At 35.0% G+C, this 288,358-nt stretch overlaps 3 protein-coding genes and 1 long non-coding RNA gene across 14 annotated transcripts in view; 1 reads left to right on the top strand and 3 right to left on the bottom strand.

Annotated features, from left to right (window-relative positions):
• Nucleotides 1-86,728: 86,728 nt before the first annotated feature.
• LOC141909362 (alanine--glyoxylate aminotransferase-like) lies at nucleotides 86,729-258,926 on the bottom strand. 5 transcript variants are annotated; one of them, XM_074799807.1, is made up of 9 exons: nucleotides 258,867-258,926; nucleotides 220,010-220,088; nucleotides 177,856-177,969; nucleotides 144,820-145,056; nucleotides 113,987-114,071; nucleotides 113,738-113,903; nucleotides 104,737-104,832; nucleotides 104,562-104,644; nucleotides 86,730-86,978 (listed from the first exon to the last, which is right to left on the bottom strand). In XM_074799807.1, exons 2-9 carry the CDS (start codon nucleotides 220,083-220,085, stop codon nucleotides 86,819-86,821), a joined length of 1,017 nt encoding a protein of 338 aa, XP_074655908.1. In that variant the 5' UTR covers nucleotides 220,086-220,088; nucleotides 258,867-258,926; the 3' UTR covers nucleotides 86,730-86,818. The 5 variants fall into 5 exon arrangements, with proteins under 5 accessions (XP_074655911.1, XP_074655908.1, XP_074655907.1 ...); XM_074799806.1 differs by lacking the exon at nucleotides 258,867-258,926 and adding an exon at nucleotides 258,499-258,824; XM_074799808.1 differs by lacking the exon at nucleotides 258,867-258,926 and adding an exon at nucleotides 256,823-256,937.
• On the top strand, nucleotides 145,718-146,118 carry LOC141909364 (uncharacterized). The gene is made up of 3 exons (XR_012619703.1): nucleotides 145,718-145,798; nucleotides 145,962-146,017; nucleotides 146,106-146,118. It is a non-coding gene; the product is annotated as an uncharacterized LOC141909364 (long non-coding RNA).
• LOC141909363 (uncharacterized) lies at nucleotides 159,237-166,651 on the bottom strand. Its single transcript, XM_074799811.1, has 4 exons — nucleotides 165,837-166,651; nucleotides 162,599-162,821; nucleotides 159,906-160,042; nucleotides 159,237-159,762 (listed from the first exon to the last, which is right to left on the bottom strand). Exons 1-3 carry the CDS (start codon nucleotides 166,173-166,175, stop codon nucleotides 159,966-159,968), a joined length of 639 nt encoding a protein of 212 aa, XP_074655912.1. The 5' UTR covers nucleotides 166,176-166,651; the 3' UTR covers nucleotides 159,237-159,762; nucleotides 159,906-159,965.
• Nucleotides 258,927-286,674: 27,748 nt separating the features above from the next.
• Nucleotides 286,675-288,358, bottom strand: part of LOC141909349 (uncharacterized) — a 2,953-nt gene continuing 1,269 nt past the window's right edge. Inside the window, exons 3-5 of one of the 7 annotated variants that reach the window (XR_012619694.1) lie at nucleotides 287,988-288,358; nucleotides 287,238-287,610; nucleotides 286,675-286,856 (exon numbers count right to left, since the gene is read on the bottom strand). The exon at nucleotides 287,988-288,358 is cut by the window's right edge and continues 488 nt beyond it. Coding sequence is in view for 1 of the 7 variants with exons in the window: in XM_074799771.1 (XP_074655872.1) it covers nucleotides 287,606-287,610; nucleotides 287,988-288,358 (376 nt within the window). In the remaining 6 variants the exon portion in view is untranslated. The other 6 variants (XR_012619696.1, XR_012619697.1, XR_012619698.1 and 3 more) reach the window with 6 other exon arrangements.

The raw sequence follows: 288,358 nt of genomic DNA, 5'->3' as shown, positions 1-288,358 counted from the left end.
TTTTTCTTGATATCTTTTTGATATCATATTTACTAACCCAAAAATAATAGCACTTACAACTGTGATTAAAAATAAAATTATATGTTCAGCAGCAAAGTTAAGAATATTACCTGCAGATTTCAATATAAAACCAACAATTGATGCAACAACTCCTGGCAATGCTGCAGCAGATTTTTTAGATAATTCCCATAAATATTTTGCTAATTTCTTTAAACCATCTTTAACTTTATCTTGTATAGAATTATTGCCTGGAGGTTTATCTGGTTTATTGGGAGTAGGAGGAGTATATTTTAAAGCATTTGATATAGCTAAACCAATTGTTGTAAATAACATAGTTACAGCTGTTAGAATTGAAAGAATTGTTATTCCTTCTAATTTAAATAATAACTTCATCCTGTCTTTTAATGATATTTCAGAATCTGGTTTTATCAACAAATCTTTAAAAATAACTTTTAATCTATTAATATTATAATCATATGATTTTAACAATGTATCTCTTTCTTCTTTTTGTAATTCTTTGTTAAATTTTAAATCATCTATTTCTTTTTCTAAACGTAATTCTTTTTGCTTATATTCTATTTCATCAATTACTTGATGATCTAAATCAGACTTTAATTGTTCTATTTCTTTATTTTTATCAGTTAATTCTTTTTCTAAAGTTCTAATTTTAAAATCTCTTATACTTTTATCATGCGCAATTTTATTAGATGCAAGTCTTATACTAATAATTTCTCTAATTGCTTTATCAGAAAATATATTTAAATCTTCTAATTGTTGATCTGTTGCATCAAGTAATCCATTTGGTAAAAGTTTTTCAGTTTGAACTTCGCTTGAATTAGGTTTACTAGTTTTGGAATTAATAACTTCTTTAGGAATTTTTTTTGTCTTAAATTTTCATTAATTATCTTAAAAAAATTAGCATTTCTTTGTTTAAATTCTTTTATATTATAATCTCTTTCTTCTTGTGTAACATCAGTTATAACATCATCAATGATTTTCTTAATTCTATCTGGTTTAAATAAATTAAAAGTTGATTGTGTTATTATTTTATCGCTACTTTTAAGATTTGAAATCTTAAAATAATAGTCGCCTTTCAATTTCCAATAATAATCACCATTTAAATATTTTAAATCTTTTACTAAATAATTCATACCTTTATTTGTTATATTGAAACCAGATCTTTTTAATATTGGTTTAAATTCATGAATAATTTCATTATAATTGAATTCTTTTTCTGTTATTTCTGGTACTTCATTTTCAATACTTATCTTTGAACGTGTTTTATCAATATATTGAGGTGTAGTTAAATTAGAATTATATGCTGATTCATCATCATTATCAATATTAGTTTCTGCATCATTATAATCATCATCAATATATCCTTCATTATTATTTCCCATTTCTCCCATTTCATAATCTTCTCCACCTTCTACATCCATTTACATAATAAAAAAATTAAAATTTAAAATATAATATTCCTCCGATTACAATTCCTATACAAGTTATAGCTAATTTAGTATTTTCATGGGATTTATTATCATCATTTAGTTTAATTATATCATGTTGAATTTTATCAGTTTTTATATTTTCTGATGTATTGTAATCTTTTATTTTAGAATCATTATTTAATTTAATATTCTTAGTTTTAGTTTCTGTTGATTGAATGTGTTTTTTATTTTTTTCACCTTCCATTAATTTTGGAGCAGTGATAATCTTTTTATTTATATCATTTAACCCAAATGATTTATTTATTGTCGCAGTTTTAATTAGATTATTATAACCAATTATATTTCCCATCTTCAATACTAAATCATTAGAAATAATTAATAGATTAGGGCCTATACAATAATTAAGTCTTACATGAGATTTATCTAAATAATTTTGATATCTTATAATGTTTTCTGAAATTGATCTATTTTTATCATTATGTATGGAATCTTCAAATAAAACTTTAAATTGTTTTTGTGTATCGAATGATGTATTCAAATTTCCAATTATCGGTGATCTTGTTTCAACTTGCGCACCTAAAATACATATCAAATAAGTTCTAATAGATTGATTTATTCTTTCTATACCTGATTTTGTAAAACCTTCACTATTTTCTAAAATAAAATATACCCAACCATTATTATTATCTTGTTTTAAATTATCATAAAATTTTGGTAATTTATTGAAATTTAATGTTTCTAAATCCTTTGTTTCTATTTTACCATAACCTAATTTATTATTATAGATATTATAAAAACTATTAGATGGTATGGGAAGTGCACAATATTCTGCAATCTTTCTAGGGCATGGAAGTGATCTTATTGTTCCAATTTTTGTTCTAAAATCAGAATTATTTATATCTATATTAAATTCATTGCAAATCTTATAAAACTTAGATAAATTAATATTATTATCTAATTCTTTGAAATACCTAGATCCTGGTAAAGCGCACTCTAATTCATTTAATATTATTCTGATTTGAAAGTATGTATGAAATCTAAATAAACTTTAAATTAGTTTATATTTAGAATTATTTAAATGATCATTCCAACTAATTCCACATCCTGTTGTTGCACAATAAACAGCAAAATTTAATTGATTCTGCCAATACTTCATATTAGATTTTAATAACCATTGTTTTTCATCTTTCAATTTTTTAAAATTAATTAAATATATATGAAATATATTTTCCATCTTTGCATTAAAATTATTAGTTTCAGTAACATAAATTTCTAAATTAGTTAATGAATCTAAAACTTCATTTCTATATGTAATATCTTTATTAAAATCTATTGCTGGAATATTATATTTAATTGATTTATTATATTGGAAAGCTTTTGGAAAACTATCTACCATTTATATAATTAAAAAAATTAATAATTTATTAATTCTTTTAATAATTTATCTTGTTCTTCAACTGTTATATGACCATTTAAACTTATTATATAATCTAGTGTGTTCTTTAATTTATTAATTTCTTTTATATTAGATTTTATTTTTTCTTTATTACTTTTTATATTTAATTTTGAACTTATACCAGTTAAAACACTTGAACTTAATCCTAATACACCAATTGATATAGCTAAAGGTGTTAATGGACTGAATATTGCTAAAAATGTTATTACAGAACTAATTGTAACCGAACCACTAATAATAAGATAATATATAATTTTACTTTTTAAATATTTTTTCTTTTTTATCTTTAAGACACTTTCAAATTCTAATATTTGTTTTTCTAAATATGTTTTTAATTTAGTTTTATTTATATCATGAGGAATAATATCAATATTATCAACTTTATCTTCCATTTATTTAGCAAAAAAAAATTACTAATTAGTAAACTTATAAGCAACAAATATAACAATAACAGTTCCACCTAAAATCCATATTATTTCATATTTCTGTTGTTCTTTACTTGGGGTATAATAATCTGATAATTTAGGTTTGTATAGATGTAATTTTTCTTTATTTGTTACTGCGTTATATAAACTCATTGCATCATCAACTGATTGAAAATCTCTATGTGAAATCTTCTGATAATATAATTCTTTATTGATGTAATCCATATAGTTTTGTCTCTTTTCTCTATATTCTTCTGCAGCTTTATTGTATTTCTCTAACGCTAAGTTATGTCTTCTTTGTTCTCCTAATGAACTATTTTTATCAATATGTTTAAATAAATAACCACCACCAGTAAATGCTAAAGCGTTAACAATTGCCGATCCTATAATAGTTATAATTGCAGAAGCCATTTATTTAGCAAAAAAAATTATGTATTTATATGGGAGGAATATATTTTTGTTTTTCCAAATAATCAATTGTTAAATTAGATAAAGTAACTGCTAATGTTAACTTTAAAATATCATTTATATCAAATCTATCAACATTAACACTTCCCATTTTGAATACTTTTTTTAATACCATTGAATAACCAACCGTTCCAACTGATAGTAATGCGCCATTATATAATCCAGTTATTATCCACTTATTATCACTCATTTATTTATCAAAAAAATTACTATCATCAAAATATTTAGTTATCTTAGTGATTATTAATTCAACATTTATTTTATTACTAGTTTCATTTGTATATATTTCAATTATTATTTTTTTAATATCATCGATGATAAAATCTTCATCTAATTCATAAAATCTTAAAGACTCGGTAATCTTTTCTACATTAAAAGTTTCTTTATCAATTGTTGTTTCATACTCAAATGTTGTTTCATTAGAAAATGCAATATTTTTGATATGTGTAATTACATCATTCATGTTAAATTTCATTTCTTTCTCACGTTTAAAATCAAATCCAAAACATATACTCGGTCCAACAGTTATATTCATTTATATAGGTGAAAAATTACTCTTTACATCTTATAACTAATTCATAAATTACAGGAAAGTTATTCAAATCAATTAAATAACCATTGTGATTTCTTATTTGTAATTTAAAATTATTGAAATGCGGAATACAAGGTTTGAAATCACATTCAGCTAAATTATAATTTATTTGCGTTCCAAATTGTTTAACATTCTTCAATGGTAAAATGTTTAGTAAACCAGAATTACAAATTGTATCTTTAGTTGCTTCAAATGTTTTTGTTGGGTCAATTAAATTGCAATAAATATAAAAATGTGTAAAAGGTATTAAGTTTGATCTACCTTCTGCGTATGCTGTAACAATATCTGGGTTAATTCCTAACAGTTTAGCTAAAGGTTTTCTTACTGTAAATTTAAATTGTTCGTTATTATCTAACCTAATCTTTATTTTATTAGAACTATCACTTTTTAAAATTCTAATACTAAATCTGGAATCACTTCCTAATTTAGCTCGAGCTTTTCTATTAATTTCTTGTGCTAATGTATCTAAATTATATGACCCCGGTTTTAAAAATATAGAGAACCATTCATTTTTACCTTTATAAAAAATTAAAAAAGCTCTATGTTCAATAGTTTTATCCGATATATTATAAAAAGAATTACATAAACTTATATTAACTAATTTTAAATCTACACAATTCTTAAATTCTCTATCTAATTGTACTAATAAATTATGAGATTTATAATTTATAAGTTTTCTAGAATCTATAAATATTCTGTATTCTTTTAATTCTACCATTATTTATAACATAAAAAAATTACCGCTCATCACTAAAAATTAATTTTAATAAAATTTTTCCTTAATAAATGGATGAGAAGATAGCATGCGAAATTTGTGGTGAACTTCTAAGAAAAAGTAATAAGGCTCGACATATGAAAAAACATGATGAAAATTATAAACCCCCTAAAATAAACTGTCCAAAATGTAATAAATTATTCTCAAGAAATTATGTTAAAAAACATTCAGAGAAGTGTAGAATTAATGGCGCAACGGCTAATGTTGATAGTAATTCTGTTGAAGTTGAACCTGAAATTATTTGGAAAAGACCTTTCTTATTCTATGATAAGGATAATATAAAAGATCATTTCTGTGAGCCTTGTCGAATAAAATATAACCCTGAAAATATAGAAGATTGGGAGAATCATCAATTTCGTAAAGTACATATAGTTTAAATTTCTAATAAATTTGAAACTGAATTCAATGAAAGAAAAAATAATTTATTAGAAAAAATAAAATATGAGAAAACGTTACCAGATAATGAAGAAACAGTTGAAAAGTTAGAAAAACAATATAATGAATTAACAAGAAAAACATATTATTGTAAATATTGTAAATTGGTTATTACAACAAGTAATTCAAATCTACATAATAGAACAATAAAACATAAAGAAAACGTAAGAAAATACCAAGAGCTTAATGAAGATCTATTACCAATAAATTATAAACGAAAATGTCCACAATGTAGTTATGCGACCTTAAGACAAGAAGGTACTGTGTTATTTTGTGTTGATTGTGGATGGCAAAAGAATTTATTAGGTGAAGAAAAAACTAGAGATTTTCTCATAGATCCAAAATTAAATTATCTTGATGAAATTTTTAAAATATTTTCTATGGAAGATCATACACCAGAATATATGAAATGGCTTGAAAAAATGAAAATAATAGAAAATGAAAATGGTGAAATAACTAAAAAAGATATTATAAAAACAATTATTCCACCAACATTTAACACAAAACAAAAGAAAATGTATTTATATTTATTATTTAACGATTATTATGAAAAACCTAAATTAACAGAAGAAGATATGAAAAATATAAAAAAAATATTTAAACAAATATTAATGTATCATTTGGAAAATAGAATAACAGATTCAATAAATTATGAATTCTTTTTAAATAAGATTGTAAATTATTTAAACCTAGATATTATAATTCCATTTGATGAATTAACAAACAAAAAGAAACAAAGAGAGCGAGATGAAATGTGGAACAAGATAGAAATTTATTTAAATGAGAAAAATGGAATGGAAGAAGAACCTGAACAATTAAATGAAAATGAAGAAGCCAATAGTGATTTCGAGTATGATGATATTGATTTTATGTTTTAATGGCCATAAGGTAATGTTTTTATACCATCATCTAAAATATGCCTTTTATCATCAAATGGATTTAAACTAGTTTTTTCAACTTCATTAATGTACATCTCATGATCTTCTGATCTTAAACAATTCATTTTGTGTTTCATTACAATTGATTTATATAAACACTTTATATAATCTTGAAATTCTATATGTTTATCAACCACATGTTTAGTTATTCCTTTTAACTTTTTAGCTTCATGATCTTTTGTTCTGTAACTATACATTTTACTTCTTATCCCAACAAATTCAATCATTTCATCACCTCCTAATTCATCTTTAAATTTACCAGGAATCTTTTTATTATCATTGCTAAATAGTTCATGATCTTTAGGATAATTGCTAAAATCAAAATGATGTTTTAATGTTTTTAAGTCTTTTGTTATGTCATTTGTCTTGATTTTTAGTATGTAGGCGTCAGTATTTTTTTGGATTAATGGGAACCCAGAATTGAATGTTCCATCATCTGTTGATAAATCATAAACATAGTCAGTTGGGTTATATATTTCAAATAAATCTTTAACTTCTTCTGTTAATTCTTTTTCTACATGCCTTAAATTAAAACAATTTGGTTTAGATTTAATCAATCCAATATTCATATTAAAACCTAATGAATTGCATAATATATTTAATCCTGATATAGCAACTTTTCCTTTTTGAGCTAAAGATATTGTTTTGCGGTTTTTGAAACTTTTAGTACCATCGGCTGCGTAGAATCCAATGAAGAACCATTTTCTTAAATTATTTTTTGCATTCAATACATAATCTGGAACTATCTTTTCTTTAGTTGAAGTATTACTTTTCACTATTGCATGAATATAGAATTCGTTATTATATTTTATAGCAAAATCTTTAGGATTATTCACATGTATTCTATAACATTGCGATGATTTCATAACATCTATGATTTTGAATGTTTTATTTGGATAAACTTCTTCACAGAATTTCTTAATTCTTTCTAATAATTTTAAGTCTTGATTGCATAAATACCAACAATATTTAGTTCCACTAACATAATTATACACACCTGCTGAACCATCACCCATGAAAAATCCTTTGATAAAATATTCTTTTTCTTCTAATGTTTCGGGTTCTATATTATAAATATTATCAATTATTTCATCAAATGACATATGATTCATTCTTTGGAAAAATCTTTTATGTAATAATTCATCTCCAATTTTTATATCAGTTGGTTTTATTTCATCACCATTTCGTTTAATTAAACTATGATCTTCTGTAACATCTACGAACCCTAATTTAGTTCTAACTCTATAGATTTTCTTATTTGTTTTATGTCTAATAATATTCTTTAATTTTTTCCATCCATTTCTTGTCCAAACATCCATTAAACCATTTATTTGTATTAATTCTTTTTCTCCATATGAAATATAACATTCATTTTGTTTTGGAATTATTTCTGAAATTCTTCTTACCAATATTTTATTATTACATTTTAGTAATATTGGGGTGTCAGCTGTTACAGAATCAAAATATAATATTTCAATATGCTTTTCCCCAAAAAGTGGTTGTAAAACATTACAATAGAATTCATACATTAATAATTTTGATACTTCTAAAACAGTCGAACCAATAAATATAGGTTTATTAAATTTCATTGATGTTCTTTTTAATTTAACTGCTGTTAAATAATCTTCAAACCTTTTATTTCCTAAATGTCTAGGACTTGATTGTAAATGTCTTAATCTTTCAGAATTATTTACTAATTCAATATCATTTCTATTTCTAATATTTTCACATGTTTTTCCATAAAAACTATTGTTCATCAATTTGAAAAAATCTTTTTCAAAATCTGTTTTTGATATGGTTCTCTGTTGAGTATTGAAATCTATATATTTTTCTAACCACTTTGATTGATTAAATTCAATATATCTATGTACTTTCTTTAATTTCATTCCTTGTTTTAGATAAAATTTTAACATTCTATAATGAACAATATAATTGTATTTATTATTTTGAGTAAGTATTAATTTTTCTGTAAAAACATGATCTTTCGGTTTTATTTTCTTCTGGTATTCACTTAAATAACTATCATCTACAGTTAAATGTTCTGGGCAATAAGGTAAGTTTCTTGTTTTAAACTTTATATTTTCAGGATATTCTAAATCAACTACAAAGAAATAACCAATTGGTGCTTCATCTTTTAAACTCGCAATTGCGTTTTCCCAATCAGTTTTATCACCATTTTCAACTTCTGTTAATATAAAATTTTTATATGGTTGAGGTTGCATCATTGCCCAACCATATAAATTATTGGCGTCAATATATAATAATTTATATTCATCATTTGCTTTAAAATACCTATCTCCCATAACACCACTAATTCCACCTCTAATTGATTTTTCAAATAATAAAACCATATCTGGTTCTTTTAATTAATCTAATTCTACATTTGTATATTTTAAACCACATTGCCAGGTTAATCCTGGGCTAGAATAACAATAACAAGGATCAACATTAAAATGATTCAAATTAACTTCTCTAAATTTTTCAAATATGTCAGCCAATATCATAACATCTGATTTTAAATATAAATCAACTAATTCGCCATGATTTTTCATCTTAAAATGGTTCCAAATATTTAATGTTCTATCAAAAACTTCGTCTTTCACATACTCCTCTTTTAATTGATCATAAAATTGATTTTTTAATAATTCTATTACATTAAAATCATCATGTGTTTTATAAAATGAATAAGGAATTGCACCTTTATATCTCAATAATTTAAAATCTTGGTCATTTGGATAATAATATCGAGTTATAACAAAATCATTATCAACTAAACTTTTTGATAAATTATCTAATGAACTTGCTAGAAATATATAAGAATCTAAAAATCTAATGTAACCAAATTGAAATGAAATATAATTTTCAGATGTTTTAGCTAGTATTTTTAATTTATAAGTTGGTATTTTATCTTTTGATCTATTTGAATTTAATCTTTCTATTTCATTATTAATTTCTTCTATTTTATAGCATAACTGTTTGATAAATAAATGCGCGTCATACCCCGATAAATTGTGAAATATAATGGGGACAAAATTGATTTTCTTTGCTTGCAAATTACAATTCTCATGTGCAGCGCCTCTAAACTTTCCATTCAAATGATTATGATCTCTAACTTTTTTATCAAATGAATAAAAACGTTTTTCACAGTAACAACAATGAGTTGCATAATTAAAATCAATTTCATCTTCTTTTGTCATAACTATTCTTTTATTTTTGTTTAATAATTTTGCAAAATCACTTTCTAATTCAATCATTTTATCACAAAAATCATTAACTACATTTTCACCTCTAAAAGAAATATATTGACTTTCATATAATTCGGGATAATTTGATTTTATATAAATTCCACAAGCAGCAGCTCTTTGATGAACTTTTTTAATTGTGTTTATAATTGGTGGGTCTTGTATTGTGTCTTCATTTAATTCATTTCCTTTATCCATTGATTTTAATAATTGCTTTTTGTTATATATTTCTTTTCTATCTTGATTAGTTAATTCTTTATTCAACGATTCAAAATCCCCATAAATTACAAATGGAACAATATTTTTAAATTTATGATTAGTAAATTTCAATTTATAATCTTTTTCTGTTGGCATTATTAATTTACAAAAATCTTTATTATCACATAATTCTTTATGTTTTAGTAATGTATTCTCAGTCATAAATTTAGATAAACATTTTCTACATAGATAAATTTTATGATGATGATCACTTTCTGTTCTAAAGAATAAATCAATTTGTTTTAACCACATATAATGTTCATTTTCATCTTTTTTGTAATATAACAAATCTATAGCATTTTCATCATCATAATATTCTGTTAAATATAAAGCTTCCAATGTATAATCTTTAATATTTTCACCTTTTGTCTTTGGTAATTGCATTAATTCAAATACATTTATTTTTGAATTATTAACTTTTTCTATTTTAGGAATCATTTTTATAGTTACTGGATATTGATCAATTTTATATAATGTTTCATATTTCCGGTAATTTGTTATTCTAAAACTATGCGTCATATCTTCTGTTTGGTGTAAACAACTAATAATTGACCATAGAAAACATTTATTATCTTCATTTTGAACATTTATTACTGCTTTTGTTGTAAATGGTAATTTAATATAAGATGATGCTTTAATATCCTTTTCTGTTGTAAAGTTTGAATCATTTTTAAACATTTTATTACTTTTTGATGTTTTATTCCTTTTTGTATTATAAACATTTAAATCTAAATATATAATTTCATTCAATGTTAAGCCAGAACCCTCAAAATATCTTTCTTCAATATGACGTTTAAATTCATTTAATATTTTTTCTAACTTCTCTTTTATTTGTGTTTTTGAAATTATTTCTTCAGAGAGTGTTTGAATATTATAACTCATTTTTTCTTCTGACTTTATAAAACTTACTTTCCCAGAGATACTAATTTTTGGATATTCAACATCTGTTATCAAATCTAGTATTTTTTCTATTATTTCATTAAATTTACTATAATCTTCTATTGTTGTACCTTTAAAAAATCTAAATATAATAGCTGCAGGACCAATTTTACTATGTAATGTTTCTAAGATTTCAATTGTATCTTTTATTTCTAGTGAATCAATATAATTTCTAACATTTTCCATGTAAGGTTTATTTGAAATGGATTTAGTTTTTGAAGTTGATTCTTTTACTTGTTGAGGTTTATCGTCAAAATAATCTTTTCCTAAAACATTATTACTCAAATTTTGATGGTGTTTTTGTGATTCGAGATGTCTATTATAATTCCTTTTTACTATAAATTCATTACAAACTTCACATTTTATTTCATCCACATTCATATTTTCTAATCGTTCTTTTCTTTCATTGGAATTTTCTGGAGTTTCAAAATCTATAACATTTTTTATATGATTTGAAGATTTTTCATGTCGTGATTTTTGGGATTTATCGATGTATTTTTTACAATATGTGCAATAATATTGATTTTTATTGACATTATTGTTTTCTAGTTGGTGTTCATTCTCCCCCATTTATAAGGAAAAAAAATTACTTGTGGTGATGAGTGGTGTCTCGACCTCTCGACCTCTGGTATGAAAGCCCACTTTTCCAATTACTGACATTATCATTTTTCCGACAGGGGAAAAATTTGATAAGAAAATTTCATTTCTCGCGCTGAACGACGTTTTCGGGTCGAAAAGTGCTTTTCCTGACGATTTGAGCGCTTTTACGCATCGACATTATCATTTTTCCGACAGGGGAAAAATTTGATAAGAAAATGTCTTTTCTCGCGCTGAACGACGTTTTCGCGTCGAAAAGTGCTTTTCCTGACGATTTGAGCGCTTTTACGCATCGACATTGCCGTTTTTCCGACAGGGGGAAAATTTGATAAGAAAACGTCTTTTCTCGCGCTGAACGACGTTTACGGGTCGAAAAGTGCTTTTCCTGACGATTTGAGCGCTTTTACGCATCGACATTGTCGTTTTTCCCATAGGGGGAATATTTGATACGAAAACGTCTTTTCTCGCGCTGAACGACGTTTACGGGTCGAAAAGTGCTTTTCCTGACGATTTGAGCGCTTTTACGCATCGACATTGTCGTTTTTCCCATAGGGGGAATATTTGATACGAAAACGTCTTTTCTCGCGCTGAACGACGTTTTCGGGTCGAAAAGTGCTTTTCCTGACGATTTGAGCGCTTTTACGCATCGACATTGTCGTTTTTCCGAGAGGGGAATTATTTGAAACGAAAACGTCTTTTCTAGCGCTGAACGACGTTTTCGGGTCGAAAAGTGCTTTTCCTGACGATTTGAGCGCTTTTACGCATCGACATTGTCGTTTTTCCCATAGGGGGAATATTTGAAACGAAAACGTCTTTTCTCGCGCTGAACGACGTTTTCGGGTCGAATAGTGCTTTTCCTGACGATTTGAGCGCTTTACGCATCGACATTGTCGTTTTTCCCATAGGGGGAATATTTGATACGAAATCGTCTTTTCTAGCGCTGAACGACGTTTTCGCGTCGAAAAGTGCTTTTCCTGACGATTTGAGCGCTTTTACGCATCGACATTGTCGTTTTTCCCATAGGGGGAATATTTGATACGAAAACGTCTTTTCTCGCGCTGAACGACGTTTTCGGGTCGAAAAGTGATTTTCCTGACGATTTGAGCGCTTTTACGCATCGAATTTGTCGTTTTTCCGAAATGGGGAATATTTGAAACGAAAACGTCTTTTCTCGCGCTGAACGACGTTTACGGGTCGAAAAGTGCTTTTCCTGACGATTTGAGCGCTTTTACGCATCGACATTATCATTTTTCCGACAGGGGAAAAATTTGATAAGAAAATTTCATTTCTCGCGCTGAACGACGTTTTCGGGTCGAAAAGTGCTTTTCCTGACGATTTGAGCGCTTTTACGCATCGACATTATCATTTTTCCGACAGGGGAAAAATTTGATAAGAAAATGTCTTTTCTCGCGCTGAACGACGTTTTCGCGTCGAAAAGTGCTTTTCCTGACGATTTGAGCGCTTTTACGCATCGACATTGCCGTTTTTCCGACAGGGGGAAAATTTGATAAGAAAACGTCTTTTCTCGCGCTGAACGACGTTTACGGGTCGAAAAGTGCTTTTCCTGACGATTTGAGCGCTTTTAGGCATCGAATTTGTCGTTTTTCCCATAGGGGGAATATTTGATACGAAAACGTCTTTTCTCGCGCTGAACGACGTTTTCGGGTCGAAAAGTGCTTTTCCTGACGATTTGAGCGCTTTTACGCATCGACATTGTCGTTTTTCCCATAGGGGGAATATTTGATACGAAAACGTCTTTTCTCGCGCTGAACGACGTTTTCGCGTCGAAAAGTGCTTTTCCTGACGATTTGAGCGCTTTTACGCATCGACATTGTCGTTTTTCCGAGAGGGGGAATATTTGAAACGAAAACGTCTTTTCTAGCGCTGAACGACGTTTTCGGGTCGAAAAGTGCTTTTCCTGTCGATTTGAGCGCTTTTACGCATCGACATTGTCGTTTTTCCGACAGGGGGAATATTTGAAACGAAAACGTCTTTTCTAGCGCTGAACGAAGTTTTCGGGTCGAAAAGTGCTTTTCCTGACGATTTGAGCGCTTTTACGCATCGACATTGTCGTTTTTCCCATAGGGGGAATATTTGATACGAAAACGTCTTTTCTCGCGATGAACGACGTTTTCGCGTCGAAAAGTGCTTTTCCTGACGATTTGAGCGCTTTTACGCATCGACATTGTCGTTTTTCCGAAAGGGGGAATATTTGAAACGAAAACGTCTTTTCTCGCGCTGAACGACGTTTTCGGGTCGAATAGTGCTTTTCCTGACGATTTGAGCGCTTTACGCATCGACATTGTCGTTTTTCCCATAGGGGGAATATTTGATACGAAATCGTCTTTTCTAGCGCTGAACGACGTTTTCGCGTCGAAAAGTGGTTTTCCTGACGATTTGAGCGCTTTTACGCATCGACATTGTCGTTTTTCCCATAGGGGGAAAATTTGATACGAAAACGTCTTTTCTCGCGCTGAACGACGTTTTCGGGTCGAAAAGTGATTTTCCTGACGATTTGAGCGCTTTTACGCATCGAATTTGTCGTTTTTTCCCATAGGGGGAATATTTGATACGAAAACGTCTTTTCTCGCGCTGAACGACGTTTTCGCGTCGAAAAGTGCTTTTCCTGACGATTCGAGCGCTTTTACGCATCGACATTGTCGTTTTTCCGAAAGGGGGAATATTTGAAACGAAAACGTCTTTTCTCGCGCTAAACGACGTTTTCGGGTCGAATAGTGCTTTTCCTGACGATTTGAGCGCTTTTACGCATCGACATTGTCGTTTTTCCCATAGGGGGAATATTTGATACGAAAACGTCTTTTGTCGCGCTGAACGACGTTTTCGCGTCGAAAAGTGCTTTTCCTGACGATTTGAGCGCTTTTACGCATCGACATTGTCGTTTTTCCCATAGGGGGAATATTTGATACGAAAATGTCTTTTGTCGCACTGAACGACGTTTTCGCGTCGAAAAGTGCTTTTCCTGACGATTTGAGCGCTTTTACGCATCGACATTGTCGTTTTTCCCATAGGGGGCATATTTGATACGAAAACGTCTTTTCTCGCGCTGAACGACGTTTTCGGGTCGAAAAGTGCTTTTCCTGACGATTTGAGCGCTTTTACGCTTCGACATTATCATTTTTCCGACAGGGGAAAAATTTGATAAGAAAACGTCTTTTCTCGCGCTGAACGACGTTGACGGGTCGAAAAGTGCTTTTCCTGACGATTTGAGCGCTTTTACGCATCGACATTGTCGTTTTTCCCATAGGGGGAATATTTGATACGAAAACGTCTTTTGTCGCGCTGAACGACGTTTTCGCGTCGAAAAGTGCTTTTCCTGACGATTTGAGCGATTTTACGCATCGACATTGTCGTTTTTCCCATAGGGGGAATATTTGATACGAAAACGTCTTTTCTCGCGCTGAACGACGTTTTCGGGTCGAAAAGTGATTTTCCTGACGATTTGAGCGCTTTTACGCATCGAATTTGTCGTTTTTTCCCATAGGGGAATATTTGATACGAAAACGTCTTTTCTCGCGCTGAACGACGTTTTCGCGTCGAAAAGTGCTTTTCCTGACGATTTGAGCGCTTTTACGCATCGACATTGTCGTTTTTCCGAAAGGGGGAATATTTGAAACGAAAACGTCTTTTCTCGCGCTGAACGACGTTTTCGGGTCGAATAGTGCTTTTCCTGACGATTTGAGCGCTTTACGCATCGACATTGTCGTTTTTCCCATAGGGGGAATATTTGATACGAAATCGTCTTTTCTAGCGCTGAACGACGTTTTCGCGTCGAAAAGTGCTTTTCCTGACGATTTGAGCGCTTTTACGCATCGACATTGTCGTTTTTCCCATAGGGGGAATATTTGATAAGAAAACGTCTTCTCTCGCGCTGAACGACGTTTTCGGGTCGAAAAGTGATTTTCCTGACGATTTGAGCGCTTTTACGCATCGAATTTGTCGTTTTTTCCCATAGGGGGAATATTTGATACGAAAACGTCTTTTCTCGCGCTGAACGACGTTTTCGCGTCGAAAAGTGCTTTTCCTGACGATTTGAGCGCTTTTACGCATCGACATTGTCGTTTTTCCGAAAGGGGGAATATTTGAAACGAAAACGTCTTTTCTCGCGCTGAACGACGTTTTCGGGTCGAATAGTGCTTTTCCTGACGATTTGAGCGCTTTTACGCATCGACATTGTCGTTTTTCCCATAGGGGGAATATTTGATACGAAAACGTCTTTTGTCGCGCTGAACGACGTTTTCGCGTCGAAAAGTGCTTTTCCTGACGATTTGAGCGCTTTTACGCATCGACATTGTCGTTTTTCCCATAGGGGGAATATTTGATACGAAAATGTCTTTTGTCGCGCTGAACGACGTTTTCGCGTCGAAAAGTGCTTTTCCTGACGATTTGAGCGCTTTTACGCATCGACATTGTCGTTTTTCCCATAGGGGGCATATTTGATACGAAAACGTCTTTTCTCGCGCTGAACGACGTTTTCGGGTCGAAAAGTGCTTTTCCTGACGATTTGAGCGCTTTTACGCATCGACATTATCATTTTTCCGACAGGGGAAAAATTTGATAAGAAAACGTCTTTTCTCGCGCTGAACGACGTTGACGGGTCGAAAAGTGCTTTTCCTGACGATTTGAGCGCTTTACGCATCGACATTGTCGTTTTTCCCATAGGGGGAATATTTGATACGAAATCGTCTTTTCTAGCGCTGAACGACGTTTTCGCGTCGAAAAGTGCTTTTCCTGACGATTTGAGCGCTTTTACGCATCGACATTGTCGTTTTTCCCATAGGGGGAATATTTGATACGAAAACGTCTTTTCTCGCGCTGAACGACGTTTTCGGGTCGAAAAGTGCTTTTCCTGACGATTTGAGCGCTTTTACGCATCGACATTATCATTTTTCCGACAGGGGAAAAATTTGATAAGAAAATTTCATTTCTCGCGCTGAACGACGTTTTCGGGTCGAAAAGTGCTTTTCCTGACGATTTGAGCGCTTTTACGCATCGACATTATCATTTTTCCGACAGGGGAAAAATTTGATAAGAAAATGTCTTTTCTCGCGCTGAACGACGATTTCGCGTCGAAAAGTGCTTTTCCTGACGATTTGAGCGCTTTTACGCATCGACATTGTCGTTTTTCCCATAGGGGGCATATTTGATACGAAAACGTCTTTTCTCGCGCTGAACGACGTTTTCGGGTCGAAAAGTGCTTTTCCTGACGATTTGAGCGCTTTTACTCATCGACATTATCATTTTTCCGACAGGGGAAAAATTTGATAAGAAAACGTCTTTTCTCGCGCTGAACGACGTTGACGGGTCGAAAAGTGCTTTTCCTGACGATTTGAGCGCTTTACGCATCGACATTGTCGTTTTTCCCATAGGGGGAATATTTGATACGAAATCGTCTTTTCTAGCGCTGAACGACGTTTTCGCGTCGAAAAGTGCTTTTCCTGACGATTTGAGCGCTTTTACGCATCGACAATGTCGTTTTTCCCATAGGGGGAATATTTGATACGAAAACGTCTTTTCTCGCGCTGAACGACGTTTTCGGGTCGAAAAGTGATTTTCCTGACGATTTGAGCGCTTTTACGCATCGAATTTGTCGTTTTTTCCCATAGGGGGAATATTTGATACGAAAACGTCTTTTCTCGACATTGTCGTTTTTCCCATAGGGGGAATATTTGATACGAAAACGTCTTTTCTCGCGCTGAACGACGTTTTCGGGTCGAAAAGTGCTTTTCCTGTCGATTTGAGCGCTTTTACGCATCGACATTGTCGTTTTTCCGACAGGGGGAATATTTGAAACGAAAACGTCTTTTCTAGCGCTGAACGAAGTTTTCGGGTCGAAAAGTGCTTTTCCTGACGATTTGAGCGCTTTTACGCATCGACATTGTCGTTTTTCCCATAGGGGGAATATTTGATACGAAAACGTCTTTTCTCGCGATGAACGACGTTTTCGCGTCGAAAAGTGCTTTTCCTGACGATTTGAGCGCTTTTACGCATCGACATTGTCGTTTTTCCGAAAGGGGGAATATTTGAAACGAAAACGTCTTTTCTCGCGCTGAACGACGTTTTCGGGTCGAATAGTGCTTTTCCTGACGATTTGAGCGCTTTACGCATCGACATTGTCGTTTTTCCCATAGGGGGAATATTTGATACGAAATCGTCTTTTCTAGCGCTGAACGACGTTTTCGCGTCGAAAAGTGCTTTTCCTGACGATTTGAGCGCTTTTACGCATCGACATTGTCGTTTTTCCCATAGGGGGAATATTTGATACGAAAATGTCTTTTGTCGCACTGAACGACGTTTTCGCGTCGAAAAGTGCTTTTCCTGACGATTTGAGCGCTTTTACGCATCGACATTGTCGTTTTTCCCATAGGGGGCATATTTGATACGAAAACGTCTTTTCTCGCGCTGAACGACGTTTTCGGGTCGAAAAGTGCTTTTCCTGACGATTTGAGCGCTTTTACGCTTCGACATTATCATTTTTCCGACAGGGGAAAAATTTGATAAGAAAACGTCTTTTCTCGCGCTGAACGACGTTGACGGGTCGAAAAGTGCTTTTCCTGACGATTTGAGCGCTTTTACGCATCGACATTGTCGTTTTTCCCATAGGGGGCATATTTGATACGAAAACGTCTTTTCTCGCGCTGAACGACGTTTTCGGGTCGAAAAGTGCTTTTCCTGACGATTTGAGCGCTTTTACGCTTCGACATTATCATTTTTCCGACAGGGGAAAAATTTGATAAGAAAACGTCTTTTCTCGCGCTGAACGACGTTGACGGGTCGAAAAGTGCTTTTCCTGACGATTTGAGCGCTTTTACGCATCGACATTGTCGTTTTTCCCATAGGGGGAATATTTGATACGAAAACGTCTTTTGTCGCGCTGAACGACGTTTTCGCGTCGAAAAGTGCTTTTCCTGACGATTTGAGCGATTTTACGCATCGACATTGTCGTTTTTCCGATATGGGGAATTATTTGATACGAAAACTTCTTTTCTCGCGCTGAACGACGTTTTCGGGTCGAAAAGTGCTTTTCCTGATGATTTTAGCGCTTTTACGCATCGAAATTGTCGTTTTTCCGATAGGGGGAATATTTGATAGGAAAACGTCTTTTCTCGCGCTGAACGACGTTTTCGGGTCGAAAAGTGCTTTTCCTGACGATTTGAGCGCTTTTACGCATCGACATTGTCGTTTTTCCCATAGGGGGAATATTTAATACGAAAACTTCTTTTCTCGCGCTGAACGACGTTTTCGGTTCGAAAAGTGCTTTTCCTGACGATTTGAGCCCTTTTACGCATCGACATTGTCATTTTTCCGACGGGGGAAAATTTGATTCGAAAACGTCTTTTCTAGCGCTGAACGACGTTTTCGCATCGAAAAGTGCTTTTGCTGACGCTTTGAGCTCTTTGACGCATCGACATTGTCGTTTTTCCGATAGGGGGAATATTTGATCCGAAAACGTCTTTTCTCGCGCTGAACGACGTTTACGGGTCGAAAAGTGCTTTTCCTGACAATTTGAGCGCTTTTACGCATCGACATTATCATTTTTCCGACAGGGGAAAAATTTGATAAGAAAATGTCTTTTCTCTCGCTGAACGACGTTTTCGGGTCGAAAAGTGCTTTTCCTGACAATTTGAGCGCTTTTACGCATCGACATTATCATTTTTCCGAGGGGAACATTTGATAAGAAAACGTCTTTTCTCGCGCTGAACGACGTTTACGGTTTGAAAAGTGCTTTTCCTGACGATTTGAGCGCTTTTACGCATCGAATTTGTCGTTTTTCCCAATGGGGGGAATATTTGATACGAAAACGTCTTTTCTTGCGCTGAACGACGTTTTCGGGTCGAAAAGTGCTTTTCCTGACGATTTGAGCACTTTTACGCATCGACATTGTCGTTTTTCCCATAGGGGGAATATTTGATACGAAAACGTCTTTTCTCGCGCTGAACGACGTTTTCGCGTCGAAAAGTGCTTTTCCTGACGATTTGAGCGCTTTTACGCATCGACATTGTCGTTTTTCCGAGAGGGGGAATATTTGAAACGAAAACGTCTTTTCTAGCGCTGAACGACGTTTTCGGGTCGAAAAGTGCTTTTCCTGTCGATTTGAGCGCTTTTACGCATCGACATTGTCGTTTTTCCGACAGGGGGAATATTTGAAACGAAAACGTCTTTTCTAGCGCTGAACGAAGTTTTCGGGTCGAAAAGTGCTTTTCCTGACGATTTGAGCGCTTTTACGCATCGACATTGTCGTTTTTCCCATAGGGGAATATTTGATACGAAAACGTCTTTTCTCGCGATGAACGACGTTTTCGCGTCGAAAAGTGCTTTTCCTGACGATTTGAGCGCTTTTACGCATCGACATTGTCGTTTTTCCGAAAGGGGGAATATTTGAAACGAAAACGTCTTTTCTCGCGCTGAACGACGTTTTCGGGTCGAATAGTGCTTTTCCTGACGATTTGAGCGCTTTACGCATCGACATTGTCGTTTTTCCCATAGGGGGAATATTTGATACGAAATCGTCTTTTCTAGCGCTGAACGACGTTTTCGCGTCGAAAAGTGCTTTTCCTGACGATTTGAGCCCTTTTACGCATCGACATTGTCATTTTTCCGACGGGGGAAAATTTGATTCGAAAACGTCTTTTCTAGCGCTGAACGACGTTTTCGCATCGAAAAGTGCTTTTGCTGACGCTTTGAGCTCTTTGACGCATCGACATTTTCGTTTTTCTGATAGGGGGAATATTTGATCCGAAAACGTCTTTTCTCGCGCTGAACGACGTTTACGGGTCGAAAAGTGCTTTTCCTGACAATTTGAGCGCTTTTACGCATCGACATTATCATTTTTCCGACAGGGGAAAAATTTGATAAGAAAATGTCTTTTCTCTCGCTGAACGACGTTTTCGGGTCGAAAAGTGCTTTTCCTGACGATTTGAGCACTTTTACGCATCGACATTGTCGTTTTTCCCATAGGGGGAATATTTGATACGAAAACGTCTTTTCTCGCGCTGAACGACGTTTTCGCGTCGAAAAGTGCTTTTCCTGACGATTTGAGCGCTTTTACGCATCGACATTGTCGTTTTTCCGAGAGGGGGAATATTTGATAAGAAAACGTCTTTTCTAGCGCTGAACGACGTTTTCGGGTCGAAAAGTGCTTTTCCTGTCGATTTGAGCGCTTTTACGCATCGACATTGTCGTTTTTCCGACAGGGGGAATATTTGAAACGAAAACGTCTTTTCTAGCGCTGAACGAAGTTTTCGGGTCGAAAAGTGCTTTTCCTGACGATTTGAGCGCTTTTACGCATCGACATTGTCGTTTTTCCCATAGGGGAATATTTGATACGAAAACGTCTTTTCTCGCGATGAACGACGTTTTCGCGTCGAAAAGTGCTTTTCCTGACGATTTGAGCGCTTTTACGCATCGACATTGTCGTTTTTCCGAAAGGGGGAATATTTGAAACGAAAACGTCTTTTCTCGCGCTGAACGACGTTTTCGGGTCGAATAGTGCTTTTCCTGACGATTTGAGCGCTTTACGCATCGACATTGTCGTTTTTCCCATAGGGGGAATATTTGATACGAAATCGTCTTTTCTAGCGCTGAACGACGTTTTCGCGTCGAAAAGTGCTTTTCCTGACGATTTGAGCGCTTTTACGCATCGACATTGTCGTTTTTCCCATAGGGGGAATATTTGATTCGAAAACGTCTTTTCTCGCGCTGAACGACGTTTTCGGGTCGAAAAGTGATTTTCCTGACGATTTGAGCGCTTTTACGCATCGAATTTGTCGTTTTTTCCCATAGGGGGAATATTTGATACGAAAACGTCTTTTCTCGCGCTGAACGACGTTTTCGCGTCGAAAAGTGCTTTTCCTGACGATTTGAGCGCTTTTACGCATCGACATTGTCGTTTTTCCGAAAGGGGGAATATTTGAAACGAAAACGTCTTTTCTCGCGCTGAACGACGTTTTCGGGTCGAATAGTGCTTTTCCTGACGATTTGAGCGCTTTTACGCATCGACATTGTCGTTTTTCCCATAGGGGGAATATTTGATACGAAAACGTCTTTTGTCGCGCTGAACGACGTTTTCGCGTCGAAAAGTGCTTTTCCTGACGATTTGAGCGCTTTTACGCATCGACAATGTCGTTTTTCCCATAGGGGGAATATTTGATACGAAAATGTCTTTTGTCGCACTGAACGACGTTTTCGCGTCGAAAAGTGCTTTTCCTGACGATTTTAGCGCTTTTACGCATCGACATTGTCGTTTTTCCCATAGGGGGCATATTTGATACGAAAACGTCTTTTCTCGCGCTGAACGACGTTTTCGGGTCGAAAAGTGCTTTTCCTGACGATTTGAGCGCTTTTACGCATCGACATTATCATTTTTCCGACAGGGGAAAAATTTGATAAGAAAACGTCTTTTCTCGCGCTGAACGACGTTGACGGGTCGAAAAGTGCTTTTCCTGACGATTTGAGCGCTTTTACGCATCGCGCTGAACGACGTTTTCGCGTCGAAAAGTGCTTTTCCCGACGATTTGAGCGATTTTACGCATCGACATTGTCGTTTTTCCGATATGGGGAATTATTTGATACGAAAACTTCTTTTCTCGCGCTGAACGACGTTTTCGGGTCGAAAAGTGCTTTTCCTGATGATTTTAGCGCTTTTACGCATCGAAATTGTCGTTTTTCCGATAGGGGGGATATTTGATAGGAAAACGTCTTTTCTCGCGCTGAACGACGTTTACGGGTCGAAAAGTGCTTTTCCTGACAATTTGAGCGCTTTTACGCATCGACATTATCATTTTTCCGACAGGGGGAACATTTGATAAGAAAACGTCTTTTCTCGCGCTGAACGACGTTTACGGTTTGAAAAGTGCTTTTCCTGACAATTTGAGCGCTTTTACGCATCGACATTATCATTTTTCCGAAAGGGGAAAAATTTGATAAGAAAATGTCTTTTCTCGCGCTGAACGACGTTTTCGGGTCGAAAAGTGCTTTCCTTACGATTTGAACGCTTTTACGCATCGACATTGTCATTATTCCGACAGGGGGAAAATTTGATAAGAAAACGTCTTTTCTCGCGCTGAACGACGTTTACGGGTCGAAAAGTGCTTTTCCTGATGATTTGAGCGCTTTTACGCATCGACATTATTATTTTCCGACAGGGGAAAAAATTGATAAGAAAACGTCTTTTCTCGCGCTGAACGACGTTTTCGGGTCGAAAAGTGCTTTTCCTGACGATTTGAGCGCTTTTACGCATCGACATTATCATTTTTCCGACGGGGGAATATTTGATACGAAAACGTCTTTTCTCGCGCTGAACGACGTTTTTGGGTCGAAAAGTGCTTTTCTTGACGATTTGAGCGCTTTTACGCATCGACATTGTCGTTTTTCCCATAGGGGGAATATTTAATACGAAAACGTCTTTTCTCGCGCTGAACGACGTTTTCGGGTCGAAAAGTGCTTTTCCTGACGATTTGAGCCCTTTTACGCATCGACATTGTCATTTTTCCGACAGGGGGAACATTTGATAAGAAAACGTCTTTTCTCGCGCTGAACGACGTTTACGGTTTGAAAAGTGCTTTTCCTGACAATTTGAGCGCTTTTACGCATCGACATTATCATTTTTCCGACAGGGGAAAAATTTGATAAGAAAATGTCTTTTCTCGCGCTGAACGACGTTTTCGGGTCGAAAAGTGCTTTCCTTACGATTTGAACGCTTTTACGCATCGACATAGTCGTTTTTCCGATAGGGGGAATATTTGATAGGAAAACGTCTTTTCTCGCGCTGAACGACGTTTTCGGGTCGAAAAGTGCTTTTCCTGACGATTTGAGCGCTTTTACGCATCGACATTATCATTTTTCCGACGGGGGAATATTTGATAAGAAAACGTCTTTTCTAGCGCTGAACGACGTTTTCGCATCGAAAAGTGCTTTTCCTGACGATTTGAGCGCTTTTACACATCGACATTGTCGTTTTTTCCGATAGGGGGAATATTTGATACGAAAACGTCTTTTCTAGCGCTGAACGACGTTTTCGGGTCGAAAAGTGCTTTTCCTGACGATTTGAGCGATTTTACGCATCGACATCGTCGTTTTTCCGATATAGGGAATATTTGATACAAAAACGTCTTTTCTCGCGCTGAACGACGTTTTCGCGTCGAAAAGTGCTTTTCCTGACGATTTGAGCGCTTTTACGCATCAACATTGTCGTTTTTCCGATAGGGGGAATATTTGATCTGAAAACATCTTTTCTCGCGCTGAACGACGTTTTCGGGCCGAAAAGGGCTTTTGCTGACGATTTGAGCGCTTTTACGCATCGACATTGTCGTTTTTCCTATAGGGGGAATATTTGATACGAAAACGTCTTTTCTCGCGCTGAACGACGTTTTTGGGTCGAAAAGTGCTTTTCCTGACGATTTGAGCGCTTTTACGCATCGACATTGTCGTTTTTCCTATAGGGGGAATATTTGATACGAAAACGTCTTTTCTCGCGCTGAACGACGTTTTCGGGTCGAAAAGTGCTTTTCCTGACGATTTGAGCGCTTTTACGCATCGACATTATCATTTTTCCGACAGGGGAAAAATTTGATAAGAAAACGTCTTTTCTCGCGCTGAACGACGTTGACGGGTCGAAAAGTGCTTTTCCTGACGATTTGAGCGCTTTTACGCATCGACATTGTCGTTTTTCCCATAGGGGCAATATTTGATACGAAAACGTCTTTTCTCGCGCTGAACGACGTTTTCGGGTCGAAAAGTGCTTTTCCTGACGATTTGAGCGCTTTTACGCATCGACATTGTCGTTTTTCCTATAGGGGGAATATTTGATACGAAAACGTCTTTTCTCGCGCTGAACGACGTTTTCGGGTCGAAAAGTGCTTTTCCTGACGATTTGAGCGCTTTTACGCATCGATATTGTCATTTTTCCGACAGGGGGAAAATTTGATAAGAAAACGTCTATTCTCGCGCTGAACGACGTTTTCGGGTCGAAAAGTTCTTTTCCTGATGATTTTAGCGCTTTTACGCATCGACATTGTCGTTTTTCCGATAGGGGGAATATTTGATACGAAAACGTCTTTTCTCGCGCTGAACGACGTCGTTTTCGCGTCGAAAAGTGCTTTTCCTGACGATTTGAGCGCTTTTACGCATCGACATTGTCGTTTTTCCGATAGGGGGAATATTTGAAACGAAAACGTCTTTTCTTGCGCTGAACGACGTTTTCGGGTCGAAAAGTTCTTTTCCTGATGATTTTAGCGCTTTTACGCATCGACATTGTCGTTTTTCCGATAGGGGGAATATTTGATACGAAAACGTCTTTTCTCGCGCTGAACGACGTTTTCGCGTCGAAAAGTGCTCTTCCTGACGATTTGAGCGCTTTTACGCATCGACATAGTCGTTTTTCCGATATGGGGAATATTTGATACGAAAACGTATTTTCTCCCGCTGAACGGCGTTTTCGCGTCGAAAAGTGCTTTTCCTGACGATTTGAGCGCTTTTACGCATCAACATTGTCGTTTTTCCTATAGGGGGAATATTTGATACGAAAACGTCTTTTCTCGCGCTGAACGACGTTTTCGGGTCGAAAAGTGCTTTTCCTGACGATTTGAGCGCTTTTACGCATCGACATTTTCGTTTTTCCCATAGGGGGAATATTTGATACGAAAACGTCTTTTCTCGCGTTGAACGACGTTTTCGGGTCGAAAAGTGCTCTTCCTGACGATTTGAGCGCTTTTACGCATCGATATTGTCGTTTTTCCGACAGGGGAAAAATTTGATAAGAAAACGTTTTTTCTCGCGCTGAACGACGTTTTCGGGTCGAAAAGTGCTTTTCCTGACGATTTAAACGCTTTTACGCATCGACATTGTCATTTTTCGACGGGGGAAAATTTGATAAGAAAACGTCTTTTCTCGCGCTGAACGACGTTTACGGGTCGAAAAGTGCTTTTCCTGACGATTTGAGCGCTTTTACGCATCGACATTATCATTTTTCCGACGGGGGAATATTTGATAAGAAAACGTCTTTTCTAGCGCTGAACGACGTTTTCGCATCGAAAAGTGCTTTTCCTGACGATTTGGCGCTTTTACACATCGACATTGTCGTTTTTCCGATAGGGGGAATATTTGATACGAAAACGTCTTTTCTAGCGCTGAACGACGTTTTCGGGTCGATAAGTGCTTTTCCTGACGATTTGAGCGATTTTATGCATCGACATTGTCGTTTTTCCGATATAGGGAATATTTGATACAAAAATGTCTTTTCTCGCGCTGAACGACGTTTTCGCGTCGAAAAGTGCTTTTCCTGACGATTTGAGCGCTTTTACGCATCAACATTGTCGTTTTTCCCATAGGGGGAATATTTGATCCGAAAACATCTTTCTCGCGCTGAACGACGTTTTCGGGCCGAAAAGTGCTTTTGCTGACGATTTGAGCGCTTTTACGCATCGACATTGTCGTTTTTCCTATAGGGGGAATATTTGATACGAAAACGTCTTTTCTCGCGCTGAACGACGTTTTCGGGTCGAAAAGTGCTTTTCCTGACGATTTGAGCGCTTTTACGCATCGATATTGTCATTTTTCCGACAGGGGGAAAATTTGATAAGAAAACGTCTATTCTCGCGCTGAACGACGTTTTCGGGTCGAAAAGTGCTTTCCTTACGATTTGAACGCTTTTACGCATCGACATAGTCGTTTTTCCGATAGGGGGAATATTTGATGGGAAAACGTCTTTTCTCGCGCTGAACGACGTTTTCGGGTCGAAAAGTGCTTTTCCTGACGATTTGAGCGCTTTTACGCATCGACATTATCATTTTTCCGACGGGGGAATATTTGATAAGAAAACGTCTTTTCTAGCGCTGAACGACGTTTTCGCATCGAAAAGTGCTTTTCCTGACGATTTGAGCGGTTTTACACATCGACATTGTCGTTTTTTCCGATAGGGGGAATATTTGATACGAAAACGTCTTTACTAGCGCTGAACGACGTTTTCGGGTCGAAAAGTGCTTTTCCTGACGATTTGAGCGATTTTACGCATCGACATCGTCGTTTTTCCGATATAGGGAATATTTGATACAAAAACGTCTTTTCTCGCGCTGAACGACGTTTTCGCGTCGAAAAGTGCTTTTCCTGACGATTTGAGCGCTTTTAACGCATCAACATTGTCGTTTTTCCGATAGGGGGAATATTTGATCTGAAAACATCTTTTCTCGCGCTGAACGACGTTTTCGGGCCGAAAAGGGCTTTTGCTGACGATTTGAGCGCTTTTACGCATCGACATTGTCGTTTTTCCTATAGGGGGAATATTTGATACGAAAACGTCTTTTCTCGCGCTGAACGACGTTTTCGGGTCGAAAAGTGCTTTTCCTGACGATTTGAGCGCTTTTACGCATCGATATTGTCATTTTTCCGACAGGGGGAAAATTTGATAAGAAAACGTCTATTCTCGCTCTGAACGACGTTTTCGGGTCGAAAAGTTCTTTTCCTGATGATTTTAGCGCTTTTACGCATCGACATTGTCGTTTTTCCGATAGGGGGAATATTTGATACGAAAACGTCTTTTCTCGCGCTGAACGACGTCGTTTTTGCGTCGAAAAGTGCTTTTCCTGACGATTTGAGCGCTTTTACGCATCGACATTGTCGTTTTTCCGATAGGGGGAATATTTGAAACGAAAACGTCTTTTCTTGCGCTGAACGACGTTTTCGGGTCGAAAAGTTCTTTTCCTGATGATTTTAGCGCTTTTACGCATCGACATTGTCGTTTTTTCCGATAGGGGGAATATTTGATACGAAAACGTCTTTTCTCGCGCTGAACGACGTTTTCGCGTCGAAAAGTGCTCTTCCTGACGATTTGAGCGCTTTTACGCATCGACATTGTCGTTTTTCCGATATGGGGAATATTTGATACGAAAACGTATTTTCTCGCGCTGAACGGCGTTTTCGCGTCGAAAAGTGCTTTTCCTGACGATTTGAGCGCTTTTACGCATCAACATTGTCGTTTTTCCTATAGGGGGAATATTTGATACGAAAACGTCTTTTCTCGCGCTGAACGACGTTTTTGGGTCGAAAAGTGCTTTTCCTGACGATTTGAGCGCTTTTACGCATCGACATTGTCGTTTTTCCTATAGGGGGAATATTTGATACGAAAACGTCTTTTCTCGCGCTGAACGACGTTTTCGGGTCGAAAAGTGCTTTTCCTGACGATTTGAGCGCTTTTACGCATCGACATTATCATTTTTCCGACAGGGGAAAAATTTGATAAGAAAACGTCTTTTCTCGCGCTGAACGACGTTGACGGGTCGAAAAGTGCTTTTCCTGACGATTTGAGCGCTTTTACGCATCGACATTGTCGTTTTTCCCATAGGGGCAATATTTGATACGAAAACGTCTTTTCTCGCGCTGAACGACGTTTTCGGGTCGAAAAGTGCTTTTCCTGACGATTTGAGCGCTTTTACGCATCGACATTGTCGTTTTTCCTATAGGGGGAATATTTGATACGAAAACGTCTTTTCTCGCGCTGAACGACGTTTTCGGGTCGAAAAGTGCTTTTCCTGACGATTTGAGCGCTTTTACGCATCGATATTGTCATTTTTCCGACAGGGGGAAAATTTGATAAGAAAACGTCTATTCTCGCGCTGAACGACGTTTTCGGGTCGAAAAGTTCTTTTCCTGATGATTTTAGCGCTTTTACGCATCGACATTGTCGTTTTTCCGATAGGGGGAATATTTGATACGAAAACGTCTTTTCTCGCGCTGAACGACGTCGTTTTCGCGTCGAAAAGTACTTTTCCTGACGATTTGAGCGCTTTTACGCATCGACATTGTCGTTTTTCCGATAGGGGATATATTTGAAACGAAAACGTCTTTTCTTGCGCTGAACGACGTTTTCGGGTCGAAAAGTTCTTTTCCTGATGATTTTAGCGCTTTTACGCATCGACATTGTCGTTTTTCCGATATGGGGAATATTTGATACGAAAACGTATTTTCTCCCGCTGAACGGCGTTTTCGCGTCGAAAAGTGCTTTTCCTGACGATTTGAGCGCTTTTACGCATCAACATTGTCGTTTTTCCTATGGGGGGAATATTTGATACGAAAACGTCTTTTCTCGCGCTGAACGACGTTTTCGGGTCGAAAAGTGCTTTTCCTGACGATTTGAGCGCTTTTACGCATCGACATTTTCGTTTTTCCCATAGGGGGAATATTTGATACGAAAACGTCTTTTCTCGCGTTGAACGACGTTTTCGGGTCGAAAAGTGCTCTTCCTGACGATTTGAGCGCTTTTACGCATCGATATTGTCGTTTTTCCGACAGGGGAAAAATTTGATAAGAAAACGTCTTTTCTCGCGCTGAACGACGTTTTCGGGTCGAAAAGTGCTTTTCCTGACGATTTAAACGCTTTTACGCATCGACATTGTCATTTTTCGACGGGGGAAAATTTGATAAGAAAACGTCTTTTCTCGCGCTGAACGACGTTTACGGGTCGAAAAGTGCTTTTCCTGACGATTTGAGCGCTTTTACGCATCGACATTATCATTTTTCCGACGGGGGAATATTTGATAAGAAAACGTCTTTTCTAGCGCTGAACGACGTTTTCGCATCGAAAAGTGCTTTTCCTGACGATTTGGCGCTTTTACACATCGACATTGTCGTTTTTCCGATAGGGGGAATATTTGATACGAAAACGTCTTTTCTAGCGCTGAACGACGTTTTCGGGTCGATAAGTGCTTTTCCTGACGATTTGAGCGATTTTACGCATCGACATTGTCGTTTTTCCGATATAGGGAATATTTGATACAAAAACGTCTTTTCTCGCGCTGAACGACGTTTTCGCGTCGAAAAGTGCTTTTCCTGACGATTTGAGCGCTTTTACGCATCAACATTGTCGTTTTTCCCATAGGGGGAATATTTGATCCGAAAACATCTTTCTCGCGCTGAACGACGTTTTCGGGCCGAAAAGTGCTTTTGCTGACGATTTGAGCGCTTTTACGCATCGACATTGTCGTTTTTCCTATAGGGGGAATATTTGATACGAAAACGTCTTTTCTCGCGCTGAACGACGTTTTCGGGTCGAAAAGTGCTTTTCCTGACGATTTGAGCGCTTTTACGCTTCGACATTATCATTTTTCCGACAGGGGAAAAATTTGATAAGAAAACGTCTTTTCTCGCGCTGAACGACGTTGACGGGTCGAAAAGTGCTTTTCCTGACGATTTGAGCGCTTTTACGCATCGACATTGTCGTTTTTCCGATAGGGGGAATATTTGATAGGAAAACGTCTTTTCTCGCGCTGAACGACGTTTTCGGGTCGAAAAGTGCTTTTCCTGACGATTTGAGCGCTTTTACGCATCGACATTGTCGTTTTTCCCATAGGGGGAATATTTAATACGAAAACTTCTTTTCTCGCGCTGAACGACGTTTTCGGTTCGAAAAGTGCTTTTCCTGACGATTTGAGCCCTTTTACGCATCGACATTGTCATTTTTCCGACGGGGGAAAATTTGATTCGAAAACGTCTTTTCTAGCGCTGAACGACGTTTTCGCATCGAAAAGTGCTTTTGCTGACGCTTTGAGCTCTTTGACGCATCGACATTGTCGTTTTTCCGATAGGGGGAATATTTGATCCGAAAACGTCTTTTCTCGCGCTGAACGACGTTTACGGGTCGAAAAGTGCTTTTCCTGACAATTTGAGCGCTTTTACGCATCGACATTATCATTTTTCCGACAGGGGAAAAATTTGATAAGAAAATGTCTTTTCTCTCGCTGAACGACGTTTTCGGGTCGAAAAGTGCTTTTCCTGACAATTTGAGCGCTTTTACGCATCGACATTATCATTTTTCCGAGGGGAACATTTGATAAGAAAACGTCTTTTCTCGCGCTGAACGACGTTTACGGTTTGAAAAGTGCTTTTCCTGACGATTTGAGCGCTTTTACGCATCGAATTTGTCGTTTTTCCCAATGGGGGGAATATTTGATACGAAAACGTCTTTTCTTGCGCTGAACGACGTTTTCGGGTCGAAAAGTGCTTTTCCTGACGATTTGAGCACTTTTACGCATCGACATTGTCGTTTTTCCCATAGGGGGAATATTTGATACGAAAACGTCTTTTCTCGCGCTGAACGACGTTTTCGCGTCGAAAAGTGCTTTTCCTGACGATTTGAGCGCTTTTACGCATCGACATTGTCGTTTTTCCGAGAGGGGGAATATTTGAAACGAAAACGTCTTTTCTAGCGCTGAACGACGTTTTCGGGTCGAAAAGTGCTTTTCCTGTCGATTTGAGCGCTTTTACGCATCGACATTGTCGTTTTTCCGACAGGGGGAATATTTGAAACGAAAACGTCTTTTCTAGCGCTGAACGAAGTTTTCGGGTCGAAAAGTGCTTTTCCTGACGATTTGAGCGCTTTTACGCATCGACATTGTCGTTTTTCCCATAGGGGAATATTTGATACGAAAACGTCTTTTCTCGCGATGAACGACGTTTTCGCGTCGAAAAGTGCTTTTCCTGACGATTTGAGCGCTTTTACGCATCGACATTGTCGTTTTTCCGAAAGGGGGAATATTTGAAACGAAAACGTCTTTTCTCGCGCTGAACGACGTTTTCGGGTCGAATAGTGCTTTTCCTGACGATTTGAGCGCTTTACGCATCGACATTGTCGTTTTTCCCATAGGGGGAATATTTGATACGAAATCGTCTTTTCTAGCGCTGAACGACGTTTTCGCGTCGAAAAGTGCTTTTCCTGACGATTTGAGCCCTTTTACGCATCGACATTGTCATTTTTCCGACGGGGGAAAATTTGATTCGAAAACGTCTTTTCTAGCGCTGAACGACGTTTTCGCATCGAAAAGTGCTTTTGCTGACGCTTTGAGCTCTTTGACGCATCGACATTGTCGTTTTTCTGATAGGGGGAATATTTGATACGAAAACGTCTTTTCTCGCGCTGAACGACGTTTTCGGGTCGAAAAGTGCTTTTCCTGACGATTTGAGCGCTTTTACGCATCGATATTGTCATTTTTCCGACAGGGGGAAAATTTGATAAGAAAACGTCTATTCTCGCGCTGAACGACGTTTTCGGGTCGAAAAGTTCTTTTCCTGATGATTTTAGCGCTTTTACGCATCGACATTGTCGTTTTTCCGATAGGGGGAATATTTGATACGAAAACGTCTTTTCTCGCGCTGAACGACGTCGTTTTTGCGTCGAAAAGTGCTTTTCCTGACGATTTGAGCGCTTTTACGCATCGACATTGTCGTTTTTCCGATAGGGGGAATATTTGAAACGAAAACGTCTTTTCTTGCGCTGAACGACGTTTTCGGGTCGAAAAGTTCTTTTCCTGATGATTTTAGCGCTTTTACGCATCGACATTGTCGTTTTTTCCGATAGGGGGAATATTTGATACGAAAACGTCTTTTCTCGCGCTGAACGACGTTTTCGCGTCGAAAAGTGCTCTTCCTGACGATTTGAGCGCTTTTACGCATCGACATTGTCGTTTTTCCGATATGGGGAATATTTGATACGAAAACGTATTTTCTCGCGCTGAACGGCGTTTTCGCGTCGAAAAGTGCTTTTCCTGACGATTTGAGCGCTTTTACGCATCAACATTGTCGTTTTTCCTATAGGGGGAATATTTGATACGAAAACGTCTTTTCTCGCGCTGAACGATGTTTTTGGGTCGAAAAGTGCTTTTCCTGACGATTTGAGCGCTTTTACGCATCGACATTGTCGTTTTTCCTATAGGGGGAATATTTGATACGAAAACGTCTTTTCTCGCGCTGAACGACGTTTTCGGGTCGAAAAGTGCTTTTCCTGACGATTTGAGCGCTTTTACGCATCGACATTATCATTTTTCCGACAGGGGAAAAATTTGATAAGAAAACGTCTTTTCTCGCGCTGAACGACGTTGACGGGTCGAAAAGTGCTTTTCCTGACGATTTGAGCGCTTTTACGCATCGACATTGTCGTTTTTCCCATAGGGGCAATATTTGATACGAAAACGTCTTTTCTCGCGCTGAACGACGTTTTCGGGTCGAAAAGTGCTTTTCCTGACGATTTGAGCGCTTTTACGCATCGACATTGTCGTTTTTCCTATAGGGGGAATATTTGATACGAAAACGTCTTTTCTCGCGCTGAACGACGTTTTCGGGTCGAAAAGTGCTTTTCCTGACGATTTGAGCGCTTTTACGCATCGATATTGTCATTTTTCCGACAGGGGGAAAATTTGATAAGAAAACGTCTATTCTCGCGCTGAACGACGTTTTCGGGTCGAAAAGTTCTTTTCCTGATGATTTTAGCGCTTTTACGCATCGACATTGTCGTTTTTCCGATAGGGGGAATATTTGATACGAAAACGTCTTTTCTCGCGCTGAACGACGTCGTTTTCGCGTCGAAAAGTGCTTTTCCTGACGATTTGAGCGCTTTTACGCATCGACATTGTCGTTTTTCCGATAGGGGGAATATTTGAAACGAAAACGTCTTTTCTTGCGCTGAACGACGTTTTCGGGTCGAAAAGTTCTTTTCCTGATGATTTTAGCGCTTTTACGCATCGACATTGTCGTTTTTCCGATAGGGGGAATATTTGATACGAAAACGTCTTTTCTCGCGCTGAACGACGTTTTCGCGTCGAAAAGTGCTCTTCCTGACGATTTGAGCGCTTTTACGCATCGACATTGTCGTTTTTCCGATATGGGGAATATTTGATACGAAAACGTATTTTCTCCCGCTGAACGGCGTTTTCGCGTCGAAAAGTGCTTTTCCTGACGATTTGAGCGCTTTTACGCATCAACATTGTCGTTTTTCCTATAGGGGGAATATTTGATACGAAAACGTCTTTTCTCGCGCTGAACGACGTTTTCGGGTCGAAAAGTGCTTTTCCTGACGATTTGAGCGCTTTTACGCATCGACATTTTCGTTTTTCCCATAGGGGGAATATTTGATACGAAAACGTCTTTTCTCGCGTTGAACGACGTTTTCGGGTCGAAAAGTGCTCTTCCTGACGATTTGAGCGCTTTTACGCATCGATATTGTCGTTTTTCCGACAGGGGAAAAATTTGATAAGAAAACGTCTTTTCTCGCGCTGAACGACGTTTTCGGGTCGAAAAGTGCTTTTCCTGACGATTTAAACGCTTTTACGCATCGACATTGTCATTTTTCGACGGGGGAAAATTTGATAAGAAAACGTCTTTTCTCGCGCTGAACGACGTTTACGGGTCGAAAAGTGCTTTTCCTGACGATTTGAGCGCTTTTACGCATCGACATTATCATTTTTCCGACGGTGGAATATTTGATAAGAAAACGTCTTTTCTAGCGCTGAACGACGTTTTCGCATCGAAAAGTGCTTTTCCTGACGATTTGGCGCTTTTACACATCGACATTGTCGTTTTTCCGATAGGGGGAATATTTGATACGAAAACGTCTTTTCTAGCGCTGAACGACGTTTTCGGGTCGATAAGTGCTTTTCCTGACGATTTGAGCGATTTTACGCATCGACATTGTCGTTTTTCCGATATAGGGAATATTTGATACAAAAACGTCTTTTCTCGCGCTGAACGACGTTTTCGCGTCGAAAAGTGCTTTTGCTGACGATTTGAGCGCTTTTACGCATCAACATTGTCGTTTTTCCCATAGGGGGAATATTTGATCCGAAAACATCTTTCTCGCGCTGAACGACGTTTTCGGGCCGAAAAGTGCTTTTGCTGACGATTTGAGCGCTTTTACGCATCGACATTGTCGTTTTTCCTATAGGGGGAATATTTGATACGAAAACGTCTTTTCTCGCGCTGAACGACGTTTTCGGGTCGAAAAGTGCTTTTCCTGACGATTTGACCGCTTTTACGCATCGATATTGTCATTTTTCCGACAGGGGGAAAATTTGATAAGAAAACGTCTATTCTCGCGCTGAACGACGTTTTCGGGTCGAAAAGTGCTTTCCTTACGATTTGAACGCTTTTACGCATCGACATAGTCGTTTTTCCGATAGGGGGAATATTTGATAGGAAAACGTCTTTTCTCGCGCTGAACGACGTTTTCGGGTCGAAAAGTGCTTTTCCTGACGATTTGAGCGCTTTTACGCATCGACATTATCATTTTTCCGACGGGGGAATATTTGATAAGAAAACGTCTTTTCTAGCGCTGAACGACGTTTTCGCATCGAAAAGTGCTTTTCCTGACGATTTGAGCGGTTTTACACATCGACATTGTCGTTTTTTCCGATAGGGGGAATATTTGATACGAAAACGTCTTTACTAGCGCTGAACGACGTTTTCGGGTCGAAAAGTGCTTTTCCTGACGATTTGAGCGATTTTACGCATCGACATCGTCGTTTTTCCGATATAGGGAATATTTGATACAAAAACGTCTTTTCTCGCGCTGAACGACGTTTTCGCGTCGAAAAGTGCTTTTCCTGACGATTTGAGCGCTTTTAACGCATCAACATTGTCGTTTTTCCGATAGGGGGAATATTTGATCTGAAAACATCTTTTCTCGCGCTGAACGACGTTTTCGGGCCGAAAAGGGCTTTTGCTGACGATTTGAGCGCTTTTACGCATCGACATTGTCGTTTTTCCTATAGGGGGAATATTTGATACGAAAACGTCTTTTCTCGCGCTGAACGACGTTTTCGGGTCGAAAAGTGCTTTTCCTGACGATTTGAGCGCTTTTACGCATCGATATTGTCATTTTTCCGACAGGGGGAAAATTTGATAAGAAAACGTCTATTCTCGCGCTGAACGACGTTTTCGGGTCGAAAAGTTCTTTTCCTGATGATTTTAGCGCTTTTACGCATCGACATTGTCGTTTTTCCGATAGGGGGAATATTTGATACGAAAACGTCTTTTCTCGCGCTGAACGACGTTTTCGGGTCGAAAAGTGCTTTTCCTGACGATTTGAGCGCTTTTACGCATCGACATTGTCGTTTTTCCCATAGGGGGGAATATTTGATACGAAAACGTCTTTTCTAGCGCTGAACGACGTTTTCGGGTCGAAAAGTGCTTTTCCTGACGATTTGAGCGATTTTACGCATCGACATTGTCGTTTTTCCCATAGGGGGAATATTTGATACGAAAACGTCTTTTCTCGCGCTGAACGACGTTTTCGGGTCGAAAAGTGCTTTTCCTGACGATTTGAGCGCTTTTACGCATCGATATTGTCATTTTTCCGACAGGGGGAAAATTTGATAAGAAAACGTCTATTCTCGCGCTGAACGACGTTTTCGGGTCGAAAAGTTCTTTTCCTGATGATTTTAGCGCTTTTACGCATCGACATTGTCGTTTTTCCGATAGGGGAAATATTTGATAGGAAAACGTCTTTTCTCGCGCTGAACGACGTTTTCGGGTCGAAAAGTGCTTTTCCTGACGATTTGAGCGCTTTTACGCATCGACATTGTCGTTTTTCCCATAGGGGGGAATATTTGATACGAAAACGTCTTTTCTAGCGCTGAACGACGTTTTCGGGTCGAAAAGTGCTTTTCCTGACGATTTGAGCGATTTTACGCATCGACATTGTCGTTTTTCGATAGATGCATATAATCTATATGGTTGGGCAATGGTGGAACCTCAGCCTTATGGAGTATTTGAAATAACTGAAGTATGAAAATAATGATAAATTTGATTGGAAGCAAATAATTCTAGATATTGCGGATGATTCAGTTACTGGATACTTCTTTGTTGTAGATTTAGAATACCCTGAAGATAAAAAGATTTAAATCTAGAAATCTAGCATACTGTCCCGAACATAAAACTGTAACACATGAAGAGTTATCAAATTATCAAAAAAGAATTAAACCCGCAAATCATATTGATACTGAAAAGTCAATGGTAACTCAGGAAAATAGATATAATTATGTAGTACATTATAGAATGTTGAAGTTTTATTTGAATCAAGGAATGTTTCTAAAAAAGTACACAGATATATTTCATTCAGACAATCTAAATGGTTAGAAAAATATATAGATTTTAACACCAAACAGAGAACTAAAGCTAAAACTGATTTCGAAAAAGATTTCTTCAAGTTAATGAACAATGCATTTTATGGTAAGACTTGTGAGAATATTAGAAATAGAAATGATATAATTAGTTAGTTAGTAATGGTAAAAGAATTAGACATTTACAAACATATCCCAAGTTTAAAGGTAACAGAATATTTGATGAAAATTTAGCTGCAGTTAAAATGAGAAGAACTTCTATGAAGTTTAATAAACCAATCTATGTTGGAGCTGCAGTTTTAGAAATATCAAAATTATTGATGTATGAATTTTACTATAACGTATTACAAACTCATTTTGGAGAAAAGCATATAGAAATCTTATATTTTGATACTGACAGTTACATATTAAAGATAAAAACTAATAACATAACAGATGATTTAAAAACATTAAAACATCATTTTGATTTCAGTAATTATCCTAAAACTCATGAATTTTTTAGCAACGATAATGAAAAGGTGCCCGGTAAATTCAAAGATGAATTAGGAGGTGAAGAAATGATAGAGTTCATTGGAATTCGATCTAAAATGTATAGTTATAAAACCAAAACTCATGAATCAAAGAAATTGAAAGGAATTACTAAAAGTGTAGTAGAAAAGAATATCCATTTCAAAGATTACATCAATTGTATATTCAATGAAGAAGTTAGAAAACATAAGATGAAATTTTTAAGTTCTGAAGATCATGAAATGTTTATTGAAGAGATAGAAAAGGTTAGTTTGAACCCATTTGACGAGAAAAGATATATTTTAGATGACGGAATTCATACAGTCGCGTATGGTTGCAATTTAGATGAATACTTAAGATTTAAAAGAAAAAAAAGAGAATGGCATTTTAAAAAGGATTCTAGCGTGTTAATCAAATTTTAGTAAAAATATGAGTATATAATTTAGTAAAGATATGTATAATAAATGGAGCCAGAACAATCACAAACTATCAATATTAGAAATAACACTGGTGTTATAAATATATACTACAAGAAATGTTCTAAATGTGAATTAGATAAATTAGCTATAACAGAATTTAGTAAGCGTAAGATTACAATATTGCTGCAAAACTTGTATTAAACTATATACCAAGCAATATCTAAACGTAAGATGAAATGTTTCAGATCTGAAGATCACGAGATGTTTATTGAAGAGATAGAGAAGATAAGTCTAAACCCATTTGACGATAAAAGATATATTTTAGATGATGGAATTCATAGAGTCGCTTATGGTTGAAATTTAGATGAATACTTAAAATTTAAAAGAGAAGAAACAAAAGAGAATGAGATTATGAAAAGGATTCTAACATGTTAATCGGCTTTGATTCAATTTTAATAAAAATATGTATAATAAATGGAGAGTAAACAAGCAAACAGTGAGAACAACAAATCATTTCTAGATAGAATTAAAGATATCACAAATGCTAAATCAGTAGATTATAAATTTAAAAAATTAAATGAACTAACAATTCATAAGAAATATCTAATTACAAATATTGATACAGTTCCTAACAAATATGGAGATAAATTAGTTATCCACTTAGAATATGAAGGATTAAAAGGAAATAGATTTAAATTCAGAACATATTTACCAGATAGATTTAGAAGAATTATGTTCATGTGATTTCTATTTCATATGTAAAGGTAAGAATGGAAAAGGGCACCACGAAATAGATTTTGAATAAAATATGTAAAATAAATGGTAGAATTAAAAGAATATAGAATATTTGTTGATTCAAGAAGACTTACATATTATAAATCTCATAATTAACTAGTACAATTAGATAGAGAATTTAAAAATTGTGTAGATTTAAAATTAGTAAATGTAAGTTTATGTAATTCTTTTTATATTGTATCGGATAAAAGTCTTGATCATGATTCTTTTATGATTCATGTAAGGAGATTATATAATTTAGAGACTTTAGCGCAAGAAATTGATAGAAAAGCTAAAACAAAAATGAGCGCAGCTGCTGGATTTGGAATTGAATTTTTTTAAAGTGATAATAATAATAAATTAAGAATAAAGTTAGCTAATGAAGAACAGCATAAATTTATAGTGAGAAAACCAGTAGCTAAAATTCAGGAATTACACCAAATAAACTTTATTCAAATGTTGATAGTATAGCTAATATAATACCTTTTACACATTTTTATATTTATTGCAATTTAATTGAACCTACAAAAACATTCGAAGCAACTAAAGATACAACTTGTAATTCTAGTATATCAAATATTTTACCATTAAAAAATGTTAAACAATTTGGAACACAAATAAATAATAATTTAGCTGAGTGTGATTTCAAACCTTGTATTCCAAAATTTAATAATTTTAAGTTAGAAATAAGAAATCATAATGGGTACTTAATTGATTTAAATAATTTTCCTGTAATTTATGAATTAGTTATAAGATGTAAAGAATATTTGTTTTCATTATATAAATGAATATAACTGTTGGACCGAGTATATGTTTTGGATTTGATTTTAAACGTGAGAAAGAAATGAAATTAACATTAATCATGTAATAATTAGATATTTATGTTACTGAAACTAATAATTTTAATGCAAAGATGGAAAATATATTTCATGTATATTTAATTAGTTTTTAAAAATTGAAAGATGAAAAACAATGGTTATTAAAATCTAATATTAAGTATTGGCAGAACCAATTAAATTTTGCAGTTTATTGTGCAACAGCAGAATGTGGAATTAGTTGGAATGATCATTTGAATAATTCAAAATATAAGTTAATTCAAAGTTTATTTAGATTTCATACTTATTTTCAAATAAGATTAATATTAAATGAATTAAATACCCCTTTACCAGGATCTAGGTATTTTAAAAAATTAGATAATAATATTAATTTATCAGAGTTTTATAAAATTTGTAATGAATTTAATATAGATATAAATAATTTTGATTTTAGAACAAAACTTGGAACAATACGATCACTTCCTTGTCCTGAAATTATTTTACAATATTGCACACTTCCCATACCATCTAATAGTTTTTACAATATCTATAATGATAAATTAGGTTATGGTAAAATAGAAACTAAGGATTTAGAAACATTAAATTTTAATAAATTACCGAAATTCTATGATAATTTAAAACAAGAAAACAATAATGGTTGGGTTTATTTTATTTTAGAAAATAGTGAAGGTTTTACAAAAGCTGGTATACAAAGAATAAATCAATAAATTAGAACTTATTTGATTTGCATACTAGGCGCTCAAGTTGAAACAAGATCTCCAATAATTGGACATTTAAATACATCATTTGATACACAAAAACAATTTAAATTTTTATTTGAAGATCTATTCATAATGATAAAAATAGATCGATTCCAGAAAACATTGTAAGGTATCAAAATTATTTAGATAAACCACATGTGAGATTAAATTATTGTATAGGCCCTAATTTGTTAATTATTTCAAATGATTTAATATTAAAAATGGGAAATATAGTTGGTTATAATATTATAATTAAAATTGCAACAATAAATAATAAGTTTGGATTAAATGATATAAATAAAAAGACTATCACCGCTCCAAAATTAATCGAAGGTGAAAAACTTAAAAAACATATTCAATCAACAGAAACTAAAACTATTAAATATAGACTATTAAACTAAGAATATTAAATTGGATAATGATTCTAAAATAAATGATTGCAATACTACAGAAAATATAAAAACTGATATTATTCAACATGATATAATTAAAAGTAATAATGATAATAAGTCACATGGAAATACTAAATTAGCTATAACTTGTATAGGAATTGTAATAGTAGGAATATTATATTTTAAATTTTAATTTTTATAAGATATAAATGGATGTAGAAGGTGGAGAAGCTTATGAAATGGGAGAAATGGGAAATTGTCTCTGAGTATGGTTATTTCATAAGAATACGCGGCAGACTGAACAGATTTCACCCATAATTTTTCCGCATATCGAATGTCGCTAGCTTGAATCTCATTGTTCGTTGTAATGTTTTTCTTTGACGTAATCCGTTCAATGAATCGTAATACAAATACAGTAATCCTGAGCAGTTTCGCCAATGACGGATATTTATTTATATCCAATACGCTAGCAATTCCTAGTTTCTGAGTCGAATCTGAGTCGCAAGGTTCATTAGTTTGAGCATGGACGTATAAACTAGAAGGACGACGCACCAGCCTAGTTCCAAGGAATCCACTGTATTTCCGACACTCGTTATCTGCGCTGAGTTAACACACATCTTGCCTATTTATAATTTCAAACATATATTTGAAAGATCTGGATATAATATAAATGGTAGAGGTGCCAGATATTTAGTAAGATAATTAAAATTTTTAGATGGTGAATATTATTATCATTTGAAAGATGATTATTAAATTAATATCACTTATAAAAATCAAAACAAAATATTAGCAGAATCTAGAATTAAAAGAATAAGTAATAGTAATGAAATAGAAAATGTTACCGACACAGAAATAAATCAAAATAAAAGAGTTTTTAGACAAGGAATTAATGAATTATTTGAAATAATCAATAATAATTTAGAAACAGAAACAACCTCTGAACAGAATATAACTTCCAAAACTAGTAAACTTAAATCAAATAAAGTTCCAATTGAAAAACTTTTACCAAATGGGTTACTTGATGCAACAGATCAAGAATTAGAAGATTTAAATATATTTTCTGATAAAGCAATTAGAGAAATTATTAGTATAAGACTTGCATCTGACCAGTGGAGATCACCGTACAGTCACGTACGGGTAACAGCTTCGTACTTAAAATGGTATTGGCTACTAGGAACTCACATACGGCGTTAGTAGGGAACTCACGTACGGTTAACCTGTGGAGATCACCTTGTACAGTCACGTACGGGTAACAACTACGTACTTAAAATGGTATTGGCTACTATATAATAGGCCTTATAGACAAATAAATACCGGTAGGCTTTCTTAGCTTCCACACTTCACAACCGAACCAACTGACCAACCAGTATATTTAGTCCCAGCACGCACCAACCGGCACAGGCCTAACACTATTTGTCAACTGTGTGTACCGTAGTAGGCTATCGATAATCACCTGATACTTTTCTGTCGTTTGTTTTCTCTCTGAGACGAACGTAATTCTAGTAGCCATCCGCGACTCAACGACCTTGATTTAAACTTGATCAATTCAAAATCTGTTTATTGACACTTTTGGTTACATGAACTGATCAGCAATATACTTAAATGAAATAACCGGAATAACAAGAAATCAAAAATATTAAAGAGGTTCCAAACAAATGCCCGTAAACCTGTCAGACACGCGAACGCCGGACGCGTAAACCCGCTGAGCAATAAATTCATAAAATTGAATTTGAAATTGATTGTGGGGAAGATAGGGAATGATTCGATAGCTCTTCCTAAAAAATCTGGGAGAAATGTCGGAAAGAAAACACAACATGGCTACTAATTTAACGGAGCCATATTTCCGATGTTGGATTTATCAAAATTCCCATGCAGTATCTGGAGATTGAAGTGAGCAGAAGGATATCATACGTTTGTATGATACGATTGTATCGGCGACAGCGGTAAGGTAAGGAAGCCTTTACACTTTTAACAAAAAACTGTGTGGAAAAGGGAAAAATAAAAATAAATATAGCTGCAAAGCAGCGATAACGGGTTTCTGCCTTGCTGGATAAGGAGCGCCACCTAGGGGTCAGCTGATTACATGGCTATGTTGATCCACATGGGATACTACGGGATGATTTCGGCACCTTCATATCCTAAAAATACCGAGAATTCGACGATTGAATCGACTGAACTATTGACCCTTGCGGTAAATGAGCGGTTATTTGGTCGATTAAATGTCGGTAATTAGATGGTAATTAAGTGTTTAATTGTCTGTTTGATATCGTCGGTTGTATAGGGGTTATTTACCGACTAATTACCGACGGATAGGATTAACGACGATTTTCCGACGAACTTCCGACAGAAATGAGATAGCGGAAAATCGTCAGATTTTATTACCATAGTAGCAACAATACACGTAGTTTTAAAACGACGTTCAAATTCCATTTCTGATCACGATTTTCAACCATCAGTCCAACAAATACCTCTGACCCTTAGCCGAAAGAATTATTATTATTTTTTTTTTTTTTTTTTTTACATATAAACTTTATTTTACAAAAGGAAAGCTCCATAACAACTACATCACACCCTATGGAGTCAGGTGGGGGACTGGAGGTATTTACATCATATTCCAAGCAATCATAAATGTATATTTAATTCTTTTCAATTCGATTTAAACGTTATTCATTAACACTGGTTAGTAACAGTCGTATATGTATAATAAGACTATTCAAACTGCATTAACTGGAACATTTCACTACACATCATACATACATCGTTTAACTCTTTCCAATATTTACACATTATCCGAAATGACACAAATTATTCTTTATATTTACAAAATAGGAATACTTTTGTCTAGTATAGAAATATCAAGTCATCATTCACAGTCTCATGTATAGTATGTATAAAACGATTTAATTGCTATTTACAGAAACCTAAACGCTCTTTTCTGGCCTTACAAAATATCATTAATCGTACTGAGTGCTATTTCATTTATAAAGTAATTATTTCCGTTGCATCTGATCAGTGTTTCATTTTGAGTCCAAACATTAATATTTTTCCTAGCCGTAATCTCCTGTTTCAATCGTTTGGCTATAAAATTTCGAGCATAATTTTTCATATCTAGTTCAGTTTCTCCTGCGCATGTCTTGCGATGATTCTTATACAGTGTCCATTTCAAGACAGTTATCAAATAGTTACATATACGCCTACTGTGTGGATTTATGATTGCTTGTTTAGAAAAACCAAAACAAATTGTACGTTTAGTTAAGAGGGCTGGTTGTTCTGCTACCTGAGCTATTATCGTTTGAAATCTAGTAAAAAGTCTTACGGCTGCCGGACATTCAATTATGACATCCGTATTAGTGGCTGCACGGCCGCATATTTTACAGGTAGGGTCGTTAGAAACTTGCCATGTCACGAGTTTAGTTGTTGTAGCTAGGGTATCGTGTAGAAACCTCCATTGCATATCCCCTAATTTATTCTCAGTTATTGGATGATAAATGTCTCCCCATATTTGAGCCCAATTTATGTTATGTTCGTTTAGAATTGTTTGGATTTTATTTTGACTAATTGGTTTTATGTGGCCGAATTTTGCATGGACTATGGCATTATATATTTCGCGCATCGAAGTATCAGCTAATGGTTTTCTATAGTTCTGTATTTTAATTGTGTAAGCTGACTTTTTATTGTCATCAATAGTTTCGTCACCCTGGGTGACCCGCCATTCGCGAGGTATAGCAGCGTAAATTCGGCTGTGTTTTCCTCCGTTTACTAATATCGGCGTAAAATTATCAATATCTTTGAAATTACCGTATTCATCGAAGAAATGCTTGATATTTGTTAAACCTATGTCAGTATATTCTGGATAATTCAAGGTCCTACCATTGACAGTTATTGAGGGGTTATTAAACACTAAGTTATTCTTAATATCGTGCTTCGACCATTTCGGTTCAATGAGAGCCATAACATACTTCCACGCGGTTAAAAGGCTTTTGTAGTATGAATTCCGAGTTTCTCTATTTATGAAATTTTCATTTATAAGGGAATCTATCCAGCCCTGTCCTAGCACTTGATTAAGATAATAATTCAGTAATGTTCTCCATTTAGATCTTCGATTCATTTCTACTAGGATAGTTCGTGCCCTTTGGGCCATTACTCTACAACTAATGTTATTAATTGCTAATCCACCACTGCTTAAGGGTTGATAGATTATCTCCGCTCTTACATAATGTTTACCATAAGACCAAAGAAAACCGTTAATTTTTTTCTGAATACGTTCGACGTAAATATTGGGTAAAGGATAAATTTCTGAGACATACCATAAGACAGGTAAAATGAACGAATTAATAACTACCCGTTTGCCTTTGTACGACAGTTTAGTCTGTCGCCATTGATTTATTATGTTTGCAATTGTGTTAATCTTTCGTTCCCAATTTTGTTTATCGATGTCACCAAGACCAAAATACATGCCATATATTTTTATGTGTCTGTTTGACCAATTTAGGTTTAGGGGTTTATCCGTTCTATTCTTGGAGGCACCAATCCATAAACCTTCCGTCTTTTCTTTATTTGTTTTGGCTCCAGAAGATTGCTCAAATTCCGTTAGAACATGGAAAAGTTTCTTGATTGATTCAATACTTGTTAAGGTTAGGGTTGTATCGTCAGCATATTGTTTCATTTTACACACTTCCCCGTTTGGCAAGGTGATACCCTCAATTTCTGGATCGCGCCTTATTCTAATTGCTAAGGTTTCAGCTACAATAATATAGAGAAGCGCACTCATTGGGCACCCTTGTCTTACTCCTCGTTCAAGAGAGAATGGATTTGTAAGGAAACCATTACTTTTAATCAAAGACTTGGGATCAGAATAACACATTTCAATGTATTTGATTATATTTTCGCCGAAGCCAAACGATTTCAGGGATTTGAACATATATGACCAATCTACTCGATCAAATGCCTTCATCTGATCGATCGCTAATAGAAAGGCCTCAATATTTTCATCGTTGGTATACTGGATTAGGTCACGGATTATGTGACAATTGTCATGGATCCGTCTACCTTTAACATTACATGTTTGATCAGGATTAATAATATCTGTCAAAACAGTAATTAACCTATTTGAAATAGTTTTAGTTATAATCTTATAGTCTGTACAAAGTAAAGTTATCGGTCTCCAATTTCCTAAGCGTGTTCTTTCCCCTCTTTTGTGTATGAGAGTGATTACGCCAATTTTCATAGATTCTGTAATTGTATTTAAACGAATACATTCACACACGACTTCGTGGACATCGTATTTCAGAATTGGCCAAAATTGAACATAAAAATTGCTAGACAATCCATCAATACCCGGCGACTTGTCTAGCTTAAACGATTTAACCGAATTTGTTAATTCTTCAAGCGTGATCGGTCCATCGATTATCTCTGGGTTATGGACTTGCGGTAAATTGTGTAGGAATCGTTCTTGAGTAACGGGATTGGTTACTTCTCTAGTGTATAGTTTTTTATATTAAAAGCTAACCTCAATATCCATTATATCATTTTGGTCAGTTTTAAGTTCCTCGAAATCGTTATAAAGGCCGTTTATACGATTAATTTTTCCTCTTTGTTTTTCTAAATTTGCAAAAAATTTGGATGTTTTTTAACCTTCCTCTCTCCATTCTTTTGGCTCTTATCATGTTACCTTTCGTTTTATTATCATCAATTTGTTTGATTATTGTTATGATATCTTTTAGTCTATTACGATTATAATTCAGACCTTCACTTGCTCGGCCCTCCAAAACATAAAGTTCGAGTCTGCGTTTCAGTTCGTTTCTAGATTTGGCAAGTTTTTTAGAGAATTGGGTAGACTTGGATTTGATTAACTTTTTACCGTCATCCCACCACTGAAGGATGTTATCATACAAAACTTTGTGTTTTTGCCACTTGCTCCAAGTGTTGGTTATTAACTCGATGTATTCTTCGTTATTCAAAAGGTCATTGTTTAGATGCCAAAATCCTTTGCCTTTTGGTAGTTGGTTTGTGCGTATAGTCATTGACACTAGTTTGTGATCTGAATGGATTGAATTTAAGTGCGCTATTGTTTCTATATCGCTAGTGACACATTGAGAGACATAGAATCTATCGATTCTAGTCATAGTAATTGTATTATTGACATTAGTTAATCTAGTAAAAGCCTTCTTTGCAGGGTTTAAGGCCCTCAATGGGTCCTCTAAACGATATGAACTACACAATTGGGCTAATTGTTCAGCACCATATGTTGCCTTAGGGTTGGAATGAGCTGATTGTCTATCTAAGGAATAATTTTCTATACAGTTAAAGTCTCCATCGATAATTACCTTCGTGTTTTCAGCGTTACCAATAAGATCTGGAATTGATTGAAAATACTCTTTCTTTTGCCTGTCTTTACTTGGAGCGTATATATTGATTATTTTATATCTCTTATTACCGATCAATAATTTTAAGCATATTCCGCGACCTTGTGTATCTCTGGTACAATGTCCCAGGTCGAAATGAGATTTTCTACTTATCCCGATTGCTACCCCATTAATACGATTAATATTATTATTGGTGAAAATTTCGTATTCTTTACTTATACTTTTAAAAAGGGTTTTTGCCTCGTCCTCATTCCTTATATGCGTCTCCTGGAGGAGAAATATATCAGAATGCTTTAGCCGATCAAAAATATTGAGTCTTTTGATTTTTGAGGCTACGAGTCCATTGCAATTGAGACTCGCTATTTTCATACCATCAGTAGCCATCTTACAGAGGTTTACAAGAATTAATCATTTCATACTTTGTTACAATTTTCCTAATTTCACAAACCGAGAGAGTTTTCGAAGCCTGTTCAATTAATCTGTTTAGCATTTCAGTTTCCCAAATATACCTAAAAGGTCTAATATTCATGAATTAAATGGCAAAATCAGTGCGCTTTGGTAGAATTCTCTTACCGCTTAGTCATTTCTTCTTGTTGATATTGGCTTTACGGCGTGTTATTTCCTCTTCTCTCGCTGAGATACGATGTTTCAGCGTTTTAATGTCTTCAGACGAGGGGTTCGACGTTAATTTTCCCCTTACTTTGTACATTTCCTTTAACCGTTTATTGTCAGTGTCTTGTTCTCTGTTGAGTTGGTAGGTCGTTAGCCCTTCAAAACTCGCGCTGCGGAGAAAGTCACTTTCGCGGTCTGTTCCATTAAGAGAAGTGTTAGTAATAGGGGTAATGGGCTTTCAAGCCAAAGGTCGAACGGTCGAGCTCATTAAAAAACAAAACATTAAAAGTAATTTAAAACTGTAATATATTTTCATAACCGTGTGTATTTTATATCATAACTAAATATTTATTCTAGGATATTAATGATTTAAATTTTAAAAGCATATTGTATTAAATCAATTGGTCGCTCCACTTCGCTACCGCTCCGCTCCGTGACCAATTGATTTATTTACAATACACAAATTCATATAATCAAATATATTCAAATAATAATAATTATTCTATTATTCAACTGAAATACACACGGTTATGAAAATATATTATAGTTTTAAATTACTTTTAATATTTGTTTTTAATGAACTCGACCATTCAACCTTTAACCTGAAAGCCCAATTCCCCTATTACTCTTAAAATATTCATGTAAATGAATAACATTTAAATTGACAGATTATTCAATATAAAAGTATATATTTACAACATTATTTCAATATTCATATTTGTGTGAGTTAGATTTTTAAACATTAAAAGTGTTAGTAAAGTGTGATTGAAATAATACATGATATAAATCATTGAACTTCTATCAATTTTAATAAAAAATTTAGTATTAAAATGGAAGCAAATAAGTACTACTGTCCAACATGTAATATCAATATAGATAAATCCCAAAAAGCAAGACACAATAAAACTAAAACACATTTAGAGAATAAATTGAAACTAGAATATGAAGATGATATATTAGAAACTAAATTAGATGAATTAAAGAATGAAAGAGAAATATACAAATGTGATACATGTAATCAATCATTCAGTGATAAAAGATATTATAAAGAACATTTAAAATCTAAAAGTCATATTAGAAATAAGAATAATGATATTTTAGGTGAAGATTATTTTGATAAAGATAATGATAAGAAACAGAAGACAATTTAAAACATAAAAAATAAATTAAACAATAAAAGACCATACATGGAAGATGTAAGAAATTATATTAATTCATTAGATAATAAAAAAGAAGAAAATTAGAAGGAAATAAAAAACATTTAGAAAATATGAATGAAATAATAAAAATAATAACTGATGTTGAATATCCTAAAATAAGTATTTCATCAAAAGTTAAATTCATAAAATCTGAAGATAAACCAATATATAATATAAATTCTCATTCACAACATATTATATCTAAACAATATATAGATGATAAATTAGATAAATGTTATAATGAAGTAAAAACTAAAATAGAAGAGAAATATTTTGAAGGATCTGGTTTAATATTTGATGAAATAATATTTATGACTTTACATGTTTATAACACAAAATATAATAAGTTAACTAAATCAAAACCAATTGATGAAAATAATGTATCATATTATAAAGAACCAGATATTGAAGCATCAAGTTATATTAAACTACCATTTAAAACTAATGCTGTAATAAACGTACAAAATGAAGGTGATAAATGTTTTCTATGGGCTATAATGAGTTGTTTACACCCAGTTGAAGATTATAAACAACATAGTTTTAGAATAACTCATTATAAACAATTGAAAATAATTATAAGATAGATAAGTATCCTGTTATAATTAAAAACATCCCAAAAATAGAAAGAGATAATAATATAAAGATAAATGTATTTTATTTAACCAAATTACTAAATACAAAAGGTAACAACATAAAACATTATACATTAGAACCTTTATACCTATCAAAAGATTATGATTCAAACGACGTTATAGATATACTATATTATGAGAATCATTATATGTGGATTAAACAAATAGATTTATTTTTTAAATCAGAAAATGATCTCCATAAAATATATCTTTGTAGAAAATGTTTACATAGATTCAGTAATGAAAGTGCATTATTAAATCATAAACAATTATGTGAAAATCATGATTATTGTATATTAGTTTTACCAAATGAAAAAGATAAAATATTAGAATTCAAAAAATATGATTACAAAAATAAAGTACCATTTGTAATATATGGAGATTTTGAATCATTAAATAAAGAACTAACTGATCAAGATAGAAAAGAAATATATTATAAAAGAAAGAAATTAAATTCTAATGAAAATGATTTTTCAGATGAACCACCAAAAACAAATACTATTAAAAAGATTCATCAATCAGCCGCAGCTTTCGGGTTATATATAAAATCTGATTATCCAGAACTAATTGAAAGTGAATATTATGATTATAGAAATGAAAATGTTATCAATCATTTTTGTGACTTATTAATTGAATATGAAATAAGATTTAGTAAATTATTGAATACAAATATAGAAATTATAATGACAGAAGAAGATAAAGAAGCATTTGCGTTTGCAGATAAATGTTATTATTGTGAAAAGATATTTAATTATAAAGATAAAAAAGTAAGAGACCATGATCATTTGAATGGAAAGTTTAGAGGCGCTGCACATAAGAATTGTAACTTACAAGCTAAGAAAATTAACTTTGTACCAGTTATATTTCATAATCTATCAGGATATGATGCACATTTATTCATCAAACAGTTATGTAATAAAATAGAAGAAATTAATAATGAAATAGAAAGATTAAATTCAAATAGATCAAAAGATAAAATTCCAACTTATAAATTTAGAATGTTAGCTAAAACATCAGAGAATTATATATCATTCCAATTTGGGTGTTTAAGATTTATAGATTCATATAGATTTTTAAATAGTTCATTAGATAACTAGTGTAATAATAAGTTATTAGTAGTGTAATAACTAGTTAATAGTTCATAAATCATTAGTTGATGATGAATTAAAAATATTAAAACAACACTATCCAAATAATGATGATTACCAATTAATGAGATATAAAGGCGCAATTCCATATGCTTTCTATAAAAATTATAATGATTTCAATATAACTGAATTATTGAAAGAACAATTCTATGATGAATTAAAAAATGAATATGTTAAAGATGAAGTATATAATAGAACATTGAATATTTGGAATCATTTCAAAATAGAAAATCATGGGCAATTAGTAGATTTATATTTAAAATCAGATGTATTATTATTAACCGATATATTCGAAAGGTTTAGAGATGTAAACCTAAAATATTTTAACATTGATCCTTGTCATTGTTATTCATCACCAGGTTTAACATGGGATTGTGGATTAAAATTTACAGATATAAAAATGGATTTGTTAACAAATATAGATCAATTACTATTATTTGAAAAATCTATAAGAGGAGGAGTATCAGGTGTATTAGGTGATAGATATTTCAATGTAAATGATAACCCTGGATATAAGTTATTATATATAGATGCAAATAATTTGTATCGTTGTGCAATGATGGAACCACAACCTTATGGAGTATTTGAATTAACTGAAGTTTTACAGAATGAAAATAATGATAAATTTGATTGGAAGAAAAGAATTCTAGATATTGCAGATGATTCAGATACTGGTTACTTCTTTGTTGTAGATTTAGAATATCCTGAACATATTAAATTTAAATCTAGAAATCTAGCTTACTGTCCCGAACATAAAACTGTAACTCATGAAGAATTATCAAATTATCAAAAAAGAATTAAACCCGAAAATCATATTCATACAGAAAAGTTAATGGTAACTCAAGAAGATCAATATAATTATGTAGTACATTACAGAATGTCAAAGTTTTATCTAAAACAAGGAATGATTCTAAAAAAAAGTACATAGTTATATTTCATTTAGTCAATCTAAGTGGTTAGAAAAATATATAGATTTTAACACCAAACAGAGAACTAAAGCTAAAACTGATTTCGAGAAAGATTTCTTCAAACTAATGAATAATGCATTCTATGGTAAGACTTGTGAATATATTAGAAATAGAAATGATATTGAGTTAGTTAGTAATGGCAAAAGGATAAGGCATTTACAAACATATCCTAAATTTATAGGTAACAGAATATTTGATGAAAATTTAGCTGCAGTTAAGATGAGAAGAACATCTATGAAATTTAATAAACCAATTTATGTTGGAGCATCAGTTTTAGAATTATCAAAATTACTAATGTATGAATTCTATTATAATATATTACAACCACTTTTTGGAGAAAAACATATAGAAATATTATGTTTTGATACAGATTCTTACATATTAAAGATAAAAACTGATAACATAACTGATGATTTAAAAACATTAAAACATCATTTTGATTTCAGTAATTATCCTAAAGATCATGAATTGTTTAGCAATGATAATACAAAAGTTCCCGGTAAATTCAAAGATGAATTAGGTGGTGAAGAAATGATAGAGTTCATAGGTATTAGATCTAAAATGTATTCATATAAAACTAAAGAACATGAAGCTAAAAAGTTAAAAGGAATAACCAAAAGTGTAGTAGAAAAGAATATTCATTTCAAAGATTACATCAATTGTATATTCAATGAAGAAGTTAGAAAACATAAAATGAGATGTTTAAGATGTGAAGATCATGAAATGTTTATTGAAGAAATTGAAAAGATTAGTCTAAACCCATTTGATGATAAAAGATATATTTTAGATGATGGAATTCATACAGTTGCTTATGGTTGCAATTTAGATGAATACTTAAAATCTAAAAGAGAAGAAACAAAAGAGAACGGAATAATGAAAAGAATTCTAACGTGTTAATCAAATTTTAATAAAAATATGTATTATAAATGGAGAGTAAACAAACACACAGTGAGAACAACAAATTATTTCTAGATAGAATTAAAGATATAACAAATGTAAAATCTGTAGATTATAAATTCAAAAAGTTAACAATTAACAATTCATGAGAAATATCTAATTACAAATATTTATACAGTTACTAATAACTATGGAGATAAATTAGTTATACACTTAGAATATGAAGGATTAAAAGGAAATACGTATAAATTCAGAACATATTTACCAGATAGATTTCATAGATTATCAAGTGAAGATTTAGAAGAATTATGTTCTGGAGATTTCTATTTCGAATACAAAGGTAAGAATGAAAAAGGGCATTATGAAATAGATTTCGAATAAAATATGTAAAATAAATGGTAGAATTAAAAGAATACAGAATATTTGTTGATTCTAGAAGGCTTACAAATTATAAATCTCATAATTTACTAGTACAATTAGATAGAGAATTCAAGAATTGTGTAGATTTAAAATTAGTTAATATAAGTTTATGTAATTCTTTTTATAATTTAACGGATAAAACTATTGAAGATAATACTTTTTTAATTCATATTGGAAATATAGATAAATGGTTTCATATAATTTTAAAACCAGGATTATATAATTTAGAATCATTAGCTCAAGAAATTAATCGAAGAGCACGGTTGAAAATTAGAAGAGATGATAAATTTTTAATTAGATTTATAAAAAGTGATAGCACAAATAAAATTAAAATAAAGGTATTTGATGAAAGTCAACATGCATTTATGGTAAAAAAAACCATTAGCTAAATTGCTAGGAATTGCACCAGATACTGTTACAGGAAACATAGATGGTAATTCAAATATAATACCTTTTACACACTTTAATATTTATTGCAATTTAATCGAGCCTACAAAAACTTTCGAAGCAACTAAAGAAACAATTTGTAGTTCTAGTATACTAAATATTTTACCGCTAAAAAATTTTAAACAATTTGGAACTCAAATAAATTATAATTTAACGGAATGTGATTTTAAACCTTGCATTCCTAAATTTAATAATTTTAAATTAGAAATAAGAAATCATAATGGTTATTTAATTGATTTGAATAACTTTCCTGTGATATATGAATTAGTTATAAGATGTAAAGAGTAATTTTTTCACTATATAAATGAATATAACTGTTGGGCCGAGTATATGTTTTGGGTTTGATTTTAAACATGAGAAAGAAATGAAATTTAACATTACTGATGTAATTACACATATCAAAAATATTACATTTTCTAATGAAACAATATTTGAGTATGAAACAACAATAAATAAAGAAACTTTAAATGTAGAAAAGATTACTAATTTAATAAGAGAATCTTTAAGATTTTATGAATTAGATGAAGATTTTATCATCGATGATATTAAAAAAATAATAATTGAAATATATACAAATGAAACTAGTAATGAAATAAATGTTGAATTAATCATAAATAAGATAACTAAATATTTTGATGATAGTAATTTTTTTGATAAATAAATGAGTGATAATAAGTGGATAATAACTGGATTATATAATGGCGCATTACTATCAGTTGGAACTGTTGGTTATTCAATGGTATTAAAAAAAGTATTTAAAATGGGAAGTGTTATTGTTGATAGATTTGATATAAATGATATTTTAAAATTAAAATTAGCAGTTACTTTATCTAATTTAACTATTGATTATTTAGAAAAACAAAAATATATTCCTCCCATATAAATGCATAATTATTTTACTAAATAAATGGCTTCTGCAGTTATAACTATTATAGGATCAGCAATTGTTAACGATTTAGCATTTACTGGTGGTGGTTATTTATTCAAGCATATTGATAAAAATGGTTCATTAACCGAACAAAAAAGACATAACTTAGCATTAGAGAAATATAATAAAGCAGCGGAAGAATATAGAGAAAAGAGACTAAACTATATGGATTACATCAATAAAGAATTATATGATCAGAAGATTTCACATAGAGATTTTCAATCAGTTGATGATGCAATGAGTTTATATAACGCAGTAACCAATAAAGAAAAATTACATCTATACAAACGTACAATATCAGATTATTATACCCCAAGTAATGAACAGAAGAAATATGAAATAATTTGGATTTTAGGGGGAACAGTTATTGTTATATTTGTTGCTTATAAATTTACTGATTAGTAATTTTTTGCTAAATAAATGGATGATAAAGTTGATGGTGTTAATATTATTCCTCATGATATAAATAAAACTAAATTAAAAATATATTTAGAAAAACAAATATTAGAATTTGAAAGTGACTTAAAGATAAAAAAGAAAAAATATTTAAAAAGTAAAATTATATATTATCTTATTATCAGTGGTTCGGTTACAATTAGTTCTGTAATAACATTTCTAGCAATATTCAGTCCATTAACACCTTTAGCTATATCAATTGGTGTATTAGGATTAAGTTCAAGTGTTTTAACTGGTATAAGTTCAAAATTAAATATAAAAAGTAATAAAGAAAAAATTAAAACTAATATAAAAGAAATTAATAAATTAAAGAATACACTAGATTATATTTAAGTTTAAATGGTCATATAACAGTTGAAGAACAAGATAAATTATTAAAAGAATTAATAAATAATTAATTTTTTAATTATATAAATGGCAAATAGTTTTCCAAAAGCTTTCCAATATAATAAATCAATTAAATATAATATTCCAGCAATAGATTTTAATAAAGATATTACATATAGAAATGAAGTTTTAAATTCATTAATTGATTTATATATTTATGTAACTGAAAGTAATAATTTTCATGTAAAGATGGAAAATATATTTCATGTGTATACAATTAATTTCAAAAATTTAAATGAGGCAAAACAATGGTTATTAAAATCTAATATGAAGTATTGGCAGAACCAATTAAATTTTGCTGTTTATTGCGCAACAACAGGATGTGGAATTAGTTGGAATGATCATTTAAACAAACCAAGTTTACCATTGATATTATCACTTTTTAGATTTCATAAATATTTTCAAATGAAATTAATATTAGATGAATTAGAATGTCCTTTACCAGGTTCAAAATATTTTAAAGAATTGAATAATAATATTAATTTTTCTAAGTTTTATAAAATATGTAATGAATTTAATATTAATTCAAATAAAGATTTTAGAGCAAAAATTGGAACAATGGGTGGATTAGGAATATTGTATACTAAAGAATTTGGAAAAATAATGACAAATTCAGATATAAGAACACTAAATTGGAATGAATTACCAAAATATTATAATAATATACAACAACAAAATAATAATGGTTGGGTTAATTTCATTTTAGAAAATAGAGAAGGTTTTACTAAAGCTGGAATACAAAGAATAAATCAATCTATTAGAACTTATTTGATATGTATTTTAGGTGCTCAAGTTGAAACAAGATCACCAATAGTTGGAAATGATAACACTTCATTCGATGCGCAGAAACAATTTAAAGTATTATTTGAAGATTCAATTCATAATGATAAAAAAAGATCTATTCCAGAAAACATTGTAAGATATCAAAATTATTTAGATAAATCACATATTAGATTAAATTATTGTATAGGCCCTAATCTATTTATTATTTCTAATGATTTAGTATTAAAGATGGGAAACATAATTGGTTATAATAATCTAATTAAAACTGCAACAATAAATAATTCATTTGGATTAAATGATATAAATAAAAAGATAATTACTGCTCCAAAATTAATGGAAGGTGAAAAAAATAAAAAACATATTCAATCAACTGAAACTAAAACTAAGAATATTAAATTAAATAATGATTCTAAAATAAAAGATTACAATACATCAGAAAATATAAAAACTGATAATATTCAACATGATATAATTAAACTAAATGATGATAATAAATCCCATGAAAATGCTAAATTAGCTTTAACTTGTTTAGGAATTGTAATCGGAGGAATATTATATTTTAAATTTTAATTTTTTTATTATGTAAATGAATGTAAAAGGTGGAGAAGATTATGAAATGGAAGGCATGGGAAATAATGATGATGCCAATACTAACAATGATGATTATATGACTGCTGATACTAATATTGATAATGATAATGATACAACATATAATTCTAATTTAGCTGATAGTGGTTCTAAAGCCCCATCAACAGATGAATTTGATAGAAGAACTAGATCGAGAATACCTACTGAAAATTTAGACCCAGGTTTATCAAAGGAAGATATTGAAAATATTGATTTTATGTATGATTTTCAACGTGTATTTAAAGAATCTGGATATAATATAAATGATAGAGGCGCCAGACTTTTAATATTAGCGGAATCAACTTTGAGAAAATTAGGTCCAGATAAAATTAAGAGAATACGTATTAGTAATGAAATAACCAATGTTACACAAGAAGAAAGAGATGATAATATAAGAGTATTTAGTCAAAGAATTGATGACTTATTTAAAATAATCGATGATAATCCAGAAACAGAAACAACTTCTGAACAGAATAAAACTTCCAAAACTAGTAAACCTAAATCAAACGAAGTTCAAACTGAAAAACTTTTACCGAAGGGATTACTTGATTTAACTGATGATGAATTAGAATTATATCCTGAACAAACACGTAGAGAAATTAAAGGTATGCAAGAATCGGCTGATAAAATTGCGAATGAAAAAAGTATAAGAGATATTAAAATTAACAATTTAGAAAAAGAATTAACTGATAAAAATAAAGAAATAGAAAAATTAAAGTCTGATTTAGACCATCAAGCAATTGATGAAATAGAATATAGGCAAAAAGAATTAGGTTTAGAAAAAGAAATTAATAATTTAAAAGATAATTTAGAAGTACTGAAAGGTGAAAGAGATATATTATTAAAAGAATTTGGTAATAATTTTAAAAGATTAAAAGATGTTTTTAAAGATTTGTTGATAAAACCAAATTCTAAAATATCATTGAAAGATAGAATAAAATTATTATTTAAATTAGAAGGAATAACAATTCTTTCAATTCTAACAGCTGTAACTATGGTATTTACAACAATTGGTTTAGCTATATCAAATGCTTTAAAATATACTCCTACTGTCAATAAACCAGATAAACCCCCGAATGATAATAATTCTATACAAGATAAAGTTAAAGATGGTTTAAAGAAATTAGCAAAATATTTATGGGAACTATCAAAGAAATCTGCTGCAGCATTGCCAGGAGTTATTGCATCAATTGTTGGTTTTATATTGAAATCTGCAGGAAACATTATTAACTTTGCTGCTGAACATATTATTTTATTTTTAATTACAGTTGTAAGTGCAATTATTTTTGGGTTAGTAAACATGATCAAAAATAAGTAATTAATTTTTTTGTTAAATAAATGAGTGGGAGTTATATCAATCCTTCTAAGAATCATAGAATATCTAATGCTATTAAAGCAGAAAGATCACATCATATAATTACTCATAACCCTTCTAATATTAATCCTGATGAAACTTTATATGTTAGAATTCCGAGATTAACACAAAATACTTTTTATGTTCCAAATAATATTTATTTATCAGCCGATATAAAAGTAATCGGTAATAATAATAATTATGTTGTTGATAATGTTGGGAGATATTTGATTAAAAAATTAACTATAAAGATTGGTCCAGAAAAAGTTTTCTCATTAGATGATTATAATTTATTTATGCATTATAAAGATTTATGGTTAACTAAAGAAAATAGAAATAATATGATATTTCAAGGAATCCAATCAGAAAACCAAAATAAATTAAGATCAGAAGCACATAATGCAATATTAACTAATTCTATAGATAAATTGATAAAAAGTATATATGGAAACAAATATAAAATTCCATTAGACTTTGAATTGATAAATAATAATGCGCCTTTATATAAATACGCAATTCAAGAAGACGTTATATTCGAAATAACATTTACTCCTGTAAATGAAATTGTATTATCTAGCGTTGTTAAAGATATGAGTTATAAATTATCGAATATATGTTTAGAATATGATACAGTAACTGATGAAAATATTTCAAGTATAATTCAAACTAAATACAATCAAGGATTTTCATTATTATATGATTATATTGTTAAATTTAAAACTGTAACTATTAATGCAAATGATGAAATAATTAATGAGAATATTAACTTCCCAAGAAGATCTATTAAAGGTATATTGATATTTATTACCATTGCAACATATACTAATGGTGCAATACAGGTTGATAAGTATTATAATCCTGAAATAACAAAAGTAGAAATAACTATCGAAGGAATAGCAAATAAAATATTTTGTCAAGGAATGAGAATGATAGATCAATGGCCAGAAATTAGAAAACATTTTATGAATGAAAAAGTAAAATCATCTGAAAATTGTAACATTAATCAAATTGATTAATATACCGGTAATAAATACGCATTATGGTTAGATTTTAGAACAACAGAGGATAATTCATTACATGGTTCTGGAAAAAAATTACAGAACACTAAAGATGGAATACAATTATTCATGACAAAGAATAAAGGAATCAAAAATTTCAAAATGCACATTTATATTATATCTGACGCGCAATTAAATATTGTAAATACACAATTAGATAGTGTTATGTATTAAAATTTTAACTTAAAATATAAAAATATATATAATAAATGGAAGGAGGTAAAGTATATAAACATATTCCATACATCGATACACATGAAAATAATGATGGTTTATATTATGTAATACCTTGTAATATAGCTTTGATATTTGATCCTATTTTCAAAATTTATAAAACTAAACTAATAGAAATCAATAATAATAAAGGTGGTGTTGTTGATAATTTAAGTAATGTAATTGATAATAATGTAATACCTACTACATCTAATAATGTAATACCTACTACATCTAATAATGTAATACCTTCTACATCTAATAATGTAATACCTACTACATCTAATAATGTAATACCTACTACATATAATAATGCAATAATATTAAATGTAAGTAAAAATAGAAATTATTGTGATTATTGTAAAGGTGAATTTTCAAACGCTCCATCAAATTGGAATAAACATATGAATACAAATTCACATATTACTAATGTTATAGAACGTGTTGGTTTAAGAGAATTTATAGAACACCCATTTAGATATGTTACAAAATTTGTTTCAAATAAAGAAGTAAATGGTAAAGAATTATATGAAGATTTTTTATTAGCAACACCTAATAAAGATGAATTAGATATAACTTATGCTAATGAAATATTAGGATCAAACACTGTAAATGAAATATTAGGAGCAAACACTAATAAAGATAATAATGAAAATACAGGAAAGCGCATTGATAATAAAGATTCTATGAAACTTAAATCAGAAAATAAAGATATAGTTGAGATGCCTAATAAGTATATCAATAAACCAATTATTTATGAAGACACGGTAGAGCATTTGAATAAATTGTTAGGGCCTGATAATGAATTGGAGAGTGATGATGAAAGTGATTCAGAAATTAATTATCTAACAATCAAATAATAATAAAGGTTGAAAATTGTATAAAATAATAGTAAATAAAAAAGGGGGTTTTAAGTATTTAAGGTATTTAAGGTATCTAATACATATCTAATACAATCTAATACAATCTAATACATAAAAATATCTTATTTTATAAACTGATATTCATATGGAAATTGAAACCTCAGTAATAATAAATAACCTTTATTATTTTCAAACTTATTCATATATTTGTTGAAAAAATAAAAATAAATTGGTTGAAAATTGTATAAATAATATTTATTTTAAAAAAGGGGGTTTTAAGTATTTAAGGTATCTAATAGGGTATCAGGTATTAGGGTATCTAATGGGGTATCAGGTATTAGGGTATCTAATAGGGTATCTAATACATAGATATATAAATAGTTATTTTATAAACTTATATTCATAGGGAAATTGTAGTCTCAGTAATAATTTTGAACCTTTATTATTCTTTAATTTATTCATATATTCATCATGTAATTCAGTAGGTATAATTTGATTTTCTTCCAATGATTGTTGCATAGATTTTCTATCTTTGTTATAAAATAAAACTAAAAATCTTATATTCTCCCTAAAGTCTTTAACAATTGAATTATATTTTTGATTTAAAACCCATGTTGTTATCCCGAAATGTCTCCCAGAGAAAGCTAGATAACATAACTCACTTTCTCTCACTTTTGAATCATGTAGATTAGCACAATCATCTATAATGAATAATGTATTTGATCCTTTATAGATATCAATTGCTATTTTAATACAATTATCTAAATTTTCTTTTACTGTTTTAGGATCTAATATAATAAACTTTTTTATCTTAACTATATCTCTATTATATGTTTTATTCATTTCATAAGTAGGACAAAATAATATTATGTTATCTAAATGATTCTTATAAATAGTTTCTAACAAATCTAATATGAAATGTGTTTTACCACAATTGGTTACACCAGTAACTAACATATTATGCGGTTCAAATATAAATAAATCTTTATTCATTTATTCTTTTAATTTTACTAGATAAAATCCATTCATTAAATTTATCATCGTATCCTTTATATTTCACCAAAGAATACTTTTTTCCTTTAAGAGTTTTTGATTTCAATAATTTTTCTATTTTGTATTCTATTTCATCTGGATTTGGTACAAATGATAATTCTTGTTCATAGAAATAACCTAATATTTCTTCATCTTTTAGATCTTCTAATTTATAAACAAAAGGTTTAGTTAATGTTATCTTTTTAATCTTGAATATTTCGTCTGTAAAATTAGGGGTATAACCTTTATAAAATGTTTTTCTATATTTAGATATTCTAACGTGTTGTCCTATTTTAAATTTAGGTTCACCGAAATCATGTGTAACAAATGCTCCATATAAATTATTCCAAACTATTTCTGAATTATCTTCTTTTCTAGCTTGCATAGGTTACATACCAATACTTGAATGTTTAGAATTATTATAACCTTTCACTAAATCATCTAATACATCGATATATTTATATGTTTCATTAGCAGTAAAACATTTCCACATTCTAGTTTTCAATGTTTTATTAAATCTTTCTATAATAGATGCTTTTTTATCTGAGTGTGTTGAAAATATTTTACATCGTTATCAGATAATAGTTTTTTGAAATGTTTGTTATAAAATTCCTTACCTTCATCAAATTGTATCTTATCTGGAATATCTTCTTTGAATATAGATTTAAAAGCATTTGTAACTTCTATTCCAGTTTTAATTTTGATTGGAATTGACCATGCGTATCGACTGAATATGTCTATAACATTCAATATCCAGAAATATCCTTTGTTGTATTCTTCTAAGTTCTTCATGTCAATTAAATCTGCTTGCCATTGTTGATCGATATATGAAACCATAACTTTTCTTGTTAAATAAGTTTTATTCATTTTCTTGTGAATTTGATATGTTGGTTGATTTTGTAACCATGATTTTAACTCATTATATTTTATATCACCGTGTGGGTGCCATACGGCACCATTACCATTTTCATTATCGGATTTAATTTTATTCCATAATTCTGTAACGTTAGAATATGATACTTCACTTTCTGGGTTATAATATAAATCTCTTAAATATTGTTCTTTTTTCATCTTATTTTAATCCATTAATAATAATTTAGATTTAGTTTCAATGACTTTATGATTTGACTTATTTTCTGGTATGATAGGTTTATTGTCATTGGAATCATCTTTATCATCAGATTTGAATTTTGATTTATATATTACACCGGATAATATAATAACTGTTACTAATCCAATTGTAATATATAAGTAATTATTTCTTCCAGCATTAGAAGAATCAGATGGATTGTTATTTGAATTAATATCAGATAAAGTCTGTGATTCATTTATATCAGTTAATTTCTTTTTCTTAGCTTTTTTTAATTCTGAAGATCTTTTACCTAATTCTCTTGCCCATTTAATTTGTTTTTCAGATCTAGCATTTTTCTTAACGCTATCACTCATTTATCTTAGTTAATTTTTGTTCTGATTCATTTTCTGTTTCGACGTTTGGTTGTAGTACATGTGTTTCGTTCTTACCTGATTTATATTCCATAGGCTTGATGTTCGAAAATGTTATGACGCCAGTAGAAATTAATGTCATAACAGATCCTAATTGGAATGAAGCATAACCGACCCATTTTCGTAATTCAGTCATAACTAAGTAGTCATTTTTCAAATCACTATATAATTTATTTTCATCATCAATTGGTATTAACTGGTTACATAACTTAGAGTAACATTTGACAATACCATCTGAAATAGAATCATTTATTCTAGCTAATCTTGCTTCTTCATAAATCTTAAAATATTTTATTACTTTATCTGGTTTCATAGCATCTAGTTCTTGAAAAGTAATGATTCTATTTAAAAACTCATTAGTTTTTCCACCGGCAATCAATAGTTCTATATGATGCTTACAATATAAATAGTATTCATAATCTATATTGTTATTAACTTGAATAGAATAAGAAACAACTGTATCTTTATTATCACTTATACCCAAATCATCTAATGTTTTTTCAATATCAGTATTATTCTTACTCGATTTCTTTGACATTTATATTAGAGAAATTTAATAAGAAAAATATTATAAGTATTATAAAATGATACTAGCTAGTTAAAGCTAAAGAATTCTAGTATTGACTACTGATACTAGCTATTTGAACTTAAAAGAATTTCTATTTGAATCTATTCAAAATATAAAGTATTCTCTTTTGAAAAGAAAGTATTAAAAACATAATAGAATTCACTAGCTAGTTGAAGTTATTGTTTTATTATTATATATTATTTAAATTAGGATTTAGATTATCTCACTACTTTTGTTTATCTATTAGGAGCAGTAATTATAACTGTCCAGATAAGTCATTTCGGATTCTCGATAAATAAATCCTAAAACTGAAAATAAATTCAAAGAACTGACTGTTGGAAATACTATTTCATAAATACATATATATTTTATTCTACAATCATTATCGATTTCCACATTCCAAGCCGCTCCAGAGAGGAGCGGTAAGTTATGCGTGGAATGCAGGAATCAATAAAGTACAATACAACATCTGTCACTGTGTGTCATTAACAATAGCTTAATGACGCAATTGAAATTCCCGGCAAACGTAATGCATTGAAAGCCTATACAGTATGGCTAAACTGCTACAGTCTCATGAGTTGAAATATCCATTATTTCTGATTCCACATCCATCTATCTTCACTTTCTAGATTCAATGGTCTTCATTTTGTTATCTAAAAGATAAATATCTCACGTAGAATAAAACTAACTTGAAGTTGTAGTTGTAAAATATTAATTACAACACTTAAACATGACCATTTTGTGGCGCATCTTACCAGGATAAGTTTTACAAGTTTAACGTTTCCCAACGCCTTAATAACAACAAAAACAGTACTTACATTTATAACTGTAAACTCCTAAAATTGTGTTTATAGAGAGAATATCCTATACGTTCCTATGCTTATGTGCTGCGCGTTTATAACTGCCAGTTATTCACTAGCTAAACACCGTCTGGTGCAACAGATGTTCCTTCTTTTGTAATATAATTGATTAATCCTTTTCAACTGAAATAGCACATTCGATCAATATTCAAATGAGGTGCGCCCTATTCAACTGAATATAACGTGCGACAGATGCTTTTGTAAACAACCTAATACAATTACATACAGGCGGTTTGACATAGATCGAGAGTAACCGGTTTTCTAAGCGTTTAACATTCAACGTATTTTTCATTATGTGTTGAATTCCATAATTCAACAAATGTCTTTGCTTTATCCAGTTGATCTAAATATAACTGTATATCTAGTTTGTTAGATTTAATTATGTTTTCCTTCTTTTCTAAAGGTCTTAAATTTCTCCAGTTCCAGATTAGCTTCTTTTTATAATCATCATTCATGTCAAATTTAGAAATCGGCAACACATGATCAATATGAAAGTATTCACCATAATTATCTATATTCATTTTATCATCGAATTGAAATATAATCCATGATTTGAAAAATTCATCTGAACAACCCAACAAATTAGATAATGTTTCTGAATGTGTTTCTTTGTTGAATAATTGTGTTAATCTAGACCGTAAACATTGTTTTAATCTAAAATTAAGATCTGTTTGATATCTTTCTCTCATATATTCTGTCATATAATCATTATAGGCTTCTCTATTATCTTCTCGATATTGTTTGGTATATAGTTTAAAACAAGTTTTACAGCAATATTGAAAACCATCTTTGCTAATCTTACACTTATTAAATTCTGTTAATGATTTATCTAATTCACACTTAGAACACTTCTTGTAATATGTATTTATAAAACCAGCAGTGTTATTTGTAATATTGATAATTTGTGGTTGTTCTGGTTCCATTTATTATATGTATTTTTTACTAAATTGGTTAATATTTTAGAATCCTCTTCCATTTCTTCGACCAATGTCATCCTTTTTCATTCCTCGCTGCTTTTGATAAGTTGTTTCGATTCCTTGATATCAAATTCCTCAACGTATTGTTCATTATTTGGATCATTGTTCCATTGATCAATAAATTTCTTTGCCTTTGTTAACTGTTCTAAATATAACTGTAAATATTCTAGTTTCAATTTATACTCTAAATGTGTTTTAGTTTTATTGTGTCTTGCTTTTTGGGATTTATCTATATTGATATTACATGTTGAACAGTAGTACTTATTTGCTTCCATTTTAATACTATAATTTTTATTAAAATTGATTTTAGAAGTTATTCATTTATATTTTATTCATATATATGAATATTTTAAGAGTAATAGGGAATATCTTGTTTCATATCAAAGGTCGAAAGGGCTAGTGAGTAAAAAATGAAAAATATGAAAATAATAATAATTTCTATTTGAATTAGGAGTGAAACTCATATAAAATGAAAAATAAATTCGAGTGTGCGAGAATTATTTTTCATTTTATATGAGTTTCGCTACTAATTCAAATAGAAATTGTTATTATTTTCATATTTTTCATTTTTTATGAGCTCGACCTTTCGACCTTTGGTATGAAACAAGATATTCCCTATTACTCTCATCGTCAAGTTACATTTTTTTAATATATTGGTGGTCCAAGGGAGTCACAATATTCATTTAAAGCGCGGGCTAAAATTTGGTTAAAAAAGATGTGTTAGCCATCTAACACATGCTCCCTTTGCAGCAGGGATTCGAACCTGATGGCATCGCTACACTCAGCCTCGGCACGAACCGTGGCAATCTCGATGCCATCGGGTTCGAATCCTTGCCGGGGGGATGCATCTAACAGTAAAGTATACACAGCCTAATAAGATAAAATCCCACTATTTACAGATTAAATAGTGGGATTTTATCTTATTATCCGTTCACCACGTTTGAGTGTGGTCATCGTTCTATACACAGCCTCTCAGAATGGCACTGGGGGCTGGTGCATAGTTAAGTCATAGTAATCATTTGAACGTTCAAACATACGCTCGTCAGAAATAAAGAGTAAGACAAGTCAACCGAGAGTTTCATGTGTATGTGTACATTCAATTTAGAACTTTATTTTTGACGTGGAAATATTATACATCAGTACATATCAATACATGTGAGTTATTTTATTTACACAAACTCGAGAAATCGTAGAATATGATCAATAGTAGACCATTTTGGTCTAAATCCGGCTTGTGCTTCACTAGTTATATTGTTTGCAGATTTGGGAATTAACACAGTTGGCGGACGGACGTATTTTCGGCACGCTCCGGTACAACGCGATTAACGATATCGATGTTAGAAACTTTTGTAAGATGATATAGTTTGTAGAGCGCTCTGTTGGTGCTGCCATCTATAATTTAGTTTCGAAATTATTGTATCCGAAATTTCGCTTATCTTAACAAAAGATCTGTATAAGTAATAAATCAGCGTCGGGAGTTTGTCGTCGTAATTTTGTTAATCGTTTGGCGATTATAAAATTTGCTCTTCGTATCGCGCTTTTGTTTTAGGCATATCGCATCCACCACTTTCGGCGCCGTTTTCACTCTCGCACACCGATCAGTTTGGTCGTGGTGCTGAAGCGGAATACCGGGATTCGGGGTAGCGTGCTCTGGCAAGTGACTACAAAAATCTACTTCCATTTCCGTTAAAATTCATAATGTCAAGTCTAAGGTCTCAACTCTCGGAATTTCCTCGACCAAGAGGGAATACAGGTAACTCTCTCTCTCTCTTTCTATAATCCTATACATTTAAGAAAAAAGTTGCATATAGGCGTCGCTTCTAGGGTTCGCTCACGTCACTAGCATCTGGGAGGTAGAGAAGCTAGAAGGGGAAAATTCTCTTGTTTTCCTCCATGAGATTTAACGCGGAAAAATAAGGTCAAGTCTTCCTCTGGTGAGTGAGAATACTTAAAGGAGTCCTAATTCTCAGTGATAAGTCATAATTGTAACACGGGTGACTGCATGTCCTCACAAATCACCCATGAAAAAGGCGTGTGCATGTATGAAAAACTGTGACCAAAAGAATTAATAGAAGAATCATGAATGAGTCAAATAAAATAAAAATCCCCTAGCTTTCTCTCCGACTGAGGAGGAAATACAGGACTGCGTCCAGCGCTACAAGTATTTCCAGCCTCCACAGCCGACCTGATCAGGCGTTTAGCTTCAAAAAGAATAATAGATACCAACTAAATAAAACGAGGAGCATTCACCAATATTTGGCCTCTCCCACTAGAGGGTGCCCTCAATGCTTCCCCTTTTTGAAGACTTACATGATGCCCTAAACTCTCCAACCCACAAGATTCTTCAAGAATATTTTGAAGTGAAGTCACAGAATCCCAAAAATGCACAAGAAAATCCTTTCCTCAATTGATAGTAAATCCGACACCACAAAAATAGTTTAGGGAAAAAGGCAAAGATTTAGAATTTTATGTATATGATAATATTCTCTTGAATACTATTTATTATTTCTTGGAAATATTCGAACAATGAACAATATATACACAACCTCGAGGTTATCTCTTATTTACAACATTTAAGGTAGATAAGATGGCCAACCGGCCACCAAAGGAGGAGATTAACAAGGGCATATTGCCCTTAATACAAGTGCACGACTCGCACCAGAATTCAATAGTATTAGGAATAAAGATTTCAGATATTCTAACATTACGACTCAACAATAGTTACTTAAACCCTGCGCTCGTTTTACGCTAAAGAAGATGTAACTCTAAGTGCTCTTAATAAAGATAAGAATTTTCGCTATATTTAATCATAGTTCCAGTTAAGTATTTATTTAATCATTCTTCCTATTATGTTTATGTAAGAGATGGTCACTACTCCGAAAACTCAAAAGTTGAGGGAAAAACCAAGAGAGGAAATCGGAAAGAAGAATACTTTCGGGAATAATTCGAAGGAGAAAACCTCCTTGAACCCTGAAAGATTGTTTTCCGAAAACATCTTGGAAGAAAAACAACTTTGAGAATAAGGACCAAGAAATACTTAAAGAGAATCAGTGCTAAGTATGACTTACTAAGAAAATTAGATTAATCCCTCCCCCCATAGTTCAAAATCTTAGTAATACACACCTAAGAATGTGCACCGAGACTAATTAATAAATCACATTTTTGCCTTTTATAGAGCCCAGATTATGACGTAACCCCATCTAATTGGTTAAAACAAAGCACCCCGAGCACACAATATAATTAAGAACCGTATAGTGGCGCCATCTCGGGCACAGAGCACAGCATAAAAATATCGATTTAAGCACGGGAACATCGATTTAGGCACATTAACTCGAAAAATACAAACCGGGAGTGACCCGAACACATAGAAAAGGTCTTTAGGTACAGTTTTTGAATTTAGATTAAATCATACAATATTTCATTAAGATAGAAATAAAAATAGTTTCTAATCCACCAGACCGAAGTCCAAAGCATTAAACATTCTTGTCTCAGAGTTACAAATACATTATAAGGTTTTATTTTACATCATACAAACTTTTAATAGGAATTTAATATGAATTTTAGACTGAGCTGGGGAGGACTCTGCAGCTGGAAAATAAAAAGAACAGAACGAATTGAAACGAATTTCCGCTACAGTGCTGTAAATAAATCATGTAAATCAGAGGTATTTGTTGGACTGATGGTTGTAAATCGTGATCAGAAATGGAATTTGAACGTCGTTTTAAAACTACGTGTATTGTTGCTACTATGGTAATAAAATCTGACGATTTTCCGCCATCTCATTTCTGTCGGAAGTTCGTCGGAAAATCGTCGTTAATCCTATCCGTCGGTAATTAGTCGGTAAATAACCCCTAAACAACCGACGATATCAAACAGACAATTAAACACTTAATTACCATCTAATTACCGACATTTAATCGACCAAATAACCGCTCATTTACCGCAAGGGTCAATTAGTTCAGTCGATTCAATCGTCGAATTCTCGGTATTTTTAGGATATGAAGGTGCCGAAATCATCTACTGGATTTGTAATATTGAGGACTATATAAGGGCGTTAACTTCGTGACTAGAAATTAAGGTGATAACTTATAATGATAGCCGAAAGACGTCGGTGTAGAAACTTAAACTCTCCCGCTAGTCGAGCGGGCCATGTGCTCGTACCGGAAGTAAACAAACCGGCGAAATCGCCTCAACTAATAAACTACAGCTCGTGTCGCCTAAAAACGATGAAATTCGGAGATACTTGCACCGAGTCAAGACTTTATAATCCTCTTTCAAACGGTATCGTACATGATAGCTTTCGACAATTATTTCGTGTGTAAAAGGCGAGATAAATACAGCGGCGGTAGTATTTACCACCGGGAACAATTTCGGGATTAAGGAGTCGCGGGTTATCGTCGGCGCCGGAGTAAGGGGAAGGTATCTTCTGCAAGGACGCTTATAAAAAAGGGGCAGGAGGTATCTGTCTTGAGAAATGAAATTTTGTTACAGATGTACGGAACGCAGGTACCTTGAGGTAAGTCGAAGGGATCTTTGATTGGGGACCCCGTTTACCCACCAGGGGGTGTTTTACATTTAAAAATTGTGACATCGAAAAGTTATTGTGTGAGAAAATGTTTTGTCTTTGACTTTTCAGCTTCGGGCGAGCACGAAAGTTGTTCATAACAGCCCGGAGGTTAAAAAAGTCAATGGCACGCCCTATCTGCGATTAACCGTTTGGGCTCTACGGGCTCGAAAATGGGCCCCCAAATTTTTTAATGAGATTTTTGCTCCTAGCTCCTAAACCGTTGGAGATAGAATCGTGGTTGCAACGAGTGACCAGTAGCCATTGCGAAGACGCTTGTATTGATGTATGGTATAACTATGTAACTCATATGGTTCTCCAGTAGCGCCACCTATAAGACGCCGGAAAACGCATTTTCATCTATATCGACTAAGCGTGTGAATGGATTTCTATAAAAAATGATACACATGTACCTACCACCAGGGGACTGTGAAAACAATGATTTCTGCTCCTAGGTTCTTAACCGTTGCCAATAGAATCGTTGTTGGAATGTGTGGTTAGTAGCCCTTTACAAAACACTTGTAGTGATGTATGGTTTAAGTAGGTAACTCATATGGTTCTCTGGGAGCGCCACCTACAAGTTGCTGGAAATGCATTTTCATTGATAGCTACTAAGCGGATAAAGGGATTTCTATGAAAATTGATATACATGTACCTGGATATAAAATACAACGAATCCCTAACATAATTAGTTCCTATTCTAACCACTAGGGAGCGTTTATGTTGAAAACTCATTCTAGCATCAGTTTTTTTCGATTGTTTAATTCAGTAGTATGCTAACCGGCAAATTACCGGCCACTTGGGCATGGTAAAAGTACCGTATCTTCGTTATTCTCGGTGTCATTTCCCCTAACCTTGGTACATTTGAACTTTTCGCGTAGTATCCCATGTGGATCAACATAGCCATGTAATCAGCTGACCCCTAGGTGGCGCTCCTTATCCAGCAAGGCAGAAACCCGTTATCGCTGCTTTGCAGCTATATTTATTTTTATTTTTCCCTTTTCCACACAGTTTTTGCTAAAAGTGTAAAGGCTTCCTTACCTTACCGCTGTCGCCGATACAATCGTATCATACAAACGTATGATATCCTTCTGCTCACTTCAATCTCCAGATACTGCATGGGAATTTTGATAAATCCACGTTATAAAGGCACTGTCGAGCCGTAAACATCGGAAATATGGCTCCGTTCAATTAGTAGCCGTGTTGTGTTTTCTTTCCGACATTTCTCCCAGATTTTTTAGGAAGAGCTATCGAATCATTCCCTCTCTTCCCCACAATCAATTTCAAATTCAATTTTATGAATTTATTGCTCAGCGGGTCCGAGTCCAAGAGTTTACGAGTCCGGCGTTCGCGTGTCTGACAGGTTTACGGGCATTTGTTTGGAACCTCTTTAATATTTTTGATTTTTTGTTATTCCGGTTATTTCATTTAAGTATATTGCTGATCAGTTCATGTAACCAAAAGCGTCAATAAACAGATTTTGAATTGATCAAGTTTAAATCAAGGTCGTTGAGTCGCGGATGGCTACTAGAATTACGTTCGTCTCAGAGAGAAAACAAACGACAGAAAAGTATCAGGTGATTATCGATAGCCTACTACGGTACACACAGTTGACAAATAGTGTTAGGCCTGTGCCGGTTGGTGCGTGCTGGGACTAAATATACTGGTTGGTCAGTTGGTTCGGTTGTGAAGTGTGGAAGCTAAGAAAGCCTACCGGTATTTATTTGTCTATAAGGCCTATTATGTAGTAGCCAATACCATTTTAAGTACGTAGTTGTTACCCGTACGTGACTGTACACGGTGATCTCCACAGGTTAACCGTACGTGAGTTCCCTACTAACGCCGTATGTGAGTTCCTAGTAGCCAATACCATTTTAAGTACGAAGTTGTTACCCGTACGTGACTGTACGGTGATCTCCACTGGTCAGATGCAAGTCTTATACTAATAATTTCTCTAATTGCTTTATCAGAAAATATATTTAAATCTTCTAATTCTTGATCTGTTGCATCAAGTAACCCATTTGGTAAAAGTTTTTCAATTGGAACTTTATTTGATTTAAGTTTACTAGTTTTGGAAGTTATATTCTGTTCAGAGGTTGTTTCTGTTTCTAAATTATTATTGATTATTTCAAATAATTCATTAATTCCTTGTCTAAAAACTCTTTTATTTTGATTTATTTCTGTGTCGGTAACATTTTCTATTTCATTACTATTACTTATTCTTTTAATTCTAGATTCTGCTAATATTTTGTTTTGAATTTTATAAGTGATATTAATTTAATAATCATCTTTCAAATGATAATAATATTCACCATCTAAAAATTTTAATTCTCTTACTAAATATCTGGCACCTCTACCATTTATATTATATCCAGATCTTTCAAATATATGTTTAAAATTATAAATAGGCAAGATGTGTGAAGTGTTAACTCAGCGCTGATAACGAGTGTCGGAAATACAGTGGATTCCTTTGAACTAGGCTGGTGCGTCGTCCTTCTAGTTTATACGTCCATGCTCAAACTAATGAACCTTGCGACTCAGATTCGACTCAGAAACTAGGAATTGCTAGCGTATTGGATATAAATAAATATCCGTCATTGGCGAAACTGCTCAGGATTACTGTATTTGTATTACGATTCATTGAACGGATTACGTCAAAGAAAAACATTACCGCGAACAATGAGATTCAAGCTAGCGATATTCGATATGCGGAAAAATTGTGGGTGAAATCTGTTCAGTCTGCCGCGTATTCTTATGAAATAACCGTACTCAGAGACAATAAACCGAAGTCTAAAGCTCCGTTAGTTAGACAGCTGCGTCTATTTATCTGTGACGAAGGATTACTAAAGGCTGGCTTTTGTCGACAAGCAACGCGACGCCTACCGACTCCTACCGACGCAACTGAGTGCAACCGCGATCGCAACCCAGCTTATGTCGACTGCGCTCCGATTCGCAGCAACTGAGGCCGACTAGCGGGATATGAGATCCTCTCAGTTGCTTCCCTGCTTATGTCGGTTGCGATTACTAGCAACTACAACGGCTCAAATGGTCCCGTGATAAGCTGAGAATTAATTTGAATTATTAGGAAATATATTTCTATTAGAAAGCTATTTCTTTAAGACTTTGATCTTTCTGATTATGTTTTGTGTTATAGTTGACTTTTAGAAACGATGTGTTTTGAGAGTAGCTGTTATGGTAGGAGTTACTATGACAAAGTCACTGTTGACAGACGGGTGGTTTTACAGTCACCTCTACTGCTAGTGTGCACTATCGAAACCAGATGTTTTAAAATTTTCATTTTCAGCATTTATTCTCGATTTAGTTTTATTATCAAACTCGTCTGTTGAAGGGGCTTTAGAACCACTATCTGCTAAATTAGATTTATATGCTGATCCATCATCATTATCAAGATTAGTTTCATTAAAATCAGGTTGTGGTTCATCAGGTATAAATCCTTCATTATTATTTCCCATTTCTCCCATTTCATAAGCTTCTCCACCTTCTACATCCATTTATATCTTATAAAAATTAAAATTTAAAATATAATATTCCTACTATTACAATTCCTATACAAGTTATAGCTAATTTAGTATTTCCATGTGACTTATTATCATTATTACTTTTAATTATATCATGTTGAATAATATCAGTTTTTATATTTTCTGTAGTATTGCAATCATTTATTTTAGAATCATTATCCAATTTAATATTCTTAGTTTAATAGTCTATATTTAATAGTTTTAGTTTCTGTTGATTGAATATGTTTTTTAAGTTTTTCACCTTCGATTAATTTTGGAGCGGTGATAGTCTTTTTATTTATATCATTTAATCCAAACTTATCATTTATTGTTGCAATTTTAATTATAATATTATAACCAACTATATTTCCCATTTTTAATATTAAATCATTTGAAATAATTAACAAATTAGGGCCTATACAATAATTTAATCTCACATGTGGTTTATCTAAATAATTTTGATACCTTACAATGTTTTCTGGAATCGATCTATTTTTATCATTATGAATAGAATCTTCAAATAAAAATTTAAATTGTTTTTGTGTATCAAATGATGTATTTAAATTTCCAATTATTGGAGATCTTGTTTCAACTTGAGCGCCTAGTATGCAAATCAAATAAGTTCTAATTTATTGATTTATTCTTTGTATACCAGCTTTTGTAAAACCTTCACTATTTTCTAAAATAAAATAAACCCAACCATTATTGTTTTCTTGTTTTAAATTATCATAGAATTTCGGTAATTTATTAAAATTTAATGTTTCTAAATCCTTAGTTTCTATTTTACCATAACCTAATTTATTATTATAGATATTGTAAAAACTATTAGATGGTATGGGAAGTATGCAATATTGTAAAATATTTTCAGGACAAGGAAGTGATCGTATTGTTCCAAGTTTTGTTCTAAAATCAAAATTATTTATATCTATATTAAATTCATTACAAATTTTATAAAACTCTGATAAATTAATATTATTATCTAATTTTTTAAAATACCTAGATCCTGGTAAAGGGGTATTTAATTAATTTAATATTAATCTTATTTGAAAATAAGTATGAAATCTAAATAAACTTTGAATTAACTTATATTTTGAATTATTCAAATGATCATTCCAACTAATTCCACATTCTGCTGTTGCACAATAAACTGCAAAATTTAATTGGTTCTGCCAATACTTAATATTAGATTTTAATAACCATTGTTTTTCATCTTTCAATTTTTAAAAACTAATTAAATATACATGAAATATATTTTCCATCTTTGCATTAAAATTATTAGTTTCAGTAACATAAATATCTAATTATTACATCATTAATGTTAATTTCATTTCTTTCTCACGTTTAGAATCAAATCCAAAACATATACTCGGTCCAACAGTTATATTCATTTATATAATGAAAAAAATTATTCTTTACATCTTATAACTAATTCATAAATTACAGGAAAATTATTTAAATCAATTAAGTACCCATTATGATTTCTTATTTCTAACTTAAAATTATCAAATTTTGGAATACAAGGTTTGAAATCACACTCAGCTAAATTATTATTTATTTGTGTTCCAAATTGTTTAACATTTTTTAATGGTAAAATATTTAATATACTAGAATTACAAGTTGTATCTTTAGTTGCTTCGAATGTTTTTGTAGGGTCAATTAAATTGCAATAAATATAAAAATGTGTAAAAGGTATTATATTAGCTAAACTATCAACATTTGAATAAAGTTTATTTGATGTAATTCCTAAATTTTAGCTACTGGTTTTCTCACTATAAATTTATGCTGTTCTTCATTAGCTAACTCTATTCTTAATTTATTATTATTATCACTTTAAAAAAATTCAATTCCAAATCCAGCAGCTGCGCTCATTTTTGTTTTAGCTTTTCTATCAATTTCTTGCGCTAAAGTCTCTAAATTATATAATCTCCTTACATGAATCATAAAAGAATCATGATCAAGACTTTTATCCGATACAATATAAAAAGAATTACATAAACTTACATTTACTAATTTTAAATCTACACAATTTTTAAATTCTCTATCTAATTGTACTAGTTAATTATGAGATTTATAATATGTAAGTCTTCTTGAATCAACGAATATTCTATATTCTTTTAATTCTACCATTTATTTTACATATTTTATTCAAAATCTATTTCGTGGTGCCCTTTTTAATTCTTACCTTTATATATGAAATAGAAATCACCTGAACATAATTCTTCTAAATCTATCTGGTAAATATGTTCTGAATTTAAATTTATTTCCTTCTAATCCTTCATATTCTAAGTGGATAACTAATTTATCTCCATATTTGTTAGAAACTGTATCAATATTTGTAATTAGATATTTCTTATGAATTGTTAGTTCATTTAATTTTTTAAATTTATAATCTACTGATTTAGCATTTGTGATATCTTTTATTCTATCTAGAAATGATTTGTTGTTCTCACTGTTTGCTTGTTTACTCTCCATTTATTATACATATTTTTATTAAAATTGAATCAAAGCCGATTAACATGTTAGAATCCTTTTCATAATCTCATTCTCTTTTGTTTCTTCTCTTTTAAATTTTAAGTATTCATCTAAATTTCAACCATAAGCGACTCTATGAATTCCATCATCTAAAATATATCTTTTATCGTCAAATGGGTTTAGACTTATCTTCTCTATCTCTTCAATAAACATCTCGTGATCTTCAGATCTGAAACATTTCATCTTACGTTTTGATATTGCTTGGTATATAGTTTTATACAAGTTTTGCAGCAATATTGTAATCTTACGCTTACTAAATTCTGTTATAGCTAATTTATCTAATTCACATTTAGAACATTTCTTGTAGTATATATTTATAACACCAGTGTTATTTCTAATATTGATAGTTTGTGATTGTTCTGGCTCCATTTATTATACATATTTTTACTAAATTATATACTCATATTTTTACTAAAATTTGATTAACACGCTAGAATCCTTTTTAAAATGTCATTCTCTTTTGTTTCTTTTAAATCTTAAGTATTCATCTAAATTGCAACCATACGCGACTGTATGAATTCCGTCATCTAAAATATATCTTTTCTCATCAAATGGGTTCAAACTAACCTTTTCTATCTCTTCAATAAACATTTCATGATCTTCAGAACTTAAAAATTTCATCTTATGTTTTCTAACTTCTTCATTGAATATACAATTGATGTAATCTTTGAAATGGATATTCTTTTCTACTACACTTTTAGTAATTCCTTTCAATTTCTTTGATTCATGAGTATTGGTTTTATAACTATACATTTTAGATCGAATTCCAATGAACTCTATCATTTCTTCACCTCCTAATTCATCTTTGAATTTACCGGGCAACTTTTCATTATCGTTGCTAAACAATTCATGAGTTTTAGGATAATTACTGAAATCAAAATGATGTTTTAATGTTTTTAAATCATCTGTTATGTTATTAGTTTTTATCTTTAATATGTAACTGTCAGTATCAAAATATAAGATTTCTATATGCTTTTCTCCAAAATGAGTTTGTAATACGTTATAGTAAAATTCATACATCAATAATTTTGATATTTCTAAAACTGTAGCTCCAACATAGATTGGTTTATTAAACTTCATAGAAGTTCTTCTCATTTTAACTGCAGCTAAATTTTCATCAAATATTCTGTTACCTATAAACTTGGGATATGTTTGTAAATGTCTAATTCTTTTACCATTACTAACTAACTAATTATATCATTTCTATTTCTAATATTCTCACAAGTCTTACCATAAAATGCATTGTTCATTAACTTGAAGAAATCTTTTTCGAAATCAGTTTTAGCTTTAGTTCTCTGTTTGGTGTTAAAATCTATATATTTTTCTAACCATTTAGATTGTCTGAATGAAATATATCTGTGTACTTTTTTAGAAACATTCCTTGATTCAAATAAAACTTCAACATTCTATAATGTACTACATAATTATATCTATTTTCCTGAGTTACCATTGACTTTTCAGTATCAATATGATTTGCGGGTTTAATTCTTTTTTGATAATTTGATAACTCTTCATGTGTTACAGTTTTATGTTCGGGACAGTATGCTAGATTTCTAGATTTAAATCTTTTTATCTTCAGGGTATTCTAAATCTACAACAAAGAAGTATCCAGTAACTGAATCATCCGCAATATCTAGAATTATTTGCTTCCAATCAAATTTATCATTATTTTCATACTTCAGTTATTTCAAATACTCCATAAGGCTGAGGTTCCACCATTGCCCAACCATATAGATTATTTACATCTATATATAATAACTTATATCCAGGGTTATCATTTACATTGAAATATCTATCGCCTAATACACCTGAAACTCTTATAGATTTTTCAAATAATAATGATTGATCTATATTTGTTAACAAATCCATTTTTATATCTGTAAATTTTAATCCACAATCCCAAGTAAAACCTGGACTATAATAACAATGGCATGGATCAATATTAAAATATTCTAGATTTACATCTCTAAACCTTTCAAATGTATCAGTTAATAATAATACATCTGATTGTAAATATAAATCTACCAATTGTCCATGATTTTTCATTCCAAAATGATTCCAAATATTCAATGTTCTATTATATACTTCATCTTTAACATATTCATTTTTTAATTCATCATAGAATTGTTCTTTTAATAATTCAGTTATATTGAAATCATTATGCGATTTATAAAATGAATATGGAATTGCGCCTTTATATCTCATTAATTGAAAATCATCATTATTTGGATTTGTTGTTTTAATATTTTTAATTCATCATCAACCAATGATTTTGATAAATTATCTAATGAACTGCTTAAAAATCTATATTAATCTATAAATCATAGACACCCAAATTGGAAAGATATATAATTCTCAGATGTCTTAGCTAACATTTTAAATTTATAAGTTGGTATTTTATCTATTGATCTTTTTGAATTTAATCTTTCTATTTCATTATTGATTTCTTCCATTTTATGACATAGCTGTTTGATGAATAAATGTGCACCATACCCTGATAAATTATGGAATATTACTGGAACAAAGTTAATTTTCTTAGCTTGTAAGTTACAATTCTCATGTGCTGCACCTCTAAACTTTCCATTCAAATGATCATGATCTCTTACTTTTTTATCCTTAAAATTACATAGTTTTTCACAATAATAACATTTATCTGCAAAATCAAATTCTTCTCTATCTTCTTCTGTCATTATAATTTCTTTATTTGTATCTAATACTTTACTAAATTTGATTTCATACTCAATTAATAGGTCACAAAAATGATTGATAACATTTTCATTTCTATAATTATAATATTCACTTTTAATTAGTTCTGAATAGTCAGATTTATATATAATCCAAAAGCTGCAGCTGATTGATGAATCTTTTAAATAGTATTTGTTATTAGAGGATCTGAATAATCAATAACATCATTTTCAGAATTTAATTTCCTTCTTTTATAATATATTTCTTTTCTATCTTGATCAGTTAATTCCGTATTTAGTGATTCAAAATCTCCATATATTACAAATGGAACTTTACTTTTGTAATCATATTTTTTGAATTCTAATATCTTATCTTTTTCATTTGGTAAAATCATTTTACAATAATCATGATTATCACATAATTGTTTATGATTTAATAATGCACTTTCATTACTGAATTTATGTAAACATTTTCTACATAGATATATTTTACGAGTGTAATCATTTTCTGATTTTAAAAATAAATCAATTTGTTTAATCTACATATAATGATTTTCATAATATAATATATCTATAACACCATTTGAATCATAATATTTTGATAGGTATAAAGGTTCTAATGTATAATCTTTTATATTATTACCTTTTGTTTTTGGTAATTTGATTAAATCAAACACATTTATTTTTAGATTATTATCCCTTTCTATTTTTGGGATATTTTTAATTCTATCAGGATAACTGTCTATCTTATAATTATTTTCAAATTGTTTATAATTTGATACTCTAAAACCATGTTGTTTATAATCTTCAACTGGATGTAAGCAACTTATAATTGACCATAGAAAACATTTATCATCTTCATTTTATACATTTATAACAGCATTAGTTTTAAACGGTAATTTGATATAACTTAATTCATTTATATTATCATCTTTATAATAAGATAAATTATTTTCATCAATTGGTTTTGATTTAGTTAACTTATTATATTTTGTGTTATAAACATGTAAAGTCATAAATATTATTTCATCAAATATTAAACCTGATCCTTATCATTTATCATCTATATGCTGTTTTGAAATAATATGTTGTGAATGAGAATTTATATCATATATTGGTTTATCTTCAGATTTGATAAATTTAACTTAGATATACTAATTTTAGGGTATTCAACATCAGAAATTATTTTTTATAATATTTTTCATATTTTCTAAATGTTTTTTATTTTCCAATTGGAAAGTGGTAGCTCATAACGTGTTCTATGATATTGGTGAGTTTTCAGGCCATTGCTTTTTGTATATGGCCACCAGGGGGCGTTGAATAATACAATAACCTAGTATTTCTATATTGTATTTGTACCTATGCATATTTTTTTACCCACAATTAATTGCAAAGTTGTAGCTCATGACATGTTCTATGAATGTGGTGGGTTTTAAGGACATTAGTTATTCTTTATGGACACCAGGGGGCGTTGAATAGTAGAATAACTCAGTATTTCCATATTATATTGGTACCTAGGCATATTTTGTTAACATGATCAATTGCAAAGTTGTAGCTCATGACACGTTCTATGATTGTGGTGAGTCATGATTCAAGGTCATTGGGTTTTGCATATAGTCACCAGGGGGCATTGAATAGGATAATAACTTAGTATTTTCATATTTAATTGGTAATGAGGCATATTTTGTTATCACAATCAATTATAAAATCGTAGCTGCTGACATGTTCTATGATTGTAGTGAGTTTCAAAGTCATTGTTTTTGTATATGGTCACCAGGGGGCGTTGAATATTGAAATTGTTAGATTGTTGAGCAGTTGAAACCACTTCCCAAGTGGGCATTACGTCCCTGTACCCCTAGTTCAACAGCTGCTCACTTTTCTGACGACGCTAACATTTTGTGATTGAAAGTAGCAGGTCAAATCAATTCATCCCTATGTTATTTATCTGCAAATGTAACAGCGACGCAAATAAATGTAAGTAAAGTTGACTTGAGAAGAACGCAAATGAATCTGACAATTTTTTCCCACCAGCCTGGAGTAACAGGAGCCCCAAGGGGCACTATGGCCAGCCTGTCAGCTTTTCATAAAATGGCAAATGATGATGCATTCTGTGGGTTAAATTTGTCAGAGTACACTTCCAGCTTAGAGTCAATAACTAATAATTTACACAATACAATCGTAGAATACATAAGTAGCACAGACAGCGACTGGATCTGGCAGGAAAAAATACCTCAGATAAATCTTTTCCCTAGGTCTTATTGATTTTAATGCGGAATAGAATAGAATTTTTTGAAATTTGCTCGACAAAACAAAATTGAATTGGATTTGATGTCTTTATTTGTTCAATAAAGTAAAATTGAATTGGATTTGATATTTTTTTGCGGAATAAAATTTGAGTGAATTTGTAGTTTGATCGCATGGCTAAACAGCATATCAAGGTCATCTATCCGATTTAAGAAAAAGCTATTTTTCCCGGACTTTGCACAATGGTCAATGATATTTTCTGTAGTGCTAATAAAGATATTCCTCCCAAAAACCTAATCAACTAAAGCTTTCACAGAAATCGACCTTGAAATACAATTTTAGATCTTAAAATGAAAACCCGGAAGTGAAACGATAGACGATACCGAGGGTTCACGTGAACACCTGCTGGTTTCTGTGGAAGTCTTTGCTTTCTGATTGGCTTTTCAAAACCAATATTTTTGCGATCAGATATTCGCGATAAAGCTCATAGAGATTTTAACGAGGCCCTCCTTCAAAATTCAGCTACGTAGAGTTTGGAGAATGGATAATGCTTTAATGAATGATTTGTATGAATATATGCTCAGTTGCACAGTAAAAGAGCCTTTGCTCTGGAAACCATGTCATTCAAATTCGCTCCATATGTTAGTAATAGGCTCAGCCTACGGCTGGCCTAAAACGGTAGCAACTTCATTTGAATGGCAGGTGTTTTCATTTCATTAGGTTTTTCTATTCCTTTTTACTCAATAGTATTTATTTGCATTTGCAACAGGTAACAACACACTACGTGATCGCTTATTCTTCGCTCCAGATTGAGTTCGTTGTAAACCTGAAACGGTAAGGGAATTATGATTGGGCGTCCTGGAACCACGTTAGAACAGATTCAATCGCGAATGCAATATATATATATATATATATATATATATATATATATATATATATATATATATATATATATATATATATATAAATAAGGCCATCCCAAAATAATTGTCTGTTTGCCGTAACACCGACTCAACTTTTCAGGATGAGCCGGTAGGTAATTTTTTTTTGGCAAAATTTTTGGGCAAAAAAAACAAATTTATCACCTTTTTTACATGGAAACAATATCGCAAAAATCATCTACGTTGTGCACGGGAAATTTGTCTAATAGCGTAGATTTCGAGAATTATTCTAAAATCATAACTTCGTCCAGAGCGTCATCTCTGTGTTGAAAACGAAACAGTACATTGAATATGTGCGCGCTTTAACGTTACCAGCTTTAATATAGTCACTATGAGAATAAATGGCAGCTTATTTGAACACTGCCAGTTTCCTGGAAAACTTAAATTAGGCCACATGTCAAGGCATGTTTTCACACGATGCACACTTGAATTCGAACATACGTAGCTCATACGTCGGCAGTGGGTCGGTCGGTCGGCCATTTTTATCTAAATTAAAATTTATTTCAATGAATCCCAGAAAAAAAGTTTTCACTCGGTACCTTTGAAGTCGGGTCGGTCGGGTTACGACAAACAGACCATTAATATGGGATGGCCTAAAATTCATATGATGTCACATATCAGAGGGTGGCTGAATATTGGGTCTTGGAAACCTCTTCCAATGTTGGCCGCGGAAGTTAAAATACCGGTACAGAAGAAATCGGCTATTAGATCGTTTTAAATCCTGGAATTTACGACTACAATATTCAGACCTCGACCTATACTTGTAGTTTGCTGCTTAATATTTTCAGGTCACAAGAAATTACAATTTATTACAAATTCTATAAAACAGAAAACACAGCGCTCATCTTCTGCTACGATTATTCAGCCTATTTTCATGTCAAACATGCACGCGTTACAGCATCACCTTTAGTAGTTTACTGTACGAGCTCGTGTGTTTGTCGTGTAGCACTCCGCGCGCACGTGGGGGCCTCGTGTAAGTAAATGTTCCCTTACACTTCAATGTCAATCAAAACAATCACCGGGTATTAAAATGAAACAATACCTATGGCGGATGTGTGAAATGATTACATCCTCACCAGCAATGAGCATTTGAAATTCGCACGTATACGGCACCTAGTCCAATGAAACGTACGCCATTCTATGGCTTTCCCATTATTATTTTAGTGAAGCGCCGGAATTCCCCGTATATCCCAAAACAGCCAATCCCATTCGCTCGTAGAGGCGACGCCCCCGATCATTGCAATTTCATACGCGAGAGCAAAGAACAAAAACAGTTTTTCGTAGAATTTTAACTCAGTAGAGCATGTCATCGACGGAGGTTCGCCATGTCTTCAATCACATCGATTATACGTCGTTTAAGCCGAGAACCAATGAAACAAATGCTCACATGAAAAACGTACCGCTATTTTACACGAATTGGCTCAATGCCATCATATCGCTGACAAAGGTAAACCAAAAACACGGAATCTCTTCACTTTTGCTATAAATAGTTCTCCCGCGGGGATATCCTGTGTTGGACAAGGCACCGGACCAATCCATGCGCTTAGCATCGAATCACACTAGAACGGCACCAGGGCATTGGTACTTAAGTTTATCGACGTTTTGCGATCTTAGATTTGAGCACGGTCGCTCTAGGTGGCTGCAAACGTGAAATGTGCTACGACTAAACACGTAACACGGTTCCTTGTAAGTCTATTTTGATAGAAACCGCCGTCTATAATACATTTTTTAGACCCAAGGAATCAAGATGGAGAAGTGTCACCAACGGGATCTTTGAATTTCGCTTGAGTGAGTGAAAATACCACAAAACGTCCGAGAATAAACGAGTCACAACACGCATAGTTCCTGTTCCAGAATAACCCATCTCATTAGCGAACGACATTACCAAAACCCACTAATTTCTCGTTAGTGCAACAGCAAATATTTACGAAAAGACGGGATACATTACTTTGGATAATGTTCTCCATCAGCGGTTGTTGCTTGCAGAAGCTAATATTTACGAGCAACTGACGCGCATTAGTCGTAAGGTTCAATCTCAGTACAAACAAAAAGTTATATGGAAGCTGACGCTGGAATTATTATCGTCAAAGTTTGAAAGTTTTATCACGAAATAGTTTATGATATCGTTAGAAGATGGCAGCACTGTCTGTGAATTGATACTGCTGTTGAAACTCAATAATACCGTTGTCACAGAAGCAACTAAGTAACAGCTTTCTCATCACAAATTAACTGAGTTAAAAAAGATACCATTTTATATATAATCTTTAATATCGTTCAACTTTTATCAACTATTCTAGATACACCACACTCGCATAAATCGCAATTTAGATGCACGAGACGCATTTAAAATCGAAAGCCAGAATATGCATGTGTATCTGTTTTCGTCTGATATCGTGCATTTTGGGATATTTCTCTTGACTGTATAAAAACATACCTCAGTTTGGTCTTACGACCAGTGAAACAGTGCAGTCTAAATAAACCATCGTTTTTATATCCATTTTACAATGCAGCATTTATCAAATTAGTTAAAGGTTTATTAGTGGTATACACAGAACTCATAGATGCAGTCTCATCCGACGCACTGCCTTGGGCGACAGGCCCAATGCATAATTTAAGCCGCGGACACACTGGGCGATTTCGTCGGCCGACGAAATCGGCGAACAGCGCCGCTTATTTTGAAACGACCAGCTGCTAGCGCCACCTTTAATAAATCAAGAGCCGCGATTGGCTGGTTAATACGGCGCTCGGGGCGACTGATCGCCGTACCCGGACACACTGGGCGATCCTGTCGCCGGCGACGAAATCGCCGGCGACAGAATCCAACATGTTGGATTCGGGCGATTTGGTCGGCCGACTAAATCGCCACAGGCGATTGCCCGGACACACTGGGCGATTTCGTCTCTAACCCTGTTGAATTTCATCGGAATCCGTAGCTTATTTATTAATTTAGTTATTTATTTGTTGTTGGAACTACATTTCGTATCGGAAGAACACATGTCCTTTTATGTATATTCATGCTTCACACACGTGCATAACACAAATTGTCGTGCGACCGGGAGGGGGAAGCTCGAAATAGCTGTAGGAGAGCGCCGCTGTTCTTGTTCGGGGCGTATGCACTTCCCCTCCTGTCGAGCACGGCGATGTAGAAACCAGAGACCAAAAATAAACCAACGACTCAACTCAGCTTGATAAATGATTCAAGGATTCTATTGCATGAACTTAAACAAATGACAACTGAAAATATCAAATTACCCTTACCCGCGCTGCCTCTGCTCTGGCACCGTCCGATGTTGCCACCAAGGTTGCTCTCCCTGTTTTTTTCCCCAGAGTACGGTTTATACACTGTATTCATTCTATAAATTTATCGTTATCTAATTCCGGGTTTTATTAGAAAGCTTTTAATTATTCCATAATACTAGACAGCAGGAATTTTCCCACGAGCGTAATAGTAGAAAGTTATACGTAGTTAAATTGATTAAAATCCCTATGTCACAACAATATACTCGCTGCAATGCAATATATTGATCTATGCATGTATATGAAAAGCGCACCTCGCGTGTGGCCTAGTTAAAGTTTTCTTGGACACTGCAAATGATTTAACTGCCAGGGTTCGAATTGGTTCGTCGCGGGCGGTCGTGAAAAGCGGTGAATTTTATAGAAGGGCAGTAAAATTGGGAAAGGGTAAGTGAATCTTAGAAATTGTTCTATTTACGAAAATCGATTGCCTGACAAACTTCGTACACTGTGTATGAAATCGTCACGCCATGAACGGGGTGTCGATTTGAGTCAGTGGGGAAAACCCACTACCATGCATATTGATCCACAGCTAGATTTTCGTAGTATTTGAAAATGTTTCGTAGTATTTAGAAATGTTCTTAATGTTGTTTCCGTATGCGTGGGGGTTACGTTAAAGCCGTCAGACAAGAACGTACTAGTAGTAAGAATTACGAAAGTTCTTGTTTGATGCTTTCATCTACTAACGCAAACCATAAATCAGTCTATAAACAACAATTCTTTCTCGGTTCTTCTGCTGTGAGATCTGGCAAACATTCAGAAAATCTTTATATAAAACTTTTAAATAGTTGGAACCATATTTGGTTGGGTCGGAACAATGGAGTGTATTTATAATGAGGCTCGTGAAGGGATCACGCTGATACTTCATGATATTCCCGGCTACTTTCCGTAAAAGGAAAAACCGGAAGTTTAGGAAGATGTGGTTGTTTTGCTTATCCTGTATTAAAATAGAACTAGTTAAATTGTAGATAAAATAATTAGTATAAGTATTTCAAATAATTTAAGAATTGATAATCAATCACAATGTATTCCGAATCGTAGTTAATTATAATAATTAAAAAAGAAACAATGAATTTGTACTGTAATTAGAAAAGTTTTGAAAAGATATTTAATTTGAGTAATCTAGATGTTGTTTAAGAACAAATTGTTAATAATCGCTAATGTTTTAGAAAAATTAATTTGTGTTAAATGTTAAAACTAGCTGTCTGAAGTTTCTGTTGTCTGTATGCGCTCGTTGGTAATTCACAAACAATAGCTGCTCTCTCACAACGAGTAAATCACAACGCGTCATGACAGGAGGGTTGGAAGAAAAAATTTATATCAGCAAATCAGTTTCTAAAAAACCTTTAGATCAGCAAATCAGTAGGGCTAAATTTTCCGTAACTAAAAACGGTCATGACAGTTGGGTAGCTGCTCCTTGCCAAAAAGCGGAAGGCCCTGCGTGGGAGAATCGGAATTCTGAGAATGCCGGTTCTTTCTACAAAAGGGGGCAGCTATCGAGAGAGAGGAGAGAATAAGTAGGCTACCTTAGTAAGACGAGTGTCGACAGCAGGTCAGGAGAAGCTTCGGAACGATAGGGATTCATATACAATAGGGATTAGGAAAATCATTCTTTGTTCAAGGTAAATAAAATATATTATCTTCAAGATTATCATCCGGTATTTCAATTTATTCATTCGGATTTGTGCACGGACACGTTCTCTCGTCAGGGCCTTACTCAAGTATTTTATAGATAACGATTAAAGAGAGGATTGTCACCGGTGTATCAATATTTATGATGAATCATCATGCAGTCGTGTGTGATGGAGATCGTAAAAAGACAGATTTTCATAAAAACCTCTTGATTCAACCAAGGAGGGACATCTTAGGCTTTTTTGATTACATGGAGCACAGATTCGTTTCCATTCATGACGTGAAAAAAGGCATTTTTACCTGATATTTTCCGTCCTTATTTTCGATCTAATTGTCTGTAAAAAGTCAGTTTTCTCCCATCATTTGAATTAAATCCAATAGTTTTCACTCTTTTTCGTTTGTTCTGCTTAAATCTCTAGAGTACCAATGTTTAATTTTGATGCTGATTAAACATACACTCATGTAAATTTAGGAAAGTCCATATTAAGAATTTCGTTTCTTGTCTCTTTTTGGAATATCGTTAATGTGTTGAGTGACGATAGTAATATATTATCACATTAGGCCTACCAGGTACCGGTAATGATAACATGCGTCCGCTGCCTTGCCCAACAACACGGTTACTATGTATAGTGAAAATGAAGACATTTCGTGTTTTAGAAAAATTCCGCGATTCCGCGATACGACAACACCGAGTGTTTCCCACTGCATTTCAAGTCATATTACGATTACCAGAACTGTGAGTTGACTTCAAATCTGATTAAGTGTTCTATGATATTCTATCAATCTAAACCCACAAAGAAAAGCAGCAGAAAAGGTTGAGCTCTACAGGGGCATAACATCAAATGCAGTTTAAACCCAACGCCAATAATAAATGACAACTTTTCAAAATATTATATTGATTCACTCCAATCTATGTTAACACAGTCAACAAAGAATCAGATTAGAATGCATTTTGTATGTTGTGCAATCATTCCTTTAAACTTTTGATTTTGGTTGACGAGCTTCCTTCAGACCTTCATCCAAAGCTTTGATCACCCTATCGATGTTATCGGGAGTTGCGTTGTATCCCATTAGTCCAATGCGCCCAATTTTGCCAGCTGTTGGTCCTAATCCACCAGCAATTTCGACAAAGTACCTATGTAGAAAAATATAGAAATATATGCAATCAATCATATGAAGATGCTTCTATACTAGTAGACCAGGGTTCAGGCTAGTTTTCGACCACACTAGCACATTAAAACAGATTTTATTGATTACGCACGTTTCCGGAAACACCCCCTCCCCATCAGGTAAAAACAAGTGACTATAGACTTTAGAGAATCAAAATTTGAATCATGTTTTATTGAAATGATAAGTAATAGTAAACAGAAAAACATAATACTAGGTGAAATATACAGAGTACCCAGCACCAATGAAAATTTAGACTTTTTAGATGATTATAAAAATGGTTTGTTAAAATTAAAAAAATGAACGTAAGCACATAATTATAGGAACAGACCAAAACTTGGACTACCCCGGTATCTAAAATTGAACCATCACAAAAATACATCAAAATTTCTTAACATGAACTTAACCCTTGACCTCCTACCAACAATACTAAGACCAACTCGAATTACACATGCGATTGCAACCTTGATTGATTATATATATATATATATATATATATATATATATATATATATATATATATATATATATATTAATTGGGAGATAAGTGACTTGACAAACAGTGCCATCCTGACAACACATATGTTCGACCATGTAGCATGCTTCCTAACTTTCAAATATAGAAACTTCACTAAAAATAGAAATGACACTGAAATGATAACCAAAAGAGATTCAAACCCCTACACAACATTGATCTCATAAATCAACACATTATTGATGTGTTGATTTATGAGATTAAACTGGGAACATTGGATTATTAGGGTTTTCTGTTTCTTCACAGAAAACCCTATTGAGATTCGCGTGATTATTATTAAGGTTTCTGCTACCTCGGCAGAAAACCTATTGGATTCCTGCTGATTATTATTTTAACATATTTTCCACTGAGTTTCGTCACGTAAAAATCATCTTCTATTAGATTTGACTACTAACATCTTTGAAACGAAATGTTGAACTCTGATAATGATATAACAGTCTCTTTCTGCGCGTAGTTTCTATGGATGTACTGTGCTTCCTATTTTAAACTTGAAGTTACTTAAAGATAACACCAGTGGAAATAGCAATCATCAATACATAACACTAGTAATAGGGGTAATGGGCTTTCAGATCAAAGGTCGAAAGGTCGAGCCCATAAAAAAAGAAAAAAATATGAAAATAATAATAATTTTTATTTGAATTAGTAGCGAAACTCATAAAAAATGAAAAATAATTCTTGCACGCTCGAATTTATTTTTCATTTTTTATGAGTTTCACTCCTAATTCAAATAGAAATTATTATTATTTTCATATTCTTTCATTTTTTACTCACTCACCCTTTCAACCTTTAACCTGAAAGCCCATTACCCCTATTACTCTTAAAATATTTATATACATGAATAAAATATATATGAATAACATACAAATTGATAGATTATTCAATATAAAAGTGTTAGTAAAGTGTGAGCTCACTTATAAATAGATATATAGATATATTTTAAACATTATTTCAATATTTATATTTGTATGAGTTAGATTTTTAAACATTAAAAGTGTTAGTAAAGTGTGATTGAAATAATGCATGATATAAATCATTGAACTTCTAAAATCAATTTAGTAAAAAAATATGTATAATAAATGGAATCAGAACAACCACAAACTATAAATATTACAAATAACACTGGCGTCATAAATATATACTACAAGAAGTGTTCTAAATGTGAATTAGATAAATTAGCTATAACAGAATTTAATAAGCGTAAGATTAGCAAAGATGGTTTTCAATATTGCTGTAAAACTTGTTTTAAACTATATACCAAACAACACAGAGAAGATAATAGAGAAGCTTACAATGATTATATGACAGAATATATGAGAGAAAGATATCAAACAGATCTTAATTTTAGATTGAAACAATGCTTAAGGACTAGATTAACACAATTATTCAACAAAGGAACACATTCAGAAACACTATCTAATTTATTGGGTTGTTCAGATGAATTCTTAAAATCATGGATAATATATCAATTCGATGATAAAATGAATATAGATAATTATGGTGAATACTTTCATATTGATCACGTGTTGCCTATTTCTAAATTTGACATGAGTGATGATTATAATAAGAAGCTAATAGGGAACTGGAAAAATTTAAGGCCTTTAGAAAAGAAGGAAAACATAATTAAATCTAATAAACTAGATTTACAGTTATATTTAGATCAACTGGATAAAGCAAAGACATTTGTTGAATAATGGAATAGTATTTCACAGAATCAACCGCATTCTGAGGTTTTAATCAGTGGTTAGAAAGCTGGCAATTCTATTTGAGCTTTGTATGTCTATAATACATAGCTTTTGCTTACTACTAAAACATATGTTGCCAAATATATCTTGTTTTCAATTCTAAAGAATTAATTAACTTCATCATAAAGAACATCTGTGCAGAAATAATTAGTTTGGTCGAACGTGCGCCACGTCGGCAGTTAGAAATCAACTTTCACATACATAGTACGTATTGGATATTCTCTCTCAAAACACAGTTTACAGTTCTAAATCTAAATGTGAGTACCGTTTTTTGTAGTTATTATGAAGTAGGGAAACCTTTAAACATATTTAAGTACAGTAATTCATTTTCACGACATCTTTTAGATTAAAATGGAACACGAAGAACAACCAGAAATTCTAAGCCAATCAACGGGTGAGGAATGATTGCTGCTGGATAGTGAAACTCAGGAATTAATAGAAATGGAGGATGAAACTCTCGTAATTGACGAACAAACTTCACAAAAATTACAAGAACATTTGGACTATCATCAAGAAATGGTGAAAATTTTGAGTGATGTAATACATAATAAACAATTACCGCGCGAACTACAATTACCAAAATTCCCAGCAACGCGACTTAAATTGCTGTTGGGACTCAAAGAATCGAAAACTAAGAAAATGAGTGGAGAAGAGTTGAACGAGTTTTTAAAATCTAAATTAATCATTGACACAGAACATTTAAACTTTCCGGAAATACAAAGTGTAGAAGTTATTTCATTTGCTGAAATTACTGAATCTTAAAAAAAAGTTATAAAACCATATTAAATAGAAAAGCAAATCACCTATGGGACCACTTCATTTTCGGGGGTTATCTAAATATAGGGTTTTCAATGTTTGATAAAGAAACTGAGGGAAAAGAACATAGATATCAGTGCCGGTTTTGAAAGAAAACTGAGAAGAGTAGGTAGATTAATAAAATATGAAAAATTCAAAATATTAGGATTAGCATTTAGTGAAGTAGTCAGATATTTTCTAGAAATTGAAGAAATGATTGGAAACAATCCAGTAATTAAAGAATTCTGGACAAAATCATAAATTATAACACTGAAGGTCTTTGTAATATAGATATCAACAAGAAAATTAATTTTAGAAAATTATTTGACGCCTGCAAAAAAAATGTATAATTTCTGGGCTAAGCTAATGTGGAATTGCAAATTTGAAATCGAAGTTTTAAGAAATTTGGGGAATGATGAGATTTGGCGATTGGGTAGATGATACAGCGGGTCTTCGACTCTAGTAGTGGTTTAAATTTTTTTATTGAAAATTCTCAATAATTGATCGCGAACTTGCGACCGACTTCATTTACTTATGCCTCTAAGCTGGTCTGCAACTTCATTGCCTCCATGGTTGAAGAACGAGCTCTTCTGATGTCTGCTTCATCATGACTTCGAGCATATCGTGTGGCCTAGCCAGCCGGCCCGGGCCACGGGTTTGGCTGTCACTCGATATCCTAGAGTCTTGAGTCTGGGTGGGTTGAAGTAGACATTGTCATTTAAAATAACATGCTTATGTTGTTCTGTATGAATTACCCGTGTGTCATGTATGTTGTATTAATTTATTTTAAAATTTGTATTTATTGAATTTGGGAATTTCATCCCGAAATTTCAATGTAATAAGGATCAATAAAGAATTGAATTGAATTGTCACCTAATACACATGCCATCAGAGGACGCGGAGCCGTATATGATAGCTATGCTATTATAAATTGCTAATCTCACGAAACCTGCATACTCCTAATATCTAACATATTTTCTAAAACGTTTGAATATTGAAATTATATGTTTACACATTTTCATATTGACCGCTTTTAGCCGCTGATGAAATTCACGCCGGCCCTACACACATCGTAGATAGCTTCGTCATTCCACCGGCATGCCCACGTCAGGGTCTGACTTTTATATCAGACTTCCAAATCGTGTATACATCCGCCATTTAACCGAATAATCCGATTTACTTATCATTTCTATTTATGCCTTCCCCTTCTGATATAATCATACATCCTTTACTATTACAATACGTCTTCTAATGATATTCAATGCAATATAACATTTCGACGTTCAAATATAGGTCATTATATAATCACAGGAAGCCATTCTACATCTATGTCAATAATATTTTGCCAGATAGCTTGTTTGTTAACACATAGACCTGTGACGTTTTGCACATCGATTTACGGCTGTCGTTTGTAAAATGACGCTGAATGGTTAACATTGTTTAGGTTTTATAATGGTAACGTTTTATAGGCGTCAAAAAAATGTAATCTCGATTGTATATATCTGTTTTAATATTGTATTGTTTACTGTTAACTAAGTATTGCGCAATAACCGGTCCGATTGGACCGCATTTCTATTGTTCTCCATTGCTCTATTATCGATCGTTGTTGACGGAAACAGCTGCTCAATATTGATTGGTTACATTTCTATGTTTGAATGTTGTAGTTTACAGAATAAAAATATAACTGTGTATTGCACAATAACCGGTCCGATTGAACCGCTTTTCTATTGTTCTCCATTGTTCTATTATCGATCGCTAAAATTTACATAATAAATATATGTTATGAAATAATATTTCCACCAGTCGTTTCGTTGAATTGATTTTCAGTTGAGAATTTATTATCGAGGATCCGAAATGACTTATCAAAAGCAGCGAGGAATGAAAAAGGATGACGTTAGTCGAAGAAATGGAAGAGGATTCTAAAATGTTAATCAATTTTAATAAAAATTTGATTTATAAATGGAAAGGAATGATGAATACAATAAAAAAACTTATTTGGAATTTGAAAAATTTGAGACCTCCTGAAAAGAAAGAAAATAAAATAAAATCTAATAAACTAGATTTACAGTTATATTTAGAACAGTTAACAAAGGCAAAGCAATTTATTGATCAATGGAACAATGATCCAAATAATGAACAATACGTTGAGGAATTTGATATCAAGGATCCGAAATGACTTATCTGGACAGTTATAATTACTGCTCCTAATAGATAAAAAAAAGTAGTGAGATGTCAAATAGAATTCAAATAAAATATATTAAAAAAACAATAACTTCAACTGCTAGTGAATTCTATTATATTTTTAATATTTTCTTTTCAAATAGAGAATACTTTATATTTTGAATAGATTCAAATAGAAATTCTTTAAATTCAAATAGCTAGTATCAGTAGTCAATACTAGAATTCTTTAGCTTTAACTAGCTAGTATCATTTGAAGAATACTTATAATATTTTTTTTTGCTTTTTTTCTCTAATATAAATGTCAAAGAAATCTAATAAGAATAGTATTGATATTGAAAAAACATTAGATGATTTGGGTATAAGTGATAACAAAGATACAGTTGTAACTAATTGTGCTCAAGTTAATTGTAATATAGACTATGAATACTATTTATATTGTAAGCATCATCTAGAACTATCGATTGCCGGTGGAAAAACTAAAGAGTTTTTAAATAGAATTATTACTTTTCAAGAATTAGACTCTATGAAACCCGATAAAGTAATAAAATATTTTAAGATTTATGAAGAAGCAAGATTAGCTAGAATAAATGATTCTATTTCAGATGGTATTGTCAAATGTTATTCTAAGTTATGTAACCAGTTAATACCAATTGATGATGAAAATAAATTATATAGTGATTTGAAAAATGACTATTTAGTTATGACTGAATTACAAAAATGGGTTGGTTATGCTTCATTCCAATTAGGATCGGTTATGACATTAATTTCTACTGGCGTCATAACATTTTCGAATATCAAGCCTATGGAATATAAATCAGGTAAGAACGAAACAGATGTACTACAACCAAACGTCGAAACAGAAAATGAATAAGAACAAAAATTAACTAAAATAACAGACTTTATCTGATATTGAATCAAATAATAATCCATCTGATTCTTCTAATGCTTAAAGGAATTATAAATTATATATTACAATTGGATTAGTAACAGTTATTATATTATCCGGTGTAATATATAAATCAAAATTCAAATCTGATGATAAATATGATTCCAATGACAATAAACCTATCATACCAGAAAATAAGTCAAATCATAAAGCCATTGAAACTAAATCTATTTTATATTAATATTAATTATTATTAATGGATTAAAATAAGATGAAAAAAGAACAATATTTAAGAGATTTATATTATAACCCAGAAAGTGAAGTATCATATTCTAACGTTTCAGAATTATGGAATAAAATTAAATCTGATAATGAAAATGGCGCCATACGGCACCCACATGGTGATATAAAATATAGTGAATTGAAATCATGGTTACAAAATCAACCAACATATCAAATCCACAAGAAAATGGATAAAACTTATTTAACAAGAAAAGTTATGGTTTCATATATTGATCAACAATGGCAAGCAGATTTAATTGACATGAAGAACTTGGAAGAATACAACAAAGGATATTTCTGGATATTAAATGTTATAGACATATTCAGTAGATACGCATGGTCAATTCCAATCAAAAATAAAACTGGAATAGAAGTAACAAATGCTTTTAAAAATATATTTGAAGAAGCTATTCCAGTTAAGATACAATTTGATGAAGGTAAGGAATTTTATAACAAACATTTTAAAAAACTATTATCTGATAACGTTGTAGATTATTTTTCAACACACTCAGATAAAAAAGCATCTATTATAGAAAGATTTAATAAAACATTGAAAACTAGAATGTGGAAATATTTTACTGCTAATGAAACATATAAATATATCGATGTGTTAGATGATTTGGTGAAAGGTTATAATAACTCTTAACATAGTTCTATAAATATGAAACCTATACAAGCTAGAAAAGAAGATAATTCAGAAATAGTTTGGAATAATTTATATGGAGCATTTGTTACACATGATTTCGGAGAACCTAAATTTAAAATAGGACAACACGTCAGAATATCTAAATATAGAAAAACATTTTATAAAGGTTATACTCCAAATTTTACTGAAGAAATATCCAAGATTAAAAAGATAATATTAACTAAACCATTTGTTTATAAATTAGAAGATCTAAAAGATGAAGAAATATTAGGTTATTTCTATGAACAAGAATTATCACTTGTACCAAATCCAGATGAAATAGAATACAAAATAGAAAAAGTATTAAAAACAAAAACTCTTAAAGGAAAAAAGTATTCTTTGGTGAAATATAAAGGATATGATGCTAAATTTAATGAATGGATTTTATCTAGTAAAATTAAAAGAATAAATGGATAAAGATTTATTCATATTCGAACAGCATAATATGTTAATAACTGAAGTAACCAATTGTGGTAAAACAAATTTCATATTAGATTTGTTAGAAACTATTTATAAGAATCATTTTGATAACATAATATTATTTTGTCCTACTTATGAAATGAATAAAACATATAATAGAGATATAGTTAAGATAAAAAAGTTTATTATATTAGATCCTAAAACAGTAAAAGAAAATTTAGATAATTGTATTAAAATAGCAATTGATACTTATAAAGGATCAAATACATTATTCATTGTAGATGATTGCGCAAATTTACATGATTCAAAAGTAAGAGAAAGTGAGTTATGTTATCTAGCTTTCTCTGGGAGACATTTCGGGATAACAACATGGGTTTTAAATCAAAAATATAATTCAATTGTTAAAGACTTTAGGGAGAATATAAGATTTCTAGTTTTATTCTACAATAAAGATAAACAAGAGCCCCAAGGGGCACAATGGCCAGCCTGTCAGATTTGCTTTTTATAAATGATGTAATCTGTTGGTTATATTTATCAATATACACTCCCTGCTCAATATCATTTACATAGTAAAATCGTGTGTTAACACAGACAGCAGGAACGAATGTAATATAGAAATACGAAGTTATTGTATTGTTCAACGCCCCCTGGTGGCCATATACAAAAACCAATGAGCTTAAAACTCACCAAGATCATAGACCACGTCATGAGCTACAACTTTCCAATTGATTGTGGTAGCAAAATATGCATAGGTACGAATGTAATATAGAAATACTAAGTTATTGTATTGTTCAACGCCCCCTGGTGGCCATAAACAAAAACCAATGAGCTTGAAACTCACCTCGATCATAGAACGTCATGAGCTACAACTTTCCTATTGATTATAGTAGCAAAATATGCTTAAGTATCAATTATGATGTGGAAAAACTTTTTTCCACCTACGAATGAGTACTGATGACTCCAAGATGGCCGCCAAGTGCGTCGTAATTGCCTGGTCAAAAATACCCTCTCGGATATAAAAGATCCCTTTCCAAAGAATACCCATTACAAATTGCAATGAAACATGGCACACCATTAGAAAGCTACAGTACTCAGAATTCAGGCCAAAATTGACATTTTTGGGAACAAAAAAGGTCACAGTACAGCCATCTTGAGTCCGATCGACCCAATTTTTCTCATGCCGATGGGCCCACGGGGAAACAAATATATACGAATAATCAAGGTTATTGATAAAAGTGTCTTCAAAATTTCCCTCGAAAACTTCAAAAATGTGTAAAAAGTGCTGATTTTGGCGAACAACAATGGCTGCCAGTCGGCCATCTTGAATCTGACAGGGCCAGTTTTTGGCCTGAAGATGTGTCTAGGGTAGATACACGTATAAACCAAATATCAAGACATTACCTTGAAGCCTCTTCAAAACTTTGGAACTCTCACGAACTATCTAGATGGTTATCTCTCGACCTCAATAGCTTCAAGACCCATCTCAAAACAACTTTGTTCCATGCAGCATACCATTAACTCTCGGAAAGCGAATTGTATTTAACATTTTTTTGGCAGAATAAAATTTGATTGAATTTGTAATTCGGGCACATGGCTAATTAGCATATCAAGGTCATACACCCGATTTGGTAAAACCTTTTTTTCGCGAACCTTGCGCAATTGTCAAGGATGAATTTTCTGTAGAGCAAATAAAAATTCCTCCCAAACACCAAATCAACTAAAGACTTCATAGAAATCGATCTTGAAATACAATTTTAAATCTTAAAATAAAACCCGGAAGTAAAACAGTAGACGATACCGCGGATTCACGTGAACACCTGATTTCTGTAAACGAAATGTTGGTTGTGACAAAATTGTTCAGACGGTTTTAGGTGGTAATAAGTACGGAAACGTAACGACCATGGTCGACTTATTCGATGAATCAGGCCTATGTGATATCCAAATTTTGACTTTTTTATTCTCCAGACCTCCCTGATATAGAAATAAAAAATTTTGGTGGTACGAAAGTGCAATCACAGCGCCGACGGGGACAGAGCCGTGTCAGAGATCGGCGGAGTGAAAATTGAGGTGGACGAACACGAAGAAGTAGGCTATTGCGCTACTTGAATCACGAAAACTCCTGGCGCGGCCCCGACGCTTTTCGTTGATTAAGTAATACAAATATCATGCAATGGGTTTTCACAATCTACCGCTGGTATTTACCGGATTTCAATATCACTCCAAAATTCAAAGAAACCTCGAAATATCGAACCGGAACACTTCCGGTAGATATCCGCGGCTGCCCAACCGGGAAACTTATTTGTTTCAATAGATATTGATAGGATCCATCATCTTCACCCGTCAAGGGATTCGAACCCACTAAGCTAAAGCCATGCCAGAATCGGGTCGGGCCAATCACAGCGCTTGTAACAAACCACATTAGGCTTCTGTGGAATTTCCCAGTAAATGGGCCAATCAGCGAACACGTAGCGAACGCGGAAGTATTGTCGCGTGTTGATACATGACGTCATGCGCAAAAGCGCCAGTAATGAAATCGCGATAATTCACGTGAACAGCTGCTGATATTTTCAGATAAACCAATCACAGGGAAGACACAACTTCCTGATTGGCTGATAAAAATTGAAATTTTCCCGATTTAACTTTCGTGAAAAATGCAGAAAACATTTTTATGAGACCCTATTTCAAAATTCTGCTCGCTACGATTCCGAGAATGGATTACGCTTAAATACGTGATTTGTTCGAATATGCCCTCACTTGGCAAGCAAAAGAGCCTTTTGTGTGGAAACCATGTCATTTAAATTCGCTCCATTTGTATAGTAATAGGCTCAGCCTACGGCTGGCCTAATAATAATACATCTGATTTTAGATATGAATCTACTAATTGTCCATGATTTTCTATTTTGAAATGATTCCAAATATTCAATGTTCTATTATATACTTCATCTTTAACATATTCATTTTTTAATTCATCATAGAATTGTTCTTTCAATAATTCAGTTATGTTAAAATCATTATGATTTTTATAGAAAGAATATGGAATTGCTCCTTTATATCTCATTAATTGGAAATCATCATTATTTGGGTAGTGTTGTTTTAATATTTTTAATTCATCATCAACTAATGATTTTGATAAGTTATCTAATGAACTATTTAAAAATCTATATGAATCTATAAATCTTAGGCAACCAAATTGGAATGATATATAATTCTCAGATGTTTTAGCTAACATTCTAAATTTATAAGTTGGTATTTTATCTTTTGATCTATTTGAATTTAATCTTTCTATTTCATTATTAATTTCTTCTATTTTATGGCATAACTGTTTGATGAATAAATGTGCATCATATCCTGATAGATTATGAAATATAACTGGTACAAAATTAATTTTCTTAGCTTGTAAGTTACAATTCTCATGCGCGGCGCCTCAAACCTTTCCGTTCAAATGATCATGGTCTCTTACTTTTTTATCTTTATAATTAAATATTGATCAGTTAATTCTTTATTTAATGATTCAAAATCTCCATATATTACAAATGGTACTTTATTTTTGTAATCATATTTTTTGAATTCTAATATTTTATCCTTTTCATTTGGTAAAACTAATTTACAATAATCATAATTTTCACTGTACTTCATAATGTACTTTCATTACTGAATTTATGTAAACATTTTCTACAAAGATATATTTTATGGTGATCAGTTTCTGATTTAAAAAATAAATCGATTTGTTTAATCCACATATAATGATTCTCATAATATAGTATATCTATAACATCGTTTGAATCATAATCTTTTGATAGGTATAAAGGTTCTAATGCATAATGTTTTATATTGTTACCTTTTGTATTTGGCAATTTGATTAAATCAAATACATTTATCTTTATATTATTATCTCTTTCTATTTTTGGGATGTTTTTAATTATAACGGGATACTTATCTATCTTATAATTATTTTCAAATGGTTTATAATGAGTTAATCTACAAATATTATAAGTTGCAGGATGTAAACAACTTATAATTGTCCATAGAAAACATTTATCATCTTCATTTTGTACATTTATTACAGCATTAGTTTTAAATGGTAGTTTAATATAACTCGATGCTTCAATATCTGGTTCTTTATAATATGATAAATTATTTTCATCAATTGGTTTTGATTTAGTTAACTTATTATATTTTGTGTTATAAACATGTAAAGTCATAAATATTATTTCATCAAATATTAAACCAGATCCTTCAAAATATTTCTCTTCTATTTTAGTTTTTACTTCATTATAACATTTATCTAATTTATCATCTATATGTTGTTTATATATAATATGTTGTGAATGAGAATTTATATTATATATTGGTTTATCTTCAGATTTTATAAACTTTACTTTAACTGATATACTAATTTTAGGATATTCAACATCAGTTATTATTTTTATTATTTCTTTCATATTTTCTAAATGTTTTTTTTTCTTCTAATGTTTTTCCTTTATGAAATTTAAACTCGATAGCTGCTGGGCCAATATCATTTCTAAATGCTTCGGTTATCTGTATATCTTTTTTATTATCCAATAAATTAATATATTTTCTTACATCTTCCATGTATGGTCTTTTATTGTTTAATTCATTTTTTATGCTTTTAATTGTCTTCTGTTTCTTATCATTATCTTCATCAAAATAATCTTCACCTAAAATATCATTATTCTTATTTCTAATATGACTTTTAGATTTTAAATGTTCTTTATAATATCTTTTATCACTGAATTATAGATTACATGTATCACATTTATATATTTCTTTTTCATTCTTTAATTCATCTAATTTAGTTTCTAATATATCATCTTTATATTCTAGTTTCAATTTATTCTCTAAATGTGTTTTAGTTTTATTGTGTCTTGCTTTTTGGGATTTATCTATATTGATATTACATGTTGGACAGTAGTACTTATTTGCTTCCATTTTAATACTAAATTTTTTTTTTAAATTGATTTTAGAAGTTCAATGATTCATATCATGTATTATTTCAATCACACTTTACTAACACTTTTAATGTTTAAAAATCTAACTCACACAAATATGAATATTGAAATAATGTTTAAAATATATCTATATATCTATTTATAAGTGAGCTCACACTTTACTAACACTTTTATATTGAATAATCTATCAATTTATATGTTATTCATATATATTTTATTCATGTATATAAATATTAAGAGTAATAGGGGTAATGGGCTTTCAGGTTAAAGGTTGAAAGGGTGAGTGAGTAAAAAATGAAATATGAAAATAATAATGATTTCTATTTGAATTAGGAGTGAAACTCATAAAAAATGAAAAATAAATTCGAGCGTGCGAGAATTATTTTTCATTTTTTATGAGTTTCGCTACTAATTCAAATAGAAATATTTTTTTCATTTTTTATGAGCTCGACCTTTCGACCTTTGATCTGAAAGCCCATTACCCCTATTACTAACACTGCACACGTTGAAGTGGTGCGATTGACTTTTGCGGTAATCCATTAAGTAAACTGTTGTTACAGTCTATGATAGAAGTAACAAACGCATGGATAAGGCGCTCGAGACTCGGACGATCAAGGAAACAGCTAATCCGACTTATGCCGTATAGCTTGGAATAAGCTTTCCTACAAATCGATTGAATGTGGCACTGCATGTTCATGCTTCTATCTAGAATAACACCCAGATCACGAACGGAATCTGAAGCCTCGATAAATGAATCACCGACATTAATATTGTACCAGGTATTGTACCAGTTCGACGTGACGAAACAATATTCATCATGTCCGTCTTTGGGGCATTAAAAGCTAATCTGTTATCAAACAACCAATTGCTAACATCCGCAACGCACGATTCTACTTATGATATACTGTTACCGCAACTCGACCTATCACCACAACGAGCTGACGCCATCAGCTGGTTATCGTCAGCATATAGGTGATAGGGCACACTTATCACATCACTTAACGGCAGAGTATATATCGTGAAGAGAACAGGACCCAGGAAGAAAGCCACTAAATATTTGGATGGATATATGAAAGCTGTGGGTACTGGAGTGTGTAATGGGTAGTGTAGTTAGTGTGATCTGTGTGCATTTGTGGCCAGCACACAGATCACATTGTTCATTGGGGTTTGGTCCAGGACTCGCAAGATTTTCAACAACACGGAAGTAACGTGTAATAAATGATGACTTGAATTGCATGACTACCTACCACCCCTCATTATTGTTGGAAAACTAAACGTTCCGCACTGACTAAAAATTAGTAATAACATTTTAGAAATGGCCAGAATTTTAACTTAGGTTCTATCTCATTTTTATTTTACAATTGCGATTGGCATAATTTATTTTAAACAGCCATTAAGGCTTCATGTTTCGTATGCAATTCACTGCAAATAGTTACGCAAGTACGCACATTTCAGTGATTTTGGCAACTGTACACTCAATCGGCACCGTTCGTGACTAGCTTAACTGCGGAATTATCATTACGTAACATCGCCATATCACATCATCAACTTATATTGTGCCTTAAAACCCTAACAGCCGAAATTATTGAACTGCACACACGATTTCTATCATTGAAAATTGAGAGAGTGCCCATGTGTTCTGCTGCTTCGCGTAAATACCGCGCAGTGGCGCAACCGCACGGAGTGGGGCCGATACGTCTAGAACTGGTCCCTGCGGTACACCATAAAGCAGGTTACCATTGACACAGGAATTTGAATGGGAATTTATTAAAGCCGACTCAACTATGTGACGTCGGGTCATACTGTGAGACGGAAAAATTATACGAGAATTATCAAAATCAAATTGATGACCATTGGTATCCCAAACGTGGGTAGCCACAGCACTTTGGGGTTTTTGATTAATAATATCTTTCTTATGCTCTTTAATACGAATGCTGAGGGAGCGACCAGTTTCACCTATATAAAATTTATCACAATCTGAGCAAGGGATTTTATAAACACTGGCATGAGTATTGGGCACAGTATTATTTTTGGATAAATGACTAGAGATTTTGTTATTATACTTGAATATGATATCAGTGTCAAGCGCATTGAGAGTGGGTTTCAATTTGTCTAAACACGGGACATAAGGGACAACAATGCGAGACTTACGTTGAATAGAGTTAGAGTCAACACGGATAAAATTAGGTTTAAGGGATCTTTTAGCTTTACGAAGCGCTAGGTCTAAGACGTAATCTGGATAAGCTAATTTGTTAAGACAATTGCGTACATATAAAATTTCAATTTCAATAAATTCACGGTCACAAATTCTAAGAGCCCGTAGAAACAACCCTTGGGCTACAGACAACTTGATATTAAAACAAGTGAAGGAAGAGAAATGCAAATATGAATTAGAGTGGGTGGGTTTCCGATAAACTCACAAACGGAGACGATCAAAACAATTGTGTATAAGAACATCCAGGAAAGGAATCACACTATTAGATTCCCATTCAAATGTGAACTTAAGGCTAGGGTAACGTGAATTTAAGAACTCTGAAAATAAGTGAAGGTTAAATTTATCAGAAACCAAGCAGAGAACATAGTCAACATAACGAAACCAAGCTTTAGGAGGGATATCTGTATACAAAGGCAATATTTCAGTTTCAACATGTTCCAAAAATAAATTGGCTAAAATAGGAGAGAGGGGATTTGTGACCGTGAATTTATTGAATCTGAAATTTTATATGTACGCAATTGTCTTAACAAATTAGCTTATCCAGATTACGTCTTAGACCTTGCGCTTCATAAAGCTAAAAGATCCCTTAAACCTAATTTTATCCGTGTTGACTCTAACTCTATTCAATGTAAGTCTCGCATTGTTGTATTATAAACATCTAAATCTAAAAATATAATTTCATTCAATGCTAAACCAAAACCCTCAAAATATCTTTCTTCAATATGACGTTTAAATTCATTAAATATTTTTTCTAATTTCTCTTTTATTTGTGTTTTTGAAATTTTTTCTTCAGAGTGTGTTTGAATATTATACCCCATTTTTACTTATAAAACTAACTTTTCCAGAAATACTAATTTTTGGATATTCAACATCTGTTACAAAATCTATTATTTTTCCATGATTTCAATAAATTTACTATAATCTTCTATTGTTGCTCCTTTAAAAAATCTAAATATAATAGCTGCAGGACCAATTTTACTACGTAATGTTTCTAAAATTTCAATTGTATCTTTTATTTCTAGTGAATCAATAAAATTTCTATAATATTTTCCATATAAGGTTTATTTGAAATAGATTTAGTTTTTAAAGCTGGTTTTTTTACTTTGGAGGTTTATCATCAAAATATTCTGTTCCTAAAATATTTTCATTTAAATTTTGTTTGTGTTTGTGTGGTTCGAGATGTCTTCTATAATTCCTTTTTGTTATAAATTCATTACAAACTTCACATTTTATTTCATCCACATTCATATTTTCTAATCGTTCTTTCCTTTCATTGGAATTTTCTGGTGTCTCAAAATCTATAACATTTTTTGTATGATTTGCAGTTTTTTCATGACGCGATTTTTTAGATTTATCGATGAATTTCTTACAATACGCACAATAATATTGATTTTTATTAACATTATTGTTTTCTGTCTGGTACTCACTCTCTCCCATTTATTAGAGAAAATAATTACTTGTGGTGATGAGTGATTTAAAAAAAGCAAAAAAAAAATTAATTCATTAACCAATATTTCTATTTTGAAACAATTTAATGAACCGGGACCATCCGAGCGCGGTCACCTTCCCCATGTTTATAGCAAACACGCTCTCAACCGTTCTCGTCAGTGCCTCGATCAATTAAATTATCCAGATAAGTCATTTCGTATTCTTGATATTTAATTAATTCTATTATCAATTTATTTTTTTAATCAATAATTTCTAAATCATGATGACCATCTTCATTTTTCCCATGGTAAATTATTTTAAATACTTCTAAATCTTTTAATTCCTCTGTACTCAATTAAACCCATTTATCAAGTAAAAATACTTTAAATTCTCGCGTTGTACTAACATTACAGTAACTTAAATTTGCTGATATTTTCTCTCCGTATTTAGTTTTTATCTTTTCTAATTTAAATATTTTGTGTTCAATTTCTTTTGTAACATCGACTAACTTTGTTATTTCAAATTGTTTTTTTGCTGGTTTTATTCTGTTATTTATTGTTGCTAAGAATTGCTTTACTATCTCCCATTTATTAGAAAAAAAATTACTTGTGGTGATGAGTGGTGTGTTGTTCTCACGACCTCTGATCTGAACCCCTGATATTCCAATTACTTTTCTCCTATAGCTGGCGCCAATTGTGACACATTATTTTGAAACTCAAATAATCAAAAGATCTTTTAGCTGTCAGGATCTAGCAGTAATCAGTCAAAGGTAAAGGCTTGACTTTACTATACCTTACACAGCCATGCAAGTTTACTAATAAGTGAAAAGTTTTGTAATTCGCTGTGTTGTTAATATGCTAGAAAACGCAATAGGGATAGACCTATAAGAGACACTCATATGGTGACATCGGTGACAGTGACAATGACTGACACTAGGAAACTGACTAGAGGGCCAATGGGACGTTAAGTAGAATTAGACTCCAGTGCATTTGTTGTGAATTTTTGTCCTCCAAAAAATGTACAGTGCCATCTAACTTCTATCTATCTAGATGGATAGAACTCAAATATTTGAAGTGGGGTCCTGTTTCCCTAAAGACAAAACATAATTTGCGAATAAACAACACGTCAAACATTTCTACTCAATGGTAGTACATATACCTTTATCACTACTAACTACCTGAATAGCCGATCCCACAATGAAAATGTGAAACATGAATTCTAATTAGTATCATTTTTGAATTTATGTGAAATTGCCGACTGAAATCCTCATGATACCATGCAAACGTGGATGGAGCAATACTTGCACACTATGCAATCCTTATATTCCGATTTCAATAATACTGAAACTTTGGCTTTGTCCCCGAAGTGAAAAATAAATCTATGACAAACCACCAATAGAAGGGCTTACGTACTTTTCCATAGCATATTTGACAACTTTCATCCAGTCAACACCATCAGGAATAATGACTGTATTCACTGTGGGAAGGCGGTGGTTCTAAAAAAATAAAACCAATTACAGGTAAACGCTATACACCAATCAAATATGTTTACCATCCAAAATCTATACCATTCAAAATCTTAACTTACTTCATCTTTAACAAACAGTTGAACTCCAATATTTGCAAGGGCTTTATATAGCAGTTCAGCACACTTTCGATGACGTTCCCAACAAGCTTCTAATCCCTATCGTGAAGATACAAGAGTATTGAAAATGTAAATGTATGTAAACCGGTTACAATAGTCTTTGCACCACAAATCATTCAAAACGAATTCAGGCTGTCAAATGACCAGATGGATAACTGTTTTGCGCATAGAAATATGTGTCGTTTACTAGTTATAGCACTAAGGAATTTCATGATGTAGTGTCAATTACTCCTCAGAAAATCCAAGTTTGACGACTTTACCGAATAGCTCATTTGCTAACAAATAATAAAAAACCCACAGTAGATTGTAGAAACAGTTTATTTCCTTACAGATTCGAGGTTAAAACTAAAACTAGTCTTCAGAGGAACAAAAAAATACAATAATGAATTGTAGTTTCTATGATCTACTGCAGGATTTTGTTTGTGAACTACAGTGAGATTTAGTTCACTACAGTAAGATCATTTGCTGTTTATTTTCATGCACAACAAGTTCGTATTATTTTGTAGTAAATAGTCAAGCCTTTCATATGATATAAGATTTGATGAGAAGGGCCACCAAAATCACGTCCTTTGGCCCCCGAAATTCATCCAAACTTACTTGGGTTTGAAGTGACCGCTAGGATCCGTCATGTTCTTACTCCAAATACTTGAGAATTTCAAACAGGAAGATGTTGATTTCTGTACGGTATTAGAGGACTTAGGTATCTAGGTAAACATAAGCAATTGGGTTCGAATCACACGATAACCGTTTTTGCAGCACACGAAACTAAAAAACTTCAAAAATGTGATCGGTTCTCCTGCCCCGGTAGGTTCGAATGACAAAGATCATTTTTCATTAGACTGACTGTGTTCTATAAGTAACAGTACTAACAGAAAAACTGGGGCTGGCACAAATGAATACATCAGATCAATCTTTACCGATTGTCTAGTGAGTACATCTAAATATAGAATAAAATAAAATGGAATTCGATGAATTTGAATTTTTTGCTCGATAAAGTAAAATTAACTTGGATTTGACATTTTTGCGGAATAAAAATTTCATTGAATTTGCAATTCTTGCACATGGCTAACATGTATATCAAGGTCATCTATCCGATTTGAGAAAAAGCTGTTTTTTTCCAAACAATTGTTAAGGATTCAGGGTCCAGTTCCACGGTTCTGAGTTAAGATTTGACCCTGGGATAAAACAGTTAACTCTAACTAACAACTGTGGAACTGGGTCCTGAAGTGCAAATTAAACTTCCTCACAAAAACCAAATTAACTAATGGTGTATCGTAGGAATCGATATTGAAATACAATTTTGAATCTTAAAATCAAACCCGCAAATAAAACAGTCATCGATACAGTGAAATCATGTGAACACCTGATGACTTCTGCGGCTAAACTGACAAGGCCCTTTCTCAAAATTCGGCACGCTTGAAGGCACGATTTAAATCATGAATATATGCTCAGGTTGTACAGCGAAAAAGCCTTTCATCTGGGAACCATCTGGTCAATTAAATTCGCTCCATTTGTATAGTATAGTAATAGGCTCAGTGTATGACTGACCTAAAAATCAAAATCACTTCCTGTTATGTTATTCATACATTATTTTGTTTATTTCATCAACTCACAGCGGCAAGATAATACGTTCCTATAGACATGCGCGTCAGTGCTATAGCACCTCGTGTCTGCTATATATGTGCGTGTTAGCCTCTTACATTAGACAAACTAATCGGAAAAGTTTAATGAAACCCATGTCAGGATAAAAAAACTGCCTTCTTTTAGAAAGCGATAACTGTATATTTAAGCGACTAAACTTGTCGAACTGATCACTTCAACACTTTGACTAGTAACAACCAATCATATGCGTGGTTTCCCATAATTACGTCAAAAGTGCTGGCATTGCCAAAACAAATGACGGAAATATTGGACAGCGCAATAAACTTGATCTATAGTACAAATACGTTGTATACTGCAAAAAGTGTAGACATTATGTTGTTATGGAGAAAACTGAACGGTAAGAATTTGACTGGCCTAGGAGACGATGTAATTTGAACAGGATAACAAAGTGGTCATTCACGTACGACTACAAAAAGTGTCATGGCGAATTCGGGCGGTTTGAGGAGTATAATAGGCAGGGCGGATACGGGCGGCTTGAGTGCTAATGGGTTAATGCATAAAAATAGACAAATAAATCAATGAGTGACACGGTTAATTAAAAAGTGAGTACAGTGCAACAATTGTAAAACAAATTATAAGCTTAATTCAAATCCATTGTGAGCAAGATGAGTGAATACAAATGTGCTCCGAACATTACCCTGAGAGGATGGCCAGGAAAACCAGCATATCATGTTTGCCTTTCCTAGTAGGGCATTAAGTATGACTTTACTTCAGAAAAACAGGTAATAAAACAAATAGTCCAAAAATTCTTTTTTCCACAAACTATAACTTATGACATTCGATAGGCGAGATAATTCAACTCAAATGTTTCAAGATAGGGTTGATTGTGCCACTGCTAGATTCAAGGCGATCTGCAACAACATTTTAAGAAATTTGCATATTTTTAAGCAAGTCTTGGAAGAACTGGGGGAAAAGAAAATACAAATTTTTTTAAATCAAATATGATGAAAACACTACTTTTTGGGGTACATTGCTGCAAGTAATTTAAAAAGGGTTATTAAAAGCTGGTGCTTCAGGATCGAGGCTGACACCTTTAACGTCGTACCTATTGAAGATATCTTCTTTAGCAGCAGCCTCGGATAACTGTTTGCGATGCTTAAAGGGTAACTGACACTTTTTTAAAGATTTTCTACTTTTTACACTAAACGATATATTATAGTATACAATAAGGCTAGGTGATTTCATAATTGGAAAAATCTTTACAATCTAGTCAGAATTGATGATTTTGATGTTCGCACACCTGTTCAGTGTATACATTGCTTCTGCTGAACGCGTGGTACTGTGTCTATTAATAGAACTGCGTCACTAAAGTGACGGCTCGGAAATGATGTCTATAGAAATGAATAGGAAATAGGCTACAAGAGCAATTCAACTTAATTTAATGCCTATTTGGCATTCGAATTGAGACAAAATGCCTCCTCATTTTGAAAGTCTACATATTAATGATTATAATTAGCTGTTGAACGGACCATATCCGTTCAAACTAAGCGCAAAATAGGATTTGAATAGCAATCCATGGCATTTTCTAATAGACAGCAAGGAACACGGATGTTTAAATCATCGTTTTGTATTATCATTTAGTGATAGTAAGTAAGATCATGGTTAGATCTAAGAATATTTTGACTTATAAACTGATGAAACTTAGACAGAATTAGCCGCAAGAACAATTTCAATTCTTTTCTTGAAATATACCTCGTATTGGTAGCGGCTTTGGTCACAAAATTAGAGTATTTCCCCATCCATCCTATTTTATAAGATAGAAATAATGTTTGTGAAAGATTTGTGATGTAATCTATCAAAACTCTTCTGCAGCGTGAAACTTTAATCGAAAAACATTATTCCTTTGAATATTTGTTGTTAAAGGCTGTAGAAATTTATTGAAAGTTTTTGTAGAGTTTTGAAGTGTTAGTTTTCAAACTACTTATTCTTAAATGACTATGAAAAATAGTAAATAGTAAACGAATATGAATCTATTTATTCTTTAGCGAGATCGAAATCTGTGATCGCTTATAAGACACTGTATAGTATGCTTGTGGTGCTGAACTATAGGTGAACTATGGAGCAGCAGTAACCATGCTGAGAGCTTAGCAGAGTGTACTTTAATAGCTTCATAGCAGCGGATTGTAATCTGCATCTTCAATTTGATCGATTTAGCCTATTCAAATTACTCATTGATTCTTTGAAATAGGTTTATGCAATAGACAATAAATCCTTTAGCCTCCCTGGCCAGTTTCAAAGCTCTAAAACAATCTGGCATTGAGATATAACAGAAAATACACGCAGTTTCCTAAAAATTCAACGCATTTCTATAGACACTATTTCTCAGCTCTGCCTTTAATGACGTTGCAGCGCGCATCTGCTGATTTAGCCGACGCTGAACAGTAAGCGATGTAAACAACGAAATGAGGTCAAAAATCTTATTACAAAATCACAAATTGAACGTAAACTAAACATTTTGGAACAGAACGGTTGAAGATGAGCGTAAAGATCAATAGAATACATCATATTTTGAAATTTAAAAAAAAGTGTCAGTTACCCTTTAAGTTCTCGTTCTTCCATTCTGAGTCTTTCCTCCTCTTGTTTCAATACCAATCTTCATTCTGACAGTTGTCTCTCGATTTCTAGAGCAGCAAGTTTTGCTTCTTAACCCTTTTTCAGGCGGATTCTTCGATCAGCATCACTTTAAGGCTATTCTTACTGCTCTTACTATAGCTACTGCTAGTACAACTGACTGAGTCGTGAGGCGTGACGAAATCCTGGCGTAAGTCTGATATCCATCTTTCAGCTCCTCTACTGAATACCGAATAAGCTTCTTCTTCCTTCTCATAGTATGTTTCAGCCAGGTCCTTGTCTTTGTAGTTCTTTAGAAATGCGACATACAGAGCATGACTTTTTTTCAAAGTTTTTCCAGCATGTCTTGATCTCGTTCAGCCGAGTTTCTACTTCGTCAACGTTTGGTTCACTGGACATCAATTTTCGAATCTCTTCTATTCCTCATCAAGGTTGCCTTGTAACCAGCACGACTTCTCTTTTGCGATGTTAATTCAGCTATTTCGTCTTCATTTGGATTGCCATCCCCATTCAACGTCATCATGCTTTTGTGTTTAACAATGTTGGTTCCTCAAGATTTACTACTTCCACCTTGTTGGATCCTCGGCTCCGATGACACATGTCCCATGATCCGACACTTCCAACGACGAGGGCTCAGAGGCCGGGTTAACTGCGAGAAATGCTTTAATACAGCGATAGAGCTATGTGACCGCTGAGGCGCAAGCCACCGATAATAATATAATAACGTTATAGAAATATTTAACCATTAAACTATTGATCCCTAAAAACGAGCTCCTACGCCGCACCTGACGATCCACGCTAAAACCCCTTTCAACCGTAGCATGGTCGTAAGAAAGCAAAAGGTTTCTCACTACCTGCCACACTTTAGAATATTCAATCTTGTTTTTTAACCTTTCATAGTAAAATGTATCTAACCGATCATTGGTCTTATCAAACAGATTTGAATCTGATTTTGAAACTACTGATACATGGTTGACAAACTCTTCATACATCAGGGATAAGAACGCATAACTATAAAATCCGCTGTTTTTTACATAGGTTACATATGCGAACCAGCTGAGAGTTTTTGCAAATTAAAACGTTAACCGAGTACTCAGAGCGATCTTGAACCCATGAACGAGAATTATATTTTGTAAGGTAATGGCTATTTCCAATATGGCACATCTTCATTCCATGACAATCAGCATCTCATGCATTATGGATCGAGCCCTGGATAATTGTAGTAAAAATGCGCCGATGATGCTGACTAAGAATCATTCTATACTATCATCGTATGCTATCTGAAGGCATTCACTACGTACGTGTGCGTCAACAGTTAGTAGGCCTATATGCATTACGATACAAATTCATAACAATGCATACACAAAATCAGATACATACATAGATACAAAATCAGCAGGTATTTAAAGATCAGAAACTGACGATCTGCGCGAACCAGTTACGCGATCGAGTAATGATCAGTTGCGCTAGTTGTTACTTCGCGCAGTTAGGATATTTTCATGATCAGTTGCGCGAGGTAATTAGACCCGGTACTTCGTATTATCTAAGACTTCCGTTGCGGGCGCGTGGATTTTATTTCACCTCTAATTAGTGCGATGATTTTTCGGGCGAGCGGGATAAAAGTGACAATTTTTTTCAAAGGATTTCTCGACAACGAAAAATGAAGTCCGCCACAAACGTAAGTAATTAGGACAGAAGCAAACTAAGAGGATTAAAAAAGCAAAACAAACTAGGGGTAATTACCTATGACAAGAGTTGAATACATGTAACGTGAGTGACAATAAACGAGTATAAATTGCTTGTGTTTGGAATTGTTAGCGTACATATGCGAGATATCTACAAACATTTTAGCAGAGAACATTAAATACACGTATACTGATCGAGAGAAAAGACGAGTTTTAAATAACAATTTTGTTCATTACTAATGAAGTCATACACGTGTAAACACTTTGACTAAACATTATACATGTATATAAAAAAATATCAAAATAACACGTTAAACGTTAATGTTAAACACCCACAGATTGAAGAGAAAAAAGATTTCACTGTATCTTTTAGTGGTCTGTAGTTAGCATTTTCTAGTTTTTGGATTCATTTATTGCGCGATATAGGACAAAAAATTATACCTAATTTCTCATTTTCCCCAAGTTTATTTTAAACATAGCCGGCCACTTATGTATAAAGTATTTAGATAATTATACAAACAAGTAATTTTTAGACCCGACAGCTAAGAAAATGAGTTCGTCAGCATTTCTATTTGTAATTTAAGGAAGCCCTAATTTTTTGCCAAAAATTCGTTCTCCTACCTGCATTATATACATATGATTATATTTGATATTTATCATTTGCATTAATCTAATTATCAAAATTGTCTTTTAGGTCAATAAATAAGTCATTGATTCGCAGCTGAATTGTATTCTCAAAAAGATCAATCGATTTATATACGTAGGTTTCTTGGTATGTCCTGGGAGAATACATGCATTGTTTCGTTATGCAAGATAATACATTATCCGCCTTAATGGTTGTTTGTCTGAAACATTCATACTTGTATCAGGCGAGCAATCTAAATCATTTGAAGGTAATTACGGCGCTGTAGTCATGAGAAGAATTCGTGGAAATGAGCAATTATGAAACATACTTTATGAAACACTCGCTGACCCTTAGTCTGATAAATCAATTATTAAGGAGTAATATTAAAGAGTAATATTAAAGAGTTTTATTATCTTAATTATTAAAAGTTTGTGTGTTTAAATTTGAATGTACTAATTATGATAAAGAACATAAATAAGAAAGATGATATTTCGGCTTATATTGTATATTACTATTTACACAAAATTAAATACCGTTCATTATGGGAATTGTGATCATTGGATAAGTTAAAATAAATGAATTCGAGGGTTGGAAAAATGGTATGTAATCTCTTCGGTGCGGTTGAGAAGGAGAGCAGACGGGCATTATTTTCTGAAGGCACCTGGCCGTCGGATGGAATACGCCTGACTGGATATAATTTGATTACTATGTATATACACATTTATTATGAATTTCTGCCATTAACTAATTATAAGTCTAGTATAAACTACTATGTAAATGCATTTTTAAACTAAGTACCAGTCCAGTGTTGGCACCTGAGGTAACGAACAAAGAAATCATTATTATCGATACCGGTATTCTTTTAGTTTCAAATGCGAGTAATTCTTACAATAAGTAGCCAAAATGTTAAACGAAGCAGAAATTGTGGCATGTGCCTAATTAGTAATCCCATTCGCCCATTTATTTTAAAATACCGGCACAATGTTTGCCAATCGTACCAGGAACCCTAATTTCTTAATAGTCATCGTATCTAGAAGAGCTGTGTAAACTAATTGTTCTTAAAACTCTGAAGACAATGATAGAAGTACCGTATAAAAATCTGCAATTTCTCAGCACATTAAACAGTATTCTTTGATTCTTCAAACACTTAACATCACTTACAACATCATTTACAACGGAAAACGACCAACGCTCAACGACCAATGATTAACGACATGGATAAAGACTCAAAAAAGATGACTGCAGACCTATGACATGCGTGGCATATGGCAACGAAGTATGCTGAGAAATTTTCGAAGAAATCAGGATATGCGGTTATTCTTTGCGGATAAGTGAAAGTGATAAAAAAATGGTTAATATTTTTAGATTTTTGAACGAGGTGTGCGGCATTTCGTGAGATAAGATCGGTCGCAACACGACGACTAAAAATTGCCTCGTGTGCGCCGGGCTTTAAGTCCGCGCGCACAATCAAATGTAATAAAGTTCTCGCGCGCGATCAAATGTAATAAAGTTCGTGCGCGCGATAGAATTAATAAAATATAAGCTTGGGCCAGAACAGAACCGTTCAGTTTACTTTAGGACATCGTCTTGGGCACATGTTGGAATACACTAATGTAATCATATAACAAGACCAGGATTATTTCATGACATTAGGATTAATAAACAAATAAAGGTAATTAAGCTACCTTTCACGTACCGTATCACTATTTTGATACACTACAATTTACAAGTTTGATACACTACATCAATATAATCATCGTCATTAGGCATATAAAATCAAAACCATCAAATCTTTAGCTTTTAGCGATAATTTACAAGTAATAACGTTTCTAAATATCGCTTCTTGACAAATTCAAATAGTGGAAAATCTTACTCTTATTAATATTGATGTTTTAACAGTTCGCTGCATAATCAATTGAATAAAGTAAAATCTGTTCATCACAACTCGCGCAAATAGCGATCGCGCACCTGTTCATCACAGCTCGCGCAGGTTTATTCTGCGCGAAGCAACAACTCGCGCAAAAAGTCATTACGTGATCGCGTATCTACTTCGCGCAGATAGTAGAAAACGGATCCGATTTATAGCTCAAATCAGTGTTGAAATACCTGAAAATACATTGAAATGCGGGACACTGCTGATGCGCAGGGAATTCTCATCCCTGATACATGCAGAGAATGGTGTCACAATCACCATCTTCAAAGTGAGATGCTTAGTGCAGATGCAGAGAGTACTCTTCAGCAATTCTAATCTACTGCCAGCTACAAAACCCACATCAACTTTCATTGGATTGACCTGAAATTTGGCGTCTTGCCAAACTAAAGTGATCAAGTGATCAAGCTTCCATTACTAGAGCAGTTGTAAGAGAGCTAAAACATGCTTTTGATGCTGAAAAGAACATACCTCCTCTGCAAGTCTAGCAAGTCCCTCTCTTAGCATGTACAAATTTGATGTGGGACAGGTGTGATGATAGCGTCTCGGTTGACCGTCAACTCCCCAATAATTGGCAAGGTGATTGATGTCAAAGTAAAACGATTGCACACGGTGTTTGCGGCTATCAACTTTAGCTCTACAATTAGAATAGTTTGCAGTCCTTTTTAGATATTTGTCCACAAAAGCTTACAAGGTTAGATATGATACTAATTAACCTACCTAGCACGGGGACTGAAAGATATAGGCGCTGTTCCAGATGGAGCGCTGATAACTTTTTGTGAGCCAGTATACAAGACATCAATCTCTGAAATAAGGCATACATAGTATAATATACTGTTAATTGGTTCATTAGCAATTGATTTTACACAATTTTGAATGATTAATCCAATTCACATGTGGGATAAAACTATGGTGGCTGTTTCGGGCCATACTAAAAAATTTTTGCTGTACGGCTAAAGCAACGATAAAACAATTCTCACATTGGCCCATTTTTTGGTTTTCACGCGGGAGAACTCAAAACTTTTGCTTTTCTTGCGCGAGACAACTAAACATTTTGGTTTGAAAAATTTTTCTGACTGACTAGAAGCTGGATAAAAATATTTTACAATGGCCCATTTTTTGTTTTCTCGCGCGAGAAAACCAAAAGTTTTGAATTCTCGTGCGAGAAAACCAAAAAACGGGCCAATGTGAAAATTTTTTTATTTTTGCTCTAGCCGTCAGAAAAATTTTTTTTAGTATGGCCCGAATCAGCCACCATAGATAACGGTTAACTTCACGTGAAATTTCGCATGTGTAAAAAGATGTACAATTTCTGTCACGGAATGTCAAATCATTAATTATCAATCTGATCTAATAACACAAGGTCCAAAATCATTATCATTATTCTTTATTTTGCTAATAAACATGAGTCATACATAATAAAGTAGTACATACACAATTATTTTTTAACATATATTAGCAGGGTGAACCTGTTTAAAGCTTGCAATTGGAGCAAAAAGTACCCAAATACACACTTCACTCTCACCCTCACATTCATACTTTCTCACACTCGATTATCTAGGGTTAGGGGTATATAAAATACATTTCTATATAAATGGGAGATTATAATACACTTGAAAATCGCGATAGATTTTGCCATTTTTGTAGAAGAGTAAAGATAATTGATGACTTTTATACTAAGGTTAGAGATATAAATATTAAGTGTAAACTATGTACAGATGAAATATTTGATATGAAAAGATGTCTAGGTTGTGGCGAATTTAAAAATTATTCGGAATTTCATAAAAGAAAAGGAACAATTGATGGTTTAGTATATAAATGCAAAATGTGTACGAGTGCAATGCAAAAACAATCTAGAGAAAGGATAAAACAATATAGAGAATATTTAAAGAGTTTAGATGAAGAAAATGAAAATGAAAATGATGATAAATATTGTGATCAATGTAAGCAGTTATTACCATAAATTTGTTTTAAAATTCAATCTATAAAATATCAAGAAATTGTAAATGTTGTATTGAATTTAATAAATCTAATTTGATTAAAACATATTTAGGTAGGCATGAGGTAAGGTAGGTAAAATACATTAGGTAGAAATGAGGTAGGGTAGGTAAAATACATTTGGTAAATTCTTCCTATATAAATGGAGAGCAAACAAACCAAAGTAAAAAGCAATGAAATATTCTCAAAGAAATTAGATAAATTAAATACAAGATTCGCGCCTGAAAAATTGGAATTTACATTTAAACAAGAGGCCCATGGGCCTTGAAGCATTGGTAGATTATACTGTGGTATTAAGTGGTTATAATGTTTTACATCTGCCGGCAAATCTTCTAAGACGATGTTGATTGGGAGGACCAGAGACTTAAAGGTCTATTTGTCTAGTACGATTTTATTCCTGAAAATGAATATATTTTCTGCCGAACGATTTAGCCAAGGCTATTTGTACTGTTAAAACTCATTAATGCGATTCTGTTAAAAAGATGAAACTAGTTTATTCTGATGTTTTCCATCATGTCCCAGCCAAGATATTTATATCAATCAAGATTTGGATACAAAAACCCATTTTTACGCATAAACTGTTAGGCCCCACTGAATAATGAAAACAAAAACAGAACAATTTTTCGGAATGCAATTGCAAGACCCTCTGATCTTAGAGCTCCAAGCTCTGATGCATGTACGCATGCAAAACGTCGCAGAGAGCGATGCCGGCGTTGGTGTCACTGAGGCCGGCTGATGATTGTTTGTTTGTCTTTTTGTTTGTTTGGCTTTACGTACGTCGTTTGGATCTTGGTTTACCAAGACTATTCCTATTGGATTGTTCATTTAACCTCACGACGGTATGGCCTTTGAAGTGTTGCCCGCACACTGTTCGCAGCCAGCAGGACTCGAAGCAATGATAGTGGATTCAACAGCATCACGCCTTATCTCACTGAGCTACCGAGGCCACTCGATTCAATTCCAAAAAACTACAGCAGCGGCAAATAACCATCGCAATATTGCAATTTACGACAAACAACGCGTAAAAACAATCACTGTTGTTTAACGCATGGAGAAGATAATAAAAGGCATTTTTTCCCGGCGCGCACTACAAAGCGAATCTCTGCCGAGTGCGTAAGAGGGTGCTACCGCCTTATGAGTGCGGCGTACTTAACAATGATATTTTCCTCCAATAAACAACTCTGGTAAAATTGAATAAAATGATCTATCTTTATTGGTGATATCGTATCATGGTGGTAGCCTACCGTTTACCATTTGATGTTTCGTGTCATCATGAAATCGTCTTAACTTTAGTAAAGGCGTTCCCGCACGATCACATACGGGTAGGCTGTTGTTCCACTGCTCTAGAAATACGTATTCTGACACTGAGAATTAATCCCAAATAATCCCATGGATACTGATAGTTGGAATAACAGTGATATCCAAACACTGTGATATTTATAAACTGGAGCTACATAATTTTATGTTTTTCTATTCAGAAGAGGCTGTTCCCCATTCTTTACTGCCAATGTCAATGCGGACATATCGCTACGGGATTGTTTAACCCGCTCTCATCTACCAGATAATGAACGAGAAAAATGCGATCGAAAAACTTTTTGGACCATTAAATCAGAAATCTGGCGACGCTATGTTGTGGGGAATAATTGAAACATTTTTTTTAGTCATTTTCAGCCGTTTCTAATGTTTTACGTGAACGGAGTGACAATTTGAAGTTACTATGAAAATGAGAAGAGTCGGCGCTATTTTTTCGTACTACTATTTTCGATCCATTTTACTAGCATTGGCATGACGTCATAGACGTCAACCAATGCTAAAAATTAAATGTAGAACTATATTGCCTGAAAGAAATATTCAATTATCGGATGAAGAATTTGTTGATTTAAGTAATAATAATGTTTATTTGAAATATAATGGAAAAGATGATGGTTGCCATTTAATAGAATTTATTGAACCTGAATAATATGAAATAATTGAAAAAAGAAAACTAGGGGTCCAGGGACACCATGCCCACTTAGCAAGTGGTTTCAAGTGCTCAACAATCTAACAATTTCAATATTCAACGCCCCCTGGAGACCATATACAAAAACCAATGACCTTGAAACTCACCAAAATCATAGAACATGTCAGCAGCTACGATTTTGTTATTGACTGTGATAACAAAATATGCCTCGTTACTTATTAATTAAGGAAATGCTAAGTTAATACTATTCAACGCCTCCTGGAGACCATATGCAAAACCCAATGACCTTGAAACTCACCACAATCATAGAACATGTCATGAACTACAACTTTGCAATTGATCATGGTAACAAAATATGCCTTGGTACCAATCTAATAAGGAAATACTAAGTTCTTTTACTATTCAACACACCCCGGTGTCCATATAGAGTAACTTATGTCCTTAAAACTCACCTCAATCATAGATGATGTCTTGACCTACAACTTTGCATGTGATTGTGGTAACAAAATATGCATAGGAATACTAAGTTATTGTATTATTCAACGACCCCTGGTGGCCATATACAAAAACCAATGACCTTGAAACTCACCACAATCATAGAACACATTGTGAGCTACAACTTTCCAATCGATTGTGGTAACACAATATGCTTAGGTATCAATATAATGTGGAAAAACTTTCTCCCACCTACGAATCAGTACTGATGACACCAAAATGGCCGCCAATTGTGTCATAATTGGCTGATCAAAAATACCTGTCTAAGGTATAAAAGATCCCTTTCCAAAGAATATCCATCACAAATTGCAATAAGAAATGGAAAACCAGTAGGACGCTACAGAACTCAGAATTCGGGCCAAAATTGACATTTTTGGGCACTAAAAAGGTCATATGACGGCCATCTTGAGTCCGATCAACATAATGTTTCTTAAGCTGATGGGCCCTTGGGGGAATCAAATACTTACGAAACATCAAGGCAATTGATCTAAGCGTCTTCAAAATTTCCCTCAAAAAGTTCAAAAATTTGTAAAAAGTGCTGATTTTTGCGAACAACAATGGCTGCCAGTCGGCCATCTTGATTCTGACAGGGCCAGTTTTTTGGCTGAAGATGTGTCTAGGGTAGATACATGTGTAACCCAAATATCAAGACATTACATTGAAACATCTTCAAAACTTCCCAAAATAACGGGATTCCGTCTACGGACGGACGACGGACGAAAAGTGAACGCAATAGCCCGCTGGGACTAAAGTCCCAAGTGGGCTAAAAAAAATATAACTTAATATCAAGTACCCGAAATAAATCATATATTGCTCCAACATAGATATTGAATTAGAATAAATTTTGTAAATATTTTTTTTCGATTTTTGCTCTTTTTGAAAAATAAAAGTTAAGATGAAACAGTGAATTATTATTTCTATTCGATTGTAAAAATCAATAAATTAAATGGTTGAATTAAAAGAATATAGAATATATGTTGATTCTAGAAAACTTACAAATCATAAATCTCATAATTTACTAGTGCAATTAGATAGAGAATTCAAAGATTGTGTTGATTTAAAATTAGTAAATATAAGTTTATGTAATTCTTTTCATAATATATCGAATAAAAGTCTTGATCATTTAGCTTTAAAAATTTCAAGCCTGGATTATATAATTTAGAATCATTAGCGCAAGAATTTAATAAAAGAGTTGGTTTAAAAATGGACGCATCTAGTGAGTTTAAAATTAAATTTATTAAAAGTGATAGTTCGAATAAAAGAAGAATAGAAGTAGATAATGAAAAACGTAGATTTTTGGTAAGAAAACCTTTAGCTAAACTGGAATTCTTCCAGATAAAGCTCATTCACATATTGATACTTACACATATAAAATACATTTTACCCATTTTTATATTTATTGCAATCTAATTGATCCTACAAAAACATTTGAAGCAAATAAAGATATAACTTGTAATTCTAGAATTTTAAATATTTTACCATTAAAAAATGTGAAACAATTTGGAACATAAATAAATTATTATTTAGCTGAATGTGATTTTAAACCTTGTATTTCACAATTTGATAATTTAAATTAGAAGTAAGAAATCATAATGGTTATTTAATTGATTTAAATAATTTTCCTGTGATTTATGAGTTAGTTATAAGATGTAGAGTAATTTTTTTGTTATATAAATGTGAACAAGAACCCCAAGGGGCACTATGGCCAGCCTGTCAGCTTTTCATAAAATGGCAAATGATGATGCATTCTGTGGGTTAAATTTGTCAAAATACACTCCCAGCTGAGAGTCAATACCTAAATATTTACACAATACAATCATAGAATACAAAAGTAGCACAGACAGCGACTGGATCTGGCAGGAACAAATACCTCAGATAAATCTTTTCCCTTGGTCTCATTGATTTTAATGCGGAATAGAATTGAATTTTCTGAAATTTGCTCAATAAAACAAAATTGAATTGGATTTGATGTTTTTATTTGTTCAAAAAAGTAAAATTGGATTGAATTTGATATTTTTTGCGTAATAAAATTTGATTGAATTTGAAGTCTGAGCACATGGCTAATTAGCATATCAAGTTCATCTATCCGATTTATATAAAAACCTATTTTCCCCGGAATTTGCAGAATGGATGATGCTTTAATGAATGATTTGTATGAATATATGCTCAGTTGCACAGTAAAAGAGCCTTTGCTCTGGAAACCATGTCATTTAAATTCGCTCCATTTGTATAGTAATAGGCTCAGCCTACGGCTGGCCTAATAAAACAGGAGGACCGAGTATATGTTTTGGGTTTGATTTGAAACGTGAGTAAGAAATGAAATTCGGTATTAATGATGTATTAGCACATCTTAAAAATACTACGTTTTTTAATGAAACAACATTTGATTATGAACAACAATATTATTAACAACAATAAAGAAACTTATAATGTAGAAACGATTACTGGATTAATTCTAAATTCTTTAAGATTTTATGAATTAGATAAAGATTTTATTATTGATGATTATTAAAAAAATTATAACAGAAATATATAAAAATGAAACTAATAATATTATAAATGTTGAATTAATAATAACTAAGATAACTAAATATTTTGAAGACAGTGATTTTTATGATAAATAAATGGATCAAAAGTGGATAATAAATGGATTATATAATGGAGCATTATTATCAGTTGGAACTGTTCAATATACAATGATATTAAAAAAAGTATTTAAAATAGAAAATATTAATAATAATAATAATAATAATAATAATAATAATAATAATAATAATAATAAATTGTCATTTATATAGCGCAAGGCTCCTTAAGAATATAAGTTCAAATGCGCTCCTCTAGAAACTATAAGTAGCTGGCACGGAATAGAACGGTTTTGAGTATTCGCTTGGATCATTCACAAGACAAAGACATGGGGTCAGGTATGTCCGCAAGAAGGTTATTCCACAGTCTGGGAGCATATGTGGAAAATGTTCTGCCACCGTAAGAAGACAAGCGGAAAATAGGAACAACCAGTCTCTCATGATTGGCAGAACGTAGAAGTCTGACAGGTACATAGACTTGTAATAATCCGGATAGTATATGGGAGCCAGGTTATTCAATGCCTTGCACGTTAACAGGGCAACTTTATACTGGATTCTTGCAGAAACAGGTAGCCAGTGTAGGTCTTAAGGAACTGGAGTGATATGGTCGAATTTGTGTGACCTGGATACCAAACGTGCAGTTGAATTCTGGAGAACTTGGAGTTTATGCGTTAAGTCTGCAGATAATCGAATTAACAAACTGTTGCAATAGTCGATGCGAGATAGGACTATGGCCTGCACAAGAGATTTAGTTGCTTCAGTACTAAGCTGGCTGGCAATGTGGTGTAAATGGAAGTAACCTGTTTTGAGAACATAATCAACATGAGGCTTCATGCTAAGTTGTGGGTCAAACAGCACACCGAGATTACGAACTGGGTGAGCAGAGACTGGCACTTCGACACCGGCAACATTCAAAGATTTAATGCTAATAGCACGTATCCTGTCTGGTATACCTATGATGAGAATCTCTGTTTTTGTTGGGTTGGCCTTCAGGAAATTCTCACTGTACCACGAATTTATGGCCACTAGGTATGATTCAACTTTGGAGAACTGCAGCTGATTCGACACTGAATCACAAAAAGAGGTAATAAATCTGTACACCTGATTATCGTCAGCAAATCCATTGCGGCGCATATCATGTGAATTTATAAGCTCACCAAGAGGCAGAATATACACTAGAAATAACAGAGGCCCTAACACGGACCCCTGAGGCATGCCATACTTCAACTTCACTGATGACGAGTGAACATCATTTACAACAACACTCTGACACCGCTCAGTCAGGTATGATCTAAACCACTCAAGTGCAAGACCGCTTACACCAAGGTAATTCCTCAAGTGCGATAAGAGTACCTCATGATCGACCATATCGAATGCAGCGCTCAAGTCAAGTAAGACGAGTATTGTAACACCACCACTATCAACCATACAACGAATATCATCCTGAACCTTAATGAGCGCTGTTTCCGTACTATGTTTTGGCTTGTATGCAGACTGGGGAATATCCTGCAAGTTATCATCAGCCATGTAAGTCCTTAACCTGTTGGCAACAACACGCTCCAACACTTTTGATACAAAGGGGAGATTGCTTATTGGGCGGTAGTTCGCAAAAATGTTACAATCCAGAGATGGCTTTTTGATTAATGGAATCACCACAGCCCCCTTAAACAAATCAGGCACAGTGCCAGTTTCAAGAGAGACGTTGATAATATGTGTTATAACTGGAACAAGTCTTTCAGATAACTGTTTGAGTAGCCAGGTCGGTAGCGGGTCCAATGAACATGATTTACTAGGTGCCTCCTTTATTAATTTGGCAACCTCGCTTTCTCCTGCCAATTCAAATGTTGAAAGATTACAAGCACAATTTGACCTGTCACCACGATGATAGATTCCGGAAGAAACGGGCAGATTAAATCGGATATTCTCGATTTTATCGTTGAAGAAATTCATGAAAAGTTCTGCCAACTGCAAAGAATCAGTGTGATCAGGTAAGACTGTCTTGCTTTTTGAGTGAAGGATCTCAGAATAAATCCTCTGCAGCTCTTTCTGATTTCCGGAAGCAACTTCGATTTCGTTACTTAAGTAGTTTGCTTTGGCACAACTTAGTTTAGTATTGTACGAACGCCTCTCTTCAAGGAAAATCTACTTGTGAACAACAAGCTTTGTCCGACGCCATTTCAATTCAGCTCTGCGCCTACTACGCTTGGATGCATACAGATCATCAGTGAACCAGGGATTTGATGCCCGAATAATGACAGTTTTGCACTTGACAGGTGCATGCTTATCCAGAAGCACCCCCATTGTAGATGTATAGTTCTCAGCTGCTTTTTGCGGATCAGAAACATGAAAGGATTGGAGGTGCTGATCAACTCTTACTGTTTATGTCTCGTAACTTCCTGGTTGCAACCTTGATACGCTTTGGACAAGGTTTGGCAGGTTTCAAATCACAAACTATAAAATGGTGGTCGGAAATCATTTCCTTCACATCAACGCTATGGACAAGGTCAGTCTCCTTCCGAGTAATCACAACATCCAAAATATGGCCAGCCTGATGAGTGGGCTCAGTAACAAACTGATGAAGATTTGAAACATCAAGAAGTTCATTGAATTTCTTTTTGTTGGAGTCAGTAACATCATCGAGATGGAAGTTCAGGTCACCAACTAATATAAATTTAGAGTTTGTACACAACACAGTGTCCTGGAGATAACATGAGAACTCCTTAAAGAATTGACTGGTTGTGAGTTTGTTCTCCTTTGAAGGAGTTGGGCGATGAATGAAAATAATCTTACTCCAATGATTGTCAATAAATAGTTCGTGTTGCAGGGTTTCAAAGCTGGCATAATTATGAACTACTAGTTGTCCTCTGGATTTGATTGTCTCTTTGAAAATGAGCATGACTCCACCCCCAAGACGCCCCTCTCGAGGAGCATGGAATAGTCTATATCCAGACAAAGTAAGGGCTTTAATATAGAAATCATCCTTGACACTGAGAGTCAGCCACGACTCAGTTATGCAGAGAATATCAATGTGATAATCCAATATAATGTCAGTTATTATGTCCTCTTTGTCGCACTGACCTTGGATTTAACAGACCAAGGGTTAAATGATCCTTCAAGTGAGTCCATTTAGTCACGTGCCTGCCTGCTCGTTTACCGCGCCTGGTTGGTCGAACAGTTCTGTGTAAACCAAATAATTTAAGGATCTGTTGAAGATCCTTGTTAATTCCAGTTTCAAAAGATCTATATGACCTCAATGCCACTGCAGAGTATTCAGGCATGTCTGCACTATGCGTGTCAATGTCAACGTCACTGGGTACACAATACACACAATTCCATGTTGAATTTATGAACAGTATTTTTAAATTAACAAATACCACAGTTACAAGCATATATCCAGTGAAAATCATATTTCACAGTGTTCACAACAGCTTCACAATATTCCATGCCAATTATCCAACATCAACTCTTGAGGTAGTTGGAGGAAAACTTGATTTATTGAGGAGCTGCAAGGAACTGCTACAAACAGTCCCATAAAAATCTAATTTAACAATTGATTATTTAGAAAAACAAAAATATATTCCTCCTTATTGACGCATAATGGTTTTACTTCATAAATGGCATCTGCAATTATAACTACTATAGGATCGGCGATTTTTAACGCGTTAGCATTTACAGGTGGTGGTTATTTATTTAAGTATATTGATAAAAGTGGTTCATTAACAGAACAAAAAAGACATAACTTAGCATTAGAAAAATATAATAAAGCAGCAGAAGAATATAGAGCAAAAAGACAAAATTATATGAATTATATTAATAAAGAATTATATAATCAGAAATTTTCACACCAAGATTTTCAATCAGTCGATGATGCTATGAGTTTATATAACGCAGTAACAAATAAAGAAAAATTGCATCTTTATAAACCTACAATATCAGATTATTATACCTCAAGTAATGAACAGAAGAAATATGAAATTAAAATTTTATTTGGAAAAACAAATATTAGAATTAGAAAATGACTTAAAGGGGAACTGCAGTGAAAATTGTTTGTATCTATATGTGTTAGAAACCTTTATAAATACATTTTCAAAACAGCAGAAAAACATTTCATCCAATACTTTATCCAAAAAGAGGGTTTTGTAGAGTGCCTGGCCTCCGCCATTTTCTCCACGTAGCAGACGCTATTCTCTTGGCTGTGACGTATTTAGTCCCACTGCGATACGTGTTACTGCTGCTATTCAAAGTGTTTTCGCCAATAATAGTTCTACACTGCAGCATAATGCCACATCGGCAATTATTTGGATATGTTTTTCACACAGTAAGTGGATATATAAAAGTAAAGACCCCACTGGCAGCCAAGCAGTAGTATTTTAATCGCAATTTTCAACTGAGATATTCGATTGAGTGTATCTATTTGTGTACACACTGGAGTGTGTGATGGGCCGGAATACGTCATCAATGTTTACATGCCTCACTTTGGAATTCAAATATGGCGGCTCTCATCTGCCGTAAATTCTGCTGATAACAGTATTAAAATTGTTGTATAGGAAGAATTGGAAATTTCAACTAGCATTATGCTTAACAACAACAAGTGTAGAAATGAATGGCCAATTATAATTTTTTGACTGCAGTTCTCCCTTTAAAGATAAACTAGGGGGCCAGGAACCCCATGCCCACTTGGAAAGTGCTTTCAAATGCTCAACAATCTAACAATTTCAATACATAACGCCTCCTAGTGACCATATACAAAAACCAATGACCTAGAAACAAACCACAATCATAGTACATGTCAGCAGCTATGATTTTGTAATTGATTGTGATAACAAAATATGCCTCGTTACCAATTTAATATGGAAACACTAAGTTATTCTACTATTCAACACCCCCTGGTGACCATATGCAAAACCCAATGACCTTAAAACTCACAACAGTCGTAGTACATGTCATGAAACACAACTTTGCAATTGATCATGGTAACGAAATATGCCTAGGTACTAATCTAATAAGGAAATACTAAGCTATTCTACTATTCAACGCCGCCTGGTGACTATATGGAATAACTAATGTCCTTAAAAACTCACCACAATCATAGACGATGTCATGAACTACAACTTTGCAATTTATTGTGGTAACAAAACACGCATAGGTACAAATATAATATAGAAATACTAAGTTATTGTATTATTCAACGCCCCCTTGTGGCCACATACAAAAACCAATGAGCTTGAGACTCACCAAAATCATAGAACACGTTATGGGCTACAACTTTCCAATTGAATATGGTAAAAAATATGGCTAGGTACCAATCTAATAAGGAAATACTAAGCTATTCTACTATTCAACGCCCCCTGGTGTCTATATGGAATAACTAATGTCCTTAAAAACTCACCACAATCATAGACAATGTCATGAACTACAACTTTGCAATCGATCGTGGTAAGAAAATATGCCTGGGTACTAATCTAATAAGGAAATACTAAGTTATTCTACTATTCAACGCCCCCTGGTGACCATATACATTAACTAATGTCCTTTAACTAAATTCACCACAATCATGGAAGATGTCATGAGCTACAACTTTGCAATTGATTGTGGTAAGAAAATATGCATAGGTACAAATATAATATAGAAATACTAAGTTATTGTATTATTCAACGCCCCCTGGTGGCCACATACAAATACCAACGACCTTGAAACTCACCAAAATCATAGAACACGTTATGGGCGACAACTTTCCAATTGAAAATAGTAACACAATATGCTTAGGTATCAATTTAATGTGGAAAAACTTTTTCCCACCTACGAATGAGTACCGATGACACCAAGATGGCCGCCAATTGCGTCATAATTGGCTGATCAAAAATACCTGTCTCAGGTATAAAACATCCCTTTCCAAAGAATACCCATCACAAACTGCAATGAGAAATGGCAAACCAGTAGGAAGCTACAGGTCCTAGAATTCTGGCCAAAATTGACATTTTTGGGCACTTAAAAGGTCATAGGACGGCCATCTTGAGTCAGATCGACCCAATTTTTCTTATGATTATGGGCCCTTGGTAGATTCAAATATAAACTAAAGATCAAGGTAATTGATTTAAGTGTGTTCAAAATTTCCCTCGAAAACTTCAAAAAGTGTAAAAAGTGCTGATTTTGATGAACAACAATGGCTGCTAGTCGGCCATCTTGATTCTAACAGGGCCAGTTTTTGGGCTGAAGATGTGTCTAGGGTAGATACATGTATAAACCAAATATCAAGACATTACCTCGAAGTGTCTTCAAAACTTCCCAAAATAACTGGATTCCGTCTACGGACGGACGAAAAGTGAACGCAATAGCCCGCTGGGCTAAAAAGGAGCACGAATTAGCCGTAATAGTTAGCGGAACAGTTATCTATTTATCCTTCACTCCGTGCGTATAGTTCATATTCAACCCGCGGGTGGCGCTATTTATGATGTTAACTATGACAATCAACACAAGCACATGGCGCGCTAGTACGGGTAGCCTAGGTATAATCGATTAAATAAACATCATTTGTTCACCGTATTCACTGACCTACAGTGCTACTCACTTATATACGATTATCATGGCATATACAACGGTAGCAACACTTACAATGGCAAGAGTTTATTTATTCAAATCACTCCTAAAACAATAAAATACCGCATGAAATGTCTAGTGAAATGACTGGAAGCGGTGAGCGTTTGTCAGAGATGACGTCAGAAACACGCACCTGCTAACATAAACAATAACAGTGAACAACGTGGTGAAATTGCCGATTTAAAAGTGATATTTCTCAGTAATGGCTGAACTAAAATTCAAACCAGTTCCATATTTGATATTTGTGAAAACATCACATTTGAAAATGAATTTTACACAATATTCTATTTTGATGGCATTTGCCCTTTAAGTAACAATTTTACATATGATGAATTAGATAATATGAAATCAGATGCTGATATAAAAAATTTTAAACTTTATGAAGCCGCAAGAACAGCAAGGATTAATGATGCTTTATCTGAAACGATAATTAAAGGTTATTCACAATTGTGTAACCATTTGACTAACTTTCCAATTGATTATAGTAGCAAAATATGCTTTAGTATCAATTATGATGTGGAAAAACATTTTTTCCACCTACGAATGAGTACTGATGACCCCAAGATGGCTGCCAAGTGCATCATAATTGCCTGGTCAAAAATACCCTCTCGGATATAAAAGATCCCTTTCCAAAGAATACCCATTACAAATTGCAATGAAACATGGCACACCATTAGAAAGCTACAGTACTCAGAATTCAGGCCAAAATTGACATTTTTGGGAACAAAAAAGGTTACAGTACGGCCATCTTGAGTCCGATCGACCCAATTTTTCTCATGCCGATGGGCCCTTGGGGATACAAATATCGAAAACTTCAAAAATGTGTAAAAAGTGCTGATTTTGGCGAACAACAATGGCTGCCAGCCGGCCATCTCGAATCTGACAGGGCCAGTTTTTGGCCTGAAGATGTGTCTAGGGTAGATACACGTATAAACCAAATATCAAGACATTACCTTGAAGCGTCTTCAAAACTTTGGAACTCTCACGAACTATCTAGATGGTTATCTCTCGACCTAAATAGCTTCAAGAGCCATCTCAAAACAACTTTGTTCCATGCAGCATACCATTAACTCTCGGAAAGCGAATTGTATTTAACATTTTTTTGGCAGAATAAAATTTGATTGAATTTGCAATTCGGGCACATGGCTAATTAGCATATCAAGGTCATACACCGATTTGGTAAAACCTTTTTTTTCGCGAACCTTGCGCAATTGTCAAGGATGAATTTTCTGTAGAGCAAATAAAAATTCCTCCCAAACACCAAATCAACTAAAGATTTCATAGAAATCGATCTTGAAATACAATTTTAAATCTTAAAATAAAACCCGGAAGTAAAACAGTAGACGATACCGCGGGTTTGCGTGAACACCTGATTTCTGTAAACGAAATGTTGGTTGTGACAAAATTGTTCAGACGGTTTTAGGTGGTAATACGTAGGCTACGGAAACGTAACGACCATGGTCGACTTATTCAATGAAATCAGGCCTATGTGATATCCAAATTTTGACTTTTTTATTCTCCAGACCTCCCTGATATAGAAATAAAAAATTTTGGTGGTACGAAAGTGCAATCACAGCGCCGACGGGGACAGCGCCGTGTCAGAGATCGGCGGAGTGAAAATTGAGGTGGGCGAACACGAAGAAGTAGGCTATTGCGCTACTTGAATCACGAAAACTCCTGGTGCGGCCCCGACGCTTTTCGTTGATTAAGTAATACAAATATCATGCAATGGGTTTTCACAATCTACCGCTGCCGTATTTACCGGATTTCAATATCACTCCAAAATTCAAAGAAACCTCGAAATATTGAACCGGAACACTTCCGGTAGATATCCGCGGCTGCCCAACCGGGAAACTTATTTGTTTCAATAGATATTGATAGGATCCATCATCTTCACCCGTCAAGGGATTCGAACCCACTAAGCTAAAGCCATGCCAGAATCGGGTCGGGCCAATCAGAGCGCTTGTAACAAACCACATTAGGCTTCTGTGGAATTTCCCAGTAAATGGGCCAATCAGCGAACACGTAGCGAACGCGGAAGTATTGTCGCGTGTTGATACATGACGTCATGCGCAAAAGCGCCAGTAATGAAATCGCGATAATTCACGTGAACAGCTGCTGATATTTTCAGATAAACCAATCACAGGGAAGACACAACTTCCTGATTGGCTGATAAAAATTGAAATTTTCCCGATTTAACTTTCGTGAAAAATGCAGAAAACATTTTTATGAGACCCTATTTCAAAATTCTGCTCGCTACGATTCCGAGAATGGATTACGCTTAAATACGTGATTTGTTCGAATATGCCCTCACTTGGCAAGCAAAAGAGCCTTTTGTGTGGAAACCATGTCATTTAAATTCGCTCCATTTGTATAGTAATAGGCTCAGCCTACGGCTGGCCTAAAAATTAATGATGCGGCAGATAGGATGAAAAAGGATTATAATGAAGAATTTAATGATGATTCGGTAGAGAGGTTGAATAAATTGTTAGGGTAGATGATGAAAGTGATTCAGATAGTAATGATAATTATCTAACACGCACATAATATATTAGTTGAAAATTGTATAAAATAATAGTTAATAAAAAAAGGGGTTTTAAGTATTTATGTATCTAATACATATCTAATACATAACTAATACATATCTAATACGTATCTAATACATATCTCATACATATCTTATACATATCTAATACATATTTAATTATTTATGTATCTAATATGTATTAATCTAAAATAACCTTTATTATTTCAAACTTAGTTGAAATATTAAAATAAGTAATATGTATTTTAGAAAAAGGGGGTTTTAAGTATTAACGTATCTAATATGTATTATTTGAAAATCAATTTTAATAAAAAATTTAGTATTAAAATGGAAGCAAATAAGAAGTACTACTGTCCAACATGTAAAATCAATATAGATAAATCCACAAAAGCAAGACACAATAAAACTAGTACACATTTAGAAAATAAATTTAAGTTAGAATATAAAGATGATATATTAGAAACTAAATTAGATGAATTAAAGGATGAAAAAGAAACATACAAATGTGATACATGTAATCAATCATTCAGTGATAAAAGATATTATAAAGAACATTAAAAATCTAAAAGTCATATGAGAAATATGAATAATGATATTTTAGGTGAAGATTATTTTGATAATGATAATGATAAGAAACAGAAGAAATTTAAAGAATAAAAAATAAATTAAACAATAAAAGACCATACATGGAAGATGTAAGAAATTATATTAAGTCATTAGATAATAAAGAAGAAATAGAGATAACTGAAGCATTTAAAAGTGATATTGGTCCAGCTGCTATTGAGTTTAAATTTCATAAAGGAAAAACATTAGAAGAAAATAAAAAACATTCAGAAAATATGAAAAATATTATAAGAATAATTACAGATGTTGAATACCCTAAAATTAGTATATCTTCTAAAGTTAAATTTATAAAATCTGAAGATAAACCAATATATAATATAAATTCTCATTCACAACATATTATTTCAAAACAACATACAGATGATAAATTAGATAAATGTTATAATGAAATAGAAGAGAAATATTTTGAAGGATCTTGTTTAATATTTGATGAAATAATATTCATGACTTTACATGTTTGTAACACAAAATATAATAAAGTAACTAAATCAAAACCAATTGATGAAAATAATTTATCATATCATAGAGATGATAATATTAATGGATCAAGTTATATTAAATTACCATTTAAAACTAATGCTGTTATAAATGTACAAAATTCTGATGATAAATGCTTTCCATGGTCAATAATTAGTTGCTTACATCCTGCAACTGAAAATATTTGTAGAGTATCAAATTATAAACCATTTGAAAATAATTATAAGATAGATAATTATCCTGTTAGAATTAAAAATATCCCAAAAATAGAAAGAGATAATAATATAAAGATAAATGTGTTTTATTTATTCAAATTGCTAAAAACAAAAGGTAATAATATTAAACAATATACATTAGAACCTTTATACTTATCAAAAGATTATTATTCAAATGATGTTCAGGGTTGTCATTTAGTTTTTGAATAGGTGGGTAATTCACCAAAGTAGATGGTTCATAACACCAGTATCTTCGGTTATAAGGGGGGGGGGGTTGGGGCCCTCCCCTAATTTTTTAAAAATATTTTGAGGCCCGAGAAGCATTTTCCAAGCATTTGAAATTTTCACAAAGGAAAATGTACTCCTTTGAAAATGGTGATAATTGAGTTGTTGATTTCAAGAAACTAGTATCCTCTGCCATCAATCAAATACCATCCCTATTTTTGAAAACGAAAGTAGGATTGGAATAAAAGAAATGTCAAATTACTTTCGCGTTTATCGCTGGAAAATGCACGATAATTAAGTGCTAGTTTAAGGAAGCTTTGTTGTTGAATGCGATTCGTAATGGCTAACGATCATATTTTAACAATATTTTAGCTGTATTTACCTTTCTGGCGTTTACAGAACCCAAAAAATACTAGCGTCTGTTGCCCTGACATTTTCTGACATTTCATTCAGTGTAGCGATCGTCTGACCTCGAGCGCAATTTTGGCTGTGGAGTCGATTGCCACAGTTAGCTCGCGGAACCGGCTCGCGGAACTGGCCCGCGTGTCCGGCCCGCGCGTCTACCCGGTCGGCGCGGACAACAGCTGAGAGAAAACTTCGAGGTTTTGAGTAGCCGGTTTATTGATACTTAATAGACGGCTAATTTAATCGGTTTCCGGCTGCAAATGACAACCCTGGATGTTATAGATATACTATATTATGAGAATCATTATATGTGGATAAAACGTATTGATTTATTTTTCAAATCAGAAAATGATTTTGATAATCAAATATATCTATGTAGAAAATGTATAACTAAATTCAGAACCGAAAATGCATTATTAAATCATAAACAATTATGTGATAATCATGATTATTGTAAAATAGTTTTACCAAATTAAAAGGATAAAGTATTAGAATTCAAAAAATATGATTACAAGAATAAAGTACCATTTGTAATATATGGAGATTTTGAATCATTAAATAAAGAATTAACTGATCAAGATAGAAAAGAAATATATCATAAAAGAAAGAAATTAAATTCTAATGAAAATGATATAATTGATTATTCAGATCCCCTAATAACAAATACAATTAAAAAGATTCATCAATCAGCTGCAGCTTTCGGGTTATATATAAAATCTGATTATCCAGAACTAATTAAAAGTGAATATTATAATTATAGAAATGAAAATGTTATCAATCATTTTTGTGACCTATTAATTGAATATGAAATACAATTTTATGAAAAGTTAAATGAAAATAAAGAAATAATTATGACAGAAGAAGATAAAGAAGAATTTGAGTTTGCAGATAAATGTTATTATTGTGAAAAGACATTTAATTATAAAGATAAATATTATAAAGTAAGAGACCATGATCATTTGAATGGAAAGTTTAGAGGCACGGCGCACGAGAATTGTAACTTACTAGCTAAGAAAATCAATTTTGTTCCAGTTATATTTCATAATTTATCAGGATATGACGCACATTTATTCATCAAACAGTTATGTCATAAAATAGAAGAAATCAATAATCAAATAGAAAGATTGAATTCAAATAGATCAAAAGATAAAATACCAACTTATAAATTTAGAATGTTAGCTAAAACATCTGAGAATTATATATCATTCCAATTCGGGTGTCTACGATTTATAGATTCATATAGATTTTTAAGCAATCGATTAGATAATTTATCAAAATCATTAGTTGATGATGAATTAAAGATATTAAAACAACACTATCCAAATAATGATGATTTTCAATTAATGAGATATAAAGGCGCAATACCATAATCATTCTATAAATCGCATAATGATTTCAATATAACTGAATTATTAAAAGAACAATTCTATGATGAATTAAACTAGGGGTCCAGGGACACCATGCCCACTTGGGAAGTGGTTTCAAATGCTCAACAATCTAACAATTTCAATATTCATCGCCCCCTGGTGACCATATACAGAATCCAATGACCTTGAAACTCACCACAATCATAGAACATGTCAGCAGCTACGATTTTGTAATTGATTGTGATAACAAAATATGCCTCGTTACCAATTTAATATGGAAATACTAAGTCATTCTACTATTCAACGCCCCTGGTGACCATATTCAAAACCCAATGACCTCGAAACTCACCACAATCATAGAATATGTCATGAACTACAACTTTGCAATTGATCATGGTAACAAAATATGCCTAGGTACCAATATAATAAGAAAATACTAAGTTATTTTACTATTCAACGCCCCCTAGTGACCATATAGAAAAACTAATGCCCTAAAAACTCGCAACAATCATACATGATGTCATGAGCTACAACTTTGCAATTGATTGTGGTTACAAAATATGCATTGATACGAATATAATAAAGAAATGCTAAGATATTGCATTATTCAACGCCCCCTGGTGGCCATATACGAAATCCAATTACCTTGAAACTCACCACAATCATAGAACACGTTATGAACTAAAACTTTCTAATCGATTGTGGTAGCAAAATACGCTTAGGTATCAATATAATGTGGAAAAACTTTTTCCCACTTACGAATGAGTACTGCTGACACCAAGATGGCCGCCAATTGCGTCATAATTGGCTGATGAAAAATACCTGTCTCAGGTATAAAACATCCCTTTCCAAAGAATACCCATCACAAATTGTAATGAGAAATGGCAAACCAGTAGGAAGCTACAGGACTCAGAATTCGGGCCAAAATTAACATTTTTGGGCACTAAAAAGGTCATAGGACGGCCATCTTGAGTCTGACCGACCCAATTTTTGTTATGTTGATGGGCCCCGAGGGGGGGGTTCACATATATCTGAAAGATCAAGGTAATTGATCAAAGCGTCTTCAAAATGTCCCTCAAAAAGTTCAAAAATGTGTAAAAAGTGCAGATTTTGGTGAACAAAAATGGCTGCCAGTCGGCCATCTTGATTCTGACAGGGCCAGTTTTTGGGCTGAAGATGTGTCTAGGGTAGATACATGTGTAACCCAAATATCAAGACATTACCTTGAAGTGTCTTCAAAACTTCCCAAAATAACTGGATTCCGTCTACGGACGAACGGACGGACGGACGACGGACGAAAAGTGAACGCAATAGCCCGCTGGGACTAAAGTCCCAAGTGGGCTAAAAATGAATATGTTAAAGATGAAGTCTATGATAGAACATTGAATATTTGGAATCATTTTAAAATAACAAATCATGGACAATTAGTAGATTTATATCTAAAATCAGATGTATTATTATTATCGGATATATTTGAAAGGTTTAGAGATGTAAATCTGAAATATTTTAATATTGATCCATGTCATTGTTATTCTAGTCCAGGTTTAACTTTGGATTGTGGTTTAAAATTTACAGATATAAAAATAGATTTGTTAACAAATATAGATCAATTATTATTATTTGAAAAATCTATTAGAGGAGGAGTTTCAGGTGTATTAGATGATAGATATTTCAATGTAAATGATAACCCTGGATATAAGTTATTATATATAGATGCAAATAATCTTTATGGATCGGCAATGATGGAACCACAACCTTATGGAGTATTTGAAATAAGTGAAGTTTTACAACATGAAAATAATGATAAATTTGATTGGAAGAAAAGAATTCTAGATATTGCAGATGATTCAGAGACTGGTTACTTCTTTGTTGTAGACTTGGAATATCCTGAAGATAAAAAATTTAAATCTAGAAATCTAGCATACTGTCCAGAACATAAAACTGTGACACATAATGAATTATCAAATTATCAAAAAAGAATTAAACCCGAAAATCATATTCATACAGAAAAGTTAATGGTAACTCAGGAAGATAAATCTAATTATGTAATGCATTATAGAATGTTAAAATTATATTTGAATCAAGGAATGACCCTAAAAAAGTACACAGACATATTTCATTTAGTCAATCTAAATGGTTAGAAAAATGTATAGATTTTAACACCAAACAGAGAACTAAAGCTAAAACTGATTTTGAGAAAGATTTCTTCAAACTAATGAATAATGCATTCTATGGTAAGACTTGTGAAAATATTAGAAATAGAAATGATATTGAGTTAGTTAGTAATGGTAAAAGAATTAGACATTTACAAACATATCCTAAGTTCATAGGTAACAGAATATTTAATGAAAATTTAGCAGCAGTTAAAATGAGAAGAACTTCTTTAATAAACCAATTTATGTTGGAGCTACAGTTTTAGAAATATCAAAGTTATTAATGTATGAATTCTATTATAACATATTACAACCTCATTTTGGAGAAAAGCATATAGAAATCTTATATTTTGATACTGACAGTTACATATTAAAGATTAAAACTAATAACATAACTGATGATTTAAAAACATTAAAACATCATTTCGATTTTAGTTATTATCCTAAAAATCATGAATTGTTTAACAATGATAATAAAAAGGTGCCTGGTAAATCCAAAGAAGAATTAGTGGTGAAGAAATGATTGAATTCATTGGTATTAGATCTAAAATGTATTCATATAAAACTAAAACTCATGGTTCAAAGAAATTGAAAGCAATTACCAAAAGCGTTGTTGAAAAGAATATTCGTTTCAAAGATTACATCAATTGTATATTCAATGAAGAAGTTAGAAAACACAAGATGAGATGTCTAATATCTGAAGATCATGAAATGTTTATTGAAGAGATAGAAAAGGTTAGTTTGAACCCATTTGATGATAAAAGATATATTTTAGATGACGGAATTCATACAGTCGCGTATGGTTGCAATTTAGATGAATACTTAAGATTTAAAAGAGAAGAAACAAAAGAGAAGGAAATAATGAACAGGATTATAACATGTTAATCAAATTTTAGTAAAAATATGAGTATATAATTTAGTAAAAATATGTATAATAAATGGAGCCAGAACAATCACAAACTATCAATATTACAAATAAGACTGGTGTTATAAATATATACTACAAGAAATGTTCTAAATGTGAATTAGATAAATTAGCTATAACAGAACTTAGTAAGCGCAAGATTAGCAAAGATGGTTTTCAATATTGCTGCAAAACTTGTATTAAACTATATACCAAGCAATATCGAGCAGATAATAGAGAACATTATAATGATTATATGACAGAATATATGAGAGGAAGATATAAAACAGATCTTAATTTTAAAATGAAACAATGTTTAAGGTCTAGATTAACACAATTATTCAACAAAGAAACGCATTCAGAAACACTATCTAATTTGTTGGGTTGTTCAGATGAATTTCTCAAATCATGGATAATATATCGATTCGACGATAAAATGAATATAGATAATAATGGTGAATACTTTCATATTGATCAGGTGTTGCCGATTTCTAAATTTGACATGAGTGATGATTATAATGAGAAGCTAATCCGGAGCTGGAGAAATTTAAGACCTCTTGAAAAGAAAGAAAATATAATTAAATCTAATAAACTAGATATGAGATTATATTTAGATCAACTGGATAAAGCAAAGACATTTGTTGAATTATGGAATTCAACACAGAATGAAAAACACGTTGAATCTTAAGCGTTTATAATAAGAACTCTACACGAGTCGCTCATGTATGTGTGTATATAGTTATCCATTATAACTGCCTATATGCAATTATACTAACATCTGTGCCACATTTTATATTCAGTTGAATGGGGTGTACCTCATTTGAATATTTATCAAACGTGCTATTTCAGTTGAAAAGGATTAATCATAAAAGAACATCTGTTGCTTGTTGTTAAAAGCACCTAGATGTATTGAGCGCAGACGCATTACAACAGCTGAACTGAAAAGGTGGAATATAGAACGCTTAGGATTTCTCACTAGAAACACAATTAGGAGTTCATAGTTATAAATGTAAGCACTGTTTTTGTTGTTATTAAGGCGTCGGGAAACGCTAAACATGTTTAAGTGTATTAATCTTATTTGAAAACTACAATTTCAAGTTAGTTTTATTCTACGCTAGATATTAATCTTTAAGATAACAAAATGCTACGCGTAACAAGAAGACCATTGCTATTTGAACCAAGAAAGTGAAGATAGGAGGATGTGGAATCCGAAATTATGGATATTTCAACTCATGAGACTGTAGCAGTTTAGCCATACTGTATAGGCTTTCAATGCATTACGTTTGCCAGAATCTCAATTGCGTCATTCAGCTGTTGTTAATGTCGCAGTGACAGATGTTGTATTATACTTTATTGATTCCTGCATTCCACTCATACCTTACTGGGCCGCTGAGAAGCGGCTTAGAATGTGGAAATCGATACCGACTGTAGTATAAAATATATGTGTGTTTATGAAATAGTAATTCCACCAGTCGTTTCTTTGAATTTATTTTCAGTTTGAGGATTTATTATCAAGAATCCGAAATGACTTATCTGGACAGTTATAATTACTTCTCCTAATAGATAAACAATAGTAGTGAGATATTAAATCCTAATTTAAATAAAAAGTATTTAAAAAACAATTACTTCAACTATCCATTATTTCTATTTTATTTCTTTCAAAAATCTAATATTTCTTTTTAAAAAGAGAATACTTTATATTTTGAATAGATTTAAATAGAAATTCTTTAACTTTTACTAACCTAGTCAATTTAGTATTAACCTAAAGAGATACTAGTATCATTTTATAATACTTCTCTAATATAAATGTCAAAGAAATCGAGTAAGAATAATACCAATATTGAAAAAACCTTAGATGATTTGGGCATTAGTGATAATAAGGATATTCCAACCAAAATTGAAAATAATATTGATTGTAATATTGATTATGAATACTACTTTTATTGTAAGCACCATCTTGAATTACTAATTGCCGGCGGGTAATCTAAGAATTTCTTGGGGAAAATAATAACTTTTCAAGAACTAGATGCCATGAAACCAGATAAAGTAATAAAATATTTTAAGATTTATGAAGAGTCAAGATTAGCTAGAATAAATGATTCTATTTCTGATGGTATTGTCAAATGTTATTCAAAATTATGTAACCGGTTAATGTCAATTGATGATGAAAATAAATTATATAGTGATTTAAAAAATGACTAATTAGTTATGACAGAATTACAAAAATGGGTTGGATACGCTTCATTTCAATTAGGTGGAATAATGACATTAATTTCTACTGGAGTTATAACATTTTCTAACAATAAACCTATAGAATATAAAGACAAAAGTAAATCAGATAATATCGAATCAGAACAAAAATTAACTAAAATAAATGAGTGATGGTGTTAAGAAAAAGACTAGATCTGAGAAACAAATTAAATGGGCTAGGGAATTAGGTGTAAGATCTGCAGAATTAAAAAAAGCTAAGAAAACGAAATTAACTGATATAAATGAATCACAGAAATTATCTGATATTGATCCGAATGATAATCCATCTGATAGATTCAGCTGTGCTGAATCTCATAATTACTTATATATTACAATTGGGTTAATCACAATTATTATATTATCCGGTGTAAAATATAAATGCAAATTCAACAATGATTCTGATGATCGGAAACTTAGTTATCGGTGTACAGACAATAAACCTATTATACCAGAAAATGAATCAAATGATAAAATCACTGAAACTAAATCTAAATTATTATTAATGGGTTAAAATAAGATGAAAAAAGACCAATATTTAAGAGATTTATATCATAACCCGGAAAGTGAAGTATCATATTCTAACGTTACAGAATTATGGGGTAAAATTAAATCTGATAAGGAAAATGGCAATATAAAATATAGTGAATTGAAATCATGGTTACAAAATCAACCAACATATCAAATCCACAAGAAAATGGATAAAACTTATTTAACAAGAAAAGTTATGGTTTCATATATCGATCAACAATGGCAAGCAGATTTAATTGACATGAAGAACTTAGAAGAATACAACAAAGGATATTTCTGGATATTAAATGTTATAGACATATTCAGTAGATACGCATGGTCAATTCCAATCAAAAATAAAACTGGTAGAGAAGTTACAAATGCTTTTAAATCAATATTCAAAGAAGCTATTCCAGGTAAGATACAATTTGACGAAGGTAAGGAATTCTATAACAAACATTTTAAAAAACTATTATCTGATAACGATGTAGATTATTTTTCAACACACTCAGATAAAAAAGCATCTATTATAGAAAGATTAAATAAAACATTGCAAACTAGAATGTGGAAATATTTTACTGCCAAAGAAACATAAATATATCGATGAGTCTATAAATATATTAGATGATTTGGTGAAAGGTTATAATAATTCTAAACATAGTTCTATAAATATGAAACCTATACAAGCTAGAAAAGAAGATAATTCAGAAATAGTTTGGAATAATTTATATGGTGCGTTTGTTACACATGATTTCGGAGAACCTAAATTTAAAATAGGACAACATGTAAGAATATCTAAATATAGAAAAACATTTTATAAAGGTTATACCCCAAATTTAACAGAAGAAATATTAGAGATTAAAAAGATATTAACTAAACCTTTTGTTTATGAATTAGAAGATTTAAAAGAAATATTATGTTATTTTTATGAACAAGAATTATCACTTGTACCAAATCCAGTTGAAATAGAATACAAAATAGAAAAAGTACTGAAAACAAAAACTCTCAAAGGAAAAAAGTATTCTTTGGTGAAATATAAAGGGTACGATGATAAATTTAATGAATGGATTTTATCTAGTAAAATTAAAAGAATAAATGAATAAAGATTTATTTATATTTGAACCACATAATATGTTAGTTACTGGGGTAACAAACTGTGGTAAAACACATTTCATATTAGATTTGTTAGAAACTATTTATAAGAATCATTTTGATAATATATTATTATTCTGCCCCACTTATGAAATGAATAAAACATATAATAGAGATATAGTTAAGATAAAAAAGTTAATTATATTAGGTCCTAAAACAGTAAAAGAAAATTTAGATAATTGTATTAAAATAGCAATTGATATTTATAAAGAATCAAATGCATTATTCATTATAGATGATTGCGCAAATTTACATAATTCAAAAGTTAGAGAAAGTGAGTTAAATCAAAAATATAATTCAATTGTTGAAGATTTTAGGGAGAATATAAGATTTCTAGTTTTATTTTATAACAAAGATAGAAAATCTTTGCAACAATCATTGGAAGAAAATCAAATTATACCTACTGAATTACATGATGAATATATGAATAAATTAAAGAATAATAAAGGTTCAAAATTACTTCTGAGACTACAATTTCCCTATGAATATAAATTTATAAAATAAGGTATTTTAAGTATTTATGTATTAGATACGTATTAGATATGTATTAGATACATAAATAATATTATTTATACACTTTTCAACCAATTCAATTTTATTTTTTCAACTAATATATGAATAAGTTTGAAAATAATAAAGGTTATTTATTATTACTTAGGTTTCAATATAAATTTTAAAAAAATAATATGATTTTACATATTTTCTTATTCGAAATCTATTTCATGGTGCCCTTTTTCATTCTTACCTTTGTATATGAAATAGAAATCTCCAGAACATAATTCTTCTAAATCTTCACTTGATAATCAATGAAATCTATCTGGTAAATATGTTCTGAATTTATATGTATTTCCTTTTAATCCTTCATATTCTAAGCGGATAACTAATTTATCTCCATATTTGTTAGTAACTGTATCAATATTTGTAATTAGATATTTCTTATGAATTGTTAATTCTTTTAACTTTTTGAATTTATAATCTACAGATTTTACATTTGTGATATATTTTATTCTATCTAAGAATTCACTGTGTACTTGTTTACTCTCAATTTAAATAACATACTTTTTATCAACATTTATTTTAGAAGTTATTCATATATATGAATATTATAAGAGTAATAGGGAATATGTTGTTCTAGATTAAAGGTTGAGAGGTTGAGTGAGTAGAAAATGAAAAATAAATTTGAGTAAGCGAGAATTTATTTTTCATTTTTTATGAGCTCGACCTTTCGACCTTTAATCTATAGGGAAAAATGTGTGAATGCTCACTTGCCAGAACCGGAAGTGAAAAGAATAAATAAAAAAAGTCATGAAAACTAGAAGAACTGGTCGTTAAAAGTTACTTCTCGGCTCAACCGAAGGGACAAGGATGGAATTCAAGACAACATGGTCTCTATGATTCTAAAGACACTATCATTCAAATCAGGTATATCAGGATCGTCCCAATTTGTCAATGAAAAAAAAAACTACCGTTCTATGTCATGAAATACATAGTGTCATTGCTTATTCTCTTGTCAGGGGCTGAACAAGATTTTTTTGTACCAGAAGTGAACAATAAATATTGAATTCAGTGAAAAAGAATTGGTTCGTGATGAATTTTATAAAAGATTTATAGCAAAGTCAACATTGACATTGTAAGGTCCATGAGGAGAGCGGATATTGCGAATTTCCAGTGTGATCTGAGTAACTGGTCTTAACCAAGTCTCTTAATTTGACTGTCCCAACTTGCTGTCTGTATCAGGAAATCAGTAGGCTGAGGTGGATCCAAATATCTGATCTCACAAGGCACTAAGGAGTTCAACAATTGTAAACTTTATTCAGTTACTAAATATAGTCATTTTACAACACTGTATTAAAACATCAATTCACTAAACACATCTCACGAACGGTAGATATAGAAAGGATGTCCCCTGTTCCTTCAGAATATTCTGTACTCAGTGACGGTCGCAGCAGAGCTCACCTTGCATTAGATTTCGATCCTTGTTAGTTTGTATTCCGAGTACCAGGTAAATTATAGGTGGATTTATCTTATACTTACAGCAATTTATGTCTTTCCATCCATTGTAAAGGGCAATTTTGATATCGCTCGAAGCTAAGCAGATTCGAAGAAACGCCATCTTAACCAGGAAGTAACTTGCTACTTTACATGTTTGACCTTATTTGACATGCATCGAAAATGTAAAATGGAGGATGGGCACAACCTGTCTCTAATTGAAGATGGAGACCGGTAACCAGTCTAGGATCCGTCATTTACTGCGGACAATATGCAGTACTAGTTTTAGGACTTTGATGAACTATGATCCCTAAAATGAGTCAATTGATTAATTCTATTAGTAAATCAATTTACGTTGGCTACATTTCCTGAAGATTTCTGGCTCAAATCAACGTAATATGGACAGGAATGGTAGGGATTTCCCTGTGGAATTTTACTTCTGCGTTCACTTGATGACTCGGATCGATGACAACGACAGCAGAGTTTATGCAATTTAAGGTGAGTATCCACTAACCAGGGAATGTTAGACATGATTTCTTGGTCTAACTGCAGTTAAGGTTACCTATCCACTGGGTGGTGCTATGATATGAGTACATATGATAGCAAATGAGTACTCGGCAAAGCAATGATCATTGTTGGCTACCTACTTGCCTAATGCCTAGCTTTTTGGGGGATACGCCTAGAATAGATTTAGGCCCTTAATGAAGTGTGTAGAGCCATTGGAAAGCCTTAGTAGTTAGTAAGGGACTGGTTAACACTTATGTATACGACTATTTATTTCGATTACTTTCTTTCCAGCTATTAACCAAGGAATGAACTGGTCACTACGGTCTTCAATTCCTTTGCCGATTCTTACAACTGGTGGGAATATGTAACCGGCTGGTTGTTGTATCGGCAGGCTGGCTGGCTGGGGAACTAGCATTTACACCAGCGGTACAGGATTCCATCCATCAGGAACAACAAGGCAGTTAAACCTTATATGTACAATCTTTATTGCATCCCGGAATGAGAATGATTATCATAGCTTTACATAGTCTTTATATACAGAATCATACAGAAGAGTATCATACAGAATCATACAGAAGAGTATAATGTGAGAACTAGGTGTCAGACAAGTTGTAGACATCAGGACTCGCAAACAAACAACTAGTGACATTATTTAATTATCGATGAGCACTGACTACAGCTAATTATTGTCAAAACATATTGAGTAATGTCACATGTTGATTACGACCTTAAAGCACATATTGACACTATAGTCATAAGTTATATTATATTATTATTATTATTATTATTATTATTATTATTATCATTATTAATATGTAGTAGAGCTATGAAATGTTATGAACTGTTCGATATGACATTGTAGATCTATATGATTACGAAATATGCAAATTATATCAGGGTGACAAATATATTTAAACCACAGTGTGCAAGTGTACGTTTCAAATTAAGCGTCTCAGATGCAGTAAGTACTTGACGTTTTGTGTAACTGTTTTTTTCTCATGTCATGTCTAAAATATTTGGATCAGTAATCAGTCGTGCTAGTGTACATGCAGAATTGGATTCATTGTTATTATGGGATGATAATTCACGGGCATCAAGAGTCCTACAATATACCATTGATATGAAGCTTTTAAAAGTTTATCACAGACTTGTTTTGGAGTAAACCGAATAGCCCTTAAAATACCAATTCCACATGGCTTAACGGTCGGTGTCTATGTACTGCAAAACAGTAGTAATAGATGTTTCACGACAAACGCACGATTTAAATATTCATTATACTTTCTTTCACTATTATATTACATAACTGAGTAATTCTTACATTGCTTAATTACAGGTGGAAAGAGGTCAGATGGCATGAAAATCGACTGGGGCTGACTAATTGACGCGCGCAGATTAAGCGTTGAGGTTTCAAAAGATGTCGCCAAAATGCTTGTATCATCAGGGGTAGACAAATTATCCGAAGATCAATGAAAACACCACCTTGTTGATCGTCAGTTGATTTAGCTGTAATTATTTCGTCTGGATCAATCGACACATAATTCATTTCAAAATCTGTGTTCAGTAGAATTTCTTTCAATAAAATAAGAATCTATTTGACTAATTTTTTACTAATGTATTCAGGAGTGAATTTTAATTGATATCAAAACCAGAGAAAGCATTCTTCAAAAATTCAGAAAATCCTAGACTCATAATCAAATTCTGTGAAGTCATTTAAGGTCTTTTGCTCAAATCAAGCCAAGGTCTCAGGTGGCTAAAATAAAAATCCTCACTGTCCTGTAACACCGAGTACGACGGAGTTTACACACTGAAAAACGTTGCGCTGTGTAAGTGTAATTTGGATAAGTCAGCAATATAATACGGCCCTGCCCGACGCGCTCCATCTGAGATATAAACAAGTTGGACTGTATTGCTTCGCTGCTTTGACAAATGGACTCCTAATATCCACATATCCAGCATAATGTTGACCCAGGTTGCGCTTCTTGGCAATAGTCATATGTTATGGGCTAGAATTATTTTGATGAAATCTTCGAACGCTTCCCAGTTCAACATATGAACCAAAGGCAGAAACCCGTTATCGCTGCTATGCAGCTATATTTATTATTTCTTTTCCATTTTCCAACCAGGTAACTCCTCTCAGATTCGACTACTAACAGAGCGGACAGAAATGTAACTTTCCGTTAGACTGTTTTGAATTTGCATATAGTAATGTATTATGAACTAATCTTGCATAAAGAAAAAATTACCTGTGTTAACAGCGAACAAGAATTTCGCTAGGAATCGTCATTCGTTGATTAAAGCACGTATCCAAAATTCCTAAATATTTACCCGATTACCTTGTGACAGTTTATTGGGGATCAATGTTAATTGCAAAAATTCTTAAGGGGATTTCTTCATTCTGATTTACAATAAAAGTGCATGCGCACAGACATGCACATGCACACATGCGCACACACGGACATGCACAAGGCAACAAATCAAAGGGCAGTAGTTTCTCCTTACTTTCAGTACAAAGTCAAAGGAACAGGAAAGAATAGTTATAGACAGCCAAATGAAAAAAGATTTTCTGCAAAAGTACAAAATACAAATTTAAGAGCAACTTACCCCAGTTATCCATAAACATTGGTACACCACCTAATGCTGCAACACTGTCAACAAGTAAGATGCAATTATACTGGTGACAAAGGGTACCAATTCCTTCCAGTGGCTGACATACTCCAGTTGAGGATTCTCCATGTGTTATAAAGAACACAGATGGCTTATGGTTTCTCAACCCTTCTTCAATTTGGTCCAAGCTGAAGACAACTCCAACTGGGTTGTTCAAAGGCATAGATTTTCCTCCTACAATATATTTTGGTAAATTTGTCCAAATGTTTACGCTATTATCAGTAGAGTTTTTAAAATCTAAGACAACTAGAATGTCGCTGAAGACGACATCAGGTGAAACGCCTGAGTGTAAAATATACCCTGAACGTATGTCGACCCGTTCATAAAGGTAGGAAATAAAAAACAGCATCAGGTGACCTTGACCTTTCCCCTAGATGACCCAAAATCTAATCAGTTCCCCACAGCCTCTAGGATCTCATCAATCTAATTTCACCTAGTTACCTTAAACCGTTAGAGCCAGGAAATGAAAAATACATAACAGCCTTTGGTGACCTTGACCCTACACATACAGGACCCAAAATCTGATTAGTCACTGACGGTCTCTAGGGTAACCCATCTCAAAATTTCAGATAATTTAAACTATTTATGAATTGAGAGCCTGGGAATAAAAAATAAAAAACAGTTTATGGTGACCTCGACCTTTGGCCTACGGCACTTGGAATGTTATTAATTACTGAAGTCTATTTATTTTCGTCTATTGGCATCAATCTTTTTTGGATATTTCGCTTAATTTTGGGCATATATATCTCAAATAGGTCTTAATGGAATCAGTAAAGTTGTGCTACCCAGATTGTTTTTATATACATTTCGCACCGAGCTGAAGGATTGATGAATATTCTCAAAAAATGAGCTTAAAATCGGCGAGAATGCCTGCCATCATGATGTTTATGATGCTGTTGCACGCGTGTGCAATGAGGTGGGGATGCGTCAATTATGTCATGGGGGAGGGAGCAGCTTCTTGTCGAAAGTACGAGTATTATGACTACACCAGGTAGTCAAACAAAATTGTTGTTTTCATATATACTTACAAAATCGGTACATGAATTAACATCGATTTTTTAACCAAATCTTTCCATCAGTTTCAGGAGACACTCTCCCACAGGATCCGAAGGGAAAGAAACGGAGCCAGACAAAGGTGCGCATGAAGACAAAAATGTTTGTACAAATTATTAATTTTGAAGTGTAACTCGAGCACTTATTATTTCTCCACTATGCATTTCCAGATTTCAAGTTGACAGTGCTAATGAAGCTCGAAACGAGGTCTTCGAGAACCAAATGATTTTGGTTGAACGACTCAACCAGCGTGCAAATGCTCCATCATCATTGGAGGATATTCCCACGAGAACGGATTCGGTGGAAGACTTTGATGAATTGAATCTAAAGCTTGAAAACAAGAACTTAGAAAATCTTTGGTATGTGTAAATGTATTAGTATCATGTATATACAGCATTCATGATGTAAAATGATCAAACAATGTTTTTCTTTTTTGCTAACCACCCATTTTTGCTTTTATCGCATTTTATTTAGCAATCTTACCTAGCTTCGATCGGTGTACAAAGTACTGGAGATGTGGCAAGGAGAATGTTAAGAGCCCTGGGGACGAATAGCATATGGTCAAATTTTTCTCTGAAGGGCCGAAAAAAGAAATTGTTTGTTTCATCGAGACTAAACTGTATGCAGTAATAGTTCATGAGTAAAAACATTATATAACAAATAATAATATTGCTGAAAAGAGTTAATTTCCTAAAAACCTGCATGATGAACGCAGTAGAATCCGCAATAGTTTGGGTCATTTGGGACCTACAAAATTCATCCGGTTTATGAGAAATCTGGATTAAAAATCATTTTCTGGTAAATGAACTGCAAATATTGTCCCGATTAGACCAAAATCTGGATAAAGCGGATCTGATCCGAATTAAACAGGTTTGGCTGTAAACGATTTTCCTGTCATTTTCTGGATTTTGCTCTGGAAAGGTTGATATCAAGTTCCAAAATATTTCTGGTATTCAGTTTTATTCTTTTATTGTTTTACATAATACTTTTCATACTATGTTTGAACCTATCAATGTTTTTCAGGTGCATGTTTTCCCAGCAAGAACTCGAGCCAAACAGATGGAGATTTTGCTATTGGAAACTTTCTAAAATTGTTCCCTCATAAACCTGGAGGATTTTCTTTCTTATTTGGTAGAAAAGGTAAGAAATAATATAATCATGACAATTATCTACTAATCTTTGAAATATTTTCTAATGGTTTCTTGTAAGGCTAACTGTGTCATTGTTTGTTTCAGACAACTGCGAAGAAAGAATGTAGGCCTATAGTAACTGTAAATGAAAGTGACAGTAATGCAGATGCCTAGTTATCCATAGGAACTGTGCTTATGAATCGCGAACGGTTTTCGGATATTTACTGAAGTTGGACACATTTTTTGGAGCGGATATTTTTGGATGTGTAAAATGTACAAATTGTGCCTTTAGAACAACCTGAGAATAATGATTTAAGAAATCGGTACTGTGTACCGTAATATTTTTGGATGTATAGAAAATGTATAAATTTTGCCTTTAGAATAATCTGAGAATAATGATTTAAGATAGTGGTAATGTCTACTGTAATATCTTTGGATGTGTATAAAATGTACAAATTGTACCTTTCAAATAAGCTGAGAATAATGATTTAAGAAATCGGTAATGCCTACCGTAATACTTTTGGATGTGTATGTACAAATTTTGCCTTAATAATAATAATCTGAGAATAATGATTTAAGATATCGGTAATGCCTTCTGTAATATTTTTTGATGTGTATAGAATGCACAAATTGAGCCTTCAGAATATTCTGCCCATAATGATTTAAGATATCTGTAATGCCTACCATAATATTTTTGGATGTGTATAAAATGTACAAACTATGCCTTTAGAATAACCTGAGAATAATGATTTAAGTAATGTTGTTTTGTAATAATCTTGATTGAATGTATGGGATTATAATTTTGAGCTTTTCCTTTTTACACAAACTAAAATTCTATTGATATATCAGGAAAATAATGTATGTATTTTTAACATGTAAATGTATATATTTTGACGAATTTTCAAATTATATTCCATTGAACATCAACGAACCATTAAAGACTAAATAAATTTTAATTTTGGCAACATTTTAGGAAAACGTGTACTTTCTTACACAAACATGTAAATATGATTTGAGATTTTTTTGTAATTTACGATACCGGTGATATTGTTTTGAATGACCTGAATGACCAAGATTTTGCTCTTCAATGACCAGTATCGTACGCCATATAGTTTTGAGACGATAGATATTATTGATACTTTAGAAAAATTATGTGTGTATTTTTCACATGTTAACGTATATTTTGAGGAATTTTTAAGTTTGTTTCCATCGAATTTCAGGAAATTTTATAGCTTTTTATTGTGCCTTGGGCAAATATTTCCTTGTCTCTCTAATCAATCCTACAATAATTTTGCTCGATAGTGATTTCATAGATTATTTTGTAAGAATTCATTGTAATAATCTAAGTTATCATTCATTTAATATAAATGACTGTTTTGTCACGTTTTTGAAACGTTCCCACAAGGTTTTAAAGGTTTTGACAAGGTTTCCTTAAGGTTTTGTAAAAACATTTCAGAAACGTTAAAATGTGTTCACAGAATAACATTTCAGAAACGTTCAACAGAACGTAACCGAAACAAAAACAAAATGTTTTGAAAACGTTTTGTGTTTGCTTGGATGATCCAAGGATAGTGATTACTTGATTAAGCTTGAATTGAATTTTTATAAATCCTGTTAATTTAAGAAAATTTATAGTCAATACATTGCTACTTCACTATGATCCAAGAAATGAAGACAACTATCTATCATTTCTATCTATCATTAACTAACACGAAATCAAATGCATTGATGTTCTGACATGTCACTTTTTGAGATTATTAGACCAATTCCAGATAAGTTTAAGTAAATTTACGATGATTACATCTCACTTTGATCAGACACAACACCAGTTTAAAATGTAAATCCCACAATAACGAGATCAAAAACGTTCTTTAAAGATTTTCAAACTTTAAAATTTATTGAAAACACGAATTCTTGGTTTTCTGCTAAAAACCATTTTCAGTTCATTCCTTGGAATTTTACTAATCTCTCACGATTCATTGTGTAGGTTTACCTCGTTACTGCACCAGTTTGTCTACATAAACTACCACATAATTTCAATGCATTTACCTTTGAAAGTCTGTGCCCTTATAGCCTACTTGTTTTGTTTTGAAATATTAATTTAGTTAATTTATCAAGTTTTGGCAAAATGAAAAAAATTGGTTGTTTATCGTCCCCGCCTGACCCTTCAAAAATACACGACCCGATTTTTTTATAGCGTTCTATTTTGGTTCCAATCAGGAATAATTACCACAGCTAAACCGTCTCTTGTTGATTGTAGGACAGTGTAGCAGTAAATGAAATGATTTATTGATCGACAAAGTGAATAACAAATTGATGTCGAGCATATATAGATCGATTTTAGATTTTAAGAGTCAATAAAGTTCTATGTATTGAATTGTATGTTGCGCAACACTTCCATTTACATCATCACTCGATCTAAAATAAAACAAGAGGTCAATGATCTATACAGCTCGGGCCTACACATAATGATTAATTCATGACCATTGTGTTTGAGAGGTAGTGTGATAGATAAAATTACAAATTTCTTTAGGCGAGGTCCTAATTCCAGTTTTTGTCAGTATATACAGTGGACCTCATTAGAACCAACTCGGAGGGACCAGACAATCTATTTGTTATAAGCGGTAGTTAGTTATGTCCAGTATATGATCATTACAAGCAGGCTATCGGCTGATATAGCTCCGCTGCGTTTTGTTTACTTCATTATTTTTCATTTATCTAATTGATAGACGGATGACGACGGTTCATCCAACCCATCAACTCTGCTCACCTTCGGTCACAGTGAAGCTGAAAATTGTCCTATTTGGGGTGGAATTTTAGGTGCCGATTAGTTGGTATATTTGTGGTCGTTGTAACAAGGTTCCACTGTATAATGTATACATTAATCGCTAGGTAATTTTGGGCCATCCATTCCTAATTCCTGGCTCATCTGATACAGCATTGCAATAAATTTGCGTCGAGAGTAATGGCATGGAGAATTGAGATTCTGCAAATTAACATCCAAGCAATTGAAGGATTCAAAGGAAATTCAGGGTTTGTTTGGCTTGGCTCCTCGTTTTGGTTACGATATCATTATGTTCTTGTGGTTTTTGGGTGTGGTAGACTAGACTCATTGTTGTGTGATGAATGTACATTATCCCAGATATCCATAATTTCAGAATTAGAATCACACTGCAAGTGGAAGTGTCCGATAAAATTAACAAGTCATTCAATGTATGATGAAAATAAAAATCTTTATGATCAAATAATAAAAAGTTTTGCAGTTCGCAAACGTTTTCATGATTGCATAAAATATATCACAACAAATATACATGTAACAACTACATGTGCTTTCTTTTTATTTGTTTAGTATTTCCTTATCAAGGAAAAAACACTAAATTATTTAGATTTGCGAAATTGCAAATCGGATACTAGTGCTACACTGTTGTCAATGTTATAACTACATATGAAGTTACAACTGAGACAAGTTCCTAGTCAAAAGTGACAACTAGGGATCCAGGGACACCATGCCCACTTGGAAAGTGGTTTCAAATGCTCATCAATCTAACAATTTCAATACATAACACCCCCTAGTGACCATATACAAAATCAATCACCTTGAAACCCACAACAATCATAGAACATGTCAGCAGCTATGATTTTGTAAATGATTGTGAAAACAAAATTTGCCTCGTTACAAATTTAATATGGAAATACTAAGTTATTCTACTACTAAACACTCCCTAGTGACCATATGCAAAACCCAATGACCTTAAATCTCACCAAAATCGTAGTACATATCATGAAATACAACTTTGCAATTGATCATGGTAACAAAATATGCCTAGGTACCAAGAATCTAATAAGGGAAATACTAAGCTATTCTACTATTCAACGCCCCCTGGTGACTATATGGAATAACTAATGTCCTTAAAAACTCACCACAATCATAGACCATGTCATGAACTACAACTTTGCAATTGATCATGGTAACAAAATATGCCTAGGTACCAATCTAATAAGGAAATACTAAGTTATTCTACTATTCAACGCTCCCTGGTGACCATATAGAATAACTAATGTCCTCAAAACTCACCAATATCATGGAAGATGTCATGAGCTACAACTTTGCAATTGATTGTGGTAACGAAATATGCATATGTACAAATATAATATAGAAATACTAAGTTGTTGTATTATTCAACGTCCCCTGGTGGCCACATACAAAAACCAATGACCTTGAAACTCACCACAATCATAGAAAACGTTATGGGCTACAACTTTCCAATTGAATATAGTAACACAATATGCTTAGTTATCAATTTTGCGTGGAAAAACTTTTTCTCACCTACGAATGAGTACTGATGACACCAAGATGGCCACCAATTGCGTCATAATTGGCTGATCAAAAATACCTGTCTCAGGTATAAAACATCCCTTTACAAAGAATAACCATCACAAATTGCAATGAGAAATGGCAAACCAGTAGGAAGCTACAGGACCTAGAATTCTGGCCAAAATTGACATTTTTGGGCACTAAAAAGGTCATAGAACGGCCATCTTGAGTCAGATCGACCAAATTTTTCTTATGCTGATGGGCCCTTGGTAGATTCAAATACAAACGAAAGATCAAGGTAATTGATCAAAGCGTCTTCAAAATTTCCCTCGAAAACTTCGAAAAAGTGCTGATTTTGGCGAACAAAAATGGCTGCCAGTCGGCCAACTTGAATCTGACAGGGCCAGTTTTTGGGCTGAAGATGTGTCTAGGGTAAATACATGTATAAACCAAATATCCAGACATTACCTTGAAGCGTCTTCAAAACTTCCCAAAATAACTGGATTCCGTCTACGGACGGACGAACGGACGGACAGATGCTATGACGGACGACGGACGAAAAGTGAACGCAATAGCCCACTGGGACTAAAGTCCCAAGTGGGTTAAAAAACATGAAGTATGTACGTCTTGTTTTTGGAAATAAGGAGTGTACACAAAAGCATCAGATCAATCAGATCAAAGTTAAAACTGATGGAAGTTGTCCGTCATATCAGGGAGGTGGGAGTGAATGGAGTATGAACGAGTCAGATATGTTATCAGCTAGTCGGCAATTCTATTCATGATCAGAGTTTTCATACCGCCCGCGGCTAACTGGGTCACCGCTGCAGCGAGTGTGTGATGGTAAAATATCCCATCACACAGGTCCGTTTCCTAGACGTTAGGCCTGTGCCGTCAAGTTTGCCAAACTAGCACATGCTGTACTGACAATAGCATCAGCCTTGCGCATGCGCAGTTGAATTCTTCTTGTACGGCGTGTCGCGGTCAACTTTCACGTTTTTCAGAGGAAAAAATTGGATGAAAACTGAATATTTTACGGCAAAATAACCTCAGTTGGTAAGCAAACTTTGACATTAAACATACTTTGAAGAGACAATCGGCCACATATTAATTTAACACCATAAAACACGTTGAAATGCATTGCATTCCTTTGCCTTCATCGATGTAGTGGCCGCTAACCGGAACACTTCTAAATTAACGATTGAAATATGAGAATAATTCATTGACCACTGCGCATATCCGGATATGTGTAGTCATGTTGCTATGATACATATATACAAATACGTGTCAATTGAAGCCTATCTAAGAAAAAAGTATACAATACCATCGTGATATCAAAAAAGGCCTACCCCCTTGGTGACTAAGTCAAGAATCAATGATTTAATGATAATGTCATTGTTTTTAAATTTTTTCAGTAAGATGGCAGATGATGTTTGTCGCTTGTGTGGTTTATCTGCAGCCAATAATGACCGTAATCGATACGACAAAATGAAGTTCAGTTCACACGTTTCATCATTATTTGGCATTGATTTCACTACGGACACCGCCGGTATACACCCAGATTTTATTTGCAATCTTTGCCGGCAAAAATTGCAACGTTGGCGTAAGGCGAAAAATAAATCAAGAAATATTCCAGTCAATATCACTTTAAAAACATGGAACGTCGAAAACCCTCCGCCAGATAACTTTCAGGACATTGTGTCGAAAAATGGTTTTGTGAAAGTGAATGAAAAAACGTATGTTTTCTATTCTGATACTTCTGATTGAACTGCATACGGATGGTAGAATGCAGCGCTGAACACCGATTCTTTATCGATCAACTAGAAGTGACTGATTCTTTGCGCGATAAATTAGAAATCGAGGACAAATTGCTGGAACTTAAGAAACTTAAACTGTGCTGCGGTAACCCTGATTTTGTTGATGTCATCACTGGTCGAGGTCTGAATGAGTTCCGAAATCAGAAGGGTGATGTTATAGCTACCGTTCAGACAACAAATTCAAGTAAAATTATTCGCCATGTATCTTGTAAAATTGTAAATAATATATTTGTCGATCGCTGTGATGCGTGTAAAACATTTCGTGGATGCCTCTTCACAATGCGAAGCCGTTTGACATCCACAACTTCATCGCGAACCTGTGTAAATAGTAATGTACGATACGATTATTTGTCAAATGAACAGCTTAAGATCCGTCTCCGTGAAACACAAGGTCAACGTCAAAATTTGAAGAAAGTTGAAGAACGGCTAAAATAATATAATTTTGAAGCTGCAAATGTCGACGTTACCCCTGAACTATCAGTGTTGTTAACGAAATCGGTTGAAGAAAATATCGAACAATTCAATAATGACTTTCCGAGTGGATCTGTTCAAGAACTTCTTTGGCAACAACAGCGTCTTCAAAATTCGAAATCCGCCAAGCAGATGCGATGGCATCCTTTGATAATTAAGTGGTGCATAGCTTTGCGACACAAATCGAAGTCGGTGTACAAGTTCATTCGAGACTCCGGATTTTTACAGCTGCCCCACTCTAGTACTTTGGATGGTTATACACGCTTCACAGATCCATGTTCAGGATTCAATAGTGAATTCATTGAACATGCCTTAAATGACATGAATTTTGAAACATTGCTAGATTTTCAAAAAAATGTGTGTTTGCTATATGATGAAATGAAAATTAAATCGGAGCTGATCTATTCCAAAAAAACTGGCCAGCTGATTGGATTTTGCGAAATGGGAGACATCAATAACGTAATTGAGAAATTTAAACGATCGTTGGATGACAATGAGAAAGATCTAGCGACTCATGTATGTGTTTTTATGGCTCGTGGATTGTTTTCGAACATGAAACTTATGCTTGGATACTTTCCGTGCCAAGGATTCAGCAGCCATAATTTGTATCCGTGTGTTTGGGAAGCTGTCCAGATCCTTGAGAGAATCGGCTTTTTTGTTAGAGCATTCGTAAGTGATGGAGCCACTCCTAACCGGAAGTTTTATCGTATGCACAGACGAGATGAAAAAATTACATACTGGACGATCAACAGATATGACAAGTCTCGGAGAATTTATTTTATATGTGATGTGCTGCACTTGATCAAAATGAGCCGCAACAACCTCGAAAATTCTAGATTCAACAGAAAATTACGTGATTTAATGGTAGGTCTTAATAGACCCAGGGAGGTCCCACCTTCCTGATAGACTTTTGTCTAGTCGATTTATTTAATGTACCTAATGATAAATTTTTGTATATTACAGTTCCGCGGAAAGCCTATTAAATGGACGCAATTGCTTCGACTAGTTGAAGGAGAAGTTGGAATTAATAGGCAGGCTCCTGGACTGAATCGTCTAAGAAAATTACGACATGAACATTTGCATTTGACACCAGCGACACGTATGCGTGTGAATTTAGCTGCCCAAGTATGTTGAGTTCTTGGCTGTTTTTTTTTAACTGTTAATCCTCCCACCTCCCTCATCTTATGAATCACAAATTAATATTCTTTCTGTTTCAGGTTCTGAGTAATTCTGTGGCAGTCGCGCTTGAACTTTATAATGAACCAGAGCTCAGTTCATTGATTCTTTACATACGGATGATAAACAAATTTTTCGATTGCCTGAATGTTTCGACATCTTATGAGAGCATAAGAAAGAGGAATCCAGATTTAAAGGAGTATCGTAGTGAATCGGACGAACGATTAAAGGTAGATTTATAGTTATTTCATTTGGAATGTATTGTTTCACATATAATTAAATTATAACTGAATATTCTTGTGATTCTAGTGGCTTCTCAAAGAATTCATACCATTCCTGGACGAATGGGAAGGAGAAAAAGACATGTATGAAGTTTTGACAAAGGCACAAAAAGCAAGAAAATGTTTGAGTTGGGAAACAATTGAAGGCTTCCGGATAACTGGTGTGTTTCTTCTCCTTATATCGATAGAAAACCATATGTGATCACCATTATTGAACAAAATTTGATTTTATATATTTTCAGTGTTCTCTTTTACTGAGTTGACAGTCGAGTTATTAAATATCAATGGAGTGGAATATTTCCTCAGCGAGAAGCTCAGCCAAGATCCGTTAGAGGAGCACTTCTCAAAACTTGTGGAAGTTGTGGAGGAAACAGTGACAACCCCACTGCCGCCGCTTTTGGCCACAATGAACTCAACCTTATGATAGCAGGAAATTGTGCGAAGGCATCGTCAAAAGGCAATTTCCGTGGTAAATTCAGAAGAGATGACGACATAGACATTGAATCGGTTGTGCCTCTTAAAAGAAAAAAACGTACTTAAAAGTCGAAAAGTGTATTTATTTGTATGTCAGTTGTATTACAAATGAAAAAGTGAATACATGTAGACAGGTACAAAATAGATCAGTTCTTGTTAGCCAATACTTTTCTTAATGATTTTTCACCTTTTTTTGGATACATTTTTGATATTATTTTGTTTTCTAATGTACATGAAAGCATCCTTGAATGCAGTGACACGAATGTCGATCCAGTATGTAATTATTCGTCTAAGCAAATTGCGACTCAGATTTTCGTCACTGACAAAACGTGTCAATGTCTTCCAAGAATTTTTAACGGTTACACTCCGTTCGATTTGTTGAAGCAGCTTTTCTTTGATATTTAATCCGTTCAATGTGTGTACATCATTTATTTGGAGATGAGGGCGAACAATATTCTCTAATAGTTTAAAAAAGTTGTATACACTGTCTTTTACTTGGAAAAGACCGCCACGATCAACAGCCTTGATCCAGAAAGTTGTATAATCGAGATAACTGTTCTGTTCCAAGTTTTCCTTTGTGTCGCATTCGGCTCTCCAATGTTCTAAGATATTTAGAATTGCTGCAGCAGCAGTGTTGTTTTTTAAGCGCGAATAGTACTTAATCAGTGCATGAGGAATATATCCTGCTGCATACCTCAATGTTTGTTCCTCTTCGTTGGTGAGTGGAGCTAGTTGACTAGAATTTTTAGAGGTCGATTCATATCTTTTGTCAATTAAACCTTTGAATATCTCCTTGAGTAATGACTGAATGAAAAGACTGCCTGCCCGATTGTCGAAATCCGTGCTCTGCGCACATTTAAAAACCAAAGTTTTTACATCATCATCTACTTCTTTACCACTAGAATACGTATATACGTTTGCCCACATCTTATCAAAATCGTTGTTTTTCGGAAAAGCTTGGTCTAGCGATGATGGGATATGAGCATACCATGTCTGAACGAATACAGAATCAATCTCATTTAAAACTAACTTTGCGTAAATTTTCGCCAATTTTCCGTGAGTGCTATACGCAAATAGTTGGTTTTCCTCAATGATTTTGAGTGATTTGTGTAATAATGTGCTGAAATTGAAGTTTTAGTTCAGTTTTATTGTTAAATCCTATCATGTACATTACATTTCATTAACTATCGTTTTTGTATTTTGTAAGTAATGTTTGTAAGTAATATTGTACATAATATAAAATGTTACGAACAGCCTGTCAGCTTTATTTCAATACACGGATAATTATCATTTGAACTTACTCATAGTATTTCTTCTGGAAACTTTCATCGTTGATTTGTGGCGATTCCAACTCTACATAAATAAAAAATATTTGTTTAAAATAGTGACTTTTATGTTGTTTTTCTGAAAGGATTAAAACAGACTACTTTCATTCAGCCCTCTTCAATAATAGGCTTTTTATGCTCAGTTAGGAAGCATCATAACCTACCTTTATCGTCATTGGCAGAAAATAGGTTGAATTGTTCTTTGTAATAATTTTTTTCTATCATTTGAAGCTCTATGAGGTCTTCCTCATCGAATTCTGTGTCAGAAATTTCTGCATCGCTACAATAGCCTGCTGCCATTTTCTATTATAACCGGTAACTATCAACATACGGAAATTACCGAGTGTTGACGGAGATTACCGAGTGAACATAAACTCGCGCATATCGTATTACGTAATTAGCTCTTCCAAGTACGGCGGCATCGCTGATACGATCAAAGACAGCTGACTCGTTCATACTCCATTCACTCCCACCTCCCTGGTCATATTTAACAAATATATAAGTAGCAATTTGCAAATTACCAACCCAAACATGCCTGAATGCAATAATGCAAAAGATCAATTGAAACAAAAATGCAAGTAAGAGTAACAACTGACAGTAGTTGTCCGTCTAGTTGAGAAATATAAATGGCACGTTTCATTTAAGAAATAAAATGTGGTTGCATTCTGCAAGTTAAATATTCTGTGAGCTTAATATAAGTAAACTGTTCACTCACTGCCAACCACATATGATAACATAGTTCTTAGGATATATCAGCTAGTATATAATTACGAACTTAGTTATCTCTGCGACTCAAAATGTCACATTCTCTATGACTCAAACTGTCACATAGGTGCCCTGACTTGGATCACCTAAAAACATGTAAAACTCAACAGGTTGATAGTCACACGAATTGCAAACAGGCAGAAAGTGTATGATCTTATCGAGGAATCATCAAAAATTGTGTAAGATTTACGAATTACGTTGACCTTACGAATAGATGTTGTCGATTTGTAAAAATAGCTACATCAAACAGATAATGGAATAGTTAAGCCGTCTAGATGCGATAGACAAAACGGTTGAGGATCATACTCTTTCAACACATATACTGGACATGAATCAGGAAGCAGTGAACATTAGATCAGACTTTATAAATAATTTGCCCATGGGCAAATTCTGGTTTACCTTGAAAGCTAGAGGTTGTTTGGAGCAACGGCATTGCTTATGAAAAATGTTTTTAATTCATGACTTCAAAGTTGATATTGTATTTTCTTTCTCGAATAATTATTTTGTAGTCAAATAAGGCAAAAAATATACATTTGTCTACGGCCCTCGTCCAAAATTTTGTAGGGTACAGGTATGTAGGGAAACTATCTTATATTTTGAAAAAATATTTTTCATGGAAAAATATTTAAATAAAATACTAATGAATAGTAAAAGTCTGGGAAAACTCTTCCAATATATTGCTGCGGAAGATAAAATACTGTTACCATAAAAAAATCGGCATATGTAAGTAGATTGTTTTAAATCCTGGATTTTACCCCTAAAATATTCAGACCTCGACATTACAAATTATTACAAATTCTACGGAAAACACAGTGGTCATCTTCTGCTATGATAGTTTAAATGATTATTCGCGATAAGCGTATTTTCATGTCATATGTGCTCTTATTTGAATGCCCACTGCATTCACATTCATTGTATTATACACGCGCCAGCAAGCAGCGTTACAGTATCACTATTGCTGTACGAGCCGGTGTGTGTGCAACAGTCTGATGATTACACTGGCGTGCTCGTTCAGGCCTTATGTGTAAGTGAATGTTCACTTGCACTTCAATGGTCAACAAAAACAAACTATGGGTATTAAATGAAACAATACCTATGGCGGATATGTTAAATGATTATATTCGCACAAGCTGGGCATTTGGAATGCGCACAGTGTACGGTACCTGGTCCAATGAAACGTTCACCATTTTGGCTTTGCCATAAGTACGTTAGTAGCGCCGGAATTCCCAGAATTTCCTGTACATCCCAAAAACAGCCAATCACATTTGCTCGTAGAGATGACGCCCCAATAGAGGTCATTGCAATTTTATACGCAAGAGCTAAGAATTTTCCCGCCAAAAACAGTTTTTCATAGAATTTTAACTAAGTTGACCATGTCATTGACGGAGGTTTCGCCATGTCTTCAATCACATCGATTATACATCGTTTAAGCCGAGAACCAATGAAACAAATGCTCACATAAAAAAACGTACCGCAATTTTACATGAATTGGCTCAATGCCAACTTCATACCGCTGATAAAGGTAAACCAAAAATGTGACTGAATGATTCATCTCAAAGAAAAAATAAATGCAAAACAAACTCTTTATTCATCGATGTGCGGTGTAATTGCACCCGTACAAAGTAAATTTAATTATAGTTACACTCGGCAAATTCAACAGTGATTTACTTAAATGGCAGGTATTCAAAAACAGTTTTAACTCGGCAGTCAATGACGACCCAAATCTAGACGATGTAGTTTAGATCGAATATTTACATGTGCAACAAATAGTGCGCTCCAGAGAGTACAAAAATGAAGGTAGCAGCGGGCATATCCTTACTCGGATTATCTTAGATAAACAGCCTGGTTCTTTAAGATGTCGGATAATGAGCGATATCAACAGTGTGAATTAGAATCTCAAGCTGATTCGACATGCTCAATCGAAAGAGATTACGGTGTGCAGGCAGGAGTGTCTTTGTGCGCAAATACTGCTCATCAGGGTACCACGTCAGCATCCCACGTGGGTAATTATGCGTCCGGATGTGTTCTGGATGTGTTCCAGTAATGGAACCCGAGAAATATCTGGATATTGTACATCTGTAAAAAGAACAAGGAGTATTCTATCTTCCCTTTAGTTGCATCGGTCCTCTCTGTGACGTGCAGCATCACACAGATAACCAAGTAATCAAACATTTAAAAAAAAAACAAAAAACAGTGGTTGGCAGCAAATGTTCTAATACCAGAACAACTTAACCGAACAGCTAAAGCAATCAAACGATAAACATCAACAGTTTTCGCAACTAATATTTGTTGGTTTTTTCAATTGGCTTCTTTGGTTTCATTTCAGTCACTCGAGCAAGTGTAATGAGTTCATCTCCTGAAAAATTCAATTTGGCAGGGTTAATATTGGTAGGCTAACTATCAAGCATAAGTAGGCTTAACTATCTTTATAAAGGATAGTGCATTGCAATAGACCAAGTTACGTCATAATCCTTAGGTCTGCTGCAAACTAGCACCAAGTACGCTACAAATAAATCTGTGACGCCAATATCAGTGTCAGAAATCAAGGTCACAACTGGAATTATAAGTGTCCACGCAAAGTAGTGCACTGTTGGTGGATTAAGGTTCACGGTGTATGTGATGGGCTGATCCTATTACTAGCTTAATTGATCACATGACCTACAATTGTGGAGTAATTGTTGCTAGGGGGCGGAAAATGGTTTTGGCAATGGAGTGTGTGCAGCATATTAATTGCAGTGTACTTGTTACATTTGTTAGTAGGTAACAGTCAATATTTGGGTTGTAATTCATAACAATCATAGAATTTGACATTAGTATTACATAATTGGTTTTGTTGGAGTAACGTTTTAACTTTTTTCTATCTATGAATGAGGACTGATGACAATAAGATGGCTGCCGATTGTGTGACATTTGACTGATCGAAAAATCTCTTGGATATGTTTAAGGCCCATCTACACGGAAGCACTAAAAAACCGGCTCCGTTGGAACCGGCTTTTCTAAGTAACGGGGAAGCGAGCTTTTCGTTTACACAAGACTTGTAGTGTGGCACTTTCGGTTACATAAACATTGTAGTGTAGTGATTGCACTACCTGGGTTAAAAATGTTAAAGAATTTTCAATCATTTATAAAAGAATTTCTAACCAAGTTATCATAACTAGGGGTTCAGGGACACCATGCCCACTTGGGAGGTGGTTTCAAATGCTCAACAATCTAACAATTTCATTATTCAACACCCCCTACTGACCATATACAAAAACCAATGACCTTGAAACTCACCAATCATAGAACATGTCAACAGCTACGATTTTGTAATTGATAGTGATAACAAAATATGCCTCGTTACCAATTTAATATGGAAATACTAAGTTATTCTGCTATTCAATGCCCCCTGGTGACCATATGCAAAACCCAATGACCTTGAAACTAACCACAATCATAGAACATGTCATAAACTACAACTGCAATGGATCATGGTAACAAAATATGCCTAGGTACCGTACCAATCTTATAAGGAAATACTAAGTTATTCTACTATTCAACGCCCCTGGTGACCATATAGAATAACTAATTTCCTTAAAACTCACCACAATCATAGATGATTTCATGCGCTACAACTTTGCAATTGATTGTGGTAACAAAATATGCTTAGGTATCAAAACAATGTGGAAAAACTTATTCCTACCTATGAATGAGTACTGATGATAAGATGGCCGCCAATTGTGTCATAATTGGCCGATCAAAAATACTTGGCCCAGGTATAAAATATCCCTTTCCCAAGAATACCCATCACAAATTGCAATGAGAAATGGCAAGCCAGTAGGAAGCTACAGGACTCAGAATTTGGGCCAAAATTGACATTTTTGGCACTAAAAAGGTCATAGGACAGCCATCTTGAGTCCTATCGACCCATTTTTTCTTATGGTGATGGGCAATTGGGGGATTCAAATATATACGAAAGATCAAGGTAATTGATTTAAGCGTCTTCAAAATTTCCCTCAAAAAGTGTAAAAAGTGCCGATCTTGACGAACAACAATGGCTGCTTGTCCACCATCTTGATACGGACAGGGCCAGTTTTTCGGCTGAAGTTGTGTCTAGGGTAGATACATGTATAAACCAAATATCAAGACATTACCTTGAAGCATCTTCAAAACTTCCCAAAATAACTGGATTCTGTCTACGGACGGATGGATGCGGGACGAAAAATGAACGCAATAGCCCGCTGGGATTAAAGTCCCAAGTGGGCTAAAAATGGAGCTTCTGTCACTTTGTATGTGGATGCTGTTCCTTCAAGTCTTACGTAATCGTCAACGTAAGCCGGAAATAAGGCAGTAGCTAAGAACGGTGCTGACATCTGTTAAGGAACTTAACGGAGCCGCCTCTTCATGATCGTGCATCGACACGGATGAAAAGCCGGCTTTCTTAAAAGCGCTCTGTTGGGGTACACTAGTGAGTTGGCCTAAAGGGAGCTGCCCTTTTAAAAGGCGGTTGCGATAAAGGCGGCCTTTCGGAAATTTTTTCCTTGTGTAGATTAAAAAAAAAGGATTTTTCCTCTGGTGTAGATGGGCCTTTAGAATTCCTTTCCAAAGTATTACAATCAGAAATCTCATTGAAATACAGGTTACTGAGCTCAAGAAAAAATAACATTTTTGGACACAAAAGAGGTCACAGGATCGACTACCATCATAAATCTGATCGATCAATTTTTACTCAATGCTGAAGGGCGACATAAAACATATGTGAAAGGTCAAGATAATGGATTGTAGAGTAAACTTCATGATTTGTAAATAGTGATGATTCTGCTGAACAATATAGGTCATTATAAGTTTTAGTTGCAGCAGCAAATAAAAATCTCACTATCCATTACGCATTGTTTAAGTTGGATAAGAAGAATCTATCAGTTAAATAGTTTACCTTGCATTTTAGCTAGGGAAATTTCATTTGGGTTTTGGTCGATTTTCTCTAATAGATCAAGCTCAAAAACAAATCTCCCAAAACATTTCGCTAGAACATCGTGTTTAGTCACAATAGTTTTGTAGGAGTTAGCGACTCGTGCAAACAAGTACCATTTTTCGTCTTCGAATCGGTCTATTCCAATAATCTGCAGTGCATGGTCTGTAATTGGTTTTTCCAAAATCTGTAAATAAGGATTAAGAAAAATTTCATTTGACAGTATCAACTGGAATTTTTGTATGTTTTTGGTATTCTTGGGAAAAACAATTTTTTAAATGTATTATATACATGTGTCATATTGAGAGTATGATTTGAGATGACTAGTATGATTGACACGAGTTTAAACTAGAGCCCCAAGGGGCACTATTGCAAGCCAGCCACATTTGCTTTTCATAAATGATGTAATCTGTGTGTTATATTCGTTAAAACACACTCCCTGCTCAATACAATCGTGTGTTAACACAGACAGCAGGAAAAAATAATTCAGATCAATATTTTCCCCTCATAGTATTGATTATGAAATAAAAACTGAATTTGATATTTTGTTCAATTAAGTAAAATTGAATTGGATTCGATATTTTTTTGCAGAATAAAATTTGATTGAATTTGCAATTTGAGCACATGGCTAATTAGCTAATTATCAAGGTCAATTGAAATACAAATTAAAATCTTGAAATAAAACCCAGAAATGAAACAGTAGACGATACCGCGGGTTCACGTGAACACCTGTTGGTTTCTGTGGCTAAGCCAATCATAGAGGAGGATTTGCTCACTTGTTGGCTTAATAAAACTGATATTTTTGCGTTCAGACTTTCGCAAAAACACCTTCTATAAATTTTAATGCCTTTTTTTCAAAAATCGGCTTCCTAGAAATTGGAGAATGGATAACACATGAATACAAGACTTGTATGAATATATGCTCAGTTGCCCATGGGCAAAGTGTGGTTTACCTTGAAAACTGGAGCATGTTTGGCAAGGGCATTGCTTATGAAAAATCTTTTTAATTTGTGAATTCAAATTCAAAGTTATTATTTAATTTTATCTTTCTGAAATAATTATTTTGTAGTCAAATCAAGGCCAAAAATACACCTGTTTACGGTCCACGTCCAAAATTTCGTAGGGTACAGGTAGACAGGAAAACTAGTTTATATATGGAAAAAAGATTTTTCACAAAATTAAAAATACTTGAATAAAATTCATATGATATCACAAATCAGAGGGTGGCTGAATAGTCTCGACAACCTTTTTCCAATGTATGGCTGCGGAAGCTACAAAACATACCGGTACCATAATAAAAAATCGTAAATAAATTGCCCATGGGCAAAGTGTGGTTTACCTTGAAAGCTAGAGGTTGTTTGGAGTAAGGGCATAGCTTGAAAAATCTTATTAATTCGTGACTTCAAAGTTCTAGAAGTTTATATTGTATTTTATCTTTCTTACAGTATTATTTTGTTGTCAAATAAGACCAAAGATAAACATTTGTTTATGGTCTACATCCAAAATTTTGTAGGGTACTGGCAGGCGCGGCAGGGAAACTATTATATATTTTCAAAAAAATATTTTTCACAATATGAAAAAATATTCAAATAAAATTCATATGATGTCACATATCAAAGGGTGGCTGAATATTGAGTCTTGGGAACGAAAACTCTTCCAATGTATGGCCGCGGAAGCCAAAACACTGGGGCGTAGTATGAGATCGTTTTAAACCCTCGAATTTACCACTACAATATTCAGACCTCGACCTATACCTATAGTTGGCTGCTTAGTATTTTCAAGTCACAAGAAATTACAATTTATTACAAATTGTATCAAACATAAAACACAGCGCTCATCTTCTGCTATAAAACGTGCATGCACCAGCAAGCAGCGAGCAGCGTTACAGCATCACCATATAGTAGTGTATAATGTACAAGATAGTGTGTAACAGTCTAATGATTAGCACTCCGTGCACACGTGGAGGCCTTATCTGAAAGTGAATGTTCGCTTACACTTCAATGTCAATCAAAACAATCACCGGGTATTAAAATGAAACAATTCTTATGGCGGATATGGGATATAATTATATTCTCACCAGCAATGAGCATTTGGAATTCACACGTTTGCGGCACCTAGTCCAATCAAATGTTGGCCATTTCCCATAATTATTTTAGTAACGCCGGAATTCCCCGTATACCCCAGAAACAGCCAATCACATTCTTTGGTAGAGACAACGCCCACCAATTGAGGTCATTGCAAATTTACACGCGAGAGCTAAGAATTTTCCCACCAAAAATTTTGTCGAATTTCAACAAAGTTGACCATGTCATTGACGGAGGTTCGTCATGTCTTCAATCGAATTGATTATACGTCGTTTAAGCCGAGAACCAATGAAACAAATGCTCACATAAAAAAAGTACTGCGATTTTACATGAATTGGCTCAATGCCAACTTCATACCGCTGACAAAGGTAAAACAAAAAAGTAACCTATCTTCACACCTTGGGGAGGACATATATTTAAGTCTAACACTTAAACCCAATCTCAGATCTGTTAGCAAATGTGAATGCAGATTTGGCATTTAGCAAGCTACGATTGAAGTACGTTAAATACAACCAGGAGGGATGTGTCAATTATTCATGCATATGACAGTTTTTACTCGATGTTTACTCCCAATTCTAATGTAAGGCAGCTATATATCTTGAATCATTCACAACATCGGCAAAACCTAAGAGGGCTTACTCAATGCCAAATCATGTATAGTGTATGCTACACGCTGTGTGTGCGGTATTGTGCAAAATTCAGCACCACATAAGTATGGTATACAATGAGCCTGGAATCTTGTGTGAATGCCGCTTATATCTGGTTGTCAAGATATTCTGTGAAGGTATAGTGCAAATCTAGCCAGTCTCTTACACATTTGACTAGACCAGCATGTATCCTCCAAGCTGAGCCATGCAACAACCAAACAATAGGGAAAGTTGGAAATCTATCTTGATAGTAATTGCCTAGAGCAACTTAGATAACCTGAATTCCAGATTACAAATGTAGGTTTTTAAAACAGGGAATCGACACAGAATCGTCTTGGTATAACTTGATTGACCAGTTTCTGATAGTATGATAAGTACAAACAGGAAATTCATAAGTAATGCATACAAGAAGTCCAGAACAAGCAGCCCTTTTGCGTAGCTAGGTAAAATTGACCAGAAATTGACACTTACTTGTGCAATGAAAACAGTAATCGTAGAGAGATCGGTTGGTTGATTATCTAGGATTGATTGGATCCATCGATCTGTTGCTGTTTGAATGGCTGACAAGCTGTTGGCTTTTGTAAGAATTTTGGCTGGTACATCTACACCGGTGACTTTGTCTTTCACTACAGTTGAGTGGTCAAGCGTAATTAAATTTGTTCGTCCTAACTTATAGTTCGACAGTATGTAACATTTGTTAACAGCCAACTTTTCAGCTACTGCCTTTGTCGATATCGTTTTTATACAGTCTGAGTGGTCGGCCACAATTATATTTGTGCATTGTTCTTGGGCTTCCTTGTGAACAACCATCACTTTTGTCGGTGACGTGTACGGTGTAAATCCACCAGTTTTACTTCTTGACGAACGAATTAAGTCAGCAGTTTGCTGTGTTGAAGGAGCAACCTCACGGTAATCAATGTTTTCATCTTTTTCAGCAACTTCCTTAGCCTTGTCCAAAGTGTGTCCAAAATGTGACGTCTCTAGTTGAACGAATTAAAGGCAACTGTAGAACCAAGTATGCAGCTTCTTGTGCTGAGTATTCAAATACATTGAGGAATTTATTGCCTATGTGCCTAACTTGCTGTTTCAAGTCTTTATTGTCTTTCCGTGCTTCCTTACATGCTTGATGTAACATGGAACTCATTCCTTTCTGCGATTTACTTATGTATGATACTATGTACATAGCACAGGCATACGGGTCAAGTACATATTGTATATCATGATTACCTTGCAAAGTATCAATAAGGTCCTTCATGTACGGATTAACACGACATTCCTGAAGTGTTTTGATATATTCTGTTTGTGTTAAGTTGAAAGAACTAAAAAACGCAATATGATTCAGGTCAGTATCCCCATTCATCACTTCATCTAGTTTTTTCTTCATATCAATGTTTTTTGCGATATACTTTTCAATGTCTTCTTGATCAAAATCTATTGTTGGAGTGAGAATACATGTTTCTAGCATATGTGGCATAGGATAGCCAAAACGACAAATCGCTCTTCCATATTTTCTGCACGACATACCGTGTTTATGTATTTGTAAGTCCACATAATTCATTGTTGCAGTACCAAGGGAGCAAGATACACATTGGTCGATGAATCTATTAATCTTGTTATCACTATCAACGTTGTATTTCGGAGCACTTTTGACAAAAACTAACATGTGAATATGTGGAATTCCTCTATGCTGAAACTCTACTCTATAGAAATAATCTGATATTTCTCCGAGTGGTGCACTTTGTCCAAGGAGTACCTTTGTAATAAATTCATGGAATCTGTGATCAAAAAACCTTGCAGCTGTGACAGGATCATTTTGCAGTAGTCGACACGTTTTCTGTCCAAGGCATGGAGTCTAGTTCCTCATCAGTATAGTCTTTACTATCTAGTAACTTGCCAATAACTTTGAGTAAATCTGGCCATCTGGTATCAGCAGCAGACAGTGAAATGAACCATGTGGGCAATCCAAGTTGGCGTATCATGGCAAATAGATTCTTCTTCTAGTTTTCCAAGTATGGTGGAGAATTACGGATGGTTCAGAATATGTAGAATCCTTCATCCAGATGCACCAACTGATCTAGTCTGTCAATTATTTGTCCGACAGTTACACGTTCCCCTTTCAGCTGGAATCTACGTATAGCAAGAGTAACTTTATCAGATATTTGTTTTATATGCAACTTTTTAAGTTTGAAAAATAGGTTTGGGATAGACCCAGCAACCCGTTGATCTTCTGAACGAAGTTCCCACTTACAAATATCACTGTAGTGAACAGTTTGCAGTCTAGCATCGTCAGGCCTTCTTTCTCCACAAAATATTGCTGGAAAAGACAAGTATTCAGCATCAGGGTGTTGATACAAACTTATTGGATGCTGATTCTCACCTGGAGCAAATTTGAGGTACTGGCTAGCATCCAATTCAGTATGGTCAAGTAAAGTCTCTAAATTGGCAGGTGATACTTTCTTCATCATCCTCGTCAGTATCAAAATTAACAATTTCATTCGAGACATTTTCTTGGGAATCATTTCCACAGTCCTGCAACCAATTGTCATCTACAGTGATACCAGAAGTTTTGTATAACGGGCTATTTATTGTTCAGCAGCAAATTAAGAGCATGTAAAACTTTCAATGGTCGGATATTTTCAACCATTACATTTGATGTGTAGGATAGCTTTCTTTTCAGTTGCAATGGTACAGTGTCCATTTCACTTTCAGGTCGTGGAAGAGCAGATATAGTTTTCTGTACATCCATTGGCACATTAACCACCACACCCTTGACTGATCTTTGAAAACCTCTTATAAGGGTAGAGCCCTTATTTGCATAAAAGGCATTCTCAATGCAATGAGATGTTCTTCTAACTCATGTAGTTCTAATTCTTTGGGCTTCACTGGGAAGGACATGCCATTTGCTACAGATAGTTTTTGTACTTTTTTCTTTTTTATTGAGTTGGCATAAGTATGACAAATCCACTCACAGTTATTGTAAGATAACTTGTTGGTAAGGAATTTCGAAAAAGGTTTTCACTTGACTGACAGAATGATTGAACCATGTCTGATGGCAAGAAGTCCATTATTCCCCAAATTATATATTATTCAATATTTAACTCCCCCTTGAACAAAGAATTGGGTCATCCCAATTCCAAGTGAAGAGATGTTTCCTTTGACAGTGCTAATTATAATCAAGTATCAAGACTATAAGTTAAAATTTGTAGATATTTTTCTCAAAAAAACTTTTTCCACCTAAGAATGAGGACTGATGATTACCAATTGCGTAATAATTGGTTGATCAAAAATACCTGACTGATTTATTGAATATCCCTTTCCATAGAATACCCTTCACAAAATTCAACGAAAAATTGTAAACCAATAGGAAGCTAGGTATCGGAATTCAGGCCAAAATTGACCTTTTAGGGCATAAACAAGGTCATAGGACAGCCATCTTGAGTCTGATTGACCCAATTTCTCTCATTCCGATGACACCTTGGGGGATACAAATATATGTGAAAGTTCGAGATAATTGATAGAAGCATCTTCATAATTTCCCTTGAAGATTTCAAAAATGTGTAAAAAGTGCTGATTTCAGCGAACAATAATGGCTGCCAGTTGGCCATCTTGATTCTGATCGAGCCAGTCAAGACTATCCATAGAAACGTCTTCAAAACCTCCCAAAATAACTTGATTCTGTCTATGGACGGACGAACGGATGACAGACGAAAAGTGAATGCAATAGTCCGTTTGAAATCTGTTTGAAATGCTTAAGAACCCTTCTCAATGCATAACCATCACATATTTCAATGAAAAATTGCAAACCATTCGGAAACTGTAGAAATGAAATCTCCAAAATGACCTTTTTGGGTTGAAGAAAGGTCACACACAATGGCCATATTGTGTCTAATCGACCCAATTTATCTTATGCTGATACACCATGGGGACACTAAATAGGCAATGTGAAATTGATGTGAAATAAGATAATGACTGAAGCGCCTTCAAAATTACCCTTGAAAACTACAGTTAGAAAAAAACATTTTTGTGAATGACGATTTGATGAATGAGTAACCTTAGGATAGGATTACAGTCCTCTCTCTCGCATTATCGCTCGTTGTGTGCACGGAGTTTGTGCGCTGAACCTGTTTGTATTGTATTTCGCATTTCTAAATTCTATGAACTTGTACAGTCTTTATTCTAAATCTCTCTTCTAGCACTATTTCTGTGCACTCTGCTTTCACGCTACCCCCCTCCGATTTGTATATAAACCATGTACTTGTAAATACATTTATTCCGAATAAAACCACGGTAGAAGGCAGATAGTCGTTGTTCTCATATTCTGGGACCTATTGTGTTGGCCGTCTTTATCCAACAATTTTGATAGGACGACGACGGAGAATAGAAATTAAAAGTCGAACTCAGGGTGAAGATGAGTTAGGTTGGTTCCTAAGGCTTACACACTGTGTAGTGCTTTTTAAAAACTTTTGCAAGTCAGGTGTAAACGAAGTTTCACAGTAAAACAAAGAGTTGAGAGTCAACATACAATGCAAGTTTAAGGTAATACAGAGATTTAAGGCAAAACGGAGCAGTTAGCATTTCTGCAAGTTTGAAAACTAGAGAACCAAAGGTCCTGAGGCTCGCAATATGTTAGCTTGATTTACAAACGATCTACCGTCGTCGGTATGGATTGATATTGCTTTAGATACGATTAGAGGGGTTGAGAATGAAGGTATCATTTGAGCCATCAGTGCATGTTTAATCCATAGACTATCGCGTTACTTACCACGACCACCGGATACAGTCTGCTCTCAGCACAATTGCCAAGAACCCATGACATAGGCCAATGACCATGCAGTCCATGGGGTACAAGCTTCACATCCAGGTTGTTTTGAAGCTGTTCACAGACTGAACCAAAGGCCAACTGCTAGCTGTACCCTTAGGGCCTGGAGCTAGTCTAATGATCGACCAAGTGGAAAAGAATGAATATTTACCAGCAAGGCTCATTAGAATTCTTGAATGACATCTTCGAAAGATTGGTTATGGGATTCTTCAGAAATTTTTGATAGATCCAGAGAAAATAATACAAAACAACTACGATGAGGGCGTAGGCCTGTTACTGACAAGTTAGTTACCTAATCGTTGGTGGTTAAAGCTTTTAAAATTGGATGGGATATTTGTGAAAATATCCGAATGTGAAACTAATCTGGCTATACATATAATATATACATATAATCTGTCGTAGTTAAAACTAGTTACTGACAAAATTAAGTTTACCGACTTGAAGGTTTTTAATGGTTTCACAATAATTTTTTATAGTAGCCTTAAAGTTGTGAATAATATTTCTTCTGCTAATTCAAGACCTTAAACACTTTATCTATTACTGATACATAAGCGATGAACGCCGCGTGTATAAGGCAATATTGCTGACGGGACTGTAACTAATGTTATCGACACGCACTCTCATCACTGTGCCGCAAACTAAATACGCATAAAATATGATTATTAATCGGGCTCTAAAACGGATCGCTGACGGGAAAGTGCAAAAGAATCAATGACGATTAATCATTGTACTTAGTAATAGTAAGAAAGTTTTCAGTGCTGGTCGACGTAGTGCAATCTGTAAAAACTAAACTGTGCATACAATAGACTTTTAAAGCGCACGTAAACACTGAGTATCGATGCAAAACAGCAGCTAATGTTGAATCGATGTAGCGCGTGTACTCGCTGAGTCCATATCACCAATGTGTAAACATTCAATTAATCCGCGGAAATAGGCCTACACACTCAGAAAATACCGAACTTTCGGGCAATAAACAGGGTTCGTAGTTGTCAGGCTTTGATCAAAATCAAGACTTATCATCACCTTTGAAAAGTGAAAATCAATACTTTTTTAATCAAATGCGCAAACCATCAACAACTGTCATGCCAAAACTCAGTCTATACAGGCCTGTACCCAGGGGAACGCACCCACTCCCTATAAGATTTTGAGTTTCACTATTTTTTGTCAAAGAAAATTTCTCACTCACATACATATAACTATGATATAGATATAGACACTGTTATCGAAAAATTTGCAAGTCTTCATAAACGATGAGACACCAGTGTATGTTGTTGGATTATTAGACCTAATGAAAACTTATTATGAAAATGTTTCAAGGATTAATTACATTTTTTCATTAACATGTTTATATGAAATATTCACTAAAATTTGAACGAACATGCATTTCTATTTTCAAAATTGTCTTGGGGGAGGCCCCCTAAAGAAGCTTTGCGACTACGGCCCTCGCAGCAGGTCCACCGCAAAATCAAATAAGTACCGCCCTCTCTAAATTTGCACCCACCCAAAAGAGACATGACAACACAACCACCCGAATTTTCCAGCGATTAAGCCGACTTGGCCAATAAGCCAAGGGCAGTTTTTTAGCCTAGAATACATGGATTTCATAAAGCTTCGCCGAATAAGCAGAGGCCCTTCATCAGGAGAATTTAATTCACCCAATTTGTCAATTAGTTTGTCTTAATTGCCGATGTATGATATGAGAGTTGCTGTGTATACACTAATATCATCCTTCACCAAATGTCACCAAACTCCGCATTAGTTCCCACAACCTAAACATTGAACTAGGTAGGCATGCAACTCCAACAATTTCCCCCCATCTTCGATTTTGTCCCTTTTGTAAGAATGTTACAAAGATGAGCAGCACTTAATCGTTTTCTGCCCTATTTTCAACGACCTTAGATCTGCCCTCTTCTTAACCCTATCTGACCTCTCAACTTTTGAGCTCCTCGATAGCAGCGCACAGTCACGTTTTTTAATGTCATATGGCGAGGGGGTAAGGAAGTCGCCAAGTTAGTTATTGATTACATCAATTTATGTATGGCTAGGAGGGAGGAGTTGCTTCTAAAGCTCCCCCTCCAGCAGAAAACCCTGTTCGCTAACTATAAACTATATGCCGTCCTGTGGGCCGGTTTCTTTCTTTCCTTATATTTGTTATTGTTAGTTAGTTGTCTCGTCTTGCTAGTACACATAGTATATTTATTGACATGTATTAATAATAAATAATAATAATAATCGTCTCTTATATAGAGCGCTATTCCAGGGACGAGGTCCATGTTCACTGCGCTGTCTCTCCGTATGCCCTCACAAATAAAAAGGACTTCAGGGAAGGTTTGAACTGATCGATATTGTCTATAAGTTTGATTTTGAGTGGTAACAGATTCCACAATTTAGCACCATACACTGTGAAGCTCCTATCACCAAGACATGATTTTGTCCTCCTTAAAATTAAATGTATTGCCCATTTGTATTTCTATCTTAAGGCGTCAATAAATATTAATTGAACTGAATTGAATCATCACCAAGTCTACTGTACTACATATACACTCGCGCAGGTGATTACTCACACACACAGCAGCCATATAGTACTGTAACCTATATTCGCACACACGCGACTGACTGCTGACACGTGTATATACAAATGTATTAGCGACGTGGTATTATTGACCACAATTTCACAAGTCAGAATCCATCCATCCACAAAATGTCAAAAAATACAAACAAATACTGACTATGTAAAGTGCTATTTCAAAAATGTATGCGTGGCACTATTAAGTGTGGACTGATAGGCCGCTTGGACTAAAGTATCAAGTGGGCTGAAAATCGGTTGGCGGTTGCGGCCACTATGCCATTAATGTCACTTGCTGTGACTGTATTCAGAACTTTAAGATATGCTCTCAATCTAAGTTGAGTCGGGGGCGTAAAAAGATTTTCCGACACACTTAGGCCTAAGCCCGTGGCCATAGGGGCGCCATGTTGTATTTAGCTTTACTATCGCCACCAATTTGATAAACTGTCAATGTTTGATCTACTAAGCTTACACCAGAGTTGATTTACTACACCAGATTGACTAATCCAAGCACGGTTAACGTATAACCTAGGGCGAACTTGAATCAATTCAATGATCACAATGATTCAGTTTTGTTAAATTGCTATTGGATTGTTTTTATGAATAAAATTTAATAGTGCATTCAATAGCATGACTATTTTCAGTCATCCAAGCCTACAGCGCTGACTTGAGTTAATTTCAAACAATTATTGGTATGAAATTTTAGAATCATAGCATAGGCCTATGTCTTGAACACAGATTCATGTCAAGATGCGATTACGGGCATTATTGCACTTCTAGCCCCCTCCCCAATTTTTTTTCGAGAGAAAATTTTCTATAATAGGCCTACGGTTTTGTCAATTTGAATCAGCAAATTTAGACGCAACTAACGAGTAAAATCACAACAAGAAAATTAATTTTAAAAAATTATTTGACGCCTGCGAAAAAAAATGTAGAATTTCTGGGATAAGCTAATGTGGAATTGCGAAATTGAAATCAAAGTTTTAAGAAATTTGGGGAATTATGAGATTTGGCGATTGGGTAGATGATACAGGTCTTCGAGTGTAGTAGTGGTTTAATTTGTTTGATTGAAAATTCTCAATAATTGATTCCGAACTTGCGACTGACTTCATTTACTTATGCCTCTAAGCTGGTCTGCAACTTCATTGCCTCCATGGTTGAAGAAAGAGCTCTTCTGATGTCTGCTTCATCATGACTTCGAGCATATCGTGTGGCCTAGGCAGCCGGCCCGGGCCGGGCCATGGGTTTGGCTGTCACTCGATATCCTAGAGTCTTGGGCCTGGGTTAAAGTAGACATTGTCATTTAAAATAACATGTTTATGTTATTCTGTATGAATTACCCGTGTGTCATGTATGTTGTATTTTCTTATTTTAAAATTTGTATTTATTGAATTTGGGAATTTTATCCCGGAATTTCAATGTAATAAGGATCAATAAAGAATTGAATTGAATTGTCACCTAATACACATGCCATCAGAGGACGCGGAGCCGTATATGACAGCTATGCTATTATAAATTGCTAATCTCACGAAACCTGCATACCCCTAATATCAAACATATTTTCTAAAAAATTTGAATATTTGAATTATATGTTTAGACATTTTCATATTGACCGCTTGTAGCCGCTGATGAAATTCACGCCGGCCCTACACACATCGTAGATAGCTTCGTCATTCCACCAGCATCCCGTCAGGGTCTGACTTTTATATCAGACTTCCACATCGTGTATACATCTGCCATTTAACCGAATAATCCGATTTACTTATCATTTCCATTTATGCCTGCCGCTTCTGATATAATCATACATCCTTTACTGTTACAATACATCTTCTAATGATAGTCAATGCAATATAACATTTCGACGTTCAAATATAGGTCATTATATAATGACAGGAAGCCATTCTACATCTATGTCAATAATATTTTGCCAAATAGCTTATATGTGTACACATACACCTTTTGCGTTTTGCACATCGATTTACGGCTGTCGTTTGTAAAATGACGCTGAATGGTTAACATTGTTTAGGTTTCATAATGGTAACGTTTTATAAGGCGTCAAAAATATTGACATAGGCCTGAAAATGTACTTTTTGGCCAAAAGGTAGGCCTCCTGATTTTTGAATCCCCAGAATGTGAAGATGCAGAAATTTAAGACAAATTGGGAGCGGGTACGAAAGTGCATAGGCCTAGTGCCTGATTACGTTGTTATAGCCCTCATAATCATTTTTATTTTTTTAATGGAAGTGGTTATTTAGCCGGATCCGGTTACCGACTTATAAAAGATATTTTACCGGATCCATATATTATATAACAATAAAATCATTTTATTGGGTTTAGGGTTAGGGTTTTGATAGAGTTCGTGTCAAGAGGGTGAGAAGAGGGTCCAGAGCGTTCTGTTTCACAACTAGGATTAGGAATAGGGTTAGGGTAAGGTGAGGCTATTTGTAGTTAAAACATTTGGTTGGTATTCAGCGAGCTCGGTGGTCTGGTGGGAAGACACTAGTAGGCCTGATTTACTGGTCAGGGTTCGAGTCTAGCTCAATCCGCTCTATTTTCTCAAACTCTGTTCTCCACACTTACTTTGAATTTTCTAAGTCGCGCGCCGCTCTGCACATGCGCGGATTAAATCAGCCAATTAGAGACGATATCCTGCAAAATATCCTTCAGAAGTCTGGTCAGGTGACTGGATCCGGCAAAATAACCACTTCCTTCCTTAATTCATCACGTTCTATAAATTTTCAGCCTAGGCTATTGATGATCGAATTGAAATCGGACGACTTATGGGCCGCTATTGCACTTCCGTAGGCCTACCCCCTCCCAAAAATGTTTATTTTAGCAAATTATTGATCAGTGAGGTCCGGGGAATAAAATTCAGTAACTTTAAGCCAAATAAAAAATTACTTTTTTTTGTCAAAATTTTAAGATTTTGGGCCTGTCAGATGAATATTCATGAAATTGAGTGTACAGCACCTTAGGCCTAGGCATATTCTAATTCTATGCTAACGTTCAAAATAATAATCGTTAGGCCTAGAAAGTGCCGGTGCCGCGAATAACGAGTTCTTAATGAAATTCTATGAATTAAGGCCTACCGATCTTGAACGCAAAACGGGCAACAGCAAGTATAAAGAAGTCAAATAGTTTATTGTCATGACAATCAAAAGACCAATGAATAGGAGCCTACGTACCTTTGTCTGACGGTTACTAAGTCACGAAAACGAGAATTGACGAACCACAACTGTCAACTGAACTGGTACGGCGGGTAGCCTTTTTGGCCATTCTATTCTTCTATCCAAATCGTTCGCGACGGAAGACCGAACGGCAACGTTAATATGGCGTGTCTTCTCCGAATGACGGTATTCCCTGACGAGCCAATCAGAGCGCGGATCTCCCACCATTACGTCAGGGAAGGTCGAAAGGCCAGAACAGAACTGAGGTGAAGAGCGGTGATTAGCTGGAAGAGCCCACGTGATCGCCGCAGCAAGCTTCGTGGAGCGTGTTAGAAATTACACGAGCTCCCCCAAACACGAACTGCTCCCCGAAAATAATTCATTTTCAACAAAAATTGCCGATTTAATCGATGATAATTGACTTAAATAAAAATTCCGTTCCCATAGAATTGAAGCCTTATGTTCCACGTACTATGTTACGAAATGACATCTTAGCTATAGGTTCTGGGTTATCTGATTGAGCTCTATTCATGTGCAGGATTTGGAGTTTTCGATCCATTATATAGACCCAAAAATCGATTATATAGACCCAAAAATAAAAATAAAAACCTCCCGCCCTTCCAAGTTTTTTGAAAAAAAGGACGATAAACAACTAATTTTTTTAGTTTATCACTATTAAGTTTATCCATAAACCACTTGCATGGTAGTTCTTGATATCCTATTCAAAATATGTTAAAAAATCAAAAGGAGGTTTATCAAATTTCTGAACTCATTATACCGATTTTGATTGTTTTAAGCCCCACGAAAAATAAATGATGTCTAAATGTTTTATTAAAAGCTTAATGTTTTATTAACATTGTCTGTTTTATCAAAATTGTCACTAGTTCTCAACTTCCATTTAGTGAACATCTCTCTATAGTTAACAGTGAACACATTTTCTGGTGATTGTAGGAAACAAGAGCCCCAAAGGGGCACTATGGCCAGCCAGCCTGTAAGCTTTTCATAAAATAGCAAATGATGATGCATTCTGTGGGTTAAATTTGTCAAAATACACTCCCAGCTGAGAGTCAATACCTAATAATTAATAAAATACAATCGTAGAATACAAAAGTAGCACAGACAGCAACTGGATCTGGCAAGAACAAATACCTCCGATAAATCTTTTCCCTTGGTCTTATTGATTTTAATGCGGAAATGAATTTTCTGAAATTTGCTCAATAAAAAAATTGAATTGGATTTGATATTTTTTGCAGAATAAAATTTGATTGAATTTGTAGTTTGAGGACATGGCTAATTAGCATATCAAGTTCATCTATCCGATTTAAGAAAAAGCTATTTTTCCAGACTTTGTACAATGGTCAATGATATTTTCTGTAGTGCTAATAAAAATATTCCTCCCAAAAACCAAATCAACTAAAGCTTTCACAGAAATCGATCTTGAAATACAATTTTAGATCTAAAAATAAAACCAGGAAGTAAAACGGTAGACGATACCGCGGGTTCACGAGAACACCTGCTGATTTCTGCGGCCAAACCAATCATAGAGGAGTCTTTGCTTTCTGATTGGCTTTGCAAAACCAATATTTTTGCAATCAGATATTCGCGAAAAAGCTCATATAAATTTTAACGAGGCCCTCTTTCAAAATTCAGCTACGTAGAAATTGAAGAATGGATAATGCTTTAATGAATGATTTGTATGAATATATGCTCAGTTGCACAGACGAAGAGCCTTTGCTCTGGAAACCATGTCATTTAAATTCACTCTATTTGTATAGTAATAGGCTCAGCCCATGGCTGGCCTAAAAATGGAACATGAATAATGATAATAGTCCAGCGTTATACAAGAAGGTTTTCTGTGAATTGGCTGAAAACTCCCAATATAACCCTACCAATAAGAACTATTTCTCTTCTGTTAAAATCAAGTATATCTTTCCTTACCACAACGATCAACCATATCAGCAAATCTCTCTCCCCATATACCATTTGTAGCCACCAAGATAACATCGCCAGGCTCAACAAGATTGCAACAAGCAGCTTCCATACCAGCATGACCTAGAGAGACAAACAACACGTCAATGTTCAAACAGGGTTCATAGCCTCCAGGCCCAACTTAATTCAAGTACTTTCAAGGACCTATTTCAACAAAATTCAAGCACTATTTTCTGAAAAAAAACCATATTAACACTAGTATTTAAGGCAAATTTATTGCCATGAAAATTCCTTTATTGCAGAAATTTAAAAGAAGTATAAACAAAGTCATCATAAAAAATCATCCACGCGTAGCAGAGCACTTTATAACTTTGGAATCTTTCAGTTTTTTTTAAGAAAGATTTACTACATGTATCACATTATATGATAGATAGTGATTGTTAGCTAACTTTAAAACAAGAGGTCTGTAGGCCTTTCAACGGAACTAGATGTAGACCTCGCCATCAAGAAGCCATACTATCAAAAGTAACAAGAGGCCCATGGGCCTTGAAGCATTGGTAGATTATACTGTGATAAGTGATTATAATGTTTTACATCTGCCGGCAAATGTTCTATGACGATGTAGATTGGGAGGACCACACTTAAAGGTCAATTTGTCTAGTACGATTTTTAATCATGCTGAAAATGAATGTCTTCTGCTGAACGATTTAGCCTACGCTATATGTACTGTTAAACCTCATTAATGCGATTCTGTTAAAAAGACGAAACTAGTTTATTCTGATGTTTTCCATCAAGTCCCAGCCAAGATATTTTTATCAATCAAGATTTGGATACAAAAACCCATTTTTTCCCATAAACTGTTAAGCCCTACAATAAACTGCCAGTCAACTGATTGATGATACACCATGGTTGTTCTTGGTGTACTTAACAATGATATTTTCCTCCATTAAACAACTCTGGTAAAATTGAATGAAATGATCTATCTTTAGATAATAATAAAAACGCAACTATCACAATCTTCATGATGATAATGAGTTAATTTACAAGTTCAAATGTTTCGATCGATTTCGACTCATCTCTTCGAGACCTTTCAAGAAATGACATGAAAAGATACAAACTATGCATAGTACACTGTTACTAATTACAGAGAATATCATGCAGGCGTGAAGTGGCCTAGTTTACAAAGTACAAATGCATTATAAACATATCAAAATACGTTCAGTAAAAATGAGACACCATGTGTGGAAAGTTGTTTGTTAAAGGGTAACTGACACTTTTTTAAAGATTTTCTACTTTTTACACTAAACGATATATTAAAGTACTAGCTAAATACCCGTCCAATGGACGGTTTTGTCGTTGAGCGCATGAGTGTATTGGTCGTGAGCACACCACCTCGGCGCATAAATCCAGCATCCTGCATTTTGCTTATGAAATACATTCATTTTAATCGGCCAGGAAATGAATCTAAATACTTCAAATGTTCAGAGTTCTTGGAACCAACCCCACACATGCTCCCCTACCCCGTCTGACCTGTCTGTGGGACAAAACCATTTGTTCAAATAACTAACCGTAAATTCCCGGCCCCAGCAGTTTTTAGGCCCCTCTTTCTTGTTCGAGCACTTACTATATTGACCATACCACCCGTACGTTCATTTAAAAAGCCCCTCCATTCAACCAACGAATTGCATGATATCATGCTTAACTTGTGGGACTGCCATTCATTGAAAAAATACCAACGTAGTTGCTCGACGATGATATTAGGATTCTGTATTTTGTATCACTGTTTGACATCATTTTTTTTATATCTCTCGTATATACAATACATTTTGCAAGAGAGCGTTAGAAAAGTACTACATTTTTCTTTGACCCCCTTCCCCGTACAAAGTTACTACCGGTACATTATTTGTTACCCCTCCCCAAAAACCGTATGTACTATTTGAACGCTCTTTTATAAAATCTACCACACCAACGCACGCATCCGCAGCCCCCAGAGCCATTCCGAGAGACTGCGCTTGGGCCTCCCTATTTGCCAGTAACCTGTCTGTGGTATGGAACCATTCTGAAAAACTACGCAATGGGCCTGTCCTCCTCTAAGAACCATTCTGAGACGCTGCATATGGGTGGGCAACACGGTCAGAACATATCGCTTAAAATTCCAATCATATTAATTTTGATCGAAAGATTACGTGAATGAATGTCTCAACAAATGTTTTAAACACCCGAAATTCACAACTGAGGCACAAATCAGTGTTGAGAGAACCGTGTCATCATAGATTAGCGAGCGAGCTAGATGGTACCCTGCCCCGCGATTCGTGTAATCGACGTTACTGGCGCGCCATCTGGCGTTGGTAATGTAGAGTTACTATTCGTCTACACTGCTTGACATAACATGGGCGCATGTCATCTCGAGGAAGGTATCGCTCGGCAATAAACTGCTCCAACTCCGCAAAGGAGAGTGAGAAATCCTTCCACAAGTTCCCTGTGAAGGATCCAGACCGGTAAGATTAATGATTATTCTTTATAATGCAATTAAAATGGACTGATTGCGACTGTGTTATGACCGAGAGAGTCTGCAATATTCTCTAAAATCTTGTTGACCAACCTTTCATTTGCCAGAGGCCTTGGGGTTATAAATTCCTATGCCTAGCTAATATCATGTCACAGCTAGAATAACCAATCCTAGCCTATGCCTGTTTTTGATTAAACATCATCTGAAATAGGCCTAATGCTGCTATATGACATCTCTATTTCTCATTGACTTGAAAAATGCATCATCAATACGAGAAGATTGGATTTTGACAGATCCAAAATTGGCCAGTACATCCTATGTGATGATCATTTTGAAGCAGGTCAATTTATGTGTCCAGCAGAGAAAGGTTCCTCGAAGAAGAATAAAAGACTGATGCCAAATGCCGTACCAAACATATTTGACATTCCAAATCCTCCAAAGCAACTTGCAATAAAAAGAAAACTGCCAACCACTAGGCTTCAGCCAGATAAAAAAAGGAAAGGTGAGTGTACTGTCCAGAAATACTTTGTTTGTGGAAATAATTTCTTTTTTTTTGGTAATTGTAACAATTATTTTCAGAAATTGTGTGGGATTTGTTTAAGTAAGTTTTGTAATCTAAATTTACTCTGTCTCTGGTATCTAATGATTTTGTTAATCTGCACACTTTCCTGATATATTGCACTATTGATAACATCATATATATTGCTTGGTATCAGAAATAGATAAACAGATATGTATTTTTGTTGGTATATATGCACTGCATTTAGTATAAAGATTGGTGGTGGAAAAGACTAACTGTAGCTATGTAGATTTAGCTTAGCATGTACTTTGTAGTGTAGACTATTGTATAGATATTTAATGACTTAAAAGGTAGGAGCAGTTGTCACAACATGTTTAGATTGTAAAAAAAACAATAATAAGAAGATTGATTATATTTTCAGTTGATCAACCAAGCATGTCACCAACAGGTGATCCACCTATAGAAACGTCATCAACTCAAAAGACAGAGGACACACCAAGAAAAGTGACACTCAAAAAGAGACTCAACAAACAGAGGGTCACGAATACGAGACTTAGAAAGGCATTGGATATTGCTAAAAAGACTGTATCAATGAAAGCATTGATAGAGAAAATCTCAAAAATGATTTCTGGTCCTGGGAGGACACTTGTTGTCTCATTACTTGAAAATGCTTGTAAGACAAACACTGGAAGATGTTGGAATGATGAGGCTAAGATTACTTGCCTTTCTATATATTATCAAAGTAGAAAGGCATATAATTATTTACGTAAAATCCTATGTCTCCCAAGTGTTAAAACACTAAAGATGCCATTGCAGAAAATTGATGTCAGCCCAGGATTTTCTCCAGACGTGGTAGAAATGCTGAAACATAAAATCCAAGATTTTTCTGAATTGGATAAGTATTGTATTGTATGCCTTGATGAGATGACATTCAAAGCAAACCTTACATATGAGGCCAAATATGACAAGATCTTCGGTTGTGTAGACCATGGGCAGCTTGGCCAACCCAAGGATCCTGGAAATGAAGCTCTTGTTTTTATGGCCAGGGGCATATTTACAAATTGGAAGCAGCCAATAGGATATGTCATATCACATGATGCTACAAAACCACAGGTCCTACATAGGCTACTCATAGAATGTCTAGATATCTTGTCGGATTTAGGCTTCTATGTAAAGGTTGTCATTAGTGATCAGGGGTCACCCAACCAGGCTCTGTTTCACAACATATTGAGGATTTCAGCTGAGAAACCATATTTCGAGCACAAGAGCAAAAAGTACTATGTGATGTATGACCCCCCTCATTTGCTCAAGTGTCTAAGAAATAATCTACAGAAATATGATTTTGATTGTGGAGGCAAAATGGTTTCTTGGAAGTATATCAGAATGTTGTATGAGATAGAATCTTCGAAGTCACTTGGTTTGAGAATGGCACCAAAGTTAACCAAACAGCACATAGATTTGCCTACATTTTCAAAAATGAAAGTTAAAGAGCTGCTCAGGTTTTCAGTCACAGTGTTTCATCTGCTCTACTCACATACATCTTCTCTGGTGATATACCAGCTGCGGCAACAGACACAGCCCAATTCCTCAGCCAAGTTGACAAATTATTTGATTGGTTCAACAGTAACCAAATGAAGAATAGCAAGCTTTTTAAGAGACCCATAAGAAAGGGTAGCTTTCATTTCGATTTCCTCTCAACTCGATTTCCTCTCTCAAAGATCTATTCTCAAAGTTGAAAGTAGTTGGTGCCAGATGTCCTATTCCCTGCTTAAATGGCTGGCAGGTTTCAATTTCTGCTTTGTTTGGGCTTTGGGATGACCTACAAAAATATCCACCAAATTGTCAACCCATCTATTGCTTGTTGACAAGACGTCTCAATCAGGATTGCCTTGAGAATCTATTTAGCGTCATCAGGCAACGTGGAGGATTCCGAGATAATCCAGGGGCTAAACACTTTCGAGATACCTTCAAGCAAGTTATTATCAATGCCATGCTGAGCTCTCCTAAAGGAGCTAACTGTCAACCAGATGTTGATACTTTTGTTCTAAATATTGGAAGTCTCTCAGGTCCATCAGTCAATTGTACTGATAAGCTTAAGCCACCAACTGCCAATTCCTTGCTTGACAGTCAATTGAAAGATTTAGCCCCAAGTTGTCAATCATTACCACAACAGAATGCCTCGGTATATGTAACAGGATATATGAGGCGTTTTTACGAGCATCCGATTTTTGCGATCGATTTCGTGAACGATTTGCTCCGATCGTACGATCGAATCGAACGTTCGTAAAATGACGATGGATTTGGCTAATCACATGACATAAATATGGCGACGTTGAGGAAAAAAATGTATGGTTTTGAACTACCCGGTGCCGCCATCTTGGAAATCAAATCGCCAAATCGCTCGCCGAGCGAGTTGGTCGATTTCAAAAATCGATCGGAAAATCGTGTTCGTAAAAACGCCGATCGTGAAATCGATCGCAAAAATCGGTGCTCATAAATGCATTCCTACGATCGATCGCAAAAATCGGATGCTCGTAAAAACGCCTACGTGTAGAAAGCTACTGGCCACTTACAAGTGTGACTCCTGTCAATCAGCAATTATCTGTTAAGATGCCAAGTTGACTGATAGTGATCAACTATTGACATACAACGAAGGATACTCTCATATCCCAGGAGACTTTGGTGGCCTCCTTATGCCAACCAAGAATATGATCACATTTCTGTCAACTTGCGAAGATGTTTTTACATCTCAATTTCTAGGGATACTTCACATGAACAAAGTTTCCCAGGGACTGTGTACTGCCATCAAAAATAAGGCTGATCTCTCTTGGATCAATCCTACATGCCATAGATACTTAGAGATTGTAATGTTGAAATACATACAAATGAGAATACATTATGCATTAAAATTTTTCAACCGTGTGATGAGCAATAAACCCAGAAAGAAACAGAACCATAAGATGCTGAAGCTGCTCCATATCTAGCCTAATACCGGTACCCTATTTTATATGTCTCAATGGCAAAGATTGACATTTGTTAAATGCTCATTTCAAAGCTTGTGCCTACTCAAGATAAAGCAATCTACAATTAGGGTCTCACTGCAAAAATACCCAAGGTACCTTTAGCCTATTTAAATGTACTAGGTCACTCATTTTCAAAATATCTATATTTACAAATATTTTGTATAGAAATAATTAAAAGTTTAGGCTACAAATGTAATTCCTACGAGACCTTGCCAAAATTTTATTTTCAGATATTTCAGACAATTGTCTGCCTATTACATTTTGTGAAATGGAAATCAATTGAATTCTTATGGAAAAGCGCCCTAAATCACAGTTTAGAAATTCTTATGGAAAAGCGCCCTAAATCACAGTTTAGAAATCATCTTGTATTCTCTACTCTGTGAACAGTAGTTGTACATCATTGTCACCAGATGGCAGCACTGCAGGCGTGATTACACTTCAAAGCACAGCAGTGTACCATCTAGCTCGCTCGGCAAACCAAGGGTGTCATGTACTGTTCTGATGCTGCGTTGTGTATCTTAAAGGTCGTTCAGGTCAGTAAATTACTATAGTATTACTACAGAAGTATAGTACGGTACTTTACTGTTAGATGGCGAACACATCTTTTTTAACCGAATTTCAGCTCGGGCCTGCAATGAATATTGTGACTCCCTCGGACCACCAATCTGTTTAAAACATGTAACTTGATGACAGGAAAAACTGGTATTAAGCATCAATAAAAGGACGTTTCAATACATGCATTAATTTCCCTATAATGCGTCGCAATAAATACCATCCGTTCTGCTTAATAGTATAGATACTATAAGGCTAGGTGATTTCATAATTGGAAAAGTCTTTTCAATCTACTCCGAATTGATGATTTTGATGTTCGCGCACCTGTTCAGTGTATACATTGCTTATGCTGAACGCGCGGTACTGTGTCTATTAATAGAACTACGTCACTAAAGTGATGGCTCGGAAATGATGTCTATAGAAATTAATAGGAAATAAGCTACAAGAGCAATTCAACTTAATTTTATACCTATTTGGCATTCGAATTGAGACAAAATGCCTCTTGATTTTGAAAGTCTACATATTAATGATTATAATTAGCTGTTGAATGGACCATATCCGTTCAAACTAAGCGCAAAAATAGGATTTGAATAGCAATCCATGGCATTTTCTAGTAGACAGCAAGGAACACGGATGTTTAAATCATCGTTTTGTATTATCATCTAGATAATAGATCATGGTTAGATCTAAGAATATTTTGAATTATGAACTGATGAAACTTAACAGAATTAGCCGCAAGAACAATTTCAATTCTTTTCTTGAAATATACCCCCTATTGGTAGCGGCTTTGGTCACAAAATTAGAATATTTCCTCATCCATCCTATTTTAAAACATGGAAATAATGTTTGTGAAAGATTTGTGATGTAATCTATCAAAACTCTTCTGCAGCGTGAAACTTTAATCGAAAAACATTATTCCTTTGAATATTTGTTGTAAAGGCTGTAGAAATTTATGAAAGTTTCTGTAGAGTTTTGAAGTGTTAGTTTTCAAACTACTTATTCTTAAGTCTTAAATGACTATGAAAAAATAGTAAACGAATATGAATCTATTTATTCTTTAGCGAGATCGAAATCTGTGATCGGTTATAAGACACTGTGTAGTATGCTTGTGGTGCTGAACTATAGGTGAACTATGGAGCAGCAGTAACAGTGCTGAGAGCTTAGCATAGTGTACTTTAATAGCTTCATAGCAGCGGATTGAAATCTGCATCTTCAATTTGATCGATTTAGCCTATTCAAATTACTCATTGGTTCTTTGAAATAGGTTTATGAAATAGACAATAGATCCTTTTACCTCCTTGTCCAGTTTCAAAGCTGTAAAGCAATCTGGCATTGAGATATAACAGAAAATACACGCAGTTTCCTCAAAATTCAACGCATTTCTATAGACGCTATTTCTCAGCTCTGCCTGTAATGACGTTGCAGCGCGCACCTGCTGATTAAGCCGACGCTGAACTGTAAGCGATGTAAACAACGAAATGAGGTCAAAAATCTTGTTACAAAATCACAAATTGCGCGTAAACTAAACATTTTGGAACACAACGGTTGAAGATGAGTGTATAGATCCATAGAATACATCATATTTTGAAATTTAAAAAAAAGTGTCAGTTACCCTTTAATACATGGTCTTTTAGATTTCATATATAATGCCTCTTTGATGGTGATTTCAAAGTAATTTTTTCCAGAATCAATGATTGAAAAGTTGGTTTTTGATGAAAAATTAGATGCACAATTTTTACATGATGTTAAATGTTCCTTAATTGCTGAAGGCGAAGTTCCATGCTCCTTTAAGCCTAGCGCACATCGACACTGCGATTGGAGACAACTAGTTGCTACCGAACGATTACCCCGTGCACATCGAAATCTAGTTACAACCGGTCAGTTGCAGCAACTGCATGGCGCGTGTCGATCGTCGAGATTCAGAGCGCGCACATCGACGGATATGACTGCGATTGAGTACAACCAGTTGCTCAAAAGTAGAACATGGGCAACTGGCTGGAACTGGAGATAGATCGACGCTTACCAATCGTAAGCTCGCTCACATCGACACGTTCAAGCAACTGATCGTATCCAGCCAGTTCCTCTCATGCACCAAAAACTGCCTTGCAACTAGTTGTCTCCAATAGCACTGTCGATGTGCTCTAGGCTTCACACTTGTGGCCAAATGTCGCATTGTTTTACCAGTGTATGTGTTATTTGCATCACGCAAACATTTGAATTGATAAATTACATTGGCCAACAAGGGTGAAGGAGTATGGGACTTGAGCGAAAAGTAGTTCCTAATTTTGAAAGAAGTAAAGACAATACGAATATCCACGTTGTAATATTGTTTGAATAGAGTCTTGAGTTTTCTGCTAAATATAATCGAAGGGAGACCTATGTAAGGAACGAAAAAAAGTGTTTCAACCTTATCCTCCAACCATACTTTCTGGAGTATCATCTTTACATTTGTTATTCAAAAATCTTCTCAGACACGAATTAAACAAATCTTGTGGGTAGCCATTTTTGTGGAAAACGTTTTTGAGGAAATCAATTTCTTGTGAAAAAACAAGCCAACTACTGCTAATGGTATATGCTCTATGGAACAGACATTGGATTAAGCCAAATTTCCATTTTTGAGGACACAAAGCTGAAAAGTTTAGAATCAAGCTAGTGTAAGTTGATTTTCTAAATACATGAGAAGTGAAGGCACCATCGTGGGAGCAAAATATACGTATCTAGAAATGGAAGTGTAGATGGTCCTATTTCTGAAGTAAATTTACGATTTGTGTGTAGTGCATTTAGTTTCTCCAGGAAAGATGCATGTATTGAATCACATCTGAATACACAGAAAATACCGAGTATTTGTAATCAGACATGATTCAATAAATTATAAAATAAACTTCTACAACATTTGTGTAGAAAGAAAAAAAACAGAAGTCCAAAATAAGAGTACACAATATAATTCAAATGCAATACCTTTTCAACATTTAATACTCGTTTCATAATCTTTGTGCCATTCAGGTTTAATATGTACCCGAGCAGAGCGTCGCAGCTCTATGCTCAGATCAGGCTGTGCGGACTCGGACTTGGACTCTGACAGACTCAAAAGAGGGTTGTGAATTGAATATTGGATATTCAACTACGGTTGGTACTGGTACATCATTGACAGAGATAACATTATCATTGAATTTCTTCACATGACCAGTAGACCTCCAGTAGACTTCAAGCGACCTACTGTCTGTCCGTAATTTCGTTAATAAACGGTTTATCTCGTTATAATAAGTAATCATAATTCGAACAAAATAATCTTCTCATTCGAACACCAAGGTATAATCTGAACCTGGGTTTTCTTTGTATCCAATATCCATATCATGCCTTTCAGGTAGAAGCCCAACTTTCTGACCATGAACAGAGCACTGCTTGTTTAGATCGTTTTGGAAATATACTCTGTCCGTTACATTTTTGATTACTCTGTATATCATCTATCAGGATAGTGAAAAGAAGACGACTTTGAATACTACCTTGTGTGACTTCACTCGTTAGACCGATTTATTCCAAGATGAGTTCCTTTGATTTCAGCCACCTGTTTTGGTTCAGAGAAATCTGCTGAGCCATTTAAACGACCCATCATTGATACCGTTTCCGAATAGCTTGTTAAGTAATCGCTGATGTTGTACCTTATCAAATGCTTTTTCGAAATCCATAAATACTAATAGGCCTAACAGTCGATTTTCCAGAGTCAAATGACTATCTGGTCCAGTCATCCATGGTTTCAAATTAGGCCTAATTGACTGTTTAGCGACCGTCCTTTTATAAAACCGTGTTGACGGTTGAACAGGATCCTAAATTCCCTTCATTTTCATGGCATGGTTTGGCAGCATCAACGTACACGCGATCGTGGTCGACACAGTATCCAGACAAGATCAAGAATACGAACAAGGATGTGCAGAAACCCGTTATTGAGCTATAAAATAGACCACTTGCGCGGATATTGTGCGACGAGCATTTTATGATGCTCGGAACTTGCGCGGGATGTTGGCGCGGTCGACAACAGACCAACCGGTATTAGTAAACCGCGCAAATTACCGTGCTCCGAACTTGCGTGGGATGTTGGCGCGATAGGTCAACTGGTATTAGTAAACCGCCCGAATTACCGTGCTCGGAATTTGCGCGGGATGTTGGCGCGGTAGGCCAACCGGTATTAGTAAACCGCGCGAATTACCGTGCGCGGGATGTTGGCGCGGTTTGAGTCGACGATCTACGGAGAGAGCCTATGGAGAGAGCTTCGTCGCGTCAGTGGTTGTGTGTTAAATGATCGCCCGAATATTTCTCCCGGGTTTATATAGGTATATAGAACTGCGCGAATTGCCGGATTTACTTCGCACGCGCGGCCGAGCAAACTATACAGTGAGCAGATTTGGCGCGGGCAATCCTTTTTTCCAGGGAATTCAAAAATCGACAACTGAATTTTTCCTCAAATGTCCAAGACATATATAGACAATATAGTCTAATGAATGGACGGTACCGTGTGATCCGGCTGCTATCTTGTAGCCTGCATCTGCCGCAGTAAAAGAAAGTATTGATTGACCTTTTAACGCAAGGAGATGTGGGCCTACTGCTCATGCATAGTAGATCAGTATATTTCAGACGATGCCTACAGCCCTTACGTCATCAAGGCGCATCTTTTAAAAAATTGAAGATTATATCAGCAGAGTCCGGTAATAATATGTGTATTAGAAACAAATAAATTTGCAATAAACGCATTCTCTAGTATCCGCAAACCGCGGAATCTGCTGTGGCAAGTGAGTACCGCCTATACCGTCTATAAGCGCCCTCTGACGGCAGCTGTACCGGAACTCTGTTAACACATGTCACTTGGTAACTTTATCTATTGCCTAAAATCTATTCCACTGTATTCTGCGTTATTATTTTAACGATTATGCACATATTTTCACGGTCTGATGGTGTGTTGCATACACCAAAACGTAGAAAAAGAAATCGTGAAGACAATGATGTACTGAAAACGCCACAAAAAAGGGTACATATCAGTAATATCGTTAGTAATAATAATAATGATCAAGATAAATTTCCGCTAGTTCAGCAACCATGTCAACAAGAAGATGATACACCGTCTGTTGTCAATGTTTTACCTCCTAAACCACGACCACGAGCAAGTCTTATAGTACAAAAGCAGAATAATTCTCCAGCATGTCTATTGTGAGTTTTTTTTAAACAATTTTTAACGAAGTGGATATTTAACGGTATACGGCAAAGTGTTTACTTCCGCTATTTTACCATACATTATTACTATATACAATAGTATTAATTAATAAAAAGTAACAATAAAATCATTATAGCGACGATGTACGATAAAAGAGAGGAAATAAGTACGTAGCCGTATACGGTAAAATATCCACTGCGATTTTTTAATCCGTATTATTGAAATCTTGGTAGAAAAAAATTAGATTTACATGCATATTTTTTCTTTGCAGGTCTTCATCATTTTTCAATGTCAAAGTTCCAGATGAGAGATACACATATATGTTAAAACTTAGGAGAAGTGATGAACATTGGAAAATATCCGATACTACATATGTTGTGAAAGATGAAAAATCGACATCACATTTTGTTGTTCAGGAAAATATGAAGTTCGTTAAAGACAATCAGATAAAGTACCTCTTAACGTGCAACTGTCAATCCGGTTTAAGTCAATTGACAAAATTAAAAGCCATCAATGATGTACTTCAAAGTGAATCATTTGGAGACTTTTCAGATAGAGAAGAGAAATATTACTGTATACATTAGTATTCAGTTAAATTACTGTATTCCAAATCAGTAAATAACTTTAACAGTGTATGTGCTTCGTTAAACCTATCTCCAGTGTCTGTGTTCAGTACTAACCCGTTGTTAGTACTTATCTGTCTCGATAATGTGTTGAGCATAGTGAAGTGGAATAAACGATTAAAAGTTTTAAGTTGTGAATCGTGTGTATATAATCACAACTGTTCGCATATTAATCATTATAAGGAGTGGTGTGAAAAAGAAGAAATTGCTGTGTACGATAATTTGGATGATATAGACAAACCGACCAAAACAAGTGATGCGCGGAACAGTTACATATCTTCAAACCCCATTCCGTATCCGTTAACTGTAACGCAACAGAATTTACTACAAAGACAAAATAGAGGACAACCATTGCCACGTTTTCTCCTTCCTAACACTACGTTTCAGTGCAAACATAGCAATCTTTCGGACACTAGAGATCCAGTTGAAATGGGTTGGTTGGCAAGCAAACAGGTTAGGATTCACAATGAAAATGGTACATTTAGTGATACATACTGCGACAGTCAACTTGAAGAAATTAAAGGTGTGTTTGATAATTTTTTCATTAGTGCGATCAAATTCTAATTTTAATCTTATATAAATTGACACATTTTATTTTGAATTTCAGCATATTACAGACCAGCGAAAGGTGACTGTGAATGTAAACTGTTAGTCGATGGCTCAGAACATCTACTCGTGAACTTAAATAATACAGATTTTATTGACTATCGGGTTCTATTCAAGTACATGTTTCTAATGGTTGAAGGTCGTAATCCACTATCAACATTTCACAGGTAAAGTATAGTACAATATTCCATTTATTACTATAAAGGATCAGTAATGAAAATAGAAAATTATTGAGCTGAGATCAAACGGATAATTGGAGTACAAATAGGAAAGTAGGAAAATATTATGTAATATCGATCATTGAATTGTTTGGCTTGGTTCGCGCATGTGGCAATTATATACGTCTTTTTCTACTAGAGAATCATTTTAGACATAATTAATTTGCCCGGGCGGGAGTGTCGATAATTTCTCACGACTCTCGTTCTCACACTACCACTACGTTTTACAAGGTAATTTGGACCACATGTGCGACCCAGCAACACGCCTGACTGTATATAGTGCAAAATAAATAGCAGTTGTAGTATGGAATTCTCAGAGTTCGGGTTGAGTCTATTCGTCTCTCTCACTCACCGCTACATCTCCAGGCCTCGGACCCGTAATCTTCCACAAATTGAAGCGTTAAATTGTCAGCAGACATTAATTCCTCTGCCACGTGAATCTGCTCAGCTACTTCGCATTCAGCCTGAAGAGAACTTGTCAGGCCTTTTGAAGGCAAAGTTTTTACTGTCTTATCTGTTAAGCTGTTATCTGTTATCTGATAACACTCTCAACAACTAAACTACATTTAGACACTGAAACTCCAAGCGATAAAAGTCTCATGTAAAGAAGTCGGATAGAATCTGTATAAACGAGTTTGCCGTCGCGGACCTCCTTCACCTACGGATATAAATGGATATACTTTCAAAATTAAAACAGCCTTTTTTACGTGTCAGTCGACGACAGTAAATATAAATGCCATATTTACTTGAGTTGAGACTCTGACTCGGGAACAGAGTTAGACTCCAGCCTTTCCATAATTTCACTCGACTCCAAAGACTTAATACATTCTTTCATCTCTTTAATCATTTGGGCATGCTCCACACACTGACTAAAAGTAATGCTAGAGGTACCTGCAGTCTTCTTGGCGTTTCGTTTCCATTTTGATTTTAATTTTTGCGAATTAGATTTTTCTCGCTGTAATTGGTTGATTTGACTCTTCAGATCATTCATCTCTTGCCTCATTTTTGTCTAACATTCTCGCACATTTAACTCTCTTATTAACATTTCAAACTGAATAGTGTCCATTACGTTTAAATATTTTGTTGTATCGCCGTGTAACTTGCTTGATCCGATTCTTGATTTTAGAGATCTGTTTAAATCACTTTTTCAGAACAACCCTGGCTGATACGGATGATGCAGCGATGGCGGCTAATGAAATCAAAGACGGTGGATTTTGGATGATGCAATCATCTGTCTGAACAGTTTTGGTACATAGACCTATGTCGCCTAACATCCTAACATCCTGGTTGGCAAGAACTTCAGTAGTCGCAACTTCCCTGTTCGGATGTAGATTTGTTGTTGATGATGGACTAGGTGGCTTGTATTCGCGATTCAAATAAATGGTTTGCTTAGTTTTCGAAGTTCTCAATTTAGATGAGTGTTCTTTAATTCGTTTCTACTGGTAGTAAACTGTCAATTGAGATGTATGTTCAGAGGCCGAAATCTCTGGAACCAGTCTTCCTAACAAGTGGAAAAATTCGGATGTACACTTTTGATACTTAAAAAGTTCACAAATAACACCATCGGTAACAAATGCATCATCCGGCAAGGCCTGACCAGAAGAAATCCATGTAGGATCTATACCCAATTTCTCACAAAATGGACCTAGAAATAATTAGAAATAAACCATACAGTCAAGCCCGCTTTATTCGGATCGGTTTTACTCGGATTTCGACGTATCTCAGATGATTTTTTAAAGTCCCTTCAGTTTCTTATTATAATACCTTACAAAAATGTCACTTAATTCGGTTCGTATTATTCGGATTTTCGACTATTCCGGATGAATTTTCAAGTCCCATTTGTCCATATCCTTTGAAATCTTACCACTTTATTCGGATGATAAATTTTGATATCGAACAGAGCACAGCGACAGAGCCGTGCGATGCGACATGATGCAATCCACGCTCAATAGTCATAGTGATGTGCTGCATTACGCATCCCTGCGTTGCAATATACAGTATATGATTAGGCAACAGACTATTAAAATAGGCTAACGGTATTGATTGTTGCGATAGTAGGCCGTAAGCCCAACCCGACAGTCACCGACGTTCATGGGGCTTTGGATGTTCCAAACAGATTTGCACTGGCCAAGTCTACCGACGAGAAACTCGTTGAATGGAGTATTGGTTTTCTCTCGGAAATGTGACAACTTTCTTCAACGGGACGTCCCGAAACGCGCTAAGCAGACATTGCTTTCTGCCTTCTTTGTGAAAAAAGACTGAGACTGTTTATATTACGATGGCGTATGGTTTATTCATGATACAATGTAATAATACATACAATAAAAATTGATATTTTGTTTGGATTTAAAGTGCCAAACTCATTGTTGTCTTTTTCAATGGTAGAGGCATGGTAAATTGCTACACAAAAGGCTATCTATTTAATTCGGATTTCACATAACTCGGACGAATTTTAGCGGTCCCGAGTGATCCGAATAAAGCGGGTTTGACTGTAATTAAAAAAAGGGAAATGCTCACAAAAATCTGGGAGATGGACAATGGAAGATGTGATGGCTTGGGATTAGTTTTAATTTGTGTGATATTTGATAGTCTGAATCTGGAAAAAAATAATGAAAAAAGCCTAAAAGGCATAATATATTTTCAATAAGGCCTAATACAATATTTTGACTAATGAATAAAAAAAAAAAAAAATGAGAAGAAAGAAATGTGTTGACTTACATATCTCATAAATAGATACGAGAAGAAATGTCTCATTAGAAATTAGGCCTATCAACTTTACGCGTAGGCCTGATAGCCTATTGAAGCAGTACCAGTACATGGATTGTTTAGGCCTAATTGCTGTCATAACATAAATATCATGCGGTTTTGTTGCAGGGAGGAGATTTTCTCGATGTAATAGCCACAAGAGCTATCGCGCATGCGCGAATAATGTTGATTCACGCAGCGCTTCATCGCAAATGAACTACGCTAGCCGCTGTTCCGTCAATTGACAGTCGTCCCTTCAATAATGAGTCGCTCCCGTTCAACCCCAAATTTATGCTAGAAACCCGTCAATATGTAATCATACCAGTTACCGAATAAAGCTAATAAATATAACTTACCGATTATTGCGATATTAGAACTCTCAGATTGGCTCAAGCTGGCATATTGTTGATTTTCATCATAATCAACCGAGTTCATACCGGCGGCCGCCATTTTGTCGATCGCGGCGCTTGTATGTGAACAAAACAGCAAAATTACAATAGATTCCCGACTTAACCGACCGATATATTTATATTGCCTGATAGATACCATTTATATCCATCAGATTGTGACTGCCACAAGAAGAGATTAGCGCCGAAGCGAGAGGATTAGACCTACCTTTCTGACGACGGTAGAATTTTAAAATTTCTTCCTGCAGACGACTCGAACAAGTACGACGCAAAATCTACAGTGTCCCTGAGAACATTCTGCGTCTACCCATACGCAGTTTTCCCAGGTCGAAGTTCATTTCGCCTTGTCGGTAAACAAACAAAATACCGATGCTGAATTCGTGATATGAAATTGGCGTGCCACCAATTCACACATCCACGCTTTCGCGTCAAAGAAAATCCGCAAAATAAGCAACAAACCCAAAACTGATAGTATGCAAGATATATTTATGTAAAAGGCAAGATTCAGAACATTCTGAACCTGTATTTTTTTGTAAAGTTTTTATGTTTGAGGAGAGATAATTACGATCAAACAAAGACGAAATACGATGAATTCGCCGCTGAATCGCGAGTTTGATTGTTGGACTGAGCTCGGACTGAAAACATCAAAATTTAAACCCGACTCAAACGATATCCATCTACGTATGCGTATTATGTACATGTCTTATTCCCACAGCGCTTCCTAAATACGTGTTTGTGTGTGTGTGTCCTTATATGCACTGATGGAGCTGTGTTCTAGATCTGTAGCAAACACGTAAGCAGTAGTGATTTTTTTATCTCTACTACGAGTCGATTGTTTTGCCGTTGAATTAGGACATTGCTCGACTGAACACAACTGAGGAATTTTTATAGCCTTGTGCCGTATACACAAGTAAAAGCATCATATTTATATATGAATGAGGCATTATTCGACTAGTAACAGGAATACTGCTCAACTGATTAATGTGAAACTTATGTGAGATGTATGTAATACAGGTACCATGAGGGTAGTCTAAGGGACATTTGATTGGGGACCCCTTCCACCCACCAGGGAGTGTTTTACTTTTGAAAATTCTGACATAGAAAAAGGTACTGTGTGAGAAAACTTTTGACTGAGTTTTCAGCTTCAGGCGAGCACGAAAGTTGTCCATGACAGCCCGGAGGTTAAATAAATTGCCCATGGGCAAAGTGAGGTTTACCTTGAAAGCTAGAGGTTGTTTGGAATAAGGGCATTGCTTGAAAAATCTTTTTAATTCGTGACTTCAATGTTCAACAAGTTTATATTGTATTTTATCTTTCTTAAATAATCATTTTTTAGTCAAACAAGACCAAAGATATACATTTGGTTACGGTCCACGTCCAAAAGTTTGTAGGGTACACACGAAGGCGCGGCAGGGAAACTATTTTATATTTTCAAAAAAATATGTTTCACAATATGAAAAAAATATTCAAATAAGGCCATCCCAAAATAATTGTCTGTTTGCCGTATCACCGACTCAACTTTTCAGGATCAGTCAGTAGGAAGGTAGAAATTTTTTTTGCAAAATTTTTGGGCAAAAAAAACAAATTTACAACCTTTTTTACATCAATCGCAAACTTGTTTTTTTACAAACAATATCGCAAAAATCATCTACCTTGTGCACGGGAAATTTATCTAATAGCATAGATTTCGAGAATTATTCTAAAATTATAACTTCGTCCAGAGCGTCATCTCAGTGTTAAAAATGAAACAGTACCTTGAATATGTGCGCGCTTTTACGTTACCAGCTTTAATACAGTCACTATGAGAATGAATGGTAGCTTATTGGAACACTGCCAGTTTCTTGGAAAACTTAAACTAGGCCACATGTCAAGGCATGTTTTCACACGATCACCTCAATCAAAACAATCACTGGGTATTAAAATGAAACAATACCTGCGGATGTGTGAAATAATTACATTCTCACCAGCAATGAGCATTTGAAATTCACACGTATACGGCACCTAGTCCAAACGTACGCCATTCTGTGGCTTTCCCACAATTATTTTAGTAGCGCCGGAATTCCCCGTATATCCCAAAAACAGCCAATCCCATTCGCTCGTAGAGACGATGCCCCCCAATCGAGGTCATTGCAATTTTATACGCGAGAGCTAAGAATTTTCCCGCCAAAAACAGTTTTTCGTAGAATTTTAACTCTTGACCATGTCATCGACGGAGGTTCGCCATGTCTTCAATCGCATTGATTATACGTCGTTTAAGCCTAGAACCAATGAAACAAATGCTCATATAAAAGAACGTACCGCGATTTTACATGAATAGGCCCAATGCCAACATCATATCGCTGACAAAGGTAAACCAAAAAGTCAATGGCACGCCCTATCTGCGATTTACCATTTGGGCTCTAGGGGCTCAACGATGGAACCCCAATTTTTGGTTCGAAGAATGAGAACCTAAGCTATGGTCAAGTTGCAGTCATGAAGTCGCGTGACAGGATCGGAAGATTTTTTTTCAGATTGAGTGATTCGTCTCAATGAAATAGGTCCACATACGTAATTCGCTTGTCTTAAGAATATTATAATTATCATGATAAATATGGCATGGAAATACTGTCAAAATTAAAATAGCATTTTTGACGCGTCAATCGACGCGTCAAATTCACTTTATTCAAAATTTAATCTTGAAGTGAGTAGATTATTGCAACACAACTCTCAAGCAGGGGCTCGACAGTATTCGGGAAAATAAGAAATAAACGCTTGGAACTTTGAGGGGAAGGGGCCCTGGTCCCTCGGGGCTCGCTGTTCCAAGATCTGCCGCTGCTTCGAAAGCTCTTCGTTTCACGGCAGCTGTTACAATTCAATGTATTTTGTTAAATAATATACATAACAGACTGGTGACCGCTTAGTAGCAGCAACCTGTCCAAAGAAACCTTGGGCAATAATTAGACCATTGAAGGTTGACCATTGAAGAGTTTATGTTGGCGATAGGGAATCAATGAAGAATGGATGAAGGTCTCTGAATTCAGGCATGAATAACACCTCGAACCTTAGTGTCTGATAAGGTTTGTATAGAGCGAAAAGGTGAAGCCAAAATCAGTCGACCTTTTTGGGAACGAAAAAGGTAACACATTGCCGACTTGTGGCCGACAGACCCATTTCGTAAGCTGATTGGCACTTGGTAGATACAAATACAAGAATAATTGATTGATCAAAGCTTACTTCAAAATTTCCCGTGAAAATTAAAGAATAAAGTGTAAAAATTGCTGATTTCGGCAGTCGGCTATCTTGATTCTGATCAGGTCACTTTTTGGGTACAGGATCATCGAGGGGGCATTATTCCTGTTATATATGGGCACTATTTTGCCAGAGTAATTTGCTCTGATTAGAATCCCACACTAATCCCACGACTCAAACAAGAGCCCTAAGGGGCACTATGGCCAGCCTGTCAGCTTTTCAAAAATGGCAAATAATGATGCATTCTGTGGGTTAAATTTGTCAAAATAAACTCCCAGCTCAAAGTCAATACCTAAATTTACACAATACAACCGTAGAATACAAAAGTAGCACAGACAGCGGTGACTGGAGCGGGTAGGAACAAATACCTCAGATAAATCGTTTCCCTTGGTCTTATTGATTCTAATGCGGAATAGAATTCAATTTTCTGAAAGTTGCTCAATAAAACAACATTGAATTGGATTTGATGTTTTATTTGTTCAATAAAGTAAAATTGAATTGGATTTAATATTTTTTTGCAGAATAAAATTTGATTGAATTTGCAGTTTTAGCACATGGCTAATTAGCATATCAAGGTCATCTATCCGATTTGAGAAAAAGCTATTTTTTCCCGGTGTTTTGCACAATTGTCAATGACATTTTCTGTAGTGCTAATCACAGGGACCTGACAAAAAGAATTTTTGACCCCAGTATCCTAGGTACTATATATAAACAAGAGATCCACGGATCTTAATATCTCGGGCGCAGAGTGTTATCTTTGTAATGTATAGGCGCCATCTGATTGATGCATCTTTAAGGTTTTCCTTGAACACTTCATGGATGTGTAAAATCTGCTGATTTCGGTGAACAACATCATCGAAATCTAATCAGCAATCATCGCGGCAATACACGAGGTTTGGGCCTATTCGATTGTGCGCGCATAATCTTCCGCGAAGTAGCGTATCGATTGAATCTTCGGTTATTTGCATAATGAAATAGATATGGGGAGACGGAATCGATACAACAGCTTTCAAATTAAAAATAAACATATAAGACACTCCCATGACTGGGAAATGAGAAACTAGAACCGAGCAGATTAATAGAAGAAGATTAATAGACCGGTTTGTCTGCGTCAATCGAATATGCCCTTACATTGATTGACAGCGGGAGCTCAGCCAACCGCAGGGAGCAGTTATTTTACTTCAATGTAACCTTGTACATCAGCCTTCTAGTCGTTTTATGAAACAAAATGCTCCTTGAAATTTCTTTAAAAATCGCCACAAATTCGTCGATTTCTCTTAAACAAGAGATCCACGGATCTTTATATCTCGGCGCAATAAGTCAAATGAACCAGAAACAAACTTTCCATGATGGGTTTCTGTGTAATTGTTTCTGTTTCATTCACCGAACTCGCTGTCAAAAAGGCGATTCTCGATATAAATAGTAATGGGTTTTCCCCGCGGGATACCCGTTTTGGGAAAGGCACCTGAATCGATGCTACGAGTTCGAATCCCAATATTTAGACGTAATTTATTATTCTTTGAAATAAATTCTTAGAATTTCTATTTATGATAGGATGTGCAGGTTTTGATTTGTTAATGATGTTAATAAAAGTTAACCTCTTAACCTCTTATTTGTGACGGATTAGTTTCGATGCTCCTCACAACCCGCCCCACCACGTGTCACTTATTCACGGACACGCGGATTGTATCATTTGTAATAGGCCTACCACATGAAAGAGTCCATGACCTATCGTAGAATAGTAGGGCCTACCGATCACGCTATGTGCGATGAAAGTAGTGTTTGAATAAAACAAATTTTTTATGAAATAAACATTATTTATCATAATTAATCAATTGATCAGGTGCCGCCTAAATAATTGTTTGTTTCGTGAAATTTGTACAAAACTTTGCGACTTCGTCATGTCTTGTGACCCTGAAAATACTAGAAGAATCATCGGTAAGCTTATTAAACGGCGAGGTCAACATAGTAACAACAACTTCGGGGATTGAAAAAAAAAATCGAAAGAATTATTTCTTATACTGATGAGTTATACTGATGGGGAGTAGCGACCGTCATTGACACCGGTTATTTATCCATTCACTATCAAATGTGACGAGCCCAATAAATGATTGCGCATAGATTCGGCCTCTCAGCATTTAGCACAGCAGTTCCGAGAAGTGTTAAGACCGATCAGCGCGCGCGCTATCTAAAACCGGTGCTAGTACGATCAATATCTACAGGTATATACGTGTTCAGTATTACACAGCGAGTATCAGTATGTTGATCGAGCGTCGTCGTAGCAACGCGCTATACAGCGGCTTGAACTAGCGAGTAACGTTAATTATCTTTTAACCAAATTAGAGCACTTATAACCATCGGAATCAAATATAAACCAAGCTGCACCATCTACATCAAGTAGAGAATACCTGTGTGAAATTACAGAATTGTCGGTCCACACAAACAGCTTAAATCGTGACATAAAGAAACATCCACAGACGGACAGACAGACACACAGACATGACGACGATGCCATAGATGGGTTCGTCTGACGACGAAACCCATCAAAAAATTGAGGGACCATTTAGACGTTGTACTAATCAGATGTGGGACCACTGGTATGTGGAATGAATTGTGGGGCTAATGAACACATGATATAGGAACAGTGTAAATAAGTAGTTGCGTACATCACTGTTGGCAATATGGCAGTAAAAGTTATTCGCCACATGCACCAGAGTTTGCTATGCTCGGTTCATGCACACAACTTCCTGATTTCTGTGCTATTGACCCAAGTAGAAAATAAACATAGTTGTGTCAAAATGCACGCTCATACACGCAGCTTTAATCACAAAATCCCAGGGCAGTGAAGAAACAGATGAAGCATCTACAATATGTACAGAAGACAGCGTAACAACAATAAGTTCAAAACATGCCATTTTGAACAGAAAGCAGGTCATAAGTCATCTATCTTGAATTGGAGAAGTTCCGAGAACAAAACAGTTCCTTTTAATATTATCATACACATACCATAAAAATGGCAATAATTTATCCCAAACGGATTTCGAGTTATCGTGTATACGGAAAGTTCGTGTCAAAAGTAGATGGTGTCGGCCATCTTGAATCGGAGAAGTCCCCAAAACAATAAGGTTTTACATCATACTATCATACACATCTAATATATATTTCATGAAATTTTCTGAAACGATTTTTTAGTTATCACGTACACGTGTCAAAAATAGGTCATAATTCGGCCATCTTGAATCATAGATTCCCCAAAAGAGTTCCCCACCATACCACCATACATGCACATACCATAACAATTTCATGAAATCATGTCAAACCGTTTTTGATTTTTCGTGAACATGGAGAGTTCCTGTGTCACAAGTAAGTCATAAGTCGGCCATGTGGAAAGAGGTCCACAGTAAATTGGAAATGGAAAGCAGTATGAATCGTCGACGCATTAAACAGGCAAGGGACGCTTAACCTGGTCACAATTGTAAATATAGCTGCAAAGCAGCGATAACGGGTTTTCTGCACAGTCTTAGAATGCTGTTCAACGGTGGATTTCGACAAAACATTTGATAAGGCACAACATCAGCCATTACTAAACAGGCCATTAGGAAACAGTATCAATGATAGGTCGCCCAAATGGCTCAGCAGTTATCTCTGAACGAAAACTTGTAGCCGAAATCAACGGAACGCCTCATCTTGGAATAAGTCGGTCAAACTAGTGGAGTCAGGCAAGGTAGTATCCTAAGTAGTCTTCTGTTTAATGTCCTGACAAATGACATACACAGTAATCCAAAATATACCAGACCGAGTAAATTTCCAAAACGTTTGATCGAACAACACGCTTTTTGTTTGAACCAAAACTTTTCTTCATTCTGACAAAAAATGTGTTCGAATAAAAAGCTATGTTATTGTTGAAATGAACAACTTTTTGTCCCGGCAAAAAATTTGGTTGAGCGAAAACAATTATTTTCGAACGAATGTTTGAATGAAAACAATTCTGTTCGATTGAATGGACTACTTAATACTTTTAGTTCGGAGAAAAAACTTTTTACAATATACTTGTTCAAACGAAAAACTTAATGATCTGACAAGAAAATTATGTTCAAATTAAAACGATCCTGTTCGATCGAACGATCGTTGGAACGAAAAACGTTTCGTTTGGACAGAAAAAAGTTTGTTCAACTTTGTTCTAACGATTTTTTCAAATTGGCTCAATCGAACAGAATATCATTAGTTCGAACGAAATAAATTTTGTTCTGACGAAAGAATTTTCAAGCAAAAGGTCTTTGAGCGAAAAAGAAGATATTTCTGGTCCTCCGCAGTAACTTAAAGCCGGACGTAGGTCAGCCTTGCGACGCGATGCGATCATTGCGTTGCATCGCAAGTTTCGATGCAAGTCGGTTGCGATACGATTGTCAGTAACTGTTTGCGACTATAGTTTCTGCCAATCCCAAGAGCGCGTAGGTCGGTTGTGACAGTCGCGTCGCGTCCCAGAAAGTAGAACACGTGCGACTCCTTGTGACTGGCGTTGCTGACAGTCGCAACCCGTCGCAAGGGAGCGTAGGTCGATGAGTAGTTGCGACACAATCGTCGCTGCCGGTCGCCATGAATGGCGTCGCAGTGAGTCACAAGGCGTTGCAAAGCCGACCTACGTCCGGCTTAAGTCATTAGGAATTAATGAAATACCTGTTTCATTTATGATGAAAAAAATCAAATGAAAAGTCTGGCTTATAAAGCTGTCTGCTCAGACGGAATTTAAAAAAAATCTTCATTTTTGCCAATAAATTTGATAATTGTGATTGATCGTTGCAAGTCAGAACCAGTTACTCACTAATTACACATGCATTTTAATAAATCTGATTCCTCATTTACAGTGAACTTAGCTTTAACCTAGTAGAGGCTACCAGCCTATGTAGGCCTATGTATATGCGTAGATCTAACATCCGGACAGATTGGTCGTAGGCCTATTGAATAACAACCCTCCTAAATATCGTAAATTTTGTTTTGAAGTTCAATCCAATGAGTCCGTTAATAAACGCAACAATTATACTGTGTTTGTTTGAGACATTAAAGGTCAGTACCGGTAGGCCTAAAGCCTTAAGGTCGCCTAAAACTCAATAAAATCTTCAAGCGACACAGCGAACGATCTCCTTTCCCCCTCAGCGAACGCTTACTCCGAATGTCAAGTGTGAGTCCAGCATACGGATAGGTGTGTGTTATATACTTGTATTGAGTAAAAAGCTTGTGCATTTGACAATGATCGGTATGTACTGTAGGTAATATAGTATAGAGTATTGATGGTATTGATATAGAGGTTGAACCCGCGGCCGAATAAAGTAATATATTCTTTTATTTTGATACCTCGTCGACATAACAGCTTTTCTCTGCTATATCTCTTCGGCGTGTTTAGTTTAGGCCTACGACTCCCCGGTACACTAAAGATTTATCTTAGTAAATACACGGTTAATTTGGTAATGAAAAATAGGTATTGTTAAACTAACTCCTTGAAACCCGCAGCCAAATCACTGGTAGTAATAAATTAATTTGTACTCGATTTGATTCTCATGATGAGGAGAAACTCGCAGCTGATCCACGGAACGACGATGTTGTGACACACGTCGATTCGTCGATGTTTACGGCTCGACAGTGCTTTTAAAATCTAAAGTAGTAAATTTCCAGTGTATCGGTAAAATGATTTGATGAGGAAAATGGGCTATTGTTAAAATTACTGTTTGAAGACCGCGGCTGAATGTGAAGTCTGCGGCAATATATTAGTTCATTTATACTTGAATTGATAATCGAAGTGAATATCGGCCTGCGGGTTGATTTCGGGATGACGACTCGAAAAACAAGTCGCCCCATTGAATGGGGCTAAATTTTCGATGTTTACGGCCCGACAGTGCTTTTATAACGATGATTCGTGAAAAAACACGCGGAGTATTTGTAGATCTCAGTGAGCTGAACGATATCATACGGATTGTATCGACAACAGCGGCAAGGTAACAAGGCCTATGTTCTTTTAGTGAAAATGGTGTGACATAAAATAATAATAATAAGAAACACGTGAATCTCAATAGGGTTTTCTGTGATGTAACAGAAAACCCTAAAAATACGGACAAGTGAAACCTATAGTGAATGCCGATTACGCAGCCTATAAAAGATTTTATTGTGCACTGGTACAAATCCGATAACAAAACGATTGTCAACCCCATACCCTATCACTGTTTTCCGTTCTTTTGATATTCAAATAGGGATTGGCCATTATTTATTCGGTTGGTAAATTTCGTTTGATTTTTTATAAACCCACCACACCAGTTTGATTTAAAGATACCAGTTGCAGACAAAGAAATAGCAGTTGCAAAATTTTCCCCGACCACTAACACAGTGCTTTTTTCACAGCAATATTAAGCTCATTAAATTCATATCTCATAATTAGTTATCTTTAGGTTACGGAAACTTCTTTATTGAAATTTCAGAATCATTGATTTGCTAGTGTAATTGACTGCAGTGATGGCAGTTAGTAACTGTTGATTGGTTAAGCAGCTAGCTTAAGAGCACATAGATGCTATTAGGCTACCCAAACTAATTGTCTCTGCGAGTGTCTCCGTGAGTTCACCGAACAAAATTTTCACCTTGTGCATCTGTGCTCAAAATGAGACAATTCATCGAATAGACACTACTCCTTAAACACAGGCAGTCGCTAGTATGATTGGCAGTTGTTTTGAAGGGAGCCAATATCCTGGAGACTTAAACTAGGCCACGCGTCTGAAGCAAATTTTCATGCGATGCACACTGACTGCAGTAGGCCTACATTTAAATATAGCCACTGATCTCAGCTTTCATACTATCATTGATATCAGACGAGATATTTCATAGCCGTCACAGGATTCTTACAGTCGGATGCGATGGCCGACGGCTTATTTTGAAAGATTATTTTGAAAGCCCTGTTAATTACACAGTACACACGGCGATTGATTGGATAAATTGAATTGAAACACATCGCTTGAGTAAACTCACAATTTATGATAGTTTTACGGTCTATGACAGTGTACCTTTACTTCTTCATCCTGTAAACTATATCATCAGCACTCTACGATATAAATAATGACTTACTGCGTAAAATAAATGCTAAATCGAAAGAAAATCTAACAGTCTAATGTCATTCAGCGCGGCACCGGGTCTGGGCCAATTCGATTGTGCGCGCCACGACAATGTAGCGGGTCGATTGAATCTCCGGTTTTTTCATAATACAATAGGAAGACGGAAACAATACGATGACTATCAAATTTAAAATAAACATATAATCAGACTGTCCAATGACTGGGAAATGAGTAAGTAAATCCTAAAAAATGGCACACGAATATCCGAGCAGAGACCGGTCTGTCTGCGTTGTATAATCGAATATGGCCTTACATTGATTGACTGCGGGAGATCAGCTAACTGCGGGGAGCATTTATTTTACATCAATTTAACGATGTACAACGACCTTCTAGACGTTTTATGAAACAAAATGCTCCTTGGAAATTTCTTAAAAATCGCCACAAATTCGACGATTTCTCTTAAATGAACATGATATTCAAAATTCCATTCCCAACAGATTTTAGCCGCATGATGAAGCTACATTTTGCACATAAACATAGTAGATTGCATGACTTCGTGTCAAAGTTATAACCTCATTTGTGAGCAAAAATTTGATGTTTAGACCCATTACAAAATCTCGGGATTTCAGAATTTCCGGTGGAAAGTGCCGTTTGTTTTCAAAATCATGGTCATATTTATTTGAGGGCTGGTGCGGTACAGACAGATTTTGCCGATTTTTTCGGATTAATCGAACAATTTAACAATCTCAAAGGCACTCAAATCTTTCTCAAACCACCCAGTCTAATGCGGAAATTCGTTATCTTTAAGAATAATCTTACTTGAAGCGGATTGGATTATCAATAACGAAGTTATGAACTGTTGAAGTGACATACCTATCGACCGATCTGACGGAGAGTTGGCTCCCTTGTCTTTCCGTTAAAACCAATATTTTAGCGATCAGATTTTGGCGAAAAAGCCAATATAAATTTTAACGAGGCCCTCTTTCAAAATTCAGCTATGTAGAGTTTGGAGAATGGATAATGCTTTAATAAATGATTTGTACAAATACATGCTCAGTAGCACAGTCAAAGAGCCTTTACTCTGGAAACCATGTCATTTAAATTCGCTCCATTTATATAGTAATAGGCTCATCCTACGGCTGGCCTAAAAATCTGTAGAAAAAATACAACAAAGAGAAAAGAACAGTATTCGAACTCCTGCAAGCCTGAAAGCCCTAGCATAGTGACACTGCTAGACCACCGAGGCAGCCAAAACAGTTGGAATGTTTTACCTACGCATGGCCTCAAACTAACCTTAACCCAAACAATCTGGACCATATAAACGATGCGTCGATTGACGCGTCAAAAATGCTATTCTAATTTTGACAGTATTTCCATGCCATAGATAAATATATTCAAATACTCTTGAATATAATTTTTTTATATCATGCATAATGAACGCCGATTTAGCGGTTAAAACAAATCATTACATCTACTTGCACATAAATACACCATCAATGCTGAGCCTGTTAAAGCACCAGTACCCGTACATACAGCCTTACACACGTTGATGCCGACAACAGCTTCCACTTCAAAAGTTAAGAACAAAATTTTTCGAAATATTTGCGATCCGATTTACACTAAATAAACCTTTAAAGTCAGGTATTTAGCATCGGATATTGTGCCGAAAATTCCAGATTGATACACTACATAGTTTTTCAAGTAAGCACATTTTTAGTGTAAACCAATTATGTTGATTGACAGGCAGGCTCAGCTGCGCGCCTCATTTTATTGATGACGTCAGATCTAGACAATAACATTACCACGTGCGTAATGCAAACGAAAAACATATTGAATTTTTTTAAACAAACTTCTCTAATGGAATATCAATTTCTTTTCATAATTTGCCTTTCTTTTATGTAGTTTATAATCTATACATAAGTCTTTGCTTCTTCAAACCTCAGGACTTTGAAGTCCTCTTGTTAAAATGAAATTTTTCCTCCTAGCTCCTTAACCACAAGAGATAGGATTGTGGTTGCAATGTGTCATCAGTAGCCCTTGACAAGACATTTGTGTTGATGTAAGGTATAACTTGGTCAGACATATGTTTCTCCAGGAGTGCCACCTATAAAACGCTGGAAACACATTTTTATCTATATCGACTAGGCGTATTAAGGGATTTCTATAAAAAATGATACACATGTACCTAGTTATAAAATATGATCCCCTTGCATAATTAGTTCCCATTTTAACCACTAGGGGGTGTTTTTATGAAAAACCATTCCAGCATCGCTTTTTCATACAACTGCCGCCAGGGAACTGTGAAGCCACCAATTTTTGCTCCTAGCTCATAAACCGTTGGCGATAGAATAGTGGTTGCAATGGGTGGTTAGTAGCCCTTGACGAAACGCTTGTATTGATGTATGATTTGACTAGTTATCTCATATGGTTCTCCAGGAGCGCCACCTACAAATCGCTGGTAATGCATTTTGATTGACTAAGCGAATTAAGGGATTTCTATGAAAATTGAAACACATGTACCTGGATATGAAATACGAGGAAATACAACAAACCCCTCACATAGTTAGTTTTGAAAACTTAGTCTTGCATCCGTTTTTCGCGTGTAATTCAACCATTTTATTATAGATATCAAAAAACTTGGAGTGAGTTCATATACATATGTATAGTATACAAACCAGCTAAATAACTTCATACAACTGCCACAAGGGAATGGTAAAAACACCGTATTTTCGTTGTTCTCGAAGTTGTTTTCCCTTAAATTGGTACATTAGTACTTTTAACTTAGTAGCCACGTATCCATGATATGATATGTGCTGACCCCTAGGTGGCGCTACTTCAAAATAGAGGTACATTATGAACTGATTTCAGTGAAATCTTTTGCAACCTCCCTAGTACGACATTTAACCCAGAAAGGCAGAAACCCGTTATCGCTATATTTATTAGGGTTTTCTGTTATTTCACAGAAAACCCTATTGATATCCGCGTGATTATTAGGGTTTTCTGTTATTTCACAGAAAACCCTATTGATATCCGCGTGATTAATTATTATTGTTATTTTCTTCCACACTATTTTTACCAAAAGAACATAGGCTTTGTTACCTTACCGCTGTTTCATATACAATCCATATAATATCGTTCAGCTCACTGAGATCTACAAATAGCCCGCGTGTTTTTTCACGAATCATCGTTACAAAAGCGCTGTCGGGCCGTAAACATCGAAAATTTAGCCCCATTCAATGGGGCGACATGTTTTTCGAGTCGTCATCCCGAAATCAACCCGCAGGCCGACTGTCACTTCGATTATCAATTCAAGTATAAATGAACTAATTTATTGCCGCAGACTTCAAATTCAGTCGCGGTCTTCAAACAGTGATTTTAACAATAGCCCATTTTCCTCATCAAATCATATTACCGATTCACTGGAAAGATTTTAAAAGCACTGTCGAGCCGTAAACATCGACGAATCGACGTGTGTTACTACATCGTCGTTCCGGGGATCAGCTGCGAGTTTCTCCTCATCATGAGAATCAAATCGAGTACAAATTAATTTATTACTACCAGTGATTTGGCTGCGGGTTTCAAGGAGTTAGTTTAACAATACCTATTTTTCTTTACCGAATTAACCGTGTATTTACTAAGATAAATCTTTAGTGTACTGGGGAATCGTAGGCCTAAACTAAACAGGCCGAAGAGATATGGCGGAGAAAAGCTGTTATGTCGACGAGGTATCAAAATAAAAGAATATATTACTTTATTCGGCCGCGGGCTTCAACCATTTATCAATACTCTATATTTCCTACAGTACATACCGATCATTGTCAAATGCACAAGGTATTTACTAAATACAATTATATAACACACTCCTATCCGTATGTTGGACTCACACTTGACATTCGGAGTAAGCGTTCGCTGTGGGGGAAAGGAGATCGTTCGCCGTGTCGCTTTAAGTGTTTATCGAGTTTTACGCGACCTTAAGGCTTTAGTATGGTGGCTGATAAGATTAAAAAAACACGAATATGCAAATGAGGGCGACATGACGACAAAACTAAAATAACGCGAGAAAACAATGATTTTGATTTTGTCGCCCGCGACAATGCATTATTTTGGTTTTGTCACACGCGACAATTCAATATTTTGGTTTTATCGCCCGCGACAATTCATTATTTTGGTTTTATCGCTTGCGACAATTCATTATTTTGGTTTTGTCGCCCGCGAAAATTCAATATTTTGGTTTTATCGCCCGCAACAATTCATTATTTTGGTTTTGTCGCCCTCGACAATTCACCATTTTGGTTTTGTCGCCCGCGACAATTCACCATTTTGGTTTTGTCACCCCCGACAATTCATTATTTTGGTTTTATCGCCCGCGACAATTCATTATTTTGGTTTTATCGCCCGCGACAATTCATTATTTTGGTTTTGTCGCCCGCAACAATTCATTAGTTTGGTTTTGTCGCCCGCGACAATTCAATATTTTGGTTTTGTCGCCCGCGACAATTCAATATTTTGGTTTTATCACCCGCGACAATTCATTACTTTGGTTTTATCTCCAGCGACAATTCATTATTTTGGTTTTGTCGCCCGCGACAATTCTTCTTTTTGGTTTTGTCGCCCGCGACAATTCTTCTTTTTGGTTTTGTCGCCCGCGACAATTCATTATTTTTGTTTTATATTTTGTTTTAGTCGCCCGCGACAATTTTTTTTTTGGTTTTGTCGCCCGCGACAATTCAATATTTTGGTTTTGTCGCCCACGACAATTCATTATTTTGGTTTAATCGCCCGCGACAATTCAATATTTTGGTTTAATCGCCCGCGATAATTCATTATTTTGGTTTTATCGCCGGCGACAATTCATTATTTTGGTTTTATCGCCCGAGACAATTCATCATTTTGGTTTTACCGCCCGCGACAATTCATTATTTTGGTTTTGTCGCCCGCGACAATTCACCATTTTGGTTTTGTCACCTGGACAATTCACCCTTTTGGTTTTATCGCCCGCGACAATTCATTATTTTGGTTTTGTCGCCCCCACAATTCTTTTTTTGGTTTTGTCGCCTGCGACAATTCATTATTTTGGTTTTGTCGCCCGCGAAAATTCAATATTTTGGTTTTATCGCCCACGACAATTCACTACTTTGGTTTTATCGCCAGCGACAATTCATTATTTTGGTTTAGTCGCCCGCAACAATTCTTCTTTTTGGTTTTGTCGCCCGCGACAATTCTTTATTTTGGTTTTGTCGCCCGCGACAATTCACCATTTTGGTTTTGTCACCCGCGACAATTCATTATTTTGGTTTTATCGCCTGCGACAATTCATTATTTTGGTTTTGTTGCCCCGACAATTCTTTTTTTGGTTTTTTCGCCCGCGACAATTCATTAGTTTGGTGTTTGTCACCCGCGACGATTCAATATTTTGGTTTTATCGCCCACGACAATTCATTACTTTGGTTTTATCTCCAGCGACAATTTATTATTTTGGTTTTGTCGCCCGCGACAATTCTTCTTTTTGGTTTAATCGCCCGCGACAATTCAATATTTTGGTTTTATCACCCGCGATAATTCATTATTTTGGTTTTATCGCCCGCGAAAATTCATTATTTTGGTTTTGTCGCCCGAGACAATTCAATATTTTGGTTTTGTCACCCGCGACAATTCAATATTTTGGTTTTATCGCCCACGACAATTCATTACTTTGGTTTTATCTCCAGCGACAATTCATTATTTTGGTTTTATCGCCCGCGACAATTCATTATTTTGGTTTTGTCGCCCAAGACAATTCATCATTTTGGTTCTATCGCCCGCGACAATTCATTATTTTGGTTTTGTCGCCCGCGACAATTCACCATTTTGGTTTTGTCGCCTTGACAATTCACCATTTTGGTTTTGTCGCCCCCACAATTCTTTTTTTGGTTTTGTCGCCCGCGGCAATTCATTATTTTGGTTTTGTCGCCCGCGACAATTCAATATTTTTGTTTTGTCGCCCGCGAAAATTCAATATTTTGGTTTTATCGCCCACGACAATTCACTACTTTAGTTTTATCGCCAGCGAATATTCATTATTGTGGTTTTGTCGCCCGTGACAATTCTTCTTTTTGGTTTTGTCGCCAGCGACAATTCATTATTTTGGTTTTGTCGCCCGCGACAATTCACCATTTTGGTTTTGTCGCCCGCGACAATTAATTATTTTGGTTTTATCGCCCGCGACAATTCATTATTTTGGTTTTATCGCCCGCGACAATTCATTATTTTTGTTTTGTCGCCCCGACAATTCTTTTTTTGGTTTTGTCACCCGCGACAATTCATAAGTTTGGTTTTGTCGCCCGCGACAAATCAATATTTTGGTTTTGTCGCCCGCGACAATTCAATATTTTGGTTTTGTCGCCTGCGACAATTCATTACTTTGGTTTTATCTCCAGCAACAATTCATTATTTTGGTTTTGTCGCCCGCGACAATTCTTCTTTTTGGTTTTGTCGCCCGCGACAATTCATTATTTGGTTTTATATTTTGTTGAGTCGCCCGCGACAATTTTTTTTGGGTTTTGTCGCCCGCGACAATTCTATATTTTGGTTTCGTCGCCCGCGACAATTCATTATTTTGGTTAAATCGCCTGCGACAATTCAATATTTTGGTTTTATCGCCCGCGATAATTCATTAGTTTGGTTTTATCGCCCGCGACAATTCATTATTTCGGTTTTGTCGCCCGAGACAATTCATCATTTTGGTTTTATCGCCCGCGACAATTCATTATTTTGGTTTTGTCGCCCGCGACAATTCACCATTTTGGTTTTGTCGCCTGGACAATTCACTATTTTGGTTTTGTCGCCCGCGACAATTCATTATTTTGGTTTTGTTGCCCCCACAATTCTTTTTTTGGTTTTTTCGCCCGCGACAATTCATTAGTTTGGTTTTGTCGCCCGCAACGATTCAATATTTTGGTTTTATCACCCACGACAATTCATTACTTTGGTTTTATCTCCAGCGACAATTCATTATTTTGGTTTTGTCGCCCGCGACAATTCTTCTTTTGGTTTTGACGCCCACGACAATTCATTATTTTGGTTTTATATTTTGTTTTTGTCGCACGCGACAATTTTTTTTTTGGATTTGTCGCCCGCGACAATTCATTATTTTGGTTTTATCGCCCGCGACAATTCAATATTTTGGTTTTATCGCCCGCGATAATTCATTATTTTGGTTTTATTGCCCGCGACAATTCATTATTTTGGTTTTGTCGCACGAGACAATTCATTATTTTGGTTTTATCGCCCGCGACAATTCATTATTTTGTCGGCCAAAGAAAATTTTGAAGACGCTTTGATCAATTACCTTGATCTTTCGTTTATATTTGACTCTACCAAAGTCCCATCAGCATAAGAAAATTGGGTCGATCTGACTCAAGATGACCTTTTTAGTGCCCAAAAATGTCAATTTTGGCCAGAATTCTAGGTCTTGTAGCTTCCTACTGGTTTGCCATTTCTCATTGCAATTGCTGATGGATATTCTTTAGAGAGGGATGTTTTATACCTGGGACAGGTATTTTTGATCAGCCAATTATGACGCAATTGTGACGCAATTATGACACAATTGGCGGCCATCTTGGTGTCATCAGTACTCATTCGTAGGTGGGAAAAAGTTTTTCCACAATTAATTGATACCTTAGCATATTGTGTTACTATATTCAATTGGAAAGTTGTAGCCCATAACGTGTTCTATGATTTTGGTGAGTTTCAAGGTCATTGGTTTTTGTATGTGGCCATCAGGGGGCGTTGAATAATACAATAACTTAGTATCGCTATATTATATTTGTACCAAGGCATATTTTGTTGCCATGATCAATGGCAAAGTTGTAGTTCATGACATCGTCTATGATTGTGGTGAGTTTTTAAGGACATTAGTCACCAGGGGGCGTTGAATAGTAGAAAAACTTAGTTTTTCCTTATTAGATTGGTACCTAGGCATATTTTGTTACTATGATCAATTGCAAAGTTGTATTTCATGACATGTACTACGATTGGGGTGAGTTTTAAGGTCATTGGGTTTTGCATATGGTCACCAGGGGGCGTTGAATAGTAGAATAACTTAGTATTTCCATATTAAAGTTTTGAAGACGCTTCAAGGTAATGTCTTGATATTTGGTTTATACATGTATCTACCCTAGACACATCGTCAGCCCAAAAACTGGCCCTGTCAGATTCAAGATTGCCGACTGGCAGCCATTGTTGTTTGCCAAAATCAGCACTTTTTAAACATTTTCGAAGTTTTCGTGGGAAATTTTGAAGACGCTTTGATCAATTACCTTGATCTTTCGTTTATATTTGAATCTACCAAAGGCCCATCAGCATAAGAAAATTGGGTCGATCTGACTCAAGATGGCCGTCCTATGACCTTTTTAGTGCCCAAAAATGTCAATTTTGGCCAGAATTCTAGGTCCTGTAGCTTCCTACTGGTTTGCCATTTCTCATTGCAATTGGGGAAGGATATTCTTTAGAGAGGGATGTTTTATACCTGGGATAGTTATTTTTGATCAGCCAATTATGACGCAATTGGCAGCCATCTTGGTGTCATCAGTACTCATTCGTAGGTGGGAAAAAGTTTTTCCACAATTAATTGATACCTAAGCATATTGTGTTACTATATTCAATTGGAAAGTTGTAGCCCATAACGTGTTCTATGATTTTGGTGAGTTTCAAGGTCATTGGTTTTTGTATGTGGCCATCAGGGGGCGTTGAATAATACAATAACTTAGTATCGCTATATTATATTTGTACCAAGGCATATTTTGTTACCATGATCGATGGCAAAGTTGTAGTTCGTGACATCGTCTATGATTGTAGTGAGTTTTTAAGGATATTAGTTATTCCATATAGTCACCAGGGGCGTTGAATAGTAGAAAAGCTTAGTTTTTCCTTATTAGATTGGTACCTAGGCATAGTTTGTTACCATGATCCATTGCAAAGTTGTAGTTCATGACATCGTCTATGATTGTGGTGAGTTTTTAAGGACATTAGTTATTCCATATAGTCACCAGGGGGCGCTGAATAGTAGAATGGCTTAGTATTCCCTTATTAGATTGGTACCTAGGCATATTTTGTTACTATGATCAATTGCAAAGTTGTATTCCATGACATGTACTACGATTGCGGTGAGTTTTAAGGTCATTGAGGTCATTGAGTTTTGCATATGGTCACCAGGGGGCGTTGAATAGTAGAATAACTTAGTATTTCCATATTAAATTGGTAACGAGGCTTATTTTGTTATCACAATCAATTACAAAATCATAGCTGCTCACATGTTCTATGATTGTGGTGGGTTTCAAGGTCATGGGATTTTGTATATGGTCACTAGAGGGCGTTATGTATTGAAATTGTTAGATTGTTGAGCATTTGAAACCACTGCCCAAGTGAGCATGGTGTCCCTGGACCCCTAGTTTGGTTTTGTCGTCCGCGACAATTCATTATTTTGGTTTTGTCGCACGCAACAATTCAATAGTTTGTTTTTGTCGTCCGCGACAACTCATTATTTTGGTTTTATCACCCGCAACAATTCAATATTTTGGTTTTAACGCCCGCGACAATTCATTATTGTGGTTTTATCGACCGCGAAAACTCATTATTTTGGTTTTATCGCCCGCGACAATTCATTATTTTTGTTTTGTCGCCCGTGACAATTCAATATTTTGGTTTTGTCATCCGCGACAATTCATAATTTTGGTTTTGTCGCCCATGGTTTTGTCGGAACATTAAGTTTTTGGTCGAACAGTGTGTTAAGGTTGTTTTGGAAATTTACTCGGTCTGGTATATTTTGGATTACTGTGTATGTCATTTGTCAGGACATTAAACAGAAGACGACTTAGGATACTACCTTGCGTGACTCCACTAGTTAGACCGTCTCATTCCAAGATGAGGCGTTCCGTTGATTTCGGTTACAAGTTTCCGTTCAGAGATAACTGCTGTGCCATTTGGGCGACCTATCATTGATACTGTTTCCTAATGGCCTGTCCAGTAATGGCTGATGTTGAGCCTTATCAAATGCTTTGTTGAAATCCACCGTTGAACAGGATTCTAAGACTGTGCAGAAAACCCGTTATCGCTGCTTTGCAGCTATATTTATTATTATTATTAGTATCATTATCATTAACGACCTGAAAACTGTCTGATCGAAAAAAAATATTTCTAATGTAAGCTGCATAAATTAGTCATTTATTTATCCTTAACTTCACTTCGTGTGTATAGTTCACATTCTATATTGGCGCTATTCATGTTTTTTATGACAATCAACACAAACATGTGAGCGCGCTAGTATGCATAGCCTAGGCTGTATAAAATCCATAAAATAACTAGGGGTCCAGGGACACCATTTCCAATTGGGAAGTGGTTTCAGATGATCAAGAATCTAACTATTTCAATATTCAACGCCTCCTGGTGACCATATACAAAACCAATGACCTTGAAACCCACCACAATCATAGAACATGTCAGCAGCTACAATTTTGTAATTGATTGTGATAACAACATATGCCTCGTTTCCAATTTAATATGGAAATACTAAGTTACTTTACTATTCAACGCCCCCTGGTGACCATATGCAAAACCCAATGACCGTTTCCAATTTAATATGGATACACTAAGTTACTTTACTATTCAACGCCCCCTGGTGACCATATGCAAAACCCAATGACCTTGACACTCGCCACAATCCTAGAACATGTCATGAACTACAACTTTGCAATTGATCATGGTAACAAAATATGCTTTGGTACCAATCTAATAAGGAAATACTAAGTTATTCTACTATTCAACACCCCCTGGTGACCATACAGAATAATTAATGTCCTTACAACTCACCACAATCATAGACAATGTCATGAGCTACAACTTTGCAATTGATTGTGGAACAAAATACGCATAGGTACAAATACAAAATAGAAATACTTTGTTATTGTATCATTCAACGCCCCCTGGTGGCCATATACAAAGAACCAATGACCATGCAACTCACTAAAAACATAGAACACGTTATGTGCTACAACTTTCCAATTGATTGTAGTAACACAATATGCTTAGGTATGAATATAATGTGGAAAAACCTTTTCCCACATACGAATGAGTACTGATGACACCAAGACGCCAATTGCGTCATAATTGGCTGATCAAAAATACCTGTCTCAGGTATAACACATCCCTTTTCAAAGAATGCCCATCACAAATTGCAACAAGAGGACCCTAAGGTTCATATGGTTGAAGACAATGCATGAGGAGATATGAGTTTTATTAGTGAAAACAAATTTACGTTTCCAGGGTTACTTTTAACCATTACGGACATTTCCATAAAAAATTAAAATAAATTCTCGCATGCTCGAATTTATTTTTATCTTTTACTCACTCACCCCTTCAACCTTTGATATGAAACAAGATATATACAATTACTCTAATAATTCCATATATATGAATAACATATAAATGAAAAACATATATAAATGAATAACTTCTAAAATCAATTTTAATAAAAAATATGTTATTTAAATGGAGATTAAACAAATACACAGTGAATTCTTAAATAGAATTAAAGATACCACAAATGTAAAATCTGTAGATTATAAATTTAAGACGTTAAATGAATTAACAATTCATAAGAAATATTTAATTACAAATATTGAAACAATTACTAATAAATATGGAGATTAATTAGTTATTCACTTAGAATATAAAGGATTAAAAGGAAATAAATATAAATTCAGAACATATTTACCAGATAGATTTCATAGATTACCAAGTGAAGATCTTGAAGAATTATGTTCAGGTGATTTCTATTTCATATATAAAGGGTAAGAATGATAAAGGTCCAATGGCCCTGTGGCTCACCATTAAATCATTTAGTGCATATATTGTCAAAAATATTATACTAAATATAAATTAATTTGGATTGAAGATGTATGAGGCTGACAATATATGCGCCTGCAGATGTGTTAGAGTTCTGTGTATACTATCATTGCTGAGTCACTGTGCTATATATAGACTCACTCAGGTGATTACTAACACCCACAGCCATATACTGTAACCTATATTCGCACGCACGTGGCTGACTGCTGACGCGGGTATATACAAATGTACTAGCGACGCAGTACTAGATTGGCCGTAATTTCACAAGTCAGAATACATCCATCCACAAAATGTCAAAAATATACAAACATATACGGACTTTTTTTTCTAGAAATAAAAAAATACCGGCTATGATTGGAAGACCCACTACGAACCCTGTCATAGGTATTGTCATACTTGCTAGTTCAGAATTGCAACTGAATTGAATAGCCTACTCGCTTATATTCGTGTCAACAAACAAATTATAAGCAAACGTACGATACCTAATCGAATAAAATGTTCGCCATTTTGTCTTGGGTTTCACATTAGGCTTTCCCAATTATATCAGAGATGCTGAAATTCCCGGAATTTCCCGTATATCCCACTAACAGCCAATCACATTCATTGTAGCTCAGGTTACAAGGTCAACTGAAATAAATAGAAGCGAGGACATTTAGGGGGTTTATAAAGTGAGGGCCTGTAGGTCGAAAAGTACATTGAGATCAGTCGAACTAAAAACGGCGACACTTCCAGGAAGGATTGAACTTTTATATATTTCAATTTCAAGCATGCAAATCGTCATATATAAAAACGTGCCATTACTAAGTGCTAAAAAGCAGGGTTTTTGAGTGTTTTTCAAGAATAAGTGCCCTAAAAAGAACTCGATCACTATGAAATTTTTGTGGGCTCGAGAACTCATTAAGCAAAACCATGAAACCAAAATTCAACACAATCGGTTCAACAGCCAATGTTTGTGCCTTGTTGACACACCGGTACTCTATTCATTTTCAATGAAAACTGCTTCATCAGACCGTTTGCATAGGCAAACCTACAGTTCGCCAAAAAAGGGCACCATGAAATAGATTTCGAATAAAAAAAATTAATTTTAATAAAAAATTATATAATAAATGGAAGCAAATAAGAAGTACTACTGGCCAACATGAAAAATCAATATAGATAAATCTCAAAAAGCAAGGCATAATAAAACTAGAACACATTTAGAAAATAAATTGAAATTAGAATATAAAGATGATATATTAGAAACAAAATTAGATGAATTAAAGAATGAAAAAGAAATACAAATGTGATACATGTAATCAATCATTCAGTGATAAAAGATATTATAAAGAACAGATTTTAAATTTGCGGTGTCTTTTTTAAGAATTCACTGTGTATTTGTTTACTCTCCATTTAAATAACATATCTTTTATCAAAATTGATTTTAGAAGTTATTCATTTATATATGTTATTCATTTATATGTTATTCATATATATGGAATTATTAGAGTAATTGTATATATCTTGTTTCATATCAAAGGTTGAGAGGGTGAGTGAGTAAATAATAAAAATAAATTCGAGTGTGCGAGAATTTATTCTTATTTTTTACGAGCTCAACCCTTCGACCTTTGGTATGAAACAAGATATATACAATTACTCACTTAAAATGGCTCTAAAAATACTCCTTTGGGCTTGACGCCTGATGTGCTCGACTTGGCATAGATACGCTTGTACAATTTTTTCCCCAATAAAGAGAATGGACATTTATTTACGATCACGGAAACCCTGAATATCTCATTACATCTTTTTTCAACTACCGCGCACCGAACAGTTCATTTTACGCCAGTCAATCTGAGTCGGCCTGTGTTTATATGAGGCAGGACGCAGCCGCTTGTCTCGCTGTGTGTATACAGCACTGCTGTCTCTAGTCTACTACATGTAGTAACTTGTCATGACGTGAATATCTTGTCCTTTTCTCATCATTGAAATAACGTCATGATCTTGAATTTAGATGATTTATTTTCAACTTCTATTTTACAACTCCAACTAGAAAACTGTGTGCTTAACATTATTTTTGTTTATATATAATGGAGAGAGTACTACTGTATGAGTACTGCTGACATGTTTTGACACTGACATGTTTGTGACACTGATATTACTTTTGAGCACAACTAATTACCTAATCCAATTAATACAAACAACTCATCGATGTTGATGCCCCATTTCACATATCAATATCAGGCTGATTAATTTACAAGAGAATTATATTTAGCATTATTAAACAATATTACATCCACAAGAAACGTTAATATACACTCCGATAAAAATCCAAATTAAAACAAAGAAATGTACTGCATGATAAACTCATTCGGGGTAGTCCCCGAGAATACAGCGCAGCATTGAATGGCGTAGTTTGCCAGATATGTGATACCGGCTGGCATTACTGGTAGTTTTCATTGCATGAAGAAAATCCCTCACTCACAGTGCTTTCAAGAAATAAAATCCGGGCTAGCGACTGACAAACACAGCAGAGACCACCCTGTCGATACTCTCCGTGTCAGCGTAAACCACGCAGCAATCTATGAACTACTCACGAATGTATCAGTGCGTGAGCACCTGTGAGGATAGCGATGGTGATAACACTTCATTGCTGAGTAAAACCGATATAGACAACTCACTGATATGGTGAGCCTTCATGCGCCACAAAACTTAACATAATTCATCATGATTTTGGGACCTTAGGTACAACAGGCTATTTTATACATAGCTTGGATCATGGATATAGGCAAATGACGCGTTACAGACAACTTTTTATCGGATCATCGGTTCTATATCGATACAGCATTATGGGACTATATCCATGACAGTAGAGATACTACGGGTGTTTTTCGGTGAACGGTTTATACTAGGGACGATCCCTATATGGTCATTGACCCCATAATGAGAAATGGCAATCCAGTAGGAAGCTACAGGACCCAGAATTTGGGCACTAAAAAGGTCATAGGACGGCCATCTTGAGTCCGATCGACCCAATTTTTCTAATGCAGATGGGTCCTTGGGGGATTCAAATATATACGAAACATGAAGGCAATTGTTCAAAGCGTCTACAAAATTTTGCTCAAAAACTTCAAAAATGTGTAAAAAGTGCTGATTTTGGCGAACAACAATGGCTGTCAGTCGGCTACCTTGATTCTAACATGGCCAGTTTTTGGGCTGAAGATGTGTCAGGGTAGATACATGTGTAACCCAAATATCAAGACATGACATTGAAGCGTCTTCAAAACTTCCCATGGCATTTGCTCATTAACTCTCATAGCTAGATGTCGTTCATTTTTCCAATAAAAGAAACGTACACATCTAATCATAATCACATAAAACAATGCTTTAATGACTGACTTATATATATATATATATGTATATATATATATATATATGCTCAGTTCCACAGTCAAAGGCCCATTCCTCTGGAAACCATGTTTGAATATACTCCATTTGTATAGTAATAGGCTCAGCCTACTGCGGGCCTCCAGTAAGAGTTTGGACAAAAACATAATCATACTAAATTCCGTTTAAAATGCATACCTGTGCCTGATACTGCCAAAGTTAGGTCATTCTGTGTTTGGAAAACATATTGAATTCCAGCCTTTATATCATCCATGATCTAAAATAACCAAGATTAAGTTCTTATAAATTAACATAAAAATCAATATTTTGTCCATGTTTGGTCAGACATGGAACTCATTCCTGTCAATTCAATTTAATTGATCAATCATTTATCATTTCACTGCACACTATTCCGCAATTCAACACCCCTCGTAAACATACGCCAAAACCAATGGCCCTAAAAGCTGTCAGTCAAAGACCATGTCATGAGCTAAAAATTTGCAATTGGCAGCGGTTACAAAATAGGCCTAGACGTATCGGCCGCACTCCGCGCGGTTGCGCCACCGCGCGGGATTTACGCGAAGCAGCAAACACAAACATGGCCACTCTCTCAATTTTCAATGATAGAAATCGTGTGTGCATTTATATTATTTCGGCTGTTAGGGTTTTAAGGCACAATATAAGTCGATGATGTGATATGGCGATGTTAATTAATGATAATTCCGCAGTGAAGCTAGTCACAAACGGTGCCGATTGAGGGTACAGCTGGCAAAAACACTGAAATGTGCGTAGTTGAGTAACTATTTGCAGTGAATTGCAGACGAAACATGAAGCCTTAACGGCCGTTTAAAAAAAAATTATACCAATCGCAATTGTAAAATAAAAATGAGATAGAACCTAAGTTAAAATTCTGGCCATTTCTAAAATGTTATTACCAATTTTTAGTCAGTGCCGAACGTTTAGTTTTCCAACAATAATGAGGGGTGGTAGGTAGTCATGCAATTCAAGTCATCATGTATTACACGTTACTTCCGTGTTGTTGAAAATCTTGCGAGTCCTGGACCAAACCCCATTGAACAATGTGATCTGTGTGCTGGCCACAAATGCACACAGATCACACTACACTACCCATTACACACTCCAGTACCCACAGCTTTTTATATATCCATCCAAATATTTAGAGTGTCTTTCTTCCTGGGTACTGATATAATGCCTAAATAAGGTCACCCTCAGATGCGACCCAATTGCCTGCGATTCGTTCGTAAGTACACTCAGCAAATGATCCAATCTGATTATCATACATAATATGGTAGGCAGTAATATTTTCCATATTTTAATTCTAAATGATGACGTTTTTTGGTAGTTGGGTATTGTCATGTACGTATTGAACAGAACCTGATAATCAGCAGAAAAATTTCCTCTACTCAGACCCTTTTGTTACGTGATACACGGTCACCTGTGACTTTCATAACACAGCTTTGCTGCGTGGTATGCAGTCACCAGTGTCTAACATTTTCATATAGAATTTTCATAATACCGATGAGCCATCTTTCCCAAAAAAGGCAGGCCTATTTCAGCTACTATGTAAAAACAATCGTTTCTAAATACGGTCAACCATGCTTAATTTGTCGTCGGTTAATTCGTATAACTAGGCTACCTAATTTGTATAACAAGAGGCCCATAGGCCTTGAAGCATTGCTAGATTATACTGTGGTACAGTAAATAAATAGCCCATGGGCAAAGTGTGGTTTACCTTGAAAGCTAGAGGTTGTTTGGAGTAAGGGCATTGCTTGAAAAATCTTTTTAATTCGTGACTTCAAAGATCCACAGTTTATATTGTATTTTATCTTTCCTAAAGAATTATTTTGTAGTCAAATAAGACCAAAGATATACATTTGTTTGCGGTCCACGTCTAAAAGTTTGTAGGGTACAGGTAGGCACGGCAGGGAAACTATTTTATATTTTCAAAAAAATATGTTTAATATAATATGAAAAAATATTCAAATAAGGCCATCCCAAAATAATTGTCTGTTTGCTGCAACACCGACTCAACTTTTCAGGATGAGTCGGTAGGTAGGTAGAATTTTTTTTTTGCAACATTTTTGGGCAAAAAAAAACAAATTTTTCACCTTTGGGCTTTTTTACATGGAAACAATATCGCAAAAAATCATCTACGTTGCGCACAGGAAATTTGTCTAATAGCGTAGATTTCAAGAATTATTCTAAAATTATAACTTCGTCCAGAGCGTCATCTCTGTCTTAAAAATGAAACGGTACATTGAATATGTGCGCGCTTTCACGTTACCAGCTATTCAGTCACTTTAGTCACTATTAGAATGAATGGCAGCTTATTGGAACACTGCCAGTTTCCTGGAAACTTAAACTAGGCCACATGTCAAGGCATGTTTTCACACCATGCACACTAGAATTCAAACATACGTAGCTCATAGTCGGTCGGCTGTTTTTATCAAAAATAAAATTTATTTCAATGAATCCTAGAAAAAAGTTTTCACTCGGTACCTCTGAAGTCAGGTTGGTCGGGTTACGGCAAACAGACCATTATTTTGGGATGGCCTAAAATTCATCACATATCAGAGGGTGGCTGAATATTGGGTCTTGGAAACCTCTTCCAATGTTGGCCACGGAAGCTAAAATATCGGTGGTACAGAAGAAATCGGCTATTAGATCGTTTTAAGTCCTGGAATTTACCACTACAATATTCAGACCTCGACAGACCTTTTAGTTTGCTGCTTAGTATTTTCAGGTCACAAGGTATTACAATTTATTACAAATTCTATCGAACAGAAAACACAGCGCTCATCTTCTGCTATGATTATTCAGCCTATTTTCATATCAAACGTTCACGCGTTACAGCATCACCGTAGTGTACTGTACGAGCTTGTGTGCGTGTGTGTGTGTGTGGTGTAGCACTCCGCGTGCATGTGGAGGCCTCGTGTAAGTGAATATTCGCTTACACCTCAATGTCAATCAAAACAATCACCGGGTATTAAAATGAAACAATACCTCACAGGGGTTTGGCGATGGGCTTGGATTTTATTTCCGGGTTGTTGATAATCTCGCGAGAATGGCGCTAAATATGAATTGCGAATAAATTCAAAATATCACGGAAATACCTTGTGTTTATATTGTTTATTTATCCGCTATAAAGTTTCGATAAACAATTGGTCGTTAAGAATCATTATCAGACGGTCGTCACGCTACTATATAAAAGAACAAGGGATGAAACGCCTTCAGAGTTGTGCCAGCCAGAACGTTGGGACAGTCACGTGACTTAACGCTTCTTATTTGACTGAACGCGAACCTGAAGCATATAAGATGGAAACTATGATACGAAAAATATTTGAGAATAACTTACATTCAAATGCATTTTTTTACTATGAATTATATATTTCGTCATAATTTATTCCTTGTAAGTTATTTATTTCATATGAATCATAATCTGACAATTGATATCGGTCTGTGAATATGTTAACTTTTCGTGTTGAAGTTTTAAATGCGATGACGTCATCAGAATGTCACGTGACTGTCCCAACTTTCTGGCTGAAAATTTAAGTACAGCGGAGGCCTGGCGTTTCATCCCTTGTGATTTTATATAGTAAAGCATGACGACCGTCTGATAATGATTCTTAACGACCAATTGTTTATCAGAACTTTATAGCGGATAAATAAACAATATAAACACAAGGTATTTCCGTGATATTTTGAATTTATTCGCAGTTCATATTTAGCGCCATTCTCGCGAGATTATCAACAACCCGGAAATAAAATCCAAGCCCATCGCCAAACCCCTGTGCAATACCTATGGCAGATGAGTGAAATAATTACATCCTCACCAGCAATGAGCATTTGAAATCGGCACGTATACGGCACCTAGTCCAATGAAACGTACACCATTCTATGGCTTTCCCATAATTTTAGTAGCGCCGGAATTCCCCGTATATCCAAAAAACAATCCCATTTGTTCGTAGAGACAACGCCCCCCCAATCGAGGTCATTGCAATTTTATACGCGAGAGCTAAGAATTTTCCCGCCAAAAACAGTTTTTCGTAGAATTTTAACTCAGTTGACCATGTCATCGACGGAGGTTCGCCATGTCTTCAATCGCATCGATTATGCGTCTTTTAAGCCGAGAACCAATGAAACAAATGCTCACATAAAAAAACGTACCGCGATTTTACATGAATTGGCTCAATGCCAACATCATATCGCTGACAAAGGTAAACCAAAAATGTGAGTGATAGAACCACACTTTTCATTGCACAATTTACATTCACGCAGAAAAAAATTTCTTGAAAGTTCATATCTCTCGATTCAAGATTAAACCAATTACACTATGACCCTGAGCAACCTGGATAATGTGTTTAGCAACCAGCATCAGCATATTTCTAACTCCAAAACATACATTATTTTTGGCATGTTGGATTGATGCCAAAAACTGACCTTTTTCTTGTTTTATCATCCTGTCAATCAATTGCCTATTTTCCGTTTCATATTCATCAGAATTGATCCTGATTGAACATTTAAGTTCCAAACATGTTACTTAATCGTAATTTTGCTCCATTGAACTTGACAATCATATATATGAGTTCAGACCAAAATATCAGCAATATCGGCTTGTTCAATGAAAAGTAAAAACTGCGATGTTTACATATGATTTTTGTAATGAGTACACAATGTGCTTCGCATCTTCGAGCGACTTCCTGAGATTGTGCACTCGATGGGCAGCCATAGTTAAACAAGAGGTCTTATTGATTTGAATGCTGAATAGAATTAAATTTGGATTTTCTGATATTTTCTGAATCAAAAAATAGAGGTTGATGAAAAAAAATATTAGGTTGACGTTATATCTGTTCAATAAAGTAACATTGAATTGGATTTGATTTTTTTGCAGAATAAAATTTGAGTGAGTTTGCAGTTTGAGCACATGGCTAATTAGCACCCATCCGAATTGAGAAAAACTTCTATTTTTCCGGGACTTGGCATGATTGTCGGATATTTTCTGTAGTGCAAGTAAATTCCCCCCAAAAACCAAATCTAAAGGTTTCCCATAAATTGAAGTTGAAATTCAATTGTAAATCTTTAAATAAAACGTGGCAGTAAAATAGTAGACTATACTGTGGGTTCACGTGAACACCTGATTTCTGGGGCTAAGCAAATCATAGAGGAGTCTTTGCTTTCTGATTGGCTTTTTAAAACCAAAATTTTTGCATTCAGAAATTCACGAAAAAGCTCATATCAATTTTAAGGAGGCACTTTTTGAAAATTCAGCTCCAAATGATTTGGAGAATTGATAATGCTTAAATGAATGATTTTTATGATATGCTCAGTTCTGCAGTAAGGGCCTTAGCTCTGGCAACCATATCATTAAATTCACTCCATTTATATAGTAATCGGGCACCAACTATTGGTGTATTTACACCAAAATGAGTTCAGTTAATGATTTTAATGAAATTATATAGAAGACTACATTACTTGATATATATTATTCACCCATTCCTGCAATATAGCTCTTCCACAGCGCTTTCCCTGACAGCCTGCGGCAGGATTGATGGCACAATCTATCTGGTTTCGGGGAAATATTCATCAAATTGTGAAAGTTATTTTGTAACTGTTGTTGAAAATCAGTTAAACAACGACTTTCAATCCATTATGGCATGACGTCATAGACGTCGAAAAGATGCTAAAAATGAAAGGTACCAATTTTTGCCGACATTATTGATTTGATTTGAATTTAGTTTCATTTTGGGATGTCAAATACAGAATGAATTGATTAAATGAAATTATCTATTCTTCGATCCTAAATTATTATCAATTAGAACATGTATATTTGAATGATTTGCATCTATCAAATTTGAAATAAGAAAAAAATCTGCAAATAAATCAATCATTGGCATCAGCCCCCAAGTATGAATCAATAATTTCCCAAAAGAACACAACCACATCCGTCATTTTTGTTCACTTGAACTATGTTTCGATGAGGCAACTTGTCAAATGTTTTGAGTTACTACATTCATCAAAAACTACTTTGGATTACAAATTCATGCAGGTTCAATAGTTACCATCCAGTTAATTGGATTTATGTGCATTTAAGGTAGGTTGATGGTTTATTCAGCTACATAAACTTTCACTAGGTTTGTTGCCCATCATTGTTTTTTGTAATATGGACTTAGAAGTCCTTAAAATCTAGTATCAACAGCGGCCCAGGAGCAGAATGAATTTGATTTATAATGATATTGATAATAGTGCTTTATCGGCGATCTACAACATACATATTTTTGTATTGAAAATTTTCAATAAAACATTTTATGTCTTTTATCGACTTAACATTGACATATTCTTATCTCTGTTATTTTGTTCAGCATGTCAACTTATCAGATTAAGATTGAGTTCTTAATAGAGCAAATCAAGATCTTTAGTGATCGATGTGATATAATCAAAATGCTTCATGAATGCATGTTGAAATCAATTAAGGTTTATTGAGTACACGTGGTTTAGTTCAGTTTCAAAACTGGATCACATCAAAAACATGGTATAAGTACTCATACACATAAGTGCCACACACCAACGGGTAAGATTAGTTCATGCAACTCCCAACGGAACTATGAAAGCACAAAACAAAGGACATCAGTACTTTTTATGTACCACGCATATAATGTCATTAAGACGCTTTGTGTGGTTTGTTTATTAGGGTTTCTGCTGCTTTCGCAGAAACCCTCTGTAATTCTGTTGATTATTATTATTATTATAAATTTTCCACTTTCCAGCCAAAAATTTTTCATAAAATGTAACTCCTCTCAGATTGAACTACCAACAGCTTATAAACGTAATTCTGTCAGAAATATAACTCAGCGCCTGACCATTTCGAATTTGCGAATAGTAATATATAATGAATTAATCCCGCATAATTACCGGGTCTAAACAGCGACAAGAATAACCCAAAGAATCGTCATCCATTGAAGTGCACCCCAAAAAGCCTAAAATTTACCGGATGACCTTGAGCGTTAACTCAACCTTAAATCACGGATTCGAACTCACATTAGTCCGGAAACGTCAATTCTCGCTATCTGATTCATATATGAGCGATTCAAAAAGCCGCAATTTTGTTTTCGCAAATCACGTAATCGGACTGATATAAGTCCCGATCCGTCATTTCCTGTTTTTGTTTCATCTATCGCCACCATTTTGTACCATCTTCCGTTTGGCAGATGAACTCAACATTACCTTAATCGCTTCAAAGATGTCGATGCCACATTGTGTTCGAATCCTGACAATGCAATAATTTTGTTACCTATAATTCCCTCTTTGTGATTAAAGTAAATTAATGTTCATTGAATATACGTTGTTAAGGTCGTTTTCAAAGTTGTTATAGTTCAAACATATGAACAATATGTAAATTGTCACTAATAAATGAAAACAAAAAAAAAACTTTTTCTAAAAATCGTTGTTTATTTCTGAATGCAAATTCCTCACTTAACAAATTGATGCATAAAAGTAGACTAACCTACCAGTAGTATTAACGAAATTATGGATCAAATGCGCAAGGAGATCTACAAATACTCGTGTATTACCATGAATCAACGTTACAAAAGCACTGTCGGGCCGTAAACATCGAAAATTTGGCCCCATTCAATGAGGCGTCATGTTTTTCTGAGTCGTCATCCCGAAATCCACAGGAGGCTGCACGTCACTTCGTATATCAATTCAAGTGTAAATAAACAAATTTATTGCTGCAAGACTTCACATTCAGCCGCATTTTTCAAACAGTAATTTTTAACAATTACCCATTTTCCTCATCAAATCATATCACCAATACATAGGAAATTTACTGCTCCAGAATTTAAAAGCTCTGTCGAGCTGTAAACATCGACGAATCGACGTGTGTCTCTTCATCGTCATTCCGGGGATCAGCTGTGAGTTTCTCCTCATCATCACAATCAAATCAAGTACAAATAAATTTATTACTATCAGTGATATGGCCGAGGGCTTCAAATAGTTAGTTAAAAATACCTATTTTTCTTTACCAAATTTACCGTGTATTTACTAGGATAAATCATTAGAGTACCGGGGAGTTGTAGGCCTAAACTAAACACGCCGAAGAGATGTAGCGGAGAAAAGCTGTTGTGTCCATGAGGTATCAAAATAAAAGAATATATTATTTCCTTTCGGCCGCAGGCTTCAACCATTAATCAATACTCTATATTTCCTACAGTACATACCGATCATTGTATTTATCAAGGTATTTACTAAATACAAGTATAGAACACACTCAAGAAGATTGTTTGCTGTGTCGCTTGAAGTGTTTATCGAGTTGTACGGGACCTTGAGGCTTTAGGCCTACCGGTACTGAGCTTTACTGTCTCAAACAAACACAGTATAATTGTTGCGTTTATTAATGTACTCATTGGATTGAATTTCAAAACAAAATTTGAAATAAAATTCCGGCAAGATTGCTACGATGCACAAAATATTTCTTTCTTCATAATCCGTAAATGATATCGATTTTACAAATTGAATAATCCAGAGACCTATCACCGTTGAATAAGGTCTATATGATGCTTAGGAGGGTTGAAATTCAATAGGCCTACAACCAATCTGTCCGGATTTTAGGCCTACGCATACATAGGCCAACATAGACTAGTAGCCTCTATGAGGTTAAAGCGAAGTTCACTGTAAAGGAGGAATCAGATTTATAAAAATGCATGTTAATTAGTGATTAACTGGTTCTGACTTGCAATAATCAATCACAATTATTAATTTTATTGGCAAAATGAAGATTTAAAAAAAAATTCGTCTTAGCAGATAGCTTTATAAGCCAGACTTTCCCCTTGAGTTTTTTCATCATTGATGAAACTGGTATTTTCATGTCACTGCGAACGCCAGTGACGATTGCGTCAAGGAGTCGCACATGTTCTACTTTCTGTGACGCGACGCAACACGACTGTGGCAAACGACCTACGCGCTCTTGCAACTGGCAGAAACTAGTCGCACACAGTTGCTGAAAATCGTGTCGCACCCGACTTGCGCCCACACTTGCGACACAATGTGAAGCGTATATCGATTTTACGAATTGAATACCCCAGAGACCTATCTCTGTCGAATTAAGTGTATAATATGTATATGTTTAGGGTTGAAATTCAATAGGCCTACGACCAATCTGTCCGGATTTTAGGCCTAGGCATATACATAGGCCTACATAGGCTAGTAGCCTCTACGAGGTAAAAGCTAAGTTCACTGTAAAGGAGGAATCAGGTTTATCAAAATGCATGTTAATTAGTGATTTACTGGTTTTGACTTGCAATGATCAAACACAACTATCAATTTTATAGGCAGAAATGAAGTTTTTTTTTAAATTTCTTCTGAGCAGACAGCTTTATAAGCCAGACTTTTCATTTGAGTTTTTTCATCATCCTTCTACCTTCTGCGACGCGACGTGACATGCCTGTGGCAAGCGACCTACGCGCTTTTGCAACTGGCAGAAACTAGTCGCACACAGTCGCTGACAATCGTGTCGCAACCGACTTGCGCCCACACTTGGGCCCACGCAAGTCTGACCTACGTCCGGCCTGAAGTTACTGCGGTGCCCTAGAAACCTCTTTTTTCGCTCAAAAGACTTTTCGCTCAAAACTTTTTTCGTCAGAGCAAAAAAATTTTTGTTCGAGCCAATAATATTCCGTTCGATTTGAAAAAATTCATTACAACGACGTTGTGTCTGCTCCAACAAACTTTTTTTGTCCAAACGAAAGGTTTTTTGTTCGAACAATCGTTTAATCGATAAGAATACCGTAAAAACCGGCGTATAAGTCGAGTTTTTGATCCTTGATTTTACCACTAAATTATTGACCTCGACTTATACGCCGAGTACAGCTTTCTACTAAGTATTTTCAGGTCACAAGAAATATTGATTCTACCAGACAAAAAAAACAGTGTTCATCTTCTCACTGCTATAACAGTTTGAATAATTATTCATGATAAATAAAGTTATTTAATGAAAAAAACTTCTTTCATTTTGACACTGCTTCATTTAAATCGATGTATTCATATATGCGCGCTCATAGCAGCGCTTAATACATTAGGCTTTACATAGCGTGTGACTCACACTACTGTATCACTGTATGGTAGTGTATTATACCTGAGTGGGTTTGGTTCGAATCCCAATATTGCAAGTCAGAGCATCAATGTACTCATAGGCCTATACGGCTAACCTGTGGAAATCACCGTACAGTCTCGTACGGGTAACAACAGCGTTTTAGGTATTAAGTATTAAGTGAATACGATAAGCCTACCATGCCTACGTACTACAAACACAAATTCCCTCTCGTCGGCCCTACACTAATGTTACTATAACTGGTACCGTTACATGGATAGGATTTGGTCAGGACTAGAAGTCTAATTCAGTCTATGCACTATTCACTCAATATCATCAAAACAATACAGTGAAGTATTCACACACAGAAAGGCTAAATGATTTGACCCATGTGATTAAATTTAACTCTAAATTTAACAGGCCTTCTCTGACCTGCTGACATTAATAATCAAACCTAGATCCAAAACGTTCATGTGGTCACGGCTTGTATACCAGAAATCATTCTAGGCCTGTACATTTAGCTGTACGTAGGTTGGTATACTGATTTCTCCAATCTTGACTGATAAGTGTACGGAACAGCTGTACGCATTATACAATTGTACCAATGGGAATAGGGCCTATTGATTGGGCTTATTATTTCCTGCTTTAGAATACTTAAATAAGCCTAACGTACATACAAACATCCAAAACCGGTGAAAGTTTGATTACTGTACACATGTACAGTAGGTTTTCATGTTGTATGAATATTTTGCAGTTCACATGGGTATGATGCTGATTCCAATGTCAAGCACATTGTCGACAGGAACAACCAAGGACTGTATGTACAAGTCGGATTTCAGTATAAAAGTGCAATTATTGCTTATCAAGGATCACATTTATACAAGGAACAAAAATAGTCACAGACATGCACACTGAACTGATATATTACAAGTACATGTACAAATATAAAGCAAACATTTTAAAGCCAGTATTACAAGTACAGAATATAAAGCATTTAGGTACCGGTACTGGATTATCATGTCACTCCCGCCACCAACTTGAAAGGACATACAAGACTTCTAGATTAAATTCAACGTTCCAAAACTAAAATAAATTACATTGCAATCTCATAAAAATATTACAATGATAATTGTAGGAATAGAGAAAAAAAACAATTACACAATCAAATTATCGATCTTAAAAATGTGTTTTTAGCCTTTCATTAGCCTCCATAGCTGCTGCACGTTGAGGACGGACTACAGAGACATTTTCAGACTTTACTCGTTGGTAATTCAGTCGCGTCAGAGAAAACCTCTAGTGGGTATAACTTTGAAATAGGACGATTCGCATTTCCATTCGCAGTTTTCAAAAGTACCGATCTCACTAAGCCACCCTCCCCGCGCAACAACTCTGTTATGACACCTAATTTCCATCTATATCTTGGACACTCATCGTGGATCACGACCACATAGCCTGGTCTAAGAGACATAGCCTGGTCTAAGAGACTGGTCACAGTCCGAGCCCTGATGACCTATGTGATTCTCTTCAATTCAATTCAATAAATAATCCTTTTTCCAAACACTCCAAAATCGTTCTTTTACCGATTTCATAAACTTGAAACATCTTTGCATATCGGACTCTACAGTATGTGGTAGATACTCTGGATCTTCTTTAGACTCGAGGTATGGTAAAGAAGTTATACGAAAACAGGCACTGAACGCTTTTACAGTTCACCTGATTACCGATCCCGCCAGACCAATTGAGTGAGATCATCACCCCCCCCCCCCCCCGCCCATACTTATACATCATTTTTGGACTATTTGGAAAATTGATATTTTTCAATACCGAAATCCGAGTGAAACCGCGGATGCACGGGGAATTCTCATCCCTGAACGAGGTAGAGGAGGCGGGGCCGGCAATTGAAACGATCTACCAGCCGCCCTATGACAAGTTACACACCTACGTACTTGTGACTCAACCATTTGGCGAATCTGGGGAATCCAGAAATGTTCACGAATCTTGGAAACCGTAGCATTCACCTCAAAATGCATAACATTAAGATGAGCGCCTGCAATAATCAAGCGTGAAAGGGCACTCTGTTTAGGTATCAATATCAGATTTCGACAATCACGATTCAAATCAGTATTATCTAATCTACCCTTGCACCTTATTGTGCCTGCATCATCAAGAAATAGTTGTAGCGATCGAATCAATGTTGATGGTTTCTTAATCTTCCCTTGTAAGATAGACAATATTTCATTATAATATAACGATTGGCATCTCTTGATTAAAAAGGTTTCAGCTTTTTCAATCTCAGCGGATGACAAAGAACCAAGATTCCGATTCTCCCTTTTGTTTCTGAGATTATTGACAAATCTATTCACCAAAACTGGGACAGTCACTAATTTCACGATCGAACTATAATCATCTGGGTTGATTAGAAATATCACTTGGTTAGAAATATCATCACTTATTAACAATGATTGAACTTCAGAGCCTTGGTCGTTTCTGTCGACGCCATCTGAATTAACAGCATAGTGATCATTGTTCAAAATCCAAGATGGACCCTTTAGCCACTTTAGCCACACACTGGATAACATATCTTTGGTAATCATACCACGTGTGATCATACCCATGGGATTGGACTTGGATGGACAAGAAAACCAGTCATCAATAGTTGATAAAGTTTTAATTTCTTAGACTCTGTTTGCCACAAATTGAGTTTGTTTTTTCTCTGACTTCAGCCAACCTAAGGCAATTTGACTATCACACCAGTGAAATCTTTTGAATGGAGCGCTGACCGCCGGTGAAAGAGAAGTACATATATGATATCCAAGTATTGCTGCAATAGTGGCAGCCATCAATTCTTATTTGGGAATTGACATATCTTTCACTGGCGCGACTCCCGATTTCGACATAATAAAACTTGACTCTGCCCCTAATTTCAAATATGCGACCGTTCCATACGCTCGTTTGCTAGAATCACAAAATATAAGTAGTTCTAAATTTGTATGATTATGTTTGAAAAATTGACGGGATACTTCTAAATCTAAGGCGTCATTCAAATCATTTTGAATAGCGCGCCATATTACACATATATCACTCGGTAATAAATCATCCCAATCGTATGATTTCTTCCAGAGTTCTTGTAATAGTAATTTTGACCTGATAGTAATTGGTGTCAAAAAACCAAGCGGATCGTAAACTCTAGCCGAATCTTGTAAAAGCTCTCGTTTTGTAACTATGCCAATAACTCTCTTTTGCTTTGGAAACGATAAAAAATCACGGTTTGTATCCCAAAGAAGGCCTAGGTTTTTAGCAACACTAGTAGTATTTAGCACACCATTTTGTGAGGCCAAATCGCACAGCTCACTACAATTAGACGGCCAATCGCGAAATTTGAAATTAGCTTGAGTTTTGAGAGATCGCGCCTCTTGATGTAATTCAATTACATCTGTTATGCTTCCTAAACTGGTCTAGGATCGTCAACATATATATCTCTTAATATATTCTCTGAAAATCTATTGTTAGAATTACGTAGATAATAGAATATAGTACTATTAACTCTGTACGAAAGGTGAACATGTCGCTCCAAAAAGTACTCTCTTGAACCTGTATGTATCAAATTCACTCTTGGATTGTTATGGTCACTAAGCTAAAAAATCGTGTATAATCGCGATCGCATTCATGCAAACCAACGTGCACAAACGCCTTTTCTACGTCCGCAACTATCCCATAACGATACATCCGAAAACGCATAAGAATTGACGTGATTTCATTGAGAAGGGGCGGACCTGATTCAAGACAGTGGTTCAAACTGTAACTCGTTTTTGACTGACGGCAACTCCAGTCAAAAACGACTCTAATTGAAGTAGTTTCTGAATCTCGAAACACTGCATGGTGCGGAATATAATGCGTGTGGTCCAAAAAACACAATTCATCATCAGGAACCTTCTCAATGAAATCACGCTCAAGTTGATACTTTATGATCCCATCATATTTGTCTAGCAAACTTGGTGTTTTTGATAAACTTTGGTACGCTTATTTGTTACGTCAAAAATTCGTATGTACTGGACCGCTGGATAACTTTCTTTTTGTACTGGACAACTTTCCATGGTAATTTTGCCTGGTAAATACAGTCTTCCATGGAAATAGATGATTGTAAGTAATTCTCATTGAAACAGAAGTTTCTTCATTGGGAGGTTGTACACGGTACCTAAATTCAATCACAATCACTAGGTTCAGTTATTATAGCTAACGTTATTGTTCCCATTTATTCCCAAACATCATTAAACGCCAGTGATAATATAGCCTAATTTCGTAGCAACCGCTACTGGCCCATATTTAGATCTTATCATATTCAAACCTTCCACAAACTTATTATAAACCTATAACACAAACGCGGCTATAAACCAGGGATGAAAATAGAGGCGTTTAAAAAACGCGGAAATATTTGAAATAAAGTATTAGAGCCTAGAGGCTAACTAGCAGCTTCAAGCACCGAAGGTGCGAGCGAAGCCCCTAAAGGGGGGTGTGGGAGCCCCCCAAGAAAATTTTGAAATTTCAAGAAGTTTCTGGTGCATCTGAGGCCCATTTTCCAATGACGAAATAAGACTGCTGCTCCGCAGTTGATCGTTCATTGTTTACGTCTTGAGTACAAGAAAAGGATGGCTCCAACGATATCAAGTTCATACTTAAATGAACTTGTCAATAAACTAGGGGTCCAGGGACACCATGCCCACTTGGAAAGTGGTTCTAAATGCTCAACAATCAAAAATTTTCAATATTCAACACCCCCTGGTGACCATATACAAAAACCAATGACCTTGGAACTCACCACAATCATAGAACATGTCAGCAGCTACAATTTGGTAATTGATTGTGACAACAAAATATGCCTCGTTACCAATCTAATAAAGAAATACTAAGTTATTCTACTATTCAACGCCCCCTGGTGACCAGATTCAAAACCCAATGACCTTGAAACTCACAACAATCATAGAACATGTCACGAACTATAACTTTGTATTTGATCATGGTAACAAAATATGCCTAGGTACCAATATAATAAGGAAATACTAAGTTATTCTACTATTTAACGCCCCCTGGTGACCATATAGAATAACTAAAGGCCTTAAAACTTGCCACAATCATAGATGTGATGAGCTACAACTTTGCAATTGATTGTGGTTACAAAATATGCATTGATACGAATATAATATAGAAATACTAATATATTGTATTATTCAACGCCCCCTGGTGGCCATATACAAAAACCAATGACCTTGAAACTCACAATCATAGAACACGATAAGAGCTACAAGTTTCTAATTGATTGTGGTATCAAAATACGCTTAGGTATTAATATTATGTGGAAAAACCTTTTCCCACCAACGAATGAGTACTGATGACACCAAGATGGCTGCCAATTGCGTCATAATTGGCTGATCAAAAATACCTGTCTCAGGTATAAAACATCCCCTTTCAAAGAATACCCATCGAAAATTGCAAAGAGAAATGGCAAACCAGTAGGGAGCTACAGGACTCAGAATTTGGGCCAAAATTGACATTTTTGGGCACTAAAAAAGGTCATAGGACAGTCATCTTGAGTCCGATTGACCCAATTTTTGTATGCTGATGGGCCCTAGGGGGGTTCACATTCATCCGAAAGATCAAGGTAATAGATCAAAGCGTCTTCAAAATTTCCTTCAGAAAGTTCAAAAATGTGTAAAAAGTGTCGATTTTGGCGAACAACAATGGCTGCCAGTCGGCCATCTTCATTCTGACAGGGCCAGTTTTTGGGCTGTAGATGCGTCTAGGGTAGATACATGTGTAACTCAAATATCAAGACATTACATGGAAGCGTCTTCAAAACTTCCAAAAAAATAACTGGATAACCGGACGGACGAACGGACGGACGGACGAAAAGTGAACGCAATAACCCGCTGGGACTTAAGTCCCAAGTGGGCTAAAAAGAGTCGCAAGAGGAGCCCCTATCTATAACTTTCCAATCTATCACTCAAGCTAAGTGTATTGCGCCTGAATTAGAACCATGACTACATTTATTGAGCATGTAGGCTATGCTTTGTTGGATGAATTGAAGCGTGCAACCACAGATTCTAAATATAGATTTCCCGCGCAGCGCCATTGCACGTATATATATTATTGATCTGCACAGTGGTTCTAGACAACAGCGGTGTTTTTTGCAATGATGTTGTAAAAAAAGATTTCAGAGATCGTAGCACCGGATTTATGAGACGCTTTTTACAGTCTGTTCTTTAAGTACTCTACGATCTAACATCAACTTTTCCACAAGACCCTAACCCTGAGTTGCACACACGCACCAGCGCGTGTCTGCAACCGATCAATAAAATACATACACACTCATCATAGCAGATACAAAATCAGTGTTGCAATGAATATGCATTGAAATGCGATACTTTTACGCGACGATAAGTAAAACAGGCACTGAACGCTTTTACAGTTCACCTGATTACCGATCGCGCCAGACCAATTGAATGAGATCATCACATCATTGATATTTTTCAATACTGAAATCCACGGGATCCGCAGTGAATTCTCATCCCTGGATCTCAAGAATGATAAAAATGGACCTCCAACCGCGGAAATCCAAGGAAGATTATCATCCCTGATAACAATATTGCGCCTTTTTTACTGAGCGGCGAAATGATTGTGTGATCGGCAATATAAACATTCACCCCGATTGTTAAACGGACATTGTGAATTATGCGTGCTAAACTTCTATTGAGATCTGTGTTGTGTTTTGACCAATCGAAATGATGAAACAAACAAAACTGCCCAGGTGTTCGGTTTATGGTCAACCGATTCGACACACGCCTGTTATGTTGTCACCTCTCGCTTGATAGCTTTGCGTAACAAATCCATACCCCAGTGGCGATTGCCAAGCTCCCTTGAAATATCGCGTTTAATTTCAAGGGGCAGCTTATTACGCAAAATGGGTACAAACATGGCACCGTAACAGGATGTTGTTCTTCCAAGAGACTCAAGCACATGTATATTACTCTCAATCTTGTCGTAAAAGATCCTTTTGACCGAGAATTCACTTGTGGAGCGGTTAGATTTACTAATGAATTAATATACATCGGCTATTTTATGCGGCAGGCCGAATCTATTGACCAACAATTTTTTTGCCCCCTCAAAATAACTTTCGGTTATCGGTTACCCAGCGAGACAGAATGACATGATGTTTGAATGCCAAAATAAATACCTGATCGAATAAATTCATATTTGTTGATTGTATGTCCACGTATGTTTGGTTTCAAAGCTGAATCACATTTGATGTTTACAGAGTGGTTGCATAATAGGTTCGAATCTGTCAATGCATTATATTCTATGTATTGGTATTTCAATTTACTACAATTCCCATCATCCTGAATGGCTTTGCAGAAAACCCGTCATCGCTGCTTTGCAGCTATATTTTAGTTCTTTACTTTTGAAGAGAGGATCGGAAAACTGTATTAGTCACGTGAAACATGATGAACCGGTTTTCAGAACACACAAATCTTTTCTGCTTACGCGCATGAGAAGTGCTGGTTTTTATATCCTTGCCCAGGCCTCATATCATAGCCAAATATATGTTGTTAATTCAAATATCAAAAAATGTTTTTTAGGCCTACGATAACAAGTAGCGGCGCACCTCTAAGTAAGAATTCTTTTTTTAGAAAGGCCGATCACCACAGCCATATCAGTGTGCAAAAGTCAAGGGATATCCCGATATGAAATCAGGCGGGAAAATAATAATTTTTTTACCGAATTCCTTCAATTTCTTCTTTCAGAAATAAATTCTTTCTTTCTTTTAACAAACTCAGGAAAGCGCAACAAATTTCCGACTGACTGAGCAAGTTACAAAGCTATCTTATGTCAAATGACAGAGAAAAGTGGGAAAATGAGGTGCAAGTGGAACCACTAAAACATTGTGGTCAGCGTTGCTACGCAAAAATCAAATAGCAGCTTGGAAATATGTCATAGAACGAGCCGAACCAGGCCTCCCGAAACTAAGAACCAACCCATTTTCAACAAACCATCATTAACTATAAACGGAAGAAGTCCCAACGATCCATTTGTATCTGTATCTTCAAGATACAAATAAATCTGCATATACCTTCCTTATTGGAAATCACCGAAATCCTGTTGTCAAAGCACAAATTCGACAGATTTATGACTTAATCATAGCAAAAAGTTTCGGTCATATAACCCCGGTTGACCGAACTAAAATAAATGATGTGCTAAATGGGCTAGAAATTAACTGGTCCCAAACATCGAAAGATGTATATAACCCAATCCTAGACAAACTAGGGGTCCAGGGACACCATGCCCACTTGGGGGAAGTGGTTTCAAATGCTCAACAATCTAACAGTTTATATATTCAACGCCCCCTGGTGACCATATACAACTAAGGGGTCCAGGGACACCATGCCCACTTGGGAAGTGGTTTCAAATGCTCAACAATCTAACAATTTCAATATTCAACGCCCCCGGGTGACCATATACAAAACCAATGACCGTGAAACCCACCACAATCATAGAACATGTGAGCAGCTACAATTTGTAATTGATAATGATAACAAAATATGCCTCGTTACCAATTAAATATGGAAATACTAAGTTATTCTACGATTCAATGTCCCCTGGTGACCATATGCAAACCCAATGACCTTGAAACTCACCACAATCATAAAACATGTCGTGAACTACAACTTTGCAATTGATTGTGGTAACAAAATATGCATAGGTACAAATATAATATATGAAATACTAAGTTATTGTATTATTCAACGCCCCCTGGTGGCCATATACAACCAGAAAGAAACTTTCCATGATGGGTTTCTGTGTAATTTCTGTTTCATTCACCGAACTCGCTGTCGTTCTCGATTCTCGATATAAATAGTAATGGGTTTTCCCCATGGGATACCCGCTTTGGGAAAGGCACCTGAATCGATGCTACGAGTTCGAATCCCAATATTTAGACGCAATTTATTATTCTTTGAAATAAATTCTTAGAATTTCTATTTATGATAGGATGTGCAGGTTTTGATTTGGTAATGATGTTAATAAAAGTTAACCTCTTAAGGTTTTGTTTTCTATCTATTATTTGTGACGGATTAGTTTCGATGCTCCTCACAACCCGCCCCACCACGTGTCACTTATTCACGGACGCGCGGATTGTATCATTTGTAATAGGCCTACCCCAAGAAAGAGTCCATGGCCTACCGTTGAATAGTAGGGCCTACCGATCACGCTATGTGCGATGAAAGTAGTGTTTGAATAAAACAAATTTTTAATGAAATAAACTTTATTTATCATAATCAATCAATAGATCAGGTGCTGCCTAAATAATTGTTTGTTTCGTGAAATTTGTACAAAACATCGCGAATTCGCCATGTCTTGTGACCCTGAAAATACTAGAAGAATCATCGGTAAGCTTATAAAACGGCGAGGTCAACATTGTAACAACTTCGGGGATTGAAAAAAAAAACTCGAAAGAATTATTTCTTATACTGACGAGTTATACTGATGGGGAGTAGCGACCTGACACCGGTTATCTATCCATTCACTATCAAATGTGACGAACCCAATAAATGATTGCGCGTAGTTTCGGCCTCTCGGCATTTAGCACAGCAGTTCCGAGAAGTGTTAAGACCGATCAGCGCGCGCTTTCTAAAACCGGTGCTAGTACGATCAATATCTACAGGTATGTACGTGTTCAGTATTACACAGCGAGTACCAGTATGTTGATCGAGCATCGTCGTAGCAACGCGCTATACAGCGGCTTGAACTAGCGATTAATTATCTTTAGAACGTTAATTATCTTTTAACCAAATTAGAGCACTTATAACCATTGGAATCATATATAAACCAAGCTGCACCATCTACATCAAGTAGAGAATACCTGTGTGAAATTACAGAATTGTCGGTCCACACAAACAGCTTAAATCCTGTCATAAAGAAACATCCACAGACGGACAGACAGACATGACGACGATGCCATAGATGGGTTCGTCTGATGACGAAACCCATCAAAAACCCAATGACCTTGAAACTCACCAAAATCATAGAACACATTATGGGCTACAACTTTCCAATTGATTGCGGAAACACAATATGCTTAGGTCTCAAAATAATGTGGAAAAACTTGTTCCTACCTACGAATGAGTAATGATGACACCAAGATGGCCGCCAATTGCGTCATAATAGGCTGATCAAAAATACCTGTCTCAAGTATAAAACATCCCTTTCCAAAGAATACCTATCACAAATTGCAATGAGAAATGGCAAACCAGTAGGGAGCTACAGGACCCAGAATTCCGGCCAAAATTGACATTTTTGGCCACCAAAAAGGTCAAAGGACTATCTTGAGTCCGATCGACCCAAATTTTCTTAAGCTGATGGACCCTTGGGGGATTCGAATATATACGAAAGATCAAGGTATTTGATCAAAGCATCATCAAAATTTCCGTCAAAAAGTTTAAAAATGTGTAAAAAGTGCTGATTTTGGCGAACAACAATGGCTGCCTGTCAGCCATCTTGATTCTGACAAGGCCAGTTTTTGGGCTGAAGATGTGTCTAGAGTAGATACATGTGCAACCTAAATATCAAGACATTACATTGAAGCGTCTTCAAAACTTCCCAAAATAACTGGATTCCGTCTATGCACGGACAGACAAAAAGTGAACGCAATAGCCCGCTGGGTTAACAACTAGGTGATATGCAATGGAGACTACTCCACGATAGCTTAGCCACAGCACAAATACCTGTCACGTGGAACCTATCAAACAATCCTAGGTGTAAAGTATGTGGCCGAGCCTCTACGAATGTGCCTGTAGTCATTGAATGTCCGGCTGCAGTTGATCTCTTTAGGAGATATCAAACCATCATAGATGGGGTAGCAGAACAATCGATCACTTAACACAAATAGATTAATCGATCTCGGTATCCCAACAAAAGACAGTGTGAAAGATCAAATAAATCGAGATATATGTAATTACATTTCAACTGTTCTGAAGTGGACCTAATATAAAAACCACCGAAATTTATGTACAGGCGAAAATGCGATTGATCTAAAAAATTACTCGAGAAACTTTATAAAAAATAGATTATATATAATCAGGAGGTTACTCATTTTAAAAATATTGAAATGTGGAAAAATTGATCAAAATCAGGGGGGTTGAATACAAAATAAACGACGAATCTCTAAACAGTATAGATAGACTTTAACCCATTAGCACTCAAGCCGCCCGTATCCACTCTACCTATTACTCCTCAAGCCGCCCGGCACTTTTTTCGTATGCTGCACAAAAACGGTTAGAGTGGGATTCGAACCCAATAGCTTATGATAAACTACACACCTAAGTCCTCGAAATACCAAACAGAAATCTACATCCTCCTATTTCAATTTCTCGAGTATTTCGAGTTTGAACATGACACATCTGAGCGCTCACTTCAAATCCATGTAAGTTTGGATGAATTTCAGGGGGCCAAAAAGACACAATTTTGGTGGCCCACCTCATCAAGTCATATCATATGAAAGCCTTGACTATTTACTACAAAATAAAACTAACTTGTAATGCATCATGAAATAAACAGCAAATGAGCTATTTAGTATCGTAATGAACTTAGATTTTACCTCGAATTTTCAGTGGAGTAATTGACACAACATAATGCAATTCATGAGTGCTAATGGGTTAAAATAATTTGTGCAGGATAAAAGGAAATCAGTAAAAATGTAAATATTGGAATGATGTTTACTTGATTTTTATGTAAAATAATCTTGTATAATATGTATTAAGCTGTTGTAAATGATGTATGTATTTGTCCATTTTCTACTTTATTGCTTTTTGATTGTAATATACTATGTATTAAGAAAATCTTGTATCTATACCCTTGTATACAAAAAAAGCTAAAAAAAAAGAATAAAAGATCCCAGGTTGGATCCAAAAATTACATTAAAAAGTTCATAAAATGCAAATCATTAATTTTTTTTGTCTATATGTTATGTATGTATGTATCTATAACTTTGATACCTCTAACAACTAAGAATAAGGGCAATGACTAAAGCAAATGTTGTACGGGAAAATTTAATGTTTTGAATACTCCTCGGCCGCAAGATGTCTTAACATCTATTAAAGCGGAGCATGTGGGGGGTTTCTATATTATGTTTCTTTATCCTGTTATCCGCTCAGCTTTTACGGCAGATAAACTAAAAAAAAGAAAAATTGATCTCCGAATTTCTAATTGGTTACATTCATCAACAAGTCTTTTCTGTGTTAGTTTTAAAACATTTTGATCGAGTAAGAAAACGCCAAAATATCCGGGTTCAGGATAAGCAGGTTTTCCATCCAATATATAGTAGACCGTACGTACACGCAGGGGCGTAGCCACCTTAAATTCACCGGTGTGACAATCCGGAGCGCCGAAGGCGCGTATATCCAAATGAGCGCCTAACGCGCGATGTCTAGGGGCCCTCCCCCAAGAAAATTTTGAACAATAAAATGTCTGAGATGCGTTCTGGTGGCTATGAGAGCTCATATTTGAATAATTTTTCTGTAGAAGGCCTAAAGCCTCAAAGGTTATCTTTGGTCTAGGGACGGATCCAGATGTTTCACCACCCCGGGGTGGTTTCTGAGTCCTGCTGAACTGGAAGGGCAACTATATCATAGCACAAAACGGTGCAATCTTAAAACATATTTGGGGCATGAAACCTATGCCCTAGAAGTTAACTATTTTCGTTTAGATTCCAATTGACCATTTTTTATACTACTTTCAGATTAAGCTTACTTGCCTGGAATAAATATTCATGCTAGTACAAGAGCCTGTCAAAATCACGAACCAGAAAAATAGAAGGGCAAACCAGAGTACCCCTTGATACACTAGTGGTAGGCAATCGTACAATTGTACAATCAATACTCTCTCGATTTTCTCGGTTTCCAACTCTCGGCACTTGAGCAGAATTATTTTGGTCAAATCCTTTGTTTTGGTCCATTTTTCATGAATAAAACACCTACAGAATCAGTGAAATGTAACCAGAAGTCCCTCTAAAGTAGGCTAATATGAAAAAAGTTTGCTGAATTCCGCAACTTTGATACTGTGAGATCAGGTTCAAGGTCCAGATGTGGCCTTCACAGAAATCCCAAGTGCTTTACCAATGCCTCCGAATGAAATACTGTTGCACCACTGACATCTTCAACAACTTGATATCCCCCCCTATGTAAACGCAGAATAACGTTTATTATGACCAGAGATGAGAACGCCGACCTATAAAATCCGCGGGTTTCTTTTTTGTTGAGTTGCACAGGTGAACCAGGTGACGGCTCAGCAATCGCAAGCGCCGAAGGCTTTTAGAAATTAAAAGCGTTTTCCGAGCACTTAGAGCGATCTTGAACCCATGAACGACTATTATATTTTGGAAGGTAATGGCTAGTTCCAATGTGGTACATCCTCATTCGATGACATTCAGCATCTCATGCATTACGGGTCGAGTCCTGAATTATTGCAGTTAAAACACGCCGATCAATGCTCAATTAAAATCATCACCCAGTAGTGTATAATATCTGAAGGCGTTCGCCACACACGCGTGGCAACAGTAACTAGGCCTATATACATTACTACTGCTGCCGCACGCGCGTGTCTGCAACCGATTGATAAAATACATACACACTCATCATAGTAGATACAAAATCAGTGTTGCGATCAATATGCATTGAAATGCGATACTTTTACGCGACGATAAGTAAAACAGGCACTGAACGCTTTTACGGTTCACCTGGTTACCGATCGCGCCAGACCAATTGAATGAGGTCATAACCCCCCCCCCATACTTTTACATCAATTTTGGACTATTTGGAAAATTGATATTTTTCAATACCGAAATCTACGGAAAACCGTGGATCCGTGGGGAATTCTCATCCCTGTATGACGTTTTAGCATAATGGGGTTTTCAATTATTGGGGCGACATCCCAGTTAACATTTCTAGTCGGCCCTAGTCAGACGAAGTCGGCATTTGGATGTGGGTCGGCAAGGAGTCGGCTTTGCCGTCGGGCCGACGTTTCCATGCCGACCCCGGCGGGGCAAATACTTATTTCTGATGCATTCGCTCTAATTTAAGCATAGGCCCAATATATGACAGTAAATATTGTGAAGGTATGTGCATAGCGTAGTTTTTTTTCAAAATTATTAATTCTTGATACGGTTGCCCGTTAACCATATGCCGACCAAGATGGTGGTGCCCTCTTTTGCCCCATTTCAGAATTATTTAAATAAGGACGATATCAATACCTCAGTTATTAATCAATGATACACATATACGTTTGATTATATGTTATTAAATAAATTGCCCATGGGCAAAGTGTGGTTTACCTTGAAAGCTAGAGGTTGTTTGGAGTATGGGCATTGCTTGAAAAAATCTTTTTAATTCGTGACTTCAAAGTTCTAGAAGTATATATTGTTTTTTATCTTTCTTAAAGAATTATTTTGTAGTCAAATAAGACCAAAGATAAACATCTTTTCATGGTCTACGTCCAAAATTTCTTAGGGTTCAGGCAGGCGCGGCATTGGAAACTATTTTATATTTTCAAAAAAATATTTTTCACAACATGAAAAAATATTCAAATAAAATTCATATGATGTCACATATCAGAGGGTGGCTGAATATTGAGTCTCGAAACCTCTTCCAATGTATGGTCGCGGAAGCTTAAACACCAGGTTTAGTATTAGATCGTTTTAAACCCTGGAATTTACCACTACAATATTCAGACCTCGACCTATACAGGCCCACCTTTAGTTTGCTGCGTAGTATTGACAAGAAATTACAATTTATTACAAATTCTATCAAACAGAAAACAGCGCTCTCTGCTACGACGATTCAGCCTGTAATCATACCAAACGTGCACGCGCCAAGCAGCGTTAGAGCATCTCCATATAGTAGTCTGTATGAGCGTGTGTTTGTGTGCGCAACAACAGTCTAATGTTTAGCACTCCCGTCCCGCGCACGTGGAGGCCTTGCGTAGTGAAAGTTCGCTTCACTTCAATTTCGATCTACACAATCACCGGGTTTTAAAACGAAACAATACCTATGGCGATATGTGAAATAATTATATTCTCACCAGCAATGAGCATTTAAAATTCGCACCTAGTCCAATGAAACGTTCGCCATAAATGGCTTCCCCCATAATTATTTTAGTAGCGCCGGAATTCCCCGTATATCCCAAAAACAGCCAATCACATTCGCTCGTAGAGACAACACCCCCCAATCGAGGTCATTGCAATTTTATACGCGAGAGCCAAGAATTTTCCGGCCAAAAACAGTTTTTTGTAGAATTTTAACTCAGTTGACCATGTCTTCAAGCGCATCGATTATACGTCGTTTAACCTGAGAACCAATGAAACTAGGGGTCCAGTGACACCATGCCCACTTGGGAAGTGGTTTCAAATGCTCAACAATCTAACAATTTCAATATTCAACGCCCTCTGGTGACCATATACAAAACCAATGACCTTGAAACTCAATACAATCATAAAACATGTCAGCAGCTACGATTTTGTAATTGATTGTGGTAACAAAAAATGCCTCGTTACTAATTTAATATGGAAATACTAAGTTAATCTACTATTCAACGCCCCCTGGTGACCATATTCAAAACCCAATAACCTTGTAACTCACCATATTCATAGAACATGTCATGAACTACAACTTTGCAATTAATCATGGTAACAAAATATGCCTAGGTACCAATATAATAAGGAAATACCAGGTTATTCTACTATTCAACGCCCCCTGGTGACCATATAGAATAACTAATTTCCTTAAAACTCACCACAATCATAGATGATGTCATGAGCTACAACTTTGCAATTGATTGTGGTAACAAAATATGTATTGGTACAAATATAATATAGAAATACTAAGATATTGTATTATTCAACGCCCCCTGGTGGCCATATAGAAAAAAACAATGAACTTGAAACTCACCCCAATCATAGAACACGTTATACGCTACAACTTTCTAATTCATTGTTGTAACAAAATATGCTTAGGTAACAATATAATGTCGAAAAACTTTTTCCCACCTACGAATGAGTACTAATAACACCAAGATGGCCGCCAATTGCGTCATAATTGGCGGATCAAAAATACCTATCTCAGGTATAAAACATCCCTTTACAAAGAATACCCATCACAAATTGCAATGAGAAATGGCAAACCAGTAGGAAGCTACAGGACCTAGAATTCTGGCCAAAATTGACATTTTTGGGCACTAAAAAGGTCATAGGACGGCCATCTTGAGTCAGATGGACCCAGTTTTTCTTATGCTGATGGGCCCTTGGTAGATTCAAATATATTCGAAAGATCGAGGTAATTGATCATATCGTCTTCAAAATCTCCATCGTAAACTTCGAAAATGTGTAAAAAGTGCTGATTTTGGCAAACAACAATGGCTGCCAGGCGGCCATCTTGATTCTGATAGGGCCAGTTTTTGGGCTGAAGATGTGTCTAGGGTAGATACATGTATAAACCAAATATCAAGACATTACCTTGAAGCGTCTTCAAAACTTCCCAAAATAACTGGATTCCGTCTACGAACGGACGGACCACAGACGAAAAGTGAACGCAGTAGCCCGCTGGGACTAAAGTCCCAAGTGGGCTAAAAAATGCTCACATAAAAAAACGTACCGCGATTTTACATGAATTGGCTCAATGCCAACCTCATACTGCTGACAAAGGTAAACCAAAAAGGTTGTTAAACTGAATAAAAAATTGAAAGTTTTGTTTTTAACGAGGTCGGAGATGTGCGCAGATCTTGCGCCGCCATTTTGGTTCCATTCTGTTCGCTCTTTTGTTCGTATTCTTTGTTAACAAAATTGCTATTCATCAGTCTTCTAGTTGTAACAAGTGTAATTACAAGTGTTACATTCGGTAAGTGTTATTGTATTTACATGGTATTTGATATTTGCAGCCGAGTTGCTTCAATTTTAAGGCCTATTTGAAGCAACATCAAATTCAATGCATTTTATTGCTAAAATAACACTTAAAATGATTAGGTTATTAGTACTATTATGTTGTAATGATTACAAATTGATTGACTCAGGTTTAATAGCTGATATCATGGATACATCATCAGGTTTTAGGGCATTTTGAGATAGTACTAGGCTGCTGCCTATGCTGTTGGACTGAAAATGAGAAATATCCCCAAAAATTGCGATCCCAGACAAAAAGAATAGACTTTAGCTAGACCTTAACTGACTCATTACTATGATCTCTATGAAGTTGATACAATTTATAAATACAATTATTATACCAGTTTATTCTTTTTTAGGCTTGTCACAGCAATCAAGAAATTTCATGAGTAAAGGATGTTGGGGCATGTTCTACAACAGTAAAACGTCGAAGAGTGTGATAGCCTATAGGCCTATCACTTCCCGAAGCTTCACTCGATTATATCCAGTCAGGACTTATTTACTGGTGACATTTTTAGAAGCTGTACGGATGATCCCTTCTCATAAAAGACTCCAACAATGATTGAGTTGTTAATGAGGGAATTGGGGATGCATCAAACTTTGGCTTAAACACGCTAAAATATAATAATTCTGTAGTTTTGGCAAAGAATTAAACGGCAGTTAAAACCTGTATACATAACAATTCATATGTGTGTCCCCTGCTTTAATACAGATCTTGCCATTATCTATGTAGTATGAAAGGATATATTTTTGTATTATGTGATACTTATTAGAAATAGAAAGTAAAAGTGTGGATTTTTCTAAAATTCTTAAAAAACACTTAGATGATGTGTGCATATTATTCAGGCATTAATCATACAGATATTGCTTTGTTTATTTGTTAATAATGTCTTCAAGATAGTTCAAAATCGTTGTTATCAATCGAAGTAATGCTTTTCAAACGACTTGGTTATATATAAATATTATATGATCGGCGAGTTATCAATATGAAAAATGGCGACAGTAAATTTCAATTTTATTACTTTTATAGTTTATCTCAAAATCTATGAAAACTGTTTGAAATTATGTATTGATTTTTGTTTTGCTACTAAAGGAAAAGAAGTTGTACATGTAATTCTCTATAGTTGTCTCAGTATAATATTCTCACCATCCGTTGTGCAGGCATGCTGCAGATATATAGATATGGGTACAAGCCGGGCTCTGCACCAAGCACGCACTAATCGGAGGGTTTTTTTTTTCTGTTGATTTATTTTATTTATTTTTTTTTTTTACTTCACCACCGAAGGTTGTCGTTACACGACCTTACCTCCATCAAACCAAAGCCACACTGAATCACTTCCGCATAGGCTACTGGCAGCGCCGCGTGGTGAGAATAGTATAATATTCACACCATCCGTTGTGCAGGCATGCTGCAGATATATAGATATGGGTACAAGCCAGGGCTGCCATTCTTATCACACCTAATAGCCTTAACTCCCCTAATCCCCAAACAACCCCCCAATCCCAACTCTCATACCCCAAACCCCAATTATCATTATATCCCCAACCCCAACTCTCAAAACAAATCCAACCAACCTCCAAATGTCGAGAAAGACAATTAAGGGTGGTAGTAACCCTACGAATCCAGCTGTTGGCCGAACAGTTGTTTTTTTTTTCTTTCTAAGTTGAGTTTAGTTTAGTTTAGTTCAGTTTATTGCTCCATATAAAATGAATATAATGAACACAGATAGTACATATGAGTAGTGAAAATACAATCACAGTGACAAGATGGTAGCATACAAAATACGTACACGAACCCGTCCAGCTTTACATGTAACACATTAATATTGATAAGTGGTTTCACAAAAGACCGGTTGGTCTAATAAAGACTGATAACCCGTATACATACTTCGTCACACTGAATATTGTTTGCAAAGCTTATAAGCTTGGTCTGTTTAAGAAGTAGCCAGGAAGATAACGTTGTCTAATTTGGTTATAAAAGTCGCACTGGAAAATAAAATGATACTCGTCACCCAGTTTGTTTCAATTACATTAGGTGCAAATTCAATCTTCCCGGTTATTTTGTCATAGCGACCAATTTCGATTGGGAGCTTAAGGTTTGAGTACCTAAATTTACGGATGGGAATGAAATTTCGTGTAGATAAAAAAGGAAAATACTTGGCCCAAATCTAGTTTAATATTCCTATATATCTATCATTTGAATGAGTTGTTTTGAACGGTTTGCCATTTTTGAATAAATTATAAATTGGACTTGCAGTCTTGCTTAACTATTCGACCAAGGTATTTGACACTTGGGAAATTTTGATGGGACCAGAATTCACAAAAGCCGCAATTTTTGCGAATAGATTTGGCAAAAGTCATCCATTTAGAATTCACATTATTTAATAAAATGTTAATGTTATTTGATAAAACTTGATACAGTTTACCAAAACACCGTCTCTTGTCTTGCGACTAGATTGCCCCAGAATGTATTACCTGACCTTGATTATTATTTCAAAGGGGGAAACAACCTAGTCATACCATTTGGAGTTGACCGCTTGAGTTTGAGTATACACTTGCAAGGGAATGGACTCTTTCAACACAGTGTACATCCTCGAAAACCCAAACCTCAGCCCAAAATGTTAGAATTGGTGCAAACATAGAGCCAAATAACTTAGGAGCTACATCCAGATCCAGTAACAGTTCTTTCACCATTTAAGTACAAACATAGACTTTCCTTGGCATGTTCACAGATACTTTCCTTACACTTACTAAACGACCCAGTGTAGTTAAATATTATCCTTAGGTATCGAAAATCTTAACAGTTTCTATTTCATTTATGTCTCTACTCTTTAGAGGCATCTTTAACATTAATACTATTAGTATTAGTTTTGCTAAATCGATAGCGTCGTTTCGCTCTTCTAAAATTTCTCTGATTCAGTTTTACATTTGCATTATAGAATACCGAGTCCTTGCTTTGTGTACTTCTTGACCCTTGTTGTTGATTTTAAACCTACCCATTGACGCTTCAGCTGCTTAGACCAAGTGATCACATAACCGCTTATTCGCAACGTTACAGTCAATTTTATTCAGTGATATATCTGATATTATATCATCTAAGATTTCTGAGGAAAAGATTCTCAAATTGCCGGGTTCAAGGGATTCCACTTTAACTTCTCTTTATTCCTTTAATTGTTGAAACGAGGGGAAACATTACACTCGATACGGTCCAATGTATTTAGAATACACTTAATTGGGCAGTGCACATCCGAAAACATGAGATTAAACTCTTTGACTTCGAACTCAGCACACTTTAGGATGTGGGGCGAGACAATGAAGTAATCTATGACGCGCTGGCTATTCCCTTTAAGACATGTATAAGCACCGACACCTCTATACTTACCAATTCTGCCATTTGCAATACGTAACCCGTGAGTTTTGCAGAAATCAGACAGGCGATAACCCCAATAATGAACGTGTTATCTTTGTTGAGACGCTCAAGCAGAATATCTGCTTTCAAATTAGAAATATCTACATTGGATTCGTCAAAGAAGTCCTCAGCTTCAAACCTTTCAACGTAGAAAGCGAAGACTTGCATTTCTCTGGTGTGCGTTTTTAGATCTTAACAAATACAAATATGAGTTATTTAAAAATTGGGTTATATCGGTACTTAATTCTTTAAAAAAAAAAAAAAAAAAGTGAGGGCCACTGAATTTACTAGACTCGGGCGGGATAAGGGTAAAAACTCTTAGTTAGAACCACTTAAATGCTTTGATATCTTGATCCACTGTATTATATCACTAGTTTTCTTAACAGGATGTAAATATATGACTTCCAGTTTTAAATGCTATGAGTATTCCACCAGATTTTCTGGTACCCATATTTGAGTAATTAAAACAACAACTTGAAAATCAAGTGATTCAAGAAAATTTGGAAACCCATATTTCATCTAGAGCAGTCAATTTAGTTTCCGTAAATATAAGTATATCAGCATATTTACACTCAGACATAAATTCTTTACAGATGATTTTAGATTAGAGACCACCATACATTTAAACACAATATTTCTAGCCGTTTGGATTTCTATCTAGCTCTGCGTGTTCATATTGTTCCATCAGGGCTTTCGTTAAGAACAGCGTTTGCTAATCTAATCGAAACGCTCACATTTGTCTTAACGTCGTCGGATTTTGGCCCGGTCGGATTGGGCTTATAAGCATGTAGCGGTTCTTCCGGAGATATGATCACAGTTGTAACTCGCGCGGTAAGGAATCGATCGGTTTTGAATATCCGGGGTTAGATTTCTCGAATGCAATTCTTATTGCCCGGCTGCAGTCAACGCTAGTAGTATCGGACCATACATATCTGTATTCGGCTGTGTTGCATCTGGCCGGCACGGTGGTTGTTTTCGGTTGAGCGGTTGGCGATTTACGGTTTCTCTAGATATAGAAACTATTTTCCCTCTGATCGATTTGAACACAGTGCCCTTGTGGATTAACTTAACGTATGTGACATAGGCCTAGCACTTTGACTGCGGATTACTGCTCTTAATTTCGTTAAGCTTCTCGAAAAAGCATTTTGCGCTTATAGCGGATTTCTCGTGGAAAGTCTCTGATAACTCTAATTCTACTGTCCATGCTGTTTTCTCTCGCTAAGTAACAGAATCACTAGGGATTGACCAGGCGATCCCTCGAGACTATCATATACGAATATAATAGGCTATAGATTAACTGCCAATGCATCGTACAAGCGGGGCCAAATCTTCATAACCAAATGCATAGAGAAAAAAGGACTGCCCAGCCAACCCCTAGTCAACATGACAAAAGCCATGTAAACGGGCAGCTAAGAAACCCGCGACTAGAGAGCTGACAGGAACCCCAAATACTTAATATATCAAACTACATAATTGGTTGCATAATACAAGACAGGATGCAAAAGAAATCATTTCTTCCAATCACCTTTCCCATCTACCTTAAAATTCTGTAACACAATGAACAAACTGTTCGACATCTCTTAAATAACTTGACTGGCTATCCTAAAACTCTTGTTTACATGACGGTGGTTCTGAACTCAATGAAATCAACCGTTACAAAAATGATCTCTTAGAATAATACATCGCAAGATGAAACCCACAAATAAAATCAAAAGCAGACAGCACTACCTAAGTTAGATCAGCTAAAATAAAACTTAGCCACACTCGCTACGCACCTGGAATAATACTATAAACTAGGGGTCCAGGGACACCATGCCCACTTAAGAAGTGGTTCCAAATGCTAAACAATCTTACAATTTCAATATTCAACGCCCCCTGGTGACCATATACAGAATCCAATGACCTTGAAACACATCAGCAGCTACGATTTTGTAATTAATTGTGATAACAAAATATGCCTCGTTACCACTTTAATATGGAAATACTAAGTTATTCTACTATTTAACGCCCCCTGGTGACCATATTCAAAACCCAATCCCCTTGAAACTCACCACAATCATAGAACATGTCACGAACTATAACTTTGTAATGGATCATGGTAACAAAATATGCCTAGGTACCAATATAATAAGGAAATACTAAGTTATTCTACTATTCAACGCCCCCTGGTGACCATATAGAATAACTAATGGCTTTAAAACTTGCCACAATCATAGATGATGTCATGAGCTACAACTTTGCAATTGATTGTGGTTACAAAATATGCATTGATACGAATATAATGTAGAAATACTAAGATATTGCATTATTCAATGCCCCCTGGTGGCCATATACAACTAGGGGTCCAGGGACACCATGCCCACTTGGGAAGTGGTTCCAAATGCTCAACAATCTAACCATTTCAATACTCAACGCCCCCTGGTGACCATATAGAAAAACCAATGACCTTGAAACTCACCACAATCATAGAACATGTCAGCAGCTACGATTGTGTAATTGTGATAACAAAATATGCCTCTATTTAATATGGAAATACTAAGTTATTCTTCTATTTAACACCCCCTGGTGACCATATTCAAAACCCAATGACCTCGAAACTCACCACAATCATAGAACATGTCATGAACTACAACTTTGCAATTGATCATGGTAACAAAATATGCCTAGGTACCAATATAATAAGGAAATACTAAGTTATTCTACTATTCAACGCCCCCTGGTGACTATATAGAAAAACTTATGTCCTTAAAACTCGCAACAATCATAGAAGATGTCATGAGCTACAACTTTCCAATTGATTGTGGTTACAAAATATGCATAGGTACGAATATAATAAAGAAATGCTAAGATATGCATTATTCAACGCCCCCTGGTGGCCATATACAAAATCCAATGACCTTGAAACTTACCACAATCATAGAACACGTTATGAGCTACAATTTTCTAGATGATTGTGGTAACAAAATACGCTTAGGTATCAATATAATGTGGAAAAACTTTTTCCCACTTACGAATGAGTACTGCTGACACCAAGATGGCCGCCAATTGCGTCATAATTGGCTGATGAAAAATACCTGTCTCAGGTATAAAACATCCCTTTCCAAAGAATACCCATCACAAATATCAATGAGAAATGATAAACCAGTAGGAAGCTACAGGACTCAGAATTTGGGCCAAAATTAACATTTTTGGGCACTAAAAAGGTTATAGGACGGCCATCTTGAGTCCGATCGACCCAATTTTTGTTATGCTGATCGGCCCTGGGGGAACTCACATATATCCGAAAGATCAAGGTAATTGATCAAAGCGTCTTCAAAATGTCCCTCAAAAAGTTCAAAAATGTGTAAAAAGTGCAGATTTGGGTGAACAACAATGGCTGCCAGTCGGCCATCTTGAATCTGACAGGGCCAGTTTTTGGGCTGAAGATGTGTCTAGGGTACGTACACTAGATACATGTGTAACCCAAATATCAAGACATTACCTTGAAGCGTCTTCAAAACTTCCCAAAATAACAGGATTCCGTCTACGGACGGACGGCCGGACGACGGACGAAAAGTGAACGTAATAGCCCGCTGGGACTAAAGTCCCAAGTGGGCTAAAAAGATATAATATATTTTCTGCATATACACGAAAGGATTATGCCGGCTGAAAACAACGAGGGTGAAAGGTTGGGGACTCGCCAAAGGGATCGAACATGGCCAAAATATACAAACATACACCTCTCATAGAAAGTTTAGCAACAGTATTTTCCTAAAACTATTACTGTTACTTTATATCTCCATATGACGTAGATGATCACTTCACGATCTGTCAGAAACACAAAAAATCTTCTTCCGTTACGAATATAGCTTTATTTCGTTCAGCAGACAAATATAATTTTCGGCTAGCTGGTTTATCCCTGTCACGCAGGTTCCAAGGCTAGATCTCAAATCAAGCCTATATACAATATTATAGTCACTGTAAGTCACTGTACAGTTGGTAAAAGCAACAATAACAAAGCAAAATAGGGATTTTTAATAGTGTCAGCTCAGTGAGTTTCTTTCCAGTAAGTCTGTATGATTTAAGACAATGTTTCTCTAATAAATAATTAGATAATTAATATATGACACCCCGACTGTCTTAAACACTGTAGTATGATAACCTGGAAACGCATTTGTTTTGTTAAATCCTTCCTTACTATTAACGGAATTTTGTCCGCAAAATTAGCTTTGCTATAGAAGGACAGATTGCTGTCCAATAAAACGCTCAAAGTATTTACAAACTCAACATAACAGAGCTCTGGCAGAGGGTGAAAAGACGAAAACGCAACATGCGTATGAATGCGATAAGTGTATGCAATCAGCCGCAACACCAAATTCTAACAGAACCTCTAGCACTCCTCTCGCAATGTCCAAAACCTAGGGCAAACTAGAATAGAACACAAGCTTTCTGGAACTCATCATTCACTACCATGCTCCATTTTATATTCGAAAAACAATTCATCAACCACAATTGGATTACTCTCTAAATTCGAACCCATCGTCCCATCTCATTCGTTCTAATCATAATTTCAAACCAAATCGTCAATCCCAAATAAATCCGCACTATCAATTTCTTTCCTCTTTCCCACTTTCTTAATCTCTTATTTCCTATATCCTCTCACAATAGAAGATTATCCTTACAAAATCTATATTAGCAGTCAACAGCAAAAGGCAGGTCTGAATGCTCTCAACCGAAACGCACAAACTCTTACAAACTTAGCATAATAGAGCCGACCGAGGGGAATAGACGAATCAATGAAAGGCTACGCGTACATGCGTATTCAATGGGCCGAGAAATAAAGCTAACTAAAACCTCCAGCCTATATACCTATACCATCACGCAACAGACCTAGGGCAAACTAAAATAGAACTAGATTCCAAATCTACTTCCGAACTGATTCTCCTCTCTCAACTTCTATGATCAAAACAACTCATCATAAATAAATCTCGACTGTATTTCTTTTTCATTTTTCTCACATCTTTTTTTTTCTTTTTTTGCTTATTCTCTTAATCTCCTATCCTCAAGTTCTCTTATCTTCTATTACTCAACATTTAAAATCATCATTCTCCTTTCAATTTCAATCTCCGGTCTACTACCAAGTAGACCCACGACGTATGACCAAAACGTCAGATTCAAGCCTCCGGTTTGCTAGTCAGGCAAACTCACGGCGTTTGACCAAAACGCCAGGCTTTAGCCTCTCGGTTTGCTGGTCAGGCAAACTCAACGACGATACCCAGAACGTCACGCTACAAATACATATCTCACAAGCCTACGTGGATCCACTACGAGAGTAAACTCACGACGTTTGACCAAAACGTAACAGACTTGGCCTCCGGTTTGCTGGTCAGGCAAACTCACGACGTTAGACCAAAACGTTAGGCCAGAGCCTCTCGGTTTGCTGGTTAGGCAAACTCAGCGACGATACCCAGAACGTCAGGCTCAAAAAACTTAGAAATTCGCCACAAACAATACACACACGCACACTCGGCCAACATGAAAGAGACACGTCATGCGGCTTTGAAAACCAAAGCCACACTGAATAACTTCCGCATACTCGCAGCGGCGCATGGTGAGAATAGGTATCTTATGGGAGAGGTTCCTCAAACTCGTTATAGTTCCTGGATGACGTTGGCTAACAATCTGGGAATCGACAAATATGGACGGGGTTTGGTCAGAAAAGGGTCGGATGAGGTTGGCAAACGGTCGGGGAATCGACAAATATGGACGGGGTATGGTCAGAAAAGGTATGGTCCTAGGCTATTAGGCAGTCGGCAAAACGTCGGCATTATGTCGGCAAAGTGACGAAAACTGAAGTCGGGCCGACTACTACCCGACGAGCACGCCCAACGACGGGACGACTGCGACACCGACTAAGGGTCGACCATCTTGCCAACTTTATTTGGACGTCGGGTCAACTAAAAGTGTTGACTGGCATATGTCGCAGTTGTGGCACCGGTGGCTACGCCCCTGGCTCGTATGTAGGCCTATCAGTGTGTTAACAGTTGTGTATACACTTCTATATACGTATGCGGGCACAGGCCTACACTACAGTGACATAGTTCTCGGCGGTGTTCATTCAACGTGCATTTGTTTACAAATACAGCAGAGCATGCGCACTGCGAACAAAATGGTGGAAACCCTCTTGTAAAAAAAAGCGCTTTGCCAGTGCTTGTTGTCTAACAATTCAATTCTTTTTTATTGAAAGTTACCAAGTAGGTAAGTAATTTTAAGTTTCAAATAGGATGGACAATACATTCAGAAAATCTGTTGGTTCAGAGAGACCATTATTACAGTGTAAATTTATACATTTGGTTTAGAAGCTGTCAGTTGCCGAATTAGTTAGTTACCTAATCGTTGGTGGTAAGCTTTTTATAATCGGATGGGCTTATACCAACGTTAGGGATGAGAAGGGCCAAAACAAGGTTGAAAAAAGTAACACTTCAAAAATATACTTTCTATCCACTTCAGTCCACAATTAATCACAAACTTAATCAGGTAGGCTACCTTTTGAAATAATCCAATTTTATGTATGTTTCGAGCGATTAATCAACATTATTTTGAGAAATTAATTAATTTTTCCACAAATTTCGCCATTGGCCGCCATTTCTCTGTATTGCATACATGTGGCATGATAGACAAGGTGACCTTGGTACAAGGATTTACATAAAACTTTCAAAACGAAACGACAATTTTTATTTTTGATAGCTTTCAAACTTATATTTCAAATCTTCGTGTTTTCCACAATAAATGATGAAAAAATTAATTCTAGTTGAAGAAAATGTGAATAGGCCTAAGTGTTGATTTCTTAATTTTTTCAATTTCGTCGTTTCGTTTCGTTAGTTTGTGTTGTGGTCCTGGCCTCAGTCTACAGGTGCCAGCACCCTCCACACGTTTTCAAAATGGCCGCCGTCGAATCGACGGAAATTTACTCTCACTTAACAGCCGATTTGCACATGGATTAAGATCGTCAGGTGAGGTTTTATGGGGATCAAAAAAACTACGAATCTGTTGTGCGTTGATTAGGCCTACAACAAAGATTAGTCAGTAACCTGTCTGTGGTTTAGTTTCACGATCGGATATTTTCACAAACCACAGTCAGGAATGGGAAGGTCATTTTTCAATGAAATCTTCGTCAGCCAATTTGACTGAAGAGTAGGCCCTAATTTGCCTGGCATTTCATTGTCTCTTAAGATATCCGTCTAATTTTTGTTGTTATCGACGCACAACAGATTCGTAGTTTGTCTGATAGGCCTACCTCTAACACCTCACCTGACGATCTTAATCCATGTGCAAATCGGCCGTAAAGTGAGAGTAAATTTCCGTCGGGTCAACAGCTGCCATTTTGAAAATTACTGGAGGTGCTGGCACCTGTGAACTGAGGCCAGGACAACAGCACAAACTAACGAAGCGAAACGACGAAATTGAAAAAAATGAAGAATATAACACTTATTCACATTTTTCTTTTACCAGAATTTATTATTTCATTATTTATTATGGAAAACACGAAGATATGAAATATAAGTTGGAAAACTATCAAAAATAAAAATTGTCGTTTCGTCTTGGAAGTTTTATATAAATCCTTGTAGGTCCCCTTGTCTTATCAAGCCACATGTGCAATACAGAGAAATGGCGGCGAATGGCGAAATTTGTGGAGAAATTAATTAATTTCTCAAAATAATGATGATTAATCACTCGAAACATACATAAAATTGGATTATTTCGAAAGGTACCTGGCAAGTTTAATTAAGCCATTAATTGTGGACTGAAGTGAATAGAAAGTATATTTTTGAAGTGTTACTTTTTTCAACCGTGTTTTGGTCCTTGTCATCCCTAACGTTGATATAAGCCCATCCGATTATAAAAAGCTTACCACCAACGATTAGGTAACTAACTAAACAAAGATTAGACGGATATCTTAAAAGACAATGAGATGACAGGCAAATTACTCGCGAGTCAAATTGATTCACGAAAATTTCATTGAAAAATGACCTTCCCATTCCTGACTAAGGTTTGTGAAAATATCCGATCGTGAAACTAAACCACAGTCAGGTGACTATTGCCGAATCTGAATGAAGATGAATTTTATTTGACGAAAATAGGCGGAATATATAAAATACACATATAATAATAATAATAGGGGCCTAAATAATCAACAGAATTACAAGAATTAAAAATCCTACCTTCAGCATTTCAGGATGCATGTGTCCAAGTATAGGCAGGGCACCTGCTGCGAGGACACGTGGCGGGCAGTTCGCTGGACCTGGGCCCATCAACAATTTGTTAGGGAAGTTTAAGGGATTAAAAAGACATTGCGCTGGGGCATTTATCTGTGCCATTTTCAGGTGGTAGAATTCGATATTCGTTGAATTTCTGTGACTACGTAGGCCTCTAGCTACAGCTATTCTAAGTCACGGTGAATAATTATGCCAAACCCGATAAAACGCCCCCAAAGTGGCTAAGCAGCGATAAAAAGGCACCGTGGTCGCCATCTATCGTTGATAATGCAGTCGATTTAGCCTAATTTGATTGCGAGGTTATTCAAACCTACTTGACATATGAGTTAAACTGCAGCGTCCCGTGAGAGGACCTGGGCCTGTGACGGGACATGGGTCCTCTCACGGGACAGATGTAGAATTTTTACATGAAACGTCGAATCCAATGCTAGCGGTTTCGAGTCCTAATATTCTTATGTATTCTGCCTTAAGCGATTATGAATAAATAAATTCAACGATCGATTGTAATTATTACATTTTCCATTTTCATTTCATTTATAAATAGATAAAAGCCTACCGATAAATTCTTATTTACCTTATTTACTGCAGGGCCAGGGGAACAGGATATGAATTCACGTTTTTCACGCAGGATATTGCAACGGAACCCGCGATTCAAGTTACTGTCCCGTGGCGTGAGAGGACCCGATTTTAAATACTGTCCCGTGAGAAGACCCGATTTTAAATACTGTCTCATGAGAAGACCCAATTTTGAAATACTGACCCGTGAGATCCTATGGATGTGGAGACCCATTATATTATACATATTATTCTAAATTAAAGATTAAAATATCAAGTATATAACATTTATCTGAAGTCAACCAACAAATTAATCAGTCCATTGCGTTGTGTTTTATAAAAGTCCTAACTAGCTTCAGTAAAATAAAAATAAAATGAAGTAAGTATGAGAATGTGAACCGTCATCTGGTGACGTGGTACTAACAACTAACATTATCATTACAGATATAGCCTATACAATTACTGATATTCTCAAAGTTCATAGAAGTATAAAAACAACAGTTGAGCTAAATTGATATAAATCCTAGGTTTAAAAGGGGCAAGTATGGGTTACATACAAATTATACATATATACAGTGTATTTAAAGTCATTGAGCGTTTGATTAACCAACAGTTGATTTAATCTCGAGACAATAAGTCATCCGTCCAATTTTGGATTTTTGTCCGAGCATTCACCGCAGCAGTTCTCGATGAACGATGTCTGGCAGGCGTAGGACTATTTGTTATTGTATCACTATTGTTTACTTCCGGGTTGATATCAGTCTGTCGTACAGTACCGGCGGCATTGACCTCTAACGAAGGACGACTAGTCACATTGTTTTTAGTCTTGATTTGAGCTGATCGCACGAGACCATCTTTCCCGCGATTTAGATCAGTAACAACTGCTCACTTCCAGTTTACGCGCTTTTTTCTCGTCGTCATGGACCAACACGAGGTCCCCGATGCGAATGATTTCCTGAGAGTTATTTTGTTGTTTTAACGCAAAGTGCCTATCACGTAGGGCGGTGATGTACTCGTTTGCCCAACGTGAGCGGAAATGTTAGAATAGTTTACCGAGTCTCGCCGCGCGTTTTTGAATTTCGGATGGTGTATTTACACCTAAGTTCGGATCGAGTCTATCTGGCCCAAGTATATAGTATACGACGAAATAGTGCAATGCGCAAGTTGAATAAGTAGTGATTCGGTCCTGTATTATTCGATCTCAGATCAACAGGTCTACACGTCGATTTTAGCCAATAACCGAAAATGAAATGTAGACCTGTTAACCTGTTTACAATTCCAGCACAAAAAAATATTAAAAAGAAAAATATAGCTGCAAAGCAGCGATAACGGGTTTTCTGCACAGTCTTTGAATCCTGTTCAATGGTTAATACAGTTTTATAAGAGGAAGCTCGACAAACAGTCAATTAGACCTTCTTGAAACCATGGACAACTGAACGAGATGTCCTATTTGACTCTGGAAAATCGACTGTTAGGCGATAATTACTCTTTATGATTTCGACAAAGCATTTAATAAGGTACAACATCAGCCATTACTAAACAAGGCTATTAGGAAACAGTATCAATGATAGGTTGCCGAAATGGCTCAGCATTATCTCATCGAAAACTTGTAGCCGAAATCAACGGAACGCTTCATCTTGGATTAAGTCGGTCTAACTAGTCGAGTCAAGCAAGGTAGTATCCTAAGTCGTCTTCTGTTTAATGTCCTGACAAATGACATACACAGTAATCCAAAATATACCAGACCGAGTAAATTTCCAAAACGACATTAACACGCTGTTCGACCAAAAAACTTAATGATCCGACAAGAAAATCTTGTACGCTTTTTGTTTGAACCAAAACTTTTCTTCATTCTGAAAGCTATGTTATTGTTGAAATGAAAAACTTTTTGTCCCGGCAAAAAAATTTGGTTGAGCATAAACAATTTTTTCGAACAAATGTTTGAATGAAAAAAATTCTGTTCAAAATACTTAATACTTTTGGTTCGGAGAAAAAACTTTTTACAATATACTTGTTCGAACGAAAAACTTAATGTTCTGAAAAAAAAATTCTGATCAAATTCAAACGATTCTGTTCAATCGAACAATTGTTCGAACAAAAAACCTTTCGTTTGGACAAAAAAAGTTTGTTCAACTTTGTTCTAACGTTTTTTTCGAATTGGTTCAATCGAACAGAATATTATTGGTTGGTACGAAACAAATTTTGTTCCGACAAAAGAATTTTCAAGCGAAAGGTCTTTTGAACGAAAAAAAAAGATATTTCTGGGGCTCCGCAGTAACTTAAAGCCGGACGTAGGTCAGCCTTGTGACGCGATGCGATCCTAGCGTTGCATCGCAAGTTTCGGTGCAAGTCGGTTGCGATACGATTGTCAGCGACTGTATGCGACTAGTTTCTGCCAGTCGCAAGAGCGGGTCGGTTGGTTGTGACAGTCATGTCGCGTCGCAGAAAGTAGAACACGTGCGACTCCTTGTGACTGGCGTTGCTGAAAGTCGCAACCCGTCGCAAGGGAGCGTAGGTCGATGAGTCGTTGCGACACAATCGACGCTGGCGGTCGCAGTGACATTATGAGAATGCCGGTTTGCTAGCGTATCTATTTAACATCCGTATTGCTCGGGTTAGTTTTACTATCAACGGGTGGCGCTGTATGTAAATTTCACATAAATCAACGACTTTCGGCTATTAGCGGTACTTAAGACCACTTGAAAACATCATAGTCAATTACGGTAGTAGTGAACATAAAAAGATACAGTACAAAGATACAGTACGGTGTACATGATTCCATAGGACCCATACCAGAGACATTTTGTTCAGACAAGGACTATTAGTTAAACACTAATCTTCATTTTCAGCAATTAACGATCTGGTGAATTAATTAGTGATTCGGTCTTTCGGTGGTTCGAGATAAAATGCCCGCAAAATAAGAACCTAACGAACCAGGGCTGACCACAAATTGCCCAACAGATAAATTTTCGAAACGACACAATCCAATCATGTTTGGTAACAAATGTGGCGTGGACCATGGTCTTTTAACTGACCAATGCATGACCAGTACTGACCATTATAGTAAATTATTTGTTTGCAAACAATTAAGTTGTTTGGTGTCAAATAACTAGATATGATGTGGGCATTAATCTAAAAATTGTTTAACTGACCAATGCTTGACCAGTACTGACCAGTTACCAGTGCTAACCAGAACCCCCATAAGTAATTTATATGTTTAGTGAATCCTTCGTTGGTACTACTAGCTCTTACATTTAAATTTGTCGCTTGAAAAAGTCTTGTCCGATTTTTGTTGTAGGTAGCGATCTAACTTTGAAATTCCGCTAAAATGCATAAGATTTTTACGTAGGGTTTTGAATGAACAACGTTTCCATTTGTAATTGTAACGTGCGCATTTGAGCCTGTAACGTGCACATTTCACTCGCGTGAACGTGCGTATCGGTACCAACATGCGAGACTTGTCAAACTTTTACGATCAAGACTTTTAAACTGAACAAAGAAGATATCATATCATATTACATATACATGAATAGATGGAATGATAATGTAGTAGTTTAAAATGTTTCGTAGCTGCTGTCCACTGACAACAGATCAAAGCTAATTGCCTGATATGAAATATATTTTTGTTATAGAGATGTAGTAGATCAGTGAGAATTCAAACTTATGGTTAATTTTGAGTGATCACAACGCTAACCAATAGAGAAAGCTGTAAGTCCTAAGAAAATGTGCATTAAGTATAACATATCTTTCAATATAATGATGAACTATTCAACTGGCCATCACAACAATAGTTTGACTTATCTTATTGAAAAAACCGGAGTGTTAATGGGAAAACCTTGAATTCGAAACAATTCCACACTCAATCGTTTACTTTGAAAACACAATTTGCATTTTGTGGACATGTATTTTTTTCTGCACCAAAAGCATGAAGTATATTATCTTTGCTTGTAAAAATTTGAAATTTTGGGGAAGATTTTTGGCCTCGTTAACCTGTGAACACGTCCTTCGTATATTTTCTAAGACCGACCCTTGAAATAATGCTGAGAGTTCCGAGGATAATTTTGGTAGGATGTAAACTTAGGCTGCTTCGTATCCGTGGAGGGTTGCTAATACACAATAATCATAAGTACCATGAGATTCGATAGAATATCGTTTTTCAATCATACGTACACGAATTATCGCGATATAAAGATAAATAATATGTTCATATACTTTTTACGTCTTATACTGTATATTTCTTTAGTAGTATAAATAAAGAGTGGAACAGCAGGCCACCTGAGACCATTCCACGATCTAAGGTCAGTTGCCAAAAGTTAGTAAGTTTACCAGTGGATAGTTAACATTTATAATGACAATTCAATTTTCATTGCTAAAATAACTTTGTACTTGTTGACTCAAAAGCAGAGAATTGAAAATACGATAATACGATACGAAAACTCAGTGTACAAATTCAAAAAGATTATCTCTAGTGAGAGATCGAACGTTGTGTCGTAATTTTCTAATGATAAAACATGGTTTGAAATTTGAAATGTGTACATAGTTGATCTTTTTCAATTTATTTAGTCTTGTATCATATTGGATGATGGTTAATTTAAACTATCTTTTGAGAAACGGGTCCCAGAGCTGTATCCTTTACTCCTGTAATAGAGGATGCAATCTATTTGCGACAAACAGCTAGTGCAAATAGCTAGAAAAGGTAACAATAGTGCATTGGCAAACTTAGAGCAAGCGTACATTGGTTGTTTAGGTTTTTCGAAGGGGAGAATTTGTGGGAAAATTAATCATTACTGAGATATATCCGTGGCGAGCTTTTCCAGGGATTTAAAAAGTTGAGCTGTACACAAGGAATTTTGTGTAGTCCAATATCCGTGATTACCTCTGGCGTGGAGGGATACAATCTAAAACCAACCCTAGAGTCAAATATTTTACCACATTTTTTTATGATCAATAAAAAGATTGAGTAATAGACATTCAAACAGTATTATCTAAATTCCACTCCATTTTAAACTCATTCATCTCTTCACAAACTCCAACTTGTTGAACAGTCCACATTAAAATTAGGGACCACTATTCTTGCTCATCTACACTGGCTACCAATCTAACAAAGGATTAAATTTGAGTGTTTGATGTTATAACAATATCAGACTGAAGTATGGATTCGGTTTCTACTTTTTAATTGAACATTTATATCACATATTGGGCATCATTTTTACCAGTATATATTGAATAACCTATCCATATATCATCTTCAATTTTATAAAATCTGACTTTTGAGATGTCATTCAATCAATGCATTCACATGCGGTCGTCGCTTTCAATAGCCACCACGGACTGGCTCCTTATTATTTCTTTGGTGATACCATTGGCGGACGATCCCACGCGTTTCTTGCTCCAGCCCTAGAATGCTCAATATTCGTCATGAACCCCGATTTGAGATTAAATTCAAAATACTCATAAAACACACCTGTTAACTAGATTACTCTAAAACACCTTTATGTGCAAGAATCAGTGAAATTGGCGCTTTATCAGTTGTATTCATCATTCGTACCCACGAATCTCGTATCGTATCCTATGAATGTGGAGACCCATCCTCGTAAAGAGAATGAATATATAGGCTCTGATGCGTTTATATCATTTGATATGAGGCTTCGTGTCATCTTCAATTGAAATCACGTTGTTTTTTAAAGGGTGGGCGAGAATATATTCTTATGTTTTTGTTTCTCTGAATGTTGCTATTTAAGAGTTCAATAATTTCAGTCTACCAAACAAAGGATTTTCCGTATGTTTCGTGACATGTTTTTCCATAACCCTAGGAGAGCATTTTAGGTATTTTTTGCGGATGACCGAAAGCTGCTGTCCCTTTCTAGTAATTTGATGATATCCGTCGAAATCTAAATTCTAAAAAGGAATCAGGCATATCTTCTTTATTGACTAAATATGAACTCAACAACAAGTGACACTCCCTTCAAAGGCGCCGAAGTAAAATCATGTGTCGAGTGGAGATGATATTGTGTCAGAATTTCTTCAAAATCGGAGAAAATTGAATATTTTAAAAATAATCATTTTACATGTATGTTTAAATCCGTTATAACTGGAGCAATTTTCATGAAAAAATATCTATGGAATCAGCGAAATGTAATTAAGAGGAATACTATGTTTAAAAAGTTATCAAAGATATTTGAAAAAAGTTTTCTGAATTCGTCAACTGTTAAACTAGTAACAACCAGATGTGTTCCCATTAAACGAACCGACTGCGAGCCGAGTCGATGTGAGATGTGCCCTACACTGAAAATCTCAAGTGCTATACAACTGGTTTTTTAGGTGCCTCTGAATGTCGGCCGTTAAAAAACTGAACAATTCCCATTTGGAAAGGGCCTACGTAGTTAGAGAAAATTCAAGATGTGTATATCGTGTGAGATACAGGCTCCATATTTCATGTGCGTTTGGAATTTAACCTTGTTTATAAACGAAACACGCATGTATTTATGCTATTTTAGATTTAAAAAGAGCGCACGAAAGTGTTTCATGAGACCCGCAAATAACGTCAAGTTATTTATGCATTTTTGATTTATATGAATAAATTTCGCTTCGAAATCTTAAAATTTCTCAGGTGGATTATTCAATAAATTCACAACAGTCCATTATGGATTAGTTTGACGCCAATCGTTCTTTTAAAGATCTTTCTTTCTCGAAGAAAGATTTTCTTAAAAACTTTGATTATGGCGAATCTTTTATGTGTCCGATAGTTAAACCTTCGGGTATTATACTAGAACACAAATTTTTAAAGATATTCATAACATACTGAAGGATATCACAGTTTATACCCGAACATATGCAGTTGGATAGATGTTTTTGTTTCGTCTCGCATGCGACAGTAAAAACGGTACTTGATATAATAAGTGAACTTCATCATTGATATTTTCACTAATCTACTTGAATTCCAAAAAAGAACTGACAATGAAAAAGGGTTACAGCTGTGACTGATATCGCTCCAAATTTCAATTCCTATGAACACTTTTAATATAAAGAAAACTATTAACGAAACAGTTTTTAGAGGCGAAGAATCCACGTTACCATCGAATTTTCAAAACTTGAAGGAATGGTTAATGCCTCGGTGACCACGGGTCTAGTACGCGGTTTTCTGAAATGAAAGTGGCCAAGTCTAAAGAACAACTATTGTATCACATGATTTCAAATATTAGGAACCCAATGCGTTTAATGATCTAATTAATTGGTATCGCGCAGATAGGTTGAAAGACGGGTGTTAGTCACCTTGTGATTTAATTGTTTTTCATGCATCGATTAATTAATCTTATTATAACTTATTTGTAGGCGCTTCCCGCAAACATTTTCTATTCGTTGAGTTTTCAAACGCAGTACTGTTCAGATGATTCGAGTCAAGTAGTAAACAAGTTTATGTATTAGCATTACTATGCAGTGAAAATAACGCACTGCGGCAAGTGAGGTGCTGTGATCCAGATGTGTAACCCATTTATGGGTAATAAATTTTCATCATGTCAACGCCATTCAAAAACAGTAGCAACACTTTCTGCTGGTTTCTAGAAATAGCAATACGACGACAAGCACTTTCGAATTCGACCACGATATTTGAGAAGTTTCACTGGTGGTCAGTGATGGTCAATTTATGAATTTTAATGGCGAATCCTTTCTAGTTTCACACCAAAAGTGGTACCGGTATATCGTTCTTTCAAGAAGTTTCAATTGGTCAGTGGTGGTCAGTGATGGTCAATTTATGAATTTTCAATAGCGAATCCTTTCTAGTTTGACACCATAACGCGGTATATCGTTTTCATATTCGAGAAGTTTGAATTGGTCATTGGTGGTCAGTGATGGTCAGTGATGAATTTGCAATGATGATTCCTTAGAGGTTTGAAAACAAACATTACATGATAAATTTCCGAAATTCGAAGTCAAGTGGTCAGACTCGGGGATATCTCAATTGGTCAGTTACTGACCATCATGGTGTCACCATTGTGGTCTATAGCTCAAATGAAACATGTGGAACCGACGAAGGGGCCCAAAAGCGTTAAGTCATTTCCTGGAGTGACATGATCCAAAAAAGCCCTAACCGGAAAAGGCAGTCTCTCAATTAGATGAAACCAAATCGGACAGGACAATTAAAATTTGGGAAGGCCACAGGTAGTGGTCTTTCTACGAAGCCCACGCGGTGAGCGTATTATCATGAAATCTTTTTTTAAACCACCATGTACCACGAAGTAATAAGCATCGTTGTAAGCACTTGAAACAGCCATTAACCACTTGAAACTGTCAGATCAAACATCATACCGCATCCCCGCAAAGAGGGGTGGTTCAGCAAACCGGAGTTTTCATTAGCCTCTCTAGACTACCCCGCCAGTACGGGTAGCCGAGCAAACCAGAAAACTCATAATGATAGGCGTCGCAGTGAATCACAAGCCGTCGCAAGGCCGACCTACGCCCTGCAATAAATCATAAGAAATTAATGATATACCAGTTTCATTTATGATGAAAAAACTCAAATGAAAAGTCTGGCTTATAAAGCTGTCTGCTCAGACGAAATTTTCAAAAAAATCTTCATTTTTGGCAATAAAATTGATAATTGTGATTGATCGTTGCAAGTCACAACCAGTTAATCACTAATTAACATGCATTTTAATAAATCTTGATTCCTCCTTTACAGTGAACTTAGCTTTAACCTAGTAGAGGCTACAAGCCTTTGTAGACCTATGTACGTATATGCGTAGGTCTAAAATCTGGACAGATTGGTCGTAGGCCAATTGAATAACAACCCACCTAAATATCGTAAATTTTGTTTTGAAGTTCAATCCAATAAGTCCGTTAATAAACGCAATAATTATACTGTGTTTGTTTAGTAAAGCTCAGTACCGGTAGGCCTAAAGCCGCGTAAAACTCGATAAACACTTCAAGCGACACAGCGAACGATCTCCTTTCCCCCACAGCGAATGCTTACTCCGAATGTCAAGTGCGAGTCCAGCATACGGAAAGGAGTGTGTTATATACTTGTATTTAGTAAATACCTTGTGCATTTGACAATGATCGGTATGTACTGTAGGAAATATAGAGTATTGATGGTATTGATATAGAGGTTGAAGCCCGCGGCCGAATAAAGTAATACATTTTTTTATTTTGATACCTCAGTCGTCGACATAACAGCTTTTCTCCGCTATATCTCTTCGGCGTGTTTAGTTTAGGCCTACGATTCCCCGGTACACTAAAGATTTATCTTAGTAAATACACGGTTAATTCGGTAAAGAAAAATAGGTATTGTTAAACTAACTCCCTGAAACCCGCAGCCAAATCACTGGTAGTAATAAATTAATTTGTACTCGATTTGATTCTCATGATGAGGAGAAACTCGCAGCTGATCCCCGGAACGTCGATGTAGTAACACACGTCGATTCGTCGATGTTTACGGCTCGACAGTGCTTTTAAAATCTAAAGTAGTAAATTTCCAGTGTATCGGTAATATGATTTGATGAGGAAAATGGCGGTTCCTGAACTTCGCTGAAAAAGCTGAATCACTGAAACGCTGAAATAAAAACGCTGAAATTTCAGGGAATTTCCGAAAAACGCCGAAATTTCAGGGAATTCCCGAAAAACGCTGAAATCGTGCTAGGTACCAACAATACACGTTTTGAAATATTTTCCGGGCCGGTGTCCGCTGCCGAGTCCTGAACCGTGTTTTAGTCTCTACCTTCGGTTACAGAGACACGCATGGACAGTATGTGTGGAGTATACTTCTAGAGGGCCACTTTTTGGGCAAAAGGTAGAAAGTTTCTTTTGTCCAATGTCGTATAGCGCCGCTGCGGTCGAAAATCGAACTAATCTGTCAAGTCGATAATTTTCTAAGTGAGAAGACGCCGCGTTCAGTTCGCGGTACACTGTACGTACAGTTTTTCGATACACTGCTGTTCAACAAATTTGTTATGAAGTTGAAGTTCACAGCGCGCTATTCAGTTTTCAGAAGTAGAGGGCTAAAATAACATCATTCGTAAGATCTCAGATTGAATATTTTCATCAGATTCAGAGCTCAGTTCATTGTATAAAATGTGTTATTTCATGTATTAGACAGTTACTTCTATTACTCTGACAGGAGTTTTTATGTCATAATTTTTTTACCTCATGTGTAACTCAATTATAGCAGAGTTGATAGTTTAATTACCAATTATTAATTTATAAATAAATTAGTATTATTAATCTAATTATTGGATTGATTATTATTAAGAGATATGACATTATAAACATATATATAATGCACAGATATGGATGTTATATATAATGCAAAGATAATGATAATGTATTTCTACTCGCATAGAAATGAGACTAAAGTTTTCCTGTTTGGATATTCTAAAAGCTTATAAGTCCTTTGCCAAGGATATGAATGGTTTGTGATGATATTATGTTAACTAAATTCATTTGTTGGTTGAACGATTTCAATTAATATCGCAATATTTAGCATTCGTGATATAATTAATATGATAGAGATATGGCCATTTGTCTATTGTTTATGTTAGCAAAAGATTGCATTTGATATAGAAGGCTTTAAAATGTTTTGATGTATGGTTGAGATTTTCAAAATAAATGTTATGCTTACATGAGATAATTGGAACTAGATGTTTTATTTCATTTTTATCAAGTATCGATGGATGAGAAGTCTTTCGACGATGTGCAGTTAGCCCATTAGAGTTTGCCTTAAAATACTTTACTCTCAGTCTAAGCTGAATTTAATTCATACCGCCGTTACAGTACCATAAAATTCACACAAAATCTTTAGCGTCATTGGAATAGGACGTCCCCTGTTTCACATCCGGCAGGTGTGTTGACGGTGGGTAAGTTTAATAAGGTACACCAAATCTATTAAAACGATCGCTATCTTAAAATCAAATCATCCCGAAGAAATTGGGGATTCGAACCTATCGGATATATACTGGTACTCGGCGTCTTTCCACTTAACAAAACATCGTCAATAACATTAGTTCTTATTATTGCTAAGTAGCGGCGCTACCGGTACTGTCGATCGGACATTAGAAACTTTCTACCTTTTGCACTTTTTGGACAAATTAATTCGCTTGAAATCCGGATTTTTAATGCATACAGGCAGCATAATGAGGAAAACCCATTCACAAACCGTGCAAGCCAACTTAAACACTATGCTCAATATTCCCTGCAAGACGCAAAATATCTTATTTGAACGTTCATGTATAAAACATGGAGCAACTTTTCTTTTGTCAACACGTTGAAGTTGATGGGCGACGGACTATGTCACTATGGTATTCTCTGAAGGAGGTAAATTAAATTTGACAGCTAGTTATATAAATGATGCAGCTTTTGGACAAAAGGGATCTAACTAAATTTCCTTTTAATTCACTGTGGAATGGAATGGAATGGATTGACGCCAATGGCATGCAGTAGGCCCCTACGTATGGGTCATACTGATTAGCGTCAACCAATTAATCTAAATCGGGCTAACCATTCAACAACTGTGAATAATTTATTTGCTGTGGCGTGATAATAATTAGTTTTTTTGAAGAAATGACATACCAACTGTTAGAAAAATGTACCGATTCTTATTTTTAGACTATTACTGAATCTATAAAAGGAGGAGTCATAGACAAAGTTGATTTGCTTAGCTGGTGACACTTCTTGTCAAGTACATCATCTCAAGTACTGGGTGTTTTGTAAGTTTAATTTCAGTATTTATTTACTAAGTGCTGTTCTCTCGGACCTCAGTGCTTTCAAACTAGGCCCACCCCATAGGCTATATAGTCCAGGGTGTATTAGCCACTATTCTTTTATATCCGACTAAAATGCACCTTTTTCTATTTTTAGATTCAGGCTTAGAATGTGCAAATTTTTTGAGATACTGAGAAATCAGATGGCACCAGTAAACTTCAACTGCGAAATTTGCAGCAGGATAGCTGAACGACACAATTTTTAAAAATAAAATGGCTATTCGAATGCTATTTCAATAATAACTTGATTCAACCAGAGAGAAATAAGTCAATTGCGGATGTACAGTACACCCACTTTTCTTCCCTGTTTCCTGGTACCAAATTTTTAGTCTTAAGCTAAGCGATATTCTAAGGTATACTAGTGGATTTCATTAGAATATGAAGCAATGGAACCAGAATTCTAGCCAGAGTTAAGTGAACTATTGATTCTGATATAATGTAAGAACTGATTTCCTTTGTATACTCTTGCAGAATGTGTTATGTATTATTTCAAGCTGTTAAATAATATAGTTAGACAAATGTCCAATTATTGGATCTTTCTTGTTGACTCGTTTAATTTTGTGAGTTAAGAGTTCCAGTCAATCCACAATGTGCAGTGCCTAGCCTTCATCTACACTAAAGCCAAGCCTGTGTATGGGAAAAAAATATCGTTCGACTCCTATAGGCCAGACACATCAAAGCATGCTATACATTACAGATAGTAGTCTCCGGCAAGTCGAAAGAGAAAGTAAACCAGGTTTTACCCCGTACCCTACCCGGGAACAAAGACACTTAAAGATTCCTTCCTCCTTGTAGAAATTGTAGAAATATGGCACCCAATTGTAGCAATGCTAAGTACAGTATACAGGTAGCAAATAAACGTTAAATGGACGTTATAAGAAGGTTTAATTACAACATTGTAACGTTTGAATAAAACGTTACCAGAACGTTTGTATAACATCCATTTGTTAAGTTTTTTAGCTGTTAAACCAACGTTTCACTACAAAGTTAAATGAACGTTGTCAAAGGAATCTTTATAACATTTCCAGAACGATTATCGAAATCCAAATAAAACCTTTCCTACACATAAAATGGACGCTGAAAATGTCAAATTATATATATATAAGAAAATCTATTACATTTTTCTTTTACAATAATTATAAGTTTTTTGTTGAATACATTTAAATCATCTCGAATCTTGAATAACGAATTAGAATGAACCCATACACTTTTTGAATATGAATGCATTTAAATAATCTAAATCAATAACGACCACATCCACTTTTTAAGTATAGTGTAAATACATAAAAATGACATTACTAAATTTGTAAAACTCAAAAATTTACGCGTGCACTCTTATTACGTCCAGTTATTGCATTTAATGTTCCTATTAATTATCCTACAGTAGACTCCGCTTAACTCATTTTCAATTATTGGTGATTAACGTCAGGTTCATCAATATCAGATTCAAACACATGACGATCTACTACCAAAGCAGCTGCTGCAGGGTTCTACAACACAATCATGACAAAGATGTAGAATTATGGCAATACTGATGAGTAAGAGAAGGAAGAACCTAGAATACTCGGGCCAGTTGCACAGTCGTGACTCAAGTCCACAAGTGGTCTTATATCTTAAGACTAGTCTTAAGTTGTTAGATTGGCTATAGAACTAAATTGGTCTTAAATATAAGCAATGACTGTGCAACTGGCCCCTGGTCACTGGGTTGATGGCATACTAGTAATGGAACAGGCTTGTACTTGATAAAACTTTTAATTAAACTTATTTGATGCCAACATTGAAAATCTACCAAAGAATTAAAAAAAAATAAATAATAACACGTTCTTCATAAAATCTTCCTATTAACACTAATTACACGTCTGTTGAAAAAATCAGATCTCAGGACCTTCTAGACTAGGGGTTCAGGGACACCATACCCGCTTGGGAAGTGTTTGAAATGCTCAACAATCAGAAAATTTCAATATTCAACGCCCCCTGGTGAATATATACTGAAACCAATGAAATTGAAACTCACCACATGTCATGAGCTACAATTTTGCAATTGATTTTGGTAACAAAAAGGCTAGCAATATCTATTCATACCAAATTCCAAAAGATAACTTTGATTATGGATTTCATCTAGTAAGAGAAGTGATTAGTACAGATAGCCTATCTGTACTATCATAGGTTAACGAGCGAAAGGTACATCCTGCTCCTTTGAAAAGTATGTACATTCATGACTGATTTATTTTGTATACTAAACAAGAAGCCCAAGGGCTTTGACGTTGCAGTTATGAATATTCACTACAGGGGCTCCTGACTGTTTTAGTTACCCTCAGCATTCTAAGTACTTAAATGAAGTGTTTTAAGGCCCATCTACACGAGAGGAAAATCCTTTATTTTCAATCTACACAAGAAAAGAATTTCCAAAAAGCCGCCTTTATCGGAGCCGTTTACTCGCGAGAGGCCCCAACGGAGGCGGCTTTTCATCCGTGTAGATGCACGATATTTATTTTTTACATGACTGCAAACTTATCACAATAAAATACATAATATTTAATCAGGAGCAACTCATCGATAATTAGAACCAAACAACAATGGCTGATTCGCAAGAATTGTTATAATGAACTGAAATCGTGAGAGTAATGACATTATATGCATGTGCAGTGGTTAGTAAGTGATAAACACATAATCGTGCGAAAAGGTGTTTCTGAATAAGTGATTTTCACGAATGGAAAATCTTGATTTCCAAGTGAAATCACAATTGTTTTTCTTCCTATGAAAAATTAAAGATGACTTTGAGAGGACTTACTAAATATGATTTTGCATACATCAGTATCTACAAATGCAAATTTTCCTTTCTTTACGTACAAACTCCATGAGCTCCACATTTTATTGGTGCCAATATTTCTCATGATCTGCCTTATTCTCGACTGAAGTTGAGTTGTTTGTGAGCGTCGTTAGCCCCCTTGTTATTTTATATATACTATATACTTTGGATTAACAGATTATCGTTTTTACATTACCTACAACTCTGATACGAGCCCCTGTGGGCTAGATAGATTAGTAGACTACGAAATGGTAGATCCTGGGCCTGGTATAGGCGTAACAACGTCTGGTATTCAGCACAGGGGTTTGGCGATGGGCTTGGATTTTATTTCCGGGTTGTTGATAAACTCGCGAGAATGGCGCTAAATATGAACTGCGTATAAATTCAAAATATCACAGAAATACCTTGTGTTTATATTGTTTATTTATCCGCTATACAGTTTTGATAAACAGTTGGTCGTTAAGAATCATTATCAGACGTGCGTCACGCTCTATATAAAATCACAAGGGATGAAACGCAGTTCAAGTCGTGCCAGCCAGAAAGTTGGGACAGTCACGTGACTTCAAGCTTCTTATTTGACTGAACGCGAACCTGAAGCATCTAAGATGGAAACTATGATACGAAAAATATTTGAGAATAACTTACATTCAAATGCATTTTTTGACTATGAATTATACATTTCATCATAATTCTTTATAAGTTATTAATTTCATATGAATCATAATCTGACAATTGATATCGGTCTGTGAATATGTTAACTTTTCATGTTTAAGTTTTAAATGCGATGACGTCATCAGAATGTCACGTGACTGTCCCAACTTTCTGGCTGGCACAACTCTGAAGGCGTTTCATCCCTTGTGATTTAATATAGAGCGTCACGACCGTCTGCTGATGATGATCCTTAACGACCAATTGTTTATCGGAACTTTATAGCGGATAAATAAACAATATAAACACAAGGTATTTCCGTGATATTTTGAATTTATTCGCAGTTCATATTTAGCGCCATTCTCGCGAGTTTATCAACAACCCGGAATTTATCAACAGCTCCTTAAGTTAATCGCGCGTATGAGGCAAATTCAAATTTTCTATATTTCTCCATACCGTCCTTCTCAAAAAGTGTAGTTTACATCCGGGACACATGGGCATTGGCTAAATCGCGGCGACGAAAATGACGGTCACGGACGACTTTCGTCGAAACTTGCGGGCCGCGTCGCGCGGGTAGTTTAAATACGTGAATGAAGGATAACAAAACGATTTTGTGTAATTTTCAGAATATTTACAAAGAATATTCACGAAATATTGTCAAAGAAATGTCATTTTTAGTTCGTATTTCTCTGTAGAAACCGATTGGAAGACTGGATTCGAATCCCACAAAAAGCCATTATGAGTTTTCCGGTTTGCTCGGCTACCCGTACTGGCGGGGTAGTCTCCGGTTTGCTGAACTACCCCTCTTTGCGGGGATGCGGTATGATGTTTGATCTGACAGTTTCAAGTGGTTAATGGGTGTTTCAAGTGCTTACAACGATGCTTATTACTTAAGTGGTACATGGTGGTTTAAAAAAAGATTTCATAATGATACGCTCAAAGTATAGGCCTACCGCGTGGGCTTCGTAGAAAGACCACTGCCTGTGGCCTTCCCAAATTTTAATTGTTCTGTCCGATTTGGTTTCGTCCAATTGAAAGACTGCCTTTTCCAGTTAGGGCATTTTTGGATCACATCACTCAGGAAATGACTTACGCTTTTGGGCCCTTTCGTCGGTCCCACGTGTTTCATTTGAGCTATAGACCACATGGTGACACCATGATGGTCAGAAACTGACCAATTGAGATATTCCCGAGTCTGAACACCTGACTGCGAATTTCGGAAATTTATCAAGTCATGTTTGTTTTCAAACTACCCAGGTATCATCATTGCAAATTCATAAATTGACCATCACTGACCACCACTGACCAATTCAAACTTCTCGAATATGAGTTCGATATACCGCGTTATGGTGTCAAACTAGAAAGGATTCGCCATAGATATTGAGAATTCATAAATTGACCATCACTGACCACCACTGACCAATTCAAACTTCTCGAATACGAGAACGATATACCGCGTTATGGTGTCAAACTAGAAAGGTTTCGCCATAAATATTGAGAATTCATAAATTGACCATCACTGACCACCACTGACCAATTCAAACTTCTCGAATATGAGAACGATATACCGCGTTATGGTGTCAAACTAGAAAGGATTCGCCATTGAAAATTCATGAATTGACCATCACTGACCACCACTGACCAATTGAAACTTCTCGAATGTAAGAAAGATATACCGGTACCGCATTTGGTGTGAAACTAGAAAGCATTCCCCATAAGAATTCATGAATTGACCATCACTGACCACCACTGCCCAAGTGAAACTTCTCGAATATCGTCGAATTCGAAAGTGGTTGTCGTCGTATTGTTATTTCTAGAGACCAGCAGTATGTTTTGCTACTGTTTCTGAATGGCGTTGACATGATGGAAATATATTACTCCTAAATAGGTTACACATCTGGATCACAGCACCTCACTTGCCGCAGTGCGTAATTTTGACTGCATAGTAATGCTAATACATAAACCTTTTTACTACTTGACTCAAAGCTTGACGTGAATCATCTGAACAGTACTGCGTTTGAAAACGAATAGAAAATGTTTGCGAGAAGCACCTGCAAATAAGTTATGATAAGATTAAATCTATGGTTAATCGATGCTTAAAAAAACAATTAAATCACAGGCAAGATGACTAACAACCGTCTTTCAACCAATCAGCGCGATGCCAATTAATTAAATCATTAAACGCATTAGGCTCCTAATATTTGTAATCATTTGTCGTTCTTTAAACTTGGCCACTTTTGTTTCAGAAAACCGCGTACTAGACCAGTGGTCACCAAGGCATTAAAAAAGTTTTGAAAATTCGATGGTAACGATTTGTCCGTCAAAAAACTGTTTCGTTAATATTTCAAGTTTTTTTTAACTCTTGTACAGAATTCACTATATGAAAAGTGTTCATAGGAATTGAAATTCGGTGTGATATCAGTCACCTGTTACCCCTTTTTCATTGTCAGTTTTTTATTGCACTATTATGCGCTCTTCTAAAATAGAAAAGAACATGTGTGTTTCGTTATAAACAAGGTTAAATTCCAAACGCACATGAAATATCACACAATATACACATCTAGCATTTTCTCTAACTAGGCCCTTTCCAAATGGCAATTGTTTAGTTTTTTAACGGCCGACATTCAGAAGCACCTAAAAACCAGTGGTAGCGCTTGAGATTTTCAGTGTAGGTCACATCTCGCATCGACTCGGCTCGCAGTCGGTTCGTTTAATGGGAACACATCTGGTTGACACTAGTTTCACAGTTGACGAAATCAGAAAACTTTTTTCAAATGCCTTTGATAACATCTTAAACATAGTATTCTTCTTAATTACATTTCGTTGATTCCATAGATATGTTTTTATGAAAATTGCTCCAGTTATAACGGATTCAAACATACATGTGAAATCATTATTTTCAAAATATTCAATTTTCTCCGCTTTTGAAGAAATTCTGACACAATATCATCTCCACTCGACACATGATTTTACTTCGGCGCCTTTAAGGGAGTGTCCCTTAAAGTTGAGTTCTCACTTAGTCAAACAAGGAGATATGCCTGATTCCTTTTTAAAATTTAGATTTCGACAGATATCATCAAATTACTAGAAAGGGACAGCAGCGTTCGGTCATCCACGAAAAATACCTAAAATGCAGTCCAAGGGTTATGGAAAAACAGGACACGAAACATACAGAAAAATCCTTTGTTTGGTTGACTGAAATTATTATTGAACTCTTAAATAGCGACATTCAGAGAAACAAAAACATAAGAATATAATCTCGCCCACCCGTTAAAAAACATAACGTAATGATATGAGGCCATGTGTCATCTTTAATTGAAATCACATTATATTCATTCTCATGCGAGGATGGGTCTCCAAATTCATAGGATAAGGAGAATAATGGTTTGAATGATGAATACAACTGATAAAGCGCCAATTTCACTGATTCTTGCATATAAATGCTCAAAGGCGCTTTACAGTAATCGAGTAAACAGGTGCGTTTTTAGGAGTCTTTTGAATTTGAATTCAAATCGGGTGTTCATGACGACTATAGGCGCTTTTACGAAACTGAATCTTTGTAAATCGATTTAAGTTTCACGTTTACGGCACGCGGTTTAGTGAATCCGATTTGGTAAATCAACTCGTTTATGGACGCGGTTTAGTAAATTGATTTATTAAATCGACTAACTTGCTCGGCGAGCAAGTTAGTGGCGCTTTAGTCAGTGAAATCCAACATGGCGTCCTCTTCGACCGCGGGCTAAAGACATCTATTGCAGACCATCATCTATCAATAATTCGGTCACCATTGACGCCCATTTTCTTTCGAATCGCGACCTTTAGATTGATAAATTGATTCGACTCATTTACGAAAAACGATTCGATTTACTAATCCTTACGTTTTCCAACATCGAATCGGATTTAGCTAAACCGAATCAGATTCAATTTCGTAAAAGCGCCTTATAATTGAGCATTCTAGGGCTGGAGCAAGAAACGTGTGGGATCGTCCGCCAAGGTATCGCTAAGGAGTCAGTCCGTGGTGGCTATTGAAAGCGACGACCGCATATGAATGCATTGATTGAATGACATCTCAAAAGTCAGATTATATAAAATTAAACATGATATACGGATAGGTTCTTCCAATTAGGTCTATACTGGTAAAAATGAAATGACCCAATATGTGATATAAATGTTCAATCAAAAAGTAGAAACCGAATCCATAATTCAGTATGGTAGGCCTATTGTTACAACATCAAACACTCAAATTCAATCCTTTGTTAAATTGGAAGCCAGTGTAGATGAGCAAGTATCGTGGTCCCTGATTTTAGCTATCGTAAAAATTCAAGCCACGCGATTTTGAACTGTTCAACAAGTTGGAGTTTGTGTAAAGATGAATGAGTTTGAAATGGAGTGGACTTCAGATATTACTGTTTGCATGCCTATGTCTATTACTTAATCTTTTTACTAATCATAGAAAATTGTGGTAAAATATTTGACTCGACGGTTGGTTTTAGATTGTATCTCTCCAAGCCAGAGGTAATCACGGATATCGGACTACAAAAAATTCCTTGTGTAAAGCTCAACTTTATAAATTCCTGGAAAAGCTCGCCTCGGATATTTCAATAATGATTAAACATTAATTTTCCCAACGAAAAACCTAAACAACCAATGTACGCTTGCTTTAAGTTTACCAATGCACTATCGTTGCTTTTTCTAGCTATTTGTACTGTTTGCCGCAAAAAGATTGCATCCTCTATTACAGGATTTAAGGATACAACTCTAAAACCAGTTAGTTTAAATTAACCATTATACAATATGATACATGACCAAATACACTGTTAATATGAAAAAGATCCTATATGTACACATTTCAAATCTCAAACCAAGTTTTATCATTAGAAAATAACGACACAACGTTCGATCGTTCACTAGAGATCATCTTTTTGAATTTGTACACATTGAATTTTCGTATCGTATTATGGTATTATCAATTCTCCGCATTTGAGTGTGACTATTCTACGAATACAAAGTTATTTTTAGCAATGAAGTTTTAATTGTCATTTTAAATGTTAACTATCCACTGGTATGTAAACTTACTAACTTTTGGCAACTGACCTCAAATCGTAGAATGGGCTCAGGTAGCCTGCTGATCCACTCTTTATTAATACTACTAAAGAAATATTCAGTAAAAGAAGTAAAAAGTATATTAAAGTACTATTTATCTTTATATCGCAATAATTTGTGTACGTATGATTGAAAAACGATATTCTATGGAGTCTCGTGTTACGTACTTATGATTATTGTGTATAAGATCAATAATTAGCAACCCTCCACGGATACGAAGCAGCCTAAGTTTACATCCTACCATAATTTTCTCTAAACTCTCAGCATTATATCAAGATCGGTCTTAGAAAATATATGAAGGACGTGTTCACAGGTTAACGAGGCCAAAAATCTTCCTCAAAATTTCAAATTTTTACGAGCAAAGATAATATACTTCATGCTTTTGGTGCAGAAATAATGGATGTCCACAAATTGCAAATTGTGTTTTCAAAGTAAACGATCCGAGTGTGGAATTTTTTCGAATTCAGGGTTCTCCCATTTACTCTCCGGTATTTTACAATGTTTCAATAAGATACGTAAGTCGCACTTTTGTTGTGATACAGCTTTCTCTATTGGTCAGCGTTGTGATCACTTAAAATTACCCATAAGTTTGAATTCTCACTGAACTACTACATCCCTTATAACGAATATATATTTCATATGAGGCGATTAACTTTGATGATCTGCGGTCAGTGGACAGCAGTTACGAAACATTCAAAACTACTACATTATCTTCCATCTATTCATTATTCATATAGGCCTATATGATATGATATGATATGATATGATATGATATGATATAATATCTCCTTTAGTGTTCAGTTTAAACTTCTTGAACGCAAAAGTTTGACAAGTTTCGCATAATGGTACCGATACGCACGTTCACACTAGTGAAATGTGCACGTTACAGGCTAAAATGCGCACGTTACAATTACAAATCGAAACGTTGTTCGTTCAAAACCCGATGTGAAAATCTTTTGCATTTAGTGGGAAATTTCAAAGTTAGCTCGCTTCCTACAATAAAAATTGGACAAGACTTTTAAAACGACACATTTAATAAGAGTAGTACTGACGAAGGATTCAGGCAATACCCCGTGTTATTTCTAAAAAACATTTAACCGGTAATTAGACAGTACTGGTGTAGCTTGTACAGGTAAAAGAGTTGTTATATTTACGTTCATCCCGAATGAAATTATTTGATACGAGACACGACTAAGTTGTGTCCGAAACAGATAAATATAGCTATGTGGTCAGTATTGGTCAAGATTTGGTCACTTGAATAGTTGTTAGATGAAAGCCCACACCATTTCTAATTATTAGACACCAAACACGACTGTGTTGCTTCTAGAATAAACAAATTACTTTTAGGTCAGTATTGGTAAAATATTGGTCAGTTAAATAGTTGTTAGATCATAGCCCGCACCGTATCTAGTAGCTCGACGCCCAAACACGATTTTATTGCTTTACTAAACATATAAATTACATATGGTGGGTTCTTGTTAGTGGTAACTGGTCAGTACTGGTCAAGCATTGGTCAGTTAAACAATTTTTAGTTTAATGTCCACATTATATCTAGTTATTTGACACCAAATAACTTAATTGTTTGCAAAACAGATAATTTACTATATAGCCAGTACTGGTCATGCATTGGTCAGTTGATAGACCAAGGTCCACGCCACGAGTTATTTGATACTAAACATTATTGTGTCGTTTCGGAAAATTTATCTGTTGGGCAATTTGTGGTCAGCCCTGGTTCGTTAGTTCTTATTTTGCGGGCATTTTATCTCGAACCACCGAAAGACTGAATTACTAATTAATTCAACAGATCATTAATTGATGGAAATGAAGATCAGTGTTAACTAAGTCCTTAGTCTGAATAAAATGTATGTGGTATTATATGGGTGCTATGGTGCTGTACACCGAACTGTAACTTTTTATGTTCACTACTACCGTAATTGACTATGATGTTTTCAAGTGGTCTTAAGTACCGCTAATAGCCGAAAGTCGTTGATTTATGTGAAATTTACACACAGCGCCACCCGTTGGTAGTAAAAGTCACCCGAGCAATACGGGTGTTAAATAGATACGCTAGCAAACCGGCATTCTCATAATGCACAGTCCCTTAGCAACGGGTCGAATTTTTTTAGAATAACAAGAGCGCCGGTTTCACAGCATCACTAAGGGTCGAGTCCCGGAGAATAACGCGCGCGCGGTCCGCGTGTTACAAAATGACCGTCCCGCTCCACACAAGTACTGAATAATTAACTCAGAATTTTGCCAATCCCTGGGAGTAAAATGCCGTGCGTTTTTTAACATATTGTATCTTTATGTGTTTTTTACTCCCGTTTTTCAAACGTTATTCCCCTTTTCCGTTTCGAGTAAAATTCGCTATAATCCGTACCGTATTTAAAATACCGTTGTTCCATTAATTCCGTACCCATGCAACCCGTTGTAATACTTAGGAACAAATCTTTAGTGTAAAACATATCAAACTTTTGAAGCCATGAGATTTAATGTAGAAATCTGACATTTTTAAACTAGAAAAATTTATTTTCGTATAATCGATAAAACCATAGGCTCTCAATACGTAATCAACATTCCCAAACTCCTACGTTGTTTTTCGCAAAAAATGATTTTTTTCTTTTTTAATCTTCAAATTTCTTGTGTAAAACATATAAAACTGTTAAAGCCGTTCGTAGAACATATCTGACGATACAGGAAGATTTATTGTCGTAAAACAAACAAGGCTTTCAATTTGTAATCAACACTCCCAAAGCATGTTTTTTTCGCAAAAATGAATTCCTTTTCTATACATGTATTTGATCACGGCGAATCTTCGCTCGAATAGATCTTCGACATTTTGGGTGATTTTCTTTGGCCACGGACCACGTCGAACACAGGTGCCCCCGCAAAACCTATTTTTTTACAATGTTCTATATAAGTTGCCGACAGGGCACTCGCCTCTATTTATTCATTAAAACTTAAGACTGGCTATGCGCTTCACCAAGTTTCGACTTTGACATATTAGTTCTATGTTTCAGCGTTCTGACATGACCCAGTTTAGGAAAAAATACACATGTAGCGACGCATGCGCACGCGACCGATTTCTGGACTTAGAGGATTTCCCCAACACTTCCTAATGCGCATGCGTTGAAGCGGAATACCGGGGTTCGGGGTAGCGTGCTCTGGCAAGTGACTACAAAAATCTACTTCCGTTTCTGTTAAAATTCATAATGTCAAGTCTAAGGTCTCAACTCACGGAATTTCCTCGACCAAGAGGGAATACAGGTAACTCTCTCTCTCTCTTTCTATAATCCTATACATTTAAGGAAAAAGTTGCATATAGGCGTCGCTTCTAGGGTTCGCTCACGTCAATAGCATCTGGGAGGTAGAGAAGCTAGAAGGGGAAAATTCTCTTGTTTTCCTCCATGAGATTTAACGCGCAAAAATATGTCAAGTCTTCCTCTGGTGAGTGAGAATACTTAAAGGAGTCCTAATTCTCAGTGATAAGTCATAATTGTAACACGGGTGACTGAATGTCCTCACAAATCACCCATGAAAAAGGCGTGTGCATGTATGAAAAACTGTGACCAAAAGAATTAATAGAAGAATCATGAATGAGTCAAATAAAATAAAAATCCCCTAGCTTTCTTTCCGACTGAGGAGGAAATACAGGACTGCGTCCAGCGCTACAAGTATTTCCGGCCTCCACAGCCGACCTGATCAGGCGTTTAGCTTCAAAAAGAATAATAGATACCAACTAAATAAAACGAGGAGCATTCACCAATATTTGGCCTCTCCCACTAGAGGGTGCCCTCAATGCTTCCCCTTTTTGAAGACTTACATGATGCCCTAAACTCTCCAACCCACAAGATTCTTCAAGAATATTTTATGGTGTCACAGAATCCCAAAAATGCACAAGAAAATCCTTTCCTCAATTGATAGTAAATCCGACACCACAAAAATAGTTTAGGGAAAAAGGCAAAGATTTAGAATTTTATGTATATGATAATATTCTCTTGAATACTATTTATTATTTCTTGGAAATATTCGAACAATGAACAATATATACACAACCTCGAGGTTATCTCTTATTTACAACATTTAAGGTAGATAAGATGGCCAACCGGCCACCAAAGGAGGAGATTAACAAGGGCATATTGCCCTTAATACAAGTGCACGACTCGCACCAGAATTCAATAGTATTAGGAATAAAGATTTCAGATATTCTAACATTACGACTCAACAATAGTTACTTAAACCCTGCGCTCGTTTTACGCTTAAGAAGATGTAACTCTAAGTGCTCTTAATAAAGATAAGAATTTTCGCTATATTTAATCATAGTTCCAGTTAAGTATTTATTCAATCATTCTTCCTATTATGTTTATGTAAGAGATGGTCACTACTCCGAAAACTCAAAAGTTGAGGGAAAAACCAAGAGAGGAAATCGGAAAGAAGAATACTTTCGGGGAATAATTCGAAGGAGAAAACCTCCTTGAACCCTGAAAGATTGTTTTCCGAAAACATCTTGGAAGAAAAACAACTTTGAGAATAAGGACCAAGAAATACTTAAAGAGAATCAGTGCTAAGTATGACTTACTAAGAAAATTAGATTAATCCCTCCCCCCATAGTTCAAAATCTTAGTAATACACACCTAAGAATGTGCACCGAGACCAATTAATAAAGCACATTTTTGCCTTTTATAGAGCCCAGATTATGACGTAACCCTATCTAATTGGTTAAAACAAAGCACCCCGAGCACACAATATAATTAAGAACCGTATAGTGGCGCCATCTCGGGCACAGAGCACAGCATAAAAATATCGATTTAAGCACGGGAACATCGATTTAGGCACATTAACTCGAAAAATACAAACCGGGAGTGACCCGAACACATAGAAAAGGTCTTTAGGTACAGTTTTTGAATTTAGATTAAATCATACAATATTTCATTAAGATAGAAATAAAAATAGTTTCTAATCCACCAGACCGAAGTCCAAAGCATTAAACATTCTTGTCTCAGAGTTACAAATACATTATAAGGTTTTATTTTACATCATACAAACTTTTAATAGGAATTTAATATGAATTTTAGACTGAGCTGGGGAGGACTCTGCAGCTGGAAAATAAAAAGAACAGAACGAAGTGAAACGAATTTCCGCTACAGCGTTATAAACAGAGACTTGGGAAACTTTACGGTTTTTGCTCGATCAAGTCGATCATGACGACGACCTTAAGGCATGTCTCTGTAACCGAAGGTAGAGCATAAAACACGGTTCAGGACTCGTCAGCGGATACCGGCCCGGAAAACATTTCAAAACGTGTATTGTCGGTACCTAGCACGATTTCAGCGTTTTTCGGGAATTCCCTGAAATTTCGGCGTTTTTCGGAAATTCCCTGAAATTTCAGCGTTTTTATTTCAGCTTTTCAGTGTTTCAGCTTTTTCAGCGAAGTTCAGGAACCGGGAAAATGGGCTATTGTTAAAATCACTGTTTGAAGACCGCGACTGAATGTGAAGTCTGCGGCAATAAATTAGATCATTTATACTTGAATTGATAATCGAAGTGACAGTCGGCCTGCGGGTTGATTTCGGGATGACGACTCGAAAAACATGTCGCCCCATTGAATGGGGTTAAATTTTCGATGTTTACGGCCCGACAGCGCTTTTGTAACGATGATTCGTGAAAAAACACGCGGGCTATTTGTAGATCTCAGTGAGCTGAACGATATTATATGGATTATATATGAAACAGCGGTAAGGTAACAAAGCCTATGTTCTTTTGGTAAAAATAGTGTGGAAGAAAATAATAATAATAAATATAGCTGCATAGCAGCGATAACGGGTTTCTGCCTAACTTTCATATGTCGCACTGGCGAATGACGAACTACTTACTAGCAACCTGGCGGGTTGTCACTAGCTATGAGTGGAATCCTCAATTGCCACAGCAGCACTGCAGGAACCCCATTGTACTGTGGCAGTCGCCATGCCATCAAGCTCAAATCCTTGCCAGGGACAATGTAGTAAATGACATCAGAACTTGGCCAAGCATATGGGGATAAGCACCAAATTTGGAAACAATAATTATACACAACACATATCATCATACCATCCACCTTTTATTTATATTTCATCCCACAACATTGATTACAAACATTTCTGAATACTATCTCACTGCACAATACAAAATACATACATCGCCACAAATGATTGCTACATGATCAATTACCATTTCCTATATATTCAATACAATCCTTCATACAGTTCCATACATAATCATTCATAAGACTGTACATATGTGTTTAGTAATATTAATGGTGGTAATATATGTACAGTGTTATCACATCAAAACCTATGGCAACAACGCATCAATATCCCCCAGCATGAAATAATACTCATTTTGTACACTGTACATAGCTGTTACATTCCAACACATCCATTCCACACAGTGACTGCTTCATCCCCATGACAGCTAGATATATACATCCACCACCATATCTTACTGTTACATTGCTACATATCAATCACAATGTCAAATATCATTCATGCCCCATTACAACTATCTACATACTTTCCCCAGCTTATACCACTGTTACTTAACAACATATCAATTCCAAATACACACTGTTTCATTCCCTAGAAACTAGGTACATCAATTTACCCATTTACTATTGTCACACAATCTTCAAAAACACTAAAATATAAACCCTGTCACTCATAAATGAATTCACATAAAGGTCACATAAAATTAAAATCATAACTACACATGCCTGTATATACAAAACCCCACTATTGTAACACACCTGACCCTCCTATATACATCCACATAGATGTTTCCACATATCGAAATCAAAACATACACTACATACACACCACTACACAACACCCTGCTTCATTAATACGCGTCACCCTCTGACATATATTCGCAGAGGAGACTCTACAGAACGAAATATTATAACCTCCCATACACATTTACACAACCCAGTACCATAACCTCCTACACATGTGTCATGATAAGCAAACAACATCGAAATTCAAATGTGTACAAGTGGACAGAATTAAACAACATAAACCTATTACCAACTTGTGACATTATCATATTATAACATTACAAAACCCATCCAAATAGGAGACTCTGATAATCGAAACATTTACTACATTTGCACCAGCACACAACTCCCCTAGAAACAAATCTGCCTGAATAACCATAAAAGCGATAACATTAAAAACCTCATTTTCTAATGAGTAAATACAGTTTATGAACTGTATTTACTCATTAGTTTTTTCAGTATTTTGTCGCTTGCCACACCAAGAGCAAATACATTCCTCAGATTGTTTCACACATGACACAACTTCATAGTGTACACCTCTGCAATTTTTCAAATAAATGTTGCCATTTAATTCACACACGATTTGGTGCACTGAAAGTAGAACCAGCGAATCGTAACCAACCATTGCCTACAAATGTATATATATCAGCATGCAGTAAATCAGCTGTTGCAAGAATTTCAACCTCTGTCACCCAAGTACCTGTATATTTCATCCGGGATTCATCAATATACTCATTTATAGTAAGTTGTGGATTTCTCAGATGTGGTTGGAATTTGTCGGAATTCTGCCGCATGTGCTTTAAAACTTCGGTGCGTATAGCCCGATGATATTGCTCAGTTCCACAGATTGAATATGAAATTGCCCGAAAAAAACAGCTTCCATCGCCTTTAATTTTCTGCGTATTATATGGAGAGTAGAGTTGTCCATCATATTTGGGCATACATTCATATCCGAGAGTTGAGGGTCGACAATGAATACCTAGAATAGAGCATAATGTTTTGCACTGACCTTTTTCTAGTGGGTTGTAAATTAAATCATCATGCTGCACGGATTCACTAGTAACAATTACATCGCATTCATCTACTTTTGGGTTTGTATAGGGCAGTTCATCTTCACTACTTGTTTGTTGGTAGTTTGGAGAGTATGTAGTCGTTGTTTCGATAATGCTATTCTCTACAGTAGTTTCAATTTCATGGTTGATAGAAGCCACTGTAATTTCATACTGTAATGGTTGCCTCTGATTCATTGAAGCTGCAAGATTCTGACAATGTTTGACAATACAATTAACACAAGAGTACCTTACTAATACAGCATGTCCATCAGCGGTCATCATTCCTGATGCATCTCTCGAATGTGAATCAAATACCCAGTACATGTCATCCTGTTTTAAAACACAAAATGTATTTCCAGCAAATGTTATAAAGCATGTGTCGTAATTAAGCAGATTATTGTGCAAACATTCATGTAGTTCACTGATAATTCCAAAATTTCCAGCTCTCATTTCATCAGATAATTCAGATATAGCAACTTGAGGGGATCCAACAGTCACATTATAAATGGAATTTCCAATCTCAACAGCAGTTGGTAGCTCACTGATCAATAAATACATATTTGTTATTGTATTCATATTAGTCAATGTTGCGTATAAATCATTTCCAATATTCAATACTGAATCAATATCATGAGGCATCCAGTTTATTACAGCTTTATTTGATGCATGAATCATTGCAGCTAATGCATTTGTTACACATTGCTTACCTGAATGAATATCGTATTTTGGAAGACCCTGGTGGAAATTTCCATGAATTGATGAACATCTCATATTCTCAGCACTTAAACATGACTCACTGTTACCAAAATTGCCATCACAATCTCTACACGAAATCATACTCGAAATTGGTTGAATAGATGAGTCAGCTTTCATTTTCGATGAGGTTTCATGTATATTGTGACCAGCGTTATCATGTTGAATCTTATCACAGTTGTCAAGTGTAATCTTTTCACAGATTCCATATATAGCCTTATCATAGTTGCCTTGTTTAGTCTTATCATAGTTGTCATGCATAATCGTATCACAGTTGTCATGATTGAAGTCACAAAAAACTGATTTCACTTCAATTGTCTCAACT

This window comes from Tubulanus polymorphus, chromosome 7, assembly GCF_964204645.1.
Source record: "Tubulanus polymorphus chromosome 7, tnTubPoly1.2, whole genome shotgun sequence".
Lineage (NCBI taxonomy): Eukaryota > Metazoa > Nemertea > Palaeonemertea > Tubulaniformes > Tubulanidae > Tubulanus > Tubulanus polymorphus.
Note: the sequence above shows the minus strand (reverse complement) of the source record. Positions and strands in the feature narration are given on the sequence as shown.

What these genes read in the sequence shown, in the direction of transcription:
- LOC141909363 (XM_074799811.1), bottom strand. Translation starts at nt 166,175, where the DNA reads ATGGTTGTTCACAAGGAAGCCCAAGAACAATGCACAAATATAATTGTG. An exon ending in TTACTGTTTTCATTGCACAA is followed by an intron (nt 162,822 to 165,836) that starts GTAAGTGTCAAT and finishes CCTTATTTACAG; the next exon opens with ATTTTGGAAAAACCAATTAC. An exon ending in TTCCCTAGCTAAAATGCAAG is followed by an intron (nt 160,043 to 162,598) that starts GTAAACTATTTA and finishes TGAATTTTTCAG; the next exon opens with GAGATGAACTCATTACACTT.
- LOC141909362 (XM_074799806.1), bottom strand. Translation starts at nt 258,654, where the DNA reads ATGGCACAGATAAATGCCCCAGCGCAATGTCTTTTTAATCCCTTAAAC. An exon ending in TTTGGCAGTATCAGGCACAG is followed by an intron (nt 177,970 to 220,009) that starts GTATGCATTTTA and finishes TTGTCTCTCTAG; the next exon opens with GTCATGCTGGTATGGAAGCT. An exon ending in TCTTTCAGTCCCCGTGCTAG is followed by an intron (nt 113,904 to 113,986) that starts GTAGGTTAATTA and finishes TTCTAATTGTAG; the next exon opens with AGCTAAAGTTGATAGCCGCA.